The sequence below is a fragment of the Hyperoodon ampullatus genome (assembly GCF_949752795.1).
Source record: "Hyperoodon ampullatus genome assembly, chromosome: 8".
Taxonomy (NCBI): Eukaryota; Metazoa; Chordata; class Mammalia; order Artiodactyla; family Ziphiidae; genus Hyperoodon; species Hyperoodon ampullatus.
Genome location: NC_136921.1, coordinates 39,937,864 through 40,181,656, shown reverse-complemented (window position 1 = coordinate 40,181,656; position 243,793 = coordinate 39,937,864). Strand labels below are relative to the sequence as shown.

At 39.4% G+C, this 243,793-nt stretch overlaps 1 protein-coding gene across 2 annotated transcripts; it reads right to left on the bottom strand.

Annotated features, from left to right (window-relative positions):
• Window positions 1-556: 556 nt before the first annotated feature.
• Window positions 557-235,938, bottom strand: HECW2 (HECT, C2 and WW domain containing E3 ubiquitin protein ligase 2; the record flags this gene model as incomplete). Of its 2 annotated transcripts, none has more annotated exons than XM_079710019.1 (28): window positions 557-668; window positions 16,019-16,131; window positions 17,155-17,240; window positions 20,296-20,410; window positions 21,099-21,245; window positions 22,517-22,646; window positions 26,223-26,321; window positions 28,310-28,462; window positions 39,638-39,751; window positions 41,456-41,576; window positions 51,089-51,198; window positions 57,796-57,879; window positions 78,716-78,812; window positions 80,744-80,846; window positions 84,164-84,298; window positions 102,350-102,535; window positions 115,044-115,168; window positions 116,034-116,137; window positions 116,815-116,965; window positions 125,659-125,754; window positions 127,053-128,402; window positions 128,829-128,929; window positions 134,348-134,490; window positions 138,413-138,582; window positions 143,347-143,422; window positions 148,716-148,810; window positions 157,364-157,471; window positions 235,647-235,938. In XM_079710019.1, the coding sequence occupies 28 exons, from the start codon at window positions 235,936-235,938 to the stop codon at window positions 557-559; spliced, it is 4,716 nt and encodes a 1,571-aa protein (XP_079566145.1). The 2 variants fall into 2 exon arrangements, with proteins under 2 accessions (XP_079566145.1, XP_079566144.1); XM_079710018.1 differs by lacking the exon at window positions 557-668 and adding an exon at window positions 10,611-10,920.
• Between the last annotated feature and the right edge of the window lie 7,855 nt (window positions 235,939-243,793).

Here is a 243,793-nt window from a genome sequence, read left to right as displayed (position 1 = left end):
TTTCACTGTGTCCCATGAAAGCTGAAACCTATGGTGCACACCATGCAGGCACTCATAAGCAAGAAAATGAATATTCTGTTATAACTTAGGGCTTAAATGAATGTATTTTCAGGAGATATATTTGTTTTTATTATATTATTTAACTTGCACTAATTTGGAGATTGGGCCAAGTGCTGCCAGTTTGGCTTGAATCATGTTCAAAGGTAAGTTTCAAGATTCTCCTGAGTCTCTAAAAGTTATCATGGAGTTGATCATGTACAGGTTCATCTTTGTCTTGGAACATAACAAATGGAAAAAAGTTTGGCAGTCAAGAACTGTTGATTGAAAGATTGTTGGGTGGTTCCCTGGGCATCAAGCTCACCCGAATCCTTCCAAGAGTACTCATCACCACTATCCAGTCGCCAGATGTGACAGAACACGTGTTCCTGGAAAATAACAGCACTCAGCTTTACTCTAATGGAAGTATACTCTTGAAACTTCCAATATTCAGCCATTCTTCTAGAGGGCAGCTTCTGGAATTGCCTGTCTACACGGAGCGGGGCATTGTGCCTCCAGGTCACTCAAGTCCAAAGGTACTGGTCTCTTCAACTGCTGTCAAGAGTTTTTCATAAAGCATGGAGAAGGATGGGTACGGAGGGAGATCCAGACGGTTAAAACAAGTGTGAGCTCTGCAAACAGAAGAAGCAGTACAGAGTTCAGAACGCTATGAGTGAAACAATATTGTTTCTCTGTGTGTCTGCCTGTGCTTGTCTTTCATATTCAAATGGGTTTGTTGCCAATTTTCACATTCCTTTTGGAAACACTTTGAAAACGTTTCGACTTGAAAAATTCAGAATTGAATTTCTTTAAGGGAAATAGGATCTTTAAAAAATATTTTCCTTACATTTTCACAACCATTTAAAATCCATATTACATACATATTACTATTTGTTTAGTTGTCTAAGAATTACAAAGACAAGTGTGAATTTTTGTTTCTCTTTTGACGTTAGTTTTTTTTTTTCCTAAAAGACATGACTATAAACTCTTGCAAAGTAATTCATTTTCAGAGTTGGCATTTGCCTGAAAGTCTCTCAAAAAATCTACGGTTTTCCATTTTTTCATTTTGTTGGTCAGGGAAGAGCACTGAGTGTCTCTGAAGACCTGCAGACACGCCTCATGGCTTAGAGTTTTGGGAAATTCCCTGGCTGGAGTTTCCTGTCGAAGTCAGTAGACCATTGTTACTTCTTTGACTCCAGTGCTATAATCTGTTTTCTCCTAATTCACAATGCAAAATAATGGCCATTTAAATCATTACATTACATTCTTTTTAGAAATGCCTCCCCTTTTGCCAAGATAGGAAAAATAATATGCTTTCCTGTTATTTGCACCTGAATCACAATAAAAAATAGACAGTCTCCAAATAGTACATCTTATCTGGAAGTAAATCTGCACTTTTGACATGAAATAGGAAGCATTTTATTTGGAATGTACAACAGTTTGTTTGTGGGAGCTAAACAACTTTGACTTAAAAAAAATGCTCCTGAATTAATATGGAATTTTGGGAGCTGTGATTTTTAACAGGCTGTTTTCACAAAGTCACATGTTTAAGTTTTTATTCTTATAAATCACTTTAATACTAATGAAATATAGTTATACTCCTAGATGCAGCATAGTGACATGGGAAGATCAGAGATCTACAGTTGGATAGACTTGGGTTTGAATTTCAGCTCTGCCAACGAGTTGTGTAATTTGCAGTGAGTTATTAAAAATCTGCCACTCAGTTTTCTCACCTATAAAATCAGAATCATATCATTTGTTTCAGAAGGATATGAGGATTAAATGAAATCACAGAAACATGCTTAATACAATGCCTGGCTCACAGTGTCTGACCAATTAGTAAGATATATATTGTTAGCTACATTTCATTACCATCAAAAAGATTTACTCCAATTGCCTTCATTAAACTGCCAAAAGATAATCATGACTCGTGGAAACTATGAGATAACAAAGAGATGATAAAGCAGGTGTGTGGCCACATGGCTTATTAGAAACAGTAAATCGAAGAGGCTCTGTTATATTAGAAAAATAAAGATCTTCCTCAACTTACAATGGGGTTACATCTTGATAAACCCCTCGTAAATTGAAAATATAAGTCAAAAATGCACTTAATATACCTACCCTACCAAATATCACAGCTTAGCCTAGACTACCTTGCACATTCTCAGAACACTTACATTAGCCTACAGTTGGGCAACATCATCTAACACTGTCTCTTTTATAATAAAGAGTTGAATATCTCATGTAATTTATTGACTATTGTACTGAGAGTGAAAAACAGAATGTTTGTATGGGTACAGAATGGTTGTATGTGTATAGTTTTTTTGCCCTCGTGATCACGTGGCTGACTGGGAGCTGAGGTTCACTGACACTGCCCAGCATCATAAGAGCGTGTGGCACTGAATATTGCTACCCTGGGAAAAGATCAGGATTCAAAATTGGTAATATGATTTCTACTGAAAGTGTATCACTTTCACACCACTGTAAAGTCGAAAAATTGTAAGTCAAACCCTCATAAGTCTGAGACTGTCTGTACCAGTTTTAGGACACAGAGATAGAACTGGCTCAGAGTTTACAACTCTTGTTATTACAAACTCTAGAATATATTGGGGGAATATCACCTAATCAGTCTTTGCAAGCAAACACTTTCTTTGATATAATAAACCACTTCAGAATTGCATTTAACATAATCCATATTACACCTTCCTTACACCAGAGCCTCAACTTGGGCCTCAAGAACAATGTTTTACTTTTTAAAAAACTGAACTAGCATACTGAAAGTCTTAGGAATGGTTTAAATATCTATCTTGTATAGAACATTGGTGTAAAAATATTAACTAAAGACTTAAATCTGTTATAGGGAAAGGGGAGGAAGAAGAGAAGTATGTTTTGAATGTAATTATCATCCAGACTTTGTGTGTCAGATGACACGTAACATTCATTATCCCATTAGACTAAAGATGGTACTTCTTTTAGATGAAATTTAAACATTTTCATTTCTTTGGTTACCAACAAGGCTGAGAATCTCTCCCCAAGTCATCTTGTTTGTAACATTTCCCATTTTGTGATCTACATGTTATCTCCTTTGTGATCTACATGTTCATCCCCTTTGCCCATTTATCTTTTCTGTAAAAATTGTTTTTATTGTGATAAGATACCCATCACATAGAATGTATCCTCTTCACCATCATCAGGTACACAGCTCTGTGGCATTAAGTACACTCACGTTGTTCTGCAACTATCACCACCATCCATCTCTAGAACTTTTTCCTCTTTCCAAACTGAAACTTTGTACCCACTGAACACTAACTCCTATTCTCTCCTGCCCTTGCAACCACCATTCTTTTTCCCATCTCTGTGAATTTGATTACTCTAAGAACCTCATGTGAGTGGCATCATATAGTATTTGTCCTTTGTGACTGGTTTATTTCACTTAGCATTTTCCAGGCCCACTTTGTAGCATGGGTCAGAATTTCCCTTCTTTTTAAAGCTGAATAATATTCTATTGTTTGTATATACTACATTTTGTTAATCCATTCATCCATTGATGGACACTTGGGTTGTTTCCATCTTTTGACTATTGTAAAAAAGTGCTGTTAGGAACATGGGTTCCAATTTTCCTACATCCTCACTGACACTTGTTATTTTGGGTGGTTTTTTGTTTTTGATAATAGCCATCCTAATGAGTGTGAAGTCAACTTATTATTTAAAACTTCAGGATTTCTTATTGATTTGTAAGAAATACTACAAAATAAAGAGATTAATTCTTGTTTATCTCCAGCTAATCTCTTCCAGCCTGTTCACCTTTTTATTTAGTTATGCATTTTATTTACAGAGCAATATCAATCTGGTTACTTGTTACCCATTTTTGATACATTGTCTTTCTTCAGCATGTTGCTGTGATAAGAAATGTTGAAAAGATGATCTCAAATGTTTACACCTAATAGAAGGTTTTCATTGTCTATTTTTTTCTTTTGGTAGTGCTGGTATATGAAAGAGTGTGACAGATCAACTTTCGGGACAACTCTTAAAAGAGTAACTCATTTTATACAGTTGTAATCTTGAATAGATAATGTGTGAATTCATTTTTGTGAACTGAATCATACTGGGTAAACTAGGAAATAAAATAATTCAAGCAAACCCTTTATCTAGGTAAGCAATAATCCATAATTAATGTTTTATTTGCTTAGGACAGGACAGGACTGTAGGTGTAGTATATCTATCACATGGTAGTTAAGCCTGTTCCTTCCCTCTTGATAACCAAATACCTTCCCTTAACCGAAGGTTAATTTTACCTAGTCAAGAATTAACAAAATGGCCACATACATGAGAATGAGAATTCATAATGTTTGAATCCCCCAATTAATTTCTTACGCATACTTAAACTGAATGATGAATTTTAATTCACTGTGGTCTTATGGTAGGCAGAGTTCTAAGATGATCTGCCATGCCATATAAACCTTTGTATAATCCCCATCATTTGAGTGTGACTGGGGACCTGTAATTTGTAACCAGTGGAATATGGCAAAGGTGAAGGTATGTTGCAGATGTAATTAAAGTCTCTAATCAGTTGATTTTAAGTTAGCCAAAAGGGTGATGATCCTGAATGGACCTGACCTAATTAGGTGAGACTTTTAAAAGAGCATCTAGAGATCAGAGACTCTCACTGTTGCTAGATTTGAAGAAGTAGGCTGCCATGAATTCTAGAGCTGCAGGCAATGAATTCTACCAACAACCTAAGGGAGTTTGGACGCAGGTCCTTCCCTAGTTGAGCCTCCAGATGAGAATGCAGTCCACCTGACATCTTGATTTCAGCCTTATGAGATGCTGAGCAGAAGCCCTGGCTAAGTTGTGCCTGGACTCCTGATTCACAGAAACAGTGACATAGTAATTGTGTGTTGTTTTAAGCTGCTAGATTTGTGGTAATCTGTTATGCAGCACTGGAACATCACTACAGGTCTCAATGTAGTACAACAATCTAAGAAAATGTAGTAAGTGTGATATAATAGCATCATCCCTATCAAGGGCAGGCAGTGGGGCCAAGTTGGGAGTCAACAGCAGTCCTTTCATTCTCCCGGATTTCTGAGTAAAGAAAGAGGAACATGCAGACATGCAGACATGTCTCTGCTGGTCAGTAACTCACCCATGAAATCCATAAGCCTGGGTACTCTTTTCTTCGATAGTTTCAGTTCTCAACGCAAAAAGAAGGACTGGACAATTTTTTTGACCCTCTTCAGTCATAAGACATAATCACCATCACTGATCCATACCCTAAGGCTATCACTGCTTCCTAAATTACATCTGGTTGCATAATAGACGGTTACTATAACAAAACTTTCCTTCTGAATAAACTGAACAGCTCCCCTGGAAAATGTATCATGAAGATGGAGAAAGTATGTATTGTTGAAGGGGAAACTGTGCAGAAAGATTAAATGGTTTTCCCAAGGTCAAATCAGGAATAGGACTGCAACCTTGGGTTCCTGGGGGAAGTCGAACATTAAACAGAAAGCAGGGAGACTAATGCTGTTTCACTTTTGGAAGCCTGACTGTTAACTTCATCCCACCCCTGACTTTTAATTGCTAGTCCTCAGCATCCTACCAGATTACATACATTTTGACGATAGAAATTAGCAAAATAAAGCTTCAGATATTTTTTAACTGAATGACTCAATCAAAATATACGGGCACTCTAGGGAAAATGGTCCAGATTGGGTCAGTCCAGAAAACTCTGAGAGATACCAGGGGATTTTTAGGTGCTCAAATCATCTAGTTCTATCTCATACTCACCAGAAAGCAGAGATACTCAGAGAGATATGGTGAAATTCATCAGAATCACCCAAGAAGCTTGTTTACAATGGAGATTTTTGGGTGTACCCCCTGAGATTCTACTTTAGAAGGTTTGGGGTGGGCCTAGGGATCTGCATTTTAACTATCACCCCAAATAAGTCTGATGCAGGTAGGCTCCACTAGCGGAGAGACGTCAATTGGATTAGAAATAAGATATCTACATTGGCTATTTGTTTCTTTTTTTTGAATTTTTGAATTTTATTTTATTTTTTTATACAGCAGGTTCTTATTAGTTATCCGTTTTATACATATTAGTGTATATATGTCAATCCCAATCTCCCAATTCATCACACTACATTGGCTATTTGTACCAGTGTTTTGTGTGCTTGCAGAAATTTCAAAACTCCTTATAAACAAGACAGCATTGCTAATAAGGAAATTGAGGAATAGTGTGGTTAAATAAATTGCCCAATATTTACCATCAACTTGCTGTATGAGCCAAGAACAGGGAAGAAAAAAAAAACAAAACAAAAGACAATCCTCTGAGGCTTTTCACACCCCCTCTCCCGCCCCATTCCATGTCCTAAGAAAACTCTAGCAGAAAATAACAGAAGGGCCCTTGGACTATGTTGATATTGGCAGCAAAAGCACATCCAGTTATTCAGTCTCAATAAAAGAACATTTTTCAAATCTTTCAAAGCCAGCCACACTAAGGCTATAATGAGTTTACCTCATTTTCATCTATGCAGCCAGAAACACTCAAGGAGGGCAGGTCTGAACTGGTCTTTGGGAAATCATGCTGGCATCAATATAAAGAAGATTTAAAAGCCCTCCAGACATCTGGTCTGACTTAATAGATCTCTTGGTGCCTTCTGGATTCTTTAAATGTTAAACAGAAGGTCACATGCTCAACCCTCTTTTCTTTCCTATAGATAGACAAGTCAATTATCCAAATTCTACGAGCCCAAAGAATCACAATTACATCTAAAGTTTCATCAATCAATTAACTGATTAATGTATTTCTGTGTGTGTGTATGTATTTATTAATTTATTCTCTATTTCCCCAGAAGTGATTTTTGGTAGCTTATAAGGACTCAAAATATTAGGTGAAGAAGAAATTACAATCAGGATTTTAAAGAGCGAGAGAGAGAGTGAGAGGTGAAAAGCATGGGCCTCATTTTATCTAGTAGATATAGCCCGAGAAATAAAATGTATGTAAATCGAATAAATTTTTAAAATTTGCATTATCATTTATAATGTGTTTTATCAGTACTCTCTTTCTTTTTGATTGGCAGTGGTGCCTAATCCTATATTGTTTCCTTACTCCTATTCCCACCTTTTCATTAAGTAATTAATCAATCAGAACCAAATACTTATATATGTATATGTATAGCTGACTCACTTTGTTATAAAGCAGAAGCTAACACACCATTGTAAAGCAATTATACTCCAATAAAGATGTTAAAAAAATACTTAAAAGCATTCTGGAAAATTCCTAAGGGATACTAGAGCTTATCACTTTTTAATGTCATGATTTCTTTGGAAATGTGAGCATTCCTGACTGAGTTTACCTGTCAAGTCCAAATTTCCCTCATCTGAGATAGCGCCTATAAGCTCCCCCACAGGGGAATCAGGTGCTCCCACAGTTCTGTTGGCAGGGAAGGCTGGAGGGAGCAGAGTTGGCATGGAGCTGGGCTATGAGGTAGGCAAAGAGGGACTCTCTTTGAGCTCTCCAGGGCCCCCTAATTCAGGGCTCACTGAGTGTTCAGGTAGCACCCAAGCACTTTCACCTGCAGACCCTCTTTTATTATGTCCCCCATTGAAGACCCCATATTTTGAAAGCTTGTCATTCCTATACAAAGTGCCCTGATGAACAAAAATTAATTTTTCAACTTACGTTTCATTTATTCCTTCATTCATTGAACAAACACGTACTGAGGTCATACTGCATGCCAGACATTGAGCTGTCCCCTGGTACATGAGGATGAATAGTCTGCTCTCTGCCCACAAGAAGTTTGCACTCTGACAGTAAATTATGCAGGCAAATGGGACCCACTAAAGGTTATGCAGTCTGTGCTCTGTACTAGGGGATCTGGCTGGGGCCAGTAGGCACTGTAATCCAGCCTACCTTTGGCTCTGCTCACCAACCCATAATCCCTAGCTCAGGGCTGCATTTCTCCAGAAAACTGTAAGAAACCTTTGTCTAATCCAAAAGATTCATGTGGGCTCTCAGTGGCCCTGCACACAATGAGTTACAAGTCTGCTCTGCAGAGTCAGGAAAGGCTTTACAGAGGACACTATCTGTGCCAAGCCTTGAAGGGTTTATAGGTGTGTAGGGTTTTTCTGGATCAGCAACAAGAAGGACATTCCCAGCAGACTGCCCGGAAGTGTGAGGAAGCATTGCATCATCAGGAAACCTGAGAACTACAAGTGGTTGAGTGATAGGAGCCAAGGCTGGACGTGAAGCCAGAGAGGGAGGTAGGGTCACATCAGGAAGTGAGGTGGGCTCATGCAGAGACCTTTCCCATTTATTCCATGCATTAAAGGGAGCTAGGGACTGGGCGTGGAGCTTGATATGGCACAGGTGCCATTAAACACACCAGGGAATAGAGGAAATGGGCATGGTAGGTGATGAATTCGGAGCTTGTTATCAAAATAAGAAATACAAAGTTACCAATCACATGGAGTGATAAATTCAATTGATGTAATTCAGTGATTGTTTTGTTAGCCTAGATTTATTAACACAAATAAAGGTATAACTTTTGTTATGATTTTTAAAAATATTCATAATTTCTTTATTATCCCAATTAATACTTTCTTAGACCATGAGATTTAGGGCAGGAATTCTCACTAAGACTAGTTCACAAATATCTGGGTAACCCATGGTGGCACAGCACAACCCCGACCCTCACCAGGTGTTCAATAAATGTGAATCAATGGAAAGGAATTCTATGGTACTTACTACGCCCACTACTCATGTGTCATATACCATTTGGTGGCAGTGATGTTGGTTATCTATTCATTTAAATATCTATTACTTCCTTCTCTGTGTTTTAAAGTCCACATGGACAGAGATCAATTTATGTCTCCCATAAAGTTTTGCATATAATAAATGCATAATGAGTATCTAAAGGCTTGTTGGAGGAATTAGATTTACTAACTAATTAATATCTTATTCTAAAGTCTCATTAGGTTGTCTTGGTTAAAATGCATCTGGATCTATAAATACAATGTGGAATGTTCTCACAGTGGGAATTCCTGCATGGGGGATAATTAACAGAAGAGTCTTCAAACTATGCCTGGTAATCAGGTCACTTCTCACCTGTGGATGCCCCCTGGGAATAGATGAAAAGTACATACTTTTCAAATGTAAGAATTTAAACCCAATAGAAGAAAACCCAGTAAGGAACAGTTCCAGAATGAGAACTCTTAGAAGCCCAAACAAAATATAAATATCCTGGGTGGATGCAGTACATTTCTTGAACACCTAAAGATTGTAAAATGCCACGCCAGCTCTGAAGGCTAGGGATTAGGGCCAATAGTCGAAATAGCTGAACTTACTGAATAATGTGTCAGGCATTATTTTAAGCACTTTGTACATGTTATCTCACTTAATCTTCAAAACAACTCTGTAATGTAATTATTAGTACCAATCCCTGTTGTTCAGATGAGGGCATAAAGATACAGAAGCGATTTTGGCATATCTTGTCTGGAGTGGTCCAGAGTCAGACCTGAAGTTTAAGAAGTCACTAAAAATATTGAGTACCAATTATGCACTACAACTCAGCACGAGGGGTGAAACCACATTCAATTCAAACAAGGTCCTTGTTCTCACGGGGTTAGACCCTAGAGGGGGAGACAGACAGCCAACAAGTAAACCAGTAACTAAACACAATGACTGAACCGAAATAAGTCCTATAAAGGAATTAAGGTATAACAGAGTGGCAGGTACACTGGGGGCAGAAGCCTGGAGGGCCTTTCTGAGCACTGAGCTGAGCCCTTAGGGATGAGAAAGCCAGCCACGTGCAGAACCAGCAGAAAAGAGTTTGGGCAGCAATTTCCAGAGTCTTGAGGCAGAGTTAAGTTTGGCACATTTCCTCAAGAAGGAGGCTGGTGGCTGTAGCTGGCGGGAAGAGAGTGTATGTGTTGAGGTTAGAAGAGTAGGCCAGAGCAGGCCACCCACCTGGTAGTCCTTGGCAAGGAGTATGGATTTTACTCTAAGGCACTGGAGGGGATGAGCAGGGGAGGGAGGTGATCTGGAGATTTCAGAAGCTCACTCTGGTTGCTGACCACAGAATGAACTACAGGATGTACGAACAGAAGCAGGTGTGTAGCCAGCAGGCTGTGGCAGCAGCCCCAGGGGAGAGGGGCTGGTGTAGTGGACTAGGGTGGTGGAAGGAGATGAGCCCAAACTAGTTTTCGGTCTTGAAGCCAAAGAGAAGGGGATAACCATTCCTTAACAGCTGTAATGTCTGTCACTCACAAACACACACTTTATGATTTACAGTTGTTGTGACTTGGACGACTCTATGCTGTTGGCAGCAGCAATGCAAACTACTTTCATTCCATTCAGTAATTACAAATTATTTCAGTAGTATTTTACATTCATTACTGGAGTCCTTTTTCAGGCAAAGTATGTTTTACGATCATCTTACCCACTTCCCAAAGTAAAGACCAATCCAAAAGGTAGAGCATATTTAAGGATTTTTAATAAGGTAATATTCCTAGTCATCACTGGTGTATTTTCATTAGCATGTGCTGATCCAATGACAGAATACAGTAAAACCTTAAAATACTATTATAAGATAGTATAAATTGAATAAGTTGGAAGAAAGGGAAAGGGTGGAAGAGGGCCTTGTATCAGAGATTAAATGATGGAGCAAACTGCCATGGGACCAGCAGGTGGTGGGGAATTGGGAGACCAAGGGGGGACGTCCCAAGGCAGGCACAATACGGAAAAGTGGTGGTGTCACCAAGGGATCCTCCCAGTGTCCATCGCTTGTTCTGGATTTTTTTTTAATTAAAGAAAGTGACACCAGCTCCTCAGTTACTTTCCAATTTCCAAGCTGATAGCTCCAGTAGACAATGCTCTCTGTACTAGAGGAGGAAACGCTGAATTATTGATAACATTGTAAAGCAGTATTTAATGACCTGGAAAGTTATTCATGATTAGTGATATGTGATAAACAAAAAGCAGGTCATATACAGTATAGGTGCTATGATTGTATTTTGTTTTTAAATGTGTGTCGTGTGTGTGTTATGTTTGTAGAAATGAGTGGAAGCATGTTTAGAGATTATCTCAGTAGTGAACTTTATATATATATGTATACATGTATATTTTTATTATATACACACATATATTATTGTATTATATGTATTATATACACAAATATTTAAAATTTTTAAGTTCTTGGCATTTTTTTGTGAAATATTTTCTTTACATAAGAATAAAAAGCAGAGTTTTAAAAACGAAAATAATGTCTAGCAATATAGGGGTAGGGGAGTGAGAGGTACAAACTATTATGTATAAAAGAAGCTACAAGGATATAATTGTACAACACTGGGAAATAGCCAATATTTTATAACAACTATAAATGGAGTATAACTTTTAAAAATTGTGAATACTATATTGTACACCTGTAACTTATATAATATTGTATATCTACTGTACTTTAATTAAAACAATTTTTAATGAAAAATGTCTCATCTTTAAAAAATAGCTTTATCTTTTAAAATTCTATTCCACTGGCAAAGCTGTCTCCCTGAAACATTTCATAATTAACTCTTGCTTCTAATTTTTTAATTTGGGTCAGCATTTCATTTGTAATAATCTCCAGATGCAGCCATTTTCAAAAATGAATGTTTCCTCCCTTTGGCAAAACCAACGCTCCCCCATCACGACTGCGGCTCTCCGACTCCTCTGTCCCATCATCCTACTTGGCAAGAACCTCTGAGATGAACACATAAAGTCTATACCACCCTTGGAGAGAGGATTTGACCTGCATTTTCCTGCTGGCATGTGAGCAGCCTGTTTTTCGGAATGTTTAAGAGCAATTGCAGTAAAGTGAATTTACAGTCTCCTAAGTCCATCAGAGCACAAGGGACAGGAAATCTACACAAATGCAAAATATAGAGCTAACTACCAACCATGAAGCAGAGGAAGTACAGTTATGTGTTCAGGCTAGAAGCCTCCACAGAGACACTCGTCTGCCTCCATCATTATTTATCATCTGGTCTCCAGTTACTTTATTACCACAGACAGAAAAAAAAGAGCCATGGATTCAACTTGTACTGGCTTCAGAGACAACCCTATATACTTTAATACACTTCTTGGCCCACATTGTGAGTAATGCTATTCACTGCTACCGCAGTGTGGGACTAGGAAATCTGAGAAAAGAATGAGACTCACATTTGCTTTCTTGAAAGGTTTAAAGGCCTTCAATCATCCATTTCTAGAAAGACTAAGATGCCCTCCCTTCTGCGGGTACTACCTGCCCTCATCATTTATAGCCACTTCCAAGTCTCCAGGGTACAGCCTCTCATGCCTGACACGAGATGATGCCAGAACTCTTAGGGAATACACTTTTTAAGTAAGAACAACATTCAACCATTTTGTCTCCAGTGTGTACAATGTCACATTTTAAATGTTAAACATCATCTCGCTAATAAGAAAAAAGAAATACATTGGGGTTGACCAGCTTGAGACAGACCAGTCCTTTAGTTCTGCAACTCAAACCTAGCCGGAAAGATGGCTTCAGTGTATGTGTTCTGATGGTGGGAAAAAATGGACTCCCTCCTATAAAACTATCTTTTTAGACCACAGCCAATCTTACAGATCTTTTTCACACTTAAGTAACACCCCACATTTCATAAAGGGTGATGACAACACTATCAGTAAAGAAATCACTTCTGATAAAACTATATGGTCATGCATTGAAGTTCTCCTTTTGTGTTTTTCCTCCAAATGTACTTTTTTTGTGGAGCACATTTTAATAGTTTCAGCAGTATGGTGGCTCACAGAAGATTCACAATAAAAGGTTTGAAAGAACAAAGAAAACATACTGTCCTTGAGAACTTTCATACACATTATCTCCCTCACTTGTCGCAAATACTCCTTGAGCATGGCATATTCCTACTCTTCAGAGGTGGATCTAGGCTCTTAGGATCACATTGCTACTGTATCACAGGGCTGAGGTCTGCATTCATGCCTGCTAACAAGGCTCTATAAATTGATGAACTGTGAAGGAGAATAGTCAAGTAGCTCTTTCTTCCTGCTGGACCTAAAAAGTTAGGGCTTGTTAGAGACAAGGTATGAAAATGGTCTGCTTGCCTGATGGGCCTCATATCCTCTTTATGTATGGCTATTTTATAATCTAGGTAGAGCTAGGAATCTAGAACCTAGAGCCTCAGGTCATAATGCAGAAAGGAAGAAACAACAACGCCTGTTGCTCAACCGTATGTATGCAACAATGGGAAGAACCCCACCATTTATGATGACTCAGCCCATGAACTTCCTGGAGCTCCAGGGGAAGCAGACAAGTGAACAGGGCCTGACCCCCAAGATTCTTCAGCAACCTGTTGGTGCTAGTTATTGCTCCACTAAACCTAATATACCACCCCTTCCCTGGCCATTTAAAGATGGAGAAATGGAGGCCCAAGTGATCTTCTAGGTCCCAGAGTTAGCTGGTGGCAGAGGTGGGCAAGAACCCAGGTGGTCTAACTCCCAACCCTGCGCTCTTTCCAATAGGCTACAGTCTGACATATATTACAGACAATGGTGACAGAAATCATAATGGCAGCCACCATCGACTGGATGCTTACTCAGGGCAAGGGTCAATAGTAAATGTTTTATATGAACGATCTCATTTAATCTTCAGAATTACTAACCTACAAGGTAGATGAGGAAACAGAGGCTCAGAACAATTAGGCAACATCTCCAAGACCCCACTGTGGGCAAGTAACAGAACTGGGATAGAGCCCAGTCTCTCGGAAACTAAAGTTCGTTGTTTATACCAAATTGCCTTTCTCTGCTCACCAGGTTTGGTGAAAATTACAGTGATTAAATACGAACAGCTGATATATCTGCCTATTGTTACAGTTTATTCCATCTACTTTACATAAGCAAGTCTTTACAAAAACAGATTTCAAGAGAAAGAACACAATTCATCTGTCCTTCCCGGCCTCTTTAATGCTAATCCTTGAGTTTCTCAGAAAAGTGAAAGGTCCTACTCAGATACTGTAAATCTGCTTTTGAGTTGCAAATTTGGTCTGAGGGGAAAAAAGCGTGATTTGGACATAAACAAAATAAAATACTTCTTTAAATAATGAAATTAAAGTCTCTTACATTTGGAACACCAGGTAAGCCAGCTAATTACTTAGGTGTTTGGATGCAGTGCCTCTGTTCACAGACTGAGATGCACCCAAAGCGACTGAAGAGGCTCAGGCCAGCCCTGAGCTTGCTCTACTCATTGCTCTCTGTATCTACATTTTCAGCACTGCTTTTTTTCACATGTTGATGCTTAGAACGTTATTCTTAAGAACCAGTGTCATGCAATTGCTAAGAAGACAGTCTTGTTAACAGGTTTCTCAAAGTCACTTGTAAAGTTGTCCCCTGGTATCCCCAGGGCATTGGTTCCAGGGTTCCCTCAGGGAATACCAAAATCTCGGATGCTCAAATATAAAGCGGCATGTTATTTGCATATAATTAATTTATGCACATCCTCCTGTATACTTTAAATCATCTCTAGATTGCTTGAAATACCTAATACAATGTAAATGTATGTAAATAGTTGCCATAACATAGCAAAATTCAAGTTTTGCTTTTTGGAACTTCCTGGAATTTTTTTTTTTTTTTTTTTTTGCGGTATGCGGGCCTTTCACTGTTGTGGCCTCTCCCGTTGCGGAGCACAGGCTCCGGACGCGCAGGTTCAGTGGCCATGGCTCATGGGCCCAGCCACTCCGCAGCATGTGGGATCTTCCCAGACCGGGGCACGAACCCGTGTCCCCTACATTGGCAGGCGGACTCTCAACCACTGCGCCACCAGGGGAGCCCTCTAGAAATGTTTTTTAAAAATAATTTTGACCTGTAATTGGTTGATTCTGTGGTTGGTTGAATCTGCGGATACAGAGGGCTGACTGTACTTAAAGAAACTCAGGATGACATCTTGGGGAACCTAATATCACTTGGGAAGATTTAACCTCCCCAGATTGCAATTTTATTATTAGTAAAATGAGAGGCAATCCTTTTTACCTCAAAAATTCAATATATTACTGCTGACTAGATAAAGGAGTTCTGAAACCAACCGTTCTCCACTCCTCTTTTGTTCATTTGCTCCCTCCTTTTCTTTTGCTTCAGCTCGTTTGCTCCATTCCCTCCAAAACACTTTTTTTTTTACTCACAAATACTGCCTTACTAGTCTCTTACATTTATTAGTAGCAGCAGAAAAGCAAATTTTTCCACTCCAAGGAAATGTATCATCTTATTACAAATGAGAGTACAATGCAGAGAGCATTCCCAGGGAGGTAAGGCATGTATGATAGAGACTGAAGAGGCACAGAGCACAGTTATATAATTTAATATTCCTTAGAAACCACAATGGTCATTTTTAGTGAAGGGATTCTAAATAGTTACCAATGATAAACTTAAAACTAGAGCTTCTGGAAACGTAAATTAGAGCCACAATCATAAGAAGCCACAAGTATGATGACCAACGTTGCTTTTCCTATTGCTACAAATGCTTTGGTTCTGTTGCGTTTTGTATTTTAAGATATGTATGTATGAACATACACTATTGATACTATGTATAAATAGATAACTAATGAGAATCTACTGTATAGCACAGGGAACTCTACTCAGTGCTCTGTGGTGGCCTAAATGGGAAGGAAATCCAGAAAAGAGGGGATATATGTATACGTATAGCTGATTCACTTTGCTGTACAGTGGAAAGTAACACAATATTGTAAAGCAACTATACTCCAATAAAAAAAAAAAGATATGTATGTATGTATTCCAAGTATGACCAGGAAGACCTTTTTTCCTTCATTTAAAAAGGTAATCTGAGGTAAATTCATTCTAAAAGTTTTTTCCACTCTCCCAAACTTTCAGCATAAAAATGGTAATCAATCAATATATATATAAGCTAAAGGTCCTCCCTAGAACACTGTAGTGACAGTAAAGAAATATTTTCTACTTTACCTGGGAAGAGCGGTGATTTTCCCCCATTTCTCCACACAGAATCTTCTTGGGCCGTTACTCCCTCGGAGAGAAGCAAATCCTTCATAGGGAATGCTGGATGTGCCTGTGACAAACTATCCACCCAAGAAAACAGAAGGAGAAGGTGAAGCCAAGAGACCAGGCTCCAGGCAAGGTTGGCATCATTCATGTGCAGAGGTGCTGGGGAAGGGCAGCCTGCTGCTCACTGGTGGAAAAGCTCAAAAGATAAAACTTTATAGACATAGAACAGCTGTAACACGAGAATTCTGACAAAGAGCTGGAGAATACCAAGGAAGGACAGAGCATTATAAAGAGAAAGGGGATGTGGAGGATTTGTAGAAGATACAGCATCCTGTACAGCTGACCAGCTTAGAAGCTCAAACCATGTATACTTCTCATTAGAGATGAATAAAGTGGGCGTATCAATGAACCCAAGTCAACTTAGCATTAGTCCCCGATCGAACTGAGGTGAATGAAAAACAAAAAGAACTTCTAGTCCTGCAAATTTGAGACCCAGATCTGTGATCCAAAGGAGCCAAGATCCAGCCTACTTGTAAGGCTTTGCCTGAGTGACCAAAAGGCTTCCTCATGTCTGATATTTCTTTAGCTGCAACCAGCCAGCAATTGCCCTGTATAACTATAAACACCGCAAGAAAATGAGTTAGTTTTCCCAGTATTCTTAAACTTCAATATTATCTCAAATTTGTGGAACGTTAGATGGAAGAAAAGAAAGGACTCTTTATCAAGGAACTGGGTCACTTCTTAAGGGACTGAAGATTATCTCTTTCAGTTGCCAGGGATGCTGGCCTGCAGAGTACCCAGGGACCTCTTGTGGAAGGGATCAAACTGCTGTAAAGGCAGATGTTGTTGCTGGGATTCTTGGATGGGAGTTGGTACTTCCTCACAACTCTAATGACATGCTTGGACTAGGTTGGGGATGTTCTGCATAGTGATGGAACCACAGACCCATGCAGCCAGGAGAGTCTGAAGACAGCATATCCCGAATACGCAGATAAACCTGAATATATTTATTGAGTATACTTAGCAGTTATTAAAAATATGCAATTCCAACAATAACTATATTAATGCATTAAAAAGATGAACTAATGGCATCTTACCTGTAACAACCTTAGTCGTTGTTCATTGTTGAATCTTTCCACTGCGGCCCAGAACCACCGAATTACAATATGATTGTCATGATATCCTATCAAACCAATCATGAAAGCCCGTGTTACTTTGTTTTCTATCTTAAGTCACCACGACACTGGCAAGTCGACAAAAGACCCCCAGACATAAGTCATCATCTTGGATTCGTTAAAGGTTATTTATAATTTAAGACCAAGGAATAACACTGTAAATGTGATCACATGAGTGTCAGAAGTCAAACAAAACACTAAATGAAACCAAGAAACCTCTGTTTCCATTTAGTGGTCACTAAATGAAACTAGTGGAGAGAAGAAAACAAATGAGTTATTTTAACCATATCATTTCTGAAAAATATAACTGCTCTTACTGGAAATGTTTAACCCTTTTGGTCATTTATTTAAGAAATAATTTTCTAGCACTGCTATGCCAAGCAATGTCCTAAGTTTGGGGGACAATGGCAAAGGAAATAGTCCCTCACAGGGCTTCTGGTAAAGGAGAGACATAAATCAAATAATTATTCAAATCAATATATAATTGCAAACCATTTTAAAACTATATATTATGTTCATATTTTAAAAGCAAATTACTTTTTATTAATAAAAAGGGAAAATAAGTTTATTACTTTAACTCCTTCAACTAATAAATCTCAAATAATCATCAACCTAAATGTTACTTTTATTCCATACTTTACTAGAATTTAATAAAATGTCAAAAGTATCATCCCACAGGCGGATTAAGGCAGTAGCTGTGGATTCTAAAACCTTCTGCGGAGAAAAATTAAGTTCAGAGAGAAGGCTGACAAGGATTAAGGCACAGTTAGGGATTCAAACCAATTAGCTGACATATTCAATGTGCAGAGAGCTACTCTAATTCTGAGTCAGCAGCAATAAGTCCTAAATAGAAGGTAGGTAGAAACCATTTTCATTCAAATTTTTCCTCACATGTGTCCATGGCTGTAGGATTTGGGGAGAACCTTGCCTTACTGTTTACCATTTGATCAGCGATGCCCTTGGAGAAGAAAGGGATCCAAATGAAGGGCAAATACAACTAGACTGGACATGGAGATGCATAGGCTCCTTGTCCTGCCTTTGGCAAAGACTAGCTGTTTGGTGCTGAGCAAATACTTTTCTAATCCATAAAATAAGTGCATTGGCTCTTTATAGCTTTAAAGTTTTCTGACCCTTTGAATCAGCCCTTTTAAGCCTCTCCTTTGCTGTCTGTGCCAAACCATTTGAAGAAGGAGGAGGAGTGAAAATGTCTCATCCTATTCTCTATAAACAGCTGCCCTGTGAACATATGGCAAATGGCAGCAAAGCCGCCCCTTCATTCAGTGCCAAGTAGCTGGGTTAGCAAACATGGCAGCTGGGCATCTCACCATTTTCCTGCCCCCTCCCCCCAGCCCTCTCCTCCCAAGGATTTCATTTGATAAGATTGACAATAACCATAGAAATAGGTACTCGATTAGTCATATACAGTGAATAAAAGTCTATACTGTGTAAATACAAAACTGGCTGACTTGATGAATGGCATTGCTATTAGAATCTCCTGGGGGTTGGGGACGGGAGGAAGGAATGAGCTAATAGCATTTATGGTAAGATGTACGTTACGTAGCATGTTGGAGAAACTGTGTTCTAGTCAGTGAAAATAGTTAACAAAGTTATAATAGCCAAGGTCAGATTTGGATTATACACGGGGCCAATTGGAAAAGAGTTATTACAGCAACTGGACTTCAGAAATAGCAGCAATAGACACTGCAGTTTAATATCGTCTTTCAGAGAAAATGGACGGGCAAGGCCAGCCCAGGGCAACAGTGATGGGCTGGAAGAGCCAAGCAGAGGCCAAAACAAAAGCAACTGAGCCAATGTTAAAGTATTTTTTGTTCTCCAAACTTTTTAATTGTTGGGTTTTTTTTAATCTCTGTTTCAATTTACAGATAACTGGAGAACTGCTCAGCTCTCATTTTAGTCTGCTAACTGATTAATTCAGTGACTTAAAGGTTGTATTCTTCACTCTCCAAGTTCAGAACCACTGCTAACCTCTTATATTCTGAGTTCAAAAACAAAAACAAAAACCAACCGTCATTTGTCACGACTTTCTGAACACTTTATAACACTACAATAAATTTCAGAAAATGTATTCTTTCTTTGATTAAAAGTATTGGATAAAACTTTAACTCTGGGTTAGCATCAGGTCCCTTTCCAAGCATCTTGTTTCAGCAGTCAAATTTCAAAGGCTTCGATGCCAATTACTAACTGAAAATTTGTATTGATCTACAGAAATGGCAGTCCTAAAGCTTCCCATTTGGTGACGTGTGTAGTTTTTTTTTTTTGTTTTTTTTTTTTTTGCGGTACGCGGGCCTCTCACTGTTGTGGTCTCTCCCGTTGCGGAGCACAGGCTCCGGATGCGCAGGCTCAGCGGCCATGGCTCACGGGCCCAGCCGCTCCGTGGCATATGGGATCCTCCCAGACCGGGGCACGAACCCGTATCCCCTGCATCGGCAGGCGGACTCTCAACCACTGCGCCACCAGGGAGGCCCACGTGTGTAGTTTTTAACTAATCTTACAGCAGTTTCCTTTTCAGTTGAACTTAATGCTTGACTTTTAGAAGGGCTTGTTCAAGAAACTTGAAATCTGAGAACCATATCTTACTCCATTTGTGGGTTTCAACTGTGAATTACAACTGGTAAGCAGTTCAAGTGAAATGTAGAAAAACTGTGTCTGTTCATTAAGAAGCTCAGAGGGTATGCCTCTTCAGGTCTGAGAATGAAGGCAGGATAGGTGGAGTTTGACCAGCTGGATACGAGCTCCCTGGTGCTTCACTAACAACACCATAAAACAATTAATTGATGTTCCTATGGCCGCATTTCTTCACTAACAATTAAGAGTTACGACATCCTTGGATGGTGTGTAAACAGCTCTCCATCCACTTGACAGATGAGGTAGCTAGGGAAAGAAGGGCATGTGCCTTGCCCAAGGTCTCAAAGGAGACTGCCTCAGACCTATGATTAGAGTGCAAGTGCCTCTGCCTGTCCTGGATCCAGGCCAACGTGCCAAACTGCTTGCTTCCCTCTAATCTGAAACTTTAAATCCAGCCATCTATAAGTCAAATTTCACCTCCTCTATATTCTGTGTTGTTCCTCCAATCACTTAGGTCTATTTCAGCGGTGCCTGCGATGACCAGTTCTAGTTCTCTTGCATCAAAAACAGATACCAGCCTGGCATCCACCACCTGTGGAATAAAAAGAATACAGGATACGGCTTAAGAACCTGGAGAAGCCTCAGCTATAATTAAGCCTCATCAGAAAAGGAGGGCACAGGGAGTGTTGGGAATACTCTGGATGTGTTCTGTGGAGGCACTTTAAAACATGTAAAGCTCTCCACAAATATATTTTTAGTACAAGGTTGATGAGGTTTTCAACGGAATTTTTGTTTTATAATTGGTCATTGATTAATCCAGTTTTTTTTTCTCTTTTGGAGAAGATCTAGTGCTCCAGTCACTTTCACAGTTTATCTTTATTTTAGCTATGGCTTTTTCACGGAAGAAGTCATATGGAATACTTGTCACAACTCATTCTGACCCTCAGATACAATCATTTCACATATCAGGCATGAGATCTGATTACACATATCTAAGCATGAGTAAAATGCGTGACTTAAATGTTATTAGTGGTCATTAAATCGTCAAATGCTGTTTGAATGCAGGTCATTTTATTTCAGTGATTTCTTGTAACAGGGCAATAAGCTTTTTTGTGTTCTTAAAACATATAGGAAAAAATGTTGAAGTGTTTGAATTGAAATAGCAACAGTAAATACACCAAAGAGAAATGGAAATATTGCACACATATGAAGTACAGTGAGGTGGGCCAAGGTATTGCTGACACCAGACTGAGAACCCCACTCTTGCTGATTGTCTTTACCTCATAAAAGCCACGTACTAAGCTCTCTGTTTGCTGCACAACACCCCTCTCAATCCTCCATTTCACCATCCTCTCAATGTACTCCTTCTTATTCTTCTCGGTGACTGGGATGTTAGCACCCCCTGGTTTTAATTCTCGTTCGGTAATCTGCGATTAAAAAACAAAAGGGCTGACCATAAAGCAATACTCTTGATGTTCTAAGACTACTGCTACTAATGAGCTGGAATCAGCCAGCTACCTGTCTCTGCCCTGGCCTGGGTACATCCCACAAGCAGGGTGTGTGGCACCAGCACAGTGCCCAGGCACCCACCGATGCTCAAGGAAAACTAAGCAATGAACAGACATCTGAGAGCCTCAGTGGTTAAAAATTTATGTGTTGCAGGGCTTCCCTGGTGGCGCAGTGGTTGAGAGTCCGCCTGCCGATGCAGGGGACACGGGTTCGTGCCCCGGTCTGGGAAGATCCCACATGCTGCGGAGCGGCTGGGCCCGTGAGCCATGGCTGCTGAGCCTGTGCGTCCAGAGCCTGTGCTCCGCAATGGGAGAGGCCACAGCAGTGAGAGGCCCGCGTATCGCAAAAAAAAAAAAAAAAAAAAAATATATATATATATGTGTGTGTGTGTGTGTTGCAAGGTTAAGCTTTAAATCCTGATTAAACAAATAAGTCTTTTAAATGGAAACAAAGGGGCTCCAGATTCTGTCCCACTGCTATTTGAATGTTTGACAAAAAGACATTTTCACAAATTCCTTTAGGATTCACAATCAACTACATATAGAAAGCCAATATTTAGGTAAAGGTTTACCTTAAGGAAGCAGAATTACATTCAAGCGAATGTTAAATTGAGAACTTCTTTTCCAAAATACAAAATTCAGGAGACCAGCCAAGTATTAATGTTTAACTAAGAATATTAATTATGAACTAGTATATAATTTCTGAAAATCTTCTGACCAACTCTTCTACCAACTTTAAAAAAAAAACTTTTCCAAACCTTCACCAAAATATTGTTTACTTTCCCTCAGCTTCAAAACAATCCATTTCAGTTGTTAAACATGAATGAGCGTTAAGTACAAGGGCCAATTAAATAATTTAATATTCAACTCTGGGGTAGCAGGGATATTTAAAAACTGTATTTAGTACAAGGCACATTCTAATATCTTATGAGGATATTTTAGTTGGAAATAAAAAGATTGTTTACAACATACAAATAGTGCAGTCTATAAATCAGAAAATCTTAATCTGAAGTCGGCATTAGAATAACCTTTGTAACCAAGATTATTGTAACTGTACATAAACCTGGGTTTAAACCACCCAACCAACCACAAATAAATAAGCATCTGATCTTAGGCCACTGAATTAATTCTTCACCAACCAATAGCCTTATATTACCACACTTAGTCACCAGTTATTCACACACACAGACCTGCCCAAAAACTTCTTCGTTCACAGTGAACGTGAGGTCCAGGATGTCATGGATGTCATTGTCTTTCATCCACTGCAGGCTCTGGTGAAATTCTTCATCAAGGTATTCTAGATCACTCAGGTCACAGAGACTAAGATGATAAACAGATAGAAAAAAAAATGTAGTCATGGTTATTAGCAAAAACCCAGAGTTGTGAAGAAAGAAACTAAGAAATAATGACAAGAACAAGATCAACTAAAATAGGCAGTGATTTCTGTAGTGTTCTTCGTCAAAGTCAGTAACCAAACCAATGAAATAATTCAGAAATTTGACATAAAATTGAAAAATTCTGATATATAAAATGCCTTAGGAATCACTCAGTTTGTTTAATCTTTTAAGACACAGAACTGGAGGTGCAAAGAGTGGCTGCCATTTGCACAGTCACCCACGATTAATGCCAGAGCTGGAAATGGAACACTAGTTGACAACTTGGGTTCAGTATTTTTGGCTATGTTATACAATTTTATTTATTTATTTATTTATTTATTTGCAGTACGCGGGCCTCTCACTGTTGTGGCCTCTCCCATTGCGGAGCACAGGCTCCGGACGCGCAGGCTCAGCGGCCATGGCTCACGGGCCCAGCCGCTCCGCAGCATGTGGGATCTTCCCGGACCGGGGCACGAACCTGTGTCCCCTGCATCGGCAGACGGACTCTCAACCACTGCGCCACCAGGGAAGCCTATGTTATACAATTTTAAATTATCATTCTCCTAATTAGAAATTCTTCGTATGTTTCTATACTGCACTTTAACTTTTTTTTTTTTTTTTAAAGACTAGATTCTGTGATCCACATTCACATACGTCCCTTTTCTCTTCATGGTTCTTATTCTTTCTGTGATTCTGAAAACTGAAAGCTACAGAATTGCTCTACAATTATAATGGTTTTCTAAGAGAAGATCTACATGAGGTGGAGTTACTATTATATGACCCTGTTGTAAGATGGTAGCAATTGATTTGCTTTGGTTGTCTTGAAACTTCCTCCCATCAGTCCAATTTCAAAGACCATTTTGTTTAGTTCAGTCTACACATGTATTAGGCATCAAGTATGTGCCAAATATCTTAATAGCTACTTGCCCTCAAGGAGCAAATGGTCTAGTTGGAGAGACAGGGACACAAATAGATAAGTTAACATAAGGTGATAAGTGATAGCCTAGGGTGGGTAACACTTATTATTAGTGCACTTTTTTATATGTACATTACACTTCAGTTAAAAAAAAAAAAGATAAGGTAGATAGATATAGGGACCTCCCACAGCAAACATGCAAAGCATTTACTTTGACCTGGAGATTTAGAAGAAGCCTTTTGGAGCAGATGATACCTATATTAAAGTTTGCAGGATGTTTCAAGCTAGCGAGGTAAAGGGGAATGGATGAAAAGGAGAAGAAGGGGAAAAAGAGAGACAGGAGAAGACAACCTGAACAAAGCACAAAGGGATGGAGTATACAGATTTTCCAAGCATACTGGCAGCACCAGAGAGTTAACCACAAGACAGAATGTCTAGAGAATGAGGCTGGAAAGGTAGCTGGGAGCAGGTCTGAATGTCATTCTAAGGAGCTTGGTGATTCAGAACTACTGAAGGTTTTAAAACAGGGAATGACATGGTGAGACATGAGGTGTGACTTTAAATTGTCCTTCTGGAAGTGGCAGTGTTGAGGATTACTTAAAATTGGGGGGGGGGTGGTAATCATTGGGTGGAAACCAATTAATAGATCACTACAGTAATCTGGCCAAAATAAGATAAATAAGATAAGGATTTTAATTAGGGCACAGCTATTAGGGTAGAGAAGATGAATTTAAGAATTATTTAGGAGGTGATGTGGAAATTAATAAATGGTTTTACTGGGTAGTATAAAGACGTATATCTAAAACGGGATGGCAAATGAACTCAAGTTACAAGACAATTCTGATTCATTGCCAGTCTTGAGGGCCAAAAGTTGAAAAATTCCTGAGGCCACAGGAGTTCAGCAGGAAAAGTACCTAAATGATTTGTGACCTGTCCCATGGGAATGGGGTGGGAGGTGGGGAAGAGAAGAAACTGTGTTGTGTATTTACCATCCCTGTTTAAGGTTGACACCCAATTTCTGACCAGAGTGACTTGAGAATGTTGGCACCTTGAACCGTGACTGGGCATAAGGGAGAAGGTACATTTTTAGGTCAGGAGAAATTGATGAGTCTAGTTTTAACCATGTTGATTCTGAGGTGCCTGTGAGACATACAAGAGGAGATATTCAGTGGAATGTTGACCGCTTGAGCCTACGACTCAAGGGAGATCATGTCTGCAGATTGGAGAGTAGATGAGACAGGTAAAGAGATATCCCATGAGAGCACACAGAGAGAGAAAAGCAAGGGGACAAGAATGGAAGCTTCAGGAACATCGAGGTTTAAGGGCAAGTCAAGACATCCACAAAGGAGGCATAAAAGTAAAAGGAGAACCAGGAGAGCACAGTGTCACATAGGCCAGTGAAGGAAGAACTCAAGAGAAATGGGTGGGGTTGGGAGGGGTCAACAGTATCAAAAGCAGCAGAATGGTCCATTAAGATAAAGACTAAAAAACATTCTTTAAAAGCTTCCATAGGTTATTGGTGGGAAAAAAAGCCATGCTAAAAAGTGTTGAGGGTGTGTCAACAGTCAGTGTAGACTACTCTTTCAGGAAGCTTAAATGGAAAATGAGAGATAAGGCAATGAAATGGGAAGATGCAAATGGGCCAGAAGAACCAGAGAGGCAGAAGCCAGTGTCCAGGTGCCCAGGACTTCATCGGTCCATATACCAAAAGGGAGGATGGCAAAAGTCTTCCTACTGACCCTCTTTAAGAACCATTAGAAATACTTTGCTTTCAATTGAGCTCTAGGCTTCCATTTTTACAGAAAGCAGATACATGGCCTTGGTTAAGGAATGAGCTGGTCAGAGCCATGCAATCATTCTGTGTTTTCTCACTGCAAGTTTGAGCTACTACCCTCACAGATAGTTGCCTTCTTCTGTTCAGCCTTGTAAATGACTACTGATTCTAGGACAGAAACTGTTTGCTCTACATTTCACAATAATTGTAATCTTTCATTGTGCTAACAATGAAGAAAAAATTCTGTGAATGCTAAATTTTCATCTGCCATCGTAAATTACTGTCTTGCATATAGAGAGATCTCAAGATAAATATGGGACTTTAAAAATATTGCCCACCTCTAACAAAAAAATTTTTTAAAAAAAGGAGAAGGAAAATATGAACCAAGAATAAACAGTTGAAAGTTTGCATAAAGCAAAATGTAAAATGCATCTTGTGAAAGATGGGGGGCTGTGAGTCACCAAGACTAAGCCACAACTATTCTATTAATAATCGGCATTAATACCACAGGAATTCCAGCACTGTATTTGAAGTACAAGTGTTTTGAAGACACATGTGTAGCAACAAATGAGAATGAATTATTCAGAGTGGAGCAAAACTAAGCCTTTGGGAGCAAGACAGGAATAAAGGAACAGAAGCTGGAAAAATCCAGTAACCACATTTGAAATTATATTAGTTGATTAGTTTCAGAAATCTAAATCACTATTAAGTAAGTAATAATAGATTTGAGATAGTGAGCCGATAAATGACATTGTCAAAAGACCCTTTGTGATAAAGGAAATATTACATTCTTTACATGCTAATTACGTAAGCAATAAAAACACTCTTACATTCTGAGAAGAGCCTTATAAAAGGGCCGTGTGAAGAAGGCATCCAACAAATACTGGTGAATTAGTGCAAGACCGAGGATCCTACCACTGAACCGGAACCTGTGAAGGAAAAGCAGGAGATGGCTTACACGACATGGAGCAATTTCTTTTTTTTTTTTTTTTTTTTTTTTTTTTGTGGTACGCGGGTCTCTCACTGTTGTGGCCTCTCCCGTTGCGGAGCACAGGCTCTGGACGCGCAGGCTCAGCGGCCATGGCTCACGGGCCCAGCCGCTCCGCAGCATGTGGGATCTTCCCGGACCGGGGCACGAACCCGTGTCCCCTGCATCGGGAATTCCCCTGCGCCACCAGGGAAGCCCCATGGAGCAATTTCTGAATGGTTCTATTTGCTCTCATGAATGCTTTCCAGCTCCAATCATCTAAGTTTGTCCATGAGAGTTTGTGTGCACTGCAGGCTGGGTCTTCATTAGGCTGATATTCACATCTCCTTGTAGAAGAAATCTGTTTCACTCTGATGTTCAGAGAGACACTGCTCCACTTTCACCCCATGTCAGTAATGTCCACCATGTAGCACCCTACATGGCCAACATGAATTTCCTGTTAGTATGGCAGTGAAACTTCCCTAAATCACTTCTAAGAAATGTTGACAGAATGAGACCAGTGGTGGTGGTAAAAATATTGTCCGCTTGTAGTTTGCTTGCATGAATATTAGCAGGATTTCTCTAATGCAAACCTAGTGGCAATTCCCTTTTGAGGAAAAGCCCAGTCTCAGAGTGAGAAAGTTCCTATTTCTGTTCTCTCTCAAACCCCTCTCTTGATGATAACTCACCACCCAAGAATTATGTATGTGTACATTTGAGGGAGTTTCCTCATGGGACATTCTGTTCTTTAAAATTTCAGTGCTCAATTCTATACTGAATCACTTTGGAAAATTTATTAAATATATCTGTCACGACTGGGTTTGCTGAGAGGTACATGTATTTTCTTTTTCAGAAGTATTCAAGTTTCTAGCTCTTTGAAAGCCTGGTGCCTTCCGAAAGTGTAAATCCACACTGAGGTTCATACTATTCATTTGTAATTTTAGTGTTAGGCAACCATTTTAAGATGAATGTCCAGCAGCTTTGTTTTTCTTTATCCACTTATGTTAGTATAACTGCCATAGCTACTCTTAGGAGGACTCTAAATTGTAGTTAAATGGAAGTTAATTTGAAGAATAAGTCCTAAAACTTAATGCCCTCCACCCACCAATATTAACCTCATGACTCAAAGAAATTGTTTCCATGAGTTGTACTCATGTTCTTTTTTTTGTTACTATAGTGAAAATGAACAGGAACAAGCAAACGGGGGTTATAAAGATAATTCAAGTCTATAAATGCAGGCATGTAAAAAAAAAATGTCATGAAAAGAGTGCAATTCGGGATTTTCAGAATAAATAATTCCCAGATGGGAATCCTAGCCCAGTTTTCCTTGGTTTTGTGTGAGAAATTAGGAAAGGGGCAATTCCTGGCTACAAACTTGAACCAGTCACTAGGGTAAGGGGCCACTGCTGTGACTCCGCACTCCTGCCTGCCTGCCAGCATTCCCTTCCACCTTCCGTTCCTCCAGGGCACCCCCTCCTCCCGCCCTCCCTCCCCCTAGAACACCAACAGCCCAGCTGCTCTGCCCCTCCCCCAGTGTTAGCCACTTCCCCAAGGGCTGCTCCAGAAGCTGCCTGACCTCTGGGTCAGGACATTCCCCTACTCACCCCCCACCTGCCCCCGTCAGATCTCAGAGTGGCCCAAAGCTGCAGAGAGAGATTTAGGGTCTTGCTGGGAACCTAACATCACCCGCAACTTTCCTTCAGTGGAAAAAACCTTTTGAATTCTACCCAACTCACTTAAAATTGGTCTTATGGAACATAATCTATTCCTAGCTTGGAGACTGCCTGTATATTAAATTTGACAACACAAACAAGAGTCAAATGATATAGTTAACTGAAAATATGATTTTCTTCAAGGGAAAAAATGTTTTTAAAAAAAGCGTGGGTTCCTATAAAAACTAATATCACAGAAAATCAGCTGAAGAAAAGTGTTGGAGAAAAAAATACTTACCATTCATGGTGATTGTCTACAAAAGCAGACATGGGACTTATTTGTACTGTGTATGTGTCATTGGCTGAATATTCAAATAAGCCATAATATGGGTTAAAGAGTTCTCTGGATACCAGGAAGAAAAACTCTCTGGAAGGTCCACTGTAATCCAGCCTTTAAAAAATTCACAAAAAGAACAACCAGTTATTATTTTTTTCTATTTATTAGGCACATTTTCTACAGTGCTCAACTTTCTACAGAACACTCCTTAGAAGTCTAATTATCCACATACCAGGATTGTCCAAAACATTGGACATTGAATGATCATGATTCCTGATCTCAAACATGTTTTGACCCAAAATAATGTAATGGACATTTATATGGAGCATATCTAAAACTAAAGCTACATATTAGATAATGGATGAGATAGGCAGTATGCTAATAATTTGATTGTATAAATATGCAGAAAAAGGTAAATTGAAATGCCCAGAGCCAGGTTACGGGGAGAGAGAGTACAGTGGGAATGCTTTATTTAAGCAGGTTAAACCAGAGGGCATCAGCTACATACCATGGGACATGGAGTCCTCATGGATTTCTGAAACACTTTTAAATGGGGAAGGAAAGAGACTTTAGGGGATTGGTGAGAGGATATTACAGATACAAGGCCTCCTAGGGAGATCAGAGGCAAAAGATGGAATGATAGGGTTCACGTGAAAACTTTAAATTATAAAACGCCATGGAAAATTATAAACAAGAAAAGTGAGGGTGTCTAAAGCTTCCTCGGTAAGGTATTTGGAGAAGAGGCTGAAACTCCAGCGCCTGAACTACAGTGTAAATTCCATTTTACTTACAAAGACACCAGGGTCAAAGTAAAGTTTGAGAAATGATTGTGTGAGGTTTGAGGAATGACAAGTGGCCAACAATGCTGAGAGCAAAAAACACAGCAAAGAGGAGTTTGCAATAAAGCAATCTGATATGCTCAATTTAAAATGAAAAATGTAAAGTACATCTACCCTATGATAAAAAGTTTACACAAGGGTTCAAAGACAGGAAAGAATTCTGAAGGGGGAATGAAAGCTACAGATAAGTTGGGGTGGTGGGATTTTATAAGACTTCCTTTGTTCACTCTATTTTTTTTTCTCTTATGGAATTTCCTCCAGTGGGCATTACTGTTTTTTTTTTTTAATGACAAAGAAATCTTCTGAGTCTTGTGTGGTGATGCGATTGTGTGATAGAGAAAAGCATCCTATTATAGGTAGAAGAGGGAGTTGGAATACTAGTAAGAAAAATGAAATGGCTTTTATATGTCTTCGACAAGAGTTTAATAGAATTTACTTAGAACAGACCTCAGCTATCCACCTAACTACTTTCTCAATTTTTGCGATATACGCACTGCCATTTCCTTAATATTTCTAGCTTTACTTGCTGTTCCAATGTAGCCTTGTCTTATACAATATTGATGGAATTATGATGTGCTAGCTTTATATCTTTTCTAATACACATTAAAAGAAACACATAAATATTAAAATAAAAAAAGTCAGTCTATGTAATAGCTACAATCATCTCACACCTCACCAGTCCACACTGCACTTTGGGAGATATGAGTGTAGACTGACAAGAAACCTATGTGTACAGAAAAATGCAAACACAGCAGACTCTCAAGGCCAGAGAGGCCTTAAGGTGACATGACAGAACTGCCTTCTGGGGCAGCTGAATATACTGTGGCTACCAGGAAGCGTGGGACTATGCTCAGATCACGCTGGAGGGGGGCTCCCAAAGCAGCCCCCCCGGCTGCCTGCCAGGTACAGTGACGCAGGCTACCCCTCTTGGTGCCGAGACCAAGGCAGCGTCTCGTGGCTTCCTTCCACTGTCCCATTTGTGGTCTCTGACACCACCAAGAACAAGTAGAATACTTTTTCCACTTGAACGTTCTTCACATACTTAGAGGTTTTCTTTCAACAAATATCTGAGTGCCTATTATGTTTTGGGTATTAATCTAGATGCTAAAGATGTAAATTTTTTTTCAAAAGTCATTTTCTACAAGAACTCTAAGTTCAGCAGTTTCCATATCCTTGGTCCCTGCCCCCTCCTCACTCATGAACACAGACACTTCTTTCAACCTCCTCTCAAGGCAGGGTAGGGAATTCCCTCACCACACTGGTCCTCTGCTCTGGACACTCTCCAGGTGTCAAAGTCTGACCCTAAGGGGCGGGGTCTATGCTGACCACAACACTCAAGGTGTGGTCTCATTAGCAAAAACTTAGAAAGGGCTCTTGACCTCTCTTCCTGGACACTTTCCCCCACTAATGCAGCTTAATGTCACTCTGCCTTTTGGGGCAGTCACTTGACTTTGTTGACTCATCATGAACTAGTCATCAACTCAAACCTTTCACCTATGCTTCTTTACCCTAGGACTCTCCCATACTGTCTGCACGTCACTGTATCTTTTTTTTTTTTTTTTTTTTTTTGCGGTACGAGGGCCTCTCACTGTTGTGGCCTCTCCCGTTGCAGAGCACAGGCTCCGGACGCACAGGCTCAGTGGCCATGGCTCACGGCATGTGGGATCTTTCCGGACTGGGGCACAAACCCGTGTCCCCTGCATTGGCAGGCGGACTCTCAACCACTGCGTCACCAGGGAAGCCCCTCACTGTATCTTTTTAAAACCTAAGTACTGGACGTTATACTTTTCCTACTAAATTTCACTTTGTGAGACTGAGTTCATGATTCCAGTCTACCTGGATCCCTGTGGATGCAAAACATCTCTAAATTTCCTATCGATGGTGAATTTCAGACCCCTGTGTCTATTCAGAAACAGAGAATGCCGTCAATGGTATCTGAGCAGTCATTTCGCCCATCCCCTCATTTCATTGAGAAGACTGGGGCTGAAGGAAATTATTGACTTGTATCAAATGAAAGCTGCAGTGGAGGATCCAGGTCTTGACACCGGTTTCCTGATCCCAAGTGTAATGTTCATTACTCCTTACAGCTCACCCTTCAATAAATTTTAAACAACGTTGCTTATGGCAAACTATGGCCTGAGGGCCAAATCTGGCCCACCCCCTGGCTTTGTAAATTAAGTTTTATTGGAACACAGCCACGCCCATTTGTTTATGTGTTGTCTGGGGCTGCTTTCCTGTTATGATGGCAGAGTTGAGTAGGTGCAACAGGGAATGTATGGTCTACAAAGCCTAAAATATTTACTACCTGGCCCTTTACAGAGAAAGTTTGTCAACCCCTGCTACAGAAGAAAGTAGGAGGAAAATGCTGCTTTATTAAAAAACCTGACTTACCCTAAACCCTCTTCTTTACTGAGGATCACTTCAAGGAAAGATAAAATGACAACGATACCCTAGGGTGTATGCAACCTCCAGGAGGGTTGCACACACCCTAGGGTGAGACCGTGAGTGAGCCCTGGCCTGCAGGGTCCCTGCTCTGCAGAAGCCTTCAGACACAATCAAGGCACACGAGGATAAGGGCCACAGACAGCTGAAACATGAGCCAAACACTCTGTGAGTCAGTTTTCTTACAAAGAGACAACTGGTATAAGTAAAATGGGTTTTTAGCTGCTTAAAATTAAACAGTGGCATTCAGTTAGAAACAGCAGGTTTTCACTGAGCTTCAGCTCTCTGTGTTTTAGTAATACCGCACTTAGCAGAGTGTCTTATGATTGTCTGCCTATGTGTCTGCCTCCCACCAGACACACATCTAAACTGTAACCCTACTGAGGGCAGGGACTATGTCTTTCTCATTTTTGGATCCTGAGTACTTAGCCTGATACATAGGAGGGGATCAGTTTATATTGTTGAATCACTGAGTGGAGCTGTCTGATGCTCTCTAAAGGAAATCAATACAATTTACATTGTTATTTCACATCTAGCGGAGTGAACAGTTTTGCACAAGTCTGCCTTATATTCAATGCATTAATAGGCCATGCCAGTCCTTAAGAGACAACCCAATTAGCAAACACTGTCAGAAATCGCTCAAGTGAATTATGCTTAGAAAGCTTGCTCCTTGTCTTTTCCAAGTCTAATATCTTCTAATATGGTAAAGTTTGTTAAAACAACAAAGATGGACCTCAGTGATTGGTTCCTTTTTCATGATGATAACTAAATCTGGCTAAAGATACAATGAATGTTCCCTGAGGAGTTAAGTTGAGAAGTAAAACTCCTTTTTTCCCAAGAGAGAACAAAGCTAGAAGCTCCTCTAGGAGGGAAATGTATCTTCCTCAACTGCTCAGGCTTTTATCTGCTGTTTTTTAACTCTAGCAGCACTGATAGAGTCAGTCACTCTAAAGCCAAGACAGTTTTTAAAGTTTGATTTGATTATAATCTGAAATTTAGAACCGCATATCTGAGGGCAGGTTGTTGACTACACATTACATATGTCTACCTAATTCAATAAGACGTGTCCCAGCAGGATACCTTATGCATGCACTTCCTGTGTTAGCAATCTTCCGTATAAATAGTTAATATGACTCATATCACAGGGCTCATTTGTTACATTCCTGTTCTGCCAGTTAGGTTGGTTCCACAGCTAAAGACTTGGCATGGAAATAATGAAACTCCGGACAACGGGTGTGTAGCCACACAACAGCTGCATCTGAGGCCATTTCGGAATAAGCACAGATGTCCTTAGGGTGGCAATGTCATTTTGAGCCCCATGAAGTGCTGATAAGGCATTTTAAACACCATCCCGTTGCTGGGCTGACACCACCCGAGTTGTTAGTAGCAGCCAATATTTGTTAAAATAAATAGTTTTATTCTCCTGTTTTTTACAACTAAAATTTACCAAGTATTCCAAAGGAAGTAGACTATAAAATGAAAGACGATGGTGCCATTGGGAAGTCTCACTATCATTTCCTACAAGTTTTCTGGACGACTCTGCTTTCTTCCAAGTTGGTTCAGGCACAAATGGCCTATACACCTGATTCAGCCTCAGATATTTATAGCAGCAAGGCTTTGGTTCTTAAGCCACTTAAGAAGCCCTGATGGGTGAGTAAGGAATTTTGTGAGCAATTAGTATAACAAAGTTTTACCTGGTGATACCAAGCCAAAGCCTAGATACCGAAGCACCCTTCTCCAGCATGGTATGGATCAGTTAGGTTATCCTGCAAGTGTCTCTTTTTAGAAGAAAACAAGCAGCACCATAAAGTTCCACTTGAAGCTTTACAAATTTCTGAGGAATAAATGATCAAGCCCAGGACCCCAAACAACTTCTAGATCAGTCAGATGTTAAGAGCTGCTGGTTTTTTTATAAGCAGGGACCCAAGAAAACCTTTCAGATCTCATCCTCCCTAGTTGCTTTCATTTGTCTAAGTAGAAATATCACAGGAAGAGCGCACCTGTTCTTAAACCCCCAAACTAAAACTGTTTGCACGCATCCCCTCCCTAGTCCAAGTGTGGCTTTGCAAGACAGATGACTAATGCCACATCAATGGCACCTTACATATAATGAACTAATTCTTTCCTAAAGAAAGGTGCCTTTTATAGAGCTGGCCACGGAGAAAAAAAAAAGAGGCGAGGCAATCACAGTGCAAACATCCTCTCTTTATCCAGGCCATTATTTCCTTACTTGTTTTGGGTACTAAGAAGTGAATGTACACCTGAAACTAACACAATATTGTAAATCAACTGTACTTTAATAAAAAATAAATAAAAAGAAGTGAATGGCCCCAAATGTCCCATCAGAACACGATAGTCGGCCTAGCTAAGTTTTGACACCACACATTTAGAAGAAAATAATACACTGGAGAATATGCGGTATTCTACTGGCTCCCTTCCTGAAGAAGCAACTTCTAGGCGGACAGAAGCACAACAGAAAGAGGCAACTAGAGTCTGCAATTTCCCACCACACTCAGTCAAGATGACTCAGTTTCCAAGCTCTTCCACCACTGCTGTCTTCTCCTCTTCCCCACTTTGCAAGAGCAGATAACCAACTTACGTTGGGTGGAAATTTTAATGACTAGAACAAAACCTTGAGCGCTGACCAAATTAAACCACAGTGGTTTGCTTAGAAACCGTCTGCTTTTCAAAAAAAAGCCAAGTATAACATGCAGCATTATTTTAGCGAGATATAATAATTAGCTGTCAACTAGTATATTTACATTAATAGGTTCTAGATATATTTTTGTTTTTTTTTTTTTTTGCGGTACACGGGCCTCTCACTGCCGTGGCCTCTCCCGTTGCGGAGCACAGGCTCCGGATGCGCAGGCTCAGCGGCCATGGCTCACGGGCCCAGCCGCTCCGCGGCATGTAGGATCTTCCCGGACTAGGGCACAAACCCGTGTCCCCTGCATCGGCAGGCGGACTCTCAACCACTGCGCCACCAGGGAAGCCCTATTTTTGTATTTTTAATTGAATACAGGCATCTCTACTATTCTGGGGTGAATTCTACCTCACGTGGAATTTGTAGTCGTCCTGTAAACTTATGACTGTAACATTTCCCATCGTTTCTCTTGACTCAGCTCTTCCATTTCAGGAACAACCTATATATCATGTGTCAAGACCTACGCAAAGAAACATCTTAAAGCAGAGCTGAAGTCTCTTAGTGAATCTGCTACTTCACACCTTTTTGGAGGACAGGCAGACGCATTATTCTTAAAAATAAATCCTTTTCTCTTTATGCCCTCACTAATCTATTATAAATAAAGACCCTGATTATGACAGGTAGAAAATACAAATCAGTGAGATGGTATCAATAAGAATTGCAAAGTATTATTCCCTCACAGATAACAAAGTTGACTTTAGCAACACAAAATAATACTCTATACATACCAATACCTCTACTAATTCCTTCCACAGAATTAACTGTATCTATATACTTATTACTCTCCTGACCTCAAGTGCAAAAGGAAGTATACACATACCAAAAATTACCCTGGTGGCAATCACTCATCAGACAGCAAAGAAATAAGAAAAGTTGTTCAGGGGGAAACATTCTCACAATCTCCCCAAATCCTGACTCTATGCTTTCTTTAATAAACGTTCTATTTTAGATTAGTTTTTGATTTATAGAAAAGTTACAAAGATAGTAGGGAGAATTCTTATATACCTCACACTCAAGTTTCCCTCTTATCAACATCTTACATAAGTACAGTACATTTGTTACAATTAATGAACTGATATTGATACATTATTAACTAAAACCCATACTTTAGTCAGATTTGTTTCGTTTTTGCTTAATGTCCCTTTTCTGATCCAGGATCCCATTCAGGACACCACATTACATTTAATTGCCATGTTTCCTTAGGTTCATCTTGGCTGTGACAGTTTCTTAGATGCTTTTGGTTTTTGATGACCTTGACAGTTTGAAGGGGCACTGATAAGGTAATCTTGTAGAATGTCCCCCAATTTGGATTTATCTGATGTTTTCTCCTGATTAGACTGGTGTTACATGTTTTTGGGAGGAAGACAATAAAGTGTCATTCTCATCACATCATACCAAGGGTACATACTATCAATAGGATATATCACTGTTGATTTTAGATTTTAGCCTTGATCACCTGGCTGTGTGATTGTCAGGCTTCTCCACTGTAGACTTAACTTCTTTTTCCCCCTTTCATACTGTACTGTTTGGAAGAAAGTCACTACGTGCAACTCACAATTAAGGAGCAGGGAATTATGCAGAATTATTTGGAAATCTTCTGCACAAATTTGTCTATTGTTATTTATTTATTTATTCAATTGTGTATTTATATCAATATATAGATATTTTATTTATATCAGCATATAGATATTTATTTTATACTTTGGGGTTCTAATCCAATACTACTTTATTTTGTTGCTCAAATTATTCCACTTTTGACCACTGGCAGCTCTTTCAGTTGGTTCTTGTGTCCCTTTGACATCACTGTGAGCTGTCTGAGCTCCTCTATACTTTCTGGCACAAGATGCTTCAGGTGCCGTCTTGTATATTTCCTGCCCCAGTCCTAGAATCACCCATTTCTCCAAGGAGCCCTAGTCCTTTTTATTGAAGAATGATATTGCAAGCCAACATCTGGGCACTAGGCATATACATTTTTTAATACCTATTACTAGAGCTAGACATGAAGAACTCACAAAATGACACATTTTGAGGGCATTAAAATTAATGAAGGGAAAGTGACCAGAAAACTTTCAGCTCCATTTCAGAATTCCACAGAAAAACCTAGGTAGCTTTTCTCTTTGGGTATTTATTATAATTCAGAAAGAAATGTTATGATCTTTAATTTTAATGTAGTAAGATGACTAAGGCTAAAATAACTTCTTAATTTTATGTTGTTTTGAGGTTTCAATTTTTTAGCAAGCATACTGCGTTAATCTTTCAAAATAGTATTATGTATTCCCAATGCCTTAATAGCAAAATAAAGTCTATATTTAATCATCTATATGTATGATACTGACATGATAAAGCCATGAGACCAGAAGTTATCTGGCCCCATTCCAGTTTCAATAAACCATATGCAGAGGGGCCTGATTAAGAGATTGTCCCTGAGGGCTGAGGTCACACCTCAAAATATCCTCCCTCTTATTTTCCTTCTGGGGTTACAGGAAGAAGACAAGAAATGGAGGCAGGAAACATTTGGACATTAGTGGCAATTAAATAAGTTTCAGGCCCTACTCTGCCTGGGCCTCCTGCTAGGAATGGATGTCAGTCCAGATCATGGGGAGACAGCTTTAGGATGATCAAGCATGATAGCATCTGTGCTATTCAAACCTAAGTACCATGGTTTCCAAAGACTCCTGCCTACATCTCTGAGATCTCAACAAACTGTGGTCCAACAAAGAAGAAAGGCAGCTGGAGTTCTGGGGGAGGAAAAGTATTCTCATCCAAACCAGACTGGTTATGTAAGGAAATACCTGGAATCCCATGCATACCTGTGATTAGGCTAAAAACATTTGCCTTCATTTTCAATTGCGCACCTGCATCTTTAAGACAACTAACAAAAGCTAGAAGTCCATTAAGGCTTGTCAGCAACAAAAGGCTCAAGTCTCAGGCAAGCTTCTCAAACTTTGTCACATTATATTGTTTTCCCATGTAACATTTTACTTTAATCTAGTCACAGCTGGGAGACTATACAACACTATATGTGACAAGAGAAGTTATCAGTCACTAGCCGGAATAGTGAAAAGATCCATGGGTAGGAAAAAATTCAGATAGATCAGAGTTCAGGAGTGTTGCCTAAATCTCAGTGCTGGTCTAAGAATCCTGGATGGAAGACAAGAGGCCTAATTTTAAATCTCAATTTTACTATTATCTAGTTCTACTAGCACATGTAAATTATTTTATACTTTGACAGTTCCATTTCATCAACCATAAACCAAATGGCTGAATTTGTTGAATATTATTGCTACGATTCCATAATCTAATATACTTTATTCCTGGGCAAGACTGAGAGGGGTAGCCTTAAAATGATCCAAATCAACAGCAGTTAAGGAGCGAAAGAGAAGACAACCAGAGTTCAGACAATCATGTGGTATTTTTAAAATTTACTCTAGTGATGTCTACAAAGAAGGTGCTGAGACTCCAAACCTAAACCTGAAATGAGGAAAGAGTAAGGGGTCTAGGAGACATGAGAGCTGTCATCTTCTGAAGAGTCATAAAACCACCCTTATGCCTATTTGAATGCAATAAACTCCGTGTAGGAGTCTTTACTCGTTCATTTCCTAACTTTTATCTCTATGAGCACACTCATGGAAGAGTCATAGAAGGCTGGACTCTGTTTATGGCAGGTAGTTATTTTGGTAGGTGTGCCAAAGAAAGAGAAAAAGTGGAGACAGAGAAATAAGAACCAAGGCCCAAGAGATACTGCTGGGGAGATTTCCAGGTAGAACAGAAGGATTCTTCTTTTTTCCTCTTTTTCTATCTTTTTAAAATTGAAGTACAGTTGACATACAATATCATTTTAGTTGCAGGTATACAATGTAGTGATTCCATAATTTGATACATTGTGAGATGGCCACCACTGTGAGTCTAGTTACCATCTTGTCAGCATACAAAGTTATTACAATGTTATTGACTATATTCCCCTTGCTGTACATTACATCCTGTGACTTATTTATTTTACAAATGGAAGTTTGCGCCTCTTAATCCCCTTCTCCTATTTCGCCCATCCTGCATCCTCCTCATGCCCCCTACTCTCTAGCAAACACCAGTTTCTAATTCGTGATTCTGAAACTTAGCTTATTTAACAGGTGAAGTACGATTTACTTAGTATTCCTATGCACATAACAAGATCATAGATGTTAAAATGCAATTCCTTGCTTTTTTAAATCTCAAAGCCCATGTTTTGAACCCTCTTACACTGTTGGTGGGAATGTATATGGGTAAAGCCACTATGGGAAACAGTAATGAAGGTTCCTCAAAAACTAAAAATAGAGTTGCCATATGATCCAGCAATCCCACTCCTGGGCATATACCCAAACAAAACTCTAATTCAAAAAAGATACATGCACCCCCATATTCATAGCAGCACTATTCACAATAGCCAAGATATGGGAACAACCTAAATGTCCTTCGACAGATGAATGGATAGAGAAGATGTGGTATATATAAATATATATATATATATATATACACATATATATACACACACACAATGGAATACTACTCAGCCATAAAAAAGAATGAAACGATGCCATTTGTAGCAACACGGATGGACCTAGAGATTATCATACTAAGTGAAGTCAGAAAGAGAAAGACAAATACTATATGATATCACTTATATGTGGAATCTAAAAGATGATAGAAATGAACTTATCTACAAAACAGAAACAGACTCACGGACATAGAGAACAGACTTGTGGCTGCCAGGGTGGTGGGGTTGGGGGGAGGGAGGGATAGAGTGGGAGGAGCTTGGGGTTAGCAGATGCAAACTATTATATAGAGGATGAATAAACAACAAGATCCTACTGTATAGCGCAGGGAACTATATTCAATATCCCGTGATAAACCATAATGGAAAATAATTTTAAAAAGAATGTACATATATGTATAACTGAATCACTGTGCTGTACAGCAGAAATTAACACAACATTGTAAATCAACTATACTTCAATAAAACAAACAAACAAACATGTTTTCCCTTTGAGAGAGAGTTACAGAGAGAAGAAACGAAACTAAATTTCTGCTCTCAAAAATGATCTATAGTTATGAGTTTTTACCAAAGAATTTCTATGTCAAATGATTTAAAAATCAAAGGAAGCTTTAAAAAAAAAAAAACTGAAAAAAACTGAAAGGTTTAAGTGTATGAGAACAGCATTTTCCGTCAGAAGGATTTCCTGTTTCAGGCAACCGCAGGGGACAGTGTGGGGAAACATCCTCCGGCAGCCACAGCCTGTGCTTCACAGGCCACTTCTCTGAGCTACTCACCCTTCCTCCCCAACAAATGTGACGTACAGCTTATTTCTCTGCAGGTCTTTTCTGGAGTAGCCCATAATCTGATTAAAAGCATCTTCGAGCAAGTGATCTCTTCTGATAATTAACCTGTCCAGAAAAAGACAATTTGAAAAATACAGATTATTTCCTAATCCTTATCTTTCCAGAACTGGGCACTTGCCATTTAATTTCCACTTACCACAATTAACTAGGGGAAAAGTGGAGTGGCTTACTATCATTGCTGTCTGCAATAAAGCACACATTTGTCTGTAACTCTTAATAGCACTAACAAAAGTTACACCAGAGAATCATTGGTAAATAGAGCACCCCACCTAAGACCTGTAAAACCAATGCAAGTGTCCTTTCTGAATGGTCACATCAATTTATCCCAGAAGGAAAATGATTAAAAAACAACACACACACACAAAACATTTGTTTAGGAAAGGAAGAGCAACCCTAGGAGGTAATGTTTTAAGCTTGAATGCACCTAGGAATTCAATTCTTAAGTACCTAGAAAGATAACAGTGAGAACAAGGACAAAAAAATTCTCAGTGTCCTCCAAAGCAGTGGAGTTTACTGTTGTGCTTAGTTTTTTTTTTTTTTTTTTGCAGTACGCGGACCTCTCACTGTTGTGGCCTCTCCCGTTGCGGAGCACAGGCTCCGGACGCGCAGGCTCAGCAGCCATGGCTCACAGGCCCAGCCGCTCCGCGGCATGTGGGATCTTCCCGGACCAGGGCACGAACCCATGTCCCCTGCATCGGCAGGTGGACTCTTCAACCACTGCGCCACCAGGGAAGCCCTGTTGTGCTTGGTTTAACTTTAAAATTAAGTGAATCTTGAGATTCCCTAAGTGATAGGTACAAATGAATGATACTGGTGGTTGATTAATCTACTTGTGACAATGACAATTTAAGTCACCCTTAAACAGGTGTCAATTTGCCCTTAATGCAAATAGTAATGGAAAGGGAGATGATAGGGAGGTTGAAGGTATGAAAGCTTGATCAGCAAGACCTTAATAAGTGAAGCTCAGAGAGGTACGGTGTTTGGGGTGGGTTGATGTTTTCGAGGGTGATGAAAGGGGAACCTGTGAGTTCAGATGAGCAAGACCTGCATGGGGAGCAGTGAGCCGTGTGCCTGTTGGGCTGGGCAGTTCTCTCACACACCCGGGTCCCGACGCTTCTGCAGTCAGACCCCCCTCCTCTGTTCTCTCTCAAGTGGCATAGTGATCTCTAGTGGGGACATGGGACAGGGGTGGAGGTGGGGCTGAGAGAGTATGGGTAAGTAGGAAATTCAGATAATTCTAGGCCAAACAACATGATGATGTTTCAATTTCCCCATTTAAAGGGAGGTGGATAAAGACATGCAGAAACAACATTCATGACATATTCCGTTGGACAAGTTAAGCTTACTTCACAGAAGGCAACAGAGCTGAGCAGTAGTCCTACACTCAGGTCAGCCCAGGAGACAGCGACGTGCAATACAAGACACTGTGACAGCCTTATATCTAATGAATGTGCAATAAGTCAACAAAGAGGTACTTTTCAGGAGAACAAAATAAATCAGCTTTTAATTTTGCCTTATTTTTATGTGAAACATGGTCGTCTCTTTCCTGTCTGTTTTAAAACCTTAAGTTTAATTGTGCTTAATTCAAGAACTATGTTTTAGATGATCCTGTAATTCACACATGCCAAAATAACTATGCCGACTAAAACGAAGGCTGGTCATCCCTCATCAATCCATTTCCTACATTCCAAATTGCATCCCATCTTTTCACCATCTACAAATCCTGGGGTTTGTATTATTTTGACTTACTTTAATTTCCCTGGGCCTTGTCCATATCCTTTAGTCTCTAACTTCCTGTAAAAGTTTCTTAGTTTGGCTTCAAAGTCTCGCTTGTAAGGGGCTGGAGCACGGGCATTGGCACGCTGAGTACCTACAACAAACCACGAAGAGACAAGGGTGTGGATTTGTGCGATGTCCTTAGGTTCATCACATCACCATGAAAAATATTACCATGGGGCTAAGACCACAGTTAACAAGTAAAAGGAGGCAATACTTTTAGGTCCCTGCACTTTTCACCTCTCCAAGTCAAAGGCTATCACAGAGCTTAACCAGGATCTTAAGATGTCTTCTTTGTGGCCTTCAAATCCTGTTTGAAGAGTTACAGTGGTGCCCATGTGTTAGTCAAATACGTTCCTCTTTTCAGTCCAAATCAATATGAGTCAAACAGTTACTCAGGCCTAATGGTAACTGTTCAGGGTGGAATATCTTTGCTTGCGGCTGAGATGATATCACAGCAATTAGACAGGAAGTTATAGTGTGAAAGTATGTGGTATGCAAAGCAAGAAGAGTGAGTTTCCATACTTGATGAAAAACCTACAACATTACATTTCATACCACAGGGTAGAATAATCTTGATTTGAAAACAGAATTCAGCCATAATTGCAGAAGGCACATGTCTCCTGGTTATTCAGAGTAAAAATACTGTGATTTGTTGCATTCTTAATATATGCCAAGTACTGTAATTATTTACAGATTATCTAAAGATGTCATGTCATTACATGTCATTCCATGTCAATCCACGGCAAGCATCATTAATAAAATATAAAGGCAACATAGTTTGTTCCTCTTTCCATAGAAAAATCTGGTTTTGTATCACACGGTGACTAACCAACAAGCCGGGATACAAAACTGATGATGAATATGGGAATCAGCGCCATGACAAAAACACTGGATGTTTCCAAGAAATATTTCACAACACAATCAAAGAAACCAGAAAACAAAAATTGTGATGTCTTGTGCATTACACACCATGTAAGCTCCTAAAATATATCTTTATGCATGAACCAACTAAGTGATGATTATTTTTTGCTAATACTGTGTTAGGTTCAGCAACAGACGCTCAGAATGGATAAGGTCAGGTTGCTGCAGTGGATATCTTGGTTGGGAAGACAGAAATAGAACATATCAAACAACTAGAGAATATTTAAGTCTTAAACTAGATGGTATACAAACTCTAAAGCAGAAGGAACAAAACGATAGCCCTGGGGCTATACCCAGCCCTATAGATCTATTTTGTTTGCCACACAATGTTCTAAAGGTTTTAAATTAACTGCCAACATTTAAAAATTAGGAGATGTCAAGTAGGAAAAAAAGCTCTGATTTCTCTCGGAAATCAGTTGGGAACTCTTGCAACAACTGGCTTGCATTTCCCATTTCCCTGGGGCTACAGAGGGCAGCTGCCCATTAGGTAAAGCACGTGCTCTCCACGGTGCCACTGCCACTCAGTGAGGGTACATCTGAGATCAGTGTTATAGAAAAGTAACAGTAAATGAGGATAAGTAGAGATCAAAATGGAAAAGACTTCAGGGAGGAGATGTTATTGGAACCAGGCCTTACAAACATGGGAGAACTACAGTCTATACTGGGGCAGGGCAGCAAGAGGTGGAATAAGCATTGCCTGCAGGTTCAGAAGACACGGAGGAGACCCCACTAACCTAGAGCAGAGGGGGAGTGCTAGGACGTAAGTAGGAAATTAAATTGGTCAGAAGTTTGGTATGAAATTATGAGACGAATTTTTAAAAACCTAGCTGAGAAGTGTGAGCGTGATGCAGCAAGCAGTGGGAAGCCTTTATGGGTTCTTAAGCAAGGGAATAACAAACAAGGGGTGTTTTATTTCAGAAATGATTTTCAGAGTAGATTAAGGGCGGGAAGGAGGAAAGACCTAGTTAGTAGTTGAAGCAATGGAGGCCTGAGGGGATGAGGACTAGCCTGGACTACGGTGACTCAGAGGAAATTTTACAATGTGAAATAAGAATTGGTAAGAGTAGATAAGGAAGAGGAGGAGTAGGAAGCTCTCATGGTAATATAAAGCTTTTTAAACAATAACAATAGCTGTCATTTGTTGTGTCTGCTATGCATTAAGGACCATTCACTTTACAGAGAGGATCTTGGGAAATCCTCACAAGTCTAAGAAGCAGGCATTAGTATTATTATTGTCATCACCACTTTGTAACTAAGGAAACTGAAGTCATATGACAGTGAATAGTAGATTTAGGATCTGAGCCAGGTCTGTCTGATGCTAAAGCAGCATGGGAAATGATGCTGGTGGACAGGAGCATATGAGGCTTTCTACATACTAAGCTGGAGAGGACAGCTGTTCAGGTGGATATACCTTGCAGACACTTGAAAATATAGTACTGGAGTTCCAGTGCGAGATCCGGGCCACACTTGTGGATTAAATGAGTTAGTGTATGTGTGGTATGGCACTTCACGCAGTGCCGGCTGCATAAGCAGCCCCATGTAAATGTTAGCTGTTATTGCTATTATCTGCATAGTTGTGAATACTAAACACATGGGGAAATGTACTGAGGTTGGGGAATGGAATTTAATAAAATGAGTTATTGATGAATAATATGTCCAGAGGTCTGTTGGCACAGTTATGAATCTTTTACCCAAAGAGCTAAGAGCTATGCCATAAAGGAAACAAATAAACTTGACCTTAAAAGGTCTGGGATGCAGAAGACTCCTAGGCAGTGGTTCTCAATCTTGACTGCACATTAGAATCACTTAGGGGGCTTTTAAAAATCCCAATATTCTGGCCACAGCCAGGACATATGACATCAGAATCGGTGGGGGTGAGACCCAGACATTAGTGTGTCATGCAGCTCTCCAGATGATTGCAACGTGCAGCCAAGTCTGAGAACCATTATCTCCCACAAGAAGGTCAAAGGTAACCAATGAAACACCTGGGCATCATCCAGGGACCAACACAGGGGGAATACTTCCCAGGTATTTGAAAGGTATCATTTGCAACGTGAAGGAACATGATCTGCATGGACTCTGGGCTCCTCTCTTGGAAGGCTGAGGGACAGAGCCATGCAGCACAAGTCCAGTTAGAGTGGCAGAATAAAGCTTTTGCTGCTGCAGTCTGAGTAACTGCAGACTACTAAACCCAGACAGCTCAGAAAGCAGCCATAATGAACAGCTTTCAAGAGCGCGATCATTGATGGGGAAGAGGAAAAACAGGAACAAAAGACCAAAAACCTTTCAGGACTCAAAAGAAACCCGATTCTTTAAGAGTTGATTACTTTTGAAAAACAGCACATATACTATTGCTATATAATTTGAGATGCTTAAAAGGATGTGGCAAATGCCATAACGCGTTCCATCAATATCAATACAGACACTTAATAAAAATTAGCTCTGACTCCTTTTAAGCTCTAGGTAAAGGAATTCAATTATGGAGACTCTGGAGACAGAAATTGTTAAATGCAAAAATTCTTTTGCCAATAGTTCTATTATGAAAAAATCATTTACACATTACATCATGATTTAAAAATTACAATAAATTATGCTGTTGGCCCTTGTCAAATTCTTAATGTAAGTCAGGTGCAGCTGCCAAGAAAATCCAGGGCAGAAACAATATTACTTCCACTTTGGAAATAAAAAATTATCTTGGAGACTGAGCTCACAGAACTAAGAACCATAACTGTAAGTGAAGTTCTAGAATATAATTCTCTTATAGAGAGAGTAATGACATAGTCTTTATGGTCTTAAAAAAGGAAGTCAGATACGAAAAGGTCAATGTTACATATAGGAAGTGATCAAATGAAAGGCTGGTTTTACGGATAGTCAGAATTATGTTAATTATTTATAGGAAAAAATTTCAGTAACAGATATTAGACTTTTTAAAAATCATTGCTAGGCAGGCCTAAAGTACTTCCATATAGTGTTACACTATTTCCACATACTGTTAAAAAACTGTACAGTCACATACAAACTAAAGAATTCTACCAGGCAAAGGATTTCTTTTCTAGGTGATACTAGAAAAACCTTGGCATCAAACAGCTAAGAAGTCTGGGTCTTTTTGATGCTGGGTGTGCCACCCAGAACCCAGAATGCTCTGATGACTTGCTCTTGGTCTGCAATGGAGGGGGATGAAGCTCAGCCTAATTCAGCATGGTTCCTGGCCTATGTACTGGGATGGCTCAGAAGAGAATTTCTTTTCTGTTCACTTTCTAAAACAGATAAACTCTATGGCATTTTAAAAACAAGAATTCCCGGTTACTGAATGAGAACAAACTATCAAGCATTATAATAATTTCTGGAAAACTCTGTCTTCTGGAACATAGATCAACAATGGAAATTAAGAAAAAAACCAAAAAACAAACAAAACCTTAAAAATAGCTGGCACAAAGCACAAGCAAGGAAGTCCTGGCATTTTTGCTTTATTCTCTAAGAGTAATAAAAGGCCCTCAGGTCATTGTTTTGACCTTGTTGATGCTTCCATTTACCTACCATTTATTTATTTGATAATCTGATTTTTCAAATGTTGGCAAATTAAAAGCAATTTATTAAAAGGGGAAAGCTGGAGGGCGTGCCAGTGACAGGCATCTTCTGAGAGCATTAGGGGTGGGAAGCAAGGGAGAGTAACAGCAACAAAAAACACAAAAATAGGGCCTCCCTGGTGGCGCAGTGGTTGAGAGTCCGCCTGCCGATGCAGGGGATACGGGTTCGTGCCCCGGTCTGGGAGGATCCCATATGCCGCGGAGCGGCTGGGCCCGTGAGCCATGGCTGCTGAGCCTGCGCGTCCGGAGCCTGTGCTCCGCAACGGGAGAGGCCACAACAGTGAGAGGCCCGCGTACCACAAAAAAAAAAAAAAAAAAAAAAAAAAAAAAAAACACAAAAATAAAAATACCTGTATATTGTGACAGAGATAGTACTTGGTTTTCCTCCGGTCTCTGCAATCATAACTCCCCCATCCCCACCTACCCAGAGAGCATCCTTCATTTGTACTGTTTGGTTCCTAGATCATCTCTGTGGGGCTTAGCAAAGAGAAGGGATACAACACTTTTTCTAAAAACAAGTATAAAGCTGCTTCAGAGACTGCGGGAAAGGGGAGGGATGGAAGAGGGAGAAGGGAGGGTGGGAGGAAGTCAAAGAAGGAGGAAGGGAGAGGAGGGAGAGAGAGACACTGAGAGAGAGAGAGAAAGGGAGGGGGAGATGGAGGGGGAGAGAGTGAGGAGGAAAGGCAGGGGGAGGGGAGGGCAAGGAAGAGAGAATATTTGTGAAAAGAGCAGATGAGATAAGCGGCAGCTGGGATACTAAGACTTTGGAGGAAAAGAGGGGAAAAGAAAGTCCTAAAGGAGGTGCACTGTGTGTTGAGAGAAATAACTGCCCTTAAGACAGCCTCCAGCAAAGACCCACACAGCTCTTCAGTGCTCTCTGGGCTGTTTTACTTCTCGTGAGTGTGATCTGGTGCTCTCCTGGCTTCCAGAGTGTCCAGTTCTAGTCAAGTTATAACAGCTCTGTATGCTGATCCCCCAGAAACCATGAAATATCCTCAAGGTACTGTGTCTAGGGAAGCAGGGAGAAGTATAATGTATTTATGAAAGAGTCTTAGCAAATGGTGGGTTAAACAATTTCTCAGATGTCTAATGTCACAGCTTTGGTCACGTGGAAAATTCACATAAGTAAGCACATCTCCAACAATATTAGATAAATTAGGTGTTCTTGCATTTCAATTCCTAGAAATGTGCAGCTACAAAAAGTCCTTAAATAAAATTCCGGGTCCTATATGCGGCATAATAAACCATATGGTAATTGGAAAGATCTTTTCCTTCTGGCAGAGCTAAGGTTGGGACTGGCATTATAATGGTCCTAGAAAAACAAACCTTCACATTCCAAAATTTTGACAAATCTTAGGTGAGCACTCTAACAGCTGCAAAAAGCAGTGAGTCCAAGTTTCCAAAGCCCCTCTCTCTCCTGCACTTGAAAAGACATGTAAATGGGCTTGGAATGAGGAAAAGTATGGAAAGTTTAGCAGGTTCCTGGGTGTTCTGAAAGAAGATCATTAAAATTTATGATCGTCGTAATTTTTCCAATATTATTCTCAGACCACTAAAAGGAATGAAATTCTAGTCACAAGAAGGAGGATCAGACAACTTGAAAAAATCTGTTAGAAATGTTTTCATAAGAACTTTAGGAGTACTGGTAGAAGAGGCTATTTTACTCAAAGAAACAGAAGATTCCTCCACAGGGTAAATGAGGCTGGTCCTGCCCTTGTTTCATGTGGAATTAGTTATAGTTACTTCCATTGATAGCAGACCGTACATCCCGATTTCAAGATCAAATAAAGTCCACTGAAATAGAGTAGGCCAAAAATATGGAGATGATTCTTCCTGAAAATTAAAACCACCACAAACACTGCTAGCAATTTAAATATATTTGGGTTAGACATGTCTTTGGAAAACGTTTAACTCACAATCTGCTTCCAGAATGCATTTATTACCACCATGGGTTACTTATGTACATGTGTGATGCTACTTGAAAAGAAGAAACTTAGTCACCATTTAGAATGTTCACAGAGTCTCAAAAGGGTCCAGCCCATCACCGAGAGCACATGCCTTTCTTTGCAGGGCTCAGAAGGGACAGGATCCGGTGATCTACTTTTTCTCTAGGAGGAGGGGCCACAGAAAAGGTTTGGAAAAGAGACCTTTGACTGGGATGAGCAATACTCCTCAGAGCTTCATTCCTTTAGCCATAAAGCATGAGGTGAAGGGACAACCCACTGAAACCCCCTCGTAGGTTCTAGCTAAGATTAAGGCCCGTCAGAATGATTAAATATCTAGGCAGCCAGTTCTGCAAATATGAAATAGATTTATATATATCAGTTATTAGTGGTTCATATATTGACAAATTAGACTTCTCAGATTTCCAGAAAGAGAGAAAAAAGGGATAAACTAACATTTATTGGATGCTTGACATGTTTTAGGTACCAGGTGAGGCATTCTCCTCCAAATAACCATGGGAGGTGATTACTATCATTCCCATTTTAAGGAGAAAGAAATTCAAATTCAGGAAAGGAAGTAAACTGCCCAAAGTCACACACAGTTGGTAAATGACCGAGGCCAGCTGTGAATTCCATTAATTTTTCCCCTACACCTTTACACTTACCCGTAGAGCCATATTATTTATTTTCTTTTCATTCTGTATCATCAAAATAAGTGTCCCTACTTTGTTCCAAAGTTGACCTGTGCTTTTGCCTCCAGTGTCCTGCCTTCCCACGGGCCTGTGCTGTGCTGACCGCTGCTTCTTTGCCCCATTCAACAAACCACTTTCCTTCCACCCACACTATCTGACCTCCGCACACACATGCTCAACTTCCCCATCCTAAAATCCATTCCTTAATTCCTCTTCTCCTTCTAAGTACTGCCTTATTTTGCTTCACTTCCATATTTCATGAAGAGAATATTTTTCATGCCTGTTTTCTACTTTACATCTTCTAGCATCCTGTAACTGGTAACATTCCAGTTCATGACCTATTAATTCATAGAAACTGCTTTGGCAAAGGCCACATATAACTTCATGATTTTCAAATCTAATGGCCTCTTCTCAGGCCTCATCCTTCTTGACTTCTTTGAACACCTGGCCCTGTTGGCCACTCCTTCCTTCTTGAAACATGGCTTCCCCAAAAAGCCTTTCCTAATTCTCTTCCAAAATCCACTGGCTCTCTCACTTTCACTTACACCCTCAGCCCCTCCCTTAAATATTGGAGTTGCTCATGTCACCATCCCCTATTTTCTCTTCTTTTCACTGACCTGTCCTCCCTACTTCCTCTGTCTACCCAATGGGCTTCAACTGCCGCCAGCACACTGGTATTCCTAGCTGCTAACCTCCCCTGAGCTCCAAGACTCTGTTTCAGTTGTCTTTGGGTTTCCATCTCCAGTTGGATGGCCCAAAGATTCTTCAACAAAACATGTCTCAAACCAGCCTCCTTTCACCTCTCCCCTCCAGTCTAACCTTTTTCCTTTCTTGGTAAATGGTGTTACCATCTGTCTAGCAGTCTATGTGGTGAGAACCTTAGAATTTGCCTTGACTCTTCCCTATTTGGACTTAAAGTTCTAGGATCTCTACATCCAACATAGCCTTTGAATTAACTCCCTTTTCTCTGTCACTGTTAGTCCAGCCCTTATCATGTCACCTGGGTTAATGCAACAGCCTCCCAGATGGTTTCTTTAACTTTAGTCTCTCGTCTTCTAATACACCCTCCACATGGCCACCAAACTGAACTTTATAAAACAGGATATTCCTGGTTTGTAACTTTTCAGTGGCTCCACATGGAGTACAAAGTGGCCAACCAACTCTAGCCTATCTTTCCAACCTGAGCTTTGAGAACTTGCCTTTACTTGTATCTATTAATTTGTCCTAAACTACTTCCATGCTTCTGTGGCTTAGCTCATGCTACTCCTTAGAATGTCCTCGTTCCTTTGGTCCACCTGGTAAAATCCTATTCATCATTCTTCAAGTCTTCCCTTTATACCTGTTATCTTCACCTTTCCCCAAACACCCCACCCCCATCTTGAAGGAAGAATTGTTCCCACATCTGTGTTCCCACACATTTCTTCATTATGGGACTAAACACAGAGCTTCTGGAGCCACTTATTGACTTACTGCCTCACTGTGTATTTTCAAAGGCAGAGACTGTATTATTCATCTTTGTAGAACCAGGGTCTAATTCAGGGCTTGGATCATAGCTGGATGCTCAATAAATCTCTAGTAAATAAACAAATTAATAGACCTTTTTCTGTTTGCGGTATTCAGTTAGGCTGTAGCTTCACTATGATACCAATATATGAAAACAGGTGTTATATATCAGAGAACATAGAGCAGCTTTTAGTGACACATACGGAGTTTGGATTTCTATTAAAATAGTTTTAAATTCTGATAACTGCTACAGTGTGAACTATATATGGCTTATAATAAGGATAAATAGAGCTGATGTTCTGTCAACATCATGACTACCTTCCTTAAAAAATAACTCATTTGCTAAGCTGCATTATCTACTATTTATTCATGCATCCATTCATTCCTCCATTCATACCATACCCCTTTCAAAAAGAATTTAAACTTAAAATTTTTAGTTAATTTCATCTATCAGCGTGTTCTACCCACCCATGTATCTCTGGTCTTCCTACCTAATGCAGTTAGTAACTACTGAAGGGAAAAAAAATTATCCAAGACCATTAAACTCACTAATTCTAATTCTACAATATTTCTTGAAAATAGAGATTTCTCTTTATTATTCATTGAATCAATCTCCTAACTAGAACTTTTTAAATCCAAACAGCTAACATAGTATTTTGTGCCCTAATATTTTCCAAGGTATATTAGGCACTACATAACATAATGAAAAGTAAATTCTACATCTGAGTATTTCATACTGCTAACATTTATCCTATTTTGGAATGTTATTATTTTCCTGTCAAAATAAATCCCCATGGAAACAAGCCAGTTTTAAGAGACAGGAAGTACCACAGAATATGTACCTGCGCCAACAGTACAGATGTACCCAAAGTGTTCCCTTACTGTCCTTTATGAGGACAGAGCATGTGACTTTAGGGCTCACTCCTCAGAGAAACTGCATGCAGCCGGTGGACTCACCTGGCGAATTCTGGGGAGAGGACACAGGAGAGCCACGTGGGGACTGACAGTAGCTGGGATGGAGTAAGGCATGTGGAGGCACATATGACATTATCTCTTCTTCAAATAAACTGGGGAAAGACAAGAAATAAAATGCATACTTTAGCCAAAGAGGTGGGTAAATGCCTTGTTTCCGCAATGAGTAAGTCGATCTCTCTGAGCAATTCCATCTGAGGTCCAGTTCACGTCCCAAAGAAAGCACCTGTCCCCGTTCTCCTGCAGGTAATTCGTGGGACAAAAACAGTTGGCTCTTGAATCTTTTGTGAAACCTGTGGTTATTTTCCTGTTTTCCTACCAACTTTGGACAGCATGATCTCTATTTTGTTACTTTAAGTGAGTTTGAGTTTGCACGTTCATCTGAAAATAGCCTGGGTTTTTACGTCTAGGAATATGAGTCAAACACAAGAGACAATGTTTATGGAAGACCCATAGTAAATACACAAAGTATATTCATACCTTCATTCCAAGACACATACAACATGGTCTCAGCCTTCAAAGAGCTCGGGATTTCATTGGAGAATTAAAAGCAAAATAAAACAAAACACCTCTTAAATAATTACAACTGCTAAATAATAAGCTTCCTCATTTAGTCTGGCTTTGTAATGTTTTTCAAATGTGAGGATTTTGATGGTATTCAACCTAGTGTCTTCTTTCTCCTTCATACTGAAATTTCTGTTTCTAATACTCTCCTAAAAGATAGTAACCAGGGATCTGAGATCTTGGAATCCTAGACTTTTCATTAACTGTTATGATAAAGAAATGTACTACTGATGATCAAATATACAAACACTTGACAAAACAGAATCAACAATATAAGTAAGAGTACTTGTGTTTTTAAATTAAGAGTAGAAGTAGCTTTCCCTCAAACTTGGTCACATCTAGAAACCTGCTACTTGTTTTCAAAAAACATTGAGAAAAAGTGGCAACAGTTTAGTGTTGCGGAGATTTAAGGAAAGAACTCCTAAGGGTTATAGCACTGGTTTTCCACTGAGCTTATTTTGCCCTTCCCCACACTCTATGGGACATCGCACAATGTCTGAGGACGTTTTTGGTTGTCGTAACTGGGAGACGGGGTGCTTTCGGCATCCAATGGGTAGAGGCCAGGATGCTGATAAACATCTTACAATGCACAGAATAGCTCCCTGCAACAAAGACATATCCAGCCCAAAATGTCAATACTTTTAAGGCTGAGGGACCCTGGGTTACAGCAATGCAATAACAACTTGATAATTCTTTCTCTGGTTCTTCATTCACCTGCACACGTCTGCTAAACCACTATAAACCGCTATCACAAAAACATTTTTAGAGACCATAGTTTCTTAAGCCATATTTCCACTTTTAAACTATAAAAGTCAAAAGATTTAGAAACAGAAGCAATAAGTAATTGTATTTGTAATACCAAATTAAGCCCTGAAACAGTCAATTCTCTTTCTCAATAACCATTGAAATAATGTGAATTTTAAGTTGATTGCTAAGGAAAAATGCCATATAAACAGTTGATAACATAAAGGTCTAGAAATTCATAGCTAAATTAATTGAAAAGTAGGAATTAGCACCCTCTCCTCGAACATCTATACCTGTGTCCTTTGCTCCATGACACTTACTTCCTTTAAATACAACCAATATGCAGAAATCGTTCTTATCGAGAGAAATTTTTTTACTTGAAAAATTTAATATAGGAGAGATAGCAAATAACATAAAAACACTCAATACATATCATCCAGGATTAGTACATGTTAACCCCATTACTTTTGCTTCAAACACACATGCATACTTAGGGATGTCTATATATCTATATATAGATGTATCTATATATCTGTGTGTATGCATGTTATGTATATGAAGTCCCTTTTGAGTGCCTCTATCATGACTTTAACATATCCTTCCATAGTCTGATACTTTGCAACATATGTACAGACAAACAATATACAGTTTTGCCTTATGTGCTGCTAAAAAATTATTTAAATACTTTATAAGTATACTGAATTCTTGAACTTTTTTTTTTTTTTTTTTTTTTTTTTTTTGCGGTAGGCGGGCCTCTCACTGTTGTGGCCTCTCCCCTTGCGGAGCACAGGCTCCGGAGCACAGGCTCAGCGGCCATGGCTCACGGGCCCAGCCGCTCCGCGGCATGTGGGATCTTCCCAGACCGGGGCACGAACCCGTGTCCCCTGCATCGGCAGGCGGACTCTCAACCACTGCGCCACCAGGGAAGCCCTTGAACTTTTTTTATTCAACAATATATTTCTGGTATCTGTCTGTGTTGATATATAAGGGTCTAGTTTACTACTTTTACCTGCTATGTAGTATTCCATTCTATTAATGTATTAGTTTATTTATCCATACCTTTCTTGACAAATATTGACTTTTTTTCCCCAACTGTGTGCTTTTTATCAATAATGGTGCAATGACTATCCTGTATGTATCACCTTGTATACATGTAATACAGTTTCTTAGTGTAAATATGGTATGTATCTAAAAGCAGAGTTGCTCAGTCATAGTGTATATGTTTTTTTAATAGACCTTTATTGGAGTATAATTGCTTCACAATACTGTTAGTTTCTGTTGTACAACAAAGTGAATCAGTCATATGCATACATATATCCCCATATCCCCTCCCTCTTGAGCCTCCCTCCCACCCTCCTAATCCCATGTCTATGTCATCGCAAAGCACTGGGTTAATCTCCCTGTGCTATGTTGCTGCTTCCCACTAGTTAACTGTTTTACATTCGGTAGATGTTGATGCTATTCTCACTTCGCCTCAGCTTCCCCCTCCCTTACCGTATCCTTAAGTCCATTTTCTATGTCTATGTCTTTATTCCTGCCCTGCCACTAGGTTCATCAGTACCTTTTTTTTTTTTTTTTTTAGATTCCATATATATATGTTAGCATACGGTATTTGTTTTTCTCCTTCTGACTTATTTCACTCTGTATGACAGACTCTATGTCCATACACCTCACTGCAAATAACTCAGTTTTGTTTCCTTTTATGGCTGAGTAATATTCCATTGTACATATGTGCCATATCTTCTTCATCCATTCATCTGTCGATGGACACTTAGGTTGCTTCCATGTCCTGGCTATTGTAAACAGTGCTGCAATGAACACTGTGGTACATGTCTCTTTTTGAATTATGGTTTTCTCAGGGTATATGCCCAGTAGTGGGATTGCTGGGTCATATGTTAGTTCTATTTTTAGTTTTTTAAGGAACCTCCATGCTGTTCTCCATAGTGGCTGTATCAATTTACATTCCCACCAACAGTGCAGAAGGGTTCCTTTTTCACCACACCCTCTCCAGCATTTATTGTTTCTAGATTTTTTGATAATGGCCATTCTGACTGGTGTGAGGTGATAGCTCATTGTAGTTCTGATTTGTATTTCTCTAATAATTAGTGATGTTGAGCATCTTTTCATTTGCCTCTTGGCCATCTGTATGTCTTCTTTGGTGAAATGTCTATTTAGATCTTCTGCCCAATTTTTAATTGAATTGTTTGTTTTTCTGATATTGAGCTCCATGATAGCTAAAAGCAGCGTTACTCACTCATAGTGTATATGTCTTTTTAACTGTACAAGATATTGTCAAATTGTCCTCCAAAGAGGTTGTAGAAATTGCAATCCATCGAGTCCAGAAAACATGGAGTTCCTACTTATTACTTGGTATTACCAGACTTTTTGATTTTTTCAAATTTAATAGTATGAAATAGTATCTCATTATTTGAAATTGCATTTTATGATTACTAGCATCTTTCCATGAGTTTATTGGCTATTCATGCTTCAATTCCTTTGAAATACCTTTTTATATTCTTTTTTAAAATTTTATTTATTTAATTTATTTTTATTTTTGGCTGCGTTGGGACTTTATTGCTGCATGTGGGCTTTCTCTAGTTGCGGCGAGCGGGGGTTAACTCTTCATTGCAGTGCGCGGGCTTCTCATTGCGGTCGCTTCTCTTGTTGCGGAGCACAGGCTCTAGGCACGTGCGCTTTAGTAGTTGTGGCTCATGGGCTCAGTAGCTGTGGCTCGGAGGCTCTAGAGTGCAGGCTCAGTAGTTGTGGCGCACGGGCTTAGTTACTCCGTGTCATGTGGGATCTTTCCAGACCAGGGCTCGAACCCATGTCCCCTGCATTGGCAGGCGGATTCTTAACCACTGCACCACCAGGGAAGCCCCTTTTTATATTCTTTATCCATTTTTCTTTTGGGTTATTTTCTTTCAAATTGATTTAAAGGCATGCTTTATGTATTCATGATATCTTTGTTTTATGTGTTGTGAATATATTCTTCTAGTTTGTTGCCTTCTTTATGCCTTTATATGGGGTGTCTTTCATTACATAAAATTAAGAATGCTAATGTAGTCAAATTTATCAATCATTTCCTATATAAGCTCTGTTAAAGGCACACTTCTTACATTAGTTGAGTTAGTGACAGAATACATGAAATAGAATAACCAATAACAAATACAACAAAGTTATTTTAAAATTCTTGAGTTTTGTAATAGCTATATTGGAAAATAATCTTACATGGGTTTATTTTAAAATGAACAATTTCCTAGAGCTATATCATTTCTACATTGCAGCTTGCTGATGATATTCAAGTCCATTTGTACCAGGAGTGACTTTCCTTTTTAAGAAATAAACAATGTATATAGGTAAAAATTAAATAAGATACAAGGATATAATGTACAGCACAGGAAATATAGCCAATATTTTAATAATAACTTTAAGTGGAGTATAATCTATAGAAACATTGAATCATTATGTTGTACACCTAAAATAAATATAGCATTGTAAATCAATTATACTTTAATAAAAATATTTTTATTAAAATGTAATTCACATACTACAAAATTCACCCAAGAAAATAAATATTTTTAAATACAAAAAAAGAAAGAAATAGACAAAGTATAAAAACAGAAACAGAGACTCCATCTACATATCCAACAAGCCCACTGCCTGAGTTTATATTTACTGATTCAAATGACTCAAACTCCAAAGTAAAATAAAAAATAAAGATCTGAGAATATCCCAAAATGTTTCAATAATCATTAAATATTATTTATTAAGCATGCACATGTAATATATTGTGTCACAGCATACAACTATTTATTTGCTCATCCAAATGAAGTAAAAGTCTAGAATTAATTAACATCATTTGTCATTTGTATGTAATAATTATAAAGCTACTATATGTAAGTAAATTTCTCACACTTCTCCAAAGGCTCAACTTCAGAAAACATGCTTATTTTCCCAAAAGGGCAAAAATGTAGCCTTGCTCTTTATATATAAATCAGTTTTCAAATATTTTAAAATTCAACCACATAACATATAGAAATTCATGCCAACTGTGGTGTTTAACAATGTACAAATATTATAAACTATATTGTAACTCAAAATATTTAGGACTATACCATCTAAGGATTACTTAACTAAGGACAGGTGAACAATAATCATGATTTCTGTTTTGCAATCATTTTTGCTTTTACTAATTCCAAAAGTAGAACTCTTTAAATAAAAAAACACAGACTTCTAGAATGAATCAAAAGAGTCCTATCCCAGCCAGAATTCTGTAATAAATGTTACTACTTTATCAACAACCAAACTATGGTAGAAACATCATACTCCATATTAATTGCCCAAGAGTCTTCATGAGTATCTAGCATGCTACATCCTGCTTTCAGAACTGCCAGAACACCACAAGTTGAAGGTCACCACCTGGGCTGAGAAGTGACGCCCAACCACCAATACATCTTGTTCAGGATAAAATGAAGTGAAATAACTATGGAAAGTGATTATATCCCTTTGAATTATGCTCCAACCACAGAGTAAAAGAAAATAACTTTTTGGCTTTAGTTTTACAAATATGGCAACTATCGAGCACACAGTAGAAATGGTTAGAGTTAAGATTATCATGAATAATATGAATGAGACTATTAACACTTTGAGATAATAAAACATTGCTGATATGGCCAAGCATGGCTTCCCTTTAAGCCTATGGAGGTTACAGTAGTAGGTGCCCCAGTCACTAGGTACAGCAAAGCATTATTTTACTCTGATCTCCTACATTTGAGAGATAATATCAAAAATGAAAAAGTCTCTTGAAAGCTTGCCATTCTAAGCTACTCTAAAGTTTAAAACTAAAGCTCACCTAACCATCAGAAAAGAAAATATAATTGGTCAGTATTAGGAAGGTCTATCAAGTTGGCAGTGAGTACCAGTGACCAAATTTCAACTTTCTTATCTGATTTCCCATCTTAAATTCTCAAAACCATAAAGTAAATAGATAACGTCAAATCAGCAAACAGGGACAAAACACCTTTCGAGAAAAAAATTTTGGACGAAAATATAAATACAACCTCTCTTCTACTCTGATGAGGCAAGCCAGGTATAACCTCCTGCTCCCTTCTGTGATGGGACATTCTACTCATCGGCCTCTATAGACTTTTCGTTCTCCAGTACCACCTCCTCTGCCAGCAGGGTGAGAACAAAATCAAACTGATTCCAGTGATAAGAAATGAAATCTGAAATGAATTATCACTAAATCAGCATCTTATACCTTCAATGTGAGTATCCTACGAGTCTTTAAGAATATAGGCTGCCAACATTGGCACGTTATTTTCTAAAATGCTCCACGATGCCTGATGATAGGAGACTTCCCACTTCAAGAAGCGGTTACGTACCTCAGCAACATAACAAGGTCGGCATCACTTGAAAGACGCACCAATCCTGGGGTCCCTTCAGTTCGGATAAATTGGATCTTCTCCCTATTCAAGCAAAGAAACAGCTCAAATATGTGTAGTAGACTTTTGGGACATAACTCAGTACTTTAGGTACCATTTTTTTTAAAAACAATGGTCACACATTTTTGGGGGGACTATTATATGGCAGCTACTGTGCCCTAGGAATACACAACCAAGAAAAACGTGGTCCTTGCCTTCAAGGAGGACCTCGCGAGCCTGAACATCACCCAGTTCTAACACTGCCAAAAAAATTATTTTATTGCTTTCATCTTTTGCTGCCTAAATACTACTGTGGGTAGCAGCACCATCCAACCAATAAAACTCAGTTTCTGCTTTGAGTTAAAAGCCTTGTTGTGGGCTTGAATCTAAGCAACAGTCTGGACCATTCAGGCTGATTCTCTCTTATTCCAAAAAGGGAGTGTGTAGGGATATTCATTTATTTTCCTGAGGATATACCTCTACATTTGTGTAATGAGTACATTCCTACTTGGAAGCAAGTAGTATCTATAAATTATATATTCAATATAAAAGCATATGGCCCTCTCAAATAACTGAAACCTAAACATTTTCAGTTACTATAGTTGGTGAAATAGATTGTGCATATACTTGTGCAAATGTACATATACATACACATATCAAACACAATGATGTGAGTTATCTGGACCATTATTTTATTATAGTTATATGTGATAACACAAGTTTTTGTTTGTTTGATAAGTCATCGTTTTGCTAGTTTCAATTCTTTGTATGAATATAAATTCAGTAAAATTTTTCCTGGTTGCTTCCCCTCATTTACATCATGCCATTTCAAAGCACACCATATCAATTTTGATAAGATGAGGCCAAAATTAAGAACATAAACTATGGTACTGAAAGCATTACATTTGATAGGAACATAGGGGTCAACACAAGCATATAATTTTACTCTAAGTGCTAATGACAATATATTCTGATTCCTGTATACTATGAAATAAAATATCAATCTCTGATGTAAGTATTTATTTAGATTTAGTTCTTTTCCACAGAGTATCTTGTTTTCCTGTTTGATATTTACACAAAGCTCTAATGAATTTTATATTCCCAAATTTCAAATTCTAATTCAATTGCATGCAGGCTTGAAAGTAATGAGGTGAAAGGCAAGGTTTAATTGTTGAGATGAAAAATTCCCTAATGTACAGAAAAGTCAACTGATACGCTCTTAGCCACACAGCTTACTGGGAATGATAAACAGAGTATAGCCCTAGGCTTCTTCTGCCTAGATCCATTTTACATAACCTGTTAGCATATGATGCACCTAATCTTTGATATTATCAACTTTTCTTTTTGGTCCTTTATTGCCAGTAGCAATATTATATGTTTTATATAATTTTTATATGATCTAATTTTATATTATGAAACCTTATACTATAGCTATATTATATATTATATATACTATATATAGTAGCTAGCTACTGGCAATATAGATACAGATATAGCTACACATATAGATGAATGGCAGACATATATATAAAGAAACTATTCAGAAGAGAAAGTCCAGCCTCTCCTCTCTGCTTAAGGTTATTTCAGTCTGAAGTCTCAAATCAAGCAGAACATTTTTCCTCGAGTGTTACAATCATATGTCTGAAGCACATGACAGAAACCAAGGCCCATTATCTGGTAAATGGTTTTTTGATAAGACATGTAAAAGTTAGTTTAAAGAAAGCTAAATTAGAGAAAAGTTATCTTGGAGGAAAAAATGAACTTGACCAAAGAAGTACTCTTGTAAGGGTCAGTAACAATATGTTTTGATCTTGAAGAATCAAAAGCTGTCTCCAATAAATATACAGTTTATCTCCTCAGTGTATCACAATGAATGAGGCAAACCAAACACAACGAGAAAAGAAACGGGCTGAGCACTCTCCTCCACTCCTTTAACTGGAACCACACAGAAGGGGTTGAGTGATGAAAAAGATAGCATGCTCCGGACTATGGCTTGTATGTATCCTGTGATAGCCTGTGAATAAGGAACAGATCATAGCTTCCTGAGTCAGAAGGATGACAGGGTGAGGGAAGGAAAGGGAAAGACACCAGCGTAAACATGCCAATTGGGAAACTTTTCATCATTTTCCAGATATTACCTAATGAGGCAGTGAAGGCAACTGGTCTGATTCTTTGGGCCAGAACATACCAGAGGCAGGCTGAGACTAGTTCTCTATGGGCCCAGCTCATTTATCACAATGGCAAGTGATGGGTCATGTGCTTCCGGAACAAGACACTGGAGCATATTATCTGATGTACATCACACCACTAGGGACTTTATTATATTAATATGCGTTCATTCAGCAAACATTTTCTGAGTGCCTACTGTGTGCTGGGCATGGTACCACATACTGGGAATCCAACTGGGTGTAAGACACAGCCCCTTTCTCAAAGAGTTCATGGTGCAGTGGAAGAGAGACAGTCCATGGGCAATTCCATTATGACATGAAAATATTTAAATTATTCCATTCACTTAACTGAGCTCTGTTTAGACCTTATACCCACTCTTCTTCTAATAAGTCCTTCACGAAGTTATTTCACGCAGAAACAAAGAAGGCATTGGTTTATTGACTGTCAAGAAAGCAGATCAAGGCTGAGGAAGAAAAAGAAGTCAGTAGCTATCCTCAGAAATGTCACCAATCTTTCCTGAAGGGGAAAAAACGGGAACTACTCCTCGGTTATCAGGTCCTTGCCCAATATTCTACAGGCCGGTATTTCTTTCTTTTTTTTTTTTTTTTTTTTTGCGGTACGCAGGCCTCTCACCGCTGCGGCCTCTCCCGCCGCGGAGCACAGGCTCCGGACGCGCAGGCTCAGCGGCCATGGCTCACGGGCCCAGCCGCTCCGCGGCATGTGGGATCTTCCCGGACCGGGGCACGAACCCGTGTCCCCTGCATCGGCAGGCGGACTCTCAACCACTGCGCCACCATGGAAGCCCAAGGCCAGTATTTCTTAAACTGGCATCGTTGCCTACTAGAAATCTACAGACATAATCTTGAGTTCTTGGAGAATTTTAAAATGCTGTGTTTTCACTTTGATGATCAAAACTGCTAACATGAAGTAAGCTATTGTGGACAATCTAGATGACATTCATGACTCAACATTACTAAGTGACTTCAACCTCCCATGTTTGCATTTACAAAACACTTGTTGCCAAGTGATCAGAGGTGAACTTTCAGGGTGTTGATGAGCAGGGCTTTGATATTAAATATGATAACAGTCCCTGTCTGCTACTCACACGCAATTCTTTCGCCATTTAAAAAGACAAGACTTTTCTTTGGAAGTATTAATTTGCAAATTAAATGATCATGATGAAGTGAGACAAGGTAATTTATGTATAAATTGCCATAGGCTAAAGAGAAAACAAAATAAATGGACTTAAGAAGTGAATTATGCATTTATGCTAAATAAAGCAAAAAAGATGTTATGGTTTATTCTAAGAACAAAAGTTTTAATATAGTTTAGAAGTAGAAAAGTGGTGGTAGAATCATCACAGGGTACGTTTAATGATATATTTTTCTTCAGTATTGTACTTGGGGGTGCACCATTAAATGAACTGACTCTTCACATAGATAAAAATAAGCTATTTGTTAAGAAAGAAAAGTGATGACCACAATAATGCCACAGATGCATGATATACCATTAGATGCAAAATCAAAAGAATCAAGTCATAACACAAGTGAAACCAAAAGCACAAATGTATCTTTCCACTGACACTGGTCTCAACATTGGTGATCTGGCTTCTGAAAAATAAAACCTTCTCACAATATCATTCATTCAAATGTTATTTTTTTAGTTTTTATTTAATTTATATTTCTTTTGGTTTTATAGCTTATAAAAGCTGTAAGGATAAGAAGATTATGTATATTTTATATTTGTACACATTTAAGTTTCATTAAAATAAAAGTGGTTAAAATCACCATTGTAGATCTGCAATGCTTCTTTTCCTTTTAGGATGGAAAATAACAGATTTGGCTCCTAAAAAATTTCCATGAGTCCACCCAGTGTCTGAAATAAACATAAAAAGTTTGAGAAATGTTGTTGATGATTCATATGGCTCTGATTAGAGGGACATTTGAAAGTTACATTAATGTATTTATTCATTTATTTTATAAATTTATAGAGTTAGAAGGAATCCGTGGCAGTCCTCTAATTTCTTTCTTTACTGTCTTCACCATAATGAAGAAATTCTATTCAATTTTAGTGGTTTATAATGAGAATTAAGATTACATTCAAATAACATTTTATCATTTGACCGTCTCTGAATGGGCATGTTTCTCACTGTGCCCTTTATAGCACATTCCAGCATTTTCTCCATCGCACTTTCTCACACGGCCACTCAGTTATAACTTCAGTTCCTTTTGAATTGTGAGATTCTGGAGGGCAAAAGCCCTTCCTCCTTTATCTTTGTGCCTCCAAGCACCTAGCACTATGCTGTGCACACAAGAAGTGCTCAGTAAAATCAAACCAGGCACATGATCAGTTAACACCAAAACAGATTTGGCTCCTAACAAATTTCCCTGTGTCCAACTCAGTATTTGGAATAAACTTATATTTATAGCATTTTTTTGTTGTGGTGGAGAAAAGAGAATCAGAAAGCTAACATTAGATTATTGACTAAAACAGAACCCACTGTAGGAAGCGCAAAGACAGGTAAAGGCAACCTCTTAATAAGAAAACAGCTGTTATAACTAAGAGATTTATACAGATGCTAGACTGTAGTGTCTACTGTAGTAGACATAGTGACAACCTCAGGAAAACGTCTCTGGCTATTGCTGTCTCTCAGATGCCCATGGCCTTCAGACGTTGGTAACCACTTCCTCCAATGCATAGAATCACCCCAGAAGATCAACTCAAGCAGAAGATCATCTGAGGATAAGGAACATAGTCTCAAGACCAGAATTCCCACAGAAAATATCCTCATTGAAACCAACCAACATTTTGGTGAAATTAAAGTAGGGCATGTGATCAAAAACAATCCGAAGCAGGAGTGCCTCTAAACCACAACACTCTCTGGACTGTAGACTCTGCACACACACGGTTCCTGTAGACACAGTTTAGTAAACCTTCAAAAATATATATGTTGTTAAAAGCTGCCTTAGGGCAATTTTAGAGAAATCGCCATGACCTCTCTGATGGTGTACCGTCAAGAAAGGAAAATTAGTACTGATCATTCTTATTTCTGATTACAGTCACAGAGCACGGTCTGACTTGAAAGGTAAGAGCCAGGCAGTAGAAAGGTCAACTTTTTTTTCTACTTCTCATTATACAGGTTAGGTTTGGAGATACAGGTCCATTATTATCTCGTGATTCTTATGGACGCACAGAAGTGACATCAATTAGCCATATATGTAGAAGCAATATGTGTTGTAAATGGATATAAATCAACTGCGTTAAGAATTCAGTTACTTAACTCTCTCTCTGCTCGTTTCGTCATCTTGAAGTAAGTATAGTTATACTATCTGCCTCATAGGTTAGTGGATTTAATGAACAAATGCAAATAAAAATGTTTAGCACAGAACTATTATATAGTAGCACTCAACCATTTAAAGATATTGAGTATATTATAAGATATGCCTCATAATTATTTATTAATTTTTCAATGGACAGAATCATCTACTGAAAATAGAGCAAAATAAGATGTCTAGTCATATGCTCCCTTTTTTTGTTTCTGTTGTTGGTAAGTTATTTTAACCATGGTATTTACCTTGGTTAATTCCACAAATATCTATTGAGTACTTCTATGACATGCAGTAGATAAGACCCTGACCTCTCCATAAAACTGAAATAATGCTGTGAGTACCAAAGAGATAATACATATGAAGGGTTTACAGTTCTCATAATTCAATGGATAATGGGAAACATTATTCTCAGTAAAGCAAAATTCTATGTAAAGCAAAACCATTTTGGACTCTAAAAAAGGAATTTAGTTATTATACAAAAAAACATGTGGGGCTTCCCTGGTGCGCAGTGGTTGGGAGTCCGCCTGCCGATGCAGGGGACACGGGTTTGTGCCCCGGTCCGGGAAGATCCCACATGCCGTGGAGCAGCTGGGCCCATGAGCCATGGCCACTGAGCCTGCGCGTCCGGAGCCTGTGCTCTGCAACGGGAGAGGCCGCAGCGGTGAGAGGCCTGCGTGCCGCAAAACCCCCCCCCCCCAAAAAACATGTGGTTATAAGACACCTTACCTAAGGCATTCTAACAGCTTGCACCGTAAGCCCATCATTATTCTGAAGAATTAGTATCTAGGGTATACTAGAATGCATAATTGGTGGCTTATATTTTCTTATGAATTATAATAATTTATTATGTATTTGATAACAAGTGTTTTAACTGAAAATATATTCAGGAATTGAAACTATGTTATATATGAATATATTTTATTTTAAAATCAATATATATATAAAAACAAAAAACCCCAATTGGTTATAATATAAGGCATTAAAACGGACAAGTCAGTTAAAGAGCGTGTAAAGGGACAGACAAGGATAAGGCAGTATTTTTTCAACAGTGATATAAAATGACAAGGTAAGGGAAAAAAGAACTTCAGGCACCAATTTTTGGAAAACAGTACTACAAAAACTAGTGGTTTTCTAGATTTGGCAGTTTATTATTTAGAAAACTAAAAACAAAAAGTCCACCCACAACAGAAACAAAAACATAAAATACTTTGGGAAAACCTAGACAAGAAACATTCAGTTCCTAAATAAATAAATAAGAAAATTTTATTGTAGGAAATGAGGGGTTGAACACATGAAAAAAACTGTAGCTGTAGAATAATAAATGGAAAACTAAATATTCTAATCGTATCCAAAGTAATTTAAAAATTTTTAAAAATCCCCATCAAAATCCCAATGTAATTTAAAAAGTTGAGAACATTATTCAGAATTTCATCTCAATACTCAAAATAATGCTATGTGCTAGAGAATTTTAGCCAAGTTTTCAAAATAAATAATTGTTATGCTATCATTTCCTGAGATCTAAAATAACATACTAGAATATACAAAGATATATAAATTGTTGTATTAAAAAGATGGATTCTTTATATATGTGATTTTGTGTACTGGAAATGTAGTTACTTGCCCTTTGGGATAAATAGTTTTAGGTGCTATCATTAAGTCCCAAATATATTACTATGAAATTGATTAATTTACCAAATATTTCTCAAACACCCACTTTATTCAATATAAGATGTGAGGTCCCATGAGGATTAAGAAGATGAGTAAGTTACATACCTTGACTTCATGTAGCTTGTACTTGACTTGGAATAAAGTGTGTAAGAAAACATATGGTAGAAAAATACGAGATGTTTTTAAACATTTTAAGCACAGATGGTGATATTATGCCATTTCTATTGTAAGCTATAAAATTCAGACACATAAGATACCTGATTTTTGGTGTAATGGCACCCTGATGGGTCTGCAAGAATGTTTTCTGTAAAATGTACCCTCAAGGAACAGAGAGTAATGACTTATTCAATGGGATGTACCCACTTGTATGTAGGACAATGTGCATGAAATAAGGAGATTTTAACTTTAGCCAAGTAAATTTTTCTGAAGACAGTTTCCGTAACTATTTAAACCCACTGCGAAAGACCAAAAAGAAAAAAAAAATACATTATTAACATAGAGGGAATGTGTATTTTGTTTGCTTTGTAAGAAATGCTTCTGATTTACTAATAACTTAGAAATTTAAATATATATGCAAAAATCATATTTCATTGAAAACCATTTTGTGCTATCACAAATGGTAATGCATTCTCCATGACTTTAGAAATGGCTTATTATTCTCTTGAGTTTGGGAAAAGCATTGAGGCTGGAATCCATACTGATATTTTTCTTTGTTCCACACAGAGTCCACATCTGATGAGCTACTGAAGAAGGATGACATTTTGCTGAACTCTTTTCTTGATAAATGCAACAGAATATAGCAAAAATCAATAGTGGAACAGACATACCTAAAACATGGTTATTCTTCATGTAAGAAAATGGTTTGAAAACCCTGATTGAATCATTTGTTACCCAGAAAATACAAGGCTTTGGATAAATATCCAGTGGATGAACATAGTCGTAATTTGGGAAATCTTGAAAAGTTATATCAAGGAACTTTATTTATGGGAAAGTAGTTTAACAAATACCTGGGTGTAATACTTTAATAGAATCTAAACTAATCTTGGCATGAGGGGTTTTCTTTTGGGCCTATCTTATCTTAAGTGATTGTATAGTTATTTAAAAATTAATAGTTACAAGATTCCACCCATGGAAAATGTGAAAACTAGACATTTACAGGATGTACATGTCAAAAGCCTATACACTCCCATATCTTGGCATATGCATTCACATAAAACATAAGCAGCAATTATTTTTTCTTCTGCAGAAGCCGTAGAATAGATATCAGGGGCTAAGAATCTGTGTTCCTTACTGTCCTAGGTAGCAATATCTCAAACCTCTCATTAGATCTACGAGAAGATTATTGCCTGAGAAGATGTTTTAATTCAGCTTTGGATGGCTTCTAAAATGATATGTCAATGACTTTGCCATGATGTTTGGCCTTCAGTAATTTGTACTGAACCTTGAGCCAGAAGGCTCAGTCCTCTGTGCAGGCATGGAGCAGTCAAGGCTGGTTTCATCACATACATGTAAAAAATTTTAGAACAAAGCTTCCTATAGGACACAGTATAAGCACAACACTAGAAAACCTTCCTACACAGAAGTTAATCATGGAACTCAAGATACCCTTCCTGTATTTTAACTACGTCCACAGAATCATATGATGCCGTTTATGCATATGATCAGTCTTAGGGATAATGGTATTGAGAATCAGTAAATTTGGGGGTAAATTACTTTAAACTGAGTCCTTGTAATACACTAAAGAAGTGAAGGACAGATTACTAATACAATATTACTTTAAATTTGTTGTATGCTTTCTATTGCTTACGTTGTACCAGGGGCTGTAAATACATTATCACATTTAATCTTCAAAAGGACACTGCAAGTTAGAAATTCCTATCACCATTTTACAGATGAGGAAACTAAGACTTGGAGGGGTTAAATGCTTCATTCAAAGTCTGGTGAGTAAACTGCAGAGCCAGAATTCAAACCAGGTCTGTTTGACCCCAAACCTGAACTCTTAAGATCTATATTCTACTACTTTCTAAGTGTCATTATTAATGCTGGTCTCCCAGTTGGGAGACAGACTATAACTCTCCAAATAACACTATGTGGTGTCAATAAATTATTTTAATCAGGTGTTTAAAAAAATTCAGTAATTATGCTTATGGAAATTTTTCATAGGAAAATAATAGTTTCAATGCAGTTTTCCTGTTACATAAACAGGAAAGTTTGTCATGTCGGTTCCAGACATCTGAGAGAACAGTAAACAAATTAGGAGAAGACGATGAGAGAGAGCTAGGCAGGTCATAACAGGAAAATGCATAAGGATTGGCAAAGGGAAATTTATGCTATTTTGACCAAGTAGATCAGATGTTAACTGAGATTAATATTTCCAGCCCAATAGTAAATGCAGAAAAACTCATCTGTTAGAAAACTGGACAAGAAATAGGTTAGAAATTTTGACCACTGGGATTTGTTTTATGAAAGCCAGCTTTAGGGAACTTTAACTTTTTATTTCATAAAATTCTGTATTGCTTGATAATTTCACAATGGCATGCACTATTTTAAAAATGAAAACAAAATTAAGAGTATAATTTTAGCAATAACAAAGGCTCTTCTAGGGCTCTTAAAATAGGATTATGGGAAGAAATAAAAGGTCAGAGTCTGCGTTTGCTTCTATTCTGGTGAACCCTGGGAGACGTATTCATTTGCCTTTTGTAGCTCAGAATCTCTTGACTTCCAAGTTATTGATTTACCAGTGACATAAAATAGGAAATGGCCCAATTTATCCAGAAGAGAAAAAAAAAGTATCATAGATCACATCCTCATGGGAAGGAAATTTTTTTAGGAAGCACTCAAGGGGGAATTGACCTAGAGCCCAAAATAATTATCACTGATGTCTGAGGAAAGCTGGACTAGTAGGGAGTAGATTTACTGGTTGAATCCAATAGTCACACAAAAGGGGAATTCTCAACTCAATTCAGTTTCATGGTACTTAGCTCCTTCTTCATAATACAATGTTGTACACCAAAAAGTTTATTCAATTTGCATTACATTCATCTGTAAAATATGCTTAAAAGGTTGTTTTTTAAATGAATACAGTTTTTTAAATGAATACATTTGTCTTTGGATAAAATATTAGAGCATTTTATTTTAATGTTATAAAGCTTTTTAGTAGGATTACTGTCTTTCACTGAGAACCAAGAGTAGGATATAGTAATCCAATGGGACTCGATCCATTTGATGGAGGTGGTACTGACTTCTGGATGTTGAGTTTTCTGAGCAAACCTCTTCTGAGATTAAAAAAAATAAATAAAGAGGACAACTTGGTAGCATGCACATTTGCTTGACAGATGAAGTTAGAGGAAGTGGTGATGTGAAAACAGCAGTTGAAAGCAAAAGCCACATCCCAATGCATGAAAAACCATAGCCATTCTACAGGAAAAGATATACAAGGCGGGTCTCAAGGAGGAGAAAGCTATATATGGATACAAACTAAACAAACTGTTTGCTATCCTCTGGATTGCAAGGAATCGCAAGCAAAACAAGAAAATCACAAAGCACAGAGGTGTACCTACTTGAATCTCCCAAGGGTTGATGCTTATTTCCTCATTATGTTATGGAGAAAATAAGAAGGGATATTTCCTTTAACTGGCTGTACCACGGATGACGAACAGTGTACACAGTGCTCGGGATATGAATATAGGTCCACAGTTAGCTTTGACACACAATCAGTGGTTCCATTCCATGCATAAATCTCTTATCAAATGTATCACTGAAATATGAGATTGAAGAACCCCAGCGAGTTCCCTGCCCCTTCATTTGTGGGAATGCTCCTTACAATGCAGTTTTTAACTATATGAAACAGGGCGTTCCTTTAGATGTACAAACTTCCCCATTATGTTGTTATGATAAGCAAAATGCTTAACTATCAACAGCTTTTCAGACTAAAAGCGCACTGTGACACACACTATGTAAGAGGAACAGCATTATCTCATTGATGTAAGTTCCTGCTTCTTTCTACTTGTCATGACCGCTCATGCTTTCTATGGTCAAATTCTATAGTTATAGAAAGAGTAAAAGAAAATTTATAAATAAGTTTTGAAATAAGATGGAAACTTATTTTAAAACCTATCAAATAATATCTTAGCAATAGACTACCACGTGAGATTGTACTTAACTGAGGATGCCGGGTGTCATTAAAAAATAAAAATTTTCAACAATCTTTAGAAGATTAGAGCCTTTTAAGACTCTAAAAAGCAGAAAGGAAAACAAAAACAAAACTGGAAGCTACCAAAGGGGCCTGCAGCTTTTTTTTCTTTAGGATTGGTTAAGGATCTCTTAAATCATTAAAGAATAATGATGTTAGATGCCATGTTCAGGTAGATTATATCATCTTATTTCTCTGATGAGAGAGATCTGAAGATATGTTAAATTAATAATAATGTGGAGGTGCAGAGCAAAAGTAGAAAACTTCTTGAGTTCCCTTTTTCTTGCTCTTTTTTGCTGCGGCACGGTTCTCTCAGAGGAACAGATATTGACTAGACGTGGGGGGAGGAGGAGTTGGGGCTGAAGTTGGTAACAAAGAGAGAAAATAGAGTTCTCCTTACTTTGTGCTTTGCAAAAGAGCAGGGATTTTGTTTGTATGTTTGTTTGTTTTGCTTTTCAGCCCAGAATCTCTAAGATCTCTCATTAGAAAACTGAGAGGCTCATTTCTGCAATGTTATTTTTACAAAAGACTCTCTAGAGGACCATGAGTTGCTGAGGAGATGCTATAATATACAAATATACAAAATTACAGCTTATATAATTTTTCCTGACTGAGAACAGCATGCTTATCAAGTTGGGGAAAACACTGAAACCTGAGTTAGATGTTAACTATGGGAAACCAGGAATTCTGTATAAGCAATGTTTGTACTATCATACTTGAAATTATGTGTCCTTCTAGCCTTTAGAAACTTTAGAAAGTAATGACGCTTTTAAAGATATGAGAGACTAAGAACGTCATAAGAAGGATATCTGGTAACTTATATTTCATATAAACATATAACATTTCATATTTCATATCGACATATACCTACATTTACTATATATGCAAAGTGCTATTCTAGATATTTCAGCAATAAGGAAGGAGAAATAATGACGAGTTGGATGAGATCCCTACTTGCAAGGAGCCTATAACCTAATTGGAAAATTAAGCATAAAGACTGGAAAACTCAAATTAAATCACAAAAGTCACATAACCAAAATAATAGGAGGGACAACTTGATAGATTACATAATTAATGATCAAATTAGTGTCTAGACCAGAGGTTACGACACCTGGATGGGCCACTGGAATTATATGGTGAGGTTTTTTTTAACGTCTTTTTTAGAGTATAATTGCTTTACAATGCTGTGTCAGTTTCTGCTTTATAACAAAGTGAATCAGTTATACATATATATATATGTCCCCATATTTCTTCCCTCTTGCATCTCCCTCCCTCCCACCCTCCCTATCCCACCCCTCTAGGTGGTCACAAAGCACCGAGCTGATCTCCCTGTGCTATGCGGCTGCTTCCCACTAGCTATCTATTTTACGTTTGGTAGTGTATATATGTCCATGCCGCTCTCTCACTTTGTCACAGCTTACCCTTCCCCCTCCCCGTGTCCTCAAGTCCATTCTCAAGTAGGTCTGCATCTTTATTTCTGTCTTGCCCCTAGGTTCCTTTTTTTTTTTTTTTTTTTTAGATTCCATATATACGTGTTAGCATACGGTATTTGTTTTTCTCCTTCTGACTTATTTCACTCTGTATGACACTCTCTAGGTTCATTCAACTCACTACAAATAACTCAGTTTCATTCCTTTTTATGGCTGAGTAATATTCCATTGTATATATGTGCCACATCTTCTTTATCCATTCACATGTTGATGGACACTTAGGTTGCTTCCATGTCCTGGCTATTATAAATAGAGCTGCAATGAATATTTTGGTACATGACTCTTTTTGAATTATGGTTTTCTCAGGGTATATGTTCAGTAGTGGGATTCCTGGGTCGTATGGTAGTTCTATTTTTAGTTTTTTGAGGAACCTCCATACTGTTCTCCATAGTGGCTGTATCAATTTACATTCCCACCAACAGTGCAAGAGTGTTTCCTGTTCTCCACACCCTCTCCAGCATTTATTCTTTGTAGATTTTTTGATGATGGCCATTCTGACTGGTGTGAGGTGATATCTCATTGTACTTTTGATTTGCATTTCTCTAAAGATTAATGATGTTGAGCATTCTTTCATGTGTTTGTTGCCAATCTGTATATCTTCTTTGGAGAAATGTCTATTTAGGTTTTCTGCCCATTTTTGGATTGGGTTGTTTGTTTTTTTTATATTTAGCTGCATGAGTGGCTTGTATGTTTTAGAGATTAATCCTTTGTCAGTTGCTTCATTTGCAAATATTTTCTCCCATTCTGAGGGTTGTTTTTTCATCTTGTTTATGGTTTCCTTTGCTGTGCAAAAGCTTTGAAGTTTCATTAGGTCCCATTTGTTTATTTTGTTTTTATTTCCATTTCTCTAGGAGGTAGGTCAAAAAGGATCTTGCTGTGATTTATGTCATAGAGTGTTCTGCCTATGTTTTCCTCTAAGAGCTTGATGGCGTCTGGCCTTACATTTAGGTTTTTAATCCATTTTGAGTTTATTTTTGTGTATGGTGTTAGGGAGTGTTCTAATTTCATTCTTTTACATGTAGCTGTCCAGTTTTCCCAGCACCACTTATTGAAGAGGCTGTCTTTTCTCCATTGTATATTCTTGCCTCCTTTATCAAAAATAAGGTGACCATACGTGTGCGGGTTTTCTCTGGGCTTTCTATCCTGTTCCATTGATCTATATTTCTGTTTTTGTGTCAGTACCATACTGTCTTGATTACATAGCTTTGTAGTATAGTCTGTAGTATAGCCAGGGAGCCTGATTCCTCCAGCTCCATTTTTCTTTCTCAAGATTGCTTTGGTTATTCAGGGTCTTTTGTGTTTCCATACAAATTGTGAAATTTTTTGTTCTAGTTCTGTGAAAAATGCCAGTGGTAGTTTGAAAGGGATTGCATTGAATCTGTAGATTGCTTTGGGTAGTAGAGTCATTTTCACAATGTTGATTCTTCCAATCCAAGAACATGGTAAACCTCTCCATCTATTTGTATCATCTTTAATTTCTTTCATCAGTGTCTTATAGTTTTCTGCATACAGGTCTTTTGTCTCCTCAGGTAGGTTTATTCCTAGATATTTTATTCTTTTTGTTGCAATGGTAAATGGAGTGTTTTCTTAATTTCACTTTCAGATTTTTCATCATTAGTGTATAGGAATGCAAGAGATTTCTGTGCATTAATTTTGTATCCAGCTACTTTACCAAATTCATTGATTAGCTCTAGTAGTTTACTGGTAGCATCTTTAGGATTCTCTATGTATAGTATCATGTCATCTGTAAACAGTGACAACTTTACTTCTTCTTTCCCAATTTGGATTTCTTTTATTTCTTTTTCTTCTCTGATTGCTGTGGCTAAAACTTCCAAAACTATGTAGAATAATAGTGGTGAGAGTCGGCAACCTTGCCTTGTTCCTGATCTTAGTGGAAATGGTTTCAGTTTTTCACCGCTGAGGATGATGTTGGCTGTGGGTTTATCATATATGGTCTTTATTATGTTGAGGTAAGTGCCCTCTCTGCCTACTTTCTGCAGGGTTTTTATCATAAATGGGTGTTGAATTTTGTCAAAAGCTTTCTCTGCATCTATTGAGATGATCATATGGTTTTTCTCCTTCAATTTGTTAATACGGTGTATCACGTTGATTGATTTGCGTATATTGAAGAATCCTTGCATTCCTGGGATAAACCCCACTTCATCATAATGTATGATCCTTTTAATGTGCTGCTGGATTCCGTTTGCTAGTATTTTGTTGAGGATTTTTGCATCTATGTTCATCAGTGGTATTGGCCTGTAGTTTTCTTTCTTTGTGACATCTTTGTCTGGTTTTGGTATCAGGGTGATGGTGGCCTCGTAGAATGAGTTTGGGAGTGTTCCTCCCTCTGCTATATTTTGGAAGAGTTTGAGAAGGATAGGTGTTAGCTCTTCTCTAAATGTTTGATAGAATTCGCCTGTGAAGCCATCTGGTCCTGGGCTTTTGTTTGTTGGAAGATTTTTAATCACAGTTTCAATTTCAGTGCTTGTGATTGGTCTGTTCATATTTTCTATTTCTTCCTGGTTCAGTCTCAGAAGTTTGTGCATTTCTAAGAATTTGTCCATTTCTTCCAGGTTGTCCATTTTATTGGCATAGAGTTGCTTGTAGTAATCTCTCATGATCTTTTGTATTTCTGCAGTGTCAGTTGTTACTTCTCCTTTTTCATTTCTAATTCTATTGATTTGAGTCTTCTCCCTTTTTTTCTTGATAAGTCTGGCTAATGGTTTATCAGTTTTGTTTATCTTCTCAAAGAACCAGCTTTTAGTTTTATTGATCTTTGCTATCATTTCCTTCATTTCTTTTTCATTTATTTCTGATCTGATCTTTATGATTTCTTTCCTTCTGCTAACTTTGGGATTTTTTTGTTCTTCTTTCTCTAATTGCTTTATGTGTTAGGTTAGGTTGTTTGAGATGTTTCTTGTTTCTTAAGGTAGGCTTGTATAGCTATAGACTTCCCTCTTAGAACTGTTTTTGCTGCATCCCATAGGTTTTGGGTCATCGCGTTTTCATTGTCATTTGTTTCTAGGTATTTTTTGATTTCCTCTTTGATTTCTTCAGTGATCTCTTGGTTATTAAGTAGTGTGTTGTTCAGCCTCCAGATGTTTGTATTTCTTACAGATTTTTTTTCCTGTAATTGATATCTAGTCTCATAGCATTGTGGTCGGAAGAGATATTTGATACAATTTCAAATTTCTTAAATTTACCAAGGCTTGAATTGTGACCCAAGATATGATCTGTCCTGGAGAATGTTCCATGAGCACTTCAGAAGAATGTGTATTCTGTTTTTTTTGGATGGAATGTCCTATAAATATCAATTAACTCCATCTTGTTTAATGTATCATTTAAAGCTTGTGTTTCCTTATTTATTTTCATTTTGGATGATCTGTCCATTGGTGAAAGTGGGGTGTTAAAGTCCCCTACTATGATTGTGTTACTGTCCATTTCCCCTTTTATGGCTGTTAGTATTTGCCTTATGTATTGAGGTGCTCCTATTTTGGGTGCATAAATATTTACAATTGGTGTATCTTCTTCTTGGATTGATCCCTTGATCATTATGTAGTGTCCCTGTCTTTTGTAATAGTTTTTGTTTTAAAGTCTAGTTTGTCTGATATGAGAATTACTACTCCAGCTTTATTTTGATTTCCATTTGCATGGAATATCTTTTTCCATCCCCTCACTTTCAGTCTATATGTGTCCCTAGGTCTGAAGTGGATCTCTTGTAGACAGCATATATACGGGTCTTGCTTTTGTATCCATTCAGGAAGCCTGTGTCTTTTGGTTGGAGCATTTAATCCATTTACATTTAAGGTAATTATCTATATGTATGTCGCTATTACCATTTCTTAATTGTTTTGGGCTTATTATTGTAGGTGTTTTCCTTCTCTTGTATTTCCTGCCTAGAGAAGTTCCTTTAGCATTTGTTGTAAAGCTGGTTTGGTGGTGTTGAATTCTCTTAGCTTTTGCTTGTCTATAAACCTGAATGAGATCCTTGCTGGGTAGAGTAACCTTGGTTGTAGGTTTTTCCCTTTCATCACTTTAAATATGTCCTGCCACACCCTTCTGGCTTGCAGAGTTTCTGCTGAAAGATCAGCTGTTAACCTTATGGGGATTCCCTTGTATGTTATTTGTTGCTTTTCCCTTGCTTCCTTAAAAATATTTTCTTTGTATTTTATTTTTGATACTTTCATTAATATGTGTCTTGACATGTTTCTCCTTGGATTTATCCTGTATGGGACTCTCTGCACTTTCTGGACTTGACTATTCCCTTTCCCATGTTACGGAAGTTTTCAACTATAATCTCTTGAAATATTTTCTCAGTCCCTTTCTTCTTCTCTTCTTCTTCTGGGACCCTTATAACTCGAGTGTTGGTGCGTTTATTGTTGTCCCAGAGGTCGCTGAGACTGTCCTCAATTCTTTTCATTCTTTTTTCTTTATTCTGCTCTGCAGTAGTTATTTCCGCTATTTTATCTTTCAGGTCACTTATCCGTTCTTCTGCCTCAGTTATTATGTTATTGATTCCTTCTAGAGAATTTTTCATTTATTGTGTTGTTTATCATTGTTTGTTTGCTCTTTAGTTCTTCTAGGTCCTTGTTAAACGTTTCTTGTGATTTTCTCCATTCTATTTCGAAGATTTTGGATCATCTTTACTATCATTATTCTGAATCCTTTTTCAGGTAGGCTGCCTATTTCCTCTTCATTTGTTAGGCCTGGTGGGTTTTTGCCTTGCTCCTTCATCTGTTATGTGTTTTTCTGTCTTCTCATTTTGCTTAACTTACTGTGTTTGGGGTCTCCTTTTCACAGGCTTCAGGTTCGTAGTTTCCGTTGTATTTGGTGTCTGTCCCCAGTGGCTAAGGTTGGTTCAGTGGGTTGTGTAGGCTTCCTGGTGGAAGGGACTAGTGCCTGGGTTGTGGTGGATGAGGCTGGATCTTGTCTTTCTGGTGGGCAGGTCCACGTCTGGTGGTGTGCTTTTGTGGTGTCTGTGGCCTTATTATAATTTTAGGCAGCCTCTGTGCTAATGGATGGGGTTGTGTTCCTGTCTTGCTAGTTGTTTGGCATAGGGTGTCCTGCACTGTGGCTTGCTGGTTGTTGAATGGAGCTGGGTCTTGGCGTTGAGATGGAGATCTCTGGGAGATTTTTGCCGTTTGATATTACGTGGAGCTGGGACGTCTCTTGTGGACCAGTGTCCTGAACTTGGCTCTCCCACCTCAGTGGCACAACCCTGATGCCTGGCTGGAGCACCAAGAGCCTGTCCTAAACACGGCTCAGAATAAAAGGGAGAAAAAAAAGAAAGAAAGAAGGAAGAAGATAAAATAAAATAAAATAAAGTAAAATAAAATAAAGTTATTAAAATAAAAAAATAATTATTAAGAAAAAATAATTTTAAGTAATAATAAAAAAAAAACCCCGACAGACAGAACCCTAGGACAAATGGTAAAAGCAAAGCTATACAGACAAAATCACACACAGAAGCATACTCATACACACTCAGAAAAAGAGAAAAAGGGAAAAAATATATATATAATGTTGCTCCCCAAGTCCACCTCCTCAATTTGGGATGATTCGTTGTCTATTCAGGTATTCCACAGATGCAGGGTACATCACGTTGATTGTGGAGATTTAATCTGCTGCTCCTGAGGCTGCTGGGAGAGATTTCCCTTTTTCTTCTTTGTTCACACAGCTCCCAGGGTTCAGCTTTGGATTTGGACCCGCCTCTGCGTGTAGGTCGCCGGAGGGCGTCTGTTCTTCGCTCAGACAGGACAGGGTTAAAGAAGCAGCTGCTTCGGGGACTCTGGCTCACTCAGGCCGTGGGGGAGGGAGGGGCACAGAGTGCGGGGAGAGCCTGCGGCGGCAGAGGCCTGTGTGACATTGCACCAGCCTGAGGCACGCTGTGTGTTTTCCCATGGAAGTTGTCCCTGGATCTCGGGACCCTGGCAGTGGCGGGCTGCACAGGTTACTGGGAGGGGAGGTGTGGATAGTGACCTGTGCCCGCACACAGCCTTCTTGGTGGCGGCAGCACGGCCTTAGCATCTCATGCCCGTCTCTGGGGTCCGCGCTTTTAGCCGCGGCTCGCGCCCGTCTCTGGAGCTCCTTTAAGCGGCGCTCTGAACCCCCTCTCCTCACGCACCAGGAAACAAAGAGGCAAGAAAAAGTCTCTTGCCTCTTAGGCAGGTCCAGACTTTTACCTGGATTCCCTCCAGGCCAGCGGTGGTGCACTAACCCCTCCAGGCTGTGTTCACGCCACCAACCCAAGTCCTCTCCCTGGGATCCGACCAAAGCCCGAGCCTCAGCTCCCAGCCCCGCCCGCCCCGGCGGGTGAGCAGACAAGCCTCTCGGGCTGGTGAGTGCTGGTCGGCGCCGATCCTCTGTGCAGGAATCTCTCTGCTTTGCCCTCCGCACCCCTGTGGCTGCGCTCTCCTCCGTGGCTCTGAAACTTCCCCCCTCCGCCACCCGCAGTCTCGGCCCGCGAAGGGGCTTCCTAGTGTGTGGAAACCTTTCCTCCTTCACGGCTCCCTCCCAGAGGTGCAAGTCCCATCCCTATTCTTTTGTCTCTGTTTTTTCTTTTTTCTTTTGCCCTACCCAGGTACCTGGGGAGTTTCTTGCCTTTTGGGAGGTCTGAAGTCTTCTGCCAGCGTTCAGTAGGTGTTCTGTAGGAGGTGTTATATGTGTACATGTATTTTTAATGTATTTGTGGGGAGGAAGGTGATCTCCGCGTCTTACTCTTCCGCCATCTTGAAGCTCCTCCAAGTTGTACTCACTGGCACAAGGTGGCCATCCCTGGTTTCACATCAACATGATCTCAGGCACAAACCTCCTTGTTTTTCCATTTTGTCTTTAAGTTACTTGTTGAAACAACTGGCCCACAGTCCCAAGGACTGTCACGGCTTCGGCTGGTGGGGCCCCTCCAGAGCCGGCAGCCTCAGTGAGACTGCCCTCTCCTCGGGCTCTGGGGCAGTTCAGTGACGGCGGAGGGAAGAGACCCCGAGCCAGCTACAGTGAGGTTTTAAGAAATTAAATGCTTGAGCTCTACTCCAGACCTCCTGAATTAAATTTCTGGGCAGGGCATGGGAGGACAGAGGGTATTAATTCAGAGAAGGGAGAGGCGTTGGGGGAAGCAAGACCTGGCATCCTGTACCTTATAAAACTCCCCAGTAATGCTGATAAAAACAGCTTGACACAACTTAGTGGAGCAATATTTGAGAATCACTGCCACGGGGCGGGATGGCACCATTGGGCAAACGTGTTCCTGTCAGTTAAGGTGGCATGTAGACCAAATGGGCTTTGAGTTATGCAGGATTTTCAGCAGAAACTCCCACGTGTTTCCATCTCCACCTCTCTGATGCCTAGCACACCAAAGTTGAGAAATACTACACTAGATCATGAGCCTGAGAGTCCACAGTGGAGCCAAAAGGCTTCAAGGAGGGGCATCTTACATTGAATTTAAAAAGAAAAATCTTGCCAAACGTAGAAGAAGAGAAGAGTTGCCAAGGAAAAGGAACAGCATGTATTCAGGAAAGGAAAACTGGGCTTAAAGTGTGATGCACTGAAGAGTTGTTTAGAAGAAAGGGTTCCTGCAGGGGAATGCTAGACTCTGGAGAGGATCAGATTTCTTCCTTGGGTTCCACTGTGTTTTTATTATGGAAAATTGTGAATACCAAGTCTAGGATTTTATAAATCTCAATTCAATAAACTTTATGTTACTTTTGTTTACTCAAGTTACATTCTAATAGGTAGTGTCTTATTATTTTTGTTATAATCTGCACATCTAGGATGCATTCTTGGCTATGAAATTTTCATATTTCTTCTTTAAAGTTGGTTCCAGGTTCTTTAGTCAGTTTCATTCAGTCCTCATACTTAACAAGAGAAAAGCCAGGACTACACTGACCTGATATTAATAACAAAGTATTTGTGTACAAGACGCCTTTGTTCAGAATGCCACAAAGCAAGAGTGAAGTTCCAAGACAATTATCAGTGTTACTGAAGATTTAATGGTTGGGGCTTATGCAACGTGAATTAAATATCAATATTATGGTTACCTGAGTGAATGATTCCTGGTAAGATCAGGTTGACGCTCCTGTAGAATTTCAAAGATGTTGGGCTGGCGCAGAAATGCAACAATCTTGTCATTGTAAGCTGAAAAAACATACATATGTAACAATATTTTAAAATCTGTTATTTTATGCACATAAATCCAGACTTTTTAAGTTTTGTTTTTCTGGTTAATATTCCTTGTATTCAAAGTCATAGTTTAGAGCCACTATAGATGCTTAAATTCCAATTTCTGTCTATCCTGTTATATGAGTATTGGACTTAGATCTGTTAGGTATGATTGACTTAAGCACTCATTAAACTCATCTGATGAGCCATATTTATTATCAAATTGCAAGATGAGATCACCAGCAAGATTCTAGATACTGATTGTTTTATGCTACTGCTTACCAAAATTAACCTTATAAGCAATTGTTAAAAATGGAAAACCATCTTCTGATTAAATGTCAGCCACCTACAGAGGTAAACAGGTAGAACAAGAGTTGCTAAAATACCGTAGTTGCCAGCAGCACCTACCAATATGCAGAGGCAAACCATTCCCAAATTCTATGTGGAAATAAATGCCATTAAGCCACAGGGTAGCTCTTTACCAAACCAACTACACCAACAGCTACAATACAACCAGCATCATCAATTATGTACATAATATTTTAAAAGGAAAATCTATATATTAGTCAAGGCTGGCTAATGTTTACAAAAATTTTAAATTTAATTAACGTTTACTAAAGGCTCTGTTAATACACTTTTGTCAAGAAAGTAATTTGCTTAAGATAATTCATCTTGATTACATTTATTTATAATCAGAAATACAGATATATTTAAATTACAGAACTGAGTGTCTGAATTCTCAAACATCAGAGATCCTAGTTCAGTCAATACTTTGTGCTCATAAATATGATCAAGAAACATGCCTTACTTTAACAAAATATCACTCAAAAGAAATATAATTCTCTAGACATTTGCCACTTCAAATTTTAGCTGCATCATGCTAATTTTAGTAAAATGTAAATAAAATTAAAAAAAATACTATCTGCTAACATGGAATCCCATTGTCAAACTCAAAGTGTTCCTAACTGCACATTTCACCACATATAAATAATAAAAACATTTTTATAATTGAGGTTTTGTCAGCAGTTTTTACATTCTATCTAAGATCAGAGACTAGATAACTTTTTAAACCACAATTTTATAGTACTTTAAAATTCTATGTGCAGCATTTAGTCTCATATGAGTAACAGCATAATAAAACATAGACTGTTCAACTTCTACCCAAGGTTTCTTCTTATTCAGTGACTGTCGAACTTTTTAGGACATGGGCACTGCATTATATTTCACGGTAAAGTCTTTCTTAAAAAAGTAAAAAGTTTAAAGCAAAACAAGACAAATGGAGAGCTGCTCAAATTTAAGATGGAACAGGGAGCCCATCTGGCCTCCTGCCAGTCTGTCCACTCCACCTGCCTTAGGGGCTCTAGGTTTGAAAACTGATCTACTTCAACCTCATCATTTTACGAATAACTCAAGTTGTTCTTTAGGCCAATTTGCCTACATTCATTTATTTTTATTTTACAATTTTGGAGACTTTTGCTGTCTTGCATTTGCTACAAAACCCCTTAAGAACGTGACATCATTGCTTTCTTATTTTGTGAGGCTCACAAACCTTTTAAACTCTGTCTCAAGCATTAGATATATACTAAATAAATGCTTGTCCAAATGCCTAATTTAAAATGACCACAGAATACCGCTGCCTTAAGAACTTATTTTTCCTTAACTTCAACAATCTAATATAATAGTTCTACTCAGGTAAGGTAGAGTAGTAGAAAAAATTCTCATCCTATAGGATTTTACAAGACATAAGTGTTTTGAGACTCAAATCGATTTCTTAGGGATAATGCAGCAGTTTTTCAGTACAGGGCAAATGTAGCAGGCTGACAATAGGGAAGTGTATCAGCAGATAATGCATGGTACACACTGACATGAAAAGCAAAGATAAAGATTTCGGGAAAGAGATGACATACCCACTGGAACCATGTCCTGGTACTGTGGCCTACTGACTGTATTGAACGTACTCGATGGCCTGGGAAGAACTGGTGGTCCTGCATGTCGAGAATCTTCTCCTACCTGCAAACACAAGCAGTGTTTTTGCTCTGCACCAAATCCTAGAATACTTTAAATCAGTACCCCAAGCCAAGTTGTTCATAACACTTGACAATGAGCATTGTTAAGTACCAGCTGATCAGAACAGAGGCTAGCTGAAGAGCTGACACAGGACTCTCAAAAGCTCTGCTTCAGTTGCTGAATTGAGGGGATGGGTTGGGGTATAATGTCCCTGAGAGGGGCCAGGGCAGTAACTGTTGACCAAGTGGTACAGGAGTAGCTCAAAATGCCTACACCTCTTGGATATGTAGATGCTGAATAACTGTTCCTCAGGAATAACTTCTACCTGACAGAACACAAACCTGCAAAAATACAATCAGAGAGAACACTCAGGTGGTACAAAATTCATCGGGCAGTGCCAGGATACACCTTCTTTTGGCCAAGGCAGGTCAGGGAATTCCCTGCCTCAGCAGAAGAGGGGTTGAAGAGCAGCAGTCTTCATGTGGGTTTCCGAGTTGGATATTATCTCCTCAGAAGCAATTTTACATGCCTATTAGAGCACCCAGTACAACAGCTCTTTCTGGTTTGAACCTCCCACACCAGCAAGCTAATGACAGCAGGTGTGGAGGAGCTAAATAGGGTTGCCTCAACCTGAATTAGTTACGTACTGATTATAGACTTAGAAACTCATACATACAAGGAGATAAATAAAGACGCCCATTTAATAGTCTTACCAGAAAACTCTAACACTGCTTCAGCTTCTGTTTTAGCATTTTCCCCCCATACTACAGAAGTCTTTTAAGACAACAGTAGAACAGTCGAATAAGAGAGTAAGAGAACAAAAGGCAAAACAACCTCCTGGATTTATAAATTGGTACTTTTAAAATACAGTTTCTACTCCCACCCATTCAAACCCTCACAACCATTTTATCATACTGCATCCATTAGGTGTTCAGTGAGGGTTTTTCTAAAGGCCCTAAAGCTGGAAATAGCATCCCCACCCTCGACTGCTTGTTTATCCTTCAAGAATGTTCTCACTCATTCTTCAATGTGTAGTTCAAACAGCCCCTCCTCGATGAAGCCTTCCCTTCCCTTCAAGCTGACATTAAATGTCACCTTCTCTGAGCACCCACAGCACTCGGGGTACATTTCTAAAGCAGCTGCCATTATTAACAGTCTATAAAGCATTTTTTGCTTGTATTGTTATTCATCTGGATTATGGTTAGTTTTATATATTTTCTCCTTAATAAGAACACAGGAACATACATTATTTACTTGTATCCCTCACACCAACCACATTTCTACACTACAGGTGTTTAGTAAGTATTCATTTGTTGGATGGAAGAGATACCAAAATTTCTACTACCTGGAATATTTGCTAAATAAGTCTAAGAGAATGGCTGGGAAGACGTGAACGTAACTAGAAATTTCCCACTCTGCTTCTCTTGAGTTATTGGCTCTGAGAAATGAAGTCAGCCCCTCTTGGGGGAGATTCTATCATTAACTATACCTTGTCAGTCACCAAACTTATCATTTCAATCTACCAACATATACTTTCCCTCCTGTCAGTAAGTTGCCTTGTGTCATCATTTCTCAGAACAGCCAAAGGTCTTCTCCTTGACAGCCTGCATCTTCAAACCAGACCATCAAAACAGACCATTATCAGTGGGCAAGCCGTGATAAAAGTGTGTATTACTGCAGGATGTGCGTGCTTCCGACAGCTGGGCCAGAAAGCACATTCCCCTCAAGGGTTTAACAACGCTGAGACTGAATGCTGAGTCTTCATGGGGTTGTCTCTGTTCCACTGATCAGTTTCCGTCAAGAAGAAGAGAAGTCCTCATTCAAATTTTAATGTGTACCTTAGTATCCCTACTGCTAGACTATGAAAATAATTCAAGTTCTGAGGCGGAGGAGTTGAAAGAAAATGTAAGTATAGCTACTAATCTCATGCACGTAGTCCTGGTCAGACTGAACAGCCAGCGTCATATTGTGAAGTCAAATAAGGCACGCATCTAAAGTGCACTGGTTGCGTGATAAAACCAGGCAGGGCACTAATATGCTACATATCACGCACAAGGTCCAAAGGTGAGAGGTCTGTTCTGCTTTTGAGATGAATGCTATTAGCATCATCCAGTTCACCACTAATGTTTTATATGACAGCCAGGTAGAGATTTATTAGCTACTCATAAAACATGAATATTTTTGTGCATACCTCATCCTGCAATAGATTTATAGATCATTTTTATGTGAGCCTCTTGTGTGTACTCTTCTATGTCTTCACTTACAACCAGCAAACACACATAATCATTAGAGCCAGTATGTAAATCATGAGGGGAAATTCCAAGAGTGGAATTTTGATGAATCAAATCCAGTTATTTATTACATTCATAATCTTTTCTTATAATAGAAGCTACAAAAATATTTGACATACAATATAATACTGAAAATATGATATGCACATAGATGGAACGTGGAAAAGGCATGCAGGAAAAGAATCTTAATTCTTCTTGTCTAAGGGAATTTTTAGAAACAATGTATATCAAGTGATAATATATGACATTCAAAGCATAAGTCTGTACTAAGGAGAAAATATGTGACCTAAAACATTCCTCTTTTATTTATTTAGCCTGCTACAGAAAAAGGGAAACAGGAAGAGATTATTTCTTTTCTCTTTTCTTTTCTTTTTCTTTCTTTTTTTTTTTCTGGTTAGATTATTAGAGCCCTCATGTGGTTACCACGGGACACTGCAAACTAGCAAAGTGTAATAGAGTATGGTAGAGCTTTTAGTAATTCTTAATGCCACCCATTTTCTCTGAGCACTTAAGAGTACATAAATCAACCCTCCTACATATCCTAACTTTAAAGAATATTAGTGAGGATGCCACAACCCCATAGCATTGGCCGAAGATTTTAATCTAATCCAGCAATCCTCACTTAAGAAACTTCCCTATCTTTAACCTAATTTTAATCCCCTAAAAAAGTTACATTCATTTCTTCCTATGAAGCTGCTCTTAGGTATGCAAAAGGGCTCATCATCATCCTCTTCTGAACACTGTATTGCATTATGAATTCCCTCTCACCATCCACTGAATTTTTTTTTTTCTAAATCTCTAATTTCTTCAACCTTTCCTCACATGTCCTGCTTTTTAAACCTGTCATTTAGGCTCTATGAGTTTCCAGAGAAGCCCCGTTAACATTCCAACACTTTCAGCCTCCAAATGATAGTCTCTAAATCAAACTAGAAAAACAAAACAATAAGAAAGAGCCAGCACGATTCCATAAACCCCACATCCCGTGCTCCTATCAGCCAACAGGTCGGTCGCTAAGGCTCGGGGACTCACCTCGCCTGCGCTGTGGCTGCGCTGCCTGGTCAGGTGCTGTCGATGCACCAGCGCGCTCGTGGGTCTGCTGCTCTGAAGCGGGAGCCGGGGATCGATGAAAGTGGTGGTACGGGAGTTGTGGTCGACAAAGAATGCCTAGGAAGCAACCCACTCAGTCAACACTCCGTACATGGCACACACCTGTCTAGCGGTCCTATCATTTCACACATGCAGGGAGAGACCCACTTTGGAGTAAAAACCTTCGCTCCGTTTTCTCGTAATCTCAAATCTTTGGGAGAATTTCTCCTTCTTCCCTCAGGACAGACCAGAAGAGAGGAAGCAACGCTTAGATTGGATGCAGAATGAAGACAGCAGGAAGGAACATTGTTCCTGGCTTTAGGAAATACAGTCATCAAAGATAGGATCTTAGAAAGAAGCCCCCTGGATGGACATTCGGGCTTCTCTTCACTGATGCACTTTGCTCTTAACTGCTATCGGTTATTACCAAGTTTTTCTTTCAAACACCACTGACTTCTCTTTTCCTTCTATGTAATCAGCTACCAAGTCCTCCCGCATTTTCTCATTATAGTGTCTCCTCTATTTGTCCCATCCCAGCCTATCATTCATCCCATTATTTCAGGGCTTTCTCTTAAACATATAATTATTAATAGTTTCTCAGTTAGTTGTTCCACATCTCTACAACCTTATTCACTGAATGGTACCTCACTATCAGAATTTTTTTTTCTAAAAGCTTTGACTACATTTCCACTCCAATCCAAAGCCTCTAATGGCTACCTGTTATCTATAGAAAAAACATTCCAACCCTTCGGTCAGTTTTCCAAGACTCTTTACAATCTCCTTCTTACTTCCTTTCCAGTTTGGTTATTGATCACACACCCAGACAAATTCTATCACATACAATGACTCAGGGCAAGACACTTAAGTTCTCTGGGCTATAGATTTCTTTTTTTTTTTTTTTTTTTTTTTTTTTTGCGGTACGCGGGCCTCTCACTGTTGTGGCCTCTCCCGTTGCGGAGCACAGGCTCCGGACGCGCAGGCTCAGTGGCCATGGCTCACGGGCCCAGCTGCTCTGCGGCATGTGGGATCTTCCCAGACTGGGGCACGAACCCGTGTCCCCTGCATCGGCAGGCAGACTCTCAACCACTGTGCCACCAGGGAAGCCCTATAGATTTCTTATAAAAACATGCCTACTTCATTCATAATAAACATTTCTCCACCATAAAGTGATAGGAGGGAGGAAACCATGTCTGTCATGTTTACTGCAGAATCCCTTGTGACATGAAACCACGAATGAGCATAAATCATTTCCCTCAGTTTTGCAGTAAGGATTGCAAGTAATGTAGAAAGGCCTTTAAAAATTCTGTTTAATTCTAAAACTCGATGCAAGTGCTATTTTTCATTATCATTAGGAACAAAATGGTGTTAAGTTTGCAATGTAAAATTCATTCAAGGCAATAATGAAGCCCATTATCTCAAGGATAATTAGAAAATATAAGTTTTCCATGATCAGATAAAGTTAATTAGGTCAAGATAAAAAGGACTATTGGGAGAGCCTGGAGACTCATTACTGATAAATGTCAGGACACATGATATACGCCAAATAACCTAAGCAAAAAAGAACTGATAGAGCTCTGTTAACAAAGTACCTTAAAGACTAGGAATGAATGCATCTAGGCAGACCCCAGGGGCAGATGGTATATTTATGCTGATTAAAAATTCACCTTTCCATTATGAAACAAAATGTTTCTGTAGATAATCAGGAAACAGAGCAAAATAATTTTTAAGTAGATCCCAAATAGGGTGAAAGATGACTTCTTTAAAAAAAAATAACTTTAAGTAGAATGTGCACTAGAAACAAAGCAGAGAAATGGCCAGAACAAGAATCCTTGTCTGTCACTTCTCTCAATATCCGATTTCCAGGTACAAAGACTGGATTAAATGGAAGTCTTGTAGGACGGAGTCAACCTCACATCCCTGGGTAATGCTCCCTTTTTCATAACCTATCAGGTGGAATATCTTTCTTCTCTGATCTTGTAAAAACGTACACCAACAATAAACCCTACACAGGCTTCTATTGGCAGGCTCTGGTCTCAAATGTGACACTAGTCCCCGTTTGATTTGAGCTTCTAATATACTTGTATGTATATTATTTCTGCCACTATTTTAAATGTCATAAAATAGAAATTCATTTTTTAATATACATTTCAACATAATAGGTATTATAGTCAATTTAATATTCTCTTTATGTATATTAAGATTAAGGTCTTATTACTACAATAATATTAGCCATGTCATTTAAGGGGAAAATACAAAGAGTATGAAAATAGAATTGCCTACTTACTCTACGTAATTTCTTAGGAATGTTTTGAAGGAACAGGTGGTCATTTTGAGGTAACGATGAATCACTTGTAATTATAAGGACAAATGGGTGTGTACATCTAGGTCAGTCAGTTGTGATTTACATGGTGTGTAATAGTATAATCTGACGTTAAGAGGCTTCCCTAAAATCCATTCTATAAAAATTATACTGTAAATGCCTTCAGGGTAGGGACTCTTTCTTACTCACCCTGTTCTCCCCAATAGCTTTTAGGGCTGCATCTGGGAGAAAGAGAGTGCTCAGTAAATAAACTGCCAAAAACTCGAAGAGCAGACTCCTGACCAAAATACAGGAAGACAACTGACAATGAACTAACCAAGTATTAAAAGTCACATTCTTTTACGTAAGCATAGAAATACTGAAAGATCTGAGAAAAATACATGAGAGAAGTGTGTGTGTGTGTGTGTGTGTGTGTGTGTGTGTGTTGGGTGAAAAGTGTGGAGAGCCGAAGACGATAATACCACAAATAGGATAAAAGGTTTTAAAACACCTCATGTGGACATGGATAAACTATCAAGTTAAAACTTGAGAAGTCCAAGACAAAGTAGTGATTAAATGCTTGGGATCTAGAAAAAGACAAGCCTGGGTCTGAGCTCTAGCTCCACCACTTACTAGTGACATAACATTGGGCAAACTACTTAACTTTTTCAAACTACAATTTCTTTTCTGTTAAATAGGTATAATAACGCCTACATCAAAGGAAGATAAAATGAGATGGTTCATATAAATTTTTGAACATAGTACCTGAGACTCCTTAAATGTGAGTTAATATTATTATTACTAATAATAACAGTATTAACTTCCGAGACATTTTTCTAAGGATTACAGTGTTTCTCCCTACAGCCCATAAACAAAGCTCAAAAAAAAAAAAAAAAAAAAAAAGAGGAGAACCAGTGAACCCACACTTCCCAGGCTCCTTGTAGGTACGTATGGCCTAGATTAAGTTCTGGTCAATGAAATGTAAACAGAGGGTCATATGATACCTCTGGAAAACTCCTTTCCAAGGAGATTTTTACAAGGTAAAGCCCTCCTTCTGTACTTCATCCATTCTGCTCCCTGAAACAAAGATGTAATTGCCAAACCCCAGCAGCCATAACGAACCCTGAAGATGAGGGATGGCTGAATAAAAGGTCGTAAGGAGCCAAGGCTTTTACAACTTAAGAAACCACCTTAAGAGCCCTAGACTGCCTATCTCTGAACTTCTTTATGTGACAGAATAAAATCTTGTATAGTAAACTTTGTATAGGTCTCTGTCACAATGCAGCCAAACCAAATCCTAACTGATGCACTGAAGTCAGCAAAGAAGAACGCATAAGCCGGCCACCACCATTATAAATAAGGATTTTCATTATTTCATAAATACTGATTTCTCATTATTGTTCACCTTTAATACAGTTGGGTAACAGTCCGAGATTTAAGTGAAATGTAGAGTTGGGAAAGTATAAAGCTGAGATTTGAATCCATCTTTCTGACTTCAAAGCCCAGTGAGCAGTGCCTCTTTCCTCTCCCTCTCCTTTTCATAGTTCTCCTCTTTTTCTTCCATTCTTTCTGCCTCCTATTTTTCCTTTTGATGTTCTTCCCACTCCCCTCACATAGTACTTGATTTTAGAAAAGTATTTATTTATTTATTTTTTTTTGGCGGTACGCGGGCCTCTCACTGTTGTGGTCTCTGCCATTGTGGAGCACAGGCTCCGGACGCGCAGGCTCAGCGGCCATGGCTCACGGGCCCAGCCGCTCCGCGGCATGTGGGATCTTACCGGACTGGGGCACGAACCCACGTCCCCTGCATTGGCAGGTGGACTCACAACCACTGCGCCACCAGGGAAGCCTTAAGTATTTATTGAATTAGGCCGACAATAACTGTCACTCAGAGCACTGGGCCTCACCACTGTTTCAGTGCTGAAAAGGTTGCTACTGATGCTGGACAGCAAACTGTATGTCCTCTGCACAATCTGTACGGCTCCCCTGCTGGAGGCTGGGCTGTGGGTGGAGCACAGGTGCTAATTTGTATTCCACAAGGAACTCAATTTCAGAGTAAATGGAATGTGTATACTGTTTACATGTGCTTTTTAAGTCTGCCAAGTACTTGGGGGAAAAGTCTCAATTAAGACCACTATCAAAACCACGCAACTAGCACACTAGCACTAGCCGAGGGCGGCACGAAGAGGCAGTTCCTTGGCATGAGCTTTGGCTCTGCTCCGCTCCCTGTGTGACCCTGGACAGGCTTCCTTGGTGCTTTGCTATATCCATGTGAAGGAGATGACTGAGGTCACAACTGAGTTGTGGAGGATGTATTCTACTTTAAAACAAAGATCAAAGCATAGAAAAAATACAGTGCAAATTTTAGGCTTGCCATTTCTATTTGTGACGCACAAATCGATTATGTCACAAAAGTGGATCACTTTCCCACAGGATGTCCTAACTAGTTCAAGCCAGTAATGAAGTTGACCTATTCCTTTTTTTAAAAAATATAATTTGGGTCACCATTTAATTTTTTTATGTCACCATTCTTGAATAGCCTGCCTTTATTTATGAAATTGTCTATCATGTATCAATAAATACTGTCTGAATAAACAGTATGTTGAGAAGGCAGACCACATTAAAAAAAGCAATTGTATCAAAAAAGGAGTCTTTTTCAGATTAGCCACTAGCAAAGAAAATTTTGAACAACATAGATTCCCCACTGTTAAGTTTCATTAAGGAAATTCACTCAAGCTTCCCAGTGCTGGACCAACTAGGGCTAACAATATAATCAAAAACTGAAAGGAATGCAAATACCCAAATTCAAATCTCATTTTAAAAACTTCTACCCTTTCGCTGCTTCAGGGCATGATCAGAGTCAGAAAATATGGGCTGGATGGAGCCAAGTGGTATTTTAGTGAGGCCAAACAAAATACACTTCTCTCTTTACACAATTCTTTTTTTTAAGCTTCTATTATTTTAAGAAAAGAAAAAGCCATCAGTATTTGTGAAGAAATACCAACCTCAGCCTCAACAAATCTAAGTTACAGAAGTTTGAAATTGTTTCCACTTAACATTTTGCCAAACCAGGAATCCGTATTAAAAGACCGTGTAAACAAAATAAAACAAAAAGCACTTGTAACTATGCTACAGAAAGACATCATCAGATCTTTCTTTCTCTAAAGAGCTATGGAAACAATGAAAGAACAATCATTTAAAAGATAGCAGCACTGCATATTGAATCTGTTCTAACTTCTAGTTTCTCAACTCTATAAAGTCTTAAAATGCTCAAAAAGCTCATTGTAATCTACTTTAATTTTTATAAAGATTGTAATTTACTCACGCATTCTCTCCCTTCCGTAATATAAATCTCAGCTCCTGGTCCCCTATCTAGTATTTCCCCAATAGGGAATAAACATGCTATCAGTTTCTCTACATTATATCCCAGACAGAACTCCGTCACCAATACTGGAGATGAAAAGCACTGAATAGTAGAGTTTATTGTAACTAAAAAAATAGTCATGATAACATTTTATAACATTTGGTTCATCTGAAGGAGTGAGTGGTCCCAAATATCTCATGACACCTATCAATAACAAAAAAGTTAAATAAGGTTATTTTGTTAAACTGCTGTGATCAGAGATCTAAAGTTGCTAGGAGAGAAAACAGGGACACATGGCACCGTGGATAAGTAAAACATCCCCAAAACTTCAGATGTAATATGTTAGCTAAGGGGTGGTGGTGGTATTTTATGTATTGGGAGTAGTGGTATTTAGGTGTTAGAAATATAATATAGGGGAGCCAGTGACATGCTGGGGATGGCCTGGACCAGCTTACAGGAGTTGATGGTGAAATCTCAAGGAATTCTCAAGCTGGTTGATGATGATGCTGGCAGCCTGAAACTGGCTATGGTGGGAGAATTTACACCATGGAAAATGGCAAATGTTACAGGTCAGCCCTCCCCACCGCCCCTGAGGAGCTGCTCATTAAGCATTTATCAGCACGCCACTGCAGAAGACCAAGGATGGAGTTATCCAAATCAGCACATTTCAGGTAGAATAGAAGGGCATTGCCATGAAATTTTAAAATAGTACTCTACATTTTTAAAAAAGATTCAGTGCTGGTCAGAGGACAACTGTTTAAAGATAAAAGGCAAAGGCCATCTTCATACTTGGGCAATTCCTTCAATATTCCATGAGTTTAGCATTTTACTCAAAAATACATTCACAAAACCAACCTCTGCTTTATTCTCTCATTCTGAAAGGTATACTGCCCTAGAAGGATTCTTCACCTCTGCCTCTATGTGTGGGTTACTTTTTGGTCTAACAAGATTGTACCCCTTGAAAAATAGGCAAGAGATACTCTAAAAACTATGTGTTATTTATAAATTTAGAGTTTAATTTCATCTCTACCTGGATTGCTGTGTAACTGGAGGTGATTAAACCAGATAACCACCGCAAAGAGGTATTAGTTGTTTCAAAGCAATTAAAGAGACATGTCACAAAAATAACTAATATAGGTCTCTAATGAATGAAAAACATATTTTTCAAAGTGTAGAACTTATTCTGCTATGAGACTTTTGGGATTCACTTGAAACCTCCAAATATTAAGTTGCATTTTACTCATTAAGGTGAACCTGACCCAATAAACTGTGGCCATCAGCTTCATGTGGGATTGAAACCAAAGTCTATGTCATCACTGGGGTAACTTCTACAGCCACATAAGCTATTAGCATCTGGTAAAATGAGAATCCTCAAGTAGGCTCTGACTGTGGTAACTTTCACTGTACAAATATTTGCTCTCTTCTAAAAAATCTATCCTCATAACCATAACTCCTACTTGCCATGGTCATCGAAGTTGAATGTTTGGACCATACTGATACTCAAATCCCCAGTGTGACATCCAAAGTCACAAACCCCTAGAGTTACAAAGCTTGGCTTTAGAGATGATTGTCAACTTAGCTGGGTGATATTATAGCAAGTGTTTTTTGTAGGGAAAAACATAAGAAACTATGGGAAAAAACATTTCACTTTAAATAAGGAGATGGTTACCGTTTTACATTTTCATTTCAAGAGCCCATGACATTTATATCACTTTTAAAGTTCAAAGTTTCAGTTTAGGCTCAAGTAGAATGATATGGGGAAAGCACCCTGTATTAATACTGTTTGAGAGTACAAAAAAGAGGCAGGACGAAAGTTATTCCATATTTAACATCTGAAAGGGGAGAAAAAAATAAACACTTTTCTTAAAAATTAAACCAAATGGTAAGTCCAGTATATAAACTTATTAATCAGAAATATCAAGCTTTGCAATATTTTTCTAATTGTCCATGTCATTTTGTATCATTCTCTCTGTTATCCTTAACCCTCTGTAGTGGTGCTTCCACTGATTTTACTCCACTGATATCAGTCTGTGATTGTTAATTTTATGTGTCAACTCAACTGGGCCACTGGGTGCCCAGACATTTGGCTAAACATTATTCTGATGTGTTTGTGAATGTGTTTCTGGATGAGATTCACCTTTCAGTCGGTAGACTGAGTTAAGCAGATCACCCTCCCTAATGTGGGTGGGCCGCATCCAAATCAATTAAAGGTCAAAAGGCTGAGTAAGAGGGAATTGCCTTGGCCTGAGTTGGGACATCGGCGATTTCTTGGGTCTCAAGCTGCTGGGTTTTGGATTGGATCTTACACCATCAACTCTCGTGTGTGTGTGTGTGTGTGTGTGTGTGTGTGTGTATGTCTGTATGTATGTAATACAGGGTCTCTCAAAATGTTCCCATTACTTCCTTTTCTTTTTCTTAATTTTATTTATTTATTTCTTTTTGGCTGCATCGGGTCTTCATTGCTGTGCGCGGGCTTTCTCTAGTTGTGGCGAGCGGGCGCTACTCTTAGTTGCGGTGTGCAGGCTTCTCATTGCAGTGGCTGCTCTTGTTGTGGAGCACAGGCTCTAGGCATGCGGGCTTCAGCAGTTGTGGCAGGTGGGCTCAGTAGTTGTGGCTCATGGGCTCTAGAGTGTAGGCTCAGTAGTTGTGGTGCACGGGCTTAGTTGCTCTGCGGCATGTGGGATCTTCCCGGACCAGGGCTTGAACCCGTGTCCCCTGCATTGGCAGGTGGATTCTTAACCACTGCACCACCAGGGAAGTCCTTTTTTCTTTTTTTTTACACATCTTTATTGGAGTATAATTGCTTTACAATGGTGTGTTAGTTTCTGCTGTAAAACAAAGTGAATCAGCTATACATATACATACATCCCCATATCCCCTCCCTTTTGTGTCTCCCTCTCACCCTCCCTATCCCACCCCTCTAGGTGGACACAAAGCACTGAGCTGATCTCCCTGTGCTATGTGGCTTCTTCCCACTAGGTATCTATTTTACATTTGGTAGTGTATATATGTCCATGCCACTCTCTCACTTTGTCACAGCTTCCCCTTCCCCCTCCCCATGTCCTCAAGTCCATTCTCTACGTCTGCCTCTTTATTCCTGTCCTGCCCCTAGGTTCTTCAGAACCTTTTTTTTTTTTTTTTTAGATTCCATATATATGTGTTAGCATACGGTATTTGTTTTTCTCTTTCTGACTTACTTCACTGTGTATGACAGTCTCTAGGTCCATCCATCTCACTACAAATAACTCAATGTCGTTTCTTTTTATGGCTGAGTAATATTCCATTGTATATATGTGCCATATCTTCTTTCTACATTCAGCTGTCGATGGACACTTAGGTTGCTTCCATGTCCTGGCTTTTGTAAACAGAGTTGCAATGAATACTGTGGTACATGACTCTTTTTGAATTATGGCTCTCTTAGGGTATATGCCCAGTAATGGGATTGCTGGGTCATATGGTAGTTCTATTTTTAGTTTTTAAGGAACCTCCATACTGTTCTCCATAGTGGCTGTATCAATTTACATTCCCACCAACAGTGCAAGAGGGTTCCCTTTTCTCCACACCCTCTCCAGCATTTATTCTTTGTAGATTTTTTGATGATGGCCATTCTGACTGCTGTGAGGTGATACCTCATTGTAGTTTTGATTTGCATTTCTCTAATGATTAGTAATGGTGAGCATCCTTTCATATGTTTGTTGGCAATCTGTATATATTCTTTGGAGAAATGTCTATTTAGGTTTTCTGCCCATTTTTGGATTGGGTTGTTTGTTTTTTTGATATTGAGCTACATGAGCTGCTTGTAAATTTTGGAGATTAATCCTTTGTCAGTTGCTTCATTTGCAAATATTTTCTCCCATTCTGAGGGTTGTCTTTTCATCTTGTTTATGGTTTCCTTTGCTATGCAAAGGCTTTTAAGTTTCACCATACACAAAAATAAACTCAAAATGGATTAAAGACCTAAATGTAAGGCCAGACACTATCAAACTCTTAGAGGAAAACACAGGCAGAACATTCTATAACATAAATCACAGCAAGATCCTTTTTGACCCACCTCCTAGAGAAATGGAAATAAAAACAAAAATAAATAAATGGGACCTAATGAAACTTAAAAGCTTTTGCACAGCAAAGATACCCATTACTTCTTCAAAGGAACCAAACATACCCACCCAGTGTGTTCCTTTTTCCACGTCTTTACTTTGGGTGTTTTCCTTCCTTTCCCATTCCAAATTTTCTCTTCTCCACAATCTAATTTTATGAAAATCCTACTCATCATTCAGGGTTCAGTTCAAATCCAATCTTTACTATGAAAACTCTCCAGGTATCCCTTGCCAGAAACAAGTCTTTCTGTACCTATACTAGTGCATGATGCACGTTCTGTTCTTTTATAATCCAAATAAGAGGCATTAGGGGTAAAATGGTCTGGGCAAGGGGTGCTTAGTGGCTTTACACAGGAAGTGCATGATTCTGTGTAAATGTGTGGATCTGATTTCAGTTCCAGTTCTAAAAAGAAAGTTACTTATCTGGCTAAGGATGTTTTTAAAACACTATCTTCATGACCATAGCTTATGGAGATTGTAACCACCAGGGTAGAAGACCACTAATCTAGCAAGAGAACAAATCTACCAAAGAGACCACAATAAACAGAACACTCATAGCAGAGAAACAGAAAATGCCCTGGGTTGTTATACAGGTTTCAGGCAGAAGCAAATTCTCGAGAGCAGACTACCATGAAGTGGTCAAGAACAATATGGACAAAAAGAACAAGAACAACAAAAGGAACCCTGTTGTGACAAAATTATTCTGTCGGACCACCTCAGTTAAGGGAGATCAGCTGTTTGTTAAGAGGAGGAATGGGACACTGACACTAATTCTTCAGTGTATCTTTTATGTCATTGTGTATTTCCCATTAGAGTAAGGATTTAACCATCAATAACAAATCTTTATCATTTTTATAAAAGTCTAAACTGATGAAACTCTTTAGTTATTGTTCTACTTACTGTAGATTCTTGCTTCTACCTAACCATTCAAATCAAGATTTTGGAGAGCTGGGTAGGAATAACCAAGTGAGTAGCATTCCTGGCTTAGTGTGCTGTATGGTCCATTTTATTCTGTAGGTGTTTGATAATCCATATTTTGCTTTCCCCAAACTGAGTCATAAACCTCTAGAGGCTTGTAATTGTACTGCTTTTATCTTCTACACTATAGGTAATAATAAGTCAATTACTGACAAAATTGTTTAATTATAATCCTAATTGTTTTTCTTCCATTTGTAATCCTGTGATTATCTAAGTGGATGCCAATCACAGCCCCAGGAGCTAGACAGGACAGGTTACTAGCCCTCACTTTAGAGAAAATTGAGGTTTGTAGAAGTTAGATCAGAAAGACAGCGATGGATCCAGGAATCCTGATCCACAGCAGCATAATTTCCTCAAATCCTCCAAATTAAAAATGAGAAGGGGGCTTCCCTGGTGGCGCAGTGGTTGACAGTCCTCCTGCCGATGCAAGGGACTCGGGTTCGTGCCCCGGTCCGAGAAGATCCCGCATGCCGTGGAGCGGCTGGGCCCATGAGCCATGGCCACTGAGCCTGCGCGTCCGGAGCCTGTGCTCCGCAACGGGAGAGGCCACAGAAGTGAGAGGCCCGTGTACCGCAAAAAAAAAAAAAAAAAGAAAAGGAAGGGAGGGAGGGAGGGGAGGGAGGGGAGGGAAGGGAGGGAGGGAGGGGAGGGGGAGGGGGAGGGGAGGGAGGAGGGAGGGGGGAGGGTGAGGGGAGGGGGAGGGTGGAGGGGGAGGGAGGAGGGTGAGGGGAGGGGAGGGGAGGGTGGAGGGGGAGGGGAGGGGAGGGGGAGGGGGAGGGGAGGGAGGGTGGAGGGTGGAGGGTGGAGGGGGAGGGGAGGGGGAGGGAGGAGGGGGAGGGGAGGGGGAGGGAGGAGGGGAGGGGAGGGGGAGGGAGGAGGGGAGGGGAGGGGGGAGGGGAGGGGAGGGGGCGGGGAGGGGGGAGGGGGAGGGAGGGAGGAAAGAAAGAAAGGAGCAAAGGAGGAAATAATTTTTAAAAATGAAGAAAGAAAAAACACTCCTAGGTTAAGTAACATTTGGTTTTCCTTATTAAAACTCATATTCATCTACCAGATATATTATCCCCATGAGCACATACTAATGATCAAACCTAGCCAAGAACCAGAAGCATTTTAACCAAGTCACATTTTAATACTACTGATACATATTTCTTGCATAAATATAAAAAGTTTATATCAACAATGTAACTCAGATCCTAAATTACCCTTGACTTTCACAGTCCTGAGAGTGTACAAAAGTTTAAGAATTACTGCAGTAAGAAGTAAGAAGAGATTTTCTTTCTCTACTGGCCTACTTTCTTTGCTTATATGTTTTGTTTCAAATAAGGCAAGTCAAAATGTGTCCTGTATGTTAGTTGAATATCCTAGACCTTAGGTACAACAAATATGTACACGTAGATGTTGATCACAGTCTCATGAGGACTATCCTGCATAAAATAAAATGTGGGTTAATTCCCAAAATCAAAATGATTAAGGAAATCGAGTAATGGAACAAAATACTGATTAAAATGTAGTGTGGACTTCTGAACAAGATACCTTTCCAAATGTAATTAAAAGTAGAAAGAAAAGCATTACATATTTGATGTCAAACCCAGTTTGGAACTGTATCATCTAATCTTTAAGACTGAAGAATCAAAAATCTATAAAATCTAGGAGGTAAAAAGGGAAACTTAGTCTTCCTCTAATTCAACCTATTAATTTTTTAAACAGCTTTACTGAGATATAACTCAGACACTATACAATTCACCCATTTAAAGTATATAATCCACTGTTTTTAGTATATATACAGGATTGTGCAACTATCACCATAATATAATTTTAGAACATTCTCTTCTCCAAATGAAACCACATACCTATTAGCATTCACTCCCCATCCCATCTCCAACCCAAGGAAACCATGAATCTACTTTCTATCTCTATAGATTTGCATGTTCTGGACATTTCATATAAATGGAATAGTATGTGATATTCTGTGACCAGTTTCTTTCACTTAGCAAATATTTTCAAGGTTTACCATACTGTATCGGTATTTCATTCCTTTGTATTGTTAAACAGTATTCCACTGTATGGATCTACCACATTCATTTATTCATTTATCAGTTGACGGACATTTGGGTTGTTTCTACCCTCTGGCTATTTTGAACAACGCTAGTGTGAACAGTTGTGTACAAGTTTTTGTTTGGAAGCACATTTTCATTTCTCTCTAACTGTGGAATTGCTGGATCATGTGGCAACTCTTTGTATAAACGTTTTTCCCAAGAAGATATACAAATGACCAATAAACACATCAAACGATGATCAACCTATTCTATTCATTTGTAGAGATAAAGAAAGTCAGACCTAGGAAATTTAAATGATGTATCCCAAGTCAGTTAGATAGCTAGTGGCCAGTGAGGTCTAGACTAACCTTGCACAGGAAAATTATTACAGGATTTGGATACAGAAAGACATGGATCTGTATACAAGAGTTTACTTGCACACTTAACCTCTTTGAGCATTGGTTTCTTAATCTATAGCAAAACCTATTCCATAGGATTATTGTGAAAGTTAAATGAGCTAATATAATATCCTACCATAGAAACTGGCATCTAATAAGTCATCAATATATGTGAATTTCATTCCTTTCCATTATTCTATGCATCCCTAGCATAAGGACTCTATGGTATTTATGCATGAAGTCATGTATATGTTTCTGGTGAGGTGTCCTCTAGTAAACTACCTATGATCTAATCAAAACCTATATGTATGTATGTATGACTCAGCCTTGAAGGATACCAGTAATCCCAGTACCTGGATTGGAACTCTTCTTCCTTGGAATGATAAAATATCTCTCATTTCCAAAGACAACCTCTCCCAATAGAGTGTAGCAGTTAAGAGTCATACTCCTAGAATTAGAATCCTGAATTCCTCACTTACTTGCTAATACACACACTATTTAACATCTCTAAATTTCAATAAAATGTAGATAATAATAATAATACCCACCTCATAAACTTCCATGAGGTCTAAATAAGATAATTCATGAAAAAGTACCTAGTACAGTGCCTGGCACATGGTATAAGCTTAATAAATGTAGGTATCATCATGATCACCATTGTCACTGTCATTATCATCATCCTCCTCATCTTACCTAGCAAGGCCTGATATTCTGTTCTTACTCTTTAACTAATAGTCAATTAAAAAAATATTTTACTTCTTTTATGTAAGTCAAGGACATTTTTCACTCTAGAACTCTCAAAAAAAAAAAAAAAAAAGCATATCAGTATAGACTCCCGTGAAATCTCAGCCAATTTAAACCTTTGGCCTTAAGTAATTAGAAAAAAAAAGCCTCTTCCAAAACTGAAGACAGCTAAAGTGTGGTACAAGCATAATCACTACCTTTTTCAAACATGTAATATGAAAAATCCAAGACAACGTATGCATTAAGAGAGGTCAAATCAGGCGAATCTTAGGAGCTACTTCTGGTGAGAGCACAGGAGGAGGAGGGAGTAGCAATGAGGAGAGAGCCTGGAAGCTTCTTCATTTGTCCAAAGCAGACATCACTGAATAACCAGGAGTCTACAGGTGACAAGTTTCATTCACTCATCAAACCTGTTTTGAGAATCTTCTATATGAATGGCACTGGGGTTGAAGAGGGGGTAATTAAACAATAAACAGAAGAACTCTCAAGAAGGGGATCATCTGCTTTGGAAAATAAAATAAGTTAACAACTATACCATGAGACAGATGGGGACAGCTGTCATGAAACAGTGCAAGGGAGCCTCTGTGGGGAGTCGCTTATGCCTGGAGAGCAAGAGCAATCCACCCAATATGCTGCCCTTGGATGATGTGTCTAAAAGCCCCCACCCCCTCAACTATGGTAGGAGACCCTACCACAGGCTCCCAGAGCACCTTTTACTACCTTCACTGTAACTGCTAGAAGATATGCATTCACCCTCCTCACTGGTGAGAGGCAGGGTAAAAGCACAGACTTTGGAGCTGGATGTCTTGAGTCAAATCCAATTCTATCACGTACTAATTATAGGACCTTGGTAAATTTGCCATGTTATGCTTCAGTTTCCTCTTCCAGAAGATATGGATAAAAATAGCAGTTATGTACAAGGCTGCTGTGAGTAGGGAAGGAATTAATCTAAGTGCTTATAACATGGGTAGCACACAGCCAATGCTACATACGACATAATGCTACACTGTTAGCTTGTATCATTGTTATCACAGTGGCATGTACATAGTAGCATTCAGAAGTGTGTTGAATGGCAAAACAAGTGAAAACACAAAAGGAAGATGTTTCACTTGAGAAGAAAACATGGAGCCAAATTTCATAAGACTGAGCAGCTAAGTTTGACAACGTTCCTCTTAAGAACCATTTCTTTTCATGCAGGTGAGGATTTGGCCATCCTATTCCATGTCAGTTCTAGAAATCAATCATCACTGAGGGGAAAAAAAAACTCACAGTATTTAATAGCTTTCGATGTTATATTAAATGGGGCAAAAAGTTTACTCCCTTTAAATGTTCTGGAGGTAAAGCTATTCATTAAAAAGGGAAGCTAAAATTTCAGGCTGGAAGAAAACCTATGAACTGCCTGGAGGATGGGAGCCATGACTTTTAAAGTACAGTCAAAAGCAGCACAGCCAAATACAGACATGGCAAGAACCTTTCCCAAAGGTTCTTTTAAGCTATTTTAGTTCATTGGAAGCCAATCGTTTGTACAGGAAGGATAGGGGAGAAGCACAGGGAGATATACCTGCTTTCATTAACGTACCCAGCTTAGCTAAAAATCTTATTAAAGTCCAAATGCACAAAGCAGAAGAATCAGGCTAAAGTGTTAATCTTTCAGGCCTGTCTGATAATCCATTTTGTCCACAAGGCCAGGGGTCCTTCCACATCTTTCATGCCACACAGCATTCAAATGCAAAGCCACCAACAGACTGTGAGGTCAGCTATCTACCAGCCCACATCCAGGGCTCTTTACAATGCTTACAACTTCAGGCTGAAACCCCAAATAAATCCAAACCCTCAGGGAATAAGGTGGATGGTTATGTTACCCACACAGCCGAGATAATATTTACCTCTGTTTAACTATCGAAACCTTATAAAAGCTATGAGACGGAATTTGTTCTTAAGAATACATCGTAACTCATCTTAAATAGTATCCTAAGCTTAACTTAAACTTTTCTCGAGGTTCAGGTGTTATTAATAAGAAGCTCTCTCCTGAAGCGTGTCTGGCAAGTTGTGACTGGCAAGAAAGGAAACTCCCCTTCCATGTCTGCATGATAAGTTCCCGATTCCTTTTAGCTAAGGATACAAAATGACTTAGCAAGTTAAGTCTCTCTATAGAGCAGAAATACATGCAGCATTATCTCAACTTGGGTTGCCCTGGACCTATGGTTCTCCAATGAGTATAGCTCCTCATGACACCAGGTAAAATATTGTCAGACTTGAGAACAGAGCTGATTTCTTCATCTGCTCATGCTCTTTTATATGCAGGTATAATACCACCAATATTTTCCAAAGTCCTTTCTTGGACCAGCTGTGCCCTTCCATTTAATAGAATGTTTACAAACACAGGGCTCTCAGGCTGTTGACCCATAATCAGCACCAGCAAAGTGACACCCTCCTCTGGAAGGAGAGAGCACAGGAAGTGCCAAGGGCCCCTGCTGGCAGTTCCTAGTGTCCTGTAAAGACTTCCCTGCCATGCCCACCTGACTCGGATACAACGCCATTCTATCTGTGGTCAAGGGACCTAATCACAAATCCATTCTCTTTCATCTATTCTACTTCATGCTTGCCGCTTCTAATCTTCCCTAGGCTGGGAATTAGAGGTTTACTAAAAAAGAATTACAGAAATCAAGTCAATAGTTTCAGTGAAAGTCTGAGGGTTCCTCCCATGCAAAATACATACATGTACTTTGTAATATCGAATTTGACTGCTTTTTAGTTCTTAGATAAGATTGCTGGAAGCTGAGTTCAGGATGAGTAAGATGCTACTGTGGTATTATTGCCACAGGGTACTTTGGGGGAGAACAGCATTTATTGAGTACTTTCCACATTCCATTCGCCTTGAATGCTCTTCCCTGATATGGTTTACTTCTCACATCGTTCAAGTCTGCGTGCATGTACGGCCTTATCTGTGAGGCCTTCCCCAGACACCCTGTATAAAATAACCCTCCACTCCTGCCTTTCTCTAGACCCCATCTCCTGCTTTCTTTTAAATCATAGCTTTAATCAGCTCTTGGCATGCTGTGCATTTACCTATCTGTCCATGGCCCATCTCTTTCCATCAGAATGGCAGTTCCATGGAGTAGTTGGCTTAGCTGTTTTGCACAGGTGCTCAGTAAATATTTGTTGAATGAAAAAGTCAAGCATAGTTATTGTAAATATCTTGTCAATTTAATCCTCCCCACCCTACAAGTCACATATTTCAAGCCTTTTTATAGATAGGGAAATTGAGGTTGGTTGGTTACTCAGTACTTGGAGAGCATGATGTGGTGGTTAAGAGCATGGACCCTTGAAACAGACTGCCTGGGTTACAGCCCAGCTCAGACACTGCTCACCTCTATGACACGGCAAGTCAGTGAACCATTCTGGACCTGGGATCCTTTATATGTAAATAGCAATAATAATAACAGTACTGCCTTACAGAGTTATTGAGAAGAGCTTAAACATATAAAGGGCTTAAACAGTTCATGGCTCATAGTAGGTGCTGAACGAGAGTTAATAAATAAAATCTTAGCTGAGAAACACCTTATAAGAATTACTAACTTTCTCATTCTGATTTCTTACTTATATAACAACCTCCTGATTACAAGCCAGCTTTCTGGCTCATCCATCAAAGAAGGAAGTATGGATGTGGTTACCCGGCCTGTGTGAGAGTTACGTATTTCTCATCATAAATTCATCAATCTGTGAATCTTGTTTTAATGTGCTAACAAAACCAGGGTTCTGAATCAACAAGACTGAGGCCCAAACCCTGACGGTGTCACAGACACACCTTGCGCTGTTGCTTAGCAACCTCCTAGCCAACTTCTCCAAACAATGCTGCAACTTGTATTCAACTACCCAGAACGCAAGCTGTATAGCTAGGAGAAGGAAGTGTTGTTGCCTAAGAAACCTTTTCTGTAATCAGTAGAAAATGGTGAGAGATTACAATTCAAAGAAAATCCAGGGGAAGTGAGAGTTTTGCCCAACAAGTGCCCTCACAGCCATCCACCGCATACACTACTTCAGAAGAGTGTAGCAATGGTTTACGGTATCAAACAACCTGCTTGTCCAGGTTTCCCTTGAACCAGGTCACGCAGGGCTTTTAGCCCTCACTTGAAGGGCAGGGCCCAGTGCCAAAGCTACAAGCAGCCCACAGTCACACGAAGGCTTCCCCATGGCAACTCCCGCAAGTTACCTTGCCCTGATGATCATGTTTCATTTCCCAGCCCCTCGGCAGCTCCAGTTGTTTGTTTGCAAACATGTTGAGGAATCCCACAAGGTCCCGGTTATGCTGGTAGCGTTCAAAGTGGTGGGTGTCCCGCCGGACTTTGGTGATCATGTGCTTCAAACACGTGTTGTTTGTAAACATGCGGTAGGCACTCTGGAGAGGATGGAAAAACAATGTTAATCTGCTTTGGGACATGCAAAAGCAACATATATACTCCCATGGGCATATTTAATCTTTGGATAGTGTACAGGCTTCAGTATAACACGAGACCCACACATGGAAACAGCAGGCAAAGAAAATAATTTTGATCAAAATAAAATAGACGACAGAAAATCAGGGAGTCTTCACTAATGATTCTAGTTTTCTAAGGAATGAGAATGCTGTCGAGTCTCATTCTACAGGTGATGTAAGATCCTAAAGTTGGTTCTAGGCAAAACCCACACAGTCGAAATCACACCATGCTGGAGACAAACATACCACCTCACAGTGAGCCCCAATACAGCCAGTGTTCCCTCCAGCACAGGAACAGATCACTGGCTCTTTGGGTGAGTGCCAATGAAGCAGCTGGCATACATTTAGGAGCCAAGATGTATGAAAAAATGCTTGGCCATATATTTGAATATTAGAAGTACATGCAATGGGCTGAGTTGTCCTCACTGAGAGTCATATTCAACTGAGACCAGAGTAGACTGGAGTTTTTCATCTCACTCCTGCTTGGAGGCATAATCTCAGTAAATGGGATGGCAGGCAGAACTACCTGGACTGTATAACTCAGTTTTTTTTTTTTTTCTCCCTCTCTTTTTCCTGTGTACGTACACACACACACACACACACACACAGATAGACATATATATATATATATGGCCAAATTTACATGATTGAAATACATATTTAATAAAACTCCATTACACCAGCACATACAAAAAAGTGATTGTTTTGTAAAAGGATCTCATGATACTTAAAGAGTCCAAAAAAGGACCATGGGGTGTCTGCGTATGAGTCAGGCAACAAATATTCAATGCACAATACCATGTGCCAAGCAGTAGAAAAGGAGTAACTGTATAGAGCTATTTCCTTAAGTCATCAGAAGGAACGTGATATTCATGAAATTGACCAACCGTGAAAGATCTCTCCTGGAATGCTATTCTTCTCACGTAGATTCAAAGGGCTTTGGATTCCTCTTATCTTTAGTGTCCCAGGGACACTAGACTAAGTCTGGAGGCCTTCAGGCTTTACTTCATGGGTTCTGTTATTTATTTCCTTTTAGACAGACCAAGGCAAACCCAAAAGAAACCAGAATCCCTGGAAATCATTTCACTTTAATAAACATTTACTGTGCTGGTTATTGAGGATAAAAGATAAATGAGTATGAGGACAGTCAACAATGCTCCTGTCTTTCCAGGGTCCCTGAGGATGTGTCACGTCCAGGTCAAAGCATTTATTGCCGATAGGAGTCCCTCTAGAGCTTTCTTTTCCTTGGTACAGTGAGCACAGCAACCGGCCATGTTTGAAATGGTGGCTGCTTCCCAGTCTGGGTTCCTGGGTCTCTGAAGGGCTACAGGGATCAGAGAACCCTGACAACCCAATTTGGAATGAGAAACAAACCTTTGCCGGCTTAAGCCACTGAGATTTTTTGGTCACCGTTATCGATGTCTAACCTAAACTACATAAAGTAACTTTTCTACCGTTATTCTGATTGATTCGCTGTCATTATATACTTTTTGCTTTGCATTAGAATATTTTTCCTCTATCAAAATGGAAGGAAGGGAGGAAGGGAGGGAGGGAGGGAGGGAAGGAGGGAAGGAAGGAAGGGAGGAAGGGAGGGAGGGAGGGAAGGAGGGAAGGAAGGAAGGAAGGAAGGAAGGGAGGGAGGGAGGGAAGGAAGGAAGGGAGGGAGGGAGGGAGGGAGGGAAGGAAAGCCACATTAAACAGTCCTCAAATATTAGTGTACTAGTTCCTTAGTACACCTGAGTAGAAAATATTTTGAGGTCACATTTCAACCTGACAGTCTAAATGAGAGGAGGTTAGATGGCTGTGAGAAATTATGAGGTTCAGAGCACAGAGCACTACCAAAGCAGGCAGGCCCATGCAGGGGCTCTGGTCAATTAGAGAGCACGAGAGAATAAGAAAATGACACTATGAAAGCAGAGAAGGAGACTAATAGAAGAAGTTGGAGGGTGTCAGAGACAAACGTTAGCTAACTCATAGTTTAGCCCATGGCTGACCCTTCCTTGGAGTCTTACGTCCAATCAGCAAGGCATCTGTTTTCTGCATTTCACAGAAGCCATTACAAGCATAGAGGCCAGAGACCACACTAGCTTCTGTGACAGCGACGGTAACGAACTTTCAAGTCATACTCCCTAATAAGTCTCCTTGGGGACAAATCATTGCGGGATAATTCTGTCAGATAAATCATTTCATTAACTGTCTTCTAAATAGGTGTATGTCCTGTCACCCTTCCTTCTCCTACGGCCCATTAAAATAAGAGGCCATATCCTGATTCTTTATTTAGAGCACTAGAAATGCTCCTTTTCTGCTAAAGAAAAGCAGCAGAGCTTCATTAGGGCAGGCAGTGGTAATTAGGTGAAGGGACCGACTCCAGCCTCAGGCACGAAGCAACTCCCCGGGGCTGGACAGCTCCTTAAGCACAGGAGCCTTAAGGCTGGTCTTACACTTAATTATGTCCTTTCATCTTCCTCCTCTCCACTCAATGAGACGTGTAATACAGTGCCAAGTTCAACTGATCTTTGCAAAAATCATCTACCAAAGTAAATTAAGTGCAAGGAAGATTTCTCTCATCAGTAACCAGCAAACAGCCTTTAGAACCACAGCTTTTTCAAGTCTGAATAATATGCACATGACTATTAGGGTCTATTTAAAACACATAAGGCAAACAGGAACATCCCTCTAGACTGCTACATGTCTATAAGAAACTACATACATACTTATTTACATGTATATGTTTACTTATACATGTTTATATGTATGTATGTGTAACATTTATACAAGTCTATGCTTATATATACATCTGTTTATTCTATTTTTGAATATATATTTTATATGTTTGTTCAATATGTATAGTATTGTTTTAAAATATATATTTTATATATATATATACATATATATGATCTGAAATATAAATATTCTTTCTCAGTAATTTTTTTTTTTTTTTTTTTTTTTGCGGAATGCGGGCCTCTCCCGTTGTGGAGCACAGGCTCTGGACGTGCAGGGTCAGCAGCCATGGCTCACGGGCCCAGCCGCTCTGCGGCATGTGGGATCTTCCCAGATCGGGGCACGAACCCGTGTTCCCTGCATCGGCAGGCAGACTCTCAACCACTGCGCCACCAGGGAAGCCCATTTCTGAGTAATTTTGTTCAGAAAAGATATTTATACTCCAGTTCATACAGAACTATGGTGAGGATTCTAGTCACAGCTCATGGACAGAGACAAAGAAAGTAATTTACTCTCTGCCTCAATTTGCTCAACTATAAGACAGGATAATAGCAACTGCCCTGATTTCTTCATAGGCATGTGGGATTGAAATCCAGTGGAACAAAGGATGTAAAAGCGCTTTGAAGAGGTAAAAATCACTGTAAAAATACAGAGTGGAAGTAAGTACAAGCATATATAAGGGATTATACCTGTCGTAACTACATTCTAACAGCTGGATTACAGTACTAAAACTGTTTTCTACTTTCAGTCATTGAAGATCTCGGGTAAGCATCCCACTTTCTGTTAAGGGAAGAAGCGTCTCATAACCTCTCACTAATTATGTGCGAAGCCCTGTGCTAAACCCTGAGGATACAGAGATGAGCACAGCCTGATCACTCAAAGGGATGGAGAAGGAAAATTATAGGGGGAGGTGGGAGGAAGGGGTTCACTGGAGGCAGAAAGTAGAGCTTGGGAAACAGAGGCCACAGTAGCAGTGAAAATACTGAAACACACTGATAGAACTAGCAGAGCTAAGAATGAGAGCAGTCCAAAGAGTTGAGAAATACTAAACAGGTGGGTTAGGTTGAAAGAGCTTCGTCTTCAGGCATCTTTACTCGCCCTCTGGGGTTCAGTGGGTCTAACTGGAAAGGGATCCTCTTCTGTGTTTGAGCTGTTGTTTTGTTTTGGTCTTATAGGGAAAATATGCAGTAAAGGGATCTGATCTTCTACCTGAAACAAAAGTAGATTAGGAAAGGGCAAATGGACCTATTTCACAGCAGTCTCATTATAATGCACAGAACGATCACACCTGGGAAGCTGCTGCATGTGGACTCACAAGCAGTAAGGCAAGTTGGCAACTGTTAACAGTAGACAGAGCCCCTTTAAATGAACCCTGCAGGGTGTAAAGTTTTCTTGTCCTTTGATGTGATTTAAAATGTCCGTTTTGATCATCCCTTCTCTAATCCCAAACTCCCTTTCCCAATCCTCTTAGTTGTTTCTTGTCTTATCTCCCTAGTAAAGAAATAAACACTCCGTGGTTGGATGAATGATCAACTGATTATGAACTGAATTTCTTCGTGGAATTTTGTTAAAATAACACTCCTTAGAGCTTGACTTGTTTTGTTTGCTTAAGTGCTTGAGGTGTTAGAAGTGAAAAATATTGAGATGAGCCAAGGGGAACGTTATTGCCATTCGGCAACAGAATAAGAAAACTGTATGTGAACACTCAGTTCTTATCAATCAACCAACTTATCGATCAATTAATTGCAATCAATGCAAGTAATAATCAAACCTCTTTTCTTTTTTTGGCAGTTTTTCTTTTTTTTAAGTGTTATGGTGATCATATGCCCAGGATTACCTGGCCCAGTCTTGATTTACTCTAAATCTGTTCTTTTCAATAACACAGGTAAGTATTGATACATTACTGCTAAAGAAAATCTATCTTTCATATTCCAGAAATCCTTCATCAAGAACAGGTATTCTGATTTCATGCTTGGAAAATATCATCACTGCCTCCATAGCAAATGTATACAAAGGCTCACAAGGGAGCAGATATGAGCATCTGTATATATTATTCACTAAACAAAATTTATCATAAACAACATCAAGTAACATTGTTTCCATAAGATATATGCTGGGATATGTAAACAGTCTTGTCTTAAGCAGGTGTTTCACAATATTTTTAATCATAAGGGATTTTACATTTTTCTCATCTAGCTAAAGAGTAAAATGGAGGGAAAACTGAACTTATTAACAAAACTAACTAAACTATCAACTCATATACCACGCAATAGCGGGAACTTCTGTCTTATAAGAATATATTTAAGTATTTTGGAGCAATATTTTTCTTCATTAAGTAGTAAGGAGTGTGTAAGATGGAATTAATGTATTTCTAGAGAGTTTATTAAAAGCCGAAGTAATAATTATTTGGCATGTATGTTGGAAACATTATTCAGTTGCATATAGTGAAATGTATTTATGTATGACAATTATTAGACAAACAGAGTCATACCAACTATAAAAGACATGACACTAATAATTAAATCTTGAATTATCAGGAGAAATGGTTTATCAAGACAATTTTGGAAGCAATCTGATCACAACCAGAAGAGGGCAGTAGAATATATCTTTTTTTTTTTTTTTTTTTTTTTAGAATATATCTTAAAGCAACAACCACGCAAAAACAGAAAAAAAAAATCCCAATATTTTGTTCCTCAAGTTCTCCTTTAGAGTTATGACACCTATATATCTTCTTAATTTTGTTCTTTTCAATAAAGATGATTAGGTATCCACCAAAAAACTATTAGAACTAATAAATTAATTCAGCAAAGTTGTATGATACAAGATTAAAATACAGAAATCTGTTGCTTTTCTATATGCTAATAATGAACTAACAGAAAAAGAAAGCAAAAAAAAAAAAAAAAATGTTTAAAATCACATGAGGGCTTCCCTGGTGGCGCGGTGGTTGGGAGTCCGCCTGCCGATGCAGGGGACGCGGGTTCGTGCCCCGGTCCGGGAGGATCCCACATGCTGTGGAGCGGCTGGGCCCCTGAGCCATGGCCGCTGGGCCTGCGCGTCTGAAGCCTGCGCTCCGCGACAGGAGAGGCCACAGCAGTGAGAGGTCCGCATACCGCAAAAAAAAAATTAATTAATTAATTTTAAAAAAATCACATGAAAAAGAATAAAATATCTAAGAATAAACTTAACCAAGAAGGTGAAAGACTTATACTCTGAAAACTATGAAAGATTGATGAAGGAAACTGAAAATACATAGAAATGGAAAGATCTTCTGCATCCTTGGATTGGAAGAATTAATATTGTTAAAATGTGCATGCTACCCAAAGCAATCTACAGATTTAATGCAATCCCTATGAAATACCCATGACATTTTTCATAGAACTAGAACAAAAAACCCTAAAATTTATATGGAACCACAAAAGACCATGAATTGCCAAAGCAATCTTGAGAAAAAAGAACAAAGCTGGAGGTATCATGTTCCCTGACTTCAGACTATACACCAAGCTACAGTAATCAAAACAGACTGGTACTGGCACAAAAACAGACACACAGAGCAATGGAATAGAATAGAGAGCCCAGAAATAAAACCACACACCATAGATTAATTTGTCAATTAATCTATGACAAAGGAGGCAAGAATATGCAATGGAGAAAAGACAGTCTCTTTAATAAGTGGTGCTGGGAAAACTTGACAGCTACATGTAAAAGAATGACATTAGAACATTTCCTCATACAATATACAAAAATAAACTCAAAATGGATTAAAGACTTAAATGTAAGACTTGAAACCATAAAACTCCTAGACGAGAACATAGGCAAAACACTCTTTCACATAAATCACAGTAATATATTTCTTTTGGATCTGTCTCCTAAGGCAAAAGAAATAAAAGCAAAAATAAACAAATGGGACCTATTTAAACTTAAAAACTTTTGCACAGCAAAGGAAACCATCAACAAAACAAAAGACAACCTACTAAATGGGAGAAAATATTTACAAATAATATGACTAACAAGGGATTAATATCCAAAATATATAAACAGCTTATATAACTCAATATCAAAAAAACAAAACAACCCAATTAACAATTGGGAAGAAGACTCAAATAGACATTTTTCCAAAGAATACATACAGATAGCTAACAGGCACAAGAAAGGATGCTCAACATCACTAATCATCAGAGAAATGCAAGTCAAAAGCACAATGAGATATTACCTCATACCTGTCAGAGTGGCTATCATCAAAAAGTCTACAGATAACAAATGTTGGTGAGGATGTGGAGAGAAGGGAACTGTTGTACTCGGTGGGAATGTAAATCGGTGCACCCACTATGGAAAACAGTATGCTGGTTCCTCAAAAAACTAAAAACAGAACTATCATATGATCCAGCAATTCCACTCCTGGGTATATATCCAAAAAAAAAAACCAAACATTACTTCGAAAAGATACATGCACCCCAATGTTCATAGCAGCATTGTTTACAATAGCCAAGATATGGAAGCAACCGAAGTGTCCATCAACAGATGAATAGTTAAAGAAGACACAAAGGAATATTACTCAGCCATAATAAATAATGAAATTCTACCATTTGCAACAATGTGTATGGAACTAGGGAGTATTATGCTTACTGAAATAAGTCAGACAGAGAAAGACAAATACCATATGTTATCACTTATATGTGAAATCAAAAAATAAAACAGGGCTTCCCTGGTGGCGCAGTGGTTGGGAGTCTGCCTGCCGATGCGGGGGGCACGGGTTCGAGCCCCGGTCTGGGAGGATCCCATGTGCCGTGGAGCGGCTGGGCCCGTGGGCCATGGCCGCTGGGCCTGTGCGTCCGGAGCCTGTGCTCCGCAGCGGGAGGGGCCACAGCGGTGAGAGGCCCGCGTACCGCAAAAAAACAAAACAAAACAAAACAAATATATATAACAAAACAGAAACAGACTCACAGATATAGAAAACAAACTAGTGGTTACCAGTGGGGAGAAGGGAGTGGGAGGGGCAAGATAGGAGTAGGGTATTAAGAGATACAAACCACTATGTCTAAAATAGATAACCAACAAGGATATATTACACAGCACAGGGAAATAGCCATTATTTTGTAATAACTTGAAATGGAGTATAACCTATAAAAATACTGAATCACTATGCTGTACCCCGGAATCTAATGTAATACTGTAAACCAACTATACTTCAACAAAAAGAAATCACAAATCGCACACTGTAAAAAGATGATAGCTTGAAATTGGCCACAGTGGGAATATTAACATTAAAGAAATTGGTAAATGCAAATGAGGCCTTGATATTGTTTTATGGGCTGTCTAGACTCAGAGTGGCTGACTGGCTGTGTTTGCTAACCAAGTTTTATTGGAATACAACCACATCCATTCATTTACATGTTGTCCTTAGCCCAAAAGCTGAAGATATTTACACTCTGGCCCTTTCCAGAAAAAGTCTACTGACTTTTTCTAAATAATAAGTTCTAGACTTAAGAAACTGGTAAAGAAAATAAAATGCTAATAATACAGATTAAAGTTCAAATTGTGCTGTTACATTGCAAATAGCGCATGCACGTGCACACACACACAATGAAGAAAAATAAGTCCAATATTCAAACACTATTATCTAGCTAAACAAAGGTGCTGGCCTCATTGACAAAAGAGTATGAAGAATGTCAGCTCCCCCTCCAAGATATGTGCCATATTCATCCACCTGTCACCATCTCCACTGCTGCTGCACTAGTCCAAGTCCCTTCCATGTCTCACCACAGAGCCTTTTCACTTGTTTCCCTGATGCCAAACTTGCCTTCTAAAACCCATTCTCAACACAGTAGGTAGAAGAAACTTTAAAAAAGCAAAACTACACCCCCACAGGAACCCCCTTTAGAATAAAGCCCATTTAGAATGAAGTCCAAACTCCTTGCCAGATCACACAAGCCCTACATTTTGAAGCCCTGCTCACCTCTCTGACCGTACTAGTTACCACATCAAACTCTTTCCTGTCCTCAAGCCTTTGCTCTTCCTTGGCAAGGAAAGTTCTTCTCCAAGACCGTTGCCTTTCTGGCTTCTTGACATTGTACAACAGCTTGAATATGGCTCCTTGGAGAGGCCTTGCCGTCCACCTGATCTAAACCAGCATCTGCAGTACCTTGGCCCCAAGTCACCCTAGCCCAGTCACCTGTACTGTTTCAGTTGCCTCATGACACATTTCACTGTCTGCATTATCTTTGCTTGTTCACTAGTTGATCTTTATTCCACTGTATCCTGAGAGTCTCGAATGTACTAGGCAAATCATAGGCATTTAATAATTATTGGTTGAATGAATGCATGAACAAATGAACAAAGGAAAACTCATGTTACCTGACCCCAAGTCCAAAGCTTTTCCCAGCACAGCATGACACTTTCTGTTTTAGACTGACAACTCTGAATGTTATCCCATTCTTCCTTGTACGAAAGCCTACGATCTCCTAGAATTGTCGCAGACACGAGTTTAGGTTCCTGTAACCTGGCTTCTGCTTACCTTTCCAGGCTCAGATCTGACTTTCACTAGTGTCCCATGGTCTCCACACACCAGCAACCCCAAACTGCTGTACTACTAATTCGGTTTCAGTACTTCTGTAGTAATTACTGAGACAGCCCTGCAACTTCATGGATCTCTTGTTTTGTAAATGCTGCTCCTTCTACCTAGAGAGCTCTGAACCATCTTATTTCTAGGGCAAGTTCCTGTTCAACCTTTAAAAACTACTCAGTCTTTAAAACCTATCCCAAATGCAAACCCAGCTAGGGCTCCCCCCGGATGCCTTCTCCCCAGAGTTAATCACGCACCCCAGCAGGATATCTTCTACAACCTTCCATCATGGCGCTTACAACTCTTCTCACTGCATTGGAATGTGTTTTCAAGTCTGGGGCTCCAGAGCCCACAGTTGCTGTCAATTTTATATCTCTAGGACTTAGTGTCTGGTATACAGTAAGGAATAAACAACTGTTGCTACATTGAATGCCTCTTGCATGAAATCTGAGAACAGCCTTCTCCCAAGTCCTCTCTCTTCCAAGATAAACCTATAAACCATGAGATAATGATCAGTATGTTAACTGATCCATAAATATGTGCATCCTAATAGCCTCGCCAACAGCTCCTGGTGATTGGACTACGCTGACTTCTACTTTTCCCAGCAGTCTCTTTTTCCTAAGGCATATAATCTGTCTGGTTAAATTCAAAATGTTCTTACATTCCCTTAACAAACCTCTCAAGAGTCCTCTTCTTAGGTTTCTATTCTATTTACCCACCAAAGGCTGCCAACTCTGCCTGTGATTCTCTCATGCTGGAGCCTTCCTTGTTATTTCCTCACCTCCTAGTCTAGTCTCTTATCAGCTCCAGCCACGATGAATGGGTTATATACAGCTGGATGTCTGCGGCCAGGGTCTCCCCCCCGCCCCCGTTCTAAAGCGCTCCAGGTGCAGCTAAGACAACCCTCCCCTAATTAAAACCTCCAGGGAGCCGCTCCCTCAGCCCTCAGAGACTTGCGGAACAGGGCCCGCCTTGCCCGTCCTGTTACCCCCAGCCCCTTGCAGAAACACAAAGCTCCTTCTCGATGCCTCCACACCTGGTCCAGTTTCGAGCTGTTTACTTGCGCGTTAGCTGACCCAGCAAGGTGAACTCCTGTGTCAGACCAAAGCCCTACAGGTGTTTCTCGTTCGTTCTTTTTCCCACCCCTACCAGCCAGTTTTTCACCAAGTCCTGTCGACTCTACCTTCAAAACAGCTCGAGCCCGTGCACTTCTCTCCATCTCCACTCTGCCACCGGTATTCCAGCCATCACTGCCTTTCCCTTGGGCCGTGAAGATCCTCCGTTCTCATCACCCTGCTTCCACCCTTGCCTTTCTACGCTCTCCAAATCCAAGCATGTCACACTCTAAGTGCGTGATGGCTTCCCGTTGCTCAGAATAGAATCTAAATCCCCTGCCATGTCCCATAGGCAGACCTATGATCTGGATCTTGCTGACTTTCCAACGTAGTATCACACCACCCCCTCTTCCTATCACTACACGGCAGCCCCTCTGCCCTCTTCTGAGCCCTGGGGTCCCTGCACTGCCTGATTCAACTGCTTGAAATGAGCTTCCCCTGGCTTTTCCCATGGCTGATGATTTCTCATCTTTCAACTTCCAACTCAAAAACTATTTCTTCAGAGAGGTATTCTAGAACCATCTTTCTAAGGTAGCCTTCATTCTCTGTCCATTCTAGGATAAGAACTTGATCTTCTTGCCCACTGTGTCTGCGGCACCTACCATAATTTCTAGCATAAACCGTGTTTTAAGTAATATTTATTGGATGATTAAAATAACTCACTATGCATATAGGACATGTTTTTCACTTCTGTCTTTGCTCATGCAGACCCTCCACCTAGAAGGCCTTCCTACTCCTTTCTTTTTTAACCAGCCAGTGTCCGTTATTTATTCTGTGAGACAATTTTAGATTTACATCACAAAGAAACGCTTTCTAACCAACTTTCCTATCACACTCTAATTTTTTTCTTCACACACACACGTGCGTGTGCGCCAAAACACAAGTTTTGGCTTAGACTATATCATATTTTCAAACACTTCTCTTTCCTTCTAGAAATGTCTGTGATAAATATCATGCTCAGGACCAGAGAACAGGTGTGTAACATTTTCCACTGTCACCCCATGGACTTCATATACCCTGGTCCCTCCAGGAGGTTAACACTTCCTAAGTAAAATTAAAACCTCCCATTCCAGACGGTAATTCCAAAATAAGTGTGGGAAAGGGGCACATGAATAGAGCTGGAGAAACTGATTGTCGTGAGGACTCAATGGGGTGGGGGTTGGGAGCTAGCGAGGGGTTCCTTGGTTAAGGAACCAAGATCAGGAAAGGGGTAGAATTTTTGTTAAAAGTCAAGACTGGGGGAAATGAAAGAAAACAAGTGAAGGAGACAGTCAAACTGATTTCTCTCTATTTAAACAATGATTCAAAGGCTGACGTTTTTTATAACCTTCTGGTTAACAAAAGGTTGATTCTTTTACCTGATGCTAACATTTTTAGGCCTCTAGCAAAATTACAGAGGGAGGGCTTCTAAAGAATAGACATATTAGTAAAAGGAGGGAAATTTAAATCTACTTCATCCTAAACACATCACCATTCCCCCTCCTCCCACTAGCCCCCCCTAAAAAAATCCTGATCTCCCATACAAACCTCATGTATCTTTAAAAAATTCCTCTAGTTATGGATTTATTTTCTTAGATCACAGCAATGTATACATTTTATATTCATTCTTTCTTTTGGAGAACCCGTACCAATATCTCAAAGCTCAATCTGACCAACGCCTGTTGTCAATTCTCAGCTATTTGGTTATACGTGTGCACGCAAAACAAGGTGGTCATTAAGAGCACAGACTCTGGAGTCCGCATCTCTGGGATTTTAACCCCAGCAACCCCACTTAGTAGCTGTATAACCTTGAGCATGTTATTTAAGCTCTCTGTGCCTCAGTTTCTTCATCTGGAAAAACAGAAGTTTTATCTAACTCATAGGTTTGTTTGGGCTTAATGGGCTAAGCCATGGGTAATGCTTAACACTGAGCACGGAACACATGTGGTGCTCGGTAAACTTAGCTATTTTCATTCTTACTGTTATGATGTAAACGAGGATAACTTCCTTTGGCCTGGTGCTGTTTCCCTCACATCCTCTTGGATTTGATACTCACAGGGTTAGAATGCAGCACAGTGAAGAACTCTGGGCTGATGAGGAACTTCACGGGGGGAGACTGTAACAGCAACGTGAGCCTGGATCTGGAGGTAGAGTGGGGCGGGACGTTCTCCCGTCGGAAATCTAGATGGGGCAGACCACAGAGGCTTTCAGGGAGGTCCCTGCACGTGCTGGAAACATCTACTCACTTCCGTCTATATTTTAAAACAACACCTATATCGTCTGTTATTATTTTAATCCCCCAAACACTTTTTTCTTTTCTGTAAATTCATGCATAAAACCCAATTGCTCTCCATCACATTAAAATGGAATTCAATAATATTTCTAGTCACTATTAACATTTTTTAAAATAAATTTATTTATGTTTGGCTGCTTTGGGTTTTTGTTGCTGCGGGCTTTCTCTAGTTGTGGCAAGCGGGGGCTACTCTTCGTTGCAGTGTGCAGGCTTCTCATTGCGGTGGCTTCTCTTGTTGTGGAGCACTGACTCTAGGCACATGGGCTTCAGTAGTTGTGGCATGTGGGTTCAGTAGTTGTGGCTCGCAGGCTCTAGAGTGCAGGCTCAGTAGGTATGGCGCACGGGCTTAGTTGCTCCGTGGCATGTGGGATCTTCCCGGACCAGGGCTTGAACCTGTGTCCCCTGCATTGGCTGGCAGATTCTTAACTACTGCGCCAACAGGCAAGTCCCCACTATTAACATTTTAATGCATCCTTAGATTTTACAAGTAATCAGGTTCCATCTTTTTCTACTTACCCACAGATCCAGAGATTAAAGTAATTTATATCCTGTGTGGTTTTGTGATTCTTTTCTTAGTACTAATAAAAAGTCGAGGATTAGAAGAGGTGTCTGGTGAATTCGACTTTTTGAGTTGAATTACCTGGTCTTAATGAAGATCAAAAGTCCTTTTAAAGAAAGCTTCATTTCTTGGAAATCCTTACTTGTTTTCTATTTTTGCGAGATTACAAAACCAACCAACCCAAAGGCTCTTACCTGCACTGGCTTGGTGGAAGTCAGCTTCCTCCCCTGCCGCATCGATCGCGTTGCTGTTTTCCTCAGGCCTCTCGTTAGTCATGGTTCTGCGGATACTCTGGTATCTAAAATCAGGAGCCTAGAGTTACAACACAGCAGCCTCTAAAACACGGGGCTCAACTGTTCCCCCAGAGCCCAGAAGTTTTCACCATCTTCCCAGCCTTGACCATTTCCTCCCCAGACCCCCATCCCCTGACCTTCTGCGCCATCTGTTAAGTAAATCCATTGGATTTAATTTCTTCTGTCCCTAGTCTGTGGAACATTTTCTTAACAAATTAATAAAACTTTAAAAACATTGTGGCCTTTAACCAAAAGAAACTAAATTCCTATATTGTTAAAGAAAAGAACAACTTTTGTTCCATAGCAATTAGTTTTTGGAAAAGAAGGACAGATGTTTAAAAGCTTAGGTAATTAATAAAGATGCATCACAAACGAAGATTCTAGATATTTAAAAAGCTATCTGGCTTCAAATGACAAGTGTATATGCTCTGTTTTACTAAAAATCAATGCCTTGGGTTGACTAAAGGGGTCGTCATTACTTATTTCCTCTCTAGTTTCTAAGCAAGCCGTGGACGTGTGCGCTTATTAATTTTTAACCAAGAGACATCCAAAGAAGTCTATGAATCGAGAGAAGCGACGGCTCCACCTTAATGACAGGACCCCCACAGATGAAAGAGGCAACCGTGTTTTCCGTTTTGCACTGTGTAAAAATTAGCCCAACCACAAAACTGCCCATCCTCACCGCCGGTTCAGCTGCTCCATCTGCTGTATGGAGTTGGACCTCTGCAGCACCTGCGGGGCAGGGGGAGCTGTGGGCCGCTGCCAAGTCGTGGTTCTGTTTACGTGATCCACGTAGAAGATCCTGCCATGGCTGTCAATGCGTGCCTCCCAGTCTAAACAGCAGTAGGGCACGGAGAGGGATTAGGAGGGACAGCTGAAGCCATTAATGTGGTTCATCAAGCAGCACATGTTTTCTCCCTGACATACTATACTTTGGGGCTAATAATGTATACCTGGGTGCATAATCCAGCACTTCCCCCCAGTCCACTCCAGAATCTGTTTGACCACTTAGTAAAACAGCTCCTGTGTGCATAACCAACAGCTTAAAGAATCCCTGAATGTAGGGGATCCTCCCAGATCTGCCCACAATGCTCATTCTTCACGTATGAGCAACCAGTGTTTACAAATTACTAGTTGGTATCATAATACTTTAGATATTCATATCAAAATTGGTACTGATGTTTATTTTCACCAAAACTGATTTTTTCTGTTTTTTTTTTCCAACTTAGATGAAAGACTCACAGCTGGAAATTTCCACGTGTATATTTACACACAATTTTAGTAGATGTAGTCTTCGGAAGAAAGTAGTGCTAGCCTAGTCCTCAAACAGTATCATTATCTACAAAGTTCCATCTACACTTTCCCAAAGAGGAATACATTTTCAGAGCAAGGTTAATGACTTGTCTCCAACCTCAAATAAATACAATGTTTTAAAAGATTATTTAATTTTATGTTTAAGCAATCTCATTAAATGTGTTAGTCTTTGTAAACGAATATGTAAGAGCATGTTCAGTAAAAACAGCAAGTAGAGTAGTCTTCAGGGCCAGCCATCCCACCTCTGTGAATTCTCTAAAAGGCCATTCCCCTATAAAAATAAGCAGAGCGTGAGCTGGTCTTTACAAAAGGCAACAATTTTTAAATTGATTGCAATTGGGAAGGGTAATTTATATTAATTTATACAGGAACATATGAAAACAGCAGAGATCTATTCTTTAACCAGGAAAGTTCTTTATACATCGCTATTTCTATGACAAATATGTTTTGAAATTAATAAGCACCTTTCTCTTGAGCAGCTCTGTTAATCTCAAAACTCTCCCTGTGATCACACAGCTTATCAGCAGACACCGTGGGTCTAATCCTAGAGACCAGGACGAAAGCATGTTTGCTCCTGACCAGCTATGGCATTTACTCTGGAGGTGAACGGAACAAGTATTCCAACAAAGTCCTTAGGATTGCAAAAACCTGCATGGTAGATCCCAGCCAGCACCAGAAGACCACTGAAGACTGCCTCAGTTGGGAGTGGAAGGATATCTTTTTGTTGATTTCAGCCGATCATAATTTATGACACATGGCAAGGGAAAGACAAATTTTCTGTGGGGAAAAGCACCACACAGACAGCAAACAACTCCATGTCACTCATGCTCCAAGGTAACACGGACTCACAATGAAGCAGGCTGCCAAGAATGAATTATTCGGGCACAGCTACAATCCCATCAGTAGGACGTTTCCAAAAGACCTCCTGCTCAGCCTGCCATATGCTGACAAACAGTAAGTACATAAAGGCATTTTCAGGAGCCACCTTCTAAAACCTTTGATCCATTCCATTGTTTTGCTCTGCTCCTCGCATACTTTCTCAGAATCTCAAAGATTCTGAGAACAAGTATTCCCACTGCATTCCTCTCTCATTAGGGCCAGGATAATTCAAGTACATACTATATGTCAAATCAAATGCACATGGAAACAAATGACCATTCCTTCCCCCCAAGAATGTTTACAGTAGCTTCCAATTTTTTTTAAAAATGTAGGATAGGTCAATTAGGGATAAAAACAGAACAGAAACCAACTAAAGGAAGCAGAGAGAGAGATTCTGCCAAGCTCCCAAGATAAGGTTGTCACTACAACTTGGCTCTAAGTTTTCTGGCAGTTACAGCAGAAAAGAAAACACATTGTTGCATACTTTCAATTCTCTGACAAAAGAATATTAGAAAAGTACCTTCAAAGATGGAACTTTTTCCTTGAATAAACTATACAAGAATTTATCCCAAGAAATGTGACCTGTATGTGGGCCACATGGGTAGGAAAATGGAGGAGGGGGTATCTCCAAATATATTCACCACTGTGCCTTGCACATAGCATGTAATGAATGAACAAATAATTTAAATAACATAAAGCTATTAAAAAATGATTCTTGTTATGGTTACTGGGGGGTCGGGGGAGGGATAAACTGGAAGATTGGGATTGACATATACACACTACTATATATAAAATAGATAACTAATAAGGACCTACTGTATAGCACAGGGAACTCTATTCAATACTCTGTAATGGGAAAAGAATCTAAAAAGAGTAGATATATGTATATGTATAACTGATTCACTTTGCTGTACACCTAAAACTAACCCAACATTGTAAATCAACTATACTCCAATAAAAATTTTTAAAAATGATCTTGTATTCACTTTCCACAAAGGCCAGGAATAACCTTAATTTGTATTTCAATAAAGACATTTCTATGCAATGGGGTAAACAAGAAAACAAGGTCCAAAAATTTGCTAAGAATATGGGATGTTGGATGCACATTAAGACTCTCCCTATCAAATACCGTATCTTTAAATTGAGATTGTTACTTAAGTCCTCATAAAGAGAAATGCTATACTACTGGTTTCAAGTGGACACTTGGCATTGAACTGGGAAAGACTGTTATGCTATTGGCTTATTCGTGAACTACATATTTACTCTTACCCAAGTGGTCAATACCCTTCCATCCAGGCAAGACAGCAGAGGTGCCTGTAGGAAGGTCAGTCCTCTATCATTATCTATCATTATCTATTTGCGGGGGTGGGGGTATGGTTGCTTTAATATCTTATAAGTATTTACATGAGGCCTGGTTTGTTCTTGGTTAAGAAAGCATATGAGAACACATGGCCTGGTATCAGTTTCTTTCACAGACAATGCTAAAATCACACAGGCAGGGTTAGAAGACTAGGATCTTGGCATTTACTTCCCTGTCTTGCCACACTGTAAACTGGGGTACATAATCAGTGTGCAGTGAGACTGACAGCAATGTGTTGGGTGTGTGTGCGTGTGTGTGTGTGTGTGATGCACTAAATTAGCAAGTAGAAGGCCTGTATCTGGCCATGACTTTGTCATACCTTTGCTACATGACCTTCAACAAATTACTACACCTCTATGGCTCACAGTTTCTTTACCTAAAAAATTAGAAGACAGAGGTAAACACTGCTAAGGTCCGTTTCAGTTCTAAAATAACATGAATCTGCAATGACACCCATTTTATCACATTAGGTTCAGGAAGGACCGGCAACATCTTATGTCTAGGCCGGAATTTCCAAAATAGATTCTAAGTTAATTAAGCCTTTGGGGCCAGGGGCTTTGGGGTCCTGAGGAGTAGGGCTGCTGAACCACCTGCCAACCCCACTTGGGCTCCAACACTGCAGCTCCAATATTATCTGTTGTGCATATTAGTCTTCCACATAAGACTTCACTTCCATAAAGAGCTGCACAGCAATAATAAAGTTTGAAAACTATTATCTAGAGAATGTTTCTCAAGGTGTGGGATTCTGACAGTATGTCAGAATCATTGTGAGGATCAATAAAAATGCAGATGCCAAGGATACACCCCAGCTCTTCAAAATCAGACTATCTGAAGTCAGGACTCAGTTATTTACATTTTTAACAAACTTCCCAGGTGATTCCTAGACACACTAAAATTTAAGGAACACTGACGTAAATTAACAAGAACTTAAAACAGCAGCTAACTTAATGGACAAACCCATGGAGCTAATGCTGGATTTCTTAGAGGTCATGAAGTGCGGGCTCGCAAGAAACTAAATTTCAGCCTAAATACCCCAAACTGAAATCCAGGAGCAAGTGGACACTTAAGACACCCTGAGATTCAAATATAATAGCCCCCTTTAAATAGCTGGACATTAAGGGTAAGTCAGAGAGTTAGCATGAAAATCTACACCAAGCCACTGTCACAGCATTAATCCTAGATGCAGGGAGGTAGAACCAGGCAGGTCTTAGATATTTTCAACTTTCAGAATCAGTATATGTAGGCAGGGGGCAGGGGTCATCACTACGGCCCCTCTTCATCTCATCACTCTTCTTTCTCGCTCCTCTCAAACTAGACCTTGGTCTCCACTGGACCACCCGGGTGATTAGATGAAGACGTGAACACATCTCAGTGACTGCTGAGACTGGGAAGAAGGTCCATGTCTAGACAGGATGAATCACATATCAGGGGAAGCCAGCACTGAACTGTCTACTACGTAACTCAAAGCGGTGAGAGGACTATGAGTAGGGAACTGACCTGGTTGTAACTGGATTAAGGAAAATGAAGTACCTGAATATTGTGAAGTAAGTTTATAAACCCTCTGTAAAAATTATAATAACCGTGGTATCCTCACCAAAATGGTGAGATGATGAAGTTACAATAAACTAAAGGTACTTTTAAGGAAAAAAGCTTTGTAATAGATGCCAGAAATCAGTGTTTAATGGATTATTTTTTCCTTATTTAAACACTCAAAGAAGTATGATACCATTTGTATAAAGTACGGAAGTAAGTTAAATTTGTCTGTGCTCTGGGGAGTCAGGACAGTGGGTCCCCTTGCCCTTCAGGAGTGGGGGTTGGAGACTGGTAGCGGGGCACAAGGGGCCTCCCAGGGACCACAGATGTGGTGCTGATTGCCCAGGTGGGCACAGTTTGGGAGAATCCAGCAGGCTGAATGTTCTCTTTTCTGCATGTACATTCTATTTGAATAAAAAGTTTAAAAAATCTCAAATAGCTGCATATTTTGGACCTTAATATTCGATTTTTAAGGAAGTAGCTTTTTTTAGATTAGAAGTGTGAATTTTTTTCTCCAAACTAACTTTTAGATTCTAGAAAATAAGAGCCCCTAGCTTTAAACAGAGTAGAAATTCTATAAGATTAATTGTACTTTTCAGATTCACTACCTTCTTTTAAACCTTCATTTCAAAGGATGCTTTAATAACAAAAGTGCACAACCACAAAAAATGATAAACATCCCCCCGTGTTTTTCCAGAGCTACTCATTTGAACACACCACATAAGAAATACACGAGTCCTAAAAATATGGCAATAAGCCTGGGATCCTATAAGAGTCCACTGTGGACTGTTCATCCGGAATCTATTCCTATTCCTACCCTTTTGGGAGAAAAACACCTTTCAACAGTTTCCTGTTGTCTCCAGTACAGCAATGGGTTAAGTCACAATTACACTGGAGCCAAAAAAGAAAAAAATAACATAGTGTTTCAGAAGGGGCTGAGCTGGCCATTTTTTTTCACTTATCCTAATGCTAAAAAGACCAAGATTCATTATGCTGATGACATTTTAGTGGGCTTCAGCCCTGAACAACCTCCAGCTGCCAGCCTATCAATCACCTCAAAATAAGATACAGCAGGTTCTTAAGGCACTCAGTACATATTCAAGTTCAAGCTGCTTCCCTGGAAGGCTCTCAACAGTGCCATGCCACCTTTAAGAACCAGAGCTTTCTTATTTTGTATGGCTCATCAGAATGTCTCTCAACCAGTGGTTGAGGTTACACAGCCCACAAGGTCACAGCGCAGGGTCCATGGCCTAACGCAAGAGTAAGAGTTTGAGAACCAATCGATCGATCATCATTACAGCTGAGTGGTCTCTGTCCAACATCCGTTCCCTGGTCCTGAGATAGGAGGAATAAGGCTGGAAGAAGAAGCAAACAAACAAGGACACCTGCTTTACATAAAAAGAGATCAAACAGATGTTCAGAGACTAACTTATAACCCTGACCACGCAATCAGCTATAAGAGTGAAGAGGCATAGCAAGGATACCTCTAAATCCCCTTAATTGAGTTTGCAAATCTTCAGAGAGAAGCAAACCTTACTGGATAGTTTCCTCACTGTATGTTAGTACATGGGTATTTTTAAGGCAAATACAAGCTAAAATAACAACAACAATAATAATAAGGAAAAAAAGAATCCAGAGTGGGGGGGATCGTGCTTCAGTAGACTGTCCTGCAGGTGTGTGGATAGTGACCTACACAGAGAGGAAAAGGCACGTCTGAGTCCAATACAGATGCTTAACGGAGCAAATCCACCTGGGCCAAAAGACAGTCACTAGTACTGTCACTGTCACCACTTTACTTGTACTTGAGGGACCTCCCAGAGAAGGGTCCTGCTAAGTGATCTTCACCTGGAAGAAGAAAGCTGAGCATCTTTTCAGCCTTCCTAGGTCTGCCCTCAAAACACAATATAATGTAGTTTCAGAGAAGCCCCCAAACCCTCTAATTTCAGGTGATGCTTGTGCCTAATAGATAACATACCAAAATATGTCACCACTCTGCCACTAACCAAGCTTTCAGAATTTATATTCATCTACCTACACAACAGTCCCTACCATTCTAATCTTAGATCATAGAGTAGAAAAAAATGTTTGAGACTCTGTCTCAACTTTTACTAGTATGGAATCTTAAACAAGTTAATTTATCTGGGCTTCAATTTCTCCATCTATAAAGTGAAAGAATCAGATTATTTGATTTCTACCCATCAATCTATAAATTACGGATAAGACCTGCTTGACCTACTTCACAAAATTGTTACAAAGAATTTTTTTTAAAAAAGCTAAAAATTCTTTGTAAACTGTAAAGCACTATACAAATCTGAGGTATTATAATAAATAATGTTAAAAGTATAATCCCTAACCTTAAAATAATTCAGCCAGGTCATTTAAGAGACAGGCCAATCTGCATACTCCAAGTGGATGCCCCTTAGCTGAGCCTCCTGAGAGACAATATATGAATGCAGAATGCCACAGCTCTGAGTTAAGAGGCATGGCCAGAGACAGTAGCAGAGCTGCCCAGTGAGGCAAGGAAGGCAGAGAACTGGTTCGGGCAGGACGCACAACTAGACAGGCAGCCAAGTGATTAAACAGACTGTCAAAAGATGAGATCGACTGGGAATAGGGGAGGGCAAAGCAGTGTGAGGACAGAGTTGAACAGTTATCAGGTATGCTCAGACCATAGTCTGTAATTGGTCCATGATAATGTAAATCCCCAAAGCTGCAAGTTGCAAGTTGCACAAGAGGGAAAAACTCTTAAGAATTCCTCCCCACCCCGCCGTTCATCAGTTACTCATTAAATTGGATATACTACTAGGTGCTTTTTTTTCCTTTTGGATATAATAACTTATTAAAATGAACTGCCAATTGTTTATTTTTTTAAATCCTAAAATTTAGTATTATATCTGTGTAATGCAAATACCAGTGTTTAAACAAATGCATGGAAACAGCACAAATAGTGGTCATAATTTCAGCAGGAAAGTACCTGTCTTTATTAAATACAATCTAGAGACCAAAACTGTGAATCCAACAAAATTCAGAGCAATTGGATGTGGCCAGGAGGATGCCATTTATCCATACACTGATGCAATGCTATGCCTCCTGTCCAGGTGCCTGAAACTCTGATTACTTACTATTAATCCACATACTCATGTAAACAAAGCTCTCCCAGAATTCTCTCCTGGTGTTCCTAATTCATTTTTCTCCAATTATATCTAAATATCACCCAGGAATACTTTTCTTTTCTGCCTCTAATATTTTCTCCAAGGGTAAACAGTAAGGACGTTTTCCCCTCCACCTGCTTAAGATGACACAATGGTTAATTAATCTCTTGGATGATTTTTAAAAACTGCTTAAAATATACGTTTCCTATGAGTAACCCCCTCAGTTATCCAAATATATGAACAAGGGGAGGATCTGTGCACAACAGTATTTACAAAAGATTAAGTCAATATTTTGACAAATTGTACACAGCACCATTCAGCTCTTTTGTCAGCACTCACCAAAACTAACTACTCAGCATTTCAGCCCTTTAAAGGCATACTGCCCCCACTCTATGTCCCACCGTTTTTAAAACACAGAGGGCCAAAAGCATCCACTTCTTGCCATGATCACATATAAGATGGGTGAATAGAGAAGGTGAGTAAGAAGGAAAAGCACTAAGGCAGAAAGATGTATTTTCCAATGTGTTCTTAGAAACAGTATTTACGGAGCTTTATCACTGTTCTTCAGAATGCTTTGTGCTCACAGAGTAATACTGCTTTAAGGGATTCTAGAAACTTAAATAGAATTTAAATTACATTCAGACTATGATTGGCCATGGGCATCACTCAGCTCTTGGAGTTCAGGTCGCATAACTTTCCCAGCATTCCTAGTCCTCACCCATCTCTCCTTTAAGTGCTATGTGTTTCTTGAAAGCAAAAAAAAAAAAAAAAAAAAAAAAAAGAAGCATCTTTCAAATCTCCAGATAATCATCATGGTCCAGAAAATAGTAGACTAATTTCTGAAATTAATAACTCTTCTCTGGATATCCCTAAGGAAAAAAACCAGGACCCTGTAGTTAATGATTTAAAATGGTGTAAATGAATAAAAAGCAGTATATTACCTAGAGCTAGGTTCTTCTAAGAGATTGTACCTATTTGTCTAATAATTGAAAATTCATACTGCCTTATGCAGACTTAAAATTTTTTCTATTATACATCCTATTGTCCATAACATCTGGATCTCTTTCCCTTTAGAGTATTTACTTTCCCCCAGCCACCCTTTCATTTGGTGGAACTGTGCCAGAGAGGAGTCTTCTGCTAAGCACTTTCCAGACTGTATCTGCCAAGTCACGTGGCAGCTCCCAGAACCCTACTTCTGGGGGACTGGGCATCCGTCCTTTAGGTCCCGTGGGTCCTGTCACCCTTGAACCTTTGATAAAGGTGAGCCCTTTAGTTAGCAGGTCCTCACTTGGTGGGAGAGCCTCGTCCACCCTCTGGTACCGGCTAACATCCTGGCGCACTGAAGGCAGTGATCGCAATGGCTGGTGGCCGTTGGCTTGAGAACCTAGGATTAAAGGTAAACAGTTACCTGGGTATTGTTTTCCCCTTCAGTGTCAAAACAGTCTTTGGAAAAAAAAAACACCTAACAAAAATCCTGGGGCCAGTCTCTTGTCTCTCTTTCGTCTCATTTCCCAGATGAGGACCCAGAAACAACAGAAGAGAATGGGAGGTGGATGCTTAGTCAGAAGTGGGTCTTCTAGGGAGATGTCGGTCTGGGCCCATTCCTCCCCCTCCCCGGCCTTTTCCCACCCTGGCATCCGTCCTGGTCCTGCACCAAAGCTTTAGGGTCACACAATGACCGCAAGTATGAAAAAAACCCAAAAAACAAAAAACGGTGGAGGAAGAAAAGAAGGGGATAGGTAGAAAAATAAGTTACAGAATAAGAAAACCATTTCTATTTCTGAGTCTATGCTATTTAGGCATATGAAATTATACTCGGACTTTTTGATGCAGCTATAATAGAACAGTTTAAAGGGATCATTCTGCTGAGCCACATTCATTGAGACATAAAACAAATTTTATGGGTAAATTTGCATCCTCAAGACACGCAAACGGCTTGTTTTCAAGTGTCAGAATGTATCACCTAATTTAGTTGACATTTCTTATACTGCAGAAGGCAAAAATATGACAACTGATGCAAAGCACATATTAACCTTCTGTTCTGAAGCTTCATGCAATAAGCAGCAAGTTAAGATGTTCCTGAGAACCTCGCAGATAACACTAACGTAGATGCTGCCGGCCTGTTTGGTTTTGTATCTACAAACCCAGGGCCCGCCAGAAATTCATTATGCTTTTTCACACTGCCCAGACAAGAGGACTGAGCCCCAGGGGCACTGAATGTGCCGGCGCACGGCATGCATCCCAGGCCTCCAGGCCTGTGTGGACCAGGGGTGCCCCCACCCACCGGGCCACATTTCTAGGCAGAGCAGGTGCCCACACTGATGCAGAGCCTTGAGGTTCATTATCTAAGTTGGAAGACTGTTATTTGACAGGCCTCTTATTCCATCAAAAGAAGATCCATAGGGAGGGTGGGACGGAGACGCAAGAGGGAGGGGATACGGGGATATATGTACATGTATAGCTGATTCACTTTTGTTATACAGCAGAAACTAACACACCACTGTAAAGCAATTATACCCCAATAAAGATGTTAAAAAAAAAAAAAAAGCTGTTGAACCCCAAGGAGAAGAATTCAGCTAATATTTGCCCTGCAGTACAATTTCCACTGAGGGACAAAACCACAAGACTTCTCTCTGAGCGGGTATGCCTGAGCCATGGGCCACGCTGTCTTCTACATCCTACCTCCGGTCGCGCCCTCCTCCTGGGCAGTGGCCCCTTCACAGGCCCCTTGGGCATGCCCCGCGTCACGCTCTTCTTGGGGCGGGCTCTCAGCAGCAGCAGCAGCTCCCTCCAGGCTCCCCCTCCGCTGCCAGACCTCCCCCACCTCCTCCTGGTCAGGTGAAGGAGCCGATTCTGCCCCTGGCCCTTCCTCCTCTCCACGGGGCACCTGCACTACAGGTAAAGAACCAGGAGTGCATATGGAACCCTGGGACCCTTCAGCGGGGCCACTGCTGGTGGGCTCTGCTGCACAGGCTCCATCTTCCTCCTCCTGAGAAGAAAAGGCCGGGGTTTCGGGGAACCGCGCACTCTCAACAGATGAGCACCGTGTCTCCACTGAGGACAGCTGCGTGGTAACGCTCTCGTTGCAGGAGCTGTCGGCCCCGTCCAGGTCACTCTCTCCCTCAGGCCTGGTGCTGGCCTCGCTCACGCTCTCTGTCCTGGCAGGGTCACTGGGTTCTGTCTCCGAGGACACCTGGGAAGGCTCAGACCCCTGATCAAGGGACTCGGCCTCACTGATGGCTCTTCGGCTTCCTCCTGACGTGTCAGAAGTGCCCGTGTCTGCCCCGCTTGTGGGCTGATCTACCTCTTGAGAGCCACACAATTCAGTGCCCCCCTGGTCAGCACTTGGTTGAGACTCTGGAGCATTCTCCCTTTCATCAGGGACTGGGCCTGAGGGTAAGGAGCTCTCCGCAAGCTCTGGAAGATTTTCCGGCTTATCTTCGAAGGAAGCAGCTTCATTGGTGGAGGCTTCCTCATTCTCCACCGTGTTGTCTTCTGGCTTTGTCTGGGATGTCAGGCTCCCATCATCAGTTCCTGATGCCCTGCTAAACATAATCAACCCTCCTTCCTCCTCCAAGGAGGATGGATAACCCAAGTCTTGCTGGAACTCGTGGTCTTCTTCATCTGAGTCGATATGAAGCATTGCATTGAGTCTTGTGTCAGTGGGAAAACTACTCCTTAGTTTTGGAGAGGCTCCCATGGACCTTTCCGAACAAGTAGCTGCACCCGACCTGGAATGGCCATTGTGTTCAATAGCATCTAAATAATCATTGAGTGAATCCTGACGTCCTCTGGGAGGTGAGGCCCTTGAAGAAGTAGAGGTTAATTCTTCTGAGTCTATTTCCAGAGTAGAGCTAGTCCTGAAAGAATGCTTGGGGGTCCCATTAGCACTTTCCTCAGAAACTGGTCCATTGGAACAAACCGGGCTGTCATGATGGCCGCCTGGCATGTCCTCCTCATCAGAAGGGCTTCCGAGGTCTCCATTCACGGTATTGACTCCAAGTATTGTGCCAACAGCTTCTGGAGAAGCATCTGAAGGAGAAAACAGCATTTATAAAAACAAAGTAGTAATAACGAATGAACTTTTAATGTCCTATTCCTTTGCCACCAATCAGTTCAAAGAATTCAGTCATCCCACTGAGGTCTCACCAACTTGCTAAGAGTTACTATTCACTACTAAACGAGTACATATATTGCTGGTCAGTTTGACACATGAGGTTTACATGTTCACTACTGCTGGAAATTCCATATCCCAGTTTCCAAAGGCAGGTAAAACCTAAGAGAGATTTTTTGATAAACAGGCTTTTAAATCTGCTTGGAAAACTTCAGCAGGTAATCATTTGATAGCTATTTTATGTTCAGAACAGGATACAAACAATTCTGTTCAAGTGTAAACTGACAACAGAGTAAGATTTAACAAGTTTTTCCTATAGCAATATATTTATACAGGTATCTCACCTTCATGCACAGAAGATGTGACCTCCACTCTGAACTGGAGGTACCCACTCACATGATCAGCTGGGAGCCTTCTGCCGAGGTTGTAGCTGAGCATCTGATCACTGCAAGAGGAGAAATGGTTCCTTCATCCATACTACTCTGGTGTCAGCCTTCATCTTCTTCCCATAGGCCACCCCCCAAACCCCACATATTTCTCTTGAAACTTGCATACCCACAAGAAAATAAAAGGTCAAAGGCATGTTAAGAGTCAGTGTAATTTTATTCATTTGTACAAATGAATACTTATAAACCCAGGGATAAAAGGGAATCTTGTCACAAGGAGAAGTATCAGTAAAGGCTGAAAATGCAATACTGTACAATATTGTTATGATTTTTTTAAAGGGCACTGATTTGCTCTCTCACTGTTAAGAGTGACCAGAGAAAGGGCATTTTAAAAGCCATCAAGGAGCTGAGCGAGGCCTAAAATTTGGGGTGTTTTCTGACTCAAGTGTAAATGTATAGAAGGTCTGGTTCCTTAGCATTTAGCATGATAGGAGTTAGGTTCTAAAAGGACAGGCACAGGGAATTCCCTGGTGGTCCAGTGGTTAGGACTCCGTGCTTCCACCGCAGGGTGCAGAGGTTCCATCCCTGGTTGGGGAACTAAGATCCCACATCCTGCGTGCTGCACGGCCGGCCGAGCAAAAGAAAAAGAAACAAAAGAGAGGGAGAGGCGCACAGGTAAGGGTTATCACATGGAGGGCACAGTGCTGCTGTATCCTGAAGAACAGGAGGAGCTGGGAGTTAGGACAGAGCAGCGTGAGAACAGGCCGGGCTCTGACGGCTGCTCCAGCTGTGTGAGAGGCAGGGGGCTGCTGCACCTCCCCTTCCTCACCTGTAAAGTAAGGGGCTCACTGTTGGCCCTCACTACTGGGGGGCCTATCACTGATACTCCAGGCAGCTTGTGAGCCATACTGATGGGACAGCTGGAGAACTGCACTAGCTGTCGGAGTCTCGCTGCCACACTTGGAGGTGCGCTGGAGGGGACCACAACTGGGCCCAGCTCCTGCCCCACCTTGGCCCCAGGCTCAGGCTACCAGCCTCCTCGAGGATGGAGTCGTTGATCGTTTTCAATTCCGTGTTTATTTATCAAAGTCAAATACAATGACATCATTTCTCTGTATGCAAGCAACTTTCGTTCAGAATCTGATTTATTCTTAATGAAGGAAAATAACCAGAGGGATAGCACCAAATCACACCATCTCTGCTCTCACACTGCCCCCTAATGGCCACTTCAGGAGGAAAACACAAGGCCTCTACCTAATACTTGCACCACTGTACACTTCAGAGCCTCTGGTCAGCTACTGATTATTAATCTCCATAACGATTTTGCTTGTTCTTTTCTACCTCCTCAGTACAATTATAAATAGATGTTATCTGGGATTTTACATTAGCGGGTACACATTTACATGCTCATGTAAAATCCCAGTTCAGATCTTATGAATTTCTTTGAGTTCATAGCAAAAATTTCTTAAAACAATAAGATCATTTCCTTTACTTCTTTCTTTTTCTTCCCTAGAAATGTTGTAATAATTTTTTGATTGATGCTTTTAAAAAGCTTTGTTTCCCCCAACTGAGTGCTTACACTCTGATAAGGGCTTTGCATGCATCATCTCCTTCAATCTTCCCTGTGAGGCAGGTGGTGGCCCTGTTTTCTAAGGCATAGGGAGGGTAAGTAACTTGCCCAAGGCCAGGCAACAATTAAGTGACAGAACCAGGATTAGAACACAGATGCATCTGACACAGAAGCCCCTGATCTGCAGTCCCCAGATCAGATCTCATTTTATGTACACTTTCAGTGACTCTTGGCTGCTTTCGGTAGCACGCATTTTAATGATATTTACTCATGGCGCATCTCAATGCAATTATTATCATAATGTTTTGTCTACTTAATCTGGTATTTAAAATTTTTTTTTTCTGTAAAGGGATATATGGGCATTTTTAACTATTAGACATTACAGGTATGTTAAATGCTTTTACATTAGCGTGTTCGAATAATTCTATGATGACAGCAGGGATGTCTTTTTCTCTTACCACTGCCTTCCAGCATTTAGACAGTGCCTGACACACAGAGATGCTCCACATTTGTCCACTAACACATGAACCCAGCAGCAAACTACTGGGACCTACTCTCAACATTACCGTTCCTCACCCACGTCTTTGGACATTCAGTCCTGGAATAATAAAAATCTTCATTTCTTTGTTAAAATTAAATTGACTCTCCTCTCTTCCTCTTTGGCCAATAAAAGTAAAGTGTTGGTGTTGATGATAAAAACTTATGGGTTGCCCTGGTGGCGCAGTGGTTGAGAGTCTGCCTGCCGATGCAGGGGACACGGGTTCGTGCCCCGGCCCGGGAAGATCCCACATGCCGCGGAGCGGCTAGGGCCGTGAGCCATGGCCGCTGAGCCTGCGCGTCCGGAGCCTGTGCTCCGCAACGGGAGAGGCCACAACAGTGAGAGGCCCACGTACCGCAAAGAAAAAAAAAAAACTTATAAAAGTGATGCATTTTAGCTAGGAAGTAAATGTTTAGTAGGGAGTCTAAGAATGGCATCCATCCTTTTGCTCACTATCATATCGCAAATACCCAACACAGTGCTTAACATTTAGTAGACACTATATGTATACACACCCACACATTTGTTGAATAAATTTAACAAATGAGACTCTTTACTTGGAAAAAAGAATTTTAACAGGTGTTAGTGCTATTTTTTACCCAAACTGACAAGATACTCAACTATTCAATCTATCAGTACAGGAAAGCCTCCCTATTTGGAGATTCCAAGTCAAGGGGGTTTCATCCTTGTTGCGTGCCTGTCAAGGGATTCACCTCTTCCTTGTTCTTACTCAGTCTCATCTGATTCATCCTGCCTCTTGCCATGACAGATAACTGTGTACCCTATATTATATATTATTATGATATGTCATTATAAAGAATAAGTGCCAAAGAACTCTCACTATCTGACTGAGACATCCTCTCACTAGTGTAATCACAGCAAATGACAAAGCGTGGCAAAGTGACGTGCCTTTTGGACAGAATGGAAGCCACTCTCTGAAAAATGTTACATTCAAACCAATGCTCTTAAAATAGGTAATTTGTAAGGACTTCTAGCTCATCCTATAAAACCTCACTGCGTAAAACCTCAGCTACTTCAGAGTTGCAGTCTACAAAACACATAAGAAAACTCAGTATTTTTCAAGACGTATCAATTACTTGATAGAAAGTAATAATCAGATCAAAAATATATTTAGATGCTAATAGCCAATACACTAATATGTAGTATCATATTTATTTAATAAAGCAAATCCCTAAGTATCAGGCAATGCTTTTAATATAGTTATGTAGAAACATTTCATAATTCTGATATTTTACGAATTCATGCTGGACTTCCTTCCAGTACATATGGAATCCATGACAGGTAGTACTCTATGTGTCCAGTTCTTTAAAAGACTAAATGAAAAGCCAGCAAGTTAACAGGAGTTTCAAGCACTGATTAAGGTTTTATTTTTCCTTGATCATTCTTACTGGTATACATAAATTGACACTCTGCCAAGGGTCACAGATATTATGTACATTATATGATTATACTTATATAAACTAAATTATAGGTATATTTCCAATGAGAGTTAATTCTCACTCTTCATAATTTTTCATTTTCTATCAATCCTAAAAATAATTTTTTAAAACTTCCCAAAGAATATTATCTCTACTAGAAGCAAGAATTGCTATCCTTAAAAATAACTGTGATTTCCCAGTTTTATCTAATTAAACCAGGCTGCTAGAATTTCAGCCTAATATTTCTGCTTCATGTGGTCTTGTTCAACCACTGCCTCTGATGGCCACAGAATTAGAATCCATTAGAATCTCTTAATTTCAGGTTTTGAAGGTGTCTTAGAGATCATCGGTCTAAAGACTTTATTTTTCAGATGAGGAAACTAATGCCTGAAAAAATTGTGACTTGCCAGAATAGAACAGTTAATTAGCTGCAAGGTGAACAGGAATGAGCAACCTTCCTCAGTTAGCTAGACTAGTATTCCATCACTGCCAGTCCTTAAAGTGTTGCAGAGAAGCTGGGATTCTGGAGCTGACGGATCTGCTCAAATCCCAGCTGCACCCCTGGCTTGCTAGCCTCAGATTTCTCATCTCCAAAATGGGTATAATCACATTATTCACCTCTCAGAGTTGTTGAGAAGATTACATGAGCTAATGAGTGTAATTTACTTAGCTCCTGACATAGAATAGGGTCTCATCATCTTTTTTGTTTACTTTGGTTTACTACTGCTGCTACCACTACTACAACTACTGTTATCACTGATACTGCTGCTACTACCACTAGTATTATCATATGTTCATAATGTCCTCCTAAAATGAAAAAGATGCCCCCCCACCTGAGAGCACCAATGTTACTGGGTTTGCTGGCACTTACCATGTGAAAATATATACACCATTTATAATAAGGGATGGAGACATGTTACGATTTCTTAACTACTTGATTCACAGCTTACAAAAAGTTCACAGAAAGAAAACAAACCTCAAATCACATTTTAAAATTCTCTCAACGGGCTTCCCTGGTGGCGCAGTGGTTGAGAGTCCGCCTGCCAGTGCAGGGGACGCGGGTTTGAGCCCTGGTCTGGGAGGATCCCACGTGCCGTGGAGCAGCTGAGCCCGTGAGCCACAACTACTGAGCCTGCACATCTGGAGCCTGTGCTCCGCAACAAGAGAGGTCACGATAGTGAGAGGCCCGTGCACCGCGATGAAGAGTGGCCCCCGCTCGCCACAACTAGAGAATGCCCTCTCACAGAAACCAAGACCCAACACAGCAATAAATAAATAAATAAATAAATTTAAAATTCTCTCAACAAGTAATTTCTAGTTGTCTGAACAAACATATATGTCTTAGAGCTCCACTATAACACATTCTCAGAGTCTAGGCTTTGTTTTAAAGGGCCCTAAAATAAGGTAGTTTTGGTGTCTCAGGAATAACATATTCTCTGGATGGGGTTAATCAGGATCAGGAGGCGTCAACCTGACACGAAGATCTTGCTCTAGGGAGGGATTTTTATAGCAAGATTTCAATATCTCAAAAACAACTGAGCACTGTGACATTTGACACTGAAATGGTAATAATGGTAGGTACATCGTGGAAAAGATAGATAACCCAAAAAAGGTGCATAATTAAAATAAAGTGCTTTCTGCCCTGCACATTTCAATAAGTATATGAGCACTTTCTTTTTTTTTTTTTGTGGTACGCGGGCCTCTCACTGTTGTGGCCTCTCCCGTTGCAGAGCACAGGCTCCGGACGCGCAGGCTCAGCGGCCATGGCTCACGGGCCCAGCCGCTCCGCGGCATAGAGCACTTTCCTTTTTAAAAGAATTATGTTACCACTTCTTATCAGTAACAAAAGTCCTCGGACTTCAAAGTATCATTTCAGTTGCTTCAGTAGGAACTAATCCCAACAAGACCCCTAGGTGTGAGGGCTGATTACCCGATGGCTTGCCGCTCCAAAAGCCTCTGGACTGGAATGGTTAGTTTCCCCAGAAAACGCTTGATGATAGGACGGCTCTTGGCAAATTTGTCTTTAATTTCAATTTCTAAGACATCAGTAAGGAGTGCGAAAAAGGAATATTTCTGAAAACAAAACATAACATGTTGAGGCAAAAAAAAGAGATAAATATGAAATTATGTATATCAGTTTATTATTATAGAAAATAGTATCTCTTAAATCCTAACGACACACAGAGTCCACATTGCTAGAAGAATCTGCAGCTATTGTCAATCCTTTATTCACTCAGAATCATTAACATTCACGAAGACTAAAAAGCAACAGCTAGGATCTGTATGACAAAGGAAGCCCCTTCGATCATCCAACCCTTCCTGGTTCAACAGTTTTAGGAGATGCTATCAAATATTAAACTATGCACAATACAATTTTAGTGCTCACTACATTTAATGTATCTTAATTCTTTAATACTTAATATCTTGTTATAGAGTGGCTTAGACTTAACTGATACATTTGATTAACAGCAATTTTAATTCCTGATCCCATGGTATTTTCGAAGTTACACATCACAGGTTAAAATACTCCTTCACTTAGTGGTTAAAGTAGGAACATCTAAAGGATATGATGGTTTCCCTGGTTTATATTAAAATGAAACAATGCTTAAATGGATTACTTAATTTAAAAGGCACACAGGGACATTTCTTCTGGGACAGAAAAATAAAAGTATGAAGTTAAGATAAGATGTGTTGTTTTAAGAATGCCATTGGAGAAAACTGGATTGGATATTAATAAGGATATAAAATAAAAATAAAGAGCTTTACTCATTTACAAAGACTTTCACATATATTACAAAGATAAAATTTTCTTTTTAATGATGAGGCTTTCAGGAAAAGTAAGTGATGGAGCCAGGAATCTAACCTGAACCATTTCTCTCCTCCCCTGGCAGTATCCAGGCAACCACAGTGATATAAATAGTGCCAGCCAGCTTTACACTTAGGGGTCACTAAATTTATTTAGTCATAACAATTTAATTTCACCAAAGGGCCGTAAAGTTCAGTCATCTTCTTAATGGAAAAAGCACTTGCTTAGAATAAGGGAGCAGAGTTTAAGCACTACTAGCCTCTGAATAGCTAGTTACATAAACATTTTAAGCTTCTGTTTCTTAATCACACAAATGGAGAGATGATAATCTCATCCCTTACACCCCCTTTATCAGGCTTGTACTGGTAACATGGTTAAAAACATGGTTAAAAGCAATCTACAGATTCAATGCAATCCCTATCAAATTACCAATGGCATTTTTTATAGAACTAGAACAAAAAATCTTAAAATTTGTATGGAGACACAAAAGACCCCGAATAGCCAAAGCAGTCTTGAGGGAAAAAAACGGAGCTGGAGGAATCAGACTCCCTGACTTCAGACTATACTACAAAGCTACAGTAATCAAGAAAATATGGTACTGGCACAAAAACAGAAACATAGATCAATGGAACAAGATAGAAAGCCCAGAGATAAACCCATGCACCTATGGTCAACTAATCTATGACAAAGGAGGCATGGATATACAATGGAGAAAAGACAGTCTCTTCAATAAGTGGTGCTGGGAAAACTGGACAGCTACACGTAAAAGAATGAAATTAGAACACTCCCTAACACCATACACAAAAATAAACTCAAAATGGACTCGAGACCTAAATGTAAGACCGGACACTCTAAAACTCTTAGAGGAAAACATAGGAAGAACACTCTTTGACATAAATCACAGCAAGATCTTTTTTGATCCACCTCCTAGAGTAACGGAAATAAAAACAAAAATAAACAAATGGGACCTAATGAAACTTAAATGCTTTTGCACAGCAAAGGAAACCATAAACAAGACAAAAGACAACCCTCAGAATGGGAGAAAATATTTGCAAACGAATCATCAGACAAAGGATTAATCTCCAAAATATATAAACAGCTCATGCAGCTCAATATTAAAGAAACAAACAACCCAATCCAAAAATGGGCAGAAGACCTAAATAGACATTTCTCCAAAGAAGACACACAGATGGCCAAGAAGCACATGAAAAGCTGCTCAACATCACTAATTATTAGAGAAATGCAAATCAAAACTACAATGAGGTATCACCTCAAACCAGTCAGAATAGGCATCATCAGAAAATCTACAAACAACAAATGCTGGAGAGGGTGTGGAGAAAAGGGAACCCTCTTGCACTGTTGGTGGGAATGTAAATTGATACAGCCACTATGGAGAACAGTATGGAGGTTCCTTAAGAAACTAAAAGAATTACCATATGATCCAGCAATCCCACTACTGGGCATATACCCAGAGAAAACCATAATTCAAAAAGACACACGCACCCCAATGTTCATTGCAGCACTATTTACAACAGTGAGGTCATGGAAGCGACCTAAATGCCCATTGACAGACAAATGGATAAAGAAGTTGTGGTACATATATACAATGGAATATTACTCAGCCATAAAAAGGAATGAAACTGAGTCATTTGTTGAGACATGGATGGATCTAGAGACTGTCATATGGAGTGAAGTAAGTCAGAAAGAGAAAAACAAATATCGTATATTAATGCATGTATGTGGAACCTAGAAAAATGGTACAGATGAACCGGTTTACAGGGCAGAAATTGAGACACAGATGTAGAGAACAAACGTATAGACACCAAGGGGGGAAAGCCGCGGGGGGTGGGGATGGTGGTGTGATGAATTGGGAGATTGGTATTGACATGTATACACTGATGTGTATAAAATCGATGACTAATAAGAACCTGCTGTATAAAAAAATTAAATTAAATTAAAAAATTAAAGAAAAGAATGTTAGGGAAATAAAGTTATTGCTAGTATCATTACTATATCCACCATGTGCCTTCTAAGTGTTCATCTTGAGATAACGTTTTATGTCTTCTAGGCTTCTAATGTGTTAAATTAAGTGGTATGCCTTTAAAAGTTATTCACTATTTGGGGACAGTAAGTAGTTTTTCAAACCAGGAATAAGAAAACATGTAGCATTTATCCACTTAAATAACCATAAAAACTGCCCAGGAGAAACATCCTGCTGCACTGGCAAGTCTCAAATAGCCACATCTTTTCTCCATTTGGTTTTAGATCCCCTGAAGTATCTCCCTCTCCAATGAAATACTCGTTCAACATTGTTAGAACATATTATTGTCATTAAACATTTAGGGAGTGATTTAATTAATTGTGCAACTGCCATGCCAATACAGGTTTGTCTAGAAGCACTCATTAATGCTAGTATATGAAATATGTCTTGGTTCCCTGAGAAATGGTGGGAGAACTCACACTTTGCTCCCTAGAAAAGAAGCAATGTCTCTGTTCATTCTTTGACTTTAAATAGTTCCAGTGGGAAAACCCTGGGCTTGATTTCACTGATACGATGCACTATGATGACTGGTAACATATTGTAACCGTGAGAGAGTCTGAAATACCATCAACACAATCTGCCTTGCCTCAGGATGACGACTCCTTGAATGGCTCATGTAAGTAACCAAAATCTATAATGGAAATCCAAAAACCATTTGCCAGACAGTAAGGAGAGAAATTCCCTTAATCTGTACTGAGTATATGCTAGAACAAAATATCAAAATTTTAAATAAAAATGGGATCAGTATTACTGACTTTTCCTTCTGCCTCAGGCTCCCATATGGCTTGGCAAGGCACTGTTACTGATGCTGACCTTACAGAATTTTGATATTTTGTTCATCATGAATTTTTGCCTTGATTTTGATTTTTTTTTAATATTGCATCGAAATATTAATTTTGATCATCGAGTCTTTTGGACCCTATAAATCATGCACCTGAAGGAAGTGCCTCACTTGATTTACTCTAGACCCAGCCCTGGTGAGAAGGGAATATCTCTTTTTCATTGTACCTTTTTCTAAAGAACCTCTAGACACCTCAACCATCTTGCCCACACCAATAAGCAGCTCAATGATACAGAGTCCAGTGGAAAGAGATGGAGTTGGCCAACTTCCTAACTGCCAAGTAGAAGGCCACGTACGATCATCTTACCTCTCGGTGCCAAATTGGATTTGTGGTGTTACTGATGATAGTAGACCTCCTCTCCTGCCCATGGTGGGCACAGGTGGGGAAACTGCTCTTCTTCCCTGGCTGAATCGACATCTTAAGATAAGGGTCAGGATTGAAGAACATCCCTTTCTTTAGCCCAACTGCCCGAAGATCTTTAAAGAAAGAAAGAGAGGAGGAAGGAGGGAGGGAAAGAGAGAGGGAGAGGAGAGGGACAGAAGGAGAGAAGATTCATGTATCTTGATTAGAACAAGCAGCTCAACGACAATTTTTTCTTAAATAATCACACAGGAAGCTCTAAACAGAAACTATTTGGTAAAACAACAAAGTTATTCATACTATGATTGCTTAGGTAAGTGGGAACAAGTGGGTTATGACTAGTTCCAGCAGAAAGTCTCCTAATAGGCTGCAAAATGAAGCCAAACTTTTACTACCACCTTATACACCTGAAATGACTTTTCCTGGGAAACGTTTTGATCCTAACATGTACATCTTCACCACCTTTTTCTATGTGGCTTGGCAGCTAGCATTTCACACAATTTCTTGAGAGAAACCCTTAGTAAATAGTGTATTAAAAAGGAAAACCAGGCTTCCCTGGTGGTGCAGTGGTTGAGAGTCCGCCTGCCGATGCAGGGGACACGGGTTCGTGCCCCGGACCAGGAAGATCCCACATGCCGCAGAGCGGCTAGGCCCGTGAGCCATGGCCGCTGAGCCTGCGCGTCCGGAGCCTGTGCTCCGCAACGGGAGAGGCCACAACAGTGAGAGGCCCGCATACCGCAAAAAAAAAAAGAAAAAAGAAAACCAATATGTTCCTTCATGAGAGAAAAGTGAATCATCTATATACACATATGAGATGCACTGACTTAAGTTTAATTGGGGATGAAACTTAAGAGCACGCATTCAGTTGTGCCACATTTAAACCTTCATACATATTCTACAAATGAAATGAATGTTAGGGGAAATAAAAGGAGACCAGAAATATTTCTAAACTTTGAATGCTATGTGCTATATTAAATAATTGTAAGGTTATTTTTTCAATAGGCTGTTAAGTAAGTTAAATATTTGATGAATGTCCCATAACTCATCTTAGAGTCACCACTTGTTATTTCATACTATGCGAGCTGCTAAAAGTTCTGGCTAAAGTTTGGTTAGTGAAGAGACTAAAACTTTTAAAAATGGTCAAGCTGAGGGACACAAAAATGTCAGGAAATAAAGCTGGCTTCACTGGATCCTCAATGCCTTTCTGAGACTATCAGTTTGAATAAGGTTGCCCTGAGAGCTAAGTGATCTTGAAAGCTTCCGGGAGAACAGACAGCTTCTAGGTAACTTTATGCAGTTATGATCAGTGTATGGAAGTCCTGACCACTGGTTCAGAAAAAAATTCTGTGGACGGCCTCTGAATCCTCAAAGACCTTTGGATTAACCAAATGTGCTGGGGAAGAGACCCTATAGAGTAACCCCACATTTTAGGAGGTCACCAGGGTCATCCTACTCAAGCCCATTCCTGAAACACAAAGTCTTTCTTAGAAGGACAGAATTGGCCTGGGGTTGCCCATAGAACCATACTCCCTGGAGAAGGTTCACCAATGACCAACAAGAACTTGTGGCCTAGGGGCTTCCCTGGTGGCGCAGTGGTTGAGAGTCCGCCTGCCGATGCAGGGGACACGGGTTCGTGCCCCGGTCCGGGAGGATCCCACATGCCGTGGAGCGGCTAGGCCCGTGAGCCATGGCCACTGAGCCTGTGCGTCCGGAGCCTGTGTTCCGCAACGGGAGAGGCCACAGCAGTGAGAGGCCCGCATTCCGCAAAAAAAAAGAAAAAAAAGAACTTGTGGCCTAGATAACATGTGATGAAAACAGACCAGGACTGTCTAATGACTCATAACCGGCAGTAGCAGGAGACAGTCTAATATGTCAGAAAAGATTTAAAAATTCAAGCAAGAGGACCTTATGTTAAGAACGCTGCATCAAATATAGTAAGATCTTTGATCTAAAAGCCAGTGGCAGAAGGGAAAGATGAGTAAAGAACTAGACAAGCACTTCGGAGAAGCTGCTGTAATCTCATTAGCTTCACAGTCCCCATCCCTGGCACTTCCTAAACTATAGAGTCATTATTAATACAGCATTTGCATTTTACTGCCAATTTAATAATGCTACATGTTTTCACTTGGCTTTATTTAGCATTAAATAGCTTTGAGAGAAAATGCAATTTACATATTTATTTTCTTACCTTTCTTGATTGTGCTCGCCTCAGACTCAGACAAGAGAATGACATTCTTTAGATAGTAAATCTACTTCCCAAGAAGGGATTTCTTTGTAGTAAACAAGGAGTAACATGTACAGAAATGGCTGCCATGACGTCTGACAGAGCTAAATTATTCATGCAAAACATTCCTTTGAAGAAAAAGCATCCACCAGAAGATTAAGCCACAGCGAAGAAAGATGTCACTATTAACCCTTTTCCACAAGGGACATCGCACAAAAAAATACAATAAACTACCAATTATTTGTACTCTGATTATTCAGTTCACTTTATCCATCTCTTGCCTCTCTCTTTTATCTTTTATATATTTTATTGCTCATAAATATCCACATCACCTAACAGACTAAAGAAGGACTCAAAGTCACAAAGGTATGACAGGTTAAATATCCTTCTTACTTGGAGAAAAGGTTTAAGATAGTCATCAAAAAACAGTTTTTTGGGGCTTCCCTGGTGGCGCAGTGGTTGAGAGTCTGCCTGCCAATGCAGGGGACACGGGTTAGTGCCCCGGTCCGGGAAGATCCCACATGCTTCGGAGCGGCTGGGCCCATGAGCCATGGCCGCTGAGCCCGCGCGTCCGGAGCCTGTGCTCCGCGACGGAAGTGGCCACGACAGTGAGAGGCCCGCGTACCACAAAACAACAACAACAACAAAAAACCAGTTTTTTGTTTTAGCTATAGAGTTCAATTATTTGTGTCCCTACTTATCCATAGATAATCAAGAGTAGAACATTTGCAGACATTCTACAGTGCTTAAATGCTCTCCATAAATATTATCATCCACTGTCAATATGCTACAACCAGATGAATTTTTTAGAATTACTGTTATAAAATGGCTTTCATCTTCTATAATTTTTAGCCATTTCTATACATCATCTGCAAATAGCTGATTACATGGTAAGAAATAAAGCAGATTTTAGGTAGCGAGCCTCCATGTGTATTGAGGTGGATGTTAGAAAAAGTTGTATATTAAAAAAAAAAGCATTTGGCTGTGCCCCAAAGCTTATTTCCTACTTTTTAGGAAAATGTCCTGGGATTTTCAACTTCTATGTGGTCATTCTCCCATGGTGGGTTAATTAACATCCCCTCTGGAGTCAAAATCAATATGTGTGTGTCATATTTAGAGTGATATTGATCATTTGAAAGCTTAGGGCAATGCTTCTAAACTAAGAAAACTGTGGTATGGTCAAACTAAGTTTTCTGAGCCATGGAGGTTGGCCAATGGTTCCATATCTATAAACGAAGAAATCTATAAACAATTTCTCTTCCTGCAACCACCCCAGAACTGTGAAGGTCTAAAGCACAGGTAGCCAACTGAAGTGCTTTCAAAAGAGAGACAGATAAGGGGGGTGGGGAGTAGTATCACAGGCAGTGGTAGTAAGTGCTTTTCTAAAAATCTAGATATTTTTAAAACCCTGAGGGTTCCAACCAAAATATATTTATTGGCCAAATTTGAACCAGTTTACAGCCTCTGAGATTTGCCAGAGAACCAGAGCAAAATGGTTTTCATGGTAAGTAACCTGTATGGCGGGGGAAAGGGAGGAGAAGGAACATGCTAGAACAGACACAGATAGGCTGTGGGCCAGCAATGAACTAACGTGCACACTTCCATTATATGTGATATTCATGCATCATGGACTTGTGTTTTCAAGATCAGCCTTCTAACCCTCACTCTTGAAAATTTCTATTTTCATTCATAAAATTTTTTTGCAGCCAAGAAAAAGTGAATCTAATTTAAATTTCAGAAGCACTACAACAATGGAAAAATGGAAACAAAACATCTTACAGTGATAGGCATCTGTTAGACTTGATTTTACATGTATTGTAGTATGGTCGTCTGTTTTAAAAGTCCATTTCAAATACTGATTTTCTTAGAGTATTCTTGACTTTATGACTGCCGATTAATATTTTTGAATCAGTGGCTTTGAAACTTTTTTTGACAGTGATCTATGTATGAAATACATTTATCTTGAAACCCATTATACACATACATAGGTGTGTATATTTTTGTGTGTGAAATCTTCAGTTTGTATAAACTGGTGTTCTATGAAAAACATTTCCCTTTGGTGGTTAAACTCTGACTTTTTTCTATTCTTTTTTTAATTGCTAGTTTCAACTAAATTAATCTTAGAAATCACCAATGAGTTCCAACTCACAACCTGAGAAGCAGTGCTTCAGTTGTATGATAAATATACAAAAAATAAGAATATTTTACTAACCAGAAAATAAACAACAAAAAAATTGTCTTATCCACTTTTCAATTCTTTATATGTATTCCTTCACAGAAATAGGAGTATCCCTTGGCTGTTTTTCGCTAGTCTCCAAATTTTTCCTTTCTCTAGATGAGGCAAGCACAAATTGTTTTCAGTTATCTAAGCTCTACAGTGGGTTTAGCACATGTTACATTACAGTTTTTTTTAAGTAAGTATACATAGTTATGGTCTTTTCATCACAAGACAACTTGCTAGAAGCTTTCTGAGTTTATATTAATAATGTAATTTTTCATGGTAAGAGATATACTTGAATTTCCAGAAGTGTTACCAAAAAGAAAAAAGAAAAAACTTGCTCATATATCATAGATGAGAGCGTAGAAAGAAGTGACTATTCGTGCCTTTGAAATTACACACTTTCCAACTGGACGTCATGTTTAAAGACATCCTTACCAGACAACGTAAAGCTAACGAGTTTTCGAGAATGCTGACTTCCTGAAGCACCTCCTTCCATGCCTTCTGCCCCCATCTGCAGAGAAAAAACACATATGTGAAGTTTCACAGGAATATGGTACCTCTCAACTTTTTTAGGGAAGCACATATATTTGCAAATATGATTTTTGTATCAATGTATTGTATATGCCTTTTCATATGCTACAAATCTTGGAAGTGAGACATAAATACAGATTCTCAGAGACTAGAGGAAGGGTCATACCTAAATTTAATCTTTACCCAAAATGTAACCAATATGAGCTTCCAAGTTCCCTGGTATATGAATCAACTTACCTTATGTCCTTTTATTTCTTTGGTAAGAATATTGGGGCTTCCCTGGTGGCACAGTGGTTAAGAATCCTCCTGCCAATGCAGGGTACATGGGTTTGAGCCCCGGTCCGGGAAGATCCCACATGCTGCGAAGCAACTAAGCCCATGCACCACAACTAAGCCTTCGAGCCACGACTACTTAAGCCCGCGTGCCTAGAGCCCATGCTCCGCAACAAGAGAAGCCACCACAATGAGAAGCCTGCACACCGCAACTAAGAGTAGCCCCTGCTCGCCGCAACTAGAGACTGCCTGCGCACAGCAATGAAGACCCAACGCGGCCAAAAATAAAATAAATAAATATTTTTTAAAAAGAATATAGTTGACATGTAGTAAGCATACTTATATTGCTATTATGGTATTAAAACATTCCCTTAAGTTAAAAATCAAACATCAAATTCCTTCAGATTTATTAGGAAAACTTAGAATAAACTAAACAGGTGATTTACATCAGACTCATCCATATAAATGTAGAATTATCCTCTCTTGCTAAATATTTCTGAGTGACCATGTGGATGTCCCACCGCCCTTGTAGACTCCTATTTTATTGTGCTACTGGTACATGGCACATGCTATTATAATTAGCAATAATAAGAATTTGCAATCCTATTGTACTGATTATTGTATTGTAAAGCTTTTTCTAAAAGCTTCTGAGTAAATTATATCTTACTTGAAACGAGTCATTTACAGACCATAGCAGATTAAGTCTCTCAATTTATGTACAATTAGTGCTCAATTTATGGTACACTAGGAAAAAAGGGTTTTGTGGTCCTCTAAAAAAGAAGTCCAGAACACTGTAAGAGACAGATTTGAAGGCAGAATGTATTTTGAATAGTCAAGAAATAGAAACCACATTTTAATTCCAAAATTTATATTACACCCTTCCATCTTATCTTTGTGGCACTCCCCACCTCCCTTAAAAATTATACACCACCAAGAGATAAAACTTTCACTAATCCAAGCCAAGTTGAGGAACTTCAAAATAAATTCCATTCAAATTTTGAAATACAAATGTCCATTTCTGGGCTTCCCTGGTGGTGCAGTGGTTAAGAATCCGCCTGCCAAAAAAAAAAAAAAAAAAAGAATCCGCCTGCCAATGCAGGGGACATGGGTTCGAGCCCTGGTCCAGGAAGATCCCACATGCCACGGATCAACTAAGCTCATGCACCACAACTGCTGAGCCTGCAATCTAGAGCCTGTGAGCCACAACTACTGAGCCTGTGTGCCACAACTACTGAAGCCTGTGCGCCTAGAGCTCATGCTCCACAACAAGAGAAGCCACCACAAAGAGAAGCCCATACACCACAACAAAGAGAAGCCTCTGCTCGCCGCAACTAGAGAGAGCCCGTGCGCAGCAACAAAGACCCAACGCAGCCAAAAATAAACATTAAAAAAATTTTCCATTTCCTTCTCTACTTCTTGTACCTTAGTCAAAACTATTTTGTGTTGACACTTAACTGCTTCCTGATTGTTTCACATATCATTTGCAATATGCCTAGGGTACCATCCAGGCATCTCTACTTCGTTCCATCCAGATGCACATTGTCCTGCAAGAAGTAACTGAAAAACCCTACAGGGAAGGAAAGAGCAGCCATCCTGATTGCATGGTCTCCTTTCTCACATATCCTTTTGCAATGAATCAAGAATAAAAAAAAAGTTATGTCTTCTCTGTCATGCATACTTTGACGTCATTGCCATTCATCAGAGTACACAGTGATATGTGTCACTTGGAACAGGAAATCCTTTGCTTCAGGGACAGATAAAGGTGACCATCACTCACTACCATGTATTGTTTCAACACGGGTTGACAGTATTACTTCTGAGCTTTCCTGGCTTAAATCTAGGAAGGGAGTTTATTTTAAAACCTCTCTCTAAACACCGAGTACAGATGTGTTTATTATCACTGATGTTCCTATATCTGGTGGTCAGGTTGGTCTTTCCTGGCTTTATTGTCATGAATGATAAAGCTGAATTCTCTGAATATTAGTTCACACGAGCATTTTACCACGTTGTTGTAAAGGACACTGTTTATCTGTGAATTATGTGAGAATTGTTTCATATTAGCCTTTTGCCAGACAGTGAATTACATTTTTAAAAGGAGAATTCGAGGGCATTTTCTTTAGTTTCTATAATTTCTTAGAACATTTTAAGTAGGCTTTGAATGATGACAGACTATGAATCTTTGCAAAGTCTCCCTGTTCTCACCTGGCGTGAAGAGACATCATGTTTTCGGAGGGGGCACCTCTCCCCGGGCAGTGTGGTCCATTTGAGGGGAGGCCACGGTTTGTGAGATGCCTGGCACAGGAAGGGCAGCTGTTGCTGAGTGTCTGTCCCAGATGCAGTCTGTACTACCTCTCTATTTGCCACTTTATAGTCCAGGGGTGTGTGTGTGTGTGGTGAAAGCAGGATGAGGCAGAGACAGCGATGCTATCTGGTCAGTTGGGTGCTGTCTCTGCTCTATTTAACCTAGGGATGATGAGTCAGAGGGGTACAGCACAATATAATAAACCATATGTACTCGGTCAGAGCCAACCAACCCAGTGTCATCAAGCATTAAAATGTGGCTGCTACTGCCCAACTATTCTTTGCATCATGGAATGATCCTACTAAATGAGCTTTGTGAATATCGATGTTGTCAGTCAGTACAATATCTACACACAGGTCATATTCCTAGGTGAACATCATGCTGTCATAGAAACACAGTGCTCAGCCCACAGTAAAATGCCCATTGGCACAGTCTCTCAATAGCAGATATAGACCCAACTGTCTCAAGCTTGGTCAGAAATCTACTGACCACCAATTCCATTAGTCAGCCTTTGAACCAAAATATTCTATTATGATTGCCAGTGCTATATCTATGAAGCTTTTAAGGTGCTCTAAAACCTGTCTGAAGAAAATTAATTATCTCCAACTATCCACAGGCTTTGATAGAATAATCTCAATGCAAAATCAATGGAACAAGATCAATGCTCACCAGGCTGTAAGCTCCCGGCCGTCAGTGATATCTGATCATGGAAGCTGCTCAAATCCAAGAAAATCTGACTCCAGAAAGTCATGTTTGGGAGCTATTATCTAATTTCACAGATAGTTAATTTTTCAAATGTTTTATTATAATAAACAGCCCCACTTTTCTAGTTTTACAATTTTTCTTTTTAGAATATTAATTATAGTGTGTTCTAGTGCTTACTGTGACATGGCAGACTTTGTAATCAACAACTGTTATTCTCCTTGTGAACCTTCAAAGTCTTATATAGTAAATGTGGGTTTTTAAAAAATATTCTAGGGGGCTTCCCTGGTGGCGCAGTGGTTGAGAGTCCGCCTGCCGATGCAGGGGACGCGGGTTCGTGCCCCGGTCTGGGAGGATCCCACATGCCGCGGAGCGGCTGGGCCCGTGAGCCGTGGCCGCTGAGCCTGTGCTCCGGAGCCTGTGCTCCGCAAGGGGAGAGGCCACAACAGTGAGAGGCCCGCCTACCGCAAAAAAAAAAAATAAAAATAAAAATAAATATTCTATACTTTGTTCACTATAATAGGAACTCAAATATAATTCAAATGTGAACAGAGTACTTAGATATTGAAAATTTTGCACATACCGTTCCCTTTACCTAAATGTTCTTCCCTCCCCCTCTTCACCTAAGTAACTTCTACTCATCCTTCAGATTGTCCTGGAAACATGCCTTCTTCAGGGAAGCTTTCCAAGACCTTCCTGATCAGGATGAATCCTGCTAGTATATGCTCTCATAGCCCCATTTCACTGCCCCTCATAGTAATTATCACACAAATAAATACAATTCAGCTTAATTGATGTCTCTCTCCCCCACCAGACCAGTGAGAGCAAGGGCTGTGTTTTTGCTTATCATTTCATTCCTAGTGCTGGGTATAATGTCTGGCACTTAGTAGGCACCCAATGAATATTTGTTTGAATGAATAAATGAAAGGAAAAGACTGCTTGATATCGTATTGGTGGGCCAGACAATTTCAAAATGCCATCTGCAGACATTACATTCTGAATTTCAGGGAGTCAACCTGTTCACTTGCTTATTTCCAAAAATGCATGCATCTATAAATGTGTACACACACACACACACAATATTATGAAGATTCTATATTATGAGAGTCAATAATTTTCTTCTATACTTTCACGACATGATTGTTATTAATGACTTATAAACACTGCAATGATTTATATATCTTGGACTCCAAGAATCATCTGAGTTCAACCACCCGTGTACAATGGAGTGCATCCTGTGAAGCTGTTAGATTCTAAAGTTAGTTGGTGAAGTGAAAAATCATGAAATTGTGAAAAGTAATTCTTAAGAAAGTACCATGTTGGAAATGGACATACGTTCCTTCAAAAGTCCAGCACAGTCAGTTTCCTCCGAAGCTAAGTTAGATATCTCTTTCTTTAATTGAGGACCTGGTGAAAAGGCTGGCTTCTGTCGAGCGGCCACGTGATACCAAACATATGTGTGGTACCTTTAAGCACTATAGCTCAATTCAGCATCAAGAGGGATCCCACACTCTGTCCTGCAGGAACGGCGCATTCGTAATCCCCATGTCACACTCTCTTTGGGGCAAAAGTCTGTTAAACTGACTGGCAGGGAGAATCACCCACTACTTAAATTTTTTTTTTCTGAGTTCATGTAAATTAAATTCACATAAGATGCAAAATGCCACCATTTCCTACCAGCTGGCCACCCTGACAAAGTTTTAAAAAAAAACCTTCCATGATGGATGGGCACTCACCAATTTCCTTCAGGAATAGGTTCCCTGGAGAGTTGACTATATACAGAATTATTATAAATCAAGCCATATTTTCCCACTGGTTTACATTATGGATTTAGTTAAGCCATCCTGTAAGTTATTTCCTTTCCCAAAACGGCGCCCACACTGCTATGTGTTTCCTTTGCATTGTTTCCCATAACCCTGCCAGAGCTGCACAGGCAAAAATAGAAACCAAGGCCTCCGGGATTGAGGCTCAAGGAAGCAGCCTGAGGGGCACTCACCATCACAGCGGGGTTCTTCACCGTGATGCAGGGGGTCGTGGCTCGCAGGGCTCCACTAATGCCGTGGTAGTATTTGAAACAGATTTTTATCTCCGCTGTAAATGGATTGGAGAAAAACAGTAATTTAAACACTGAAACAAGTCCCTTAGGCATCACCTGAGGAAATCCACCTCTCAGAAAATCCCACTCAGGACTCTTTGAGCGATCCCTTCTTTTCCAGTCAGAGGCAACAGATTATACCAATTCTTGTTTGATTTTATAGGCTTCTCTGAAAATTTCTAAGAACACCCCAAATATATTAGAAAAACAGTGCACAAAAACAACACGCCAAAATATTAGTGTAGAGATAAGAATAAGACTAGCTACCATTCACTGAGGAGCTGCTGATGGACCACAGGGCTGCGTCTCTGCCCCCATTGTTATTGACCCCTCATATTTACCTCGGGAGGCAGAAATTCTTGTACCCACAGAACAGCTGAAGTATTGAGGTTTGCCGAAGGTCAAACAAGTAAGAAACAACAGAGTCAGGACTCAAACCCCATCAAATGGGGCTTTGCCCCATTCCAAAGCCTTCACCCCTATCCTCTACAATATAGACAGAATGCAGGTGTCAATGGAAATAAAAAAAAGAGCAGACAGAGTATAAAAGATTGCTGTAGGAGACTCTGTGGTGAGAGGGTCTGGGGACCTGTATTATTTTAATTTTCCAAGTGACTTAAATGTAGCCACTAGTAGGGATCATATTTTGGAACCACCAGTAAATATATATCTACATCTCCACAGGTGTGGACGGGTGTATGTATATATATTGGATATAACTATAGGTGCGTTTGTATGTATATATATTTATATACTATATAATTTAAACTTGATAAAAAGCAATACAAATGTCAATTATTGTTTTTGGAAAGTAACTATAATTACCATGAAGCCAACAAGTGTCAAAGATAAAACCCAGAGTCACTGAAATTTCTCTGTATACAGAGCATCTGAGTCACTGAAGTTTCCCTGTGAGATGTCTTTTTCCCAAGGTGTCACTTAATATAGGCAATGATGCTTATGGGCAGGCTGCAGAGGAGAGTCCTAGCCTATAGGAGTGGAGTTACCCTCTCAACTGAGTCACCTGGATTATTAAAGTGGGACCACTCGATGTGATTCCCCAAGGAAATTAATTTTGCACTGACTTTCCTGACAGCACCAAGTGGTCTCCTACAGAGTATTTGGTTTGCTTATTTTAAGAAAAAGATACAATGATTAAAGAAAAATCCTACTTTAGGAACTTATATAGGAATATTTAGGAATATTACATATAAAAATATAATATTATATTTCCCATCAATGAAAAAATACTAAATCTCATAAAAAAAGGTCTCTCATGGGTAAAATATTGAGGCTTTCCATTACGTACGTTAATCACAAAGCAGTGATTCACAACGTAGGTGGCATCATGAAGTGAAAGATTTTTACCATGCCCAGCACCATGCTAGACAGCGCAAGGGAATCAGAGGGAGGGTTCTGGTCTAGCAGGTGTTTTCTAGTGCAGCTGTTAAGATGACAAAATCCAGAAGAGAAGCACTGAAGAGGCAGAGTGCCAGGTAGGAATGTGGAGATCGTGGAAAATATTCCACGTGAGGGCACAGTGGACTCGGAAAGGTCTCGTGGAACAAACGGAACTCAGACCTTCAGCTGAGAAAAATGGGGTTGGAGAGAGTCAGGAGTGAGTAGTGGCAAAAACAGGGAAGCAGGAATGAGCATGCCGGCTTGAGGACCAGCAAGACGACCTTGGCAGATATTCTAGCTTTTCTATGAATTCCCTGGAACCCTACCGTAAGCGACTTGAGTGAGCACTAGCACAGGTTTTTGGTGATTATGGAAATGTAATAACTATAGATCTGAGTAAACCACTGTCCCACTTGCTCTCCTTCAAGACCAGTAGCATGTATTCTGCAAGAACAAAGCTAAATAACATGTACAAGGCCTGTCAAAGCAGAACAAGCTCGGTGACAGGCGGGAGGACTGAATTCTGCAGGCATGAGCTCATTAGTATCACGTTCTACATGCCGGGAGCCAGCAGTCTGTGAATCTGCGTGCAGCAGTGCCTCACAGACCCAGCCAATGGCCAGTCAGTGAGCAGCTTGTTTTTCAATAAAGAGAAGTGCATTTTTACAAGACATCTTCCCCGAACTCCCTCTCAAGTTAGGATGCCACCTCCTCTTTTCTAATGTTTTAATAGTCAGCGAGGTAAAAGACTAGGAAACAAACAGACCCCCAAAAGTGTCTGCTTAGTTTTATCTGTAGATGTTGCTAGCCAGACCAGCTTTGCTAGCTGACCCGTTCTGACTGTTACTTTACTTCTTGCTAAAACAAAAATCTCCAACCCCCGTGATAAATTAGAATCCCTGAAACTATAAGATAAACTCATTCTCATTGTGCACAGCAGATTTTGTGGACATGATCACCAAAAACCGCAGAGCTGACAGCTTCACAATGCTTTAAGATTCAGTGTAAAGCCAAGGGGACTTACACAGATCACCAGCTACAAAACCAAATGCATAGGCTGGTCCTGGTAGCGAGAGAGAAAAACCCAGTACCAGACAGAACTAGTTGCTTGCATCTCGACTGTTCAGGAGGACACCAGTGGAGACTTCTGCCCCTACGATAGAGGAATGTTTCATGCTGAGTGGGAGGTTTCATCTTCACGTATCATTTAGTGTTTTAGAAGGTCACTCAAGATTTTTAAAAATGGTGTAGCTAAGCAACATCCCCTCTGAGGAAGAGAGAGAGAAGAGAGAGCAGGATTTTGATTAATGTCCCTGAACATTTTAGTTATGAGAAGAGGTAACTGGGAAGATGACTCAAAAGGGCGGAAAAGAGAAGTTGGTATTCATGCTTCTATTTTAGCTACAATTTTAAACTCTAACTGTAAGAGCAGACCAGAAAGCTATTGCTGAGAAACAGATACAAGAACAGGTGAAGGCAAACGTGGGCATGATGATGGAGCATCAGATAAGGGAGGAGCCACTGGCCACAGGGCCAGCCCTGCTCACAGGCAGGAAAGACGAAGGATATGGACTAAAGAGCATTCTACCTGACAACGGTTTCTCCACAGCCTGATGTGGCAGCTAATCAGGCCTCAAATTATGGAGGGGGAATACATATAACTATTCCTTTGGATTATAAAAAATGAAGAGTATTTTCTCCAAAGCAACTGCTTATAAAAACATGTTGCCTTACTGGGAATATACCCAGACAAAACTATAATTCAAAGAGTTACATGCACCCCTATGTTCATAGCAGCACTGTTCACAATAGCCAAAACATGCAAACAACCTAAATGTCCATCGACAGGTGAATGGATCAAGAAGATGTGGTACATATATACAATGGAATACTACTCAGCCATAAAAAAGAACGAAATAATGCCATTTGCAGCAACATGGATGCACCTAGAGCTTATCATACTAAGTGAAGTCAGAAAGAGAAAGACAAATACCATATGATATCACTTATATGTGGAATCTAAAATATGGCACAAATGAACCTATCTACAAAACAGAAACGGACTCATAGAGAACAGACTTGTGGTTGCCAAGAGGGAGGGGGGAAGGGAGAGGGATGGACTGGGAGTGTGGGGTTGGTAGATGCAAACTATTACATTTAGAATGGAAAAACAACAAGGTCCTACTGTATAGCACAGGGAACTCTATTCAATATCCTGGGATAAACCATAATGGAAAAGAATATAAAAAAAGAATGTCTATATGTGTATAACTGAGTCACTTCGCTGTAGAGCTGAGATTGGTACAACATTGTAAATCAATTTTACTTCAATAAAAAAAATGTTGCCTTAGAGGCAGTGAACCAGGAGAAGGGTGAGGCCTCCCACACTAACCTAGAAGGACCTACAGTCTGGGCCAGCTCCCAGAAGGAAGAAAGCATTGCCGAGTGGCCTCTTCTCTCTCTCACGTCCCTTCTGAATAGCTGAAGCCAGTCATGAATCGCAGAAATATATTTTGGCCCCCTTCAATAATCTTCTGGACACTTTCGTTTATAGAGTTACTAAAAGATTTAGCTGCCTCTATTTAAATGCTGATAAGACACAGAAACGCTTTATTTTTAAAATTTTAACTTACCAGCTTCCATTAAATACAAATGAAGAGGTCCCCCAGAGCAAGAGCATGGCAGCTCCACATCCACCACAGACGGGAGGGTGATCACTGTCCAAAGATGACACTTTGTACTTGTTGGGGGTGACTGGGAAGGCAGAAAGGACTTAAACGTGTACCCAAGTAAAGGGGTTTCTGTAACTGTGTCATTCTGACATTGCATTTTAAAGCAATCATTCTACCATCTGCCTAAAGGAAGAAAATATTTCCGTGTTTGTATATGAATAAAATACTTCTAGAATGATCACATGAAACTGGTAAAACTGATTGCCTTCAGGGAGGGGAAACTGGTGACTGGGGCATGAAGTTGGGGAGATAATTTACTTTCATTTTTGTGTCATTTTAACATTATACGCTTTTCATCTATTATCTGTTCAAAATTTATTTTTAAAAAGCAATCTCAACTCAGCTACATTAACTCTAGGCAATGGTATAGGATTCCAAGCCCTCTCGGAAAAAGGTTCTACAGGCCACTGCCTGCAAGAAATGGTTTTGTTTCAAAGACTGGGATCACACCATCCATCACCTTAAATAGCTACAAGATTCACTTAGGTAGTAGTTAACAGCTTGCTCCTATTTAGAAAATCTGGATTTTCCTCAAGTTTTAGAAGTTGACTATTTTGAACCATAAAGATGGATGGAATGGAAATGTCCTTCTTCCTTTAATCATTTGTTTCATTAAAATAGAATAATCTAAAAACAAATCAAGCTAACAGGAATTTATTCAAAAACATGATTTTAACCACTGCCTTTGTGCTTTTATTATATTCTTAATATTATGATTCCTATTGATAAGCTCTTTTATTCAGAGGCCACAAGTCGGGAAAGAGTAAACACATTCTAATTCTCATGTTTTTGAGGAAATTTACCCACATTTCCAGGGATGTGCTCACCTGTTTATACAGTACCGCAGGTTGTCTCCTCTTTAACAAGGGCCAATGCAACCTGAAAGGGCCAGGCCCTCCCCTGCTAAAGCTCAGAAAAACAATCTTGAAAATCAAAGACAGACAATATCAGTATAATGTGGAAGAAACTAATAGGGTTAGAGAAGTAACTGGACCTTGTTTTTCTTATTACTTAGTAATGGCAGCTGGACCAATGTTGGAAAGTAAAGAGAAGTAGAAATAGGCAATAAAACGTAAAGTATGCTGGCAGAGAATGAAAAGCACCAAACCTCCATCTAAGGAGCAAAAAGGCCCTTCTGATGTTGGTGGGAAGGGGCTCATGAATGGAGGTTAGAGCAGGGGCTCTGACAGTACAAATAAGAGGCTGAGGCCACCCCTTTCCCCCCACCCAATAAAAAGCCACCCACAAAGGTTCCGTTTGGGCAAGGGACCGCATCTCAGAAAGCACACTAACCTGAGTGCCAATCAGAGATGAGGCTCTCACTCACACAAGCCACGTGCACCTCTGCTATGCAGTTTCCTAATCCTGTCCACTTCCTGAGACAGGGCTGAGACAGGTAAGATATGTGAAAGCACTATATAATTCATACAAATGGCAATGTCCTGTTATTATCATTAATGATCACAAAGCAGTTCAGTAAACAGCAATGAAGCTGACTGTTTCTAAGCTTATTCACTGATCCAGGAATCAGTGAGTTCTCGAATAGTGCCTGGCACAAAGTTGATACTTAACTAAATACTTCACGATGGCTGGGGACATAGATGGACAGATGAGTAGAAGAAATGAAGGAAGGACAAAAAGCAGGTCTGAATGAATGAATAACCATAGTCTATGAAAGACTATGTAGAATAAAATAGATATCCTAGCATGCCAAGACAATTTCTGAAACCTCTTACATTTCAAAACTCAAGAATACACATTGCCCAGGTGACCCAGTCATTTTCTGCAAGCAAAAGCTCATTTGAGGAACTGTGACAGTCCTATGACAAGTAAGTGCAGATGAAGCTGATCCTCCTCTCCAATGGCTAGGAAGGTCACTTACTCAGATATAAACCTGTCTTTGTCCTTCAAATTCATTCCAGTAGGTCCCGTAATAATATAAGTGTGGGCCTCCTGCCTCCTCTGGAGTTTATTCAGATAAACCAAAGCCATCTTTACTTTCAGAAGCAGGTTAAATAGTGCTCAAATCCAGGTTTGCCCATGAACTCAGGTCAATTTTCAGAGAATTTACTTTGCTTGGACTTCTGATTAGCTAAAGATAAATTTTCTCTCTGAAGATGAAAGCAAAAATTTTTTAATGTCGTAAGTTTTCAAGATCAGAGGCTAAAACATAGAAGTTTTTAACCCATGCCCCCAATCCCGATTTTTTTGTTTCACACCATCATCTCCAGAGATTCAAGCAAAACTTCATTATGCTGGGAAGTCCCATTAGTTCTGCTGTAGCCAGACATGGGGTAAAAAAATGGATGTCTATGAGATCTAAGAGACACAGACTACACTTCTAAGCACTGATATAAACACCGCCTGAGGTTTTTACACTGAATGGATTTTGAAAGGATAGGGATGTGTGTTGGGGGAGATCCCATTCTGATGAATGAAGATAAACTTATTCTAAAGCCAAATCTTTCTGTAATTCCTATTCACTGTCTTGCACTTTAACTTACACAACTTTTCTCAGTCCTTAAAAATGCATTACTAAATATTTCCAGTTTGACAACCATACTACACAATACCCCCAATTTTGTGTGTGAAGAATTAAGGTGGAAATGCTAAATTAGAGGAGAAAAGCAAAAGCATTCCCCATTCCTAGCTTCAATATCAAGCCCATTTCTGTTAAGTACTAAGACTGAGATGTAAAGAAAAAATTTTGCCATGCCAGAGATGTTTACTATACCCTAATCAGCCAGGACATTATGAATCTCTAATTCATACTTCATGGAGAAAGAAAATCAATCATGGCAAGTGGGATACTCTGTAAATGGGTTTTTTATACATAATGTTACAAATTATAGCAGTGTGTGGTGCTGACTTCTTCCCAGGTGTTCACATGAGCCCCATAATGTGAATCTGCGCACTCCACCAACAGGCAACCATTCCTAGCTGTCTTCAGCATTTTAAAGCAAACAGGAAGGTTGTTTTGCCTTTTTCCCTGAAGTTCAGTTGGCAGTACTTCTCAGCTAGACCATCCTCTTAAGCCCTGGGATCTTTTCAAAGGAGGAATTACACTGAAAGTAAACCCAGCTACTTCCCATTCCAGTTTCACCAGATTCTTTTATCACTTATTTTTCTCATTACTTAGTAATGGCAGCTGGACCAATGTTGGAAAGTAAAGAGAAGTAGAAATAGGCAATAAAAACAAATCACCCATAATCTCACCTCCCAGATACAACCCTTGTTCACATTTTGGCAAATCTCCTTCCAGACTTTTTCCTACATGCTGTATTAGCTGGGATTATGCTGTATGTATCTGCTTCCCGCTTATTGTTATATCATGACCATTTTACCTTAAAAACTACATTCCATGTAAGGAGAAAATCTAGCCAGAAATTGAACTATGAAAAAAAAGACAGTCCTTAGAGGACAGAAGTGGGATTCGAGAAAACTATGAAATGCTGACCTACCAGTAAGGATGGTCAAAGAAGTTATCTGGTGTCTTTAATGGCAATTCAAAATAATAGATGTTAATCCTTTAAAATGACTTTTTATATTACAGAAGCTTTACATGCTTCATGAAAGACATGCTTACATCAAATTTCCATTTAATCAAACTTACTTTATAGTTTAGTTTAATAACTACCATTCTTAAGTACCAGTATCCACACTCTCTCTTTCTTATATTAAATCCCTTGCATATAGAAAATTTAATGCTTACACAAAGCTAAACAGCTCAGAAAAATTTTAAAGAGCTCATTTTTTCTACATTAAAGAAAAATAAATTCTGTAAATGTAGAAGTTAACCTGGACCAACTAGTAAATCATTTATATATATAACACTATATATAAGTACTATATATAAGCATTTGTATTTATAAGTATCAATATAAATCAGATCAACTGGGAAATGGTTATCTGCAGTCAATTTCTGATTCCTAGTAAATGACCTCTATGGCAGTGTGCCCCACACTATCTCATCTACACTTGGAAAGACCAAGATCCAAATGCAAAACTTATTCTGCCGCTGGGAAAAATAATAGTGAAGTATTCTACAGGCAAACAAAATTCTTAGATTAACTGAAATCTTGAATTATTCTTTCTGCTCCTTGTAATTAATATAATATTAATTATAAATGAGATATAAGGGTATATAAAATGTGTAAAGTATTAAAATAACCATACATAATTTATATACCATACATTCATCAGGTACATTTTACACACACAAGTTTTTCAAATTATATGAACATTCTCTAATGAGCATTTTCCAAAACAATATATTTTCCAGTTTGGGGCAACATGGCATACATGTATAAACCAGAGCCCAAACTTTTACAATAAAATTCAGGAAAGACTCCATAGATTTCTGCATATTTCTGCAATGTTCAATCACAAACTTATATTTCACACTTAATTACTTACGCTCCATGAAATAGGGCCCAGGCTCAATTCTCCATACAATTTGTCCTTTTTGTGTTCCGGTTACACCCCTGTTTTTAGAATCCCAGAAGTTGGCTGGAGAATTCTCATCTGAAAAAACCAAAGAAGCACTTTTTAATCTTAATTATAACCTCTTTGTCTTTCCTTAGCTGAAAGACTAATACAAGTTCTAAAATAAATGGAAAAAAAATAAAGGGGAAATATTAATGAACACTTGTTAATGACTTACTTCCTCCCAGCAGATTACCCTGAATTTCTACACTTGCATTTATACAGGAGAATTGGGGAGGAGGGTGGGAAGGTGGAAAGGAAATGGCATGTACAGGCTTGGCCAGGTTGTTCACTGTTGCCAAAAGACAAAACCACAAAGAACAAAGGGTACGATTGCTCGTCAACCAGCAATGAGATGATATATAAGGAAAGGGTTGGGTGAGCTCCCATCTATAAAATCCTTTATCAAAAGAAAAGGAAGAGTAAGGCCAGACACTATAAAACTCTTAGAGGAAAACATAGGCAGAACACTCTATGACATAAATCACAGCAAGATCCTTTTTGACCCACCTCCTAGAGAAATGGAAATAAAAATAAAAATAAACAAATGGGACCTAATGAAACTTCAAAGCTTTTGCACAGCAAAGGAAACCATAAACAAGACCAAAAGACAACCCTCAGAATGGGAGAAAATATTTTCAAACGAAGCAACTGACAAAGGATTAATCTCCAAAATTTACAAGCAGCTCACGTGGCTCAATATCAAAAAAACAAACAACCCAATCCAAAAATGGGCAGAAGACCTAAATAGACATTTCTCCAAAGAAGATATACAGATTGCCAACAGACACATGAAAGAATGCTCAACATCACTAATCATTAGAGAAATGCAAATCAAAACTACAATGAGGTAGCACCTCACACCAGTCAGAATGGCCATCATCAAAAAATCTACAAACAATAAATGCTGGAGAGGGTGTGGAGAAAAGGGAACCTTCTTGCACTGTTGGTGGAATGTAAATTGATACAGCCGCTATGGAGAACAGTATGGAGGTTCCTTAAAAAACTAAAAATAGAATTACCATACGACCCAGCAATCCCACTACTGGACATATACCCTAAGAAAACCATAATTCAGAAAGAGTCATGTGGGCTTCCCTGGTGGCGCAGTGGTTGAGAGTCCGCCTGCCAATGCAGGGGACACAGGTTCATGCCCCAGTCCGGGAAGATCCCACATGCCGCGGAGCGGCTGGGCCCGTGAGACATGGCCGCTGAGCCTGCGCGTCTGGAGCCTGTGCTCCGCAACGGGAGAGGCCACAACAGGGAGAGGCCCGCATACCGCAAAAAAAAAAAAAAAAAAAAAAAAAAGAGTCATGTACCACAATGTTCATTGCAGGTCTATTTACAATAGCCAGGACATGGGAGCAACCTAAGTGTCCATTGACAGATGAATGGATAAAAAGATGTGGCACATATATACAATGGAATATTACTCAGCCATAAAAAGAAACGAAACTGAGTTATTTTTAATGAGGTAGATGGATCTAGAGTCTGTCATACAGAGTGAAGTTAAGTCAGAAAGAGAAAAACAAATACCATATGCTAACACATATAGAATCTAAAAAAAACCAAAAAGGTTCTGAAGAACCTAGGGGCAGGAAAGAAATAAAGATGCAGATGTAGAGAAGGGACTTGAGGACAGGGAGGGGGAAGGGTAAGCTGGGACAAAGTGAGAGAGTGGCATGGACATATATACACTACCAAATGTAAGATCGATAGCTAGTGGGAAGCAGCCACATAGCACAGGGGGATCAGCTTGGTGCTTTGTGACCACCTAGCGGGGTTGGATAGGGAGGGTGGGACGGAGACGCAAGAGGGAGGAGATATGGGGATATATGTATATGTATGGCTGATTCACTTTGTTATAAAGCAGAAACTAACACACCATTGTAGAACAATTATACTCCAATAAAGATGTTAAATTTTTTTAAAAAAAGAAAGAAAAGGAAGAGCAAAGCTGGTAGAATATAACAGAATTAAGATGGATGAAACAAAGGGCCATTGAGCTATGAAACTGAGTCAAGACACAGCACAGGTTGGCCATGGACAGTGCTCAGGAGACACCAACTAAGTTATCAGGTTGGCTAGGACAATCGTTTACAAAAGGTCGGTAGCAGTAGACCTTGAGTCAATACAAGAAAAGGAAAGAGGAAGAAGGATAGAAAGAACAGATCCAAAGAACAGCCTGAAAGTAGCATTCTCCAAGCTCTCTGACCTCATGGCACTAAGAAAATGGTAATATTTGTAGGACACACTGGAGTACATGAAAGAGACACTTATAACTTAAGATTATAGTAGGGGTGCTCTGGCTGCCCCAGGCTCTGCCCACCCTGAAGGTAGAAGGGATTCTCTTTTTTTTTTTTTTTTTGTGATACGCAGGCCTCTCACCGCTGTGGCCTCTCCTGTTGTGGAGCACAGGCTCTGGATGCGCAGGCTCAGTGGCCATGGCTCATGGGCCCAGCCGCTCCATGGCATGTGGGATCTTCCTGGACCGGGGCACGAACCCGTGTCCCTTGCATCGGCAGGCGGACTCTCAACCTCTGTGCCACCAGGGAAGCCCAAGGGATTCATATTCTTTAACTTGCTCACATCACACTAGTTTGAAGTTCTGTCCTAGGGCCCTGGAATAGGAAATGAAACTAAAAACATGAAAAAGAGACCATTCAGAGTTCTATAGGTACACAAAAATGTGTGCAGAGATACTGGCTCTTAAAATCAGATGTACCTCCTTTGCTTCTCCAAATCCCTTCCCCAGGAGGGAAGATTAGGGATACACTTTAACTGAGAACTGGAATTAAGCCAAGAGGGTGAAGTAAGAGATCCACTAAAATAAGAGAGGAGAGAAAAGGTCCCAAGCCCAAGGGAATAGTCCTGAGAAGAAAAACCTCACTTCTTATGAGCATAAAAGGAACAGAAAGTGGGCCAGGTGAGGGGTTGGAGTATCCAGCTCCACTGGATTTCAATCCAGTGGTTGTCCTTGGGGCCCACCGGTTTCATCACATTGAGAAGTCAAAGAAGTTTGGGAGGAATGGTCCTTTCCTGCTATCTGTAATCAGCACAGTATAAGTCAAAGATTCTTTATCATGAAAAGGCCAAGAAGCAGCCACTGTTCTTGTAAGAATGGAAAGGCATAACTGACTCAGGGCATCACCTCCCCTCATAGATAAACAACGCAAGGCGATCCACTCCATTCCATCACAAAAATAGAACCACAACACTGATATTTAGAAGGCACTCAATCACCTAAAACTGGATTTGAAAGATGTCATGTGGCTCCGCAGGGCAGACCCTGCTCACTGCCTATCCCTTGAGCCTCTTCCTTGTCAACTGAACCCCAATTCCATCCGAGGTAACAATGTGCCCAGTTAAAAATAGTTGCCTCTCCAGAATCCCTTGCAGCTAAGCGTGGCAAGTGGCCAGTGAGACGTAGGTAGAATTCTACTGGGTGGGACTTCTGGGAAAGCTGTTATTTTTCTGATTGATAAAAGGACAGACTCAATAATCTTTGTGTTCTCCCCACTCCCCTCTCCTTAGATGAGAGCCACATACTAAAAATGGCAGATAAAGAAGCTGGAAGCATCCATGATGATCCTTTGAGCCCTGAATGGCCTTCAGGCTTTTCGCTACCTAGGCAAAAATAAATTCCTATTTACTTAAGCTCCTGTGGTTGGGTTTCTGTTACTTGCAGCTGAACACAATTCCTAACAGACACAACTACCATCCTAAAAATCACTCAGTGACTTAGAGGCATCATGCCTGACTTGACCCAGAATCGCTGAGATTGCATCACTTCTCCAGGTTAGACAACGAAGGTAGTTTCTTCCTTTCTAAAACATACTGGGCAGAGCTGCTGGCATAGGGACAGGGACTCTCATGTTCTCACAAACAAATGTATTGTATTAGCTGTTGGTCACATGCAAGGCGCTGGACCCTGAAGGGAAGAGAACACAGGTGCAGGGAGTCGAAGGTGTCCAGCTGTTCAAAATGCTTTTTTTTAAAAGACATGGCTATGCACATGGGAAATTTTCTGAAAATACTGTTGTGTCAGTTTCCTCTTGAGGCCTCAGGAAAGATGAGGCAACATCAAATCTCATTTTAAGGAGCATGCATTAGGATCACAATGATAAAAAGCAACATTAATGCATTTGTACTTGTTAAAGTGTGACCTCTCTGTTAGAGGGTTTGCACTTCTGCTATTATTAAACTTTTTCTCCCCAAGGCATCAGTTAAGTCAAACTAAGTACACACTTCTGACATAATGACCCTGGGAAGATGGGGCACTAAGGAGCAGAAATAGGAGGGGGTGGGGGTAATGGGATGAGGAGATATCGTGAGAGGACTGAGCTCCACGCAGAAGTGATGCCTGAGGCTTGACACAACCCCTTACATGTTCCCTGCAGGAAAATTTTGACAGAGAACCAGTGCCAGCATCTCCTGTTCCAAGAAGGGCCACTAATAACTTTTTCTTTGCCAGTTATATTCACTTCAAGGTAGAAATACTGCATTGCACGAATATCCATCCTTGGTCTCAGAAGTTGGAAATAAGGGAGGGTGAGTTATGGGTGCTTCCTCCCCAGACACCTCACCAAGAAAGAGACCTAGAGTTACGGGTTCGGTTCACCCACCAGCTTGTGTGGGTTGGGATAAAACATGTATCTCTCACTTTTACTCCTATCTTTGGTTCATAGGCTATGTGGACAACTCCATTTGGTTAAATATATGATATTTAAAGAAATAAAGGCTAGCCCCTTGAAGCAAAATGTCAAAAATGTACCATGAGTATTCAGGCCCACAGGGAACTCAAATGTCCCATATATGTTGAGAAATGGGTCAGAATTAGGATGAACAGGCCCAGAGCAGAAGCTTGATGGGGATGTTCTGATTTTTTTTTTTTTAAGCCCAAATGCCATAGCAAGAAACAAATCTGTAAACCTTCATGGGGAAGGTCTTATTCCCCACCAAGCATAGTGTCTGCCATTTAGAAGTTACCCAAGTTGATTAATATTCTGGTTATTCTAGATGGAAATCTTTGTGTCGTGGCACAGAGTTCAAATTATTTTGTGACGCCTCTCACAGTCTCCACCACAGCTCCACCTCCTACTGACGCGGGACAGCAGAGCTCTGACCAGCCTTGGTGGCACCATTCTAAAGAATACCTAGAATGACTCATCCCTTGTCTTTGTTTCAAGAAGACCAATTTTAACTTGTCCTTCAGACTAAACCTTTTTTCCTTAAGTAGGTTAACACCTTCATTTAGGTTGCAGTCCATTCTAGGCTAGCCCAAGAACATCTTTTCAGTGACAGCATTTTTCTGCTCAGGTCTATTTTTTATGGATATTTGAGGACAGAATAGTTTTTCCCAGATGGTGTAAGTTGTTTTTCTTCACCCTTATTTAACATCTGTATTAGATGACTCACTCTTTTTAAAATGCCCTCACTCCAAATAAGAAAAATAACTGAGTATAAAAACAGTACACCAAAGAAAGGCTTCTAAATTCCCTACATGTATCGTACAGACATAATTATACATCTATTTCTTCCTTTAATTGAATAAAGATTCTGACAGATCAAAGAAATGTCATTGGTCTTTAAAGCCAATTATCAATTTTTTCCATTTATACTTGGCCACTTCCCTTCCCCATTTCTCTTAAGAGCTATTCAAATCTGTCTCACTGTCCTCACATCCTCTAATTTCCACCCTCTGACTTACAGCAGGGTAACATGCACCCTATGGCATCTAGAACATGGAGGACATCAAGCCCCATTTCCCTGGTTTCTCCCTCTCCCTACTGCCATCTTTTCTGAACCCATATGTATTTCTTGCTTTCTTGCCCAGGGTTTTACCCCCCATTATGGTGGTGCCCTTGACTCAAACCCTTCCCTCAGCCACCTTCTCTCACCTTGACCTTTAGCTTCTTCCTCTCAACCGAGAAACACATCAGCTTCCATGAGGCATATTTGTCTGCTTTTGCTCTTTGACCATTGCCTTCCTTGCCCCCTTTCCCATCCACATTTTTATTTCCCTTCTTACTAACATTAAAATATCTGTTATAGTTACAATGCAGTCTGTATTCTAGGAGTGTATGTTCTAGATACTTAGGTAACTTTCTAGCTGGAATATAATTACAAAAAGAAACATTGGAGATGTTTAATTCATGTACCTAAATAGCTTTTCTAAATCTAATTTTGTTTGGCAGGGTTTATATGAAGCTTGTCCACTCATGTCTCTTACATATTCCTTGTTCTCTTATAAATCTAGTTGGCAGTACATGTTCTGTAAATAAAAAGGCAAAGCACATACCCAAAAAGCCCTAAAATCCTTCTAATATAATTTTCTTTCCTGTTTGTGAATATTGTGGGAACACGATCAAGAAAACTTTTGAAAATCTTTATTTACTCTTGCCTTATTTTAGCAATCCATGATACTTTCCGAAAATGATTTCATTTAGTGTTTTTTAAAATAACAGTTGACCCCTGAACAAAGGCAGCGGTTAGGCACACCGCCCCTCTCTGAAGTCAAAAATCGACATACAACTTACAGTCGGCCCTCTGCATACGGATGGGGTTCCTCCTTACCCGCAGGCAGTTTCCGTATCTGAGATTCAACCAACCGTGGATCACAGAGCACTGCAGTATTTACTATTGAAAAAAATCCGTGTATAAGTGGACCTGAGCAGTTCAAACCCATGTTCTTCAAGCATCAACTGTACTCTTCTAGGGCTATTCCAATTAATTTTTTTTTAATACTGGAATTACTTCTGTTAAGTCTGCTTCTCCAAGGGAGAAACAAAGTGTTTGGACCCAGAAGTAAAGGAGTAGGGATATAAGATTACACCACACAGAACTAACTCTCTTCTATTAACTGTAGAGTATAGTAGCTCAGAGAATTTTCTCAGAAATTTGGTTAATTAGGTGAGAAATAGTCCCCTTCCCTTAATGAGAACCACATGATTTTACCTTGGGGTCTTAAAACAAAACCTCTATATAAGCAGGTTTACCAACATCTCCTGCACATTCAGTAGGTCACAAATCATTATTGGCTACCTTCCCCTTTAGCTAACTGATCCTCTGGGGCAATGATTGCCCAACTCCATTGCTCACAATGAATATCCTGGGGGCTCCTTCAAAAATGCTGATTTTGATTCAGTAGATCTGAGTCGGGATGCAGGAATTTAAATTTTAGGAAGCACCCCAACCAGGTGATTCTGCTACAGGTACTACAAACACCTCACATGGAAAAAATCTGTTCCATGGTGATTTCCAGGGAAACTGAGCAATCATAGCAATGCTGTGGACCATGCACATCTCATTGACCACTGTCCCTCTCATTTGCTAGCTTGTTCCTTTCCTTCCTTCCTCCCTCCTTCCCTCCCTTCCTCCCTCCTTCCCTCCCTTCCTTCTTTCATGTGAATGGCATTTATTGACTGTCTTATGAAGGTCAGGAACATCCATTTCCTGCCATAAGGAGTTGGCAGTACAGTAGGAGAAGACTGGCATATAAGGTAAAATGCAATGTTAAAAGTGCTACGATAGAGGTGTGCGTACTTTATGAAGTGCTAAAGGAGAACCGAGGGGGAATGATTAGCATTCCCTGTGACTGTGTATAATGACTATGGCTCTGGATCTATCAAGTTTGAAGTGTCTTTGGGAGATGCATATGGAGATATCCTTTCAGAGGTCTACACATTTAAGCCAGTCATTAAGGTATCCCATCCATTCCTTTGCTTCGCTATTCTCTAGACACATTGTTTTGTCTCCCAAGGTTCATTTTTTGGTTCCATAAATGGTCATCAGAAACAACAAACATATTTAGAGCTGAATTCAGTGGTAAAAGTTACTGTTGTTCCCTAGGTCCCATGACATTATCATTTTCTTACTTGGAAAAGTAGGATTAATTATATTAACTTAAAATATGATTGTAAAGAGTAATTTTAAAAAATAAATGGGGCTTCCCTGGTGGCGCAGTGGTTGAGAGTCCACCTGCCAATGCAGGGGACACGGGTTCATGCCCCGGTCCAGGAAGATACCACATGCCACAGAGTGGCTAGGCCTGTGAGCCATGGCCGCTGAGCCTGCGCGTCCGGGGCCTATGCTCCGCAACGGGAGAGGCCACAACAGTGAGAGGCCCGCGTACTGCAAAATAAATAAATAAATAAATAAATAAATAAGAATAAATAAATAAATAAATTCTTTTTAAAATGCCACAAAAACCTAAAATAACGGAAGCATAAAGTCTTTTATGCTTCAAACTCTTCCTTCCCCATAATATTTCACACACAGAGATCAGTGTGAAAATAATCTTTTAAAGATTAATTTTTTTTCTGTACATGACTTTTGGATTGCAGAAATGTCCTGTGAATAGGCATATACAGGAGACATGGCCAGACATATTAAACATATCCAAAATAATTGGGATTTGGAAATGTTTCTATGTCTATATTAATATTTCCAAAACCTCCATACAGTACTGAAGATAAAACAGAAACAAAAAAAGTATTCAAAGTCCTCACTATTCTATCAGTCAACCTAGGGGAGTTGAAAAAAGGTAAGAAATTTTGTAAGAAAGATGCCATGTGACAGACTGTGACAGATGAAAAATGATGTTTACAAATGTTCTTTTGCTTTAAAGTAATTCCTCCCTACATTTTCTTGAAAAATGGCATAAACATCTAACTTGATTTTAAATTACTTTTTGGATAAAAATTGAATATACCTATGTCCTGAGATTGGATCATAAAGAGGCCTGGCTTTCTTCCAGCTACACTCAGAAATTAGATGCCTTGTCTAGGATTTGAGATTTAGAGCAATCCTAAGTTACAATTTGAATCAAAATGATCATTCTAGACCTGGGCAAAAACACCATCTTCACAGGGGCTGCCTGACTGTTAAAACTTTGCAAATTTACCTGCATGTACTAGGCAAGTTACGGAATCCCACTAGGCAAGTTATGCGAGACCAAGACTCTGACAATGGCTGAGATCTGAACTACATTGCAGGCGGGTGAGGGGTTGACCCCTTACCACTGATAGTACCAAACAGAGCACCAATCTTATTAAGTGCTATGAGAATTCACTCACAAACTTCACGAATTGGCACACTCGGCATTTGTTTTTAACCCAATGTCCCTAGATGCCCAATTCTGTACACTGACACCCTCCCTGGATGAAAAAAAACAGAGTGTGAGTATCGGATATATTTAGGGATTGCAATGATGACACCATGCTATCAAATGAGAATGCACCCACTGCCACTTGAATATTTTCTTATATTGATAGATACCAGAAAGTTTTGCTGGTTATAATGTGCCAGAGATGAGAGAAAAAGACACTGGCACATTACAGGACAGAAAAAGCAACAGAGGCTGAGAAGACCCTCTGGCAAGTCGGTAAACTCTGGCCTTGGGGATGTTTGCACTGAAGGGCGTGTGCCCCGCTAAGAAGGGAGCACTGGCGGGGGATGGGGGAGTGAGGCTCATATACTGATTCAGTGTCACTCACACCGCTGTATGAGCGAGGTGTGCTACTGTTGTCTCCTCTACAGGAGGCCTCACCAGGGGTGGTGCAGCCCAATCTGAAGAATGGTATATGTTTCAGTAGATCCAGGCTGGGTGACATAACTTAGAGCCAAGTCCTAACCACACCCCTGAGGGGTCTCCTCAACATTCAGACCTCCAGACATGCTAGGCAGAGGCAGGAGGCCCTGCTAAGCAACTTCCTGTATAAAATACCTGATCCCAAACTAGTCAATTAAACACTTAGTTGACAAGGGGGGAACCACCAACAGACCAGTGAGAAGAAACACTTGGCTTCATTTTAGCAAATACCTCTCAAGAGTTTCAGTCAGAGAGGGTTTACAGAAGAATTCACTTTAAACACAGGTAATGTTTACATGTTGAAAATGTCTTACCTCTTGTTCACTGGATCCCTGTTTCTTTCAGAGTAAAATTCAAAGTCTTTTTGGAGGTTAATAGTGCCCTACAGGATCTGGCAGCCCCCTTCCCCACCCCCCAAAAAATTAGAGCTCTGACCTCATCTTTCCCTGCCCTCTCCCCCTCCCCGCTTGCTCCATTCCAGCTGCACTGGACTCCCTGGTAATGATGGGAGTTAAGAGTATGCCAGGCCAAAATATGCCACTTGGAGCTGAAAGCAATCAGTCCTCTGCTCTCCCCCTTTATGTCTAAAAGCAAGACATAAATTCCCACCTGTAAAGGTGTCTCCCTCTCCCATACCAGAAAGAGTAATATGACTCTTAATCACTACTCATCAACGGAGGAGGAACCAACTTCAGTCTGCATAACAAACCTTCCTAAATAACCCTTATCTTCCATTAGTTTCCCCCATATATTTACCTTCCCACAATTTACCACCCACAGAAGCCAACCCCCCTTCCTTTGTCTAGTTACTTCTCCACAATTTATTGTCCTTTGGTAAAGTTAGCATATAAGCCCCTGAGTTTAACCGCTTCTTTGGGTCTTCATTTTATATACAAGAAGCCTTCATGCAAGTAGAAATAAAATTTTTAACATCTATTAAAATTTGTATCCTCTTTTTCCTGTTAATCTGTCTTTTGTCAGTCTGATTTGCAGGGCCAGTAGCCAAACCTAAGAGAATAAAGTTTTTTCCCTCCTTTACAATATCCTCAAAGTTCTGGTCAGGATTCTGCCTCAGGGTCCATCTGTCTGAATCTTTCCTCCAATATATCCTTATGCATCAATCCTCTCCTTAAATTATTTTTCTTTTTTGCTTGCATATCACTGTCTCAATGAAATCTACCCTGACTGGCCGGTTTAAAACTACCCTGACTGTCTCCAGTATTCCTGGACTATCTTACTCCGCTCAATTTCTTTTCTATAACCCTAACACCATCTAACATACTATATAATCTACTTATACTTCTTGTATATTGTCTTTCTCTCTAGAATGTAAACTCCAAGAGGTCAAGGACTTTTGTCTATTCTGTTCACTGATGTATCTCAAGTAACTAGAATAATATCTGGCACATAGTAGGTGCTCATATTTGGTTGAACAAAAGATGTTGTCATATCTTCTTTTAATTATGATGGTATGACATTAACTGAATACAAGTATTATATTGTTAAAATATACAAAGGAGGAAAATAAAATTCTCACCAAGGAATGCATAAAGAAAGCCTTTTTAAAGAGATCTCTGTCCTGTTCAAAATAGAGAAAAACAAGGACAATATTGCAAATTCCACACTAAGCTTTATTAGACTAACTTAACAAGATCAATTTATTTAAACTCTCAATCTTTATAACAAGAATTTCTAATTAATTCAATCACATTGCTATGCTGAGTTGACATTCAACTTTGTTTATAGCTTATAGTCCATCACACCACTGCACAATAAGATGAAGTAGCTTCCTTAAGATCACATAAGCAGTTTCTGGTAAAGGTCTTTGAAACATCTTAAACAAGTTTTTTCCTGATGAAGACTTTCAGAGCATTTCTAAATTATCATTTATTTTTCCCCCAACTGAATACTGTCCTATATAGAACATAGGAAACTCAAATTCTTTGATAATACCTCAAATGAAAAAATTATTAAAAGTTTACTTATATCAAACAATCTATTTAATTTGGCTACTCTAAAAATTTATAATAAATATCATTGTGAAAACAGAACATGCAACTGGTAATAGTTTTAGCCAATTTCATGTTAGAAATATCAGCAGGAATTCGGTGATCTTTATAAAATTTGAGGCTTAAAAATTTCCAATGTTGGGCTTCCCTGGTGGCGCAGTGGTTGAGAGTCCGCCTGCCGATGCAGGGGACACGGGTTCGTGCCCCGGTCCGGGAAGATCCCACTTGCTGCGGAGCGGCTGGGCCCGTGAGCCATGGCCGCTGAGCCTGCGCGTCCAGAGCCTGTGCTCCGCAACGGGAGAGGCCACAACAGTGAGAGGCCCGCGTACCACACACACACACAAAAAAATCCAATGTCTTCATGAAAAACACATTGCTGTCAGAACATAATTTTCCCCATCACAGTTTGCATGGCTGTATTTCCTCCAGCGATTACACTTTAACAATGAGAATGTAAGCCTCAGCTCTTTCAAAGGGTCAAGCATGGTCAGCACATGGTTGCTTGGTAAACACCTTGGCACATGATTCTCTATTAGGCCCCATATGAATATTCTATAACAATGACACTAAAATGCTTCAATCCCCTTCCTGGTACCAAAGCTGACAGATTAGAACAAGACTTCATATTGCTAAAGACATTTCATGAAAAAGAGTAGGTAAATGATCTTTTTCTAAAGGTCCATCATGTGGGGCAAGGTGATGACAGGCTAACAAGAGTTAGAAGGAAGACTTTAAGGCCTAGAAACAGAAAGAAAACAATTACGGAAGTAATGATGGAAATGAAAATCATTGAAAATTAATTCAACAAATATTTACTGAGCATCCCCTCTCTGCCAGTGAAAGTCCCTCTCCTTGTGGAGATTTTGGTCCAGTGGGAAAAGCGATGAATAATCAGACACAAAATAATGTATATGTCAGGTAGTGTAGTAGAGACAATGTAATGTCAGGGGGTGGTGACATGGGTTGAAGAAAGACAGCCAGGGAGCGGGAGGGGGAGACAGAGTGGTGGGAGAGGACTATTTTATGTAGGTTGATGAGGGAAACATTTGAACAGGGCTTGAATGAAGTGAGACTGCTTTCCACTGGGAGATTTGGGAAAAGGCAACAAACGAAAATGCAAGGACCCTGAAACAGGACAAGCCCACTGTGTTCCTAGGAACAACAAAGTGATGCAGAGTGAAGGATGAGGCCAAGAGTGGGAGAAGATGAGATCAGAGAGACAGGCAGGGCCAGCTTGTAGATGGTGTAGTATGGCTTTTGTTTTTAGGTACACATCATTTATTACCATGCTGTTACCAGGCTGTGGCTGCTGTGTGATGCTAAGATCCCAGAACTTCAAGAAACAGCAGGCCTGAGTTTAAATTCCATTTTTCCCATTTACAGAATTTATGACCTTGGGCAAGTCTTTTTGTTGTTGTTGTTGTTGTTTTTGCAGTACGCGGGCCTCTCGCTGTTGTGGCCTCTCCCGTTGCGGAGCACAGGCTCCGGATGTGCAGGCCCAGCGGCCATGGCTCACGGGCCCAGCCGCTCCGCGGCTTGTGGGATCTTCCCGGACCGGGGCACAAACCCGTGTCCCCTGCATTGGCAGGCAGACTCTTAACCACTGTGCCACCAGGGAAGCCCTTGGGCAAGTCTTAAAACTGCAAAGACTCCATTTCTCTATTCTATAAAATGATAATGGCACTCCTAGCTCAGAAAGCTGTGAGGAGGACCTGTGTACAGGATGTGAACCTGGTTCATATTAGGAGCTATTATACATGTGTAGGTGTTTATTTCATCCTTTTTAAAGAGTGCTGTGTTTTTAATACTCAAAAGCACAATTCCTCAACTTCTTTCCTTTTAACTTTTTAAATTTATTTCCTTTAAAGACATTGTCTTATTCTGATTTTTCATAAATAAATTAAAACAAAAGCATAGTTATTTTAATGTTTTTGGAGACTCTGCTTTCTTAAGCAATGGATGCCAAATGATCAGGCAGCAAAAGTGCAGGCCGTATGTACAGAAATTGCACATTATGCCATGTACTATGCCGTGTAGCACAGTCTCCCACACAGAGTATCTGAATACTGCCCAGTTCTTGGATGGAGGGTCACTCAAAGCTGAAAGTTCTGTCAATGAGCTTTAAGCCTGGCTTAATAAAGAGTCAGGCAGAGGTGCTCTCATCTCCCTACAAAATAAATCCAAGACTTTGAATACAGCTTCAACTTGGGAATCTCTGTCACAGCACTTTGTATAAAAAGTCATCAGGAATTATAACATCTTGACTATATATCCTCCTTTCTTTCCTCTATTTTTTTAAATACCATGCATACACTAAGCTCTCACCCATAGGTAATTCCTTCTAATACTAAGTGAAGTTTAAAAGCAACCTCTAGATCTTCCAGGATGTTACTTTTACATTGCACATGATAACTGAAGATTCTGAGAAATAAACCATTATAAAATACAATGTTTAGTAACAAATCATCCTTTGGTTCAGGGTAAATTACTCCTTTAATCTTAATGAGCTCATATAGTAAGGACTGGAAACTATAATAGATAACTTTATTTAAAGAAGGAGGTTGCCCTTATTGAAATGAACCAGATACTTGTTGGAGCTAATCTAAACTAGCTATGAAAATATTAATAAGAAATATGTGGGAGCAATCTTTCTGGAACAGTTATTGCTACTGATTCTAAAGAATAATTTTGCCGAGTGGCTACTCCCTTGGGTCCTTCCCCAAAATGTCGTGATCAGAAGATGGATAACCTTCCCAGAGATTAGACTGCTCACCTGAATCTCTACTAAATCATCAACTTCCTTTTCATTAAACTGAGCATGTATCAATGTTTCTCAATAAGGATGCTCCTGGCATTCTAGCAGATAATGCTTTGTAAGAGTCTGTCCAGTACATTATAGGAATGGTTAAGCATCCCCAGCTCCCAGGCACTAAATGCCAATTATATGCTTTATGACAATAAAAAATAATATCCCCACCCCCCTTGAGAACCATTTTTGGCATATAGCCCCCCCCCCAAAAATTTTTTTTCATTCAAAAACACTAATTTGAAAAAATTAAAATAGAACTGAAATTTTGCCCTGCATTCATCCCAGTTTTTAAACAATTAATTGAAGCAGATTTATAAGGTCTATAGAAGACTGGGCCAGTTTGCCACAGTTTCCGCAAGAAACTATTTTTTAAAAACATGGTTTTAATCTTGAGTTAAAGTTTTGTTGTAAGATTGTTGTTAAATCATTAGTCTCTAGAATGTAAATCCCTATGAATGAATACTTGTCCACAAAAACTGTTACATTATAAATAAATCTGTTTTAACATCTCATTCCCTGAGAGAAGAGTTTGTAAATCCATCAAAAACATTATTATTTCAAAGGCAGATGACCTGTCATGAAATCTCTTTGGACTCAGTCTAATGCCATTTTCAAAAGCATTCTTGTAGGTAGAATCTGTACTTAACTTCACAGTAAAATAATTCATCTAAAACCAGTGGGACTCTAGAAATTCAGTGAGGGGACTGCATATTTATTTGTAAAAGTTTTACAAAAGCTTTAATCCCAGCACTGATCTCCTATGTTGAGATGTCAAATGACTAAATGTGATTAATGCACTACAGACTTTGTTAATAATTGTCCCTAACCAAGCTGGGAGGGGACAGCATTAAGAATTTTTCAAAAAGAAAGGCAGAGACAACTGTGAATCCCAAACAGTTGGACACAGAAATCAGATGAGAGTGGAATTCATTTCACAGAACTTTCTAATACCTTACCTCATAAAATCCCAAAGAGTTCCTCTCTGCCTTTGCCAGGGCAGAATCCATCATTTCAAATCAGATTTAGGAAGCGGCATGAAGAGACATTTCATTCTCCTTAAAACCATGTACCTGGCCTACCCACTTGGCAATGTCATTCATAAGCGTGGCCCGAACTGAAGTCAAAGAGGGTGTGAAATCCTAATGCGGCGGGGAGAGCTCTGCGGGTCCACTTCAGATGTTCCTGCTGTTCTTCCTCTTCCCCAAAGTTCTAGCAGTGAAATACTGAGTGGGACTCGAGCAGGCTGCTACCAGGAGACTCCTGTCCAGCTATAAACAACACTGAGAGCCACCCCTGCCTTTCATCAAGACTTATCACTGTTCAGGCATCCGAAGTGAAAAAAAAAATCATGTATCAGTGTCCCCGCAGCTGAGGCAGTTGTGGCCACGCCCCTGTAAAGCACAGGATGCAATTGCCCCATCCTCCCCTCAGCTTCCTTCCTTTGCTTTTCCATGGGAGAATTCCAAAGAAAAAGTTATGTGTGTACACACACACACTCACACACACAGGGGGCTGATGTCAACAAGCTGACTGTTATCACAGAGAGGGGGTTTTTCTGTTTGATTTACTCAGAATAGAGTGGCCACTATCTGGGAAACTCTAATTTGCTGTTACCATTAATCAGATACAGCCTTAATTTAAGTTACTGAAATAGTATCCTAGCCAATCCAGAATAGAGTTTGTGGACTTGTGGTTTCAAACTGTAAAAAAGGACTAAAGCTTTTTCATATATCATATAGCTTTCATGAAAATCGCCAAATGTGGTTATCAGTACAGAAGTTATTTTCAGACCCTACTTTTAATGCAAAAATGGACACAATCGCCGATTTAGCTGGTACTCCTGTCTTGTTCTAGGAAGCGGTTGTGGTGTGAGAATCTCCAGTTCAGATGCGTTGTTCTTCAGTGGGGAGAGGGGCCTCATAAAGCTGTTCACCCACCCGGTGCCATCACTGCAATTTTTAAGTGCTGGCTGAATGCATGAGTACAATCAAAGGCTACAAGAACATCTCTTTCCAGCAAAACTTCCAGGAAAGCAAGATGAGATGCGCTCAGTTGTCATGTGCTTTTGCTGTGAAGTGGGGCAGACTAGATTTAAGCTCCATGGTACATTTGGTGGCTGCAATTTCCTCTCCACTGTTCCCTTAACCCAGACATAGTTTGCCATGAAACTTCAAAGGTCCACAGAACTTTGGGCTGATTCTGGAATAGACAGAGTGAACGCAGCAAGCTTGTCACTCCAGAACCACCCCCGCCCTGTCCAGGCCTCTTCTGGACATGCAAACCCAGCCATGTCTTAGGACAAATCATTGTGGATTTCTAGGTACGTCCTAGCAAACAACAATAATAGCAAGCATGTATGGAATGCCTACTATGTACCACGAACACATAGTAAATGCTTTAGAAATAGTCTCTAATGAATGCCACCGTGCTCTAAAACTGAGGTCAGTAGTGTTATTAGGTCCATTTTACAGATGAGGAAACTGAGACTCACACAGAGAAAGTGATAACAACCAGGATTAAAGTCAGATCTGAATACACCCAAGCCCAAATCCTGTTATAATACACTGTCTCCCCCAAATAACACTGTGAAAATGCCATGACCTCACTAAATAGGTGGCCAATGGGCCCACAGCACCCTCAGTCACCATTAGGAGATTAGAAAAAATAAGCCAGAAAGGATGAATCTATTTCCTATTATTGGCATGAAAGATGGCTAGAGCCTATAAACAACAGACTTCTCAACAATGTCAGCATCTCTGTTTTCAACCCCAGTCTAAGAAAGTGTTTAACCCTTACCTCCACTCAACTCCCAGGGCCCTGGACCCACCTGATGTTCCCACCACTCTGGCCCTCCAAGCCACGTTTCCTTGCCTTCCAAATATTGTAACATTTGTCAGATACGCCACTTTAGCTGAACTCTAGATTCTGGTCGATCCACGTGTCACTGACACTCACTTGTGACAAACAGGCTACTTTGCTATGTAAAGGAAATCTGCTTCTCCACAGCAGAAGCCTTTGTCATAATAGAACATAGATTTTCCCAAGTTGATCATGAAAGAAACTTATAGAGTGGAGCAAGGGAGGTTAGATGAACATTAGAGCTTAGCCTTGAGGCCATCACATACATGTACCCTTTCACGGGGATGCTGTTTCTTAAACACAAGTAGTTCAGCCAGTACCTCTTCACTCACAATAATCTACTGTATTGAGAAGGTACAGCCAGAGGATGATAGTGTCAGGCCTCAAAATTTACATATGCCATTCCTTCCTCCAAACCACACCCTTGAAGAAAACACCGAAAAAAAAAATCCATAGCAACAAATAAAATGGTGAGGCACATTAATACCAATTTTGCATCCATATACCACCTTAGCATTTTCACCTACTATGCTATCATATAGGTGCTAGGCACTGAGAGACATATGTGAACAAGACACACACAGCCCCTCCTCCTTCTTGCAGAGCTTCTATTTTAGAGAGAGAAACACTAAATAACAAATATAAAGTGCATTCTTTAGTTACTATTATGATACATGCTACAAAGGAAAAAGAGAAGGTGGTAAGGCAATGGATGAGCTGGGGACATGACCCAGGCCAGAGAATAAGAGAAAGCTCCCTCAAGGAATCAGTGTGTGGACTAAGTGGACCACTAGGAATTGGGGAGGGGAGGAGGGAAGAGGAGAGAGTTCATTCCAGATAGAAGAGCTGTGCAGAGGCCCTGTGGTCGGAAGCAGCATGGCCCTTTCAGAGACTGAAGGAAGACCAGTGTGACTAGAGCACAGAGGATGAGGGAAGGATGAGGCCATGGAAGGAGAACAGACTAGAAAATTTAAGCATCAGTGTATAGGGAGAGAAAAGGAAGCTTAAGAATAAGGGAAAGGAGGGCTTCCCTGGTGGTGCAGTGGTTGAGAGTCCGCCTTCCGATGCAGGGGACACAGGTTCGTGCCCTGGTCCGGGAAGATCCCACATGCTGCGGAGCGGCTGGACCTGTGAGCCATGGCCACTGAGCCTGTGCATCCGGAGCCTGTGCTCCACAACAGGAGAGGCCCGCGTACCGCAAAAAATAAAATAAAATAAAAATAAAATAAAAATAAAATTTAAAAAAAGCTCTTAAAAAAAAAAAAGAAGAAGGGAAAGGAAATGTCCCTTTCCCCATCTCCTTAAGCTCTCCTTCTGAAAGCCCAACTGATTATCACATTCTCAACATTCTGATCTATTGATCAACAAGGATGCTTGTGGGTAGAACTGTGATTTGTGGCTTCTGAATGAATTAATCATATAAATTAAAGACATCACTTAACTGAAGTAGCTTATTCCCCAAAGCTCACAGAATATTTATTAAGAATAGGTAGAGAAGAGCAAAACACAATTCTTAGATTACAATACAGGCTGACAATGGAAAACTCCAACAGTGTTTCCTCCAGCTATCTTTGTGCGGGCACCAAAAACACGAAGCGGAATCAAGGTTAGCACATCAGGAAGCAACAACCCTCTTCCTGAAAAGCCCATTATGAATTTCCTTTGTGTTTATGCATTTTGCATGCCTGTGAGTCTGACATCACTCATATGCATTACTGAAGTCTTGCAGCAAGGGTCTGCCTATCTGCTGCAATTTGTATTGCCTGCTTTTTCTTCTGAAATTGTGTTCGTAAAGCAGCCAGATGAATACTCATTTCATCATCGCTCTGTTTTCGGATTCCCAAAATCTTCCAATGGAAATACACATTGGTTTGTGTATAAATCAGAAAGCTTTTGAAAATAAATTTTAACATGAGACGGCTGCTAAAAGATCAAGGGGAGGACGCTCAAAACTAAACTCAAGTCGATACATGTATATGAAACATGTTTGTTTGTTTTAAATTTATCTCAGAAAGTGGTATGCAATCAAATTCAATAAAAATAATAATGGCTATTATCTGTTATCTATTAAGAAACTTCTATGTGCCAGGCACACACTCCCTCATTTAATCCTCATAATAACCTTCTGGAATCGTCACTACAATCCCCATTTCACAGATTAAGAAAAATGGGGGATAGATGGATTGAATTACTTGCTAACACAAGATTACATAGCAGGAAACCAGCTGAATTTCAAATCTAGAGTTTGCATGACATCAGAGATGACCCACACATTTCCCACTGCTATACAAATTCCCCAGGTTACTAACTACCACTCACCAATGCCAAGAACTGTGCTCGGTATTTCAGAATCATTAACTGATAGGGTTCTCCCAGCAATTCTAAGAGGTCTTGTTATCCTTATTATGAGGAAACAGTTTGGAGAGGTCTAGTAACTTGATCAAGGGCACACAATGGCAAGGTTGAAAGGTCCAGAGGAAAATTTTCCAGTAGCCTGCATAATTTCACATCAGCAACATTCTTGTGGTACTCTGAGTTCAGTAAATACAAGTATGAACCTGTTACTTTCTTAGGGTTTTGCAGTTTTACCTGGGAAGTTATCATTATGCTTGGGAAGAGAGTGAAGTCCCCAAAGAACTGATTTTCTTAAGTGAATAAGGAAATCCCTTTATCACTGTCCATTCAAGACAAAATATCAGGATTATGATCTACTGCTTTCCTAAACAAGAATAAATGACCCTCATTTTCTATTTCTAAAAGACAAATACACACACGTGATTAAATATGCCAAAAACTCTGAAAGGAATACACAAATAAGAATAAATGTGGTGGTGTTTTTTTTTTTTTTTTAGTAATTTCCACTATTGAACTAAAGATCCAGCTATAGCAGAGGCTCCTTTATTTGACTGACGTGTACCTTGAATAATATAACTAAGGATATATTATTTTTCCTTATGGGTGAATTTGGTATTAACACCTAAGAATATATTTTTCCTTATCAATAAATTCTGTATTAACCCCATATTAATGTAAAGACAAGTGTTTTTAAATGAAATATTAACGTGGTTTATATACAATCCCACATGTCTCATTCAATTCATAACAACTGTTTAATTACATGGTTAATGGATTCTGTAGCTATGCTACATTTTTTTTCCAAATAAAATTATATTATATAAAGCAAGGTGAATTTAAGAATAGATTTTAGGTATGTAAAACTTTGAAAATAAAATGAGAAGGCTGTAAACTCATTACAATAAAGAAGGACGTACAATTATTTTATTTGTGTATGTGTGTTCTTTGCTTCTATCTGTAAAATGAGAACACACCTTTTTCCAATAAGGCTTTGTATATGTCTGAGATAGCAATGAACCCAATAATATCCTGGAGATTCTCTGCTGAAAGCACATATATAGAGACTCCAAAATATTCACATTAGTGGACATTTCAGAATTGGCATTTATAATATACCACCATAGTGTATGATACAGAATCGAATAACCACACAGATTCCCACACCCTGAAAGAGTAGAACTCAAATTCTATTGTGTATTAGAATCAACTAGTGAGACTCATGTTTAAAATTCAGACTAAATTTTATAGAGCAAACCAGAGAAATTCTGATTCAGTAGGTATAAGATGGGTCTTAGTAGTCTTCATTTTTAAACAATTACCCGAGCTAATTCTGATATAGTTGGTCCTTAAACCACACTTTAAGGGACACTGACCTGGAGTCAAAATCCAACAGACCATATATTAAGGTATGTGTGTATATGAATGTCATATTTGATTTTGTAAATTCGTTTTAGTAGAAAACTCAAAAAGAGACATGCATCTTTGTACCTTTGCAGTGTTACCTACCCTAACAATTCTCATGTTGATTATTTCTAATCCATCTTAAGAAAAGAGGAAAACTGTGTAAGAAGAGGACAAGAAAGTACAGGAAAAATGAAGAGACAGGAAGGGACACTAACATGAGAAAAAACGTTTTTGTCTGTATTTAAATCTAGAACAGTGCTCCTCAATATATGGGCCATGGGCCAGCACTGGGCCATAAGCTGGCTGTTAATCACCTGAGAAAAGTACAGAAACTGAGCCCTTTAGAAACTTTTACAGAAATTTGTCAGAGTAATTTTAAGTCTGTTCAATCTAATTATAAAAATGTGGGCTTATATTCTGTGGATCTTGTTTTTTATTTGATTTCATTCTTCTAATAGTTTATTTTTATTCTGACTAAAGAAAGATCAGTGTCTGTGATGGATCTGAACGACCACAGGTAATCTGAGAAACTCTGGCATACTCTAGATGGAAGAATGAGCCATGCTTGGTCAGACCAGGGAGCCTCCTAGCCCAGGGTTTGATATAAAAGTGGCTTTCTGTAATGTCATTTCCAAAGGTTAGGGGCCAGAAATGATCTATTGAATGACTGTCTGGACTAACATCTTCATCTTCTCATAGTAACTCACTATGAATCTGTCAGCAATACACCCATCTATGTGTTACGTGAATTGACCAACCATTTTTTTTAGCTCGTACCACCTCTTAGAATAACATTTTAGTAGAATTTCCTAAAAGTTTACTTTCAACAGCAAAAAGCAACCCTTGTTTCACTTATTATAAATGTGTATCTTTCAACTTGCAAAGAAATCCCTGAGTTTTAATATTTGAGAATTCAATGAAGAACTTTATCACTTTAGGGTATAGATGTTATATCTATACAATATCTATACTCTGTCTGTGAATCTTTGTTGACATGAAACTATTGCTTCAGGCTATTCTCAAATAGCAGCCTAGCCATCTTAGCATTGGGCCCTATCAGCTAATGATTTTCATGATTTTTGGCAATGAAAACGGTACTAAGAAGCACAAAGTATCAGGACATTATTTCGGTCATAAGTACACAGACACAGATCTCATTTTGCAGTTTTCCTGCCTCCTAGTAAACCTTGAATAATAATTCTTTCTCTTGTTAGAGACCTGCATTCTAAACAGAATTGAAGTTAAATGCTAGACATATTTCTACAATTCCTGGCTCAGGTCAGTATTTCCCTTCATTGCCCCCTGCAGTTGCTACTTTTGCTCTACCAGTGTTGCCAAAAAAAACTTTTTCCTCTTCCAAGTTAAACATGATGTTTATAAAAGGTGGGGATGGAGAATCTGGGAGCATGAATCTGTACACACAACAAACAAACTCACAATAATAGCAACAGCACTCCTAGCTGCCAAGATTTCTAGCCAGGAAGAATGAAAAATGAGGGTTTTTTTTCTACTAAATAATTATGCCTCCTTTTTAAAAGAGAATAAAGCCAAGCTTTAAATATCCAAGTTTGTTCTGTGATGCTTAAAAGTTATGTCACACACTAAATTTGTTCATTATGTTTTCTTAACATTTTTTAATCCAATTTAAGACATTTTCTCATGTCAGTTTAGTCAGTTCATATGACTAAGAACTCTCTGACAGCTTGAAGGCAGTACAGAATAGCACTGGTTCTGCAGCCAAAATGGACACCTATTAGCTGTGTGACACTGGCCAAATGAGTAACCTTCTACAAACTTTAACTCACTCATTTATAAGATGGGGATAGGGACTTCTCTGGTGGCACAGTGGTTAGGACTCCGCGCTCCCAATGCAGTGGGCCTGGGTTCAATCCCTGGTCAGGGAACTAGATCCCATATGCGAGCCGCAACTAAGAGTTTGCATGCCATAACTAAGGAGCCCACCAACCACAACTGAGGAGCACATGCATGTGCCGCAACTAAAGGAGCCGGCGAGCCTGACTGCCGTAACTAAGAACCGGTGCAACCAAATAAATAAATAAATATATTTTTAAATGTTTAAATAAATAAAATGGGGATAATAACAATGTATAACCAGCATGATTTTTAGAGGACTGTAAAGCTACATAAAGCAAGGAGACAGTGTGCCTGGCACAGAGTATTTACTCACTATCAGTAACTCTCAGATTCTAGTGTTGTCTTTATTCTCAATAGAGAAGATCTAAATCATTGGACTATTTGGAGACGTTTTCAGAATTCTACTTCTGTTGCAAATATGAATACTAAGTAGATTAATGACAGTCCACCAAGAAGACAACTGGCTAGATGAACTGACCTCAGAAGTCACTTGGATCTAGGTTATCTAACATGATTCAACTAGGCTTAAATTCAGTACTTTTATTAAAATTCAAGTAACATTGTTGGAGAAAAAGAATTGCCTTTAACTAAAGGAATTATAATTACATTAATTCTTTTTATTGTATTACATACATTTGCTTCAGCAATCACTTTGGGAAAGGTTAAGTGGAGTAGATAAAACTAAAATCGTAAGACATCTTTGTAAAAATAGATGGCATTCATCCAAAATGTTTTTCCTGGAACAAATTGTAACAACTTGATTCACTGCCGCCCTTCCCTACAAAGCTATATTTAAGGATCTGTAAGCATTTCCCTTAGAAACTGCTATCATCAGGATTTGTCATTTTACCTTCTAATCTGTTTTAGAGTTTATGTTTAAACAACTCAATCAATCTTAAAAAAAAGCTATTGTTTTTTAAATTTAAAAACTTCCTTCAGTAAAGAATAATAGTACACGGTTGGGGTGGGGGGGAAACACCAGAAAAGTAAGGATTATTTTACACAAGAAAAAATGACTTAATAAGCAAAATAATATGCATGTTCAAGAAATACATGCCACCAAAGATTATATAAATTCAGTGGTCATTGTGTCATGATCTGTAATAATTAGAAACTAGATTAAGTGTCCAAAAAAGATGAATAGGTAAATTATGACACAGCCATATTATAGAATATTATGTAGTCATTACACTATGTTCCCTGATAATTTTGAATGACATGGGAAATGGTCATGATATAATAAGTGGAAAAATGTACTGCAGAGTTATATGTATAATATGAGCTTAATTGACCTTAAACATACATGTGCTATTTATAAAAATAAAATTGTAAAAGGAATATGCCAAAATGTTCAGAGTAATTATTGCTTGGCAGGAAGACTTAAGTGTTCCTAATATTCTTCCATACTTTCTACCTTTTCTATAATGAACTTGCATTACTTTAATAATCAGAAAAGAGAGGCTTCAATCTAGCTTAGTGTGACAGAGAAATACAGAAACAGTAATAAATAAAAAAATAAAGTTTCCCTTGCAAACCTATCTATCCTGACACTTGAAAATATTACTTATAGTGTGGATTTATTAAGTACTCATTCAAAAGGAGTTGTTATTTATCAAGTGGAGTTGGCCAAAAAAGTGACCTTGTAGCTAACCACACATTATCAATAACCCATATGTCTCAAGATACTAAAAAACACAAGTATCATCCATCATAAGGACACCTCCAGGGGACAAAACACAAATTCAAGATACATCTGGTAAAGGAATTGTAAAAAAAAAAAAATTGAAGCGAAAGATGTCACACAAAAACTAGTTTGAATCTGAGTTTAAAATTGTATTCAAAACTCTAAGTACTGAATAGTCATCAACTCAAAGAGATCTGCTCCAAATGGAATTATGACATCAATTTAAATCAAACATAAATACCCAAATAATTCAGATTCCCAGGCTATTTCAGGGTCTCCAACTTCCACTGTAAACACAGGCCCGTGTGCGTGCGCACGTGCACACATGCCCCACACGCAGAAAAATCACAGTACAATCAACCATTGTAAACATTCATGGCCATAAATATCATTTCCAGTTTCTCTTTAAAGAAACCTGAATAAATTCTACCAGAAAAACAAGTTTTACTTTTTTCATCAAGATGACATTTTTTTAAACTTATGTATCCATTATGTATCAGCTACTATGCAAAATATTTTCACATAAGCTCTTTTTTCATCTTGTCCTCTTATACCGCTGTTAGAAAATCTGGTCCACGTGGATACAGTCATATCCAATCCCCTCTATCAGTCTATGTTATCTGAGATAAGGACATAGAAGATACTTTATTAATCTTCATATTCCAAAAATTATTCAGTTCTGGGAAACATCCAATACATGTTTTTTATTAAATGAGTAAGAACAGATTCTCTATCCTAGTTTTTATTTCCCTCAGACTTTATTTCAAACATCATAAGTGTGAAGCACTTTATAACTTATTGGTCTCCAAATGTACATATTTAGGAGCAACCGTTAAAATAAAAATTTGAAGAGATACTAATACTGGAACAGACACAAAGCCACATCTAAATAATCTCCTTATACTGACAAGTAAATATGAAGAGTCTGACAACAAAACATAAATCCAAATAGTTTTCATTCTCTAGGGGAAAAAAACATAAAAGTTAAACTCTATAAAAACTACTCTTTGAAGATGCCCAAATTTCATAAGCGGGCCAAGGAAGTCTTAATAACATTACTCTCTAAGTCAAATGGAAACCAACTTGATTGAAGCTACACACTTAGTTTGTGCCAAAGAGAAGTAGCTTGGACATTCGTGATAAAACAATGAATAAATTCTTAGAACCTTGAAGAGACAGAAAGAGAGTCTCAAATATAACCTAAGAGGAAACTTACATTATGGCCACTTTTAATTCTTTATGTGCTTAAGTTTATATACTTGGAACAACTGCATTCCCTATCTAAGCTGGTAAAAATTATCTTGGTGTAGATTCTTCTAAATGGCATCGGAATAGTTAATTCACAAATGAGGCAAAGCTTCCATTTTACAAATTGATCATGCAGTAACAACTGTAACATCTGAAAGGGCTTAGAATAAGCTTTTCTCCCCATTTCTTGCCAGTAGATCAAGTCAATAAGACTAAATGAAATGTAGAAAATGTGGACCAACCAAATAAAATACAAAAGAGAAAAAAAGGAAAGAAAATGAAGAAGAAGGATATTTTTTGTTGGCACAAGTCTACTTGGATGCATTCTCACATAGAATTTTTACAATTCTTTAAAAAACAGTTTCCATTGTTAATTCTGTGTTCAGATGACTTTTCCACTCATTACTCTGAGAGTAGCAAGTCACACATTCCTCCTTTTTTGGCTTGTGGGTCAGTGAGACTGCCATAAGTATAGCAGAGCAGTTAAGAGCCCAATGTCAGGAGTCAGATTGTTCCTGAGGAGTAAGGAGAGAATATAGTGAAAGAAACCAGACAAAAGGGACTTCCCTTTTGTGGTGCAGTGGTTAAGAATCTGCCTGCCAATGCAGGGGACACGGGTTTGAGCCCTGGTCCAGGAAGATCCTACATGCTGCAGAGCAGCTAAGCACGTGTGCCACAACTACTGAGCCTGCACTCTACAGCCCACGAGCCACAACTACTGAGCCCACGAGCCACAACTACTGAGCCCGTGTGCCACAACTACTGAAGCCTGTGCTCCTAGAGCCTATGCTCTGCAACAAGAGAAGCCACCACAATGAGAAGCCCGTGCACCACAATGAAGAGTAGTCCCCACTCGCCACAACTAGAGAAAGCCTGCATGCAGCAGTGAAGACCCAATGCAGTAAAAATTAAAAAAAGAAAAAAAAAAAAGAAACCAGACAAAAATGAAATACTCTATATAACTGGTTTGTACAGTATGAAAACAGGCAAAACCAACCTATAGTTTTAGAAGTCAAACCCAAGGGGAATTATAACTGGAAGGGAACATGAGGATGACTTCTGGGGTGCTGAGAAGTTTCTATATCTTGATCTAAGTGGTAGTTATAAGAGTGTGTACATATGTAAAAATTGATTATTCTGTATATTTAGAATTAAGGCACCATAAGGACTTTCCTAAATATGTGCTAATTCCCCAAAAAAATATATAAAAGGCATGACTAATGTATGGTGTTAGAAGTCAAGACTTTAAGCTGCCTTTAAAAAGGGATGTGATTGGGGGGACTTCCCCGGCGGTCCAGTGGTTAAGACTTCTCCTTCCAGTGCAGGGGGTGCAGGTTCGATCCCTGGTTGGGCAGCCAAGATCCCACATGCCTCACAGCCAAAAAACTATAACATAAAACAGCAGCAATACTGTAAAAAACTCAATAAAGACTTTAAAAATGGTCCATATAAAAAAAAATTTTTTTTTAAGGGATGTGATTGGAAAAGGCAGGAGAGGGACCCCCAGAGTGATGGAAATATTTGGTTTCTTGATCTGAGTGCTGTTGCCATAAATGTGTTCACTTTGAGACAATTAAGTTGTAAACTTATTACTTTTCTTTTCAGTATGTATGCTATACTCCAATTTTAAAAAAAAGTGGAGAGGAGGTACTGCTCTACATTAAAAGTGCCATAATAAATAAATTGTTTACTGAATTTTGTTTTAAGCAAACCAACTGATTTTTAAGAAACAGTGCCATTTTAATATTGGATAATACTTGTGTATTATAATAAAGACATTGTAGTTGTATAAAAAAAAGTCTCTATTTATTAGAAGTTTATAGGGATGAAGCAGTTCTCATGGGTGGCCACTGAAGTCTATGCTAAGTTAGCTTAGTGGTCAGATAACAATTGGACAGAGATTTGTTTAAATGCCTTTGGCCAGTAAGTCTCCCAGCCTTTGCTAATGGGCTCTACGTGTATGATGGATCACACCTTCAACACTCCAGCAGCTTAGAGCACTGTAGCTTACACCTCCTGCTTGCACAAAGTCTCAAGATCAGTGAGATGAGAGAAATGAGAGCCTTCTCAGGTCTTTGCTGGGCATAACACAGCCCTACATATGTGTGTGGCCTTCTAGAGTCCCTAGAATATATCAAGGTTTTTCCAAGTCCTGCATATTATCCTTTTACATTTTTTTGGCCAGCCCTTTGTGTGCCCCAAGCAGTATTGCCACCTCAGGCAGCTATGATGCGAAACAGTTGCCAGTGATTATTTTTAACAAATGTCTTGGAGATAGGGCTATTTGCACAGAGCAAGCTCTGAGCCAGGTCAAATAAAGAGAAATCCCATGATTGGGGCTTTTCCAGGGGCTGCCAGACATGTCAAGTAGTGACAATTCTCTAAGCATGAGGCTTTTGGGGGATCTGGGAACACATTTTGCCTGTGTTCGTGGCTATTAAGTTGTTGATTTTCTAAGCTACCATGGTCACAAGGCTCTTGGTTTTCAAAACTACCGTGGAGCTGGGGAGAGGGAGATAGAAATAAGGTAAGTTAAAATACCATAAAGCCAAAACTTGCTATTCTAATTGAGACTCAACTGTTTCTTGAATAAATGCTCCTCCTGTACTTAAAAGCATTCTGTTGATTTCCAGAATGCTGAAAAAGTTAATTTTGAAAATTTTCTCCAGTGTTCTCATTGACTTTTAGAGGAGTAGACTTTTGAAGGTCCTTACTTTACCATTCAGAACTGCTTCTCCTCACAGGGATCTTTTGAAGATAACATTAGGGGTTTTCCTATTGGACTTCCAGTTCAACTAGCTGCCATTTTCAATAAGCATTTATGCTTAGAGCATGATACTCAGGAAAGTCAAGAGTCCCTTATAGACACTGTTCTGTGACCACAAGCTTCACTGATAACATGGTTATCATGTCACTGATTCTAAAAATCGGTTCAGCAAAAGTCATCCCTCCTAGTGGAAAAACAATTAAGTATAACATGCCCTTCTGACCATGTGGGCTATTACAGTAGTTTCTATTAAAGTTTTATTTTCATTCATAATGCTTTTGCACCTTAGTTGTTAACAAATTGTAAATCAGTAAAGAAAAATAAACTAAATGTCCATACAAAATTCTCACTAAAGATGAATCAACAATGGAATTTTCAAGGTGGTCACTAGTTTCTCATAGTGTAAGGGATTATAAAGGGACAGGTTCCGGTCTATTAATAGGCAGAAAATGTTTCTTATGTCAAAATAAGTAAAAGCAGAGAAGTTCTGGGAAGTCAGGAAGCAGATACTTACCTCCTACCAGGAGGGCAAAAGTTTCCCAGAAACCAGACCCAGCTGGGGTTGGAAGGGTCATTATGCTAAGGCTCTCTGTAAACCATGATTTGGAAGCTTACAGTGAAATAAAGAAGTGAGCTTTTCTAAACTGCCAGGAGTGCGCCACCTAATGCAGGGCATGGCCGACATTAGTTCTTTAACTAGTTTAAACTGAAATAAAATTAAACATAATATTATACAAGACAAAACAATAAAGTTCCTTAAGAGTTAAGATTAAAAAGAGGTAAGTGAATGAACCACAATATTCCCCTTTATGGTTAGGAGCATACCTTAAATAAGCTTTTCTTAACCTCAAATCCTTGGATCCTTAAAGGTAGATTTTTGAAGATGCTAAAATCCATAAAATAGTAAGCAAACTTTATATGTATGTATACATTTTATTTTTCCTGTAAAGAGAGCCCCTAGCATTCATCACACTCTCAAAGGATTAATTATAAGTCCCATAACAGTAAATGCATCACAAATTGTACCCAGCAGCATATTAGAAGGATTGTACACCATGGCCAAATGGGATTTATCTCAGGGATACAAGAGTGGTTTAACACACAAAACTCAATCAATGCAATATACCACATTAATAGAATGAAAAGGGGAAAGACATTTCAATTGATGCAGTAAAAAAAATCTGAAACAGTCTAACCCTTATGACAAAAATACTTAACAAACTAGGAATAGAAGGGCATTTATGAAAAACTCACAGCTAACATCATATGCACTGGTGAAAGACTGAAAGCCTTCTCCTTAAGATTAGGAATAAGACAGGGATGTCTGATTTTGCCACTTCTATTCAACACTGTACTGGAAGTTCTAGCCAGAGCAATTAGGCAAGAAAGAGAAATAAAAGGTATCCAAATTGAAAAAGAAATAAAACTATCTCTATTCACAGATGACATGATCTTATACAGAAAATCCTAAAGAATCCACAAAAAACTATTAGAGTTAATAAATGAATTCAGCACAGTTTAAAGAATGCAAAAATTAGTTGTATTTCTACACACTAGCAATAAACATGCAAAAAGGAAATTGAGAAAGCTATTCCATTTATGATAGCATCCAAAAGAATAAAATCCCTAAGAATAAAGTTAACCAAGGAGGAGAAAGACTAGTACACTGAAATCTATACAACATTACTGAAAAAAATTAAAGAAGACCTACAGATTCAATGTAACCACCATCAAAATTCCAATTGCCTTTTCTTAAAGAAATGAAAAGACTGATTTCAAATTCATTTGGAATTGCAAGGGCCCCTAAACAGCCAAAACAATCTTGAAAAAGAACAAAGTTGGAGGCCTTATACTTCTTAGTTGAAAATTTACTACAAAGGCTACAGTAATCAAAATAGTATGGTACTGGCATAGGGATAGACATACAGACCAATAGAATAGAAATAAACCCATATACTTATGGTCAATTGATTTTCAATAAGGGTGCCAAGACTGTCTAATGGGAAAAGAACAGTCTCTTCAACAAATGGTTCTGAGATAAATGGATTTCCACATGCAAAAAAATGAAGTTGGACTCCTACCTCCCAGAGGGTGCAAGGAATGAAGTTGGACTCCCTTTCTCTTAGAAGAAAACACAAGGGTATGATTTCATGACCCAGGATTTGGCAAGGGAATCTTCGTAATGGCAACAAAAGCACAAGCAATAAAATTAAAAATAATTTGAACTTCATCAAAATTAAAAACTTTTGTGCTTCAAATGACCATCAAGAAAATGAAAAGACAACCTACAGAATGGGAGAAAATATCTGTAAATCATGTATCTGTTAAGACTCTAGTATCCAGAATATATAAAGAACTCTTACAACTCAACTACAAAAAAGATAATCTAATTTTAAAATGGGCAAAGGATTTGAATAGACATTTCTCCAGAGAAGATATACAATTCGCCAAGAAGCATATGAAAGGATGTTCAACATCATTATTCATTAGGAAAACACAAATCAAAACCACAATGAGGGCTTCCCTGGTGGTGCAGTGGTTGAGAGTCCACCTGCCGATGCAGGGCACGCGGGTTCGTGCCTCGGTCCGGGAAGATCCCACATGCCGCGGAGCGGCTGGGCCATGAGCCATGGCCGCTGAGCCTGCGCGTCCAGAGCCTGTGCTCCGCAACGGGAGAGGCCACAACAGTGAGAGGCCCGCGTACCGCAAAAACAAAACAAAACAAAACAAAACACAATGAGATACTTCGTACCTACTTGGAAGGCTATAATAAGTATTGGCAAGGATATGGAGAAATTGCAACCCTCATACATTACTGAGAATGCAAAATGGTACTCCTGCTGTAGAAAAGTCTGGAGGTTCCTCAAAAAGTTAAAGAAATACCATATGAGCTAGCAATTTCACTTACAGGTGTGTAAGAATTGAAAGTAGGTATTCAAACAAATAATTGTACATGTATGTTCATGTATGCATTACTCACAGAAGCCAAAGGGTTGAAAGAACTCAAATATCCATCAACGAGTTAATGAATAATGTGGTATATACACAAAATATAATGGAATATTATTCATCCATGAAAAGAAATGAAGTACTGATAGATGCTACAACATGGAGGAACTGCAAAAACATTATCCTAAGTGAATGAAGCCACTTTTAAAAGGCCATATGTTGTATGATTCCATTTATATAAAATATCTAGAATAGATTAATCCATAGAGACAGAAAGCAAACTGGTGGTTTCTGAGCTGGGAGTAGGGGTATTCGGAAATGACAGCTTAGTGGCTGTGGAGTTTTCTCTTAGGGTGATGAAAATGTTTTAGAGCTTGATATATGTGGTGGTTGCATAAAATTATAAATAACTAAATGCCACTGAACTACTATATATTTTGAATGGTTAATCTATGCTATGTGAATTTTCCCTTAATTGAAAAAATGAGTAATTGCATTAATTATATACATATATATAATTTTATACATTATATATGTATTCATCACAGCATTATTTATTTGTAATAGGAGAAAACTGGAGAAAATTTAATATCCATCAGGTGTATCTGTTAATAAATTATGTTACATCTCAACAATAAAATAGTATGTAAATATGTAAGAATGGGACTCTATGTATTGACATGGAAAATCAGAAAAATACATTAAGTGAAAACAATCTAGGTGTAGAAGGGTGTTATTTTGCTACTTTTTATAGCAGAAGAGGGGGACATTTTTTTAAATATGTATTTGCATTTGCTTGTATATATGTATGCATGTATATGTGTGTATACATATGTATATACACACGCACTAGAATATATATCCACCCATATGCAGTATATGGAAACTCTGAAAGGATAAACCTGAAACTAATAAGCATTGTTACCTGTTGGGAGGAAAGGAGAAATCTGGAAATGCAGAGAGGTTAAAGCGAGATGTTTTCCCTTTATATCCTTTTGCATTTAAAGAAACTTTTGAGCCATGTGACTAAATCACTTAGTTCAAAAAAGGTGCCTGTTACATGGTTATTCAAATATGGCAAAAGACTCTATGATAAGATATTTTAACACAACTATTTTAAATAAAATTAGAAACTAGAGATACTTTCAAATTTTACAAATCACTGTAGTCAAGAGAGAGTTGATGAAGCCCGGAAGGATGGAACGAGAGTCTGTCCACATGATGGGACACTGTGTTCTCCGTCTGGTAGCAAGAGATACTTTGCCTTCATTTATAAATAATCTGGCTTTAAAAAGAGATCTATAACAGTGGACCCATAGGGAAACTGCGCTTCCAGCTTGCTTCACAATCACAGGCCTAAACCAGGGTAGTTGACATGATCCTGCTGTATTTTAAATATGTAATTGGCTTCAATATTAAAGAATTATATTGCAGATGGTAGCGGGCCTATAAGTAATTTTTACTTTATTCTTTGTATTTCCTGTATTTTCCACGTTTTTCACTGAGCTTAACCTTAACGATCAGGGATAAAACTATATTTTTTTCTAAGACAGATAACTCTAGAGGCAGTATGGAGGAGGAACTGTAGCAGGAAGAGACTGGCAGCAGGAACCTCAGTCAGAGTGCTAGAAAGTCAGGGGAAAGATGACAAGGATCTATATAAAAGGAGAGGCAGTCGGGGTAGAAATAGGTAAGATGAAGAGGTGGACTGACCAGGTTAACTGGATAAAGTAATGAAGAAAAATTTAAGAATAAGTCTTAAATTTCTGAGTTGAGTAGCTGCCACCAGCAGTATTAGAGAAAAGAAGAGGTGGGCTGCTTGCAGGACCAAGGATGGAGGCAAGTTCAGGTTGAGATTAGTGAATTTGAGGAGTCTGGACCCATTCCGGTAAAGATGTCAAATCAACACTGGAAATACAGCAAAGGCACTCAGAACCAGAAGAAGGACTGGCAAATTAGGTGCATGGATGTTAGTTGAAGCCATAAGAATGGATGAAATTGCTCAGAGTTCCAAGAGCAAAATTAGAAGAAAATGGGATAGGATAAAAGCCGGGAGAGAACACCAGGGTTTAAGGTGAAAAGAAACAGTAAAGGAAAAAATAGAAATAAATGTAGGCAGGTAACTAGGAAAGAATGAACTTATTTTCAAGAAAGAAAATGTAAGATCAACATCATCAAATCCTGCAAAGATTAAAGGATAAAGCCTGAAAAATGTCATTGCATTTGGCAATGACAAGGTCCCCAGTGAGTTTAGTGGGAGCAGAAACAGTTGTGCTGGACTTGGGAGCTAGACTGGTGTGGGTTGTGGAGTGAAATGGGAGGTGAGTACTCCAACCATTCAAACCTAATTATTCACACTGTATATACACTACTCATTTAAAATCTTTAATAAGTGAGACTGGAAACTATATTCTCTTTTTATTTGATGGCCAAAGGTTAAACAGTTTAGTACAATGGTTAAATATATTCCCTGTGTTCAAGTCCTGTTTCTATCACTTACTGCTTGTGTGACTTTGGACAAACAATTTTACACCTCTGTGCTCCAAAACCCTCATTGGTAAAATGGGGATGGGAATTGTACAATTTCAAGAGATTTTTGAGGATCAGATGAGGTAACTCATGCAAAGTAAATGGCTTAGTGTCTGCTCACTCAAGATTCAGATGTTATATTTCCTAACTCTTCTATCTGTACAAAACCAAAAAGAAAGTAAATCTGGATCTCCCCAACTGAAGTTCTGATTATTTAAAAATAAGTCTCATTCAGGACTACTCATTAAGCTTTCTCATTCACTGGACAATGAACATCCATTGAGCCTCTTCCATGGGCCAAATACGTGCTGGATCTCAGGACAAAAATGATTAAGGTTTGGTCCCAACTCTCACAGGCCAGAGGAGGCAATGGCTACATTGAAAAAAAAATCATTAATATATATTTCTTTGTGTTAAAAAAAAATCACAAGTTGGCAAGTAAAATTACAGAAGAGTTATAAGGGTTACTTTTAAGGGCTGTGAAGAAGCAACAAGAGAACACAAATTCATAAGTATTTACAAAATGAAATGGTGAAAACAACACCTGAAATACCCTGCTTCAGTACTTCTTACAGTCCTTCATTACAATGTCCTGAGCTAAGATTAAAAAAAAGCCACAATGCTCAACTGCCAGTTGATTAATTTCTTCTGCATGCTTTATAAAATATTAATCAGTTGTTCTAAATACCTGTGTTTAATCTGTTTTATTCTTCTCTGTATTTCTTAATAACTTCCTGACATTAACAATAAGTCTCCTGAGTCACCTGTTGGCTGGGTTCTTTTCTGTACCCCATATGCAATAAATCACATGTAATCTCATTAAGATGTAAAAGCCTTCTCTGCCTTAGAAATAACAGCTCATTTACTTAATCAGAATATAAAAGCTATAGTTACTTAATGAAGAGTATTCAATAAACCACTGAAAATGGGATTAAAGCAAATCTTTTAATATGATCTCAGTAGAGAGAAATGAATGTTTCATCCTGTAAAACACCTTCCTGAGATCCTGTATCCTTAGCCACCCCTCTCCCCTAATAGCCTATAAGCTGATACTATAACCTGCTAGCAAAAGAGCACTCTATTCACCTGGGTAGGACTCTAAAGACTTAGGCTGCGGGTCTTAGAAGATCATTTTTGTGATCTGGGGCTAGTTCTTTAATTTCTCTGGAACTTCAGTGAAGGAGGACTGAAAACACCTGTTCAGTTAGTCAAGGTTGTCAAACAAAATACAAGAAAGTTTTTACCCAAGTGCTCTTCAAATTGTCAAGTGCAATACTAATGTGAAGTATTTTACTGAAATGTAACTCACCTGCATTAAAATACCAGCTTTAGTAGATGAGTTTTGTTTTCTTAATTACTTATTTCAAATTAGTCTAAAGGAAACTAACCTGATTGGAAGCCTTATCTCTAAACATCTATTAAATATGCTTCATTTAATATAAAATACCTCACTTAATGTGGAAAATGTCAGGACGATGTAGAGCTGTGTATCCTGAACTTCTTCCCACTAATATATACAAATGTGCCACCTCCACCCTCATCCTCAAAACTTTTTGGAAAGAAGAAACACAGGTTATACCCTTATGAAGAATTGGACTAAGGAGAAAGTAGAATGACAATATTCATTCAACAATTATTTATTGAGTGCCTACTTTGTGCCAGGAGCAATTCTAAGCCCTTGGGATACATGAGTGAACTAAACAAATAAAAAAACTCTTGTCCTCATGGAATTCACATTCTAGCAGGAGATGGAAGGGAGAGATAGACAATAAACAAAAAACATAAGGCAAGTTAGAGAGGGTATTGGAAGGTGTAAGTGTTTGGGGGAAATAGTACAGGTTAGAGGCTCCAGAGGAGGAAAGCAGGGTAGACTCCATTCAGAAGGTGACATTGGAGCAAAGAATTGAGTAAAGTTGTCGAGTTGGTCTCTGTGTTACGAGCACAGAGAATGAATGTGCAAAGGCCCTAACACAGGAGCTTGCCAGAAAATGCTTGAGGAGCAGCAAGCAGATAAAAGGAAAATTTTGAAGATTTAAAAGGAACAGAGATATACAAAACAGAAGTAGACCCACGGACATAGAAAGCAAACTTATGGTTACCAAAGGGGAAAGGGAGGGAAGGGATAAATTAGGAGTTTGGGATTAACACATACACACTACTATATACAAAATAGATAACCAACAAGGACCTGCTGTATAGCACAGGGAACTATATTCAATATTTTGCAATAACCTATAAAGGAAAAGAATCTGAAAAAGAATATATATATGTGTGTATATATGTATATATTATAACTGAATATATATATAACCGAATCACTTTGCTGTATACCTGAAACTAACACAACATTGTAAACCAACTATTCTTCAATTTAAAAAAAGGAAGAAAAGGAACAGAGAAATTAAGAGCAATGGAAAGAAAGAGACCAACTGTCTGAATTGGCTTTTCCTATAATCATTGTGTACAGTGTTGATTTCTCTCGGTTGGCAGGCTGGGCACCCCGGCACTGCAAGTTAGGAAAAAGGCAGGAAAAATCTCCTTTACCCTCTGTGTTCTGAATCTCTTTTCAAGCAAAATGAAGACCTCAGGGCCAAGACAATCTCCTTCCTAGGCAGTGTTTTTCAAATATGACTAATGAACAGATTTCTTATATAAAAAGAAAAAAAAATTCTGGCATGATTCCTAGCCTAGATAAGTTATTTTTGTTATAATATTAAATATATACAAATGTATAACTAAATGCCAATAGTGCCAAGCAAATTTATACAACAAAAAAATGCATTAAATACAAGCAAAACTAGAAAACAAATAAATTTCTCATTTACTGTTACTGATGATGGTGTTTGCTGGAACTATAATGAGCCTCTAACACTGACTACTAACAGCAGAAGTTAGTTTGAGTTCATCATGAAAATAATGCACGATGCTGGGTAATGACTCAGTTCTTCTCATTTTTCTTTATTAAAGCTACTGTGAAATCTTTGTTTCGGGGCCTTTCTTGGCACAAGTACATCATCGACATATTAAACTTACCTTTTATCTTTCTCATGGTGACAGCAACATTTAAGCACAAATGTTATAAACTGATGATCTCAATGAGTCAGAATATGTTTAAATACTTTGGAGGGATGATCCCTGGAACAAAAACACAAAACTTAAAATTTCTTGTAAAAAATACACCCCTGAGGATACGGTTACATGTGTCCAAGGATGGGGATCTTGTGGCCTATTTCAGCCAATAGTAGAGAAGAGACCACCGAGGTGTGTGTGACGTGTGACACAGGAAAGAGAATAACAGGCCAGATTAGAGCGTTTGTCTTCCTTGCTGTGACTTTGGGGATATCACTTGGCAACTTCCTTATTTCACCGAAGAGTAGCAGCAGTAGATAATTTGTATCCAATGTGAAGCCCTCTGTTCATCTTAAACAGGGTTTATGAACACTGAGTGATTAAGAACCATTCCTTAAAATACAATTTTATTATTCTTATTGTACAAAAAGGTCATTTTCTAAAGACTGATTTTTTGCTTTTTCATGACTTTCTTTAGGTATGTGGATTTAATGCTTTATATGTGTACTACCTGTCATCCATTGTTCAGGGTATTTTATAAATATAAATTAATTTAATCCTAACAGCAAACCTATGACTTAGATGCTATTATTCTTCCCATATTATGAGGGTGAAAACGGAGGCACAGAGGGACTGTAGAACATGCCCATAGGCACAAAACTGATTAGCAGCAGGGCCATGATTCAATCCACATGCCTGGCTTCAGAGTACATGAGTTTCACTACCAGGCTATGCTATCTTATATTTACTTGTGGGCCTGAAACATACACCTGTTTTCTTTTTCCTTAATGTATTTATAGCATTTAATCATATGTATGATGTTCAATATATAAGAAACCTAGAAAAAGGTTATGAGGATTGAATTTTTCTGGGTATCAAAAGCAAAATATTTTGGCAGTTTTGCAGAAGTGAAACCATTAGCGTTACTGGATGTGTTTACTTCTCAGACTCGAGTCACTATCTACAGAGCTGCCTTTTGATTATTATGTACGTTTGCTTTTGTTGGTGCTTTTGTTGGCAAGCAAGACTAGCACTGGGGACATGGCTACTGCCACAATGAAGAGCGCCTCTGTGAAAAACTCAGCAGAAGTATAAACCTCTCTATGGGATAACCTTTACAGGCAACAGGAAAGCGACAGTTCCTAGAATTGGAAGCACAGATTGGTACATAATAAATTGTGATTGAAGTGCAATCTGTTGTGAATTAGTCACTTTATGGACTATTCGGGACAAATTTTTCACCCGTGTCTGGTTCTCTCTCCATACGGCACAGTGACTTCATGCCATTAACTGAAGAATATTCCATGCATGAAGTTAACTACCATATTGAGAAATTGTCTATTGCTGCCAAATGGATGTTCTACCAAGAAGCCTTACGGAGAGATATTTCCTTAGTGCAGCATTTTGTAAAGTGCATTTTGAGAAACCTTAGCGCTTTAAGAAGTTACTAGGAAAGGCGTCCAATGGTCAAATGAGAGTAGAGTATGATGGACTCTACACTGCCCCTTAGAGGCTCACAACACGAATTAGCAAGTACAAAGGTTCCCAGAAGCCTTCTGACATCCATGGTGGCTTAAACTGACTTGATCACCGGACCCTTTATCACATATACCTACAAACAGCCTGGGGATTGTAGTTTGAGAGACTGTGGCTTGGTGAAATCCCCACTATTCCAGATCTTTCTCCTGGCTCTGCAAGAGGTTTGATCTGGTCAGGCTCCTAGGAGTTACTCAGAATCAGAAATGCAGATTAAGTTGACAAAGAAAGGTCACTTGATGGGGGTCTAATTCTTGCATCCTCTGGCCTTCTAGGAAAACTCCACAGAAAGCCAAATTATCATTACAAGTTTGCCAGGTATCAAGAAATCAGAAGTAGGGGAACAACTTCAGATGTTTAAAGGTCTCTGGCTAATGTCATCTGACACATGCACCTCTGGCCCTTGGGACCACACAAACTTCATCCTTGGGCCAGCACATCCTCTCCCTGGACAGTGATTGGATGGACACTGCCAAGGACTACACTGCTCGCTCTAAGCTTCTGAGACTCCTTCTGATTTTTCATAATCTCTTTGGATTTTTCCAAACCTTGGGTCTGTTATAGCCAGGGCTTGGAATAATAATACTTATATACTCAGTACTTCCTTGATGTCAGGTGTTTTATGAAGTACATTTTATTCATTAGCTCTTACAATTTTCCTTACAATTCCATGAGGTAGACCTTACCATGGCACACATTTTTTCATGAGGCACGTGAGACTCAAAGAAGTTATGTAGCTTACCCAACATCACAGAGAAAAAGTGACCAAGCCTAAATTTAAATCCAGGCCACCAGGTTTTGGAATCCATGCTCTTCACTAGCTACTTCAATGATTTAAGACCTGAGAACTTTGCGAGTTCTTTAAGATGACTTGGCATGATCAATATGTCAACTTTATAGTTTAATTCTCAGAGGGAATTATTTTACAGTCTTGCCAGAACTCCTTGTACTCCCCCAAGCTATCCCATATCATGACTTCCCAGCAGCCACTGATCACCTCTCAAACTGAGCAATAGAAGTCACTGCATGGAATACTAAACACACTAGAAGTGACCCTGAGCAGGGTACTAGTCTTTTTTGTGCCTTGATTTTCACATCTCTAAAACAGAAATTGCATTTCCATTAGTTCATAACCTGGCAGGGAATGCATTTTCCTGCAAATGCATTTTCAGCCTCCTGGGGGAAATAATGCCATCTAACACCTTGTTGTTTTTTATTAATACAACACTCTCCTACTTAATGCCTGTTGGGGCCAATGCATTCACTGTCCTGGAAACAAATACACATTGCTATAAAACCGGCCACCATAAGAAACAAGATACTCGGAGATAAGTAGATTAAGACTTCACAACAGGCAAGAACGTTGCTTTTATTTGTGATGAATGGGCCAAGTATTTAGACAAGGAATTTTCTGATTTGAATTTTGTATGTTGTCTAGGAAATTCTACATGGTGATATCCTTATATACATTGGCATTGGTGCTGGATTATCTTCCATTTGCCCCCCTCCTACCCCTACCCACTCTGTGCCCCTTTCCACTCTGCTCTCTGCCCTGGGACACTGACTTGTATTGACTGCATCATTGAGCTCCTTTTCTTTCAAGATTGCAACTGGATTTAGCCAACAGGTAGTACCAGCAAGAGACAGAAAGGAGGGAGAAGAGGAAAGCTGGGATATTAAACCCCTAGTCCTAAACATATAGCTCCTGCCAGGTGACCCTCTCCACCTGGCTCTGTCATCCAGGTTCTAGTAACAGCCCCCTCTTCTTGCATCTTCAGGTCTAGGAGTGGTAATGGTATCCATTCTGCTGATACTAGCCATGCGTCACCCCTTGTGATTTCCTTTGCCCTGCTCATACCCTTGTAAATAGTCCCTGTATTAAAGGCTCCTCAAATTACCTAAACTGAGATGGCCATCTGCATTCTGCATGGACCCTGACTGATATAGCACTCAATCAAGAACATCCTTGTGCCATTTTTGTACTGAATTAATATTGTTCTTATTTTAATATTTAATGTATGTTTTAGATTGTAGGATCTCACAATTGGAACCCAAAGGTTTATCAAGTGTAATCCTATAGAGCTTCCATTTCTTGAAGTTTAGGTCTTCTATGCTTTCTCTCTCACACTGCACTTAACTCCTTGGGACCAGAACAAGGAAGTATGTTTCCTAGCCCCAGATATTATATTAGTTTCCTAGGACTGCCATAACAAGGTATCATAAACTAAGTGGCTTAAGACAACAGAAATGTGTTCTCTCAGTGTTCTATAGGCAAAAAGTCTAAAACCAATTTGTTGACAAGATCATGCTCCCTTGCCTCTTCCTAGCTTATGACGGTTCCTGGCAATCCTTGGTGCATCATTCCAATTTCTTCCTCTGTTTTCACCTGGACTTCTCTGTGTCTTTGTTTTGCCCTCTCCTTTTAAGGACACCAGTCATTGGATTTAAGACCCACCTTAATCCAATACAACTTGATCTTAATTATATTTGCTAAGATCTAATAAGGTCATAGTCTGAGGTTTCAGGTAGACACAAATTCTGGGAGGACACTATTCAACCCACTACAGATATGCTATGTACAATAAATTTGTCCAAATAATTTTTCTTTTTAGATTCAGTTTTCTAATCTGTAAAATAGATCATAATAAGATTGGTAATAGAATAGAATAAAATGAAATAATATTGTTCTCCATCTCCTAGTCATGCTAATTAGTTACACAACTCTTTCCAGAATGAAGCGTCAATCTTACTAAACATACTACTCTGTGTAGCTTCTACTATTCAATTTAGGTAGGCATGTAAGATGAAACCTATTTTCTGTGTCAGGGCTATGTGGTCTTTAAGAACCCTTCTGGTTCTTTGATTTTAAGCTTTACTCATTAATTAAAATGCCATGTACAAAAGCTTAAGGAACTGTGTTATATAAAAGAAATTTATTCTTTTAATAGTAAATGTTCCAGTCAAGAACTTAGAAGAGAAGATTTGTTTGTTACTTTTTAGTCAGCAATGGAACACAACATATTCCATCTTCTAAAACATGAGAATAATGGTTTATAAATCTAGGAAGTAGGCACAGTTAATGGAAAAGTATGAATCATTCCCCTTAAGAAATAAAACACAAAAATGCCAAATGCCATCCAAATGTTTCAGAAATATTGCTGGAATACATGAAAGAATACAAAAGCAATAGAAATCAACACTGAAACAGCAATAAATAAATAGAGAAAAGGAAGACATGAAAATATCATTCTTTGCATGCAAAACTTTTATACACCTAGAAAATTATCCCAGAAAAAATATTACAGATAATAAGAGTGACAAATAAGAATTTGTTTTCTATTTCTTTCATTACCTAAGGTATAAGACAAATTAATTAAAGGGAAACTAAATTCTGCTGTACCTTGACTGAGAATAATATACTTTCCTCCATCATTTGCCCAAACCTGGGGCTGGTTTTGCAACTTTAGTGAGTCAATAAGCACTACGCCTCTAGTTCATGACAAAGTTCAGACCATCTAGAAGTACATACAGGAGCCAGACAGATGGATGATTCATCCAATATCCTGGCCCAGAAAGGTCAGTTAACTCGCCCCCAGATCATATAGTTAGTTAGCAACAGAGGTATATCTAAACTGAGGTTTGTATGATTCCAAAACCCAATACTGTATACCACAATGCCTCTCTGAGAGAAAAAAAAAAAGAATTTGCAAATATTCTTTTTTAAAGTGTTTGCCACTCAAAGGGGAAAAAAAAAGTCTTTTGAACAAATGTTGCTGGGAAAACTGGATATCCCCATATGGAAGAATGAAGTTGGACTATTACCTTGCATCATATACAAAAATTAACTCAAAATGGATCAAAGACATAAGCATAAGAGCTAAAACTGTAAAACTCTTAGAAGAAAACATGGGGGAAAGCTTCATGACATTGGATTTGGCAACAATTTCTTGACTATGATGTCAAAAACATAGGCAACAAAAGAAAAAATAGATAAGTTGGATTTCATCAAAACTGAAAACTTTCGTGTATCAAAGGACACTATCAACAGAGTGAAAAGGTAACCCACAGAATGGGAGAAAATATTTGCAATGTTAAGGGTTTGATATCCAGGATATTTAAAGAACTCTTACAACTCAACAACAAAAAAACAAACAACCTGGTTTTAAAAAATGTGCAAAGGACTTGAATATACATTTCTCTAACAAAGATATATAAATGCAATAAGCACAAGAAAAGATGCTCAACAGCACTAATTATTAGAGAAACGCAAATCAAAACCACAATGAGATATCACTTCACATGCATTAGGATATCTAGCATCAAAACAAAACAAAACAGAAATAAGAACTCATATGCATTGCTAGTGTAAATGAAAATTGATACAGCCACTGTGGAAAACAATATGGCAATTCCTCAAAAAATCAAACAGAGAATTAGCACATGATCCAGCAATTCCACTTCTGGGTATGTACCCAAAGGGACTAAAAAGAGACCTGAACAGCTATTTATGTATCCATGTTCATAACAACATTATTCACAACAGCCAAAAGGTAGAAGCAGCCCAGTGTCCATCAATGGATGAATGGATAAACAGAATCTGGCACACATAATGGGATATTATTCAACCTTAAAAAGGAAAGAAATTCTGATGCATGCTACAACATGGTTTGATCCTGAAGACATTATGCTAAGTGAAATAAGCCAGTAGCAGAAGGACAAATTTTGTAGGATTCCACTTATATGAGGTACCTAGAATGGTCAACTTTATAGAGACAGAAAGTAGAATGGTGGGTCCCAGGGACTGGGGGGTGGGCAGTTTGCATGTCTAAATACAGTAAAAAATATACAAAGATAATCAATAGGGAGAAGTAATTGAGACGTTTATAATTCAAAGTACAGAAATGCTTTTTAGAGAAACACATATGGGTCAATTCTCAGGGTCTCTTTACATAGTGATTAAAGAAAAACTACACAGGACTAAAAATAGGTAGTAAATTATCACATGGAGAAGAGTTCTGAAATGCCATTTTTAAAGATTTACTGAATATCTAGTAAAGGAAGTAAAAATAAACATGTAAAAACAGGCATTCTTATACATTTCTTGTTGCAATGTATAAGACTGTTTCGATCTTCTAAGGAATAATTCTTAAGTGTTCAACATAAGCTATAAAAGTATCTCTATTGCTTTCTCCTTTTTGAGAAATATGCCCCAAATTAATACCCTTAGATACTTAGATTCTTGCCTACAGGCAATTCTTTAGTGGTAACCAAGCTGAATGTTTACAGAGGTAAGACGGAAACAAGCATGAGTAAAAGTGGCCTGGTTAGGACTGTGGCAATGTCCCTGAAGGTTCCAGCAAATTACTGTCTCATAGATAATATATAGGGTTAGGTTTTCACATATTCCAATTCAAAAAACAAAAACTGCCTTTGTGAAGCCTTCTGCATATGGAAGAATGAGAGCTATTTACAGTTTGATGTGACAGAGGAAAGACATTATATTGTGCCTTCTACTCCAGAAGAACAAATGAAGGTATCCATAAGGTAGTGCTTAATATGACTCAGGTACCAGAGAAATCTCACTTTTGAAAGTAGGCCTTCCACTTTCTTCCCCAAGAGCTTACTGACATTCACTTCCTGGAACCATTGTGTACCTACCCCACTTCATACCAACTCGACGGCCTGCATCTACACACACAAATAAGGACCTGGATTTGTCAATTCTTAAATTCTTTTAATGGGGAAAGCAGTGGACTGCGAGGACAGGAGTGAGTTTGGGTTTTGTGGCTTCTTTCTTTCTATTATTTTTTTTTTAATTTTCTGTTTATGCTTAACAGGTTTGCTAGCTCTCTGCACAACTTCACAGGTAATAATAATGACAGAACCCCCTTCATCTCCCACCAAATAGCAGAGAGCATCATTAGTTGTGAACACTCAAGGCCCCTTTCCCATTTTATTAAGGTGCTCAGCTGCCAAAATCTGTTTTCCCTTGGAAGTAGTTAAATTCTTTAGGTTATGGGTCTCCACTGACTTGCTTAGCTACCATTTCCTTCCATACACACCAAATTTTTCAAATGCTTCCAATGTAGAGTCCTTTAAAACTCAACAGAATGCCTCCACACCACTGCCTCACTTGCCTCATCTTCCTCACCTGCACCCAAAGATGTTTATGGAAGGGCTGTAAGAATAAGAACAAGTCTTCGTTTCCACAAAGCTCCGACAATCCTGCAGAAAGCATGCCCTTCCTAAGGTACATCAGCGGGAAGTGGAGTTTTCTTAAGAAGGTGTAGGTGTTTTCAGGCAATCAAAGGGGAGAAAGAGACATAAAAGGGGGAAGAAATGGAGATGGTGGGAGTGAGCAGCAGGGAGAGAAGGGGATAAAATGGCCTGGGAAGTCAGTATGTATCCCTGTGAGTAATGAGGGGGACACGCTGTCCTGGAAGGAACCCTGGCTAGAGGAGAAGGACTCTGAATTTGACGACGAAGACTAAGGGCGAAGTCAAGGGTTTTGAAGACAAAACAATATGGCCAAGTCCTTGGGGAAAAAACCATTTTGATTATGTGTGCAGAGAAACAGACATCTAGCAAAATGCAGCCAGTTAAATAAACATGTTTAACAACTTCAAGGAGAGGAATATGTTATATGATTAACATAGGTAGTTGTAAAAGAGATATAGAATTACTATAGTTTAATAAATTGGGTGTTTCTGGATAAGGTAAAAGACATAGCAGTTAAGGTTTAGAAACAGTTTGGATATGAGAAGGGAAAAGAAGAAGGAGAAATACCCCTAAGGTGCCCTTTTTCCAACGAATCGAATCCCACCTATTTTTCAAACTCTAATCAAATTCTCTATGAACCTTTATGAAACCACCTCTGACTTCCAGTCCAAAGCAGAGTCTTTCTCTCTTAAACGTGTAATTTACTATACACACCACTCATCTCATCTAATCATATGTCCCTGTATGCAGATATGAATCTTTTGATATCTTGTACTCCATATCTTGTCTCCCCAGTGAGAGTAAAGGGTTTATGGTATTCCATAGATTCAGGTGCCCAGTAACTGCAAGAAGAAGTAAATTTTAAAAATGGAGATAGAAGTATGGCTAGCAAACCAACATATGCTTACAATCCAATGTTATTATTTTGTTTCAATCAGTAATGACATATTGGCCCCAAATTCCATTCTTAATCTCAAAATGACAACTGCATTCAGGTCTCCATAGTTCTAGGCGATGGTTCTTAACTTGAGCATGCATGCTCCAGAAGAATGCACAGGTATGCCGGGGACCCTCCCAGTCCTATTACAAACATGGAGCATAATTTTATTCAAAGATTTGAAGGAGAACAGGGAGGGCTAAGTAACATTAAGTAATCTAATTAGTAATTTTTAAAAAGCAATTCTATATGAAAACATACATTTCTATATGAAAATAAGACTTCAAATAATTCCATCCCACTAGCAGACCACTTCGAGCTATACTTTCAGAGGCCAATGTTACTTAACCACTGCTATCTGCAGTAGGAATTCTCTGGTGAAAAACTCTGGGAAGCACTATTTTAAGTTTCCACAAAACAGAGAATGAAGTGCCAACTATAAGAATAGCAACTCACTGGTGCAGCCACTATGGAAAACAGTGTGGAGGTTTCTCAGAAAACTAAAAATAGAATTACCATATGATCCAACAATCCTATTCCTAGGCATATACCCGGAATATATATAATTCAAAAAGATAACATGCACCCCTATGTTCATAGCAGCACTATTCACAATAGCCAAAACATGGAAATAATCTAAATGTCCATGGACAGATAAATGGATAAAGAAGATGTGGTAAACATATACAGTGGAATACTACTCAGTCACAAAAAAAGAATGAAATAATGCCATTTGCAGCAACATGGATGCAACTAGAGATTATCATACTAAGTGAAGTAAGTCAGAAAGAGAAAGACAAATACCGTATGATATCACTTATATGTGGAATCTAAAATATGGCACAAATGAATCTATCTACAAAACAGAAACTGACTCGTGGACATAGAGAACAGACTTGTGGTTGTCAGAGGTATGCAGGCATTAGTCATATACCCTACCCTCCTTCCCCCCAACACTTGCGGGGCTGGGGGAGGGAAGGACTGGGAGTTTGGGATTAGCAGATGCAAACTATTACATATAGAATGGATAAACAACACGGTCCTACTGTATAGCACAGGGAACTGTATTCAATACCTTGGGATAAACCGTAATGGAAAAGAATATAAATAAAAAGAATGTTTATATGCATATAACTGAGTCACTCTGCTGTACAGCAGAGAAGGCACAGCATTGTAAATCAACTATACTTCAATAAAAAATAAAATTAAATTTAAAAAAAAGAATAGCAACTCATGATCGAGCTCTTCCTCCAAGTCAAGTATGGTGCTACGCACTTTATGAACGTGTATTAATTTCTTTCTCCAGTCCCATAAAGAGTTATGGTGCCCACCTGACAGACGATGAAACTGTAATTCACATAATTTGCCTAAGTACAAGCCGCTATTAGTGACAAAGATGGGATTCAAACCCAGGCCTCCTGAACATCAATGCTGATGTTCTAACCACATAGTCTCCTACGCAGGACTGAAAGATGCTTGGACTTGCAGGCCTAACTCTTCTCAAAAGGATACTTCAAATTATAAGCAAGACTTCCCTGGTGGCGCAGTGGTTGAGAGTCCGCCTGCCGATGCAGGGGACACGGGTTCGTGCCCCAGTCTGGGAAGATCCCACATGCCGCGGAGCGGATAGGCCCGTGAGCCATGGCCACTGAGCCTGCGCGTCCGGAGCCTGTGCTCCGCAACGGGAGAGGCCACATCAGTGAGAGGCCCGCGTACCGCAAAAAAAAAAAAAATTATAAGCAAATGTTAACACATCTTTGAACAAATGGTTCAGTAGCCTTTCACTGCCGTATCTACTGACATTTTCAAGGCAAGAGAATAGTCTCACTAGATGCTGCCAAGTTTTCAGTACAACAAAAGCTTCTCTGGATTTAAATAAACTCCTGGAGAAGGTCCTAATACAGTAGGTACTCAATATTACATGATCAATAACTGAATTACAAGAACCTCTTAGAATAATTAAAAAATGCTAGAATCTAGAAGTATGGAGAATTTGTCTTATAAGAAATTAATTGGCTCTCTCCCTCAGGCCAATTTCTCAGGAACTTTTTCATAAATGTAAGAACCAAATCTCAAATTTTCAACAATCTTTCTAATCATAGTAAATAGTGTTTGGTGTCTTTGTAACCTTCACTGTGGGAAGGCCTTTCTTGAGGCCTTTCCAAAAGGGACAGCCTAATTTTAACTGCCAACATTGCAGAGAAACTGCATCATTCCTGTTACATACATCAGCAAGGAAATGGGACAGACAGAGGAAGGATTTTCGTGTTGGGGGGAAGGAGGGTAGGGTATATGACTAATGCCTGCATACCTCTGGAAAAGATATAGCATTTTTGCTGTTGAGTGAAAAGATAAGCTTATGCATTGTATTAAAATCAAGCCCTTTGACTGAAACAGGATAGCCTAGAAATAGTTCAGAAGCACGGGATATTTGAAACTTGAAAATGGACTTTCAAAGAGGCTATTTTTATAAACCAAATATGCACAGGAAATTCTGTTATTCTATTCCATAGCTTAAAGATCTGTATTGTCCTAGCACAAAGACCTTCTTGGACTCAGTCCCAGTCACAGTTGGTTTACTTAAAAATCATGAAAATCTGACTAAATACCACCTTGTTCCAGATAGCATCTTCCTGACAGATGCCCCTCCCTCACCTCTTTTTCCAAGACTGAATGGTGACTCTTTTGCCCTCTCTCTAAGCCACTAACCTGCATTCTCAGGAAATGCAAAATACAAAGTTTAAAATAATTTCCTATTTTTATATTCAACTTGTGTCTACTTAAAATACAATTTTTAAATTTCCATGAAACCTAAAAAGGAATCCAACTTCATCTGTGATGTATGCCTTAATCATTCAGCAGATTTGTACCCGCTATCATTTGAGCAATTTCTAATTTAATTTCACAGTTAATAACAGGCTTTAGTAAATTGATATGATGTTTCTGGAGGGATATTTTGCACTATCCCTCAAATTAAATGTGCACATTCTTTGCCTCAGCAATTCCATGCCTAGAAATTAATTTTTTAGAAATAATGACACAAATGCTCAAAAATGTTAGTGTAAGAATTTTTCTTGCAGCACTATTTATAATACCAAATTTTGGCACCAATCTAAATAGCCCTCAACAGGGTAATGATTAAATGAATTATGGTAGAAGCACATTAGGGAATATTACAAGGAAGTTAAAAACAATGAATGTCAAGATTGATGGATGTCCAAGATGCATTGCAAAGTGAAAACAAAAGCAATTTACAAAAGAATATGTCCAGCATGATACATTTTTTTGTTTAAAAGTTTATTTTTGCATGTATATGTGTTCATGTGTATTATTACATAATCTATCATTAATACTTCTTACCTTTGGTGGAGAGAGGGAAACAATTTGTATTATTTGAAATTTTTACAAAAGAATACAATATTCTTGTAGCAATTTTTAAATAAAATTTTTCTTTAAAAATATGAATCATCCCCTCCTCTTCCCAAATATTTCAAAGTATCATATCAGGTAACAATATACCTTTCACAGACGTTTTATATACACAGATGTGAATCTACATTCACAGATACCTTTCAATGAAATGAACATTTAGAGAGCTTCATTCATAATCTTACCAAAAAAAGTTTTATTAATGACAATACTTTATTCATCAATATGATTTCCAATGGAAAACAAAATTCCCCAGATAAGTTAAAACACTGAATCAAAGGATGGTGACCATTTATAGGATCATCAAATGGAGAGAGTACTAGCTAGCTACAATTAGGCATCCCAAGGAGAGAAACTTGCCACAAAAACCTTAAGTTCCAAAAAAAAAAAAAAAAAAAGATAGAAAGCAAGCAAGCAAGCAAGAAAGAAATAGCAAGGTTTTGTCAGAAATTCAATAATTAAGCCATTATATAGTACTTGACGATTTAACAGATGTTGGATTTGGTTTTGGGGGGGATGGTTTGCAAACAGTATATTTTTTATTCTTAGTCAAAAGGAAACTTTGGAACTGTTGTCTGACATGAGAATCCAAGTGAGAGACTTTTAGCCATAAATGCTGTGCACAGAGCACCTGCACGGCATAGGTTACTTGGGCTACTTCTGCTTTGATTGTTCAGTTCCCCTGAGAGATATTATGCTCCATAATGTTCCTCTGTCATCCATTTAATGGCATTTTTCAAAATAAATAATGTAACATATTGAATGATATGTTTTTCATGGTACCTAATACAAACTACTGCAGCATACCTTTGACAATGGCCTGGAACCCCCCTGAAAAGAGCTAACTGTAGGAGAGCAAACACAATTTCTGTGGCTGACAATTTAATTTGGGAGACCAAATGAGTATTTATGAAGGAAACTTAAATATTTGTAAAGCAAATAAAGTAAGAATTAACCAACAAATAAATCTCTTTGCCTTGGGGTTTTTTATTCTTTTGTGGCTCTCCCCAGCTAATAACCAGCTTTAACTGTGCCAGATAGGGTAGAACCACGGGCAAAGAGACAGCTAGTAAGTACAAAATAGCCATAGGCTACCAAAATGACACTTAACTAAATGCACTTTGATACTTTCTTTGATGGTTAATGTAATGTGTAAGAAAGTGCTAAATAGATATGTTTTGTGGAACATTATCATACTAATAAAGCAACAGATCACTAAATGTTTCTGTTTTACACACACACTTGAGATTACATATAAACTATTAAAAAGACTTCTAGGGAAAGGTAGACTCTGTCATTAAAAATTCATCTCATCAAATGAAAGAGATTCCGTAAGTGCAAACCCTCAGATCTTCAAGACGCCATAATTTTCTAAATGTCCTTTCCAAAAGACATTTATACTGTGCAGCTCATTTCTGCAAAATGTGACTTGATTACCAAGTCCTCAGCAACTTACATGATTTATTTTAGGAGACTGAGTCATTTCCCTAAAGTTTTACAGCTATCTCTTGTCAGTGAAAAAATTCTAACGCTTAAAAGCTCTCAAGAAAATGAACCAAAACATTCTGGAAAATTCTTTCTTTGCAGAGACGATAACAACAGCTATAAGACCAGGAGGTGTAAGGAAGTAACAGGGAAGAAGAATGACAATATGTGATAGGACCTCAGATCTTTTGAAGGAAATTAAAAAAACAGGAACGGGTCCATCTCCCATCTTAATATATGTAGCCAGATTGTAAGCCAGACGCTTTTTCATGTTTTCACAGGTTGTATATCAAGCACATTGTCCTACTTCAGCACCACACTGTCAATATTTTCTATAGCACCCAGTCTTTCTTTTAAAATTATTTTACATGAATATGGTTTAGGCCTCATATTCACCTAAGATCAACGTTTTAGGTGCCATTTGGCTTTGATAATATACAATGGAACCACTCATTGGCTGTGGCTGGCTAACCATGTTATATTAGGTTTTTACTATATTCAGTTAAGTTCTAGGGGAAAGTTTTCTGTTTGCATCCATACAATAAACAGCTTTCTTACAATTGGAGGGTCTGTAGCAACTTGCAGTATCCACATTGGATAAACTTCATTTTTTTAAAATCACTGTTGATAGATGAGGAGGTACATGGCAGTGGAGTTTGAGACTGGCTATGAGTCCTATTCTATGAGCTTTAAGAGTCAAAAAGCATAATTCTCCTTACGACTCTCCCCATCAATGTTTCTTTAGTTGCCCAAAGCATTAGTCATGCTGTTTTCTGCTATATCTGCTAGGATAATGTAGGAATAGAGAGGCTTCAAAGTCTCTCCCTACATCTTTCAGTAGAAGAAAATGATGTCCTCATTTCCGAACACCCAGTAAACCTGGTCCGACCAGTCAGGAAGGTTTGGAGGGTCTTCTAATGCCTCTCCTAGTCAAAAGTTTGTAACTTGAGAATGTAATGACATTTCTTTTCTTTTAATTGTGAAGAAACCCTCAAAACACTGGCATTAAATCCCAAAGGGATTTTCACTCCTGAGACATTTTATTATCTTGGAAACTGTTTCCTGTCTTTTGGGCATATCTCTGTGCCCAAGGACCTCTGATCTTCTAGCTCACCAGCTTCAATGCTCCCACTCCAGAAATCCTCTGTCTCAAGCCTTTCAATTCATTTTCTCTGTCAATCAACCCCAAGAAATCAATATGCTCCTCATCCTGCTGGATTCCTTGGTCTATTCTTTTAATCACCCTCTGAATCCATCTTCCTTTTCCCCTTCTGCTGTGCCCCATGGCAAAGCTCAACAGTAGTTAAACCTAGCAACCTACTTAGACCTCATCTGCAGCCCAGCTGCTAGAAAAACAAAACCAAACCAAACACAAGGATGCTCACCAGTCTTTTGACCACAAATCTTGCATGGGACTCAATACTGCCTTGCAACCTTGCTACACTGCTCAAATACATGTATTCTCTTATTTCCCTAGGTGACTATGTCACATGTTTACCTCTCTCCTCCACCTCTCTACCACATGCATAAAAAACATTCAAATGCATAAAAAATAGAAGTGAACAGACTCATATCTTCATTGGCAGATCTACTGCTGGCCTGCTTCTAGACACATCTTCTCTCTGTTGCCTTCTACCCTTCTGGATGAAGGACTTCTGCTCCTGTTAAGTTTGAGCTCCTGATCTGTGCTCTCATCTTCTCAAATATTTATATCCTGCACTTATCCTCTCTCCTGAATCATCAATGTCATCTGGACAATGTCTACTGGATCAAATCCATTTTTAGCACAAAATGTTAAAATGCCTTCACTTTATTTTGAATGCCCCACCAGGCACTACCCCACTGCTTTAGCCTTCTTCACAGCAAGTTCCTCAAGGGGAATGCTCTGCAGCCAAAATAGCCACTTCCTCGCCTTACATTTTCTCCCCAGCTCACTTAATTCCAACTTCTATCCCCATTGATCTTGTCAAGACAGCAGTGATCTCCCTTACCATGTTGCCAAGCCCAGTGGTCAATTCTTGACTCTTAATAGTACTTGACTTCTCAGCTCTAACTGTTGATGACTCCCTCTACTTGATCATATGCTACTTTCTTCTTATAGCTTCCAGGACATGTCACTCTCTTGGTTTTCTTTCCTGACCACTCTTTCTCAGGCTTCTGTGCCTCCCCTGCTCTGCTCAGCCTCCAACCTAGGTCTCCTTCTCTTCTCTATGTACACACTCCCTCAAGGCAACTTCCTCCAGCTCCATCTGTCAATGATTCCTAGACTCCGGATTCATGGACCCCACTTTCTTCTTGTCATCTCTACCTGGATGTCTAATAGGCACATCAAAATTGACATGGCCAAATCAATTCTTAACTGCCTCTTCCCTTCCTCCCCGTTACCCCCAGTTAATACCTCCCTCAGTCAATTGAACTACTCCGGTCAAAATTCAAGGTGCCATCTCTGATTCTTCCCTTTCCCACAACATCCCTTATCTGAGCCATGAGGATTCTGTGGATACCATCTTCAATAATGCCCTACAGGGCTTCCCTGGTGGCGCAGTGGTTGAGAGTCCGCCTGCCGATGCAGGGGACACGGGTTCGTGCCCCAGTCCAGGAAGATCCCACATGCCACGGAGCGGCTGGGCCCATGAGCCATGGCCGCTGAGCCTGCGCGTCCGGAGCCTGTGCTCCGCAAGGGGAGAGGCCACAACAGTGAAAGGCCCGTGTACCGCAAAAAAAAAAAAAAAAAAAAAAAAAAATGCCCTACATACATTCAATTTCTATCAACTTCTCTGCTATAAGCCCATATTCTCTCTCACCTTCACTGCCACAAGACTGCGGCCTATGATTCATTCTCCACCAGCTGCCAAAGTGATCTCCTAAAAACAAACCTGTTACTCTGCTTCTTAAAACCCTTCACTGGTCTCCCCTATACTTAGAATAAAACCCAAACTCCTTACGCTGGCTTACAAAGTGCTCTGTGATCCAACCTCTGACTGTTTCTCTGACCCCCATCATGTCTCATTTCCCCCTTATCCACTCTGCTCTAGCCACACTGGCTCTCTTTCCATTCTTGAAACCTACTAATAAGCTCATTCCTGCCTAGGAATTATGCTAGAAAACTATTTCCTCTGCCTAGAAAACTCCTATCATCGGCATGGCTTTTTCCTTCTCGTCATTCAGCTTAAATGTCACTTTTCAGAGAGGCCTTTCCTGAGCCCCAGTATAAAGTCTACCCAACCATTCCTATCAGATTACACCCTGTTTTTATTATCTGCATTGTACTTACTTGACAATCCTGATATTTTATTGCTTATTTGTTTATTTTCTGTCTTTCCCCACTAAAATATAAGCTCCACAAAAAGAGATCCACTCTGTTTTATTCACTGCTGTATCCCAAGATGGAGAAGGATGCCTAGCCCCAAGCAGGTGTACAATAAATACTTGATAATGAATGCTTACATAGAGAGCTTGGTCAAAGAATGTGAGCTTTATGGCTCAAAAAAAGTTATGCTTCCAAAATGTTTATACTTGCATTTATGTGGTAGACAGTAGTTTCAAAACACTTTCATAGTCATTTGTTTAATCTTCCCAATAACCTTTTAGAAGTTCACCATGATTCTTCCTTTCCCTAACACAGAGAGAAGAGGCTAACTGATTTATACCAGGTCACACAGTCAGGCAGTGCAGTGCTGGGACTAAAACCTAATTGCTGGACTCCCTGCTCAGTGCTCTTCCTACTAAGCCTAAGTTAACAAATGAAAGCATATATTGAACTGGACCTTTCTGCCATCATGTGCTCTGTGCATATGTTGCACTTAAAGATTATATTTAAGTTATTTGTTCACGTGTCTCTTCGCCCACTGGCTATAGGCTCCTACAAAACAAAGCTCATGTTTTATTCATCAACTGTATTCCCAGTGCCTAGCACACTGCCTGGCACATGGTAGGCATTTCAATGCTTGTTGAATTTAGCTGAATCCTCGCATCAGAGCCAAGCGTCGCTCTCGATGCAAAACAGATGGGTGATTCTCTATCTCAATACTGAAGATTTCACTCTGAATACATAAAAACCTTTTAATGATTCTTTTGAAAAGCCTCACGTTTCAAGTCATCCAGCACCTTCTGAGTTCTTTCACTGACAACTCATGTGCCACAAGTTGTAGGAGGTTAAACGAGTCCTAGGCATTCCTGCAAATCAGTACTCCAATTCACTTTCCACTTCTTAATGGGAACAAAGGGCATGTTAGAAAACCTACGATTTATTCGATCTGAAGTCAGAGGCTAATGACATAGGCTATATGTTTGTCCATGCTCTGAATGTGAGAAAAAAAACAAATAGTCAAAATGGTGTAATAGGAGGAACACTGAATGGGGTATCAAGAATCACAGGTTATGGGGCTTCCCTGGTGGCGCAGTGGTTGGGAGTCTGCCTGCTGATGCAGGGGACGCGGGTTCATGCCCCGGTCTGGGAGGATCCCACATGCCGCGGAGCGGCTGGGCCCGTGAGCCATGGCCACTGGGCCTGCGCGTCCGGAACCTGTGTCCACAACGGGAGAGGCCACAACAGTGAGAGGCCCGTATACCGCAAAAAAAAAAAAAAAAAAAGATAGTTTAAGAATTTTCGATTATGTTTAGGGTCCTTCTGGTTCTAGAGTCTGTTATTCTGTAAGCAGTCCTGATTATCATGACATTGCCCCCAGTATCTTATCCCCCACCCCAGTCTCTAAACTCAAAATAGCTAGATGGAGGAGTGCCATAATTAGATTTGGATGCAGCGGTAATAGTCAAATATAAATAAATAAATAAACAAATAACTGGCTAGGTGAATGGGAGATGTTCTGCACCCCTCAACTGGACTTTCTCTCGAGATGCAGAACCTTTATGAATAGCAAAGTCTAAGTCCCACAACATGACTATCTCAAAATGCTGTAGAACCAAAAGAAACATCCCCTCTTGACACCCAGTATTTATTATCATACTTTAACTCAAAAAGACAACAATGTCTTATGAAGTGATTAAAATCCAGGGAATGCTGGACTCATTTTAACTGAGCTGATCAATAAAATAGGTCTTTGTCTTAGTCACACTGTTTTACCTCCCATCAGCTCAAGGGGACTACCTATCTCACAAGGCAATGGTCACTGATATGCCACCAACAATGCCCAAAAGAACAGGCAGAAGAATACAACTGGTGGTGTGTGGGAGCTGGTTGTTAACAGTTTCTGAAACTTGAAAAGCTGATTGTTAGGACGCTTGAAATTGGCCATGGTGGAAGTCCTTATACAATGGAAATCTATAAACACTACGAATCAGGGGATACTTTTAAAAGAGAGCCAGTTAATCAACACACTACTGAACATGGTGCTTGGCTAGAAAGACTCTGGGAAAAACAGACGATGCAAGACCAACAGAGAACAGAGAGAAGATCTGAATTCTAGCCCTATATACCCACTCATTGGTCATGAAAACTATAGCAAGTCTATGAACCTCTGGTTTGTTGACTAAAATTTAAGAGAAGTAAAACAAAGGTCCCTTTAGAACCTAAAATTTAGGATTTTGTGGTTCTCTGTCTGGGTCATACTTACTCCGACTCCTGAGGTCTTCATACAGGAAATACTACATAAAACAAAACCTGGGTAGCACCAGGACATTGATCAATATTCCCTTTGTTGTGAGAACCCTACTTCAGTCTGATGCATTTGGCCAATCAGCCATGTTCAAACCTGGCCAGAGTTCTAAAACTCCCAGGATCTCTTAATTATTGAGCTGCATCCAAAAAAAAGTTCCAGAAAGCCTCCAGCTGATTCAAAGGTTTCCTTCAGACTTAGGCTAAAGGCTCACAGAGGATTCCTGGCCATTTTGCCAAGCATGTGCTCCTTCTATATCCTGTTGCTGTGGTGAAGTTCCATAAGGAGCCCTCTGGCATGAGGGCAGAAATGAAAGTGCCATGCTGCCAGAATAAAATGTAGAAGAAGCACATGTCCTAATACCAGACCTTCTTCCTCAAACCTGAGCCACCATCCCAAGCTCAACATACAGTAAGTCCCTTAAAGGCAGAGACTGTGTATTACCCACAAAACCATGGGTTTGCACAAGAACCACGGAAGATCTGCTACAGTGAATTCCCTGGTTTGGTAGAATTTGAGGTTCATCAGCCTGAGGCTGGTGTATGGGCAACAAATAACATTTAGTTAAATGTTTCTCCCAGAGCAGCAAAGGACTCCTCAAAACAGCTGCTCCCTCTGACAAGTCAGCACAGATTTATCCCACAATATAGGATGGCAGTGTCATCATACATGATTTGATCATGAAAAGATATAAATACTCTTGTTGTGCTTCCAAGTGTTCTCATTTCTGGATGCAAGGATTTGTAAATATCATCATCATTCCATTGCCTTCCTCTTCAAAATAAAAATGCATATATCACATTTGGGTAGAAATATTTAATTGGTAAATAGCAACAGTACAATTTGGACATAATCCTAAAAGTGATGAGAAATATAATATCATCCAAGAGGACCAATTTGTCAGTGTGCTGACAGCCATATATTTTTTTAACATTCAGTCACAGAGAACAGAACTTAAAAATAGAGTGGTTTAAACTTAGAACAGATTCTAGAAAATGATCGTATATATCCAATCTAAATCATAGAAATAGATTTTTAAGATATTATGGAAAAAGGCAGGGAATTATTTAAGTCCATCTGCTGTGTTTAGGTCCAGATAACTACCTAACCATTGAAAACATTGCCTAAAGCTCCCTAGAAATATAGGAGCCAAAATATCTTGGGAAACCAGTCCAGAACTAAAAACATTCTGTAAATCAACAATATTCTGAATCTAAAGACTAGAAGAGGGCTTTCCTGGTGGCGCAGTGGTTAAGAATCCGCCTGCCAATTCAGGGGACATGGGTTCGAGCCCTGGTCCGGGAAGATCCCACATGCCGCGGAGCAACTAAGTCCGTGTGCCACAACTACTGAGCCTGCACTCTAGAGCCTGCAAGCCACAACTACTGAAACCCGCACGCCCTAGAGCCTGTGCCACAACTACCGAGCCTGTGCTCCAGAACCCGCGAGCCACAACTACTGAGCCCATGTGCCACAACTACTGAAGCCCACACGCTTAGAGCCCGTGCTCCGCAACAAGAGAAGCCACCGCAATGAGAAGCCCTCGCACTGCAAGGAAGAGTAGCCCCTGCTCGCTGCAACTAGAGAAAGCCTGCATGCAGCAACGAAGACCCAACGCAGCCAAAAATAAAATGAATAAAATAAATTTATTAAAAAAATAAAATAAAATAAAGACTAGAAGAACATTTCAGGTGCAACATATCATTGAATTCAATTGTATGGCAAATTAAAATATAACCTATAGGACACTGAATCTCAGTTTTCCTTTTAAAATGCTGATTCAACAAACTCATATTGAATTTGGATTTGGTACTAGGAACTGGGGATCCAAACATGACTAAGAGATGGCCAGTCTGCAAACTCACAGAATACAGCAGAAGACACACACCCACAAATGATAAAGATACAGGATGCTGAGAGCTATGATAACAGCAGCCCATCCAGATAAATACAGACTCTGGAGCTTCAAATGTCATACAGGGCAACAGCTCAGCTGGAGGCAGCAGCATCTTTTAATTAAGGGCCAGGCTCTGTGGTGAATTCAAATAGTGCTCTTTTTAGTGGGTGCTACCTCTTCTAAGGATAACAATTTTTTTTCTGGCCAGAAGAAGTAAAAAAAAAACAACTACAAAGCACTGGAAGTTTTAAAAAAAGCAATCCAGGTCAGTACTAAGGTTTGTGGAAAGGAGGACAGCCCTTTACCTGACGCAGGGTGGCCGCGTCCAGACATCTAGGGGACCTCGCATAAAAGGAGACACACCAGAGGGTGCCCAAGCTCAGGATATGGCGGTGCTGTGGCAGGACTGGGGTTGGGGGGACACTGTTGAAGTAGAAAGAGAGAGAAGGGGCAGCCTGAGAAGGCCTTAAAGCTCCCCAACAGGCATTTTTAACTCAAAACTCATGAGTTTGATCAGAATGGCACTGGAAGAAGATCCTGTTTTTCAGTTTAAGAATTCTTATTTAGTTACATTCTCAGTATTTAAGCAAATACCTACTGTATTCATTTCCCAGGGCTGCCATAACAAAGTACCACAAATTGTGTATTTTAAACTGAAGTTTACTGTCTTACAGTTTGGAGGCTAGAAGTCCGAAATCAAGGTGTTGACAGAACTACTTCCTGCTGAGCACTGTGAGGGAAGGATCTGCCCCAGGCCTCTCTCCTTGGCTTGTAGACGGCTGTCTTCATATTTACATGGCATTCTCCCTGAATGGCACGTCTTTATCCAAATTTCTCCTTTTCATAAGGACAACGGTCATATTGGATTAAGGTCTATTCTAATGACCTCATTTTTAACTTGATGACCTCTACAAAGACCCTCTGTCTAAAAAAGGTCACATTCTAAAGTACTACGGTTAGCACCTCAGCATACCAATTGTAGGGGGACATAATTCAACCCATAACATCTATATTATAAAAGACACAGTAAAAGACACAGTCCCTGTCCAAAAAAAGATTATAATCTAACTGTGAAGTTGGGACTGAGCCACGAGACGATTCAAGAATAACATTCAGAGAATGTAATCGAATTATAAGCTCTGTGTTTTGGGCAAAAGTCTTTAGGCTAGTAGTTCCTAAACATACATGGGCACTGGCCCCCATCACAATTACTGCCACATCTCGGTAGCACTATTTACTTGGTGCTTTTTAATTTCTACTCTTTCACTTAAACAAGTTTATCCTAGTCCGTTAATGGAAAACTAGTATCTTTGCCAAAAATAGAAGGCAGACTTAAAAATAAACACATCACTATTAAATTTTTTTAAACTGTCCAAAAATCATCTGAAATCCTCTCACCGCAGTTGTTAATACAGCAGTAAAGGCTGGTACACTGGAGAGAGCTCTCCGAATTAGGAAATTACAAGACAACTTTGATCAAATTTGGTTACCGTCTATCTAACCTTGGGTAAGCAACTTAACCCGTCGAGTTTCCTCATCTAGTTTCCACCAACAGGTGGCATAGTTAATATGGTGGTTGGTTGCTATAACAATTACATGAAATGTTCCTGAAAGAACTCTCTAAATATAAAAGCACTGTAAACACAGTAACATGGATAAATTGGAGGGAAGACTGAAACCTTACAAGCTTAATCCTGCCTTCTTTTGCACTCTCTGATTTGGAGCTCTCCCTTTGAGGGAGATGGTATCCTTTGAGGTTTACCATGGCTACACTGACGGTCCACACCATCTCTTGCTTCTCTTGGCCTGTCAGTTCGTGCTGGTCCCTATAGGAACACAGAGGCTGTTAGGAGAGACAGGTGGCCTCATTTCAGTCACCCCGCACTTTATGCCTCAAGGGCTGAGGCAGACCTGCCTCAGCTTTTTGTTTGTTGTCGCTGGCGATGATCATTGCTCTGCACTTCCCCTCCGCGTCCAGCTGTATCCCACCAATGTCATCAAAAGCACAGAGAACACGGCCCCCTGATTTTCTCTTCTTTCGCTGCTCTTGAGTGAAATGCTTTGCTTTTCCACAAATAGTTCAGAGCCTGATGCCACATGCATCAGGTTCTTTTGAAGAACCACTTTCTTCAAAAGTGGTTCTCTCTGAGGGGCTGGAGCACAGCTGTCAGTCAGCTTGACTTAGAAGCAAGAGATCAGAGAAAGGCATTTTCCCCAACAGTACAGTTTTCGATCCCACTTTGCCTGGTCCCAGTCAGCTCAATTTCACCTCTGAGTCTAAGACTAAAACCATGCCTATAACATCCCTGTAACCTCCAGTCTTGTAACATCACAATTTGCAACTTGAAAATCGAGCAAAACGAATCTCAACTGTCTCCTCTGCCTCAAATTCCAAAGACCCTGTTTAAGCCCATATTTTTCAATATAAATTTAATAACTGGGTATTCAGTGAACTATTACACTGAGCAAGCAGGACTCACAGAGTATGACTTAACCCTGTTCTACAACCCTGCTGCCTGTCCTCACCTGCTCTGGGGGACTAGATCTTCGCCCACCATTGGATGGAATGAGAGCAGGGCCCTTCACTTTTCTGGTCATTCTGAGATAATGAAAATTCCTCTGGTCACATCAAGTCACAAAAAAGTTCACTTCTGCAAATAAAATGTCTGGTCCTGTGTCAGAGACAAAACTTCAAGCTTCAGTTACAATGACATCTTCTCTTCTGTCTTCACGTAGGTCTGCAGAAAGCCTTCCGAGAGAAAAGGAGACGTGGCTGGATTCCACCACATGGATTATTTCCCACCAGTTTCTGACTCTCTCAGGGTAACAGTGGGGTGGAAGGAAGAGAGATCAGGAGGGAGAGAAGGTCTGACTGAGCTGGCGTGGCCACAATCTGGTGCCCGTACTCTGCAAGCTTGGAGTATCTGTCTCTCCAGGGGACCTTCCTGGGTTCTGGAGACATACCCCATTCTGGGGATTCTCACCTGCAATTTCCTTGACGTGGTCACTTACAGCCCTCTACCCACCAGAGATGCTGGGACTCCAGGAGCGCACTCGGCCTCTGTCTGCCAAGGTCTTCTGTCCCGCCCCTTTGGGTGGCCCCTAGGAGACAGCAGCCTCTCCAGGTAGTCCCTTGAGCAGGTTTGACAATGACCCCACACCAGCTCTGTCGTGGGCAGACCCCACCCCTGGTCCACAAGAAACATGCATTCTTGTGCCAACAACTCCACTTGTGCCACTGCCAGCAAGCCCTCCTCACTCGGAGGTCCAGCCAAAGCTTATTACCTCTAGAGCCCTCGGGAGAGAGTCAGACTGTGACCAGTCCACCGTGTCCCTCACACTGCAGAGGACACTTGTGAGCCTCTCAGAGCAGTTCCCCTGATATCCCTCTCACTTGATTTGAGGTGGAGGGAAGCACCTTACATCTCTCTGACACATATGTGTGTGACAGAAAGAACAGGCTTCCCACAGCACATGGACAATGCCCCCAGAGAAACCCTCCATCAAATCAACAACTCTGAGCACCTGGGTGGCCAGGAAAGGGTCATGAGAGTGATTCTGGACCACCTCCTTCCCTAGTGCTGCTTGGGTGATCAAGCATCTCACTTTGAAATGTAGACGTGGTTGTCATCTTTCACCTGGGGGCCTCAGCTGACACTGACCCAGAACGATTTCCATATTAACATCCTTGAACACAAATGATGCTATTCATCAGCTGAAGTACAATTGCCATCATCATATTTCCTACATATAGTGTTTAGTTTTATTTTTTAACTCAACAAATACTTTATCCAAAAGTAATGGGCTGTACTCGGCAGTACAGCAAATGGAAACAGAAAATGCTCTTTGCCTGGCTCAAATATGCAGTTTAATCATCATCATCATCATAGTTGATACCTCCTATACTCTTATTAAACCAAGTCCTGTGCGCAGCACTTTACATGTATGCAGAAAAATCTTACTGGGGATTTTATTATGAGATTGCTACTGTTATCAGAGAGGGTAAGTAACCTGCTCAACATCACACAGGAAGCAAGTGGCAAAGCAGAGATTTAAATACATGTCTACCCAACTTCGTAGCCTAAACACATGATCTCTAGCCTCTGTTATGTGAGTTGGGAGGTTTATGACAAAGGATAATAGAGCATAAGCTACAAAGTCAGGAAAATTTCAACTCCTCTGTGTCCTAATTGAAAACACCTTGAATTAAATTCTTGGTCTATTACTTTGGCTATTAAATGAGGATACTAACAACTGCCTAAATTAGACATTTGTTGCACTACACAGCATCCATCTCTCTCCTCATTCTCAGCAGTGTAGCTTGTATAGCCCCACCCACCCACCCCCACCTCCAGGCAGAACCTGGTTGGTTTGGAGGATAATTTGCATATGCCATTCTCCGGGCCACAGTTACTGGTCCAGGGAAGGACTAGGTTTGTTTGGTTCTTTTTAGTCACTGACAAATCCTAACTGATACACTACTCCATAAGGTTGTTTTAAGAATTAAATGAGGTAAGATGTGTAAAGCACTTAGTCTAATGCCTGGCAAAAATAAACTTACAGGGGCTTCCCTGGTGGCGCAGTGGTTGAGATTCTGCCTGCCAATGCAGGGAACACGGGTTCGAGCCCTGGTCTGGGAAGATCCCACATGCCGCGGAGTAACTGGGCCCGTGAGCCACAACTACTGAGCCTGCGCGTCTGGAGCCTGTGCTCCGCAACAAGAGAGGCCGCGATAGTGAGAGGCCCGCGCACCGCGATGAAGAGTGGCCCCTGCTTGCCACAACTAGAGAAAGCCCTTGCACAGAAACAAAGACCCAACACAGCCATAAATAAATAAATTAATAAATTTAAATCATACGGGCTTCTAAGAAGACCTCTGCTTAAAAAAAATAAAAAATAAATAAATAAACTTACATTTATTAAATGTTTGGCAATAATGTGGAACATGGACCGGACTAGAGCATGTTAGACTGAGGAGATTACTTCTGTAGCTAATAAAAAAGACCCAAACAAAATGAGAATCAAGAGGTGACAGTGCCAGGAATCACTACTAACTTAAAACTTACATGGCTGAGTAGCAGATCAGATGTGCAGGTTGAGGGAGGGGGTAGAAGTCAACACCTTGGGCAAGGCTGTCAAGCCTGAGAAACTAAAAATCAAAAAAGCATTTCCATGAACTAAAACAGGGAAATGCAGAAGAACTGGTGTGGCATGTCGGTCCATTTGTTTTGAACAGGCTGAGTCTGAGGAACGAGTAGGATATTCAGAGAGACATGATCTCGGGAACTTCCAGCAGAGGTTGGGACGAGTTAGTGGTGTGCTGGTCAACTAGCTCTGGGTGAGTGGGAGGAAGCCCTGATTTGTAAGGTTTGCCCCTTTTTGTGGCATAAATGCTCTTATCACACAGCTGCCTTCATGCTACTTACACGAGGAATTGGGAAGAGGTGTGCAGAATTGGCTCTCAGGAACCAGGGAGAGGTGGCTCCAGTCACCCTTGATGAAAATGAAGCTTTCTGCTTAGACTGGCAGTGAATGAAATTGTTCAGGGCAAGAGGTTAAAACGAAGAGAATTCATAATAAAGCCAGAAGAATACTTAGAGGATAAGGGTGAAAAGGGGGGAGTTTCAGCAAAGAGGAAAAAAATGAAGGGCCAGAAAACTGGGGGAGTTGGGACAGTGTCACATCCAATGAAGAAACAGCCTCAAAAACTGGGGGCAGTGGACAGCATGTAAGGCAGAGGGTGCGGACCAAAAAAAGGCCTAGTGTCTGACTTTTAAGAGTATTGTTGACTTGAAGTGCACAGTTTTGGTAAATAGTAGGGAGAGAGAGACTCTATCATAACCTCTTATAAATAATTCTCTATATGTGTCATTTTTTCTTCCTGTTCTTTTCTTTCTCTCTTTTTTTTTTTTTTTTTTTTTTTTTTTTGCGGTACACGGGCCTCTCACTGTTGTGGCCTCTCCCGTTGCGGAGCACAGGCTCCGGATGCGCAGGCTCAGTGGCCATGGCTCACGGGCCTAGCCGCTCTGCGGCATGTGGGATATTCCCAGACCGGGGCATGAACTCGTGTCCACTGCATCGGCAGGCAGACTCTCAACCACTGCGCCACCAGGGAAGCCCCCCAAAATAATCTTTTGAATAAAATCATTAAGAGAAAACTACATAGATGGCCAACAGGCACATGAAAAGATGCTCAACATTACTGTCATCAGAGAAATGCAAATCAAAACCATAATGAGATATCACTTCACACACCTCACATTTGTTAGAATGGCTATCATCAAAAAGAACACAATGGGAGGTGGGGGAATGCGATGAATTGGGAGATTGGGATTGACATATATACACTAATACGTATAAAATAGATATCTAATAAGAACCTGCTGTATAGCACAGGGAACTCTACTTCACTTCGCTGTACAGTAGAAACTAACACAACATTGTAAAACAACTATACCCCAATTAAAAAAATATATGGATGGACATAAAAAAAAGAACACAATAACAAATGCTGGTGAGGATGTAGAGAAAAGGGAACCCTCCTACACTGTTGGTAGGAATGTAAACTGGTGCAGCCACTATGGAAAACAGTATGGAGGGTCCTCAAAACACTAAAAATAGAACTACCCTATGATCCAGCAGTCCCACTCCTGGGTATATAAACACTAATTCGAAAAGATACATGCACCCTAATGTTCATAGCAGCTTTATTTACAATTGCAAAGATATGGAAGCAACCTAAATGTCCATCAACAGATAACTGGATAAAGAAGATGTGTGTTTGTGTGTGTGCACACACGTGCACACACACACAATGGAATACTACTCAGCCATAAAAAAGAATGAAATTTTGCCATTTGTAACAAAATCAATGGACTTGGAGGATATTATGCTAAGTGAACTAAGTCAGACAGAAAAAGAAAAATATTGTATGATAGCACTTATATGTAGAGTCCAAATAATACAACAAACTAGTGAATATAACAAAAAAGAAGCAGACTCACACAAAGAGAACAAATTAGTGGTTACCAGCGGGGAGAGGGAAGGGGGGAGGGGCAATATAGAGATAGAGAATTAAGAGGTACAAACTATTATGTATTAAATAAGCTACAAGGATATATTGTACAGCTCAGGAATTATAGCCAATATTTTATAACAACTATAAATGGAGTATAACCTTTAAAAATTGTGAATCACTATATGGTACAACTGTAAATTATATAATATTAACATCAACTATACTTCAATAAAAAAAGAAAAAACATAACATGAAATAATCTTCAATAAAAAAGTATTTACTTTTGTGTCATAATTGCTCTAGCCTAAAGCCTGTTCTTTAATGAAATTAATTGATCTGCGTGAATAATGTGGCACTGAAAGCTGCTCAGGACACAACATGAACAGGACACAGTTAAAGAGTTAAGAGTGCAACTGAAGAGACAAATGTGGAAGAAGATAAATTACAACACAGTGCGGGCTTCCCTGGTGGCGCAGTGGTTGAGAGTCCGCCTGCCGATGCAGGGGACACGGGTTCGTGCCCCGGTCTGGGAAGATCCCACATGCTGCGGAGCGGCTAGGCCCGTGAGCCATGGCCGCTGAGGCTGCGTGTCCGGAGCCTGTGCTGCGCAACGGGAGAGGCCACAACAGTGAGAGGCCCGCGTACCGCAAAAAAAAAAAAAAAAAAAAAAAATTTACAACACAGTGCAATCAGCATTGAAACAGTGATGCGAAAAAGTTTCTAAGGAAGCAGGAAAATGGACTGATTGCTTGAAAGAGATGGGGGGGTGCATGAAAGAGTGGGTGGCTTCTGAATCCTGTCTAAAAGGATACACAGAAGTCAGCCAGGAAGAAAGGGGATGGGGACAGAGGCGCAACCTTCAAACACTGCACATGAAGCCCTTCATGGGAAAGACTGCGTCTGCATGTGCAATTCCCGCCTCCTATAATGACTCTTTTACCTTCTTGGTGAAGCCCGTTCTATACCCTTCCGATCCCCAAATCCATCTCAAGCATTAAACTGTTCCCCCTCCATGCTCTCATGGCCTCTGTAACATTGTTCTGAACACACTGCATCATGCACTCCACTAAACTCTGAGCTGATCCATGTTGTATCCTATTGCCTAGTGGCAGACAAATAGGAGGCTCGCAACAAATGTTTGAAGTTGGTGTGGCAGCTACCTCCTACGAAACAATTACCCTTGTATACATATCACAAGTGTTATCTTGTTCCATCTTCCTTGCAATTGTGTATAGTTGGTATTGTTCCCACTTTGTATATGAAGAAACAGAGGTTCAGAATGGTTAAAAAACTCCCAAGCACCAACTAAGTGACAGAGTCAGAATCTAAATCCATGTCTGTCTCACACCCCAATTCCAAAACCATCCTCTTATCCACACTAATCCTGATGCTGAGTTGATGGATCCAAGAGACTTGACCCAGTTCAAGTTTGTTTGTAATTAAGGCATTAGTGTGGTTCTCATAATGAGTTTATGAACTACAGTAAATTGAGCAAATATGACCATCTATCGTATTTACTTGTTGTTTTATAAATTTTGATGTAAGAAAAGAAAAAATCAGGTTTTCTCAATGAGCAGATAAAAACTAGGAGTTTGCAATTCATAACTGAAATAAAATACAAATACAAATCAGTTTTTCTCACTGAGCATGCATACATTGAGAGTTTGCAATTCACAGTTGAAATAAAAAATACACACAGAAGGTGAAACTACAAGAACTCAGAGGAAGAATTCCTTAATGTCACCATTAAAACTGTGTTACAACACTCTGGCACTCATAACTTAAAACAGACTGAAGATCTGAGTTGTTCTATACAGTTTCTCTGAAGTCCATATGAAGTGAAGTGAGTCTGTAGTTATTCAAAAATCCAACAATGTCATTCAGATTGTAGGAAACAACTGGCGGAAATTAATATAATGACTTTGATAGTTATCACAGCTCTATACCTCAAAGACTGCCAGGATAAGGCTGGTTTAAACTAAAGATATAAACAAATGGTACAAAATGAAATAGAGATCGTGTGAGAGCCCACAAAGGGGAAAACTCACTGGAGAAAACGAAGAGAAGATTTCAGACATACCTGACATCTTTTATCATTACCTGCATTAACCAGAAGAAAGAATTATTTGATTTGGTAAATCAACAAGGGTTTGAAGTTAAAATTTAAACTCCTCCTACTTGCTTCCATTTATTTTAGAATGCAACTTCGGGGGGTGGGGTGTGTGCGTGTGTGTGTGTCTGTGTGTGTGTGTTTTGCAAGAAAGTCAAACCCCATGTACTCTAGTTTTGCTGATTCAGATGTCTTTTCTTTTCATCCTTAAATTATTTACTCACTCAATAAATTGTTGCTTTAAGCCACTAAGTTTTGTGGTGGTTTGTTATGCAAAATATATAACCAGAACAATCCCTGTCTATGAAAGAAACACAATAATAATAATGACAATATGGAAGAAAGGGTTTAAAACAGGATGGAATTAAATGTCAACAATAAAAAAGAAGATGGGGAGGGAAGTGATTGTAGTGAATCTCTCCTAAGATCCTTGTACAGTTTGAGAGGTGCTTAAATATATTGATTCATTAAAACCTTTGTTAATTATATATGACATATATTTTAAGGATGACCACTAACAGACTAGAACTAGAATGTTCAACTGCCAAGCAAACAGATTGAAGAAGAAAGCGGGAGGTAGGGATGAGTTAAGAAAACACATCATTTCAACTGAAGGCATAAAAGTAGAACGAAAAAAATACCTATGAAAAAGCAGGCAATATATAGAAAACAAAATAAGATGTGGAAATAAATCCAAATATATGAAAAAATAATACCAAATGTAAAAACATTAAATGTACCAATTTTAAAAGATGGTCACACAGATTGGATAAAAATCATAAAGCTATAGATGATTTACAGCAGATGAATCTGAAGCAGTCAAAGAATGGCTGAAAGTAAATTGGTGGGAAAACATACATCAAGCAAAAACTAACCAAAGGAAGCTGATAGGGCAACTGATAACAGACAAACTGACTTTAAGAGAGATATCAGGATAAAAAGATGGCATTATACATGTTCTTTCTTTATTGATGTGCCCACTATTTAGTCCTTAGGAAAGTATGAAAAGCCAATTAAAACAAACATTACAAAACTAGCATGTGTGGTAAGGATTATTTTGTATTTAGTAATGGGTTATATCAGAATGAAACATTTGTAAACCTCAGGCCAATGGTATTTTCACAAAATATTTACAGTTATTTAACATTTAATAATTATGGCACCTACATAAGCCTCCTTTAGGGAAAAATGACACAAATCAGCATGGGGGAAAAATCAAGTAGTATTTAGAGAATAACTGGATAGAAAATAAAAACCATGTCACTCTATGGAGAGAAGAATACCTATTTCAAGTATTGCTTTCAACCAGTATGTTAGGGGATAAAATATACTAAAGTGTCTTCAGTATACTGAGCTATACAATTTTTTGAAACCTACGTCATGTCCAGGGAAGTGTTCCATTACCATTTTGAACTCACGGACTCCTCTGCAAACCAAATCTTCAACATGCATAATAAAGGAAGATCCACCATCGTCTGAGACACCAATGCAATGCCGTGAATTCAGATTCCAGTAACTGCTATTGTGCATCCATAATGTTGGGTATTATCCTTGGTCCTGCCCTAGATGTGTCCTCTCATTCAGTCTTCTGAACACCTTGCAAAGTATATCCCAAAGTATGACACTTTCTAACCTCCAGCATCTATTCTTGCAGCGACTATGGAAGACCAGACATGTTGTTAGCAAGACACATCTACTATGGCAGAGATACTGACTGCTCACCAAATAGCCAAGGGCTTCTCCCCAGTTCCCAGTCCCCATGCAGTTAGGCAGATCACGAGACTAGTGCTGAATGAAGGACTCTGAGCAGAAATGAAATGTGTCACTTTGGGGACAAAGCATTTAAGAGCTGGTATAAAAGTCTCCAGCTCTCTCGTCCCTTGACACCTGCCCAAAGAGGCCCTCCTGCCCAAAGAGGCCCTATGTTCCAGATGGTGTAATGACAAGATGGTTGAGACTTTGATAATCCAGTATGGCAAAAATCAAGAGATGGTAAGCCTGAGTCCCTAAAAGACAGTACAAAGCAAGCCCCCATGTTGGATACATAGCATTAGTAATAAATCATCTTTTGTCTGTTAAGCCACTAAGGATTCAGGAGTAGTTAATTACTGTAGCATAATCTGACTTATCCTAATACAACAAGGTAACAAACAGTAATTTAGAGTTAAGTTGTTCCAAAAAATAATTTCATTTCCAAAGCTACTATTTTCTAAGAGAATTTTTTTTTTAATTTAAAGACATGAGCTAAAACAACACTTCTTCGGCAGTAATCATGTAAAAATACCCCAAAAAAGAGTTTAAGAACAAATACTCTTAACTGTTTTTGACAGCTGTTCTGGAAACTAAATACCTAATACATAAATTATTTGTTCCATTTGACTGAATTTCAGATTAAACTGCAGCTTTCCTATCACCTTGGAAAGCACGCTGGTTTCGAACCTACATAATACTCAACTTAGAACACTGCATTATTTAACATCATATTTTAAGTGCTTTGTATAATTCCTAGAGCTCAATTTCAATAGAATGGATTTTGTTTTCTGTAAGCAGAAGTAAGCCAGTATGTCACTTTAATCTGGAAATCCCTTCTTATGGACTCACTCAGTGGGTAAATTCGTGCTGCTGCTTTAGACTACCAAGGAGATGATTTCATGATTATTAACCGTAGCCAACATAACGATGATAGTTTACAGTCAGCAGGCCCTTACAATGAGCCCAGGTACGTTGCTAAGAGCACTGCATGCATTATCTCATTTAATTCTCATGATACTGGCACTTTCCTTAGTCTTTTTTTTTTTTTTTAAGATGAGAAACCTGAGGTTTAAAAAGATTACATAATTCTCCCAAGCTTGTAAGTAGATCTGAATTTACTAGTCTGTCTGACTCTAGAGCCTGCCCTCTTAATCACTGATAACCTCAGAATTTCTCAGAGTGTGCTGCATGTGACAATCCTGGGTGGCCCACAGACACAGTTATTACTAACTGCTAATGTATGTTAGGAAGAAACAGAGCTAACACAGCAAGCCTTTCCCAGACCTTACTGCTTAGAAAAAGGTCAGGGTACATAACCAGTTTGCTTTCTTTTAATCAGATGGTTTAAAGAAAAAGTTTAATAGCACAAGTGATAATCCCAATATTGCAAAAACCAAGAAAGTGCTGAGAAAATAACTAAAGGTTGAAAAACACTGGACTATATTTTTCAACACAGAGGGGAAAACATGAAGACTGGGACACAGGACTCTTAAGTCCCAGCCTTGACTGACTCCAAGTAACTGTATGGTATCACGATTCTGGACCTTAGTTTTTTATCTATAAAACATCAGCTTAAATTTGGAGCTCAAAAACACATGATCCCAATGCCTTGGATAACTACTGCAACTTTATTTTACCATCCAAATGCAAAGAAGTATGAAAAATGTCATAATACATAAGCTAGGATTTTTTTAAGACAGGGTCCAAGTTAAATTGTTCGGCCATCTATCTTTGAGGATACAATCAACACACAGAACTGAGAGGTATACTCAAAGAATGGTCCAGACAATGCTGGTAAATTATTTATCTGTTACCGGTTGATGACAAGATAAGAACCTTGATCCAGAATATGAAATACCTACATCAATAAGCACTTTATTTAGTTTAGATGATTTTTTAATAGCAAGATTTTCTCAATGAAGGAAGCTGTTATACTGATTTACATTCTGGAGAATGTATCTTATTGAGTTACAGATCAGTAACAAACAGTTCAGAGACCAGCACTGTGAGAAGCACAGGTGTACAGCACAGTGTAACCCTCTAATTTTCATAATGTGCATTTTCCCAGTTCTGTTCAGGTACCTGAAGTTGCCTGCACATAAGAAATGGCAAATTAAGCTTCTTGAAGTGTTTCTCTTTTGAACAGCCAGAAAAATAAGCACAAGATTAAAGGTTAAGGGGAATTAGATAGTGAGCCTGAAACAAATTTAATATTTTCTGCCTCCACTTTAAAGAGTGTCCACTTGGGCTTCCCTGGTGGCGCAGTGGTTGGGAGTCCACCTGCTGATGCAGGGGACACGGGTTCGTGCCCTGGTCTGGGAAGATCCTACATGCCGCGGAGCAGCTGGGCCCGTGAGCCATGGCCACTGAGCCTGCAGGTCCGGAGTCTGTGCTCCGCAATGTGAGGGGCCACAACAGTGAGAGACCCGCGTACCGCAAAAAAAAAAAAAAAAAGTGTCCACATGATTTTTTGTGGAAAGCTGTTTGTGTTGAGTACCCTAAGTGTTCTTGCACAAGATAAGCATTTGGTTCTTTTTATTTAGAGAGCTTAGGAGGAGGCAATGAGTAGCACTATTAAATTTGTGAGGGGTCGATTCTAATTTTAGATACCAACACTAAATTATAAACCTAGTGATTTCTGGAAACCATCTGCAAGGCATTAATTGTTGTAATTTGGAGATTTGGGGCTATAGGTACATTGTGGTCATCTCTGGAAATCTCAGGGTGTATATGAGACTTTCTGGAAGGAGAAAATATAATTAGCTTCTGCTTTAAGAACAATGTTCACACTCAAAGTTTCCCCAAATGGTGTTTTGATATTTTCAACTTTTTTTCTTTATATTCCCAATAGGATCTCTACATTGCCTAAACTGCCTAAAGAAAGATTTATGTTTCTGATCCAGAAGGATATGTTTTCCCTCCAGATTAGTAGTGCTAAAAGTCATCTGGAACAAGCTGTACAGTGCAAAACGTTATTAGCAATTAGCTAAACAAAAACAAATCACACTTCTAGGTAGGAAGAAAATGTAAGCCAAGAGAAATATGATCAAAATGCGGAGTGTGTTGGGCTTCCCTAGTGGCGCAGTGGTTGAGAGTCCACCTGCCGGTGCAGGGGACACGGGTTCGTGCCCCGGTCCAGGAGGATCCCACATGCCGCGGAGCGGCTGGGCCCGTGAGCCATGGCCGCTGAGCCTGCGCGTCTGGAGCCTGTGCTCCGTAACGGGAGAGGCCACAACAGTGAGAGGCCCGCGTACAGAAAAAAAAAAAAAAATGCGGAGTGTGCCAATAAGCCACACCTCGCCAGGCCTATGTTCCACCCAAATCCTTCCCCTCTGGGACTTATTTCTATAGAGACCATCTCTCAGTTCCACAAATAAAACTAGACATTGCTAGGAAACAGTCCAGCTTCTCAGGACACAGCTGAAGAGGAGTGGCTGCTTCCTACTAACAGGTATAGAAACCTGAAGCTATTCCCACTCTGTGTGCTTCTATGAAACCTATTTCACAGAGCCTGAGAGAGAACTTATTATGCATATTCCTCTTTAGTCATAACAGCCTTAAATTTAGGACATAACTTGGACCCCAACATTCTTTTCCCTATCTTAGCCCTGCATTTCCTCTTTTCTTTCAGGTCTTCTCCAAATGCATCATCTCACCTATCGTCCCTTCATAGGGCCCAAGAAAATTGTTTTGTACATTTTCAAATTACTAACTGCTCATTTGAAAGATTCTTCCCATCACGTCATTGATTCTATTAAGCTCTTGAAAATTTCTGCATGGCTTGGAGTTACAGTTTTCAAAATTTTTATGTCAAATTTTTGTTACTTCTTTTAAAAACAACTGAGTGGTTTTTACCTATATTAAAGCAGCCCAGGGCTTCCCTGGTGGCGCAGTGGTTGAGAGTCCGCCTGCCGATGCAGGGGACACGGGTTCGTGCCCCGGTCCGGGAGGATCCCACGTGCCGCGGAGCGGCTGGGCCCGTGAGCCATGGCCGCGGAGCCTGCGCGTCCGGAGCCTGTGCTCCGCAGCGGGAGAGGCCACAACAGTGAGAGGCCCGCGTACCGCAAAAAAAAAAAAAAAAAAAAAAAGCAGCCCAAGCCCTCACCCTGAAGCAGTAACTATGGAAGTAGCCCACTCACTCTTTAAAAGCAGTTGTGTTCCTCCTTTCCCCTTTCTCATCACAACAGCCACCCCAGTGACTCAGTTAGGAATGACTGCTGGTACAAGAAAGCCTCACTAATGATGACTTAAACAAAGGTGAAGATTATTTTTCATATATAGCAAGAACTTTGGAGTTCCAGTCCAAGCTCTTTCTTTCTTCTCTGTAATTCTTGACTCTTAATTTTCTTGATTGATAACTTATGGTTGCTACATGGATGCCACAACTCAAGATATCACATCCTTTCTCCAGAGTCCCAAGTACAAGAGAAAGGGAGGTTTAAAGACTTTCTTCATGAGGCTCTGGTTTTTCATTAGAAAAGGAAGTTTCCCCAAAGTCGTTCCCTTACATATCACTGGCCAGAACTGGGTCACATGTGTACTCCCTGACTGCTCACTAGTTGGACCACCACATCAGTTTAGACCCTTCCTGAGTCTGGAGAGGGCCTGCCTGCCCTGAGATCAAGGGCTTGCTGCCCACCCCCTGACCCCATAAGGAAGAAGGGATCAGGAGATGGCTGCCAGCTAAAGACCACAGTGCTGTCACCCGTCCCTCACTACGTGGGATGGCAAAGTCCCCACAGAAGTGAGGCTGTCTCCAGTCTAGAGGTCAGAACAGTCCATCCTAGCCCCAGAAAAGAAATGGATATCTCTGCTTAAACCAAGGTCTCTGTCACTCACTTTGAGGTCCCAGAGAGCCAATCTTTCTTTTAAACACAGCTGTGGTTCTGCAACTACATAAATGAGCCATCCTTAGTGTTCTAGATGTTAGGACCTGTGCCTTTTAAAGCCATTAACTGTGGAAGACCTGTTAAAACCAACAGCATGCCTGAAAATACCACATACCTCATTCCACCTACATGATACTTTTATTTCTGAATTCTAGTCTCTGTGTTCATCCCATCCCCTTAAGAGGTCTGAGGGTGCCAATTTCTCACACCTTTTTCATGCTAGGGATCTAAAACTATTAGAAAATACACTAAGAAGGAGACAAACATATGGGACTCAAACTATCATTTATTATTTATTCAGAGTTCTCTGGAAATGGCTAGATGCGGAAATTAAGTGGAACCTCTTACTGTCTACCCTAAATCAAAAGCAGGGGAGAAATTTCTGCTTCAGGCCACATTGCAGTAATTAGTTCCAGACTTGCCTTCCTAATGAAGCAACTGTAAAACTAGAAGGCAGTGGTTTTCTGACATTGCACAATAGATTAAAATCCCAAAGTGAAGGGAAACTTATAAGTTGACTCCATGACCACCCAGATCTCAGCTGGGGGACTATTTCCTGTCAGTTCTTATGAGCTAAGGAGGCAGCAATCAGAGTTTGGGTCAACTGAAGTGGCTAGACTCTCCAGGCAAGGCACTGGAAAGGAAAGAGCTATGGGGGGATGAAGTTCACATGGGGATCCCCCATAAGCCCTTGGCTAAGGTCTGGGCTGCACATGTGTAGGGCGAGACTACCAAGGCTTCTTTCCAGAGAGCAGCTGCTACAGGACTGAGAGTGTAGTGGAGTTAAAGAAGTCAAGCAGTGCTGGAGAACACTGGAGTTACAGCTGAGCCAGAGAGAATGGTTAACATTCCAGGCATGCAGCTAAGACATCAGAAATGCCACTACTTAGGAATAAGTCCTAGAGTAAAGCCTAGTAGACCTACTCTAACAAAGCCCCAAACCAAGCCCTAACGAAGTCCATAGAGGAGACCAAACTTGTAGGCTGAACGCCATCAAGCTAGAAGTGCTGCATAACTACACTGGGCTTTCCATAGATCCACTCTAACCAAGTGTTAAATCATACGCAGTAAGCTCAAGGAAATAAATCTGCCAACTAGAATAAAAACTCACATTAAAATAAAAAGTATGCCACAGAACTCAGGATTTCTACAATACAGAATCCTCAAAGTAAAAAATTGCTGAATATACAAAGAAACAGGAAAATGGGACTCACGGTCAAGAGAAAAACAGACAATAAAAACGGACCCTTAGGTGACTCCCAGAGATATTGGATTTAGCAGATAATTTAAAGCAGTTGTATTCAAATCAATTCAAAGACCTGAACAAAGATATGGTCTGACAGACTTAAGACATAGGGACTCTCATAAGAGTAATTAAACCTATAAAAAGAGAAATCCATATTCTACCAATGAAAAGTCAAATAACTGAAATTTTAAAATCCATTGGATGGGCCTGACAGGAGAATGAAGATAAAAAAAGAAAAAGTTAGTGAACTTGAAGACAGGTAAGTAGAAATGGTTGAATTTGAATACCAAAGAGATTAAAGAACAATTAACCAGAGCCTCAGGATCTTGTAGAACAATATGAAATGATGTAACGAATGTGTAACTGAAGTCTCAGAAAAACAAGAAGAAAGTGAAAATAGACAGAAAAAATATCTGAAAATATAATGGCCAAAATTTTCACAGTTCTCATTAAAAACATTTACTTAAAAAACTCAAAGAATCCCAACCAGGATAAATAAAAAGAAAATCACACCGAGGTACATAATAGACAAACTGCTGAAAACCAAGATAAAGAAAAAAATGTTGAAAGTAGCCAAAAGGGAAAAAAAGAAACACATTTCATATAGGGAAGCAATAATACAATGAGGATACGTAAGAAAGGTACAGAAACAGCTTGAGATAAACTAAAGAAGAGTAGCACTTTTCAAAAGAGACTTATTTCCTAATTCTATTTTCCTAGCTATATCTTTGGACTAATTCCAGATTTAGGACTCTGGCCTATTCTCTAGAAAGTAAAATATAAGAACACCAAGATTTTGTGACTTTGGTCACTTGGGAATAAGGTAAACTTGGTTTTGGATCCCTTAGTTCCTTCACAATTAAATACAGACAGGGAAATAAAACAAGTGAGGTAAAGAAACAGAAAGAAAGTTAGGGAAAAAAGTATGAAGTAATAGGAGTCATTGTCGTAAGTGATTCTAGCATCTTACAGATTAAGTTATTCACACACAACAAAGAAACCATCCTATGTGAGAAAATAAAATTGATTATGTCCTAAAGAAATATCACATAAGAATCATTTAAGAAGACACAATATTCTATTTGTAGCCTCCTATTAAGCATTACAAAATCTCAAATGAGAAAAAAGGCAAAAAATTATGAGAAAAGAAAAAAGTTTTATGAAATCCTCAAGGGTGAAATTACACCAAAACCAAGAGTTACTTCTAAAGTCACATCAAAACTGTAAGATTCTTTTGTGAACATAATAGAGATCAGATATAAAAATGTAATTTTAAAATCATGAATCTTCCTCACTTTGAATGTACATTTAAACACACCTGAGGAAAATGATGAACTCTGAAGACTTTTCCTTCCTTTTTTTATAATAAGAGGAAATAGAAAGATAAAAATTCATTGAATTTTTTTGTTTCTATTTCTTATACCTGGTATGATTAAACATTAAAAATTACATAAGTAAATACAAATCAATTTTATTTTAGTCAATATAATATCTCTGTCCAGAGAAACATAAAGTGTAATGGGTTTAACATTTTAATAAAATTTCAGCCAGGATATTACTTTGCCTCAACCAGGGTTTCTCAACGGTGGCATTGCTGACATGTGGGGACACATAATTCTTTGTTGGGAGAGGCTGTCCTGTGCATTGCAGGACATTTAGCAGCATCACTGATCTCCCATTCCCCTACCCACTTGTGCCAACCAAAAATGTCACGAGACATTGCCAAATGTCCCATAGAGCAGGGGTCCCCAACCCCCGCGCCATGGACCAGCGCTGGCCCACGGCCTGTTAGGAACCAGGCCACAGAGCAGAAGGTGACCAGCGGCAAGCGAGCGAAGCTTCATCTGCCGCTCCCCATCGTTTGCATTACAGCCTGAACCATTCCCCCCATAGCTCATATTACTGCTGGATCCACTCCCGCAACACCCGCCCACACCACCCCCCTCCCCCCAATCCATGGAAAACTTGTCTTCCACGAAACCGGTCCCTGGTACCAAAAAGGTTGGGGACCGCTGTTCTAGAGGAAGTGGGCAAAATCGCCCCTGGCAGAGAAGCACTGCATAAACCAGTCTTCCCCCCGCAACCAATCTAGTCACTAAAAAAAAAAAAAAAAAACAAAGAAAGTCGCCTGACTTACAGTACACATTGAAAGCAGCAATGTCTTTCTGATAAAATATCTGTTGTTGTCAAATTTTTAAAAGAATTCCCTTCATTCAGTGAAAATGTTCTCCAGCTTTGAGGAGTGTTAGATTTTATTATCAGAGTTGATTTAGATTTTCTTTATGATTGGTTAGTAGGTTTTGATTTTTGCTTTCAATTAAAGTAGATACTTATACTTTCTGGAATGTGCTATCAATCATGCACTCACCTATGAATAACATGCAAATTAGCTAGACAGAGTTAGGACACTTTCATTAAAACAAATAGTAACCTATTTCTAAGTCATTTGTTAGGAGAATATGACACTTTCTTTACCTAATTGATCTAGGACACATCAAGGAATTTTAAATAAAAAGATACATTAGACTACAAGTTGTTCTTAATGTAATTCAACCTTCTGAAACAGCACATTTTTTCCTATCAGTTATCTAAATCTAAACATCCTTCTCATCGGTTTAAAAATACTAGTAAATGTTAATTGCCACCTCTTTCCAAAATGCGGTTATTGATCAAGGGCAAAGTGAAGTTTTAAAAAGAAAATACTGCAGGTTCTGACATTTAATTAAGGTAGAGAGATAACCACAGTATTCCTATCAGCAAAAGGTATGAATAATTGTTGACTGCCACCCCCCAAAGAAGAAGAAAAAGTTCCTAGGATCTGGCTGCTTTAAATTATGTGTGTGAATTTCTTCCCAGGAGAAAACACAGAATAGTATAATGTCAGAGTGAAATGATGCTCAGGTCACAAGCAAGTCCATTTCATTTGACTCACCTATGTGATAAAGGCCAATCCAATCACTGGGGTCCACCTCCTCTTTAATGTCCCAGAAGATGATGAGGTTCTGAGCTTGCCCCAGCGTGTACTCATACATGCTGGCGGTCAGGCTGGAGCGGCTCTCAGAAGTCACCAGATCGGTGTCGCTGTTGGCCCGCTGTAGAGTCATATTCTCAGGCATGGAGCTCTGGGCAGCCAGGCTCTGGAGGTTCTCTGGACTCAGTGTGTACCGCATCTGCGGATTTCGACGCCTCACAAAAAGCAGGTGCTCCCGGGCTGAGCTAGCCATGCCGTCTGCCTCTCTGAGGTTGGCTTTCTACAAAGCTGTGAGAGACAAACAAGCACAAATCATCAGTGCTACAATGCAAGGAATTAAGTTTAAGCTTCCCAGATAAAAAGACTTTATGAGTGTTTGTTAAAGCTTAACCATGCAATAATCTCCTGCTGTCAAAATAAAACCTATTATTCTACTGTCAACGGATGACTGTCAGAAACAACTTCTACAGACTGAGGTCACAAGACAGCAAAGGCCATCAAACACCTGTGGCCCTCAATTTCACTGGGCACAGCTTCCTCAGAGCAATTAAGGAGGGGACTTCCCTAACCGTCCCTTTTATGGCTATTCTTTCTCCTTCAGAAATGGCATCCTCCTCTCCTTCACATATTCATTTGCTGATGCAATTAAATTTTAAAATAGCAAGACAGAAAATTTTGAGACATGTTCAACAGAGTTGAAATATACTAATGAGGACAAGTTCTATTTCCTTCCCATAGGAATGAAACTCACTAAACCCTTTTTCAGGAGCTTGCTCAAATGTTACCTCCTCACTTAAATAGAGTTGGCCATCCTATTTAAAACTGCAACAGCCAAGCATTTCCCATCCCTCCTTCCTGGCTTTACTTTTCTCAAAAGCAATTATTCTGATCTGATATACCACCACATAGTACCATGCACTTATTTATTTGGTTACTGTGTACTTTCACCCACAAGAATGTAAGCTTGGGGAAAGAACACTCTTCAATAAAAGGTGACTGGAAAAATTGGGCAACCATGTGCAAAAGAATGAAACTGGACCACTGTCTTACACCATACACAAAAATCAACTGAAAATGGCTTAAAAACTTGAAATAAAGCTCCGAGAAGAAAACACAGACCAAAAATTCTTTGACATAAATCGTAGCCATATTTTTTTGGTTCTGTCTCCTAAGGCAAAGGAAACAAAAGCAAAAATAAACAAATGGGATCTAACTAAACTTAAAAGCTTTTGCACAGCAAAGGAAATCACTGATGAAACAAAAAGACAACCTACTGAATAGAAGAAAATATTTGTAAATGATATGACTGATAAGGGGTTAATATTCAAAATATATAAACAGCTCATACAACTCAGTATCAAAAAAACCCAAACAACCCAATTAAAATATGGGCAGAAGACCTAAACAGACATTTTTCCAAACAAAACATACAGATGACCAACAGGCACATGAAAAAATGCTCAACATCGCTAATCATCGGGGAAATGCAAATCAAAACCACAATGAGGTATTGCCTCACACCTGTCAGAATGGCTTTTATCAAAAAGAAAACAGATAACAAATGTTGGCAAGGATGTGAAGAAAAGGAAACCCTCCTGCACTGTTGGTGGGAATGTAAGTTGGTACAGCCACTATGGAAAACAGTATGGAGGTTCCTTAAAAAACTAAAAATAGAACCAACCACCATATGTTACAGCAATTCCACTTCTGGGCATATATCCAAAAGAAGTGAAAACAGGATATCAAAGAGGCATCTACACTCCCATGTTCATTGCCGCATTATTCACAATAGCCAAAATATGTAAACAACCTAAGTGTCCATCAATGAATAAATGGATAAAGAAGATGCAATACATATACACACGATGGAGTATTTTCCAGCCATGAGAATAAAGGAAATCCTGCTCTTTGCAACAACACAGATGAACACTGAAGCATCATGCTAAGTGAAATAAGTCAGGGAAAGACACATACTGTATTATCTCACTTATATGTGGAATCTAAGAAAAAAGTCAAACTCTTAGAAACAGAGAGTAGAAGAGTGGTTGCCAGGGGCTGCGGGATGGGGGGTAATGGGAAGGTTGGTGAAAGGCTACAAACTCTAAATTTTCAGATGAATAAGGTCTGAGGAACTAATGTAAAACATAAATGACTACAGTTGATAACACCATATTATATAATTGAAATTTGCTGAGAGTAGAATTTAAATGTTCTCATGAAAAAAAAAAAAAAGTGAGGTGATAGATGTGTTCATTAACTAGATGGTGGGAATCCTTGCACAACGTATATGTACATCAAATCACCACAATATAAACTTTAAATATCTTACAGTAGTATCAATTATACCTCAATAAAGCTAAAAAAAAAAGAATGTAAGCTTCACAAATGCATCTGTTTTGTTCACTATCTTATCCCCAGTGTTTCCAACAGTGCCTGGTACACAGTAGGTGTCGATAAATGTTGAATGAAAAGATCACTGAACAGTGAGCATCCTTCTGCTAGATACTCCTTAAGCTCCTAGGAGATACTCCCTACTGTCTCCTAGATACTCCTGACTTACACCTTGAGTCCCTTTGCTGGGCCTGCCCTTTGCCAAACCTATTTCTGCCATCTAGACCCATAGTAAGCTATTTCTTTTGGCTCCCACTTGGCCTCCATCTAAAGGAACAAAGCTTTTCCTGTTCAAACTTAGATCCAGTCTCCCATTGGTCCACTATGAGTCTGGTCCTAAGATATCCATTTTCTTCTCCATGGCCAGACTCTGACAGAGATTCTTTCTAAGACCTCTGTACTTTACTCCAGCACATTTGAGGTTCCATCTGCCAGTGCCTTTCCTGTCTGTCCATGGATTCACACTCCCTCACCCAGAACCCACAGGCTCTACACAGAATGAATCTGGCTTTCCTCTCACTACCCCTTTCAGGACTACATCATTCACTAATAGGTTTGTGGATTTAACATTTACTCTGCATCCCTAGTATGTGCTGCCCTCTTTAATATACTACATCTTTTCAAAAGGCCACTCCTGCAAGGTGTCCTAGAATGTGAGCATAAACTTTCATGGAAAAAAAAAAAAACTAATCTTGGGCTGAATATTTACATTATAACTAATAATCTTGGATACCAAGTCGGAGGTAAGAAAAGAGGAGGGTTCCCTAATTTCTCCCATCCCCTCATCCATTTCACAAACATTTGGGTGAAGGGGACATTCTACCATTGCTAAGGTCATAGTACTTGCAAATGTATCTATTCAATTAATTTCTGTCATAAAGTTGATCTCGTATTTTTAGCACTATCCCTTTTTTTTTTTTGTATTTTAAGAACATATAATTTAATATTTCTTTATTTATCATTGATCTTTGGGCCTCACCATTCAATACTTAACGGTCTAATTGACCAGGAAAGTGGTTCAGCAAAGTCATCTCTAAAAGTGGAAATGTTACCACGTTCAGTTGGGAGAAGAAAACATTACCTTCCCCCAAGTGCTACTTTGGAATCATTGCTAATGAACATGAGTTATGCTAGCGAGTACAGAAAAAAAAGATTAGAAGTCCAAGATGTGAATAATCATTTTCAGCTTAAAATTCTGTGTTAAGGTTTTTATAATTCTAAGACTGGTTTGGGATTTTTAATACCTCAACTTCAGAGTACTGAATGCTTAAACCAGAGGTTTCATATGTGTCTGCCTTCAGAAACAGCCAGGTTATATAAGTGATGAGAGTAGCTTGCAGTAGAAGGATAAGAAGCAATAGAGAGTAGATGGCCTGTGGCAGATGGGAGAATGCATCTTCCACCACTTGAGACACACAAGTGTGATTTTGTTTTTTGATGCTACTTTTTTTTTTTTATTAGTTTCTGCTTTATAACAAAGTGAATCAGTCATACATACACATCTGTTCCCACATCCCTTCCCTATTGCGCCTCCCTCCCTCCCACCCTCCCTATCCCACCCCTCCAGGCGGTCACAAAGCACCGAGCTGATCTCCCTGTGCTCTGCGGCTGCTTCCCACTATCTATCTACCTTACGTTTGCTAGTGTATATATGTCCATGCCTCTCTTTCGCTTTGTCACAGCTTACCCTTCACCCTCCCCATATCCTCAAGTCCGTTCTCAAGTAGGTCTGTGTCTTTATTCCCGTTTTACCCCTAGGTTCTTCATGACATTTTTTTTTTTTAATTCCATATATATGTGTTAGCATACGGTATTTGTCTTTCTCTTTCTGACTTACTTCACTCTGTATGACAGACTCTAGGTCTATCCACCTCATTACAAATAGCTCAGTTTCGTTCCTTTTTATGGCTGAGTAATATTCCATTGTATATATGTGCCACATCTTCTTTATCCATTCATCCGATGATGGACACTTAGGTTGTTTCCAGCTCCAGGCTATTGTGAATAGAGCTGCAATGAGCATTTTGGTACATGTCTCTTTTTGAATTATGGTTTTCTCAGGGTATATGCCTAGTAGTGGGATTGCTGGGTCATATGGTAGTTCTATTTTTAGTTCTTTAAGGAACCTCCATACTGTTCTCCATAGTGGCTGTACCAATTCACATTCCCACCAGCAGTGCAAGAGTGTTCCCTTTTCTCCACACCCTCTCCAGCATTTATTGTTTCTAGATTTCTTGATGATGGCCATTCTGACTGGTGTGAGATGATATCTCATTGTAGTTTTGATTTGCATTTCTCTAATGATTAATGATGTTGAGCATTCTTTCATGTGTTTGTTGGCAGTCTGTATATCTTCTTTGGAGAAATGCCTATTTAAGTCTTCTGCCCATTTTTGGATTGGGTTGTTTGTTTTTTTGCTATTGAGCTGCATGAGCTGTTTATAAATTTTGGAGATTAATCCTTTGTCAGTTGCTTCATTTGCAAATATTTTCTCCCATTCTGAGGGTTGTCTTTTGGTCTTGTTTATGGTTTCCTTTGCTGTGCAAAAGCTTTGAAGTTTCATTAGGTCCCATTTGTTTATCTTTGTTTTTAGTTCCATTTCTCTAGGAGGTGGGTCCAAAAGGATCTTGCTGTGATTTATGTCATAGAGTGTTCTACCTATGTTTTCCTCTAAGAGTTTGATAGTTTCTGGCCTTACATTTAGGTCTTTAATCCATTTTGAGCTTATTTTTGTGTGTGGTGTTAGGGAATGATCTAATCTCATACTTTTACATGTCCCTGTCCAGTTTTCCCAGCACCACTTATTGAAGAGGCTGTCCTTTCTCCACTGTACATTCCTGCCTCCTTTATCAAAGATAAGTTGGCCATATGTGCGTGGGTTTATCTCTGGGCTCTCTATCCTGATCCACTGATCTATCTTTCTGTTTTTATGCCAGTACCACACTGTCTTAATTACTGTAGCTTTGTAGTATAGTCTGAAGTCAGGGAGCCTGATTCCTCCAGCTCCGTTTTTCGTTCTCAAGATTGCTTTGGCTATTCGGGGTCTTTTGTTTTTCCAAACAAATTTTGAAATTTTTTGTTCTAGTTCTGTGAAAAATGCCAGTGGTAGTTTGATAGGGATTGCATTGAATCTGTAGATTGCTTTGGGTAGTAGAGTCATTTTCACAATATTGATTCTTCCAATCCAGGAGCATGGTATGTCTCTCTATCTATTTGTATCCTCTTTAATTTCTTTCATCAGTGTCTTATAATTTTCTGCATACAGGTCTTTTGTCTCCTTAGGTAGGTTTATTCCTAGATATTTTATTCTTTTTGTTGCAATGGTAAATGGGAGTGTTTTCTTGATTTCATTTTCAGATTTTTCATCATTAGTGTACAGGAATGCCAGAGATTTCTGTGCATTAATTTTGTATCCTGCTACTTTACCAAATTCATTGATTAGCTCTAGTAGTTTTTCGGTAGCATCTTTAGGATTCTCTATGTATAGTATGATGTCATCTGCAAACAGTGACAGCTTTACTTCTTCTTTTCCAATTTGGATTCCTTTTATTTCCTTTTCTTCTCTGATTGCTGTGGCTAAAACTTCCAAAACTAGGTTGAATAAGAGTGGTGAGAGTGGGCAGCCTTGTCTTGTTCCTGATCTTAGTGGAAATGGTTTCAGTTTTTCACCATTGAGGACAATGTTGGCTGTGGGTTTGTCATATATGGCCTTTATTATGTTGAGGAAAGTTCCCTCTATGCCTACTTTCTGCAGGGTTTTTATCATAAATCAGTGTTGAATTTTGTCGAAAGCTTTCTCTGCATCTATTGAGATGATCATATGGTTTTTCTCCTTCAACTTGTTAATATGGTGTATCACATTGATTGATTTGCGTATATTGAAGAATCCTTGCATTCCTGGAATAAACCCCACTTGATCATGGTGTATGATCCTTTTAATGTGCTGTTGGATTCTGTTTGCTAGTATTTTGTTGAGGATTTTTGCATCTATGTTCATCAGTGATATTGGCCTGTAGTTTTCTTTCTTTGTGACATCCTTGCCTGGTTTTGGTATCAAGGTGATGGTGGCCTCGTAGAATGAGTTTGGGAGTGTTCCTTCCTCTGATATTGTTTGGAAGAGTTTGAGAAGGATGGGTGTTAGCTCTTCTCTAAATGTTTGATAGAATTCGCCTGTGAAGCCATCTGGTCCTGGGCTTTTGTTTGATGGAAGATTTTTAATCACAGTTTCAATTTCAATGCTTGTGATTGGTCTATTCATATTTTCTATTTCTTCCTGATTCAGTCTTGGCAGGTTGTGCATTTCTAAGAATTTGTCCATTTCTTCCAGGTTGTCCATTTTATTGGCATAGAGTTGCTTGTAGTAATCTCTCATGATCTTTTGTATTTCTGCAGTGTCAGTTGTTACTTCTCCTTTTTCATTTCTAATTCTATTGATTTGAGTCTTCTCCCTTCTTTTCTTGATGAGTCTGGCTAATGGTTTGTCAATTTTGTTTATCTTCTCAAAGAACCAGCTTTTAGTTTGGTTGATCTTTGCTATTGTTTCCTTCATTTCTTTTTCATTTATTTCTGATCTGATCTTTATGATTTCTTTCCTTCTGCTAACTTTGGGGGTTTTTTGTTCTTCTTTCTCTAACTGCTTTAGGTGCAGGGTCAGGTTGTTTACTCGAAATGTTTCCTGTTTCTTAAGGTGGGATTGTATTGCTATAAACTTCCCCCTTAGAACTGCTTTTGCTGCGTCCCATAGGTTTTGGGTCGTCGTGTCCCCATTGTCATTTGTTTCTAGGTATTTTTTAATTTCCTCTTTGATTTCTTCAGTGATCACTTCGTTATTGAGTAGTGTATTGTTTAGCCTCCATGTGTTTGTATTTTTTACAGATCTTTTCCTGTAATTGATGTCTAGTCTCATAGCATTGTGGTCGGAAAAGATACTTGATACAATTTCAATTTTCTTGAATTTACCAAGGCTTGATTTGTGACCCAAGATATGATCTATCCTGGAGAATGTTCCATGAGCACTTGAGAAAAATGTGTATTCTGTTGTTTTTGGATGGAATGTCCTATAAATATCAACTAAGTCCATCTTGTTTAATGTATCATTTAAAGCTTGTGTTTCCTTATTTATTTTCATTTTGGATGATCTGTCCATTGGTGAAAGTGGGGTGTTAAAGTCCCCTACTATGATTGTGTTACTGTCGATTTCCCCTTTTATGGCTGTTAGTATTTGCCTTATGTATTGAGGTGCTCCTATGTTGGGTGCATAAATATTTACAATTGTTATATCTTCTTCTTGGATCGATCCCTTTATCGTTATGTAGTGTCCTTCTTTGTCTCTTCTAATAGTCTTTATTTTAAAGTCTATTTTGTCTGATATAAGAATTGCTACTCCAGCTTTCTTTTGATTTCCATTTGCATGGAATATCTTTTTCCATCCCCTTACTTTCAATCTGTATGTGTCTCTAGGTCTGAAGTGGGTCTCTTGTAGACAGCATATATATGGGTCTTGTTTTTGTATCCATTCAGCCACTCTGTGTCTTTTGGTGGGAGCATTTAGTCAGCACTATCCCTTGAACTAAAAAATCACTGGGATTGGTGGGCAAGATGTCCTGTGTAAAAAGGACAGAAATAAAATCAACAGAGAAACTTAATACTCCTCTTCATAAATTTAGCACTTGCTTCCTTATGTGGTATATGGTAACTCTGACATCATATAACCCATA